Source organism: Epinephelus lanceolatus, chromosome 7 (assembly GCF_041903045.1).
Source record: "Epinephelus lanceolatus isolate andai-2023 chromosome 7, ASM4190304v1, whole genome shotgun sequence".
In the NCBI taxonomy this organism is placed as follows: Eukaryota; Metazoa; Chordata; class Actinopteri; order Perciformes; family Serranidae; genus Epinephelus; species Epinephelus lanceolatus.
Window position 1 is genome coordinate 25438988 of NC_135740.1, and position 255905 is coordinate 25694892.

At 41.2% G+C, this 255905-nt stretch overlaps 16 protein-coding genes across 25 annotated transcripts; 10 read left to right on the top strand and 6 right to left on the bottom strand.

Annotated features, from left to right (window-relative positions):
- Nucleotides 1-18359: 18359 nt before the first annotated feature.
- clcf1 (cardiotrophin-like cytokine factor 1) lies at nucleotides 18360-36189 on the bottom strand. Its single transcript, XM_033632951.2, has 3 exons — nucleotides 35533-36189; nucleotides 24287-24441; nucleotides 18360-22893 (listed from the first exon to the last, which is right to left on the bottom strand). Exons 1-3 carry the CDS (start codon nucleotides 35549-35551, stop codon nucleotides 21577-21579), a joined length of 1491 nt encoding a protein of 496 aa, XP_033488842.2. The 5' UTR covers nucleotides 35552-36189; the 3' UTR covers nucleotides 18360-21576.
- A 1545-nt stretch (nucleotides 36190-37734) lies between these two features.
- Nucleotides 37735-58952, top strand: ssrp1a (structure specific recognition protein 1a). The gene is made up of 18 exons (XM_033633554.2): nucleotides 37735-37842; nucleotides 38646-38725; nucleotides 40935-41120; nucleotides 44377-44482; nucleotides 45220-45413; nucleotides 45849-45949; nucleotides 46204-46333; nucleotides 46435-46538; nucleotides 46835-46963; nucleotides 47047-47268; nucleotides 48386-48458; nucleotides 51399-51531; nucleotides 51617-51662; nucleotides 51791-51923; nucleotides 52109-52276; nucleotides 53932-54029; nucleotides 54130-54295; nucleotides 58426-58952. Exons 2-18 carry the CDS (start codon nucleotides 38672-38674, stop codon nucleotides 58489-58491), a joined length of 2109 nt encoding a protein of 702 aa, XP_033489445.1. The 5' UTR covers nucleotides 37735-37842; nucleotides 38646-38671; the 3' UTR covers nucleotides 58492-58952.
- An 8637-nt stretch (nucleotides 58953-67589) lies between these two features.
- Nucleotides 67590-84584, top strand: p2rx3a (purinergic receptor P2X, ligand-gated ion channel, 3a). The gene is made up of 12 exons (XM_033632996.2): nucleotides 67590-67914; nucleotides 70174-70309; nucleotides 70613-70684; nucleotides 71933-72002; nucleotides 74665-74761; nucleotides 74896-74973; nucleotides 76760-76901; nucleotides 79910-80046; nucleotides 80131-80224; nucleotides 81841-81906; nucleotides 82001-82078; nucleotides 82195-84584. The coding sequence occupies exons 1-12, from the start codon at nucleotides 67781-67783 to the stop codon at nucleotides 82336-82338; spliced, it is 1248 nt and encodes a 415-aa protein (XP_033488887.1). The 5' UTR covers nucleotides 67590-67780; the 3' UTR covers nucleotides 82339-84584.
- Nucleotides 84585-84713: 129 nt separating this feature from the next.
- On the bottom strand, nucleotides 84714-93969 carry LOC117260883 (uncharacterized). Of its 2 annotated transcripts, XM_033632995.2 has the most exons (8): nucleotides 93845-93969; nucleotides 91836-92158; nucleotides 90678-91535; nucleotides 90446-90591; nucleotides 87797-88196; nucleotides 87538-87652; nucleotides 87201-87415; nucleotides 84714-85594 (listed from the first exon to the last, which is right to left on the bottom strand). In XM_033632995.2, exons 3-8 carry the CDS (start codon nucleotides 91533-91535, stop codon nucleotides 85343-85345), a joined length of 1986 nt encoding a protein of 661 aa, XP_033488886.1. In that variant the 5' UTR covers nucleotides 91836-92158; nucleotides 93845-93969; the 3' UTR covers nucleotides 84714-85342. The 2 variants fall into 2 exon arrangements, with proteins under 2 accessions (XP_033488886.1, XP_033488885.1); XM_033632994.2 differs by having other exon boundaries at nucleotides 90678-92158.
- On the top strand, nucleotides 93399-99996 carry rad9a (RAD9 checkpoint clamp component A). Its single transcript, XM_033632998.2, has 12 exons — nucleotides 93399-93711; nucleotides 93852-93922; nucleotides 94057-94130; nucleotides 94251-94299; nucleotides 95673-95787; nucleotides 95968-96067; nucleotides 96463-96566; nucleotides 97190-97296; nucleotides 97543-97607; nucleotides 97701-97799; nucleotides 98721-98973; nucleotides 99510-99996. The coding sequence occupies exons 1-12, from the start codon at nucleotides 93678-93680 to the stop codon at nucleotides 99618-99620; spliced, it is 1182 nt and encodes a 393-aa protein (XP_033488889.1). The 5' UTR covers nucleotides 93399-93677; the 3' UTR covers nucleotides 99621-99996.
- tbc1d10c (TBC1 domain family, member 10C) lies at nucleotides 99508-110455 on the bottom strand. 3 transcript variants are annotated; one of them, XM_078169373.1, is made up of 11 exons: nucleotides 110360-110455; nucleotides 109877-110017; nucleotides 106990-107089; nucleotides 106519-106626; nucleotides 105370-105476; nucleotides 104997-105111; nucleotides 104616-104681; nucleotides 104146-104335; nucleotides 103698-103855; nucleotides 101873-103363; nucleotides 99508-101698 (listed from the first exon to the last, which is right to left on the bottom strand). In XM_078169373.1, exons 2-11 carry the CDS (start codon nucleotides 110011-110013, stop codon nucleotides 100166-100168), a joined length of 4005 nt encoding a protein of 1334 aa, XP_078025499.1. In that variant the 5' UTR covers nucleotides 110014-110017; nucleotides 110360-110455; the 3' UTR covers nucleotides 99508-100165. The 3 variants fall into 3 exon arrangements, with proteins under 3 accessions (XP_078025499.1, XP_033488882.2, XP_033488883.2); XM_033632991.2 differs by having other exon boundaries at nucleotides 99508-103363; XM_033632992.2 differs by having other exon boundaries at nucleotides 99508-103363; nucleotides 109877-110013; nucleotides 110360-110443.
- Nucleotides 110456-110773: 318 nt separating this feature from the next.
- ndufs8b (NADH:ubiquinone oxidoreductase core subunit S8b) lies at nucleotides 110774-115771 on the top strand. Its single transcript, XM_033633626.2, has 7 exons — nucleotides 110774-110991; nucleotides 112008-112056; nucleotides 112755-112814; nucleotides 112925-113014; nucleotides 113655-113827; nucleotides 114365-114493; nucleotides 115244-115771. Exons 1-7 carry the CDS (start codon nucleotides 110959-110961, stop codon nucleotides 115373-115375), a joined length of 666 nt encoding a protein of 221 aa, XP_033489517.1. The 5' UTR covers nucleotides 110774-110958; the 3' UTR covers nucleotides 115376-115771.
- Nucleotides 115772-116929: 1158 nt separating this feature from the next.
- On the top strand, nucleotides 116930-120617 carry ran (RAN, member RAS oncogene family). Of its 2 annotated transcripts, none has more exons than XM_033632530.2 (7): nucleotides 116930-117027; nucleotides 117993-118050; nucleotides 118208-118292; nucleotides 119370-119495; nucleotides 119624-119811; nucleotides 119939-120109; nucleotides 120226-120617. In XM_033632530.2, exons 2-7 carry the CDS (start codon nucleotides 118018-118020, stop codon nucleotides 120268-120270), a joined length of 648 nt encoding a protein of 215 aa, XP_033488421.1. In that variant the 5' UTR covers nucleotides 116930-117027; nucleotides 117993-118017; the 3' UTR covers nucleotides 120271-120617. The 2 variants fall into 2 exon arrangements, with proteins under 2 accessions (XP_033488421.1, XP_033488423.1); XM_033632532.2 differs by lacking the exon at nucleotides 116930-117027 and adding an exon at nucleotides 117475-117863.
- Nucleotides 120618-122557: 1940 nt separating this feature from the next.
- stx3b (syntaxin 3b) lies at nucleotides 122558-147897 on the top strand. 4 transcript variants are annotated; one of them, XM_078169375.1, is made up of 12 exons: nucleotides 122558-122954; nucleotides 134619-134693; nucleotides 134801-134900; nucleotides 135831-135905; nucleotides 136034-136104; nucleotides 136281-136389; nucleotides 136465-136538; nucleotides 138329-138463; nucleotides 140576-140686; nucleotides 140945-141055; nucleotides 147046-147138; nucleotides 147227-147897. In XM_078169375.1, the coding sequence occupies exons 1-11, from the start codon at nucleotides 122925-122927 to the stop codon at nucleotides 147121-147123; spliced, it is 969 nt and encodes a 322-aa protein (XP_078025501.1). In that variant the 5' UTR covers nucleotides 122558-122924; the 3' UTR covers nucleotides 147124-147138; nucleotides 147227-147897. The 4 variants fall into 4 exon arrangements, 3 of the variants coding, with proteins under 3 accessions (XP_078025501.1, XP_033489099.1, XP_033489096.1); XM_033633208.2 differs by lacking the exon at nucleotides 140576-140686; XM_033633205.2 differs by lacking the exons at nucleotides 140945-141055; nucleotides 147046-147138; nucleotides 147227-147897 and adding exons at nucleotides 143004-143120; nucleotides 143453-143592.
- A 1981-nt stretch (nucleotides 147898-149878) lies between these two features.
- Nucleotides 149879-165074, top strand: kdm2ab (lysine (K)-specific demethylase 2Ab). The gene is made up of 23 exons (XM_033633906.2): nucleotides 149879-150114; nucleotides 150554-150594; nucleotides 152097-152235; nucleotides 152828-152906; nucleotides 153061-153107; nucleotides 153299-153477; nucleotides 153740-153846; nucleotides 154020-154113; nucleotides 154392-154545; nucleotides 154655-154770; nucleotides 156647-156773; nucleotides 156885-157168; nucleotides 157303-157380; nucleotides 157567-157827; nucleotides 158007-158135; nucleotides 158252-158338; nucleotides 158432-158656; nucleotides 160794-160823; nucleotides 160940-161988; nucleotides 162432-162595; nucleotides 164122-164268; nucleotides 164400-164615; nucleotides 164747-165074. Exons 2-23 carry the CDS (start codon nucleotides 150559-150561, stop codon nucleotides 164926-164928), a joined length of 3930 nt encoding a protein of 1309 aa, XP_033489797.1. The 5' UTR covers nucleotides 149879-150114; nucleotides 150554-150558; the 3' UTR covers nucleotides 164929-165074.
- Nucleotides 165075-166566: 1492 nt separating this feature from the next.
- ankrd13d (ankyrin repeat domain 13 family, member D) lies at nucleotides 166567-177307 on the top strand. 2 transcript variants are annotated; one of them, XM_033633908.2, is made up of 17 exons: nucleotides 166567-167436; nucleotides 167552-167687; nucleotides 167792-167916; nucleotides 168195-168240; nucleotides 169531-169674; nucleotides 169838-170027; nucleotides 170231-170297; nucleotides 171077-171158; nucleotides 171496-171557; nucleotides 171668-171798; nucleotides 171907-172064; nucleotides 172388-172501; nucleotides 173185-173357; nucleotides 173597-173676; nucleotides 174149-174382; nucleotides 176755-176855; nucleotides 176964-177102. In XM_033633908.2, exons 1-16 carry the CDS (start codon nucleotides 167353-167355, stop codon nucleotides 176816-176818), a joined length of 1890 nt encoding a protein of 629 aa, XP_033489799.1. In that variant the 5' UTR covers nucleotides 166567-167352; the 3' UTR covers nucleotides 176819-176855; nucleotides 176964-177102. The 2 variants fall into 2 exon arrangements, with proteins under 2 accessions (XP_033489799.1, XP_033489798.1); XM_033633907.2 differs by having other exon boundaries at nucleotides 176755-177307.
- On the bottom strand, nucleotides 177005-186112 carry LOC117261496 (signal-transducing adaptor protein 1-like). The gene is made up of 10 exons (XM_033633909.2): nucleotides 185859-186112; nucleotides 185610-185681; nucleotides 183968-184084; nucleotides 183788-183844; nucleotides 182945-183147; nucleotides 182173-182304; nucleotides 180161-180230; nucleotides 179982-180084; nucleotides 179735-179908; nucleotides 177005-179647 (listed from the first exon to the last, which is right to left on the bottom strand). Exons 1-10 carry the CDS (start codon nucleotides 185958-185960, stop codon nucleotides 179490-179492), a joined length of 1188 nt encoding a protein of 395 aa, XP_033489800.1. The 5' UTR covers nucleotides 185961-186112; the 3' UTR covers nucleotides 177005-179489.
- A 1816-nt stretch (nucleotides 186113-187928) lies between these two features.
- LOC144463824 (uncharacterized) lies at nucleotides 187929-189745 on the bottom strand. Its single transcript, XM_078169374.1, has 4 exons — nucleotides 189508-189745; nucleotides 188910-188997; nucleotides 188463-188503; nucleotides 187929-188376 (listed from the first exon to the last, which is right to left on the bottom strand). The coding sequence occupies exons 1-4, from the start codon at nucleotides 189700-189702 to the stop codon at nucleotides 188056-188058; spliced, it is 645 nt and encodes a 214-aa protein (XP_078025500.1). The 5' UTR covers nucleotides 189703-189745; the 3' UTR covers nucleotides 187929-188055.
- Nucleotides 189746-191048: 1303 nt separating this feature from the next.
- On the bottom strand, nucleotides 191049-196321 carry LOC117260846 (paired box protein Pax-5-like). Its single transcript, XM_033632952.2, has 8 exons — nucleotides 196279-196321; nucleotides 196007-196172; nucleotides 195372-195569; nucleotides 195248-195288; nucleotides 195055-195162; nucleotides 193490-193633; nucleotides 191344-191453; nucleotides 191049-191216 (listed from the first exon to the last, which is right to left on the bottom strand). The coding sequence occupies exons 1-8, from the start codon at nucleotides 196319-196321 to the stop codon at nucleotides 191049-191051; spliced, it is 978 nt and encodes a 325-aa protein (XP_033488843.1).
- Nucleotides 196322-198429: 2108 nt separating this feature from the next.
- On the top strand, nucleotides 198430-211584 carry LOC117260691 (uncharacterized). 2 transcript variants are annotated; one of them, XM_033632731.2, is made up of 8 exons: nucleotides 198430-199301; nucleotides 201861-201913; nucleotides 202602-202712; nucleotides 205823-205996; nucleotides 206247-206282; nucleotides 206584-206688; nucleotides 208336-208453; nucleotides 210815-211584. In XM_033632731.2, exons 1-8 carry the CDS (start codon nucleotides 198899-198901, stop codon nucleotides 211306-211308), a joined length of 1494 nt encoding a protein of 497 aa, XP_033488622.1. In that variant the 5' UTR covers nucleotides 198430-198898; the 3' UTR covers nucleotides 211309-211584. The 2 variants fall into 2 exon arrangements, with proteins under 2 accessions (XP_033488622.1, XP_033488623.1); XM_033632732.2 differs by having other exon boundaries at nucleotides 205826-205996.
- A 1649-nt stretch (nucleotides 211585-213233) lies between these two features.
- LOC117261120 (E3 ubiquitin-protein ligase RNF38-like) lies at nucleotides 213234-230588 on the top strand. Its single transcript, XM_033633362.2, has 12 exons — nucleotides 213234-213666; nucleotides 219540-219592; nucleotides 219762-219943; nucleotides 222428-222857; nucleotides 224250-224390; nucleotides 224511-224699; nucleotides 225644-225805; nucleotides 225892-225995; nucleotides 226684-226765; nucleotides 226861-226982; nucleotides 227888-227987; nucleotides 229519-230588. Exons 1-12 carry the CDS (start codon nucleotides 213381-213383, stop codon nucleotides 229579-229581), a joined length of 1914 nt encoding a protein of 637 aa, XP_033489253.1. The 5' UTR covers nucleotides 213234-213380; the 3' UTR covers nucleotides 229582-230588.
- The last annotated feature ends 25317 nt before the right edge of the window (nucleotides 230589-255905 follow it).

The window sequence follows — 255905 nt, forward strand, 5'->3', positions numbered from 1 at the left end:
CCCATCCATAGCTTTTCTAGCCTGTCTAGATCTATGATTACTGTTATCTGACTCATTCCAAGTGCACATATTTATTTGATGGGATGTCTATAAGCCAATCACAGTGCTCCAAATCATCTTAAATTGACTGCAGTAGAGCCATGCCCCTTTTTTCAACAAGCGTGACTGACCATGAGGCAAGGAGGAAGGGCAAGGTAGGTTAAGTCTAATCATATTCTTCAAGTACATAATTTGTGTTTAAACTGTGTTTAAAGAAAACATGAAATGTTACATTACTTATACATGTCAAAAAATCATGTAAAAGATTTATAGCTTTTACTCAGGATTTTTTTTGAAAAATATCCATCCATTGGAATGGACAGGGGATCTGAATGTCAATGGGGAAATACTGTTCTGTATTGATTTACTAAAGAAACAGTCAGCTTATAATAGATTTTATTGGTTGTGTACACAGAATATTAATCTCAGGAGGTTTTTAACATACTGTTTTCTGGAAATATGTCAGAAATTAAGGACATTTTGAATCACAATGACAAATACAATGCAACATATATATGCAAAGTGTTTTAAAGCATCACTTTTTTCATTGATATGAGATAACTATTCATGAAAAATAAATAATCTCATGTTTTTTTGTGGGAAAAAAAGGTCTATTAAGACCAGTTATTGTCATTTTTCTACTATCAGGTGATTTCTGCATTAAGAATCTTCGGCTATTGGAATGAATGAAACAACCCCATATAGATATTTTTTTTGTATTTGGAACATAATTGGGTTCTGAACGGGTTAAATAAAGTGATGTAAATGGGGTAAAATATCATGGAAAAGTTTTGAAAATGAATTGGTAAAAATGTGCAGGAAGCCTGTAGTTAGCTTGGTAGTGAGATACAAACTTGGTCCTCCCAAATGCTGAATTCTGTAGAAGTACAGAATCAATGCCATGTGGAAAAGGTGGGAAAAAATCTTGTATCAGTGTTCGCTGGCTATACAGGGCTATGACGTACTCCAGTCAGTAGTGCAAAACTGAAGCTGACAGCGCGTCTCAGCAATGTTGGCCATAAACTGTCAGTCAGCTGCTGCAGAGAGAAACTTCGGCTCAAAGCTCAGAAGCTGTTTCCACACATGTGTCCAAAAATGGGTTTTTCTCTTTTGAAAAAAATGGAAAAATGTCCAAAATAGTTGCATAATGGATTATATTTCCTACACAAAAAGTGAAGAAACTTTTTGCTTCAAATCTTTTCTCATTATCCATCATTACAGATCAAGCAGGCCCTGTGAGCTCTCAGGGTAGTTTTTTGGAGCGAGGAGCCAGTCATGCTGGCAACAAAGATGTACAAAGATTTATTATAAGCAAATAAGACTTTGGTCAGAATTGAAAGAAGATGTGAAAATGGAGTCCAGGTTGAACGTGGCCTGAGCTTTACTTTGGAGAGGCATTTGGACCTTCGGGGCATTGGGTGTAGGCTGTGATTACCCTCCCTGCTGTTTCTGTGTATGCTCCCGCTCTATAGCTCAATGGGCAGAGCATGGCACCAGCCGTGCTGTGGTTAGGGGTTAGACTCCCATTGTGGCTCCTCAAATTGAAACTGTATGTTTGCACAGTATACTGAAAGACCAATAATAAAATGTATCCTCCAAATTGCTTATGGTGCATTTGTACCCTGTGAAGCGCGTAGGTGCCTAAAAGTAATTAGCACATTCATTGTTTGTCTGAGAACGACAGCCTCCAGCGAGAGCGCTTGAAAATCAAAGGGTTCCTGCTGTGCTGTTGGGACTGTGGGCCAATCAAATGTCTCCCTCTGGCTTGAATTATGACATGAAGCCTTTTAAGCCAGGGGCATGGAGTCACAGGAACCCTGAGTGTGCATAAAACCAACGCAGCACTGGTACAGGACAAGCATATTCGCATAAATATGAGATAATTACACGACAGCCTCACAACCGCCGGCGACAGCACATGATGGATGAGCCAGGGAAAGAAAACATGTAGAAGGCGAGCGGAGAAAGAGACAGGGCTACTGGTGTAACACAAACTGTGGACGGAGGGATGGGAGCGAAAGGCAAAACAATAGGTGGACTGAAGGAGGAGGAGAGAGTGGTGGAGGTCTTAGTGTCTCAGGCCTCAAGTATTACCCCTCTTCTATTTCTGCCTTTTAAGGAACTCCATAACTTCAAGTAGATAATGAGTGCCTTGAAGCAGGCTGAGTAAATCAGACAGAGAACAACGGAGGGAGAGAAAAGGTGTGTGAAGGGGGGTGAGGGTGGATTGAGTGAGGCAGTGGGAAACAGTGGAAGGAAGAGGAAGATTAGAAGTGATAACAAATGAAGCGAAAGAGGCAGAGAGAGGAGCTGAGCTGAGTGGAGATGCGTGATAAGATCTTGCATTAACTTAAAAGCATACTTTAATGAAACTCCACCGAGAGCTTTAGAGAGGGAGAAGCAAAGATGGGTCAGGTTAGGAAAATACATGTTCATGGTGGATGTTTCTGCGTTCTTGATTTTGAGTTTAACCCCAAAGCCCCTTCTCACCATTCTTTACACTCATCATGTTTCTCTATTTACAGTCTGAGCAGCCGCAGTCGGATTCCCGTCTTTCTTCGCCGTTCTTTTTAAAATGTGTAGCAGAGGGAAAACATTAAAAAAATCCCAAACTTTATTTTTTTTGTTGAAATGTTGTGACTGCGAAGGAGCCTTGAGAGGACACAGCAAAATTCAGGATTCAACAAGACTGCGACCTCATCACTGGGTTCAGATTAACAGTGATTGAGTCAACTTTGAACTTTGACCTCTATTGGAATCATATGTGTTATCATATGTGGTCTCAGTATGCCTCAAACAAAAGCTGTTTTTTCAGTCTTTATGCAACTTCTACCACTCCCATGTCAAGAAAAGCTGGTTTTATATACACAAAACATAAATATACCCTAAAAAGCTTTGAATATGTACAGCACAGGACATCATGCCTCGGTTTGGATGCTGAAAAACTCCCCAAATCAAACCCTTTTAATGGGAAAAAGGAAGAAACCTCAAGAAGAGCAACAGAAGTTGGATTCCTCTTCTAGTACAAATAAACATGCAGACATGTTGTATGTGCTACTGTCACTTTCTGTTTGTACAACCAAGTACAACACAATGAATGCCTTTAAAAAGAGATGGTCCAAAACTGTGCGCTGTTATCCCCATTTGTATGATTCACCGTATCGAGACTATAGACAGACTCTTGGAGAGACATCAGGGAGGAAGTGTGATGCAGCCAGGCAGAGGCTGTGACGTCAGGCCATATGAAACAGGCCTCAACTTTAAAATTTTTGTCTGCAAGTTTTCCTAAAAAGACCCATAGAAAGTGGTGCCTCTTAATCATCTATTATAACCACTTTCAAAAATTTACTTTTTGACTCACCAGCCAAGGGGACTGGTAGAATAAAAAAATCCACTGGCACTAGCATGGATTTTACTGCCCCAAATAATATATTGCCTTTTTGTGTCACGTACTGTATGTTCCATCTCACCATGTGCGTCACCAATTTCCCATCACCAAAATATTTGTAAGCATGGGTCAACGTTTCTCCCATCAAGTCTACTTTTATAGATCACACTTTTGCATGGGAATAGCGTGTGCCACTTTCAGGCCTAGTTTTGTGCGTATGTATTGTTTATAAATGAGACCCCAGAGCTGAATTTGAAGCAAAATTATCTGAGTAAATTGAACAACTCACTATCACACTCACAGGACAGGGGCGCAAATATAGATAGTGCAAGCACGGTGGCTGATGTCCTGCACAGTTAACAGTGCTGCAAAAGTAGGATAGCTCATGATGGTGAGTTTCTTGGCACTCTAAAAACACATCTTTAGTGTGTATGCGTGTGAGAGTGTGTGTGTGTACATCAAACTCCAACATTAACAGGAGAGGAGAAGCAACACGCCTGTTATACCCCTTTTCCACCAAAATTTGTGTGTGTTTGTTGGTTTTTTAAACATGGGATAACACGTTAAAAACATAGGTGATAGACTCCTCTCCCACTGTCGATAGACTAGAGCTATGCATACATGGCTCTGCAGCCGACAACCATGCTTTTCTGTGTGTGTGGTTTTTTTTTTTTTTTTGGTGTTTCACATTCAACGTCACGGACAGGCCGGGGAACAGGTTAGTAAACAGTAGAAAGCAGCATGGAGGTTAAATAGGTTAGATATCTCTTACTTACTCAGTCTCTCTTCGATCGATGTTTGAGCACTGCTTGGGCAGAGGCTGACGGTATTTTGTGGTGGCGCGTCACTGCATCTAGCTGGTTAAGGGGCTAAAATTAGCATGTTCACCCAGATGTTGTGTCACCATCAATGCTGATTGGAGCTGGAGCTGATAAATACCCTTGTCCACTGCAGCATCTTTGACCCGGGTGTGAATGCCAATTAAAACCTTTCCCATCACATTTAAAAGCCAAATGTAAGCTTGCGGGTGTTTTTTTGTGCAGTGGAAAAGGGGCTTAATTGACACTAATACACAGTAGAGACTCTCAGCATAGTTTTTAATTACATAACTTTTTTAGGACAAACATTTCCCTACCAGATTTACTTGCCAAATGGAAAATCTATCCACATTTGGTGCTTAATGGGTGTTAATTTCAGACCCTGTTTATGACTTATTTTATTCTTATTTTCTGTGTTTGGGACGTTTCAGGGCACAGCACACAGGTGAGGCTGAGATTTTATAAAAAGGTAGTGACCAGGTGCAAGACTATAAGGTGCACACACCCAAGAGGAAGCTGTGAGAATCGCGGACACAGTGGTGAGAAGAACAAAAAACAAAAAACATATATAGCAAATCTAAGACTGACCTTCACTTCACGTTTGCTGGTGACACTGGTTACAGACATTCGCTGACAAAGTCCTGCATCATACACCTTTAAAGCTCCTCAAATAAATATTTTATATTTCTATTGTATGAAGAACCCACAAACAATTATCATCCAGCTCTGCATTCCCCCAACTCTATGGAGCATTTTAGCGTCTCTCATATTTGTCATTATTGTGGTTTTTGTGGCCTGGAACTTTGGTGTTTTGACTCTAACTGCACTCATAGTGTCATTTTCAGCCACAGCAGACATCTTTTTAGCAAAAAAGCTACCTTCAAGCACCAAACAGCTGCCCCCAAGAGGCCAATAAATAAATAAATTCAAGTTTAAAGCTGCCTTGGAGTGCTCCACATAAGCTTCTACTTGTGGGATCTGAAACTGTTAACACTGTTACACATTGGTGTTAATCTAATGAGAAAATAGACACCGTAGTAAAATGCTTTTCTTGCCAGCTTGGCTAACTGCAGCTGCTGCAGACTCTAAAACAACTGTATCTGAGCATCTCTGTGGTATAGTTCAATTTCCTATTTTTCAGTCACCCTCCCTGTCAAAAATGACAACAGTCACTTTAATGGAAAACAAATAGCACCAGAGCTCCAAATAATAATCTCATGTGATGCCAAGGAAAAAAGAAGTCCCATTCTTTACCCTGCTTTCGAGCTCTGTCTCTGTTTTACTGTGTTTCTCTGTATTTTGCTTTCCCAATCATTCGGTTCTCTGTCCCTAAACCACAACAGTTGTGGGAAATCAGTCCCAGCTGTCAGCACTTTGATTTGATTGTAGAATGTGTCAATCAAGCCGGGACACATTGCGCAAAATCTAATTCTAGTCACTCGTTATTTCAGCTCCCACCGAGCTCTTTGCAGTGGGATTAACTTTGACTGTCACACAGAGCCAAGGAACCCAGGGTGAAACTGACCAGCGCATCTGATCTTTGTTCCATCTACCAAGCAAACCAAACATGAAAGCACAAACTTATTCAAAACAACTTGCTCTGGATCCCTTTGATTATTCTTGCTCCTAGCAGTAAATACTTGCATGGCAGGGTTGCATGGCAGCTGTGAGATTATTCTTTTTTTTTTAATATTCAGAACTGTCTGCAGTCAAACTGCCAGAGACTCAGCACTGTGGGAATCTCTCCACTGTATATCTGTAGTGGTGTGGTGGTTCTGCAGGTTTTAGAGTTCACATCTCTGTCAAACATCAAACTGGTGTCACAAATAGGATGTGAATCAAAAACCACTCAGACTCATTTATCCGTCTGGTCAGAAAGAAAAAAAAAACACTGAACCCAGATTCTCTTTCTCTAAACTTTTCTTTCTTGCTCATCCTTGTCGTCCATCCTTTCTGGCAGACACAAGCATGCCTTGCTGGAGTTTGTTTTGGTCCGGTCTTGTCTTAATGTGCTGAAATGGTGAAAGACCAAAAAGGAATTAAAGAACAGAAAACTCAGACAGCGTGACGGAATGAAGAAATAGCATCATATTACCGTGGGGTTCTTAAGAGGACCGTAAAAAGATATGCACTGTGTACTTTCCAGGCCTGGAATGAGAAAATATTTGGTTCTGCCTTTTCCTTTTGAAATGGTGCACTGTGGGAGAGGGAAAAAGAAATAGTCCAGTGTTTGTGAGAAATTTAGACAAGCAAAAGAGGAGGCTTGGAACAAGTGTGAGTGTGAGAAAATGTGTGTTGCGTCTGTGCAGGTGTGTATAAGACACTGAAGGGGTGTGAGAATAAAGTGGTCTGCTCATGAATGTCTGTTTCTCTATGTGTTCTTTTATAACTCAAGCTGCGGGGACAAAATATTGTTTCATACAGTCACATTGTGGATTTGGGGAGTAATCAAAATAAACTATTGCCCTTTACAAGTTTCTTTTTTTTTCTTTTGGTCTACAAATACCATGACAAGACCACAAACCAACAATGAATTAATCAGTTTCTCAAAATGTTATGCCTTTCCTTGCATGATGCCAGTTCCTGAAGATGCAAAACAGGCCATAAGAATATAGTTTGAATCTTTAAAAACACATTTCATGCTCTTCATTGTTCTCTGCAAATCACAATAGGATGTACTTTCTTACAGAAAAGAATAGTCATCTCGCTCATCGTTTATGAAACTCCACTGTTCGGAAGCTTCCTTCAAGCGTCCCTGTGGGGCCTTGATACCGTTGGTGGGTGTAGTTTGGAAGAAAGAAAATTTTTCCTACATGAAACTGCTCACAACAAGGTCTATCGATTATCTTGAGTAGCCGGGTCATGATTTCTGGAGAGAGACATTGCTGCTGACTTTTTACAAATGTATTCTTTGGTGCTTTGAGCTCCACAAGCCGAGTGCCATCTAGCTCCATCATACTGGAGAGAAGGCAGACATCTCTATGGCCAATATCTCCAACACTCAACAACTCACACCAAAACAGTCTAGATTCGTAAATAGCACTAGAGGTAAGAGGTAAAATATGTAGTTTTGATTTTGAGGGGATCTGTCCCTTTAAAGCTTTTCTTGTTTTTTTTTAATGATTTTTGCAACTCTTTTTTTCCAGGTATAATACTGTGCGTAGAGTTGTTTCTGCTTTGCTGATTCTGTTCTTGTGAAAGTTTCTTGTTCTCAGGTCTCTGTTGGAAAATCTTAATCTCAATGAGACAGCCTGATTAAATAAAGATTAAATTTAAAAAAAAAAAGGCTCAAATGATTCTTAAAAAGTGAGCATGTGTAGTTTTAGCCATTTTTACTCAAACAGGAGTTTAAGTATTAAAAGTAATAGTACATTTGCTGGAGACTATTTTCAGCCACGGACTAGCACACATTTGGTGCTCTAATGAATGCTCTGATGCAGGACAATGTTTGTGAGTTCAACTGAAAACAAACTGTGTGCAGATGTCCGCCAGGTGGCAGTAATCCGACTGCCATGCAACGCCCGAGCAGATCACGGCCCCTCCAGAAAATTCTTGTCTAGCTAACATGTTGCAGCGTGTTCCGGAGGCATATCATAAAAATACATGCCTCATCTATTTTTCATGTCGCACAGAGCTGATCAAGTTTTCCTGCTAACAGGCATTGTGTATAAAATATAGGTACAATGTATTTATGATGACTAAAACACAACCACAAATCTTTGATCTATGTTGCTAACAACTGGACTTTTAACTGTATTAACTTTGTCTGTAGGCTACAGCACAACAAAGTATGAAATGGAAACCAATGGACACAAACAAAACAGACAAGAAAATCATTTAACTATGTCCTGTTTACTTACTTAGGGTGGAAGCGTGCATAGCCTATCAAGGAAAAATGAACAAAACAACAAAATCTGAAAGTCTACAAAAAAGGTAGGCAAAAAGCTCTACTTCTAAAATGGTCTTGGTCTGGTGTGACGCTGTGTGGAGGAGGGAACAAAACTGGGTTGCAGCAGGATTGCGGAGAGCTGTGGCTAGTGGAAGTGTCCTTCCTGGCTCTCTTATGGTCAAGATGGTGGCGAAGAAAAACAAAAATGTGGGTTCATTCATCTCATTTCGTGCCTAACCTCAGTGGATCATAACATATCTGATATAGAATCAACCTGCAGAGGCTCTGGTTAAAATTACACCAATTTTTTTCTATGTATGTTAGTTTTTGAACATGACGAAAGCCAAAATGCGGCCTTGGTGAAGCTTGTTGTTTTTTTTAGTAGAGACTGTTTCTGGTGGCCCCTAGCGGCCGGTTAAGAGGAGCGAGGAGTCAGCAGTCAAGGACGGCATAAAACTTTAAAAAGTTAATTTTAAATTTTAAAATTTTTCAACAACTGCAAATCAGCGCAATCACAACAGATCCTTGAGCATACAGTCATAAATGTGCACATAAAATATGAGGCCAATTGGTTAAGTAGTTGCGAGATAAAGTGCAAACAGACAGGCACACACACACACACATGACCAAATGCATGATTCTCTCTAGGCAGAGAAGATAACTAGAGTGCCCATGTTCACCATAATGAAGGAGAATGTCACCAAGTGCAACAGGGTGGCTCATCGGTGTGTTTTAAAGGTGACAATAGAGGGTATATAAAACAAAGAAATAAGCTTTATCAGGATTTGGCTCCACAGAAAATGGTTATTAAAAGGTTGCGTTAATGATTGGTTTGGTTTTCATGAGATTTGTTGACAGTAAGCAAAATATAGGATATCACAAGACATATTTTATCAGGTTAAGGTGGGGCTGTGGCATGTAGCCTTAAGATTATAGGGTAGGTCTCCAGGGAATTAATGTAACGTGTCTTCCTAAGTGACAAAAACAAGTGTGCGACTGTGTGTGTGTGTGTGTGTGTGTGTGTGTAGGTGAGTGTGTATAAGAGAGAGAGTCTGTAGTTCTTCCATAATCTCCTGTCTTTGTGCGTCCCGCAGACAGTTTAAAAGCTTTCTATTTACCTTTCGCACCATTCTCCCATTTTCAGGTCACAGAGTGGGATGGAGGTGTGTGTGTGCGTGTGTGTGTGTGTCTCTCTGTGAGAAAGAGTGAGACAGAGCACTGTAAGTCCTCCTAGTGTGGGTGGACAGCTGGTCCAAAACAGGCGTTTTAGTCTCTAACAAACCGTGACACGTCAAACATGTAATGTAGACCGCGACACAGCAACATGTAAAACGCCTCATTGACTCCCACCCAAGGCCTCGGGGAAAAGAAAAGAGAAAAAAAACTCTTTTTGCTCACACACAACTGCAGCCATTAATCATAAATGAAATTTTACGAGGGATGGGGAGGAATATGATTGTCATAAAATGAGCAAAACAAATGCGCAGAGGGAAGTTCCTGGCTATAACTGCTGGAATCACCTCAGGATAGCTTGGCTCAGGGAACAAAGGTGCTGAGATAAACCCTGTGTTTGGTGGAGTGTGTTTACCTCACTCTCCTTCGCTTCCCCCTCTGTTTTGAATTTGTGCGTCTGTGCGTTTGCCAGGATGCATGTCAGTTATCAGACTTATTAGATGCCATCAAATGTCTGCTCTATCATCTGTCTGTCATCTGGCTCTGCACTCTCTCAGCTCTTCTCCTTCAAAGTAGCTCTTGCTTGTTTTCTCTTTTCATCACTTTACCCGCACATACACACAAAAACATACGTTAAATGCAAATGTTGGCAAGACGAGCCGAAAGAAAGGTACAGAGAGAGAAAGAAAAGCAGAAGTGCAGCAAACACACAATCCTTCTCCTAAGCTAAAACACCTGATTCTCAAGATTACACAGAGTCTGAACTGTTCTACTAAGAACAACATGAAGAGTCGTCACAGTTTGTCTTGTAATATGTGGGGATTTGAGAGTTGAGCCCGCTGACCAAGCCTCAGAACAAACTGAGCCGCCACAATTTCATCAAACGTTGAGTTTTTATTGGACTTGAAGCGGGACAAATCTGAACATGATACTCAAGTTTGAGGTGATTAAAGATTGAAATCCGCACTCCATGTAATTGTCCCTGACAGTAATCTGCACAATTGTCTTTTACAGCATCTCTCATCATCCATCAGGTGAACGAGCCAGAGGTATTTTTCTTAGGAACTCACAGAGCAAATCATTTTAACACTTACGTGGATATTGGGCAAAGTTTCAACAGGTGTCGGTGAGTTAGATAGCTCCAGTGGGATGTTGCTCTGAGTCTGCCAGGTGTGTAAGTCATGTTGGAAAATTGTTTGCTGTCACATTACCCATGAGAAGTTGATAAGTTGACATAGTAAATCAAGGCCTTAATTTATTATCTTTGAGGCCAAAATTTACCTCATGCACATGTGTGATGTCATGACTTTTCATGGTCAGGTGAGACTTCAGTAATGCCTCATTTCCACTGCATGGATCGACTCGACTCATTTTAGGTGCCAGGTGCGTTTCTCTATTTTATTTTCCACCCTGGATAATACCCCACAGTGCCGTCATGTGAAAATGCTGTAACATCATCTTCAACATTTGCTGAATGCTTTTATTGGCAACCAAACATCTGCACTCCGTTATGGGCTACCATTTTTTAAAATCTTGGTGTCTGAGTGAATAAAACAATTGCAGTCCCTATGACAGTGACTCTGCTGTTTAAAAATGGCAGGTTTGTGCAGGATGTGCGGTGACCAGCAAATGCCAATTCTAGTGACGTTTCTCTCTGACCAATCGGTGATCTGCTAGTGATGGAGAAGAATGAATGAGCAAATCTTTTTTGAGCAACTCTTTTTAGTGTTCAGTATGTACTGGGTCAGCCTGTGGAACGTCCGAGTGCTTGTGATAACGATAACGTGTCATAACTTGAATGAATGAGAGAAGACCGATTAAATCAGACTCCAGACTCCTCTGCCAACTAAGACCATTAAATTCATCTGCTCCTCCCACCCGGTCGAAGCTTGGTCAGTGGCCCTAGTGTCATATACCACCATGTCGAGACACTCTATAACTGTAGTATGAGATGCATTTTTTTGACACTCTGAACTACTGCTGTAGTATAATGAGCAAGAAAATCCTAACAGCACAGGTGGGAGAGGTGGTGGATCGGTCAAACAAACTCTGGACTTTCACCCGGTAGACTGATATTCATGTCTGGTGTGAAACCAAAAGTCCATCAAGTTATTTTAATACAACATAGTGTGCTGGTATGTGTAGCATACTATGCTAGTGACATATGTTACATGACGTTACATGATGTTTGTAGCAAAGTAGGTATTTTAAGTCAAACCATGGGTTTTTTTTTCTAAATCCAATCATGTGCTGTTGATGCCTAAACCTAAGGAAATGTGCTTAAAACAGAGTACTTGTTTTTAATCTACGTTGTAAGTTCATTTTGAAAAGAGACTGTATGCATTTAACAAGCAGAAACTGGACATTACCTCTGAAAACAGTTTTATTTTGAAAAGTCAGAATGCATACAATGTGTAAATAGACAAACTGTCCCATGGTGTCCAAAACTAATGCTGGAGGGATACCTAGGTCCTCAAAGTTTGACAGCAAGGGCCACTGACCAAGCATCAGTATTTGACAAGTTGGGAGTGAGAATGTGTTAATCGTTCTTTGGACTTTGGTGGGTTCATGGACTTTAAGGCGTAATGTAGAAACAACATGGACGCTACAAAGACGATGTGTTGTATTTTGTTTCTCAGAGTGTTTTGAAGACATGTTGATAATGAAGATCAAGGAAAACTGATCAGGTGAGCCATGAAATATGATCAGGAACTCCTTCTTCAGATTATTCCGACACCACATGAATGCAGCACAAGGCTGTGGAGGTAACTGAGACCTCTGCTACTTGACCATCAATGAACAACAGATAGTTAGACACTGACATTTCTGTAACATTATACTGAGCTTACATAGCCTACCTATATACAAGTGGGATGCTGAATCAGTGCAATAAAATTAATATTTTATCTTTATTGATGTAAACGTAGACATGATGACTGGTGATGCACTGAGAGAAGTTTAGTGGGACGGGTAGTTCTAGCTTTTGGACATGCGCATAGCTTATTATAACAGAGTGTCAGAGGGGAAACCACATATTTTGCAAGAACTATCAAACCTAGACAGGTTCAAAAGGTTCGATACATTTATGTTTCAACTTGAAGGAACCAATACAATGAAAATAATTGGTACACCCCTCACTATGGTCTGTATTGTTTTGACTCCACCTTTTACTACCACCTCAACGTCCTTGGAACCTTAATCGAGGTGGCACCAGTTACTATCCACAATTTTTGCTGATGAAAAAGCCAAACAGAGAAAGTGTAGTTGAGTAGAGTTGTGCTGTACCATGCTGTGATGTGGCATAAGACACCCACACAACCGTGCACGAACATCCACCCATACAAGCCATTCAATGATCAGATGAATGAACCGTCAGCCCCATTTTCTCCCTAATTGCTTTTGAAAACATGTCGGGGAGCTGCGCAACACAGGGAATGACAGCTCCTGGTGTTTTCCTAAGGGACTAAGTCAACATGCACAGACAGTGACATGAAAGAGCTCACACACCTCTGCGGTTTTGCTCACTCACACGGACGACCAATTGATTAACTCATAAATCAACCTCATCCCAGGCCCCAGGCCCTGGTGCACCCCTCCACCTCCACCTCCACCTCCACCTCCACCCCCACCAACCCAAAAAAAAAAACGGCGATGAGAAGCAGCAGCCCAACCCTGCACCCTCCAGCTAAGTAAGTGGAGGCGGGATGTTTCAGCTCATGGCAGAAACCCAGCAGGAGGGTGAGGCCAGGTGGGGCAGGTACAGTGGGTGCTATGGATTTTTAAAAAAAATTTAAGGTGGGGTCATGGAAACGACAGGTATAGGATTAGTGTGTGTTATTTTAAAGACAGGGAGGGATGGAGAAAGAAAACACAGAGGGGCTTAAAGAGGGATACAAATGTGTTAAAAAGACAAAGGGGAAGATCTGAATCAAAAACTGTGTAGTGCTGCCAAAGAGGAGAGAAACATGGGGAGACAGATATGGAGAGAAAGAGGGAAAGAAAGCATAGAGGAATGCAGTAAATCCCTAAGCGACTGAGCAAACCTCTGGAGAAAGAAAAGAGGAATTTTTATGTGCTGCAGGTGAGCAGAACAGAGAGGGAGGGAGAGGGAAGAGGAGACGAGGAGATAGACAGATGGAAAAAAGAGGGAGAGAACGCGGGGGTGGCCGAGGGAATTTGAGGAAAACGTCAAAGGGTTTGATTGTAGCCGAGAAAAAGGGGACACACGGGGTGAAAATGAAGCAAAAGTGACACAAAATGACACAAAATGGCCACTCATACAGTGAGAGCGGATGGCATACGGATGGATGAAGGAAGGCAGAGAGACATATGGAAAAAAGATTTGGAGACAGAGTGTGACCAAAAAAAAAAAAGGATAAATAGGAGAGAGAGAGACAGACAGGGAGGAAGAGGAGGACGGCTCGACAAGAGCATCTGTGTATCTTAAAGGCACACACAGTTTTTTGGGAGATTGGTCATTTTACTGCATTCAAACAAGACAACGCTCATTTCTAACCCTTGTGATATATTTCAATTTGTAACTTTTTATCTACAGACCATATGTTCTGAGCACTGAGCCACATCAACAAAGTGTTAACAGGTGCATCCAAGCACTCATATAACCAAAACAGTTAGAGAATGGCAACTTATTTTATATTTTCTGTTCATGATATCTTCAATGTACCTAAACATAAAAACAAGCAAGTCTCCCTTATAGATAAATCTGAATAGGTTAACATTCTGGCCCTCAGTCTTAATTAGACATAGCCTACTCAGGACTACAGACTACTACAGACATTTTATTTTTGAAAACACAAGTTCTGGGTCACTAAAACAGAGATTTTTGAAAATATTTTCTCAGGTGCAGATTTTTCAAAGCTCCTCTTGGCCTGGCGTGCACATGTAGTTGTTTTTGGATTCTAGTGTGGACATACATATCTTGCAAAACAAATGTTATGCGGACAGTTTTTTTTTTTTTTAGACATAGGGCAAATATATACATTTTCAGGAGAATCCATATGTGTAGAGAGGCCCTTAGATACAACTACGGAGAAAATGACATTCAGCTGCATGAATCAGAGCTGTAATGTAATTCAAATGTTCTGTTACAACTAAGGAAAAAACATGTTAAAGGCCCCCTCACTTGCACAATGTCTTTCAAATCAACATGCATCAACCAGGAATAGACTCAAAGTGACCACAAAGAAACACTAAAGTAAGTCAAATGCTGTGTTCATGCTACGAGCAACACAGCAACAGTGCAACCAGCTACATTATTGCCGATTTGAGGTTCAACGTTCTTGAACATAATTATTTCATCACCATTATCGGAACCCATCAGCTGTATTCGGCGTCTGACTTCCGACAGACGGCGATACAGCCTCTAGGGGCAGACCCCCAATTTCTTGGCATTCTGGTTTGATTTGGGCGGAGGAGGCGAATTTCCGTTTCCGACTTCCGTTTATATATAAGTAAATATGCTGAACCATTGTGATGGATTCAGAGTTTGCAGTGATGCCAATTATGTTCTGCCTCGTTAGTTCACCGCACAGACCGTTTAACCTGGCAACAACTGCAGCCGGCTCAAACGTGATTGGTCAATATCACGCAGACTACAAACAGCCTACAACCGGAAACCAGGGCTCTTCCGCTCTTCTTCTGAAGGCAAGATCTCCAGGGCTTGCCTACAGACTCTACATTCACTGAATGTAGAGTCTGTATATAGAGACTATTTCATCACAGGCTTGTGTTTGACTGTTTCTTGCCACAAAGGTCCTCAACTGAACGTCATCTAAAGTTTGTATTTGGTCATAAAAATGCTAGGCTTTTCATTGTCAGTGTCTGAGCCCCATTTTACTTCACATTTCACTGTCCCATTACATCCCTGTGTGCACCACAATGCACATAAAGCTAGCATAGCATCAGCTAACTCAGCTAAATAACACAGTACCACAGCTGGAAACAAAAACATATGATTAGTTGATGCTTCAGCGCGTCATTGGAGAGCTGAAAATATTGAGGCCAGCTCAACTTTTATTTGTTGTGTCATGCCCTTTCACAGTGACAAGTGTCGCATGTCAGTTTATAGCTTCCTGTCACCTACTTCCTTTGAAAATGACCTGTAGCCTGTTGCTCTGTTGCCGTAGCTCATGGCATAAAGTAAAAAGAGACACACAACAACCACAAAAGGGGGGACTAAACAACATAGAGACACAAAACAAACAAAAAAAAGACACAAAATTACGAAGAGATGCAAAACAAGAAACAAACAAAATAGCGATAAAACCACCACAATGTCTTTGTGTCTCGCTCCTGTGCAGGATAGGTGGTGTGATCTTTTGCATGTCTGTGCTCAGAGGCCCAGGACTACAGAGTCTAGTAATATTTTATAGCAGTTATAGTAGTTGCTCATCTTTTGACTATTCAAGCTTTGCAAGTGCTTCAACTTCCAGGAACAGTGTCTACGCAGTGAGTGATCCAGACTTTTATTGTTACTATACAACTTTTAGACAGAATAAATAGTCCTTAAGGTGTAACAATCTTACCCATTAAAGTCTGTTCACAGGTCTTGGGGAGTAAAACTGTGTAGGTAAGAGCAGTTGTACAAAGCCATTTGTGGCCCCAGATGGAGCTGTGTGAGTCTCATAAACTGCCTCAAGTGAGTCTCCAACTGAACTGTTGAATGGGAAGGAATGGGTAGAATAAAAAGACGATATCTTTGATTGTCCTGCACTGATTTTGATTTATTTTTAAATGCCCATCATAAGTCAGACAATGTTTTAGGAGTGCAGTGCTGAATCAGTGGAGTACTCCAACAAGTTCAAATGTTTATTAAGTTTGAGGTGCTGCCAGTAGCCTACTATGATTCACTATATGTGATAATGACTTTCATGGGGGAACATGGAGGAATTTTGCCAAACATTTGAGTTTTTCTTTGTGTTTTCTAAAGGCCCTGACACACCAAGCCAACGGTCGGCTGTCTGTCAATGTTGGACTATCGATGAGCATCTGTCACCCTAGTTTTTGTGGTGTGTCCAGCACTGTTGGCGCGAGTCTGCTTTTTTAGGCCAATTCAGCATGTTCAATTGGTGTCCATAACAGCAGAGCCTGTCGATGAGTGAAATCTCTCTGAACTGGTAGTTCAGCTCAGTGCGCTAGAAGAGAAACGGCGGTGAGGAAAGCAAACAAATGACTCTGGCTAACTAGCATCTTGAGCCTGTCTTGTTAATCCTCCGGTTTCCCCTTTTGAATGACGAATACAGAGTACAGCCGCCTGCTGCTATGGAGGGTTATTTTCTCTCATGTAGGCACAGAACATACGTGCTAGTTGACCATCGGCTGTTGTCTTTGCAATGTGTTCTGGTGCAATTTTTTTGGCGGAAACACAGACAGTGTGAGGTGATGCAACAGTCGGCCTTTGTCACCGCTAGCTCTTTGATGTCGTTTTGGTGTGTCTGGGCCTTAGAAGGGGGCGAATTGTGAAGTGTGAAGTGTGAAGTGAAGGGGCCAGAAAAAAGACCAGATGAGGTTCTCGCCAAGAGAAGATAAAAGTTCTTTAACAAGATGGCCCGCACATCGACTCCTCTGTAGGTCTTGAGTCTTTAATCACGGCCTGCCAGTCACACAGACACATAGGCCTTCTGTCTGCAGCTGCCTGATAGACCGAACAAGCCAATAATGTCGATGCCTTGTCACTCACAGTATCACTTATTATCGAAGGACCGAGCCAGCTGAGTCATACAAACAGGGCTCGGCGATCCTGTTACGTATTAGTTACAGCAATTTGTCTCTCCTCCGCTGACAGAGAGAGACAGACGGAAAGAGAAGGGGAGAGACGACGCTGAGTGATGGCTGTTAGATAGCTATGCATGACAAGCCTCATTCCAACAAAGTTCTGACACACAGAGATAATGATTCACACACGTGCTGCGCTTGCAAGCCCACACTCGGGCAAACAATACACACACACAGATAAATGCACGAACACGTACACACACACACACTCAGACCAGACAAAGCGGCCTTTGTTGACTACTGGCGGCCCCTCACTCATTGCTTACTGAATGTAAAAAACACACAGTGTCTTGTGTGCTTGTGTGTGTGTGTGTGCGTGTGTATATATACATATGTGTCACGTCTCTGTCAGCGTTAACCCTTTCACCCACTTAGTAAGAGTGTGTGATGATGTGTCAGCGCTGACCTCCTGTATAAGTCACTTCCTGCTCAGCTAATGCTGCTTTTAAAGGTTCATGTGTGCACTTGTTTGTCATCACATGGTCCACCTTTGTGTGTCAGGGTGGGCGTGTGCGGTTGCGCGCAGGTGTGTACCTCGAAGGTGATGGAAAGGAGATTCTCATTGATCCTTTAATATCTGGCCTGGGGCGAGGAGAGGGAGCCAGAGAGCTGCGGAGCACGTGGGAAAAAAGCGTAGTTGAGAGCAATAAAGCCAAACAGGAAAGAACGAGAAAAGATAACAGGTGAGGGGAGCGATAAAAGGGTGGGTGTGGAAAAGAAGGAGCAAAAACGATAAGAGGTAGAGGCAGTGACAGAGACAGGGAGAGCGGCGGCATTGAAACACAGACACAACAAGAGAGCCGTGCGGTTGGTGGGATTATGAGGGGGTGTGTTTGTACCTGTGCCTGTTTCATGTAAATCCCTCACTGTCACAGGTCAGAGGGATGTTTTTTGGGGGAAGAGGAGCTTCGTGAGATAGTGTGATGAGAAAGGAAAGCAAAGTGGGAGGAGGGATGATGCAGTGGGAGGTGGGAAGACAGAGATGAAAGGAAAAATGAGAGATCGTAAATTTTTACCAGGACAGACAAATAAAAACTCTCTCGTACCCCGCCTCTCTCTCGCTCTAGTTTTTTGTCATGAATGTGAGCCGGCCTTTGTTTTCCAGAAAACGGCCCGACCCAAAGCTCCTCTCCCCTTGTGCCAATCACCCGAAACCATCCCTATAAAACTAAAACCATCGCAAACAAAAATCCCATAAGCATTTCTTTTTTTTTTGTCTCCCCTCCCGATGGGCTCCCAAATGACCAATAACACCACGCTCTGTACAAAAGCTAGTGTTTATTCTCTCTTGAGTTACGATATAGTATATTCACACTGGAGAAAAATAAATAAACATCTTGTTCAATAAATATTATACAGATATGATCCATAACCTTTAGCCATGTCATCTAAGGCACATTGTAAAGACATAACATCAGATTTACTCTGGAAAAGAAATGGGGCCTTCTGTAAGTTGCCAAAGAAAAAGTATCTGATTTCATCTTTGAAAAGGCACAAAAAAATTCACATTAATGTATCTTACGTTTTGTGTTCAGGAGTGTGAAGTCACTTAAAGGAATAGTTTGGCATTTTTGCATTATTTCTGAGAGTTAGATGAGAAGATCCGTCTGTTCAGTGTGATTGTTAAATATAATCCATATGCAAACAAAAATGAAGCTCACATCCATCTGTCCACTTGAAGTGTAAAATTTACACACATTAAAAGTTATATGGTTTTATGTGCCGGACTACTGCTGCCATCAAATGGGGCTGTATTGTTCACAAGAAGAGTCCATATGAACACCTCATCTTGTGGTATTCATGACCTTGGAAGTGGAAATTTTCTGATAGCTCTAAGTTTATGAGTTGTGACGTGTTTGCTGGCGTTCTCAGAATTGGTGGAGGACATGGACGTTCGTTTTTTGTTGGCTGATAAATTAATATATTGTAGTTTTAGTCATATAGAGTTGTTCTTAATGATTTTATAATATGCCTGAGGAAAGTGTTGATATACCCACAGGCCTCATCTTTGTCCTCTGTCATTTTGCCTTTGCATTTCCTGCATTATGCGACCTGCTCCCTAGCTTGCTAAACTGTTAGCCTCAGTGGCTTTTAGATGCCGACAGTAGCCTATACATGTGTCCATGTTTCCTAGCTCTCCTTGTGCTCTTACAACTTAACCTTGATCGCCAAGCACATGTACATGCATCCCATGTGGTAACCACGAGCTCACAAGTTCCATTTGAAGGTAGCATATTTTTTAGCTAAGGACAGTGAGTTCCTGGAGTCTCCCCTGGTTGCCTAGCAACCTCACTGTGACAACCATTTTCCACAATAGCAACTTGACATTTTTGCACCTCGGTTTTTGTCTGGATTAAACAAACAAGATATTTCTGGTTAATTAGTAAGTGCTGCTGTTTGGATTTTGTCGCCTTTGGACAGAGTCAGGCTGTTCCCTGTTTCCAGTCTTTACGGTAAGTTGAGCTAATGGTCTGCTGGCTCTATCTTCATACAGTACATGATGACAGGACATGATGCGTCAAGTAAGGTGGGGTGGGGCACGGATTTTTACCTGCTACACAGACACTGGTATTTCTCAAAGTCAAGGATGCTTCCTTGGTAGGGTGGGTCCTTCCACGTTGGGACCAACAGCGACTAGGCAAGACTCCCTCTTAGCATTCCGTGAACAGACGTTGGAACAGACTAGCAAGTGCCCAGGTGTGCATCATTACAAAAGCCTCGCCTTCAATTCTGGCAAATCATGTATTATTACTATTATTATAGAATTATAAGTACATCATGCCCACTGAGGAAACACACATTCATCCTTGAAAATTCGCTAAAGGAAGGACTAAGTCCTCGATAGAATTTGAAGGATCCTTTGCCAGAGTTTGATGACACAGCCTCCTTGAAATTCAGCGGTTTAAGGATCCTTCCTTGACTATGAGAAGCACCACTAGTCTCTGCAGCATGTGGTTACTACCAGCTTCACTGTGTGTGTATTGGGTTTTTAGAAGTGTGGACTATATTAACTGGTGCTGAATTATTTAAACCGATCATTTTAACTACAGGAGACATTTATTTTGATGTGAAATGTGGAAGCACATGCTTCACATTGCCTCTGGTAAAATGAGGTATTCATTTCAATAATTGACCAGCGTGGACAGATAGAGAAGAGACACGCAATGCCCACATGAGCAAGCGCAGCTTCCGTGGACAGTGGAGCAGCCTCAGTTGATTATAATGGACCCACTCTGCTGCGGGCATGCTGCGGCAGACATGTCACACCATGTCGGTGTCCCATGTATTGTGGCTGCAAGTGCACAAATGTGAGAGAGGTATTGGCGGTCTCATCTTACTCTCAGCAAGAAAGCAAATAAGTGTATTTCACAAGATGTCAAACTATTTCTTTACACAAAGAAGACAAAACTGTTTCTTTAGGATAATTGATGCTATTCTAAAACATTTTAAAATATTTGTTGCTACGGAGTGAAGTCATTAAAAACATGGTATAAATGAGTGAGCACTGAATGAAAAGCAGCAAAGAAGTGAAAGATTTGTTAAGGCACCAAGGTGTGAGTGCGTGTGTGTGTGCGTGTGTGTGTGTGTGTGTGTGTATGACTTAAGCTACCCTCTGGGACTCAAGACCAGTTTATTGGGGACAGCTTGTCCAGTCGGGAATAAAAGCTGTGTCCCTAATTTTGGGTCACTGGTTTTGGTTAGGGTAAGTCTTCAGGAAATGAATGCAAGTCGATGTAATGTCTTCTGATTGATGGAAACACAACGGTGTGTGTGTGTATGTGTGTCTAGACAGTATGTGTAGCGCTGTTGTAGAGTTACTGTAACTGACCAGTTGACTTCTGATTACTAAGCAGTACCCCTCTGCCCGTTATTTCCAACGCTCATCCCCTGACTCACCCCTCCTCCCGTCTTCCTTTCCCTTTCTTGCCTCTTCCTCTCCTCCTCTTCATCCCTCTGGCCATTTCCTCCTCTCCTTTTGTCTTTTGCCCATTCAGAAAATTTCTTCATTTAGAGAAAATGAATGTTTGCTGATTCACACATCTGGGGGTCACTGAATCAGTTTGCACTCAATGGCTGCACTGTTTGTCTCTCCGCCTGTCACTCGGTCTAACCCCGTGTGCGGTGTGTGTGTGTATGTGTGTCTAACCACCTACAGTGGTATTTCTGTTGATCTATGAGCCGTGAAGTCCGGTAACTCAGCCCAGTCTCAGTGTCTCGCTCAATGAGCTGCTATGTGCATCAGGCGGGTGACAGTGCTGGTAATGTGTTGGCTTTGTGTGTGTTATATTCCATTAGCGCTTCTGGTGACCTGCCAAATAGTGCTTCATTCACTTATTCCAGTACGGTATGAATGAATGTGTTAAGCATGAATGTGTTAATGTGCTTCTGTCTGTTTAAACCTCTCAGTTTGTTTCCACTCAGATTTTGTGCAAATAATAGATTTCTGATAAACTGCACTCGAGTGTCTCGACGTCTCAGCCTCTGAGTCTCTTCTTGAGGCGGTTAAAGTCCTTCGCCGACCGCCACAGCCAACTCTGCAGCTCTCTCAATATCCAGAACCCCTCCACTTTCCTGGCAAAGTCGTTCATCGTCGGCCGCACCGACAACAGCGAAGAGGAGGTGGAGGAGGTGGAAGAAAGGAGCGGAGTCAGAGGAGGTGAAAGGAGGGAGGTGCCCCTTTGTAAAGACAGAGGGACAGGCTGGGAGAGGAGGGTGTGCTCCTCACCTGCTCCGAACTGGTAGAGCAGAGAGAGGGTGGACAGAGGAGGTTGGAGGGTGGGGGAGAGGAGGGAGCGAGGAGGCCGACGTTGATGATAGAAAGTGGAGGAAGAGGAGGAAGCTTCCATGTTTGTTTGCCTCTCCTCCGCCACTATTACCCCTCTTCTCTCTACAATGAATCCATCTTCTTTTCTGAGTGTGTCGATGTGATGTGAGTTCAGGTTGTAGCTGTACTGATTGCTGATGGTTTGGATGGTTGGTTGTTGGAGGGAGCCGTCTGTGCCGGGGTACGACACTTCTACCCTGGGTTCAAACTGCCTCTCCTTCTCTCCATCCTCACTAATACTCAACAACCGTCTCCTCTCCCATCTCTCCTCCCCTCCCTGTTCCTCCTGTGCCTCCTCTTCCCATTCTCCTGCTCTCTCTTCTTCTCCAGCAGCCCACTTCCAGCTCTCTGGCTCTTCCCTCCTCCCTCTCCTCCCTCTTTCTCCTCTTCCCTTCTCCCTAGATCCCCCACTCCTTCCTCCAGCTGCGGCCGCGTCCGCCCTCCTCCCCTCTTTCCCTCTCCGCCCTCCGACACTGTCCTCCCTCTCTCCTCTGACCACCCTTGTCCCGCTTCTTCTTTGGTTGTTGCGCTGACTGGACTGTGTCCTCGTCCCGGCTCTGGACCTGTAAAGGCTCTGGCTCATGAGTGGAGCAGGCCGGTCACCTCCTGCCCCCCTCAGAGGGTACTGCAGCTCTCCGCCGTTAGTTCCCATGTTTGCAGATGAAGGTGGAAGTGCGTAACCGAGGGTGGTCATCAGTGCCGATATGGAGCCCAGCAGGCCATCCAGGCCTGTGCAAAAGTGCAGTAGTGAGGTTTTGAGGGAGGGGCAGAGGGTGGAGCGGGCCAACTCCCTGACGGCTGCCAGCAGGACAGAGTAGGCCTTCTGGTTCTGGGCGAGCCGAGCTTGGTTTTCCAGGCCGTGCCACAGCTCCAGGCGGGTGGCAGCGCTGGGCAGGGACAGAGCGGTACTGTTGGGTCGAGGAGGGGAGAAGTCTTTCTCATTGAATGGGGGGCCAAGGTAGGTCAGCTGGAGGAGATATTCAAAAATCAGAGGGATGAGAAGGTTAATTGGATGATTCTGGTTTGTCACATATCATAATTCATAGTTTGGGCAATCATTCATCATAACACTTTAGGGCTCATACACATGACATGTCTTTTACCACCTGGAATACATGAGGTCAGGCATTGGGTGGCTACTCTTGTGCCACCTTTTAAGGGTTGCAGGTTGCACCTGAAGTTCCTAAGCAACCATAACCTACTTAGCCCTACCAAAAATCCTGAGTTCAAAGCTGATCTTCCAGTCATTGTTAAGTGTGTATTAAAATATTGTCTGTAGGACAGATCGCAAAGCTCTAGGTGGCCCTGCACTGAAGCAATCAACCTCTGCTCCATATTTACCATAGACTGATATTTACGAAGACAGGAAAAATATCTGCAGGCTGAGATTGGTAGTTCTTGGTCACATGGCAGTGAGCATTGCTGCCTTCCAAAAGTTGAACCATCATGCCCTGAAAAAAGGGCAGAGCTCACCTAGTAGTGATGGATGCACTCTGATGGATGTTAAGGACAATCAATTTGCAATTTGGCTTTGTTTTCTCCTCAGAATTAGTTTGGCAATATTAACTCTCTTTTAACTCTGTTTTTGGTCTAAATCTACAAAAACTTCTAAAACGTAATATCTGGAAATATATGGATCTTCAGCTGCTAAATGTTCCACTGTGTTCATCAGCTAGTTGCTAACTGTGTCTGTTGCCTATTTGGTGTGGAGCAGGTCGTGTACAGTGGATACTTTTTAGAGATTTCTTTTGCGAGTGCTTGTCATTCAACCATCATTAGTGGCAGAAATCAAGCTTAGTTACTTGCAGTCAGTTAGCCACACATTACCCTGTGACCCACACAGGCATATTCAACAAATGTTAATGTCTTTATAATTTTGTATTTGTCAGATAGCGTCAATGATTTATGTTGCGCTTTACATGTAATTAATGTGGACTGAACAAGCTTTCATATATTGCATTTATCAAATCCCCAGACCCCCCAGCAGATTGGGTCCCTGCTTAATGTTGACTCCATTACTACAACCATGCTTTCACAAACTATGGCAAATTCTGAGAAGCAAGTGGGAGTGATATGGAGAATTAGTGCTACCCGCTCCAACTCCAATTCCCAAAATTCACATTACAGAAGTGGATGGAAAAGTGCATAAATTCGCATTTTGTTTTGCAGGTTTTCTGAAAATTTTTCATTCTTCATTGCATTTGGATGAAAATCTGGCTATTGTTTTCACGCTGCCATTGATACACTGTTATACAAATACTGATTTTAACAGCTTTAATGTGAACCTTTGTGGCAGTGTTTCTAATTGTGATTAAATCAAAAAGACATACTGAAATAGAATATCACCAAAACTGACTCACATATATGACTTTGATTTCCTTGAGCTGATACTCCAGGTATTTGGTCAGCTCATATGTGCTTTCTATTGAACTCCTCTCACTGGCCAGGTTGTGTGAAGAATCAAGGGCTGTCGCCATGGCAGCAGCCAATAGCAGGAGGAGCTGGTGTTGAAGTGCTGCGGAGAAATAGAAAAATAATTAAAACTTAAACAGACAGTGTGAAATGTTTCTTCAAGGACACTCACCTCATGAGTGTCCAAGTGATAATTAAAACACAGCGCAGAGGTATTTGTAGTCATAACAGTTAGGTGAAATTTATCTCAGGCAGTATTTTCTCAGACATTTCTTGATTATTTAACTTGGTTTTTAATGAATTTGATGATTTGAGAGCTCAACAGGCAAAAATCACCTCCAGCTACAGTTTCCAGACGTTGTTGCACCATCAGAATGTTTATAGGATTTTTTTTTTTCTTTTACAATATTCTGGTTTATTTCTTTGTCTCTATGGCGATGGCCTCGTGTGTTTATATATTGCCAGGTCAAAGTCATCTGACACTGCCAATAAAGCTTTTTCCGTTTCCCATCTAATTTTAGAGGTTTCTGGCTGTCGGAGGTTTACTCTGGCTTCAAATAAAACCTCGCTTAATAGCTTCAGACAGTCAGACAAATGGCTCCTATGTTCAATGCACCAGCCTGTCAAGCAAACAGCCGCTTCAACACACACACACACACACACACCATACGCACACATCAGCTCATTCCTGACCGATATCCCAAAAACAAAGACATGTGGCTTTCTTTACAATCACAAACATTAATGTGTTTGTATCAGTTTTATGTTTGCTGTGGACTTCTTGTTTAGGTTTCAGAGTGTTTGTGTAGGTGTTTTATGTTACTGTGTGAGTGTTTGTGAGAATGTTTGTAGCCGTAATTTAATATGTGGATGAAATGCACATAGCTGTGAGTGTATACAATGATTTTGTGTGTGTGTGTGTGTGTGTGTGTGTGTGTGTGAGAGGGGGGGGGGTTGTAACACTGGGAACCTTTTAGTGCCCCTGTCTCTGGTTTCAAACAGAGAAAATTGGAGCTGAAAGGTGGTTTTCAACATTTAGGAACTTCATGTACGTCCACTTCTCTTGCTGTCTCTTCCACTTTCACACTCTCCCCTTTTTCTCTCTAACTCTCTCTCTCTCTGGAGGCGTCTTCGGCCCTTCGCTCGAGCGCGACACATTTTTCTTTTGTTGTCTCTGCTCTCCTGACATCCTTTTCCATCCTCTCTGCGCTCTCTCTTTCATCCTCCTGACACCCAGACGGTAGGCAGTGATTCATGCTTGTAATTATGGGCAAAACATGCTGCTTTTTAACAGGTGTGAAATATGTATTGCACAATGTCTGTCAGCGTTCTCGCTGTCTTTCTCTGACTCACCTCGGGCCTCCCGTTGCTTTACCAGTCCCTTTCTCCTCTCAAACTTGTCATGCCTCACTCAAACTTTCCTTTCTTTGCCATCATACCTTTCCCCTCCCCACTTTGCCTCCGCCCTCTTATCTCTTTTCTGCCTCGGGTCAAAATAACAGCTACCAATTAACCCCGATTAGCTCTCCTACTCTCCCTCTAATGCCTCCTTTCTCTTTCATCTATCCATCACGACAGGCCCCACAGGATGAAGAAGTGAATGGCTTCAACGCTTAGACGCGTTTTCGGTGGTTCTAAGAAAACAAGTTCTGACCGAAAACAGTCAACACTTTTTCCCTCTGACTCAACCGCTTACATGTGATGTGTCGGTATGCGTTCCCTAACAAGGGCTAGGTAGAAACTTTATGGTGTTAAAAACTCCATACAAGTCATTACACAAAAATGTGTCATATGCTGTGCTATTCAAAATGAGAATGTGTTGTAAGTGCGGTGAGCGTTATAAAATGTGTCACAAAAGGAAATATGCAGTTGGGAAATTTGTTGTATTGTTTAGTTTTTTGTCTTCTGTGCCTTTACGCAAACATGTGGAGTAACTGAAAGACACCAAATCATCAGAGTACATTGAGGAAAACTTCACCCACTAAAGAATCCTTTGTATATCAATTACTCACCCTATGTTACGTCAAATTTGTGAAGAAAATTTTGTTTTTCTCGCATGCAGTTGCGCAACACAGAGCATTCTTGAATTTCAGTAAACTGGTTTTGTATTAACCCAAGTCTCATTTATCCAGTCCTTTGCTCAGTACTTCCTAAACGCATGCATTTTAACTAAACCTTACTACTTAAAACACCTCTGCATGAACAGTCATGCACTGATGATAGTGCACCTGAGCAACTCAGTGGAATGCATGAGCAGAGTTTAAATTCACGCACTGCCCAGGCACATTCAGGGCTGGCTCTGTATCTAATGGGTAGATGAATTTTTAATGAAAATAATCATTAGATGCAGAGCCAGCCCTGAATGTGCCTGGGCAGTGCGTGAATTTAAACTCTGCTCATGCATTCCACTGAGTTGCCCAGGTGCACTATCATCAGTTTATTTATGATTTGGTTTATAAATTGTCAAAAAATTGTGAAAACACTCTTCATTTACTCTCATATATGTAAAAGAAAAGCAGCCAGTTTAAGAAACTAGAAACTAAACTTACATTTAGAAAGCTAGAACCAGCAAATATTTGACACTTGCTTGAAAAATGTCAATTAACAAATCGACTAAGTGTTGCAGCTCTACTCAGGGTGCTACTTGCATACCAAAGTAATTTGAATAGTAAGGTTTTAGTAGAAAATGCATGTGTTTGGGAAATACTGAGCACACGACTGGATAAATACGACTTGGATAATGCTGCACAAGTTGTGTGGGAATTTGATGTACTTTGCTGTTGTTAAATTCGGCCGTCTTTTGCTTCGATTCATCAAGAATTTTCTCAGTTTTTGGATTTGTCTTTCAACCTGGAGGTCTGCCAGAAAAACAAAGTTTTCATCATGAATTTCACGCACCACTGGTGAGTAATTGATAACAAATGATCATTTTGTGGGTGAAGCATTCCTTTAATCCCTTTTATTATGTAACAAATTGCAATGATGACAACGAGTAACTGTGATGACATAATGTTTTTAAACTAGCCTAACAAGCTCGAGCTCGCTGTAAAAACGTTGCACTCGTCGAATGATGAGTTTTATTGACAGATTGAATGACAGACGGGGAAACTGGCAGTTTGAAATTAAAACAGGGTTAGAAATGCTTGTCAAACAAACAGCTTCCTTCGCGGCTGGTAACTCTCCCACTACCTGTTGACCCTGAGTTGTCGGCTATATCAAAGCCACCTCCCAGACTATTTTCTTAAACACTGTGGTTGGGCCCGGGCAACTCCCACATGCTCCCACACACACCTTGAAATCAGTCAACTAGGACAACCCCCAGTCAGCCAAACCTCCTCCGATCTCCTCAACCGCAAAAGCCTCATCACCTGTCAAAAGCAATAAGCATCTTTCAGCGACGCCTGAACATTTGGAGCTCATCAAGCCGCGGGCTCCTCCCTCCGCACATCCACCATTAGCATCAAAACACCCCGAAATCAACACGACATCGCTGAGTAAACAGCCCTGGAGGAAGAGGACACACAGCATGCAAAAAGGGTCCCATTCAAAAGGAATAAACAGGTACTAAACGAAAAAAGGAGCCTGGGACGCAGAAAGAAAATTTTCCCTGGCAAAAATCAACCCAAACTGTTCCAAACCGTTTCCTTTTGTCTGCAGCCACATGCTCGGAGATGATTGCCAGACGTGAAAGCCTCTTGTTGTTTTGATTGAGCGCTGACATGTCTAAAAGCATCCTCCGCTGTGGATTAAAACAACCGCTCTTTTGTACGAGTAAACTGAGATAACTCAAACCCAGAGCCCTGCTGTTGTTATATAATATTACATTGAGCAACTACACTATAGTCGGCATATAGCCCGACATCAAGGGGAGCCCTGCAGGCTTGGGGCTGTGTACCTGGCAGTAGAAGCACACTCCGCAGGGCAGGGTTGAAACCAGAACATTCTCCGTGGGAGGATTGCATTACAGCAACACAGGGGTTCCCTACAACGGCCGACCACGACCTGCCTCTGTGCACTTATGTGTGTGTATCACCACATATTTTGGCACACACACCTATTAGGGTTACACACATGCACACACAGGGGAGCTCCATTACTCACAACAGATCTTTTTTTTTTTTATCTACGGTTTGTTCGCCGATGTAAAGTCAAATCTGGCACTGCGGAGTCTGGCTGCCATCTGCAATACAGAGCTGAACATGAGGTTCAGGCGCCAGAGCTTCAGAGCTCCTAATAGGTCAAAAATAAACATCGGCACAGGTTAAGGGTTCAGAGTTGAATTTTGGGGCACAAGGGTGTGTTCAGGGGCAAAAAGAGGCTTGTAGCACACTTGACATTTACACTCCAGACTGTGTTTTGGTAAACCAGTGACCCTGTGGGTGCTGTACCGCTTCCATCCAAGAGGACTAGTATTTCATTTTTCCCAACATGCACCACACTTGAGGTTTTAAACAAGCACTTGAACAGAATTTGGTATTGTGGGAAAACCATGTGCGAGTTAATCTCTCCAGTCTGGTCCAGGAAAAACTAGCTCCGGTGCCAAAAGAGGTTGCCCTTCATTGATCTAACCACTTGAAAGAGGTCTTAAACAGAAAGGAAACAGTAACAGTATGTAGACGATGTTAGAATCCGGTCCAAATTAGATGTTTATTTACTATGTTTATTCCACAGCAATACTGATTAGGATGACAGCAGCGTATTGTCATGCCATAGTTTTCGTGAGCATACATTGTAAAACTGACAAGATTTAATGTTAATCAAACCACACAGGCTGATTTTGGAACAAAAATGCTGAAACATCATCCGTGGTGTGTTTTCCAGAACCAGACAACATGCCGCAGGCGACATCTCCCACTCCTCACACTCCAGTGTTTTCTGCTACATCAGAGGACGATACCAGACAGCATGAGGCACAGATGTGACTGATGTATCCAGCCATGTTTCATGCTATATGCACATTATGTCATGTTGTGAGTTACTTTAAAGACAGATTTAAATTCAATCTGAAAGTCTGGAGACACATCTCTAGAAGATTGACTTGAACTGGATCCAACACGCTCATAACTCTGATTTAATCTGACTCAAGTGTATTGTTTCTAATGTGTGTGTGTTTTTTTAATCCAGACTTGATGAAAGAAATCTGGTTACGATCTGATGATTTGATTCGGGCTGCAGTTTATTTCCAAACTGCTACATATACACTGTAGAAAGAAGTTACTAAAATCAAATGACACACACACACGTTAGCTCATTTAGGCCCAATAAATGATAGGGGTGTTAACACTTAAAAGCCAGAGTACTGGGGAGTTTTACTGTCTTCCCTATTCCGCCGACACTGCGGTGTGAATGCATCATAAACTCAGGGTTCGTGTACTGGCTTTTTCCCAACGGTCCTCTTCAGTGACTGATCCTGTTCGAAGATCTGCGCTGACATGTGATGACACCTAAAAAATGTCCATTTGATGAAGAAGATTGTTTCATATGCAAGGGTGTAGGTTTTGTTTGTGTGAAACAGGGGGTTTGAGGGTCCTCCAAAAGAAAATACCGAGCATCAAACACTTAATTTCCTGCATCCTGGTACATTTTTATGCACAGATTTGTGCCATTTCTGCATCCATTGTTGGCAAAATTTAAAGTCCTCTGCTACTTCATGTTTTTAGTGGGCTGACAAATAGGCATGTTGTAAATATTGAAGGAGACGTGTCCCCTGTCCTGCCTGAAATTTACACCGATATGCTTGAAAGCTGCAGAAAAAGCAAGCAAGTGAACTTTGAATTTAGAATATTTTATGACAGATATGTGTTCCCAAGATCAAGAATGTTTCTCCACACACACCAGATAACTTCATTATTCAATATCACTAAAATCCACACGTTATAACTTTGATCAGTTGTTACATAAAGTTGCTTTTTGTTATCTGTAACCACTTTTTTACTCTCACACAAGGGTCACATTTCTTTCTCAGAACACGCAGCCGTCCTCTGACTCGCCTTGCATATTTGTTGTCATGTAGCTAACGTGTCAGAGATGGAGCTGGAGGCTCATTGTGGCTTTGTTGACAGAAAAGACCCATCTGAGCCAAACTCGGAGGAGCTGTTTGTCTCTTGCATAGTTTTTTAATTATCCTGCAGCACTGTACCTGGTGGCAATCCTGCCTTCTGTCATAACACTTAATCCTGAACATAAACACACCTGCGCCAGATGCCAGGGGGCAAAAATCATGCACACATGAACAAGCTGATGTGAGGGATACAGAGACAGTGGAAGTGGACAGAGACACGCGTTGGGTGCGGGGGGGGGGGGGGGTGGGGGGGGTGACAGTCTGGGGTCAGGGTCGGTGTTGTGTGTCTGTGTACAGTTAAAGGCCAGATTTATGTGCAGTCTGTACTCAATCAAATGTGCATTCCTTTACTAACTCAGCACACACTAATGTGCACACACACACGTGCACACACAAGCATCCAGATTTTGCACTGGAGATTCATGTGCGCACAAACGTTATCCTGAACAAATACGTATAAACAAACACACACAGACATGCACAAACACACACACACTTTTCCCATCTCTTGTCCCGTGAGATTCCTTCCTCTGGAGTTTGTTCATACTGAATTTCATATTGATCCTCTTGGCATTGGACACACGCTCGGGTTGCCAAACAACATCAATGACCCAAAAACAAAGGCGAGAAAAAAAAAAAACACTTAAAAAAAAAAAAAATCCAATAAAATTTTTGTTTATGCTCAGAAACTCTGTGAAACTATTTCTCGCAAGTCGTAAACTCAGCGTCCTGTTTAGATCCCCTTCTTACCCCAATGTCTGTCTCCCTCTTCACCTTATAAGCCAATCCATCCATGCCTTTTTTTTTTTTTTTTTTTTAATCTGTGGATTCCACTCGCTCCAAGCTTTATCGCCATGTTTGGTTTCAATTTCGTTGTCGCTTCATCTGTCCCCCTCTCTCCTTAAATCTTCCTGAAACATCAAACCTCCATTTTAAAGTCTCCTTCCTTTCTCTCCCTAATTACCGTTCCCCTCTCTTCCTTTCACTAATTGGCTCCACTCGCTTCCTCCATCGACATCTTTCACTGCCTCCTTCCCCTTTTTCAGACCTTCGGTTTTTAATTTACCTCTTAAACCCCCCCTCCTCACCCCGGCTACTCCCCATCTCCACCTCATGGTTTTCTCTTAAATAATACCCCAAAAGAGAATCAGACAAGAGCACGCTGCTGGATTTTAAAGTCTCTGCTGTGTCACTGCTTTAAGAGAAAGTAGCAGCAGTGGGAAAGTAGCAGAGCTCTGACAGTTGTGCGGTCGTACTGAGTACATAGCTGAAACAAATAGTCAGTCGACAGAAAACAAATCAACACCTTTTCTGATAATAGATTCATCATGTAGGACATTTTCAAGCAAAAACTGAAAATATTCTCTGGCTCCAGCTTCTCACATGTGACGATGTGTTGCTGCTTCTTTGTCTGATTTCATAGTAAACAGAATATATTTGAGTTTTGAAATTCTGGTTGTGCTTTGAGTAAAGTAGTAGGAGTAACCTGCAGAGTAGTCCCTAATAAAAATATTTGTACGTTGCAACCATATTGTGACGTCTTGTTTTTATGTCTCGTAGCTGTCCTTGTTAATCATTAAAGGTTTTATTTTAACATTCATTGCCTGTTTCAGTGGTCTTTTTTTAGGAGCATCACTGATGGTCTTTCTTTTAATTAATTATTTGATTGTATCAATATATTGTCTTTAATTCAGTGGCTCGCCAGGCTCCTGAGCTACACCGATGTCTTCTTCGAATCTGTGTTTGCTGTTTGACTTGTGCATCTTTTGTTGTTTGTTACTGTGAATTAATAAAGTTATCAATCTATCTGAGTATTGCATGCAACTTTGTACTTCAGCATCATTTCAGATTTCAGAGGAAACTATTTCACTTTTTGCTCCAGCTGATACATGTTGGTGTGTTAGACTGCCTATATGCTTGGATAAATTTATAGGCTAATAATGTTTCACCTGAAGACCTTTTTACCATGGTTTTCTGCATCACCTAATATCAGGCAAGATTTCCCTTTTTGTGCCTTTACGTGACAATTAGTTATTTTGCAGTTTAAGATTTTAAAAATGAGAATTCAAATATTTAATGCATTGCATTGTCATTGCAGTGGCATGAGGAAGTTATGATGGGTCCTAGTGCACACTGTTGTGCATGTACTGTCTTGACACATACTACACTGTGGTTGCATGACTTCAACATTGCCACCATACAGTAACATGGCTGTAGAGCAGCGGGTCAAGGAAGTTATGACGGGCCCTTGTGCATGCTATCGTGCATGTATGGTCTTGACACAAATATAGACTTGACATTTGACAACATCAACATACATATTACCCAGCAATCATCACTGCATATCTGACAAAAATACCAAAGAAAGTGAGAAATGAATCGTTCGACTGAATAGTTTTACAGTATATTTATAGACTTTGCAGCCTATATAGAAAAATCATTAAAAAAAATGTAACTAGCCACGGACTATTTAAAAAAAAAGAAAAAGAAAAAAGAAAACCATGTTGCAGATGGGTTTGTCTTTTTGAGTACTGACATATATATTTCCAAGGTGGCAGTCTGAATCACTTGCAAGGGGCCCGCTCTCTCTACGGGCCCCCCACCCCAGGGGCCCCAGTGCAATTGCACTACCTGCACTGCCTATATTTCTGCCCCTACGGCCATGTAAAAACTTAACATTAGCTCCACTCTGACCTGCAACATCATGAAGGTGCTGATAACATATTAATCCATCAGTGATACTGATCCAATAATATAATTCTTCATTCTTCCTGCATTATGTTTACTGCTTATCTTGCAGGTGATACGAAATCATTTTTTGTCTGTACAGTTTAAAATGAGGGGCTTTTACCGTAAGAGAATTTTCACATTGTGGTATTCAGTGTCTGAATCTGGAGGGTGAGGAAAGATATTTCAGGGTCTTGAAGGATCGGGACAGAGGGGAGCAGGAGGAGGAAGAGAGGATTTGAAAGGAAGGAGGGAGAGGAAAAGGAGTTGGTGGAGGGGGGGGAGAGAGAGGGAGAGTTTTCTGAAGCGAGGGGCCATGTTAATTTGGGAAAAATGTAAACAGCATGTGTAACTGTTCAAAGCGTGACCGACTCATTTTATATCATTCCCCTCTACTCTCTCCTCTCTCTTTCCCTCTGGGTGCTGCTAACTTCTGTCAATCGGGAATCTGCACTGCATTAACCCCTCTACCGCCAGTTCCTCTCTCCTTCTCCCTCCCTCCCTCCTTCCCTCTCTATTTACTTTTATCTGTCTCTACCTCTCTTTACTCCCTCTCACCCCCAACACACACACAACCTCCCCCCAGCTCCACAAATCCTCCTGACATCCATATATATATACCGTGAAGAATTGAGGATGGCGCTGAGCGAATCAAAAGATGTGAAAGGTTCACTTTTTCCTCTCTTTCCCCTGCTCTCTCTCTCTCTCTCTCTCTCTCTCTCTCTGTCTTTGTTTCCTCCTATCGGCGGGTGTGTTTAAGCTCACTGGTCCAACACACACTAATGCCTTTATCTGAAACGCACCGACACTAATTCAACTCTCCCAGCAATAACAGGCCTTGTCTCTCTCTCCTTCTCTGTGTGTGTATGTGTGTGTGTGTGTGTGTGTTAGAGAGAGGGATTGAGAGGTATGTGTATTAAATGGGAGAAAAAACATGAACATGTACATCGATGTGTGTGAACATGTGTTATGTGTGTGTCTACCTGGGGAGGTAAGAGTATTGTGTGTGTGTGTGTGTGTGTGCGCATGTTACAGAGTGAGAGAGGTATGTGTATTTAAATGGGAGAAAAAACATGAACATGTGTATCTATGGGTGAGAACATGTGTTGCGTGTGTGTCTACCTGGGGAGGTAAGAGTATTGTGTACGTCTTTGTGTGTGTGTGTGCGTGTGTGTGTGTGTGTGTGTGTGTGTTCCCGACCAGCTGAGCTCTCTGTGTATTTATTTGCTCTGAGTATCAGAGGGAGCAGCAGTTTGTTCTGCGCTCCACTCTCCTCATCTAGGTGGTCACATCATGTGAACCCAGCTGGCCAGCCATCAGCAAATTTGGCCTCACGGTGTGACCACCTATGGGATGAAGAAGAGGAGGGAGGGAGGGAGCATATGGCAGGAGGAGTGGAGGTAAAAAGAGAGAAAGGAACTTGGTGATCTTTTGCTCAACACATCATTTCATCATCCCTCTCTACTGTCTTTCTTTCGCCTCCTTTTCCTTCCTTTCATAGACACGGAGCAGCAGCCGCACCAGTCATCCCAGGGGGACGTGTGTGTGTGTATGTGTGTGTGTATATCCTTTCACACCCTGACTAACGTGAATCATGTACTTTCTCATATCGGTGACAGCTAACTAGACAGGGGCTTTAGCTGCCTCTGACCCCATCAACCCCTGTCATTTTTCACTGTGAATAAGAGCCACCCCCCTCCCTCTCGCTTTTTATACACACACACACACACACACACACACACACTTTCTCTCAGTGTTTTTACTCTGTCTTTGTGGTCTGTGTATCTCACATTCTTCTCACACAGCCTTCACATGTCTTGGAGAACTTGTAGAAAATCCCCAAATGAATAAAAGTTCATCTCTGTCCTGAACGGGTCCATTCAATGTGTAATTTTTTTTCCTGTTATTATTTCTTTGAGGTTTGCTGATGAGCCATAAATCATACATCTTCTCTTATCAAGAAATCATCTACAACCACATTTCAACTAATTTAGGATGTAGCCTATGAAAAGCATTAATGCACAAAAACACTTTTTGCATTTTCTTCCAGGGTGACAAAGACAATTTAAATGGAATATAAGAGCATGTTTGTAATTTGAATTTTTAGGGTTTAGCTGCAAAATGTATGTGCAATTAAAGATAAGAATATAAGATAAGATATATAGAAAGTGAAAAAAACACGACTTAATATTTTACACACAACATTTTTTCCACAATTTGGGATATTAACTGGATTTGGAGGAAAATAAATCTCAATATCAACGACAGGAAAATTAGATAATAGGTAATAATCCTAAATATAAAGCAGGGCAAATGATGAAAATTAAAAAGTAGGACCCCATACGTGTTCTTCTGTTTGCTGTTTTTATTTAACTTTCATACAAAATATTAAATTGATGCACTTACCTCCGCAAAACCTCCTCATTTTCCCCAATGTTTTATTCCGTTCAGTTCACAAGTTCATCCACCGGTGAATTTAGGAGCTTAAATACACCGATAATGATGTCTTCTCTCCTCTTGTAGATGAGTTCGCTCCCTAAAAACTTTCTATCAGTTATATCTACCCTCCTGCCTCAGACAACTCAGGAGAAGATGAAGGAAAAAATGCGCGTGGTGTCGATTTAATCCAATAAGTGGATGTATTGATTATAGGAAAGGATGGAGTTTGAATATTGACGCTGCGCTGACTTGGTGTGTGTGGTCTGTGTGACGGACGGAATGACTGCGGAGCCTTTTTGTAGCCTACCTCCTCCTCCTCCTCCTCTTTTTTTTTTTTTTTTTTACCCCTTTCTCCTTTTCCTCCCCTCCTTCCCATCCCCTGTCTCTCCTTCTATCGTTATCCTCCTCCTCGGTGCTGGTGATTCACCGGGGTTGACGCATCACAGCTCAACTTGACAGAGCCGCTGAACCACGGGACTTGTCACAACTCATTTCTGTCTCTCTCGGCTCGTCATCCTCCTGAACGCGATCTGACTGCAGCCGTTTGATCTTTAATCTGCTTCGCTTTAATAAGGTGCGAGTCCGGCTGGATCAGATCTGTGCGGGCTCACAGGACCCGGCAACCCTGTGACCCTCAAATCATCCAGGACGCAGGGAATTACATGTCCTCTCTTTACTTCATGTAGCCTATCTGGTGTTTGCCTTCCTCCATTTTTATATTAATCATTTTAAATCTCCGTTAATATTTTATGATTCATGGTCCTTTCCCTAGATTAAAAAATATTTAAAAATTAACCGCGCTTTTTCTCGCCTTGATGCACAATAAGGCCCAATTTAATCTCAAAATAATTTACACACACGCGAATTAAAACTTCAAATAATAAACTATATACAACAAAAACTCCTTAAAAATACTACAGTTCAAAAAATGATTGCATTGAGCAGCCTGTGATTTGAATAGCTGTCGACATGAATATTAAAAGAACACCAGGGCCTATAAATTTAGAGGCCTCCCACAAACTGCGATACAGTTGCGCCACACGTTACATCATTGGATCATACACATATATAGGCCTACACTGAGTCCCTATTAGGAAATATTCCGTCTGTTTTTTTGTCTGTTTCTAAGAAAGGCAGAGGATGAAGACAAGTGATTACCTGCTCCACTGCGTCTCTTTCTTCTCCCTTCATTCCTCGAGTTTTACTTTTTTATTGACGCTTGGATTACGGTGATCTTCTTCTCTCACCTCCAGCTGTCACTCAGCATACCAACAACAGCCCACGCCGTGGCGCGCGCATGTTTGTGCCTGTGCACGTGGGGAGAGATTCATATGAAGAGGTATTACTACTGATTGTCAAATTGTCCTGGATCCAACTTAAAATTAATTTCTTTAAATCATGTCAACTGCTTTTGTTTTATTTAATTGTTTGGGATTATGTACAATTTCATCTGACATGATAAGGGACTTAAAATGGATCCCAATTTAATATACTGAGGGCCCATTTGTTTATTTCAATTTTCTGCCTTTATTGTACGTCACATTTTACATTTTTTAAATCAAATTACCATCAAGCATATTTAAGGCCTAGTAGAAAAACTACACGCTGCACAGAGTGGGAGAAACAGGGGAGTTTACACAGGCTAAACTGTTCATTTGTGCCCAAAGGCCCTGAGCAGCTTATGCAGCCATGAGTTTTATTTGATCCAAGGCCTTCCCACAGGCACATGAAATCTGTTGTGTATCATAGAGTTTCAAAATCTAAATAACTTTTTAGACTGATACTTAGGAGGCTAAATGATGTAATATCAACCACTCAATGTTATTACTAAAGTCTTTGAGTTGGCTACCCTTGTATTGTTTTAGGCCACTCTTTGTCCAGTACTTTTTTTTATTTTATTTTAACTTTTCTGACATTAGAATAGAATAGAATAGAATAGAATAGAATAGAATAGAAATATACTTGGCCCTATTTCATTAGATGAGTAGTGTGCCACCCAGCGGTGATGAGTGCTCACTGCAGCCTGCTCTGCCCCGCGCGGACTCTGTCACAACTCTCTGTTTTCAAACAGAACTTAAAAATTAGTAGCTCGATGGTTAAACTACTGCACAAACGGCTGCGTATACTTACAGTTTTAAGCTTATTTTAATGGTAAAAAGAAAAACTCTTCGCCAAACCGGAAGTAAATACAAACACCCGCTGATTCTTTCCTGTGACGTAGCGCTAGCTTCCGATGCTACACGCGGGAAACAGGCGAAGCGGCTCATCACATTGACAGTAAGACATGAAGTTTTCAAATTGTGTTTTATGGCGTGTTTAGAAGCCAATTTTGAGATACTATTGAGTTACATAGGAGTATAAATCGCCTACGTGCTTTATTTGGAGCTATTTTCGGTGTAAAAAGTATTACTGAGTATCACTAGATTTCATTACACCGGCCTAGCTCTGCTGGAGCGCCCGATTTCATGTATGGTGTGTCTTTACTGGGGCGGTGCCGTAGCGCGTGTCGTCTGTTAAAGTGAGGGCTATTTGAACGCAGTGCAACGACGGTTTATAAAAGAAGCGCACCCTAAGCAGTTCAAGTTAGCATAGCTATTGTTAGTGGCGCAGCACGGATATTACTTATCGTTTTTATCAAAAAACAGTTCGACCAAATAGTTGAACTGTTACCGACTGCAACTAACCGATTTATGTAAGATGTAAATAGTTATTTAAATGTTCGAAAAACTCTAGCCAACTGCTAGCTAACAGCCAACTGTTAGCTGTACTGTTGTAAACTGCTAACGCTAGCTAACAACTCTAATGTGACTCGGTGATTTAAACAGAGAGCACAGTAACGTTAGCTAGCATCAGTCTGAGATAAGAATATCATACAGTAACCTTGCGTGTAACTGGGTTGTAGTAATATTGTAGTATTTATACCATTACAGGACGGCAGGGTTTTCCTCTCTCTTTTCAGTGACTCAGTGTGTTTTCATCCACATCAAGGAGAATAGGGACTTTATGCCTCCATCTGAAAATACATTGTGCCAGCCCTGTGGATGTTTGGTACTATCTTATGCATTTTCTTCTGTCTGCAGAGCATCAGTCGTCGCCTGTAGCTGAGATGGGAGACACACTGGAGTTCAACGAGATTTATCAGGAGGTGAAAGGCTCCTGGGTCAGTATCCTCATCAACCACCCCTGCTCTATAAACTGATGTGTAGAGAGGAAGCATGCTGAAAGGCAGCCCAGAATACAGTCAATACACAGGCTGATGTATGTACTTGATAAAGTTAAGATACAGGCCCTGCAGTATTTTGTATATAGGGTTGCAGCGATATGCTGGTTTCAGTATGTACCATAACATAAATGTTGGTGGTTATTACACCATGTTCATTGGCTTATCTACGATATTGGGGAAGAAAATCTGAATGGAGAGTGTCCCCTTTATTGTAGATATTTTTAAGGGGGAGACTTTTGACACATACTTCTATTGACAAAATGGTTTTGGGTTTCTGTTATGCCAAAAACACATCTGTTCAACCAAAAAATAACCCATCCATTTCATTCCATTAGGGTCATTCTGACCTTTTTATTAAATAAAATCTGTAATACTGTGTCATTGAGACGGTAATTGTACCCTGAAAATCTCCTACCTTTGCAACCCTAGTATATATAATAACATATATAATATATATTGTACAATATTTATTCATTTGTAATGCTAAAGTGTGTGTCCTGAAAGAGCTGTGAAATTGGTAACTTTAATTAAAGTAACTTTTTGTCTTATTTGCTGAAATGTAACTATATCAGTACAGTATTGCATGAGACACATGATCTATAAGAAAACATCCTGTTTCTCTGCCTCTTCGTCGTGCTTTTAATGGTATTTGAAAGAATCCACAGCACATGGACGAAATCAGCCGTTCAAAGCCAAGGAGTCTGTTACACAGCTGCCAGTCATGTCAATCACTCTGTAAACTGTGATCAAACTGTCAAACTAAGCAGCGCTGATCAAATACGAGTCAAGATTCTGTTACTGCATTGCCTGTTTCTCACCGAAAATGTTTTCAGAAACATAGTTTAGTGTACTGTTTAGCTGTAACAAAACACAGCGTACTGGCCGGAGCAAACGTTCTAATTTTACAGCTAAACAGCACATTAAAACATGTTTCTGAAAACATTCGAGGTCAGGAAAGGCAAACGGTAAGAGAATGTTGATTCATATTTGATCAGTGGTGTCTTTGAGGGTTAAACCGCAGTTCACAAGCAGTGGTTGATATGATCGACAGCTGCGTTTAAGACTCCTTGGCTTTCCTTCAGCTGCGGTAGATTCTTGCAAATACCTTTAGAAGTCCTACAATGAGGCAGAGGAGCACAATTTTCACACATTATCTATCTCGTGTACTACTGTCAGGATAAAGTGACAGTTTCAGTAAATATGTAAAATAATATATATATATTTTTTTTATAAAAGTTACTGACTACAACTTGAAAGACAGTCTGCCAACTGTATAAGGGGCATGGGTCTGAAAAAGTAATCTGCTTTGTATTTACTGACACTTGTACAAAATAATTAATACAGACTCAGTTATAAATATATCAGTGCATCTCAGTTTTAAAATTGAGCAATAAGGCACAAGAGGCTGTGGTTTACAGTGATTTCAAACGGCTACAGGACGTTGTAAGGTATGATGCACTGTAAACTGAAGTGGCTTATTGCTTTTATGAAATGGTTACTACATAAACCTGGCAATGATCCATAAAACGAACACACAGCAAGAAAAGAAAATGCAATTTATTGCTAACAAATCACTCCTGAGCTGAGCAACTGAGCTATACTGTCACAAAAATGATACTGCTCGCAATTGACAACATATCTAGAAAGAAGTGAGCATAACAGGCCACAAATAAAAACATGCAAGCTAGTTAAAGTTACACTACAGCTTTGGATGGAGATATAAGGCTGGTGGATTGGGTGGCAGCAATGACAGGTATTTCTCCAACGATGTGCAACAGGGCACAGTCGGTTCCCTAGCTGCTCAAACATAAATCCTTCTAGGCTTTGGGCTTCAGTTGGTGGTTGCCCTCTTTACCTCTGCGTCCCATATGACAATATGTGACTAATTGGCACAGTAATACTAAAATTTTAATGTGGCCACAGCTGTGTTTTTATAGAGTATTTTACAATGGCTTCAAACGCAACTCGGCCAATCATAATTAAAGACTGGAACCAAGCGTTCTATAATTGATTTGATCATTTTTGTCAGTTGACTAATCAGTCTTTTCAGCTCATAAACAAACTTTCTGGGGGACTTTAAATCCCAGCATTTTAACACAAGTCCTGTTTCTGTTTGTGTCTCTATCTCTTGCCTTTGTTGCTGCAGAACGACGGGCGGCTGCGTTTCAGCAAGCAAAATGTGGTTTACAAGAGCAGCAAGACGGGGAAGGTGGACAGCATCCCGGCTGGTGAGCTCAACCTGGCCCAGTGGAGACGAGTGTGTTTAGGTCACGGCATCAAGCTGGGCACCAGCACAGGACACGTCTACAAATATGACGGCTTCAGGGACACGGTGAGTGTGTTTTTATAAAGCAATGCTTTTACAGTTAGGTAAGTTTAGAAGGCAGATCAGGCTCTCATGCTTCTGCATGATGTGGTCATTATTTTTGCTTTTGGGATACCTAAACAGACTCTAAATCCTTCTCCCGGTTGGATTTTTCTGTTTCTGGGAAATATTTGTTACTCTACTCAGAAGAGAACAAGGCAACAGTGGAATATTACAGTCTGTTTTTTTCAACACTGTGTTTATAACAAGAGGGTAACACAAGCAAGGGGACCGCCGATAAACAACTTCCATCCCGTGTCTGACATTTCCATGGAAAAACGCTACCATCTTGCGAAAAGGCCACCACTTGAGCGTGTGCGCGCGCGTGTGTGTGTTGCTATCAAAAGTATGTGAATAATTCGTCTCCTTTCTCCAAAGCTCCTAATGGGATTAATGAGGGAAACCAGCGCTAGCATGTGTGTTCCATAAACAGTGTAATCATCGGCTCATGTGAGTCAGTGTTTATATCAATCCACTGAAACAATTTGGCTCAGAAGACTGACACGAAAAAAAAATTGTGGTCGTGTTTGTTTTTTATCACCCAATTTTTTTCATTCCCCCGCTGCTCCGAGTGCATGGGGAATGTCAGCACTCAAGTGAAAAACTGGAACAGAGGAGCGGGTATAACCTGGAGTCTGTGGCTGCGAGCGGCGGCGTCTCCTGGGGTTAATCAGCATACTTTTTTGGAGATGGATCCTCTCGTCCCGGAGCGCAGGGTGTGATGTCATTGTTTATTATCCCACAGCCAGTGTCAGTAATCGGGAGTCGGCTGGAGGTTTAGCCGCTGGCGAGCTGTACAGGAGCTGCGATGCATCTGTCCTTGTGAAGTGTCCTTGAGCAACAACTCTCTGCCAAAGAGGCTGTTATGTAGCTGACCTGTAATTGTCTACTTGAGGATCAGGGAGTGTAGAGGAATGTCCATTTCCTGTTTGTGTTGCTTATACGTGTAGATTGTTATTGGCCCAAGATAGCATCCTTAACATCAAGAGTGTGGCGCTGAATGTATGCAACTGATATTGGATATAGAGCAGAAACAGACGATTACTTGAGTATTCAATTCTCTGAAAATAATCAACATCTATTTTACATAATAAATTATCTATTCACGTCACTTACCATGAAAAAAATGCTCAATAATGACTATTTTGGCCTCTCAAACATGAGTATCTGCTGTTGACAAATCAAGACATCACCTTGAGCTTTTGAAAACAACAAATTAAAAGTTTTTGTGCAGGGCTGGGAATCAAACCGCAATATTTTTGGGTTACAGGACAAATTGTGTCAACTACCAAAAATTAGATTAAAATGCCTGGTCAGATTCATAGTCTGTATGTTATTTAGGCAAAGCTCTTAAACAGCTGCTTGTCTGTACACAACATTTAACATTTTAGGTGTCTTGCTCATTTTGTTAATATTTTTGAATATTTTTGAATAAAAGAGTTTTGTAGTAAAGCTTTTTTAATATTCCTCACAGTAAGGTATACAAGGTCCCCACAGTCATGGGAAACGAGGAAAAGTCATTGACTTTCTCAGTCTCTTTTTCCAGGCCTGGGGAAGTCACATAATTAGTAAAATCCTTAAAGGCTTTGGAGAAGTCATGTAATTTGAGTGTAGTGTAGTTTATCTGCAGATACATGTATAGAAAGTACAGGGAAAAAATAAATTAAAATTCAAAACATTGTGCAGGAGATGTTAGAAACCAAAAATGGGTTATGAAGATATCTCTCCAATCAAATAACAGTCATACAAAAGAAGAAAAAGATAGACGGACACAAAAGATGCAAAAGATTTGTTGTGACCAATAAAATTAAGTAATTACAGCAAGATAGAATTATGTCTGAATTTGAGTTTGAATCGGATATGTTCGACAAACAGAAAAATAAAGTTGTGACAGTGTGATTTAACATGTAGGGTCATGAATCCCAAAGTTTGCCAACCTATGCCGTGCCCCACTACTTAAATTGTCCTGCAGTTTTGAAATATCTGCAGTAGTTCAGATAGTTCACATCTTTATTTGGTTAGTGAGTTTTGGTCATGATTCTCAGATTTTGATCCATTAGATCCAATAAAAAAAGTCTTGAAGAGCCTGATCATGAAATTATTTTATGCCGTCCATGTGTGCAAGGAGGCAAGAAGAAGCTGACTGGTTCAGTGGGCCTTAAAAGGCGGGAGCAGGAACGTTTTATCAAGTTTTTGTGATGCGTCTGTAGTGTTTCAACAAATGAATTGTTGAAGGTTGTAAAGAGACCGTGGTTGAAAAATGTTGTAATAAAAGACAGACGGTTATGTTGGGTAAGACTGTGTGCATTTGGGTCTGTGGTGGGTAGTGGGGGGTCTGTGTTTATTATGATTAAATGAGCTGAGCAACAACAAATCTGCCAAAACTGTAATGAGGAGTAGAGAAACACTCAACAGCAGGCCTGATGAGGACACTGGGAATGAACACACACACACACACACACACACACACACATTCACACATGGACACAAACAGGCCACCTCTGCACAAACTCTTGATTTTTTTTTTTTGCATTTACACATCTGCTCACACATGCTCTCCTATCTAAACAATGCCTTAATCCAGGCTAACAAATGCGCTGATGAACACACACACACACACACACACACACACACACACACACACACGCAGGCTCTCTGGGCTCTAATTGGCTGTAATAACCTTATGGACAGGCAGATATCCAGGTGCGTAAACTCTGTTTCCCACAGTCTCTACCCTGCACACACTCGCACACCACAATCACTTCCACATGTGTGTGTACTACGAGGACAGCGTGTGTATGCATGTGTGATTGAGCATGTGTTTGTCGCTGTGTGTGACTGTGTGTGTGTCCTTTCCAGTTGTAAGCGGGCCTGCAGGATAAATAAACAGGCTGATTGTCAGCGGCGGTGTGGAGGGGAGGAAGACAGAGAGGGCAGATGGATTACATTCACCTCCAGTGTTCCCAAGAGGCCTCAGCGGTGGGCGTGGTTATAATTGCGTCGTGATTAATTAGCCCTCCGTCCCATCAGCCTTTTTAGAGGGTGTTTTTCTAAGCTTTGACCTATGCGATGCCAGTGTGTTAGTGCCTCACTTACATGAAGCCGCTTTCTTCTTCATTTATTTGCTCTGATTTTCATCACTTCCTCTCCTGTCAACTTGGTTTTATGCTTTACCCTTTGTCTCCTCACCTCTCTGATCCCCCTCTCATCCTTTGACCATCAGGACTTGGAGAAGATCTCAGAGTTTTTCAAGGCAAACTACAAGGTGGAGCTCGAGGAGAAGGACATGTGTGTGAAGGGGTGGAACTGGGGAACAGCCAAATTCTCAGGTACAAATACACACAACCAGAATGTCCTCACCAGTAGGCTACTGCAGATTAGTTCAGACTAGTCCCCCAACTAATAATTTTTTTCATTGACGATTAATCTGGCAGTAATTTTCTCAATTAATCAATTGCTGTTTGGTCTATAAAATGTTGATCAGTGTTTCCCAAAGCCAGAAGATGACGTCCACAAATGTACACAAGCCAAAGACATTTAGTGTACAGCCATAGAGGAGTAAAGAAACCAAAAAATATTCATATTTAAGAGGCTGGATACTGAATTCTCAAGCCAATTAATTGATTAAAATTAGTTGACGACGAATTTGATAGTTGACAAATAATCAATGAATCACTGCAGCTCTAGTTTTGGCACAGGGACTCTGTATTCATGTGTAGTCAATCACTTTCATTATTAATTATTCTGCAGATTTCTCAGTTAATGTTGTTTATTTAATGTAATTAAAAACCACAAAAATGCAACCAGCAGTTCAACTCTGTGTCTAAAAATAAACAGTTATAATTAACAGGAACGGTGTAAAGATGAGTTTATTCTTTTGACATGTATTTGTAATAATCCAAATTATCTGTAAAGAACAGACCAAACCTGAGAATATAGAGAACTTTTAAAATCTTTACACCGTGCTGACCTGGTGCTTATTTCACCCTTACCAACTAAAATGTTCTGCAATAATAACACCTAATGAAACAGATTTAAGAAATTAGCTGTTTTCCTTCCACTGCAGGGCCACTGTTATCATTTGATGTAAATGACAGTACAGCATTCGAGATCCCACTGTCCAACGTGTCCCAGTGCGCCACGGGGAAGAACGAAGTCACTCTGGAGTTTCACCAGAATGACGACACTGAAGTCTCCCTCATGGAGGTCCGATTCTACGTCCCGCCCAGCCAGTCTGATGAACGACAAGACCCTGTAGAGGTGAGGATTTTAGTACATTTTAATCACAGCACGGCACACACCCACACGGACCAAACAGTGATGATTATGTCAACGAAGGTAACTGCACAGAGATGCAGTTTGGAAAGTGGAAAATTCTGCTACAACGTCCTTCATATTTCTTGTGTATAAAACCATTCTGACACCCAAAAATATGCTTCTGCTCCCCTCATTTTATTTATAACATAGTAATTAATACGTGTATTCACACAAAACTGAAAAGCAAAAAGTAGATAGTTTCTCTGTTAGTAACGGCAAATTAAGACACACACAAACAGATAAGCACCAGCCACTGTGGTTTGCCATGGCAGAGATATGCACACTAAACTACAGCTTAACTAAGGCATACAGCCTTTTGAGGCTTTTTTTTTAAAATATGTGTTGATAATAATGTTAATACTGTGTGTTTTCTTACAGGCTTTTGCCCAGAATGTGTTGTCTAAGGCTGATGTGATCCAGGCCACAGGAGACGCTGTGTGTATCTTCAAAGAGCTGCAGTGTCTTACACCCAGAGGAAGGTAGAAAATCAAAACAGTCACTCACAGATTCCCTCATTTATGTTATTTTACCAGTTGTAAACAGTGGCCGATTACCCAGAGCACCATGCAGTTTTATTCATTAATGCAGTGTTGGCATGAGAAGCCACACTGGTATTTAGATGTCCAAACATGACTGGATTAGTCCTCAACTCTGTCACCTGCAGTACCTTGGTTACACCATAGTTAAGACTTTAGTTCGACTGCGCTCTCATTCCTCTTTTTTCCTCACTCAGATACGACATCCGTATCTACCCGACTTTCCTTCACCTTCACGGTAAGACCTTTGATTACAAGATCCCCTACACGACTGTCCTGCGTCTATTCCTGCTGCCTCACAAGGATCAGAGGCAGATGTTCTTTGTGGTAAGTGGACTTTTGTACCTTTACTGTAAGCTTTTTTCTCCCTTACTGTTTCTCTCGGTCCTTCTCACACTTGTTCTCCCTGTTTTATGTTGTCATCATAGATCAGCCTGGATCCTCCCATCAAGCAGGGTCAGACGCGTTATCACTTTCTCATCCTGCTGTTTTCCAAGGAGGAGGACATCAACCTCACCCTAAACATGAACGAGTAAGTGTGTGACAGTGGAGGACACCATGAATTTATGGGCTGCATGTGTGTTAGGGAGTTTGTGTAAAAGACCTGTTACATTGATAATGCAAGACCCCTCTTCCATAATAATGCAAGCTCACTTTTTGATGTTGTAAAACAAGTGTCCACTAGAGGGAATTAAAGGACTGGAGGAGTCACCTTCATGTGTTTACAGTAGCACCAGCTGTTCTTTGCATTGTTCTTATAAATTCAGAAAGCTGTCTCAAGTGTTTAATTTCATCATAAGAGACCTGTCTTTCCTCTGTGTCTAACAGGGAGGACGTTGAGCGCCGTTTTGAGGGCAAACTCAGTAAAAACATGTCAGGGTCTCTGTACGAGATGGTCAGCAGGGTGATGAAGGCCCTGGTCAACCGCAAGATCACCGTGCCTGGAAACTTCCAGGGGTAAGCACCTTATAGACCCTTTCAGAACACATTTTCTAACATACTTGAGAAGATCCTGTTAAACGTACCTCGTTCTTCTGCAGTCATTCTGGAGCTCAGTGCATCACCTGCTCCTACAAAGCGTCCTCAGGCCTCCTCTATCCCCTGGAGAGGGGCTTCATCTACGTCCACAAACCCCCCGTGCACCTGCGCTTCGAGGAGATCTCTTGCGTCAACTTCGCCAGAGGTACCACCACAACGCGATCCTTTGACTTTGAGATTGAGACCAAGCAGGGAAATCAGTACACCTTCAGCAGCATTGAGAGGTGAGGATGCTACACACAGAAACAGGTCATGAATCTGTAATAAACATTGTGTTTGGTTAGCACCTATTCACACTTTTAAAGTTTAGAGTGTGTAGGGGCTTAGAACATTACACATGTTGTTGCAGCAATTTTTTGATACCATTTGTTACTCGGTTTTAGTGCTAATTTAAAGCACTTTAAACCACTTGAGAATAGATAAAAATTGTGTTAATATCCCTCCAAAAAACCACATTAAACTCCAAAAACTCAGGGAACATCATAGAAAAATCCATGCTGTGATTTTGAAGATTGTGATTTGGAGATTTGTGTAAGAATTGCAATTTTCTGTGATTGGATGGTGAGCACTTCTGTTGTGGAAACTGCTCAGAAACCCCCTTATTGTCACGAGACCTATGAAAGCCTTACATCCTCTGAGTGCTCCAGGTCCTTAGTTTGTGGTTGTTATGGGGGAAAACATCATCACACATGAATACAGTTGGGCTCATTGAATCCACAAGAGTCTCAGCTTTCCAGTCATACCCAATTTGTGCAATTCCAAGACTGTTTAGAAACCCCTCTATGCAAAAATGATAAAATACAATAGGTGAAAGTAACACATTAGTACTGCATGAGAATAATGGCATGCTTTAAAGTGGGCATGTCTGTAAAGGGGACACTTGTGGGTACCCATAGAAGCCATTTTCATTCAGATGTCTTGAAGTGAGAGATCAGGGGACCCCTGTGAAAGTAGCCATGACAGTTTTTCCCTCGCTAGAATTTAGCCTATGCCTTGAGTGTTATTTAACCCTCTTCCTGACAAGCTAGCATGACAAAGTTGTTACCAATGGATCTTCTAGTTTCATAAGATACCAGAATCGTCAGCTCGCTGCAGCCTCTGAGAAACAGTAATGTTGGCAGAGGATGCCAGCCCTTGCACAAACATTTAAAAAGAAAGCAAACATTAGAACGGAAATTTAGTGTATTGATGTATTTGAAAAATACTTAAAGTTGCATCCATTGTTACTGAGATAAATGTGGCAACTCATCATGATGTAGATGTCAGATCATATCGTCCAGCCCTGAACCTATCGACTGAATTTCATCCAAAATAACCCCAGTCTTTCTCTTTACCTTTCAGAGAAGAGTACGGAAAACTGTTCGACTTCGTTAATGCCAAGAAACTCAACATCAAGAACAGAGGATTCAAAGAGGTAACTCATTTGTTATTGTAAGCAAATAATGTACACAAGTTTTGTCAGACTTTCATCCCAGATATTGATGCTTGTTGCCCTTCTCCTGTGTGTCTGTCCTTGTACCCCTGTAGAAGAAGGTGGGTATGGTCACGGGCGTCACGTGTGAACTATGCACTTGATTTTTATCGGTGTGGAGTGATTTCTGCTTGCATGGCGTGCCGCTGCGTGCGTGTGTGTGTGTTACTGAGGATTGTTTCCTATAATCTTGATTTTGGCGAGATGTTACCAATACGATTGCTGTTGGACCTGATGAATCCTGAGTGATTTACGACTAATCATGGGACATGGGGGTGAAGGAGTCTGTGATTCTCATAACTAAGTGAGCGTGTGAGTGTGTGTGTATGTGTGCGTGCGTTTGCATTGTGCTGACTAATGTGTGGCCCGGGGGCTTTTGGTGTGCTTTAACACTCGACACGGCTGTCGGCATGACCGCTGCCTGACATCGGCAGTGCTGATTGGATTAATGCCGTCACAAACAAGTTCCCGGTCTGTCTGACAACACAGTCGAAGCAGCAACGTGGTTCCTCTGGTAACGAGGCCATCTGTTGCCATGGTGACAGGGTCAGCCGAGTAGGTCAATAAAAATGAATGGGCCTGCTCTCCATTTCCTGCTGGTGTTTTAATATGAGCCTCCTGGCTTGTGGTCAGTCTGTTCTCTGGCAGACACAGATATTGATGCATGGAGATGGGAAGGATCGCGTGGGAGGAGAAGGAAACTGTTTGGTTTTGGTCTAAGATAACATTACAATACAGTGGCACTATGCTTTTCCATCTGCTAACAGACAAGGCTGTGGTGTAAAATCCTTCCTTTCATTTTTGAGTGACATCTTTTGTGAAAGAAACTTGGCTCAAATAAAAAGGAACAAGTAGCCTTGTGAAGAAATTTAGAGGCTACAATATTCTGACAGCCAAATCTGATAATCATACACCTACTCATGAACATCAGATGTCATTCATAAGGTAGCAATTTGTAATTTACTAGAAGGTGAAGCAGTTGAGAGAGTTTGCTGAGTCGGACTTGGGACATTCCAACAAGCGAGCATCACGACAAACAGTAAGAGAGATGTAGGTTAAGAATTTGAAAATGGCTTAAACATAAGGCCCAATGTTTGTAAAGCTTTAAATCCATGAAATCCAACCCAGCATGGTGTGTTATTTTATTTTATTTTAATAATTGGTAAATCATTTAGTCAGTCAAAGGAAGTAGGTTACAGCATTGCAGAATGCCCCCTGAAAGTCTGCGATTCAAATCATCAGTCGGAAACTCCTCAGTGGGGAATCTACGTCCACTGGCCATTTTCAGTGGAGATTATTCAAGTCAAGCAGTCATTTTTTTTTCCAGTGTGCCTCTGGAGATTTTTTAGTCCCCAGATCTAGCTACAGAGTGAGCGCTCCTTACTTTCATGCCGCTCTCTGGGTCAACAGCTGCAGACCTAGACCCAGAGTGTGTCTTAGTAGGACGGAGGCAGCTGCCCAGGGGGAAGAGAGGCTTTACCTGGTCACATTCAAAATAATGTTATCTTCTGCCTTCTGCTTATTCATTCATTTTCCATAACCGTTAATTCTGGTACAGTGTTGCAGGGGGGCTGGAGCCTATCCCAGCTGACATTGGGTTAGAGGCAGGGTAAACCCAGGACAGGCCGCCAGACTATTACAGGCCTGACATGTAGAGACAGACAACCATTCACACTCACATTCACACCTACCAACGTAAATTGAGGTCTTTGGACTGTGGGAGGAAGCTAGAGAATCAATTGAAATCTGGAGAAAACCCACGCTGATACAGGGAGAACATGCAAACTCCACACAGACGGGCTCCAGCGGGACGACTGGTTCAACACAGAACCATCTTGCTATGAGACGACAGTGCTTACCACCTTTTGCCTTTTGCTTAGAGGTGGTGAATTTACAGCTCACAGCAACTTGATGTGCCACAGTCTAGTATCGTTAGCATAGTTAGCACTAGGGCTGCCACGATTAGTTGACTAATCGATGACTAATCGATTATTAAAATAATCGGTGACTATTTTAGTAGTTGACTAATTGGTTTGAGTCATTTTTCATGGAAAAGCACTATAAAAGTACCCCAAAATACTCTTACTGCAGCTTCTTGCGTTCAGATATTGGCATCTTTACACACTCTCCCGTGACAGTGAACTAAAACCCTTTGGCGTGAGTATGAAACAAGACATTAGATGACATAATTTTGGGGTTTGGGCGAGACAGACCGACATTTTTCAACATTTTAACACATTTTTCGATGAAATGATTAGTCGACTAATCGAAGAAATAATCGACAGATTAGTCGACAATGAAAATCGTTAGTGGCAGTCCTAGTTAGCAGGCATGAATTCGTAGGGCAAACTTGGCTTATTTACTATAGCTTGTCACCCTGAACGTCCTGCTGAACCCTGTTCAAACTCTGAAAATATAAATGGAAAAAACGGAATCAATAGTTGAATATTTATTATGAAAAGACAAATCAGATTTGACTGACATCATTTGGAGTCAGGTGCAGCCCCACAGTATCAATAACTGATTAATCGTTCAAGTCCTATGTTAAGTAAAAACCTCAGATCTCTTCTCAAGTTAGCGTTTGCTTATTTCTGTGACTCTAAATTCAATTTTTATGGTTTTGGGCTGGTGGTTGGACAAAACAAGCAATTTGAAAATGTACCTTGGCCTCTGTGATATTGTGATCAGCATATTTCAGTATCTTCTTACATTTTATAGACAAAATGATTGATAATCGATTGTTAAAGTAATGGCTTACTGCCCTGAAATTATTTAACTTTTTAAGATGAGCTTTGTCTGACTGCTGCTAAGTCATGGAAGACTCTCCTCTGGCTGTGCTGTATTCTGTGTGTAGTTTCTGACTGTGACCGTGTTTACTTTCAGGGCATGAAGGGTAATATCGATGAGTACAGCGACTCAGACGATGACCAGCATGATGCCTACCTGGAGAGGATGAAGGCCGAGGGCAAGATCAGAGAGGAGGGCAACGACAGCGACGAATCAGATGCAGAAAGCGGTGAGTAAAAGTCTCCCTTTGACAAGAGTAAGCAATGCATGTTGAGTTCAGGAGGTTTGATTTTCTGTCTTGTTTCACTCTTTAGATGAGTCGTTTAACCCCGGAGAAGAGGATGATGACATTGCAGAAGAGTAAGTGACTTTATTTTTTTTTTTAATGAACATTTGTTTTTAGCCTGTTTACCCTTTGTTTCCATATCACCCTGGCTTCCTTTTCTGAGCTGACCTTCCTGTTCTGTTTCTCCACCTCTGACAATCAGGTACGACAGCAACGCCTCAGCAAGCGACAGCAGCGAAGATGGTGGCGATAGTGAGGAGGAGAGCTCTAAGAAGAAGAAGGTCAAGAAAGCAAAAGTGGTGAAAGAGAAAAAAGAAAGAAAACCACGTAAAGAGGTGAGAGCCGTCAGGACGGGGAGGAAACATGACAGAAATACTAGGTCATAAGGGCTAAAAAAAAAAACCCCACAAGATTCAAGCAGCATTTTTTCCTTTTTTTGTCTCTAGTATTGCAAACAGATGTACAGTGTGTACAAACCTCTTTAACTTACCTTTCAATTTACTCCCTTTACCCTGAACAGAAGAAGCAGAAAGATACCGGCGGCCCCAAGAGGCCGATGAGTGCCTACATGCTGTGGCTCAACTCCAGCCGTGAGCGCATCAAGTCGGAGAACCCAGGCATCTCCATCACAGAGATTTCAAAGAAGGCCGGAGAGATGTGGAGACAACTGGGCAAAGACGAGAAGGAGGTGAGGCAGGAGGAGGAGGAGGAGGAGGAGGAGGAGGAGGAGAGGATTTAGTTTAGCTTTACTCGTCTGCTCTCACAGCACTAGATATGTAATGGTAGGAGTATTAGTTTGCATGAGTGAATGACCAATGTGTTACAGAGTATGACTGTTGACATAGAATGACAGAAAAGCAAAGATTGATTTTGGTCTACTTGGATTTTGTAATTTTTTTTTTTCTCAGTTTTTACAACTTTTTCCTCTGCCTTCCCTGTGACTCACTGTGTCATCAAGATTGTGTCTAACTAAGCCTTTTAAATGGTTTCTTAATGTAATTTAAAAAGGAAAAAGAACCCAATTTAATCTTTTTCATATTTGTCAGAAGGGAGCTTACGCATATCTCAGGTCAAGTGGAACATGCAGTATGTTTTGGGTTACAAATGTATGTACAAGTGCTAATCGATCTCAATGCATTTAGTTTTTTAAAGCAATGAAAGAATGATGAAATTAGACTGTTCTAAAGTACAGTATCTCAAAGAGCTACAGCCAGAGGCAGTGTGTTGTTTTTCCCTGGGTTGGTTCCCTGTTATTTCCTTCCTCTGAAATAATGGTGAAGAACACCGGGTCCAAATGCCAGGACTTGAGTTTTTATTAAAGCCCAGTTCAGACCAAAGAGTTGTGACAAGAAGAAACCATCCTAGAACATTGCAGAGAAAGTTGCAGCAGGGCGAACTGGCCCGTCGCAGCTTGACTAAGGCCAGCTGATGATGTCACCTGCAGCTCAACTGGTCAAATCGCTGGCTTCACCTGTTTCTACAGCCAGTCAGCTTGTAGTGAAGTCCACTGGTGAACTCAGAATGACATCACCATTTCATCACTACTACAAATACAACTGTAGCCAGTATGTCACTGTCACTATCCTCATTAATATTCTAAGAAGCTACAAATTATATTCAGCCACAAAATAAGCCTGAAAAGCTGGAAGTCAGAGAGGAAGTACAGAGAGTTGTTGCATAGAGATGATACACCGTCGCATCTAGTTGCATTGGTGAGAACTGGCAGGTTGCAGAACATTGCTGAACAGCACACTGCAAGTAGTTGCCTGTTTGAACTCGTGGGATCGTGAATCGTTGGCCTGAACTGGGCTTTACACGTCTTAGGTCTAGCTCGGCTAAAAACTCAAAAACATCCAATCAATCATTACGTTTTTGTGTTGTTCACTACGGAGCCTGTGTGTAACTGCTACTGACTGATAACGTTATCTTCACATCGTCTGTTCAATCGACTTTACCAGTTCAGATAATAGACACTCATCTGTCCTGCTGTTACTACATAAATGTGAACCAACCACAGACACTGGCCTCGTTGAAGGACTCATGCTGTGCACCTGCTGCAGAATAAATACATGTGGGAAATACTGTAATGGTTACTTGGTGTTATTTTTAGCATTAAAAAAGCATTATTTTGACCTGGCTGGGGTTTGTGTTGGCCTGCAACCCACCAGGCCTCTACATTTCATGAGGAGACACTTAGATTCGATAGTTTCATCACATCAGTGCCATACTGAACTTGTGCTAAGCAGAGCAAGGTTTCAATAAATCCAGTTTTTTATTCATTCAACCAATTATGTTTTATTTATTGCTCTCCTTTACATTTATCTGGTTCTCTGTTTCCTGTAGGAGTGGGAAACAAAGGCAGGAGAGGCAAAGAGGCAGTACGACAAAGCAAAGAAAGAGTACAAAGAGAGCGGTGGAGGAGCAACTTCCACTTCGAAGAAGTAAGGCTTGTTACACACAAACTCACACTTGTTCGTTCTTTCTTTGATACAGTAAGTTTTAAATATATTTAACTTTTTCTCCCCATCATCCACCCCTAAGGGAGAGTAAAAAAGGAGGTAAGAAGGAGGACAAGAAGAGGAAGTCTGCCGGGGGTGACAAGGACAAGGAGCGGGGAGGCAACGACAGCTTTAAGAGTCGAGAGTTCATCGAGACCAGCGAGAGTTCATCAGACTCTGACCACAAGAGCAAGTCCAAGAGGAAGAAGGTAAAGCCAGAGATGATAAACGTTATTACAGCAGCATCCTGTATCTGAATCATCCTCTGAATGTGTCTCTGTAATCACCACAACACTCAGACATCACTCGCTGTAGACAGCCAGTCTCCACACATGTGATACACAATTTTGTGTATTTAAAAAACATAGATGAATAGCTGCTCTGTGAGAATTGGGCAGTTTTATTTTGAATCATGTTTGATGTTGGAGTGAATCTGAACATCCAAATCAACTAATGTTAGGAGGAGAGAGGATTTTTGTGATTGCGAAGAACAGCTGCAGAGGAGAGGGAAAGGACCAGAGAGGACTTGTGACCAAATTTCACAGAAAATAAAGAGATGCAGAGAAGCTGCAGGTAAGAACTAGAGAGGGAAAGAGTGACAGGGAGCTAAGCATCTTTGCTATTATGTGCCAAATAATTCCCTGTTGTTGTTAGTTGAGCACCCTGTGAAATACATCTCTTATGTGTAATGCAGCTTTCTCTAGGCTGATACTGATATTGCTATTTGGGAGCTGAAGAACTACAATATATATGGGCAATTCCATGCAAATGTCAACCTCACCATGAAAAAATAAAGTAGCCATATTTATAACAAAACCCATTTAAAATGTATCATCAAGGTCTATATTTTGAAGTACAAAATACATTTGATCACACTATTCATGCAAATACATGTTTTTCCTCACTACAATGAGGAGACACAATAATGTAAAAATGTATTTTTCAGTGAACAAAATTGTATGACTTTCTGAATGGCCAGAATGGCAAAAAAAAATCACCTACAGATGTCTTCTAACCTCACTTTTTTATCAGGAAGGGCTGTTGTATCAATATGTAAATCAGTTATGTACTTTGTGTCTTTCCATTGGCCGGTGGAACGTGCTGTTATGATGCCCGTTTATGGGACAACTCATGTAACGTCCATAACGTTTTTTAGGAAAAGTTGTCATAAAACATGCATTTGGAAAGCAATGTCAGCCAAACTTTCTAAGCAAAGCTAACTTTTAGAAAGATGACGTATTAGCACCAATTATCATCCTGGTCTTATTTTTTGTATTATTTCCGAGTGCTACGGACGTTACCGTGACGGACGTCACATATTGTAGAGTCGATCATATGAACCCCAGTCCATGTGTAAATGTTGATTACACTGTATCACATTAATGGTTACACCCCACTGTTAAACCTACTGCTTTTGTGGCTTGCTGTGTAGTGTTTACTATCATCCTGAATGAGCTATTTGCAGGGATGGGCTGCCGACATGTGAAAAATGTTACTGTATCACATGAATACGCTGGTAGCCTCTCACAATAATACTGCTCTTCTTGTTCGCTGTTTACTAGGGTCGAGCCCGCGAGTATCTGGTGCGGATAAAGCACTTTGGACGAGTATGAGTATTATGTAATACGAGTCATTATCTGTGCTCGTGATGAATGAAAATCCTGTAGCTGACTGTGTCCACATTCTGTGATAAGCCAGTCACACACAGCGCACCTCCCCTACACACACACTGTCACTGCAGCTGTGCCCCGCTCCGCTGACACACACACACACACACACAGTGACAACCTCTCTGTCAATCACTCACGTTTGACAGATCACGTCTCATCTCTCTTCAATACCGGTTAGGTTTTCTTCAGCTCGCTCTTACATCGGTTTGTAATTACTTACAGTCAGTAGAGATTTTTTTTTTTTTTGGTTCGTCTTCATTAAAGTAAATGAAGATCTGAAAAAAAACAGCTCAGAACTATTTGATCAGTAGAAAAACATTTCTTCCTCTCTCTCTCTCTCTCTCTCTCTCTCTCTCTCTCTCTCTCTCTCTATACACACACACACCATAATCAGCACTAGCATTATGTTTAACTTCGTGTATAAAAGACAAAGAACATTAGGTAGTAAAAAAAAAATCGCACTGTCTGATCATAAAAATCATTTAAAAATCATATAAAAAACTGCATTTTCCTTAATTGCCTACTGCATGTGCTGTATTCATTGATACACTTAAGAATATTCATGTTCTGTGTTTCTAAGAAAAGACCAATGGGTGTACTGCCTGTCATCTCCACTCACGCATTATTAAAATTCACTTGACAGCTGAGGTGATTTATGACCAGTCAGTCGCATCCAAAAAGGTAACGCCTACTATGTAGTCTACCGGTATGTAATCGATCAGTAGTAGAGTAAATGATTTCTCAGACTACAACATAGATCCAGACTGGTTTGACCCTTTAAATGGGCCACTGAAGTCAAACACATGTGGGTAAAGCCCTATTTTTGATTGTTTTGTTTTTTTTGTCTATTTCAGACGTGTAACATCCATAACGCAAAAATGTAACATCCATAACGGCACTTTTTTGTGATTCTTTCCTTAACAGGGAAAAAAAAAGTTTTCCTAAATGTGCTTTTTGGGTACCTCAAAGCCTTCCCTGCAAAATGATATTAAACATGTTAGTCTTTGAAAGAACAATTCACAGAGTTTTCATCATGTGTTCAGTGAGTCCGAAAAGCTTGTCCATTGCCATAACATCCATAACGCTGGGTATTTTGTCACTTCTCTCAAAATCCAAAGGGTCAAAACATTTCATATTGCAGGCTTATCTTTATCCCAATAAGTGTAACTAAAATATGTATATTCAATTTTCTAATTCAAATCAATGCCTTGTCAATGTTAAGCTTAGTTTCCAATTTTCTCCCTGAATGTAACATCCATAACACTGGAATTGCCCATATGCAATTCAATGATGTATCAGAGAATAGACATTTTTAATATTGCATTAAGAGAACAGCATCTTTACAAGGATTCATTAAGTTTGATGGGAAATTCTGTTGATATATTAATAACGTATCAGTGCTCTCTGTTGGGAAAACAGTGTAAAGGAGAGTTTCTAATTTGTCTCAAACATATGTTTTTGCATTTTCCGTTACTTGCCGGCTGAGATATACACAGATACCAGTATATCTTTGACAAACTGATATCTTCACTTTAGCCAAGGAAAATGTCAAAGAAGGAATGGTCATGACGTCAGTGACAGTGTTCGAGAAGACAGATTCTGGTGTTAGTTATAGGAGTGTCAACAGGGTGGGCACCTGCAAATCACGCTATAACCTTATCTTAAAAATCCTTCCACCAGATTACAGACCACACATTACGTGATACTTACTTTTTATCTAAATATGCACAGTCGGGGCGTCGGTAGTGTAGTGGATAGTGCCGGCGCCCCATGTACAATGGCGATGCCTCGCCGCAGCGGTCGCAGGTTTGACTCCATTTCACTCTATCCTGAACATTAAAGGCAAAAAGCCCAAAAAAATAATCTTAAATATGCACAGTCATTTTCCCTGGTATTGGTCTCCAAACAGATCATGTCTCTGTTCAGCAGAGGCTGAGATGCAGCTGCTGGACAGAGACATGATCTGTTTGGAGACCAGTTAAAAGATTAAAGATTAAAAATGTCCATAATCATCACACAATGTGTCTTTTAATCTGGTTGAAGAATTTTTCAGTCAAAGTTAAAACAACAAGTGACACCCTGTGGCTTAGTTGGTAGAGCAGGCGTCCCATGTACAAAGGCAATGTCCTTGCCGCAGCAGGCTCAATTCCAGCCTGCGACCACGCTGCATGCTATCCCCTCTTTCCCCCCATCATGCTTAGACTGTGCTGTCTAATAAAGGAAAAAACACAAAAAAAATCTTTAAAAGGAAAAAAATTAAAACAACAAAAATATGAGTGTAGTGTGATTTGTCGTGCCTGCTCCATTGACTAATAGAACTGACACCAAACTGTGGCTCCTTGAACGCTGTCACTGACGTCATGACCGTTCTTTCTTTTACATTGTCTTTGCCTCTAGCCCGATCTGTCAAACTTTTTCAACTCCTGGCTCAGCCTTGTGAAATGTACTTCTTCCTGTTCAGCTAGATGTTTTCTAACAATACAAGCAGGAGGAATCCTCAAGTAAAAGTTAGTTATAGAAGTAAATGAACTGGTAGTTTTAATTTTATGATATTTAAACCTTCGGAGTTGTACGTCACAGAAATGTGATGGTTATCATGTAGCAGAGGAAATAAAAATCATCTTGTCTTTATTACACATCTCACATGTACTTTTTTTTATTTTAACCAGGAATCAGAGGAGGAGGAGGAAGAGGCCGTGTCCACACCTGCCAGCTCAGAGGAAGATTCAGACTAAACACACACTGTTTTACCCATCTGACACACACATCATGGACCAAGCATTTATACTCTCCATGTTGATCTCATACGAACGGACTGACAGACAAATCAACAGATATGAGTTGCATTTGCTTTTCCTGCTACATGTTTTGCTTGAAGAGTACACACTGATGTTGTTGAGATTTGATCAGGTTTTCCCGCCGACAGACAAGTGAAACAGTGACATGCTGGTGTATCACTTTTCCCAGAACTCCTGAAGGGTTTTTTTCATCATCTCACCCACAGGGATAGTTGTAGTTTTATAGCACTGAGGAATTATTAGTTGATTTGATGTGGATGTGACAGAGAGGAGCAGATGCAGAATTGTTTTGTTCTTTTTGTGTAGAGCATTTAACAACATCAGTTAAGTGTTTTTTTTTTGTGTTTTACCATGTCTTGTTTTCAGGCTTGAATAAATAAATGAACCATTTTTAATAAATCTGCATATTGCTGTTTTTTTTTAACACACAACTTTTGTATCATGCTGCTGGGTGACAGAGACCAGCAGCTTAAATTTACATTGTATTTCTTATTTTAGCAGGAGATTAACTGCGGCTTGCTTGAAAAAAAAAAGTTACAAAATGATCTTTTAAAAAAAAATCTGAAGTTGTCAGATATGACGGCTGATAACAAAACAGGTAATCCAAGTAATCTGTGAGGTTTTCGGGTGAAACTGACGGCAACTGTGGGCTTACAACAGCCTCATCAAAACTAATAAATAAAACCGGTGAAATCGATTAACTAAAACAAAGAAGATAAATTTAAAATAACTTGAACTCAGGTTTTACTCAAGTCACATCGCTGCCATCACTCTCCGACTTCATAGGGCTCAAGAGTCAACTCCTGGAATATCAAATTTATCATAACCAATAAAAAATATGCACCTATTCAAACTCTTTACACTAAAATACAGTTTGAAATGTAATCCTGTTAGTTCCATCAATTTGTGCATTACAGAGGACTGTAGTAATGACTATAAGACAATAAGACTGGGCAGTCTCAGGTGGTGTCTTCATTCAGGATTCTTGTGGCCTGAGGGTAGAAGCTCTTCCCAAGCCTCTGAGCACTGGCCTGGTGCGACTGGTACCTTCTTTCCGACCTCAACAGAGAGAAAAGGCCGTTATCTGGTGGTAATAGTCTTTAATGATTCTCCTGGCCTTACTCTTGCAGGGTCCAGTGTAAACATCTTTTGGGCAGGGTAGAGCAGTGCTTACTGTATGTATAACCAAACAAACCACTCTGCGCAATAAAGCAGATGCAGTCAAATAGCAGTGAAAGAAAAAGACATGGCTATATCAGTTAACCTTTTGAAACCTGGATCAACATCACTTTTTTGTGCTGCATTCAGACTCTTTTACCCAGAATTTAAACCTTTGAAACGTGAACAAATTAGTTTTAATGTCTTTCGAAAACATGAGGGGAAAAGTAATGAGCAACTTGGCAAGAAATGTTCTGCAAATTGCGATAAATTATAGTATAGAAAAATCATTTCGAAAATGAAAAAAGCTAGGGAAAATCGCTAGAAAACTATTCATGGTTAACATAATTAAATATTTAAAATTATGTCACAGAATTGTTATAATTTTTTAAGCACTTTTTTCTAGCCTTTACCCTGTTTCTTTTTGTTTTTTACTTTATTTTTTAAATTGCTGATTTTTTAGGTAATTTTCTTGTTCATTTTACCGATCTCTTGCTAATTTTGGTGTCATTTCTTCCTAAGTTGCTTATGGCCTTTTCCATGTTTTGAAATAAATAAATAAAGCCTATTTACTCAGGTTTTAAAGGGTTAAATACAGGAAATTAAAAGTAGTGACAGTTACATTCAATTAGATTAGCAATTAAACCATTGAATCATCTCAGTGGATTTAATAAGATCAACTTAAAGTTCTGTTTAAGTATGCTACAACAACTTTTTCATGGTGGTCTGGTCTAAGGGCTACTTTCATCATTTCAGTGCATGTGTGTTATGGAAACATTTGCGTGAAGAAATAAGAGCCAATTTTGGCCATCTAATAAAAAAGAATATGCCAGAATGATCACATAGCACAGACGGCCCCAAACAATAAACTCTGAACTTCAACTATTCAGTCATCATGAAGAAGAAGACCTTAAATTGTTCAGGAAAAAGTGGAAACTTTTTCGGTTTCTTTGTCATTTGTTAATGTCAAGGTCAAGAACGGACTTTGAACCTCACCTCAGGCCCTTGGGTTGGCCATATTTCTAATCATACCATGTTAAAACACTTCTTGTGAATAAAATGAGCACGCAGGACAAAAATATTCTCTATATACTCTCTATCTATACTATATATTCTCTATATTCTTCTGAACGCACTGCACAAGCACTCATTTATACATTTTACTGTTATTTTTCACAACATGAAAACATCCACCCTTCATCTATAGGAATGATGCTGCGGTTCAGAGAGATCTCAGCTCTTACTGCACTCTTACTCAGGAAATTCCCTGGAGATGTCTTTTCTCTGTGGTGTTGTTCATCAGTCCCATTTAACCAGGTAGGGCGGTTTGGGAGTGTGTGTTATCATGGGAAGTTAGATGGCGACCAAGTGAACGTTGGAAAGACAGTGGTTTCAAACGGGAGGCCGAGGTCTAAGTACACAGCGGTTTGTAAAAGGGCGGCTAAATTAGGGTCGAAGTTGGTGGTTTTTAAGAGGCAAGCACTCCCGGATGTGTGGTTCACTTTAACTTGGACAGTGTTAGATTTAATGATAAGATACTCTTCCTGCACATCCTGCTGCACTAACACTGACTGGATGTCCTCAGAATGACCCCTCGTGTTTGTTGTCAGTTACATGTTGGGGCATTTTCTACATTAATTCCTCATACACTGATTTTTGCTTAAAGATCTCCATGTATTCTCAGTTTGAACCACTTCAGGCAGCCCCCTGGGGAGTGCGTTGGGCTTTTAAGCCAATTTTTGTAGTGTTCTAACACTGGAATTGAAACTTCCAAGCCCATCATGTGATGCCATCGGGTCCCAAAAGACTTCTTCCTATAAACTTAACATTATGAAAGACATCACCCCTGTCCTTCAGAACCTCCACTGGCTCCCTGTCCCACAACGCATCCAATTCAAAGTCCTTCTCCTCACTCATAACCATAGGCGTTTCTAGCCCATTTTTGGGGGTGCTGAAGCACCCCTAAATTGAATCCCAGCACCCCTAAAATTTGAGAGATTTTTATTTATTTTATATTTTTTACTGTATGTACCTTTTTAACAAGCTAGAACAGTGTCAAAACCATACAGTACTTGGCTGAAACGTAATATTTTAACAGCAAAAATACAGTGCACCCCCCCCCCCCCCCCCCCCCCCCTCCCCTTCCCTCAAAAATGGTTTGATCCACCCCATCCCTCCCACCTTTCCCCGACTCGGGCTCTGAGCGCTCTATCTGCACGGAGCAATGCGCTGCCTTCCAGAGTGGGTGATATGCAGTAGTGGTGTAAGTACCTGGCTGAAACCAGGATATGTGGCACATTTCTTAACTTCTCCCACTCAATACCAACACATTATTATCATTACCAGTCCTCATTTTTGCTGCATTTAATCGTAGGCCACTGTTTATGTTGTTAGGTAGGAGTTAGCTGACGTTTTTTCTAGCTACGAAACGTTACAGGTGGTCAGTACCACTGTCCTCTGTTTGAATTGGAATGAGAGAAGCTAGCTGTTGTGTCATGTGCATGTGTTAATATTAAAGCCAAGGTGCTACTGACTAGCTAACTGAATGGATGCCCATTAACATTATAACTCCTATTGTGTGTAGGCTATTTATTATTATTATTTTGTAGATTTCAAGCACTTTTCTTTTTTGAAGTGTATTTTTATTTATGTATTTGTATTATATAATACAGACAAGAAGGAAAAAGGCAGAGACAAACATTGAAAAAGTCAGTTACTGTTAATGTGTTAAAATGTTACATGTTGTGCATTGCATTTCAAATGAAAGTCCAAAAATAAGTCCAAGGTCCATTTTTGGTATTTTTGGTACTCACAATAGGGGGCTGGTTTACTCCAGAAACATACATACTGTTTATGTGTATGTTGAGGAGCTACTGTATCAAAATGAGTTATCCTCCCCCAGAAATTAGGGTTACAATATGTTTCGTTTATGATTCTAATCCATTCCTCTTTTGCTGTGGCTCAGCATTTAAATAACCTTTATCAGATTTGATGGTTTAGTCACAGACTTTCCCAGAAAGTGTTGTGCTTTTCTTTCACAAATGTGGGAATGAAATTGAGTTAAAATGTACAAAACAGTGAAATTTATCTTGCCTGGCCGGGCAGCTCTCTGGGTGCTCAGCACCCCTAAACCTCTGATCCTAGAATCGCCCCTGCTCATAACTAGGTCCCCTCCTACCTCACTGACCCGCTCCACCGCCACATTCCTTCCCGCAATCTCCGCTCCTCTGTTGCCAACCTCCACGCTCCACCACTCAGGACCAAGCATTGGACAGCTTTTAATGTGTGAATGATGTTGTGTTTATTTTACTGTAGTCTATTTTATGATAGATTTTAACTAATCTAAAGCGTCTCTGAGTACCATGAAATGCACTCTGTAAATACAATTTATTATTAATACTATTAATAAGAGACGTCTATAAATAATTAGATACATTTTCCATTTAGTTTGATAACATTTGGAAAGTCTAAGTCATTGTGGCCCAGTGATGTGGAAGCAGTGCCAATCATTTGGGTAATTTCATATGCAGCAGGTGAACTTTTGTTTTTTTTGACTCCCATTTTAACACAAAAAATATACACATAAAGTCAGGGAGTAGATGTAATGATGCTACAACACAATGAGATACAACAAAGAACAATAAAGGTAAAAATAATACTGAAAATCAAGAGAGAAAAGGCATTTTTTTAAATGAGCAGGCAGCAAAAACAAGAAGAAACAATCAGGTAAATAAAAAAAGGAGCACAGTTGAACTATTTTGCATCAGTTCGGCAGTTCTGGCTCTGGAGGGTTCTCACAGGCCGTATCCTCTTATTGTCTTTGGTATTTTTTGTTATATACAGATATGCAATGATGATTCTGGGTAATATGAATGTTGATGTGATCCAATGTCAAGTCTCTGATCATGTGACGAGACGATAGCGTGCACTGGGGCCCATCATAACTCCCTCACGCCACTGCATTTCTCCAGCTGTATATTCTGACTCGACTAAATACGGCTAAATATCCAAGTCAGCCAAAACAAATGTATCCTGGTCCGTTACATCCTCTGCACTCATATTTTGGGATGCAATTTTTTTACTGTTCTGTTTTTAGGGGCTTCTATAGTGCGCCCCCTGGCTACCCAATCCAAGCTGAAGTAGCCTGTAGGTCTTCTGCCTCCAGATACGTCGCTGTCACGTCACATGTCGGTGCTGGATGCAAGAAGAGCAACAGATTTTGCAGTTGCAAAATCAGTTTTCTTCGTCAGTATAGCATGCACTGAGGAATTTATTACTTCAGTTGATTACAATTACCTTCAACACTGATGAGATATCCATATAAAAGGTGGCAAACCTTCCCTTGAATTTACCGTCAGCATGCTAACACTTGCTAATTAGCCTGAGTCTGATGTCAGTGTCATGATTTTGCAGGTATTTGATTTAAGAGAAAGAAGTATTGGACAAATGAAAATGTTGACCTGATTACGGTGCTCATTGAAAAGTCAGTGGATAACCAAAGTGAGTGAGACTGATCCTCTGGGGAACATGAATATTTGTACAAAGTTTCATGGTTGTTGAGATATTTTGGAGCAAACTAGTGGAGTCATTGCCATCCCAGAGCCAGAAATAAGTCATGTCACAGTTTATGTGTGAGGTTACGTTCATGTGATGTCGGGATGTGTGTGTGCCGGCATGTTGTAAATGTAGCGGTCAATGATAGATCGAATGAGAATGTGTTTACATACATCCCTTCCTGCTGAGGGATGATCACTTTTACAGTGGTTTCCCCTTTCATGAAGACATCCATCCAACAATCCTCCACTCCCGCCTCATGTGTGCCCGCATCTACAAATGGTGTCTCGTATTTGTAGATGTATATGTTTCACAGTGTCATTCTCTGTTACAGGAATGCTCACAGTCTTGTTGATGAACGTCGCAGTTGCATGAGCCTGAAAGCTTGTGCATGTGTGTTTATCCTATCCTATATTAGGTTACCATTAATTGACCACAAACATAATGGACCCACTTAAGAAATGACAAAGTCTCTCGGCACATACATCTACACACAGACACGTGCACACACACACAGACACGTGCACACACACACTGTCATTGTATCATTACATTATCTCCCTGACGTGAAAGCCAGTAATGCTGTTGGTGCTCGTGAGTGTATTGAGAAGTGGTCGTATCATGTGTCGCAATTATTGCACAGTTGTCAATAACACCAAAGTCTGTGATTTATAACAGTGCGTCAGGCCTCCTATAGGACTCTGTAAGTATAGAATCAGATTTCTGTTTTCTATACTGTTGATGTTCAGAGAGGAACAAAATGACATGTAATGCAGACATATGGAACATTTGGATCGGTCTGAGTGGTTACATTGAAAGTTGTGACATTTTTAGATTTTTTCACAGCTGCTTTTAAGAATGAGTCTCAGATGACCTTCGTCCTGATTGGTTAACAACCTGTCCTGTTTGTAGTTTTTAAAACAGTAAAATAGATATTTAAATGTATTTGTCATGAGCCAGAATAAACATGTATGAATCATATATGGATAAATATGGAAACACAACCAGTCGGCAATGCACAGAGACATTTTCTCATCCTGGATGACACAGAAGTATTTAGGGCGACACCTGTGACATATCTATTCTTTTTTTTAATGCAGCAAAGTTTTTGATAAGAGTGCCTCGAACTGTGACATATATGCACTAAGTGGGACATTTTACAGTTTAAATTAACTTGTCAGCGCTTCCTGGTGATCAGACTGTAATTAAGACACCACATCTACATTTTCAATAGTATTTAATCATCATGGTTCCCATGGGTCTTTGATATTCTTGAAAGTTTGTAAATTTGAGGGGGGGAAATCGAGGATTTTAAGGTTTTTGAAGGTAGACAAGGTTATTTAAGGTGTTTGATTACATTTGTATACATGTTTGTACACACTTTGTGCATTAGAACAGAAACTGAAATTCTATTGATTATTTTATTTAACGTTAATAGGCTCTGTTTAGTTGTCTGTGAACCTCTGTAAAGCCTGCTGGTTGTTGTAACAGTAATTAACCCTGATTAATGTCTCAAACTATGCTGTGTTTGGTCCTTGAATTTGTGGGAATTTGGCCTTAAAAGTTTTGTTAAAGTCCTTGAATTTGATGTTTTAGAATGTGTGGAAACTCTGAGTCATATTTGATATTATGATTTTATGTCACTCATCAGTTGTCTTTTACAGAGTTACCAATATAACGATAATGCACAACTATTGGGGCGGCACGGTGGTGTAGTGGTTAGCACTGTCGCCTCATAGCACCATGTCAGCGTGGGTTTTCTACAGGAACTGGTTTCCTCCCACAGTCCAAAGACATGCAGGTTAATTGGTGACTCTAATTTGTCTGTAGGTGTGAGCGTGAATGTTTGTCTGTCTCTATGTGTCAGCCCTGTGATAGTCTGGTGACCTGTCCAGGATGTACCCCGCCTCTCACCCAATGTCAGTTGGGATAGGCTCCAGCCCGCCTGCGACCCCAAGAGGATAAGCGGTTACAGAAATGAATGAATGAACTAATATTGGCTGATCTACAGGGTATTGGCTCGGCTGATTCTTTTGTCAGGCTATAATCTGATCTGTTTATATGTGCAGGCCTTCTGATGTGTCACAGCTTAACTGTAGAATAGATATATGGTATATCTAGAGCAGACTTAAAGAGTAGCCATTTTGGGTATTTTGAAACTGATGAAAATAAAATGGCCATTAAGGCAAAACTGTTCAAAAATACAATTTCACTTATTTGTTAAAAAATAGCGCAGATTTTTTAAAGACTTTAACAGATGGATTAAAAAAAAGACAACATCATGAACCATTAAACAGCTTGAAATATGAAATTTCATGTGTAGCAGATATGTTAAAACTTCCCATTTCGTTATGTTTAAATTTTCAGTTTTATGTTGTGACAGTGCTGTGGTTAACATGGTTAGCAAACCAGTCAGTAACATCCTGTTTTGGCTTAAAATATCCGGTTTGGTTGCTACAAACATGACTGGACATGCTGCTGGTCCTTATCAGTGGTCTGTAGCTTGGCAGCCGTTTTACCTCGGTGTCATGCTATCCATCATCCCCTCCTTCTACTGATGAGAAACTCAGATTATACACATGTGATCTGAATTGTGTCACTTGATATGATACAAATGAAACGTACAAATGTGACTTGACTGAAAATTTCAAGTGGTTCTTCTTCTTTGTATTATTATTATTATTATTATTATTATTTTTATTATTGTTATCATTATTATTATTATTATTATTATTATTATTATAGTAGTAGTTGTAGTATTAGGGAGTCTGCATAAACCTTTTGATTGACTCTGCCCATTTATAGTAGCACCTGTTAAAGAGCCTCGTTGTGAAATAAACTAATTAATTAGCTAATGCATTACACAAACCATTATTATTAATTTTAGAGCTTGTTGTTATTAAACAGCTTTAGATGTTGAGTGAAATGTGCAGGTCTGAGGGTTCAATTCCCTCTGAGTCACTTCCTAACACTGAAACATGAATGAAGTGATGGTAGTGTACTTCAGATGAAGGCATCCAAGAAACATTAAAACCCTCTGAAAGGATGTCAGAAATGTGTCTGGAGTACATGAAAATGGATATATGGAATATTGATTAGTGTCCCTGAATACTGTGTGTGTGTGGTGAGTTGGTGTGAGAGAAGAGGCATGGGAGATGGGGATTTGTGGTGAAGGAAGAAGAAGGAGGGAGGGACAAAAGAACATTTTCACATTTTCCTCTCGCTGATTTGAGTAAACGAAGGGGAGGTCCAGTTAGAGTCATAAACCAATGAAACAAAGAGGAGAGACAATGAGGTTTAACCATCAAATATGCAATGTAGCAGATGAGCACAGGCCACACCAAGTGAGTGAGAGACAGGAGGATTAAGACCTAACAGTGAGTTGCAGTTTTACCCCCTCTCTTCTCTGAAGGCACCTGTTGAGGCTGAGCAGGAACTGCACTTTTCTCTCAGACTCAGGAGGACCCGACTCAGGAGGACCCGACCCCGTCGTCCGTCGCTCTGACAAGCAGCCATGGGTTCCATGGTGTGGGGCTGTGTCACTGACTTCTTCACCTACGAGACCACCAAGTCTGTGGTGGTCAAGAGCTGGTCTGTGGGCATCATCAACCGGATCGTACAGCTGCTCATTATCTCATATTTTGTCGGGTCAGTGATGTTTTCTTGCATCTCGTAATTGTCATTTGTTATCTGTCCATCCCAGGCTAGAATTTTTGTGGCATTAAAAGCTTTAAGATTCCTCCCGTTAAAGGATCAGTTCTGTCAGATTACAAATACACATGCTTTTTTAAATCAAGCCGTGCAGATAGTTTTGGTTTTATTTGGCCAGGTTAGAGATGTTCTCCTCAAGAATTTTTTCACCTTCAGTGGAAATAGTTATGCAATAAACTACTAGACACCACCTGAATTTGGTCTTAAAATATGTCCCTTTGTTGCTTTAATTTTCAACTAAAGAAAAAGTGAAGTGAAGGTGAAACTGAGAAACACCACCTCAACTTCCCCTTTATTAAACTTTCAAACTCCAGAACAGCAGTGAAAGAAGTACTCAGATCCTTCACCTCAGGAAGAGTAGCAGTAAAATAGAAATGATAATAAAATAATTATAAAAATACTCCATGACAATTGAAAATTGTACTTACAGTAACTAATGGAAAGGAAGCATTATCAGCAAAATGTGATTAAAGTATCGAAAGTAGAAGTACTCATTGTGCAGCAGAACGACCCCTGTTAGTGTTACATTATCATATATCTAATTATTTGAGTATAATTGCTGATGCATTAACATGTAAGAAACATTTTATTGTTTTGTTTACTGGCATAGAGTGAGATCATTTTAACTGATTTATACATTTGGGTAGTTTCAGAGTAACTTTTGCCTGTAGTAGAGTAAAAAGTATATGTACAGTATATAAAAAATGTAGTGGTGTAGAAGTATGAAGTACAGATACCTCAGAATTGTATAGTAAAGTACATACATGAGTAAATGTACTTAGTATTTTAAGTGCTCAGTTTATCTATAGTAGAAATAGACAGGAAACACAGCTGATATCGAACTGGGAAAGTTTTAATGAAATGATATTAAACCAAGGACCAATCGGCAACAGGCATTCCCCAAATTTTATTTCAAAGTGATAAAAATCCGCAGGTAGGATCAGACTTTTTTGTGCTTACTTACATTGCAAGTAAATTTACTACTGAACTTACTTTTAGCCCCAGTTGCACCTTTCATGTATAGTAATCACATTAAACTTGCATCTTAAAATATGAAATACAAAAAAGTGATGTGTTTAACAAGACTGCTGCTCTGAAAGTACTTCAAGATTCCGTAAAGATTTTTTTGTTAACAATCTGGATGAAATAAGTGATCAGTTCGCTGCAGGATGAAAATAAGTATACAGTATATTGTCAATGCTTTGATTCTGCTATCAATACTTTTTTACTTATTTTACTTTACTTTACTTTACTGGCATCCTGAATATATTTTCCACCGAGATGGTTAAAAGAAATGTTTGATACATTCAGAGCTGCAGTAAGTGTTGTTAAACAACCCCGCTTGGGTTTACAAAGAGTGCTAGGTATTTATTTATTTATTTTAATTCTTTTTGGAAACTGGGATATTAGCTCTGTCACTTGAATGTAATACATGAGAAGCACAAAATGGGGCTACTTTATTGCTGAACGAAAAAAAAAGGTAAAGATATTATTTTATTCGATTTTTCCCTTATTTTTTATCTAGCTTGTCTACACATATTATCATCTGTCCTGCTGCCTACTGATGAGCATAAAGTATTAAACTAATACTGAACTAAAATAACAAAACATTAAATGTTATTTTAGATTGAAGGTTAAAACCTTTTTTTATTAAAATAAAATTTGAAGGAGCTGTATATGACATTCAGCGCATATCTATGATTCAGAGTCTGATTCGGTTGTCTGCACATGGTTCCTAACAGTGTGTGAAACCACTAATAACGGCAACAGTGCTGACACAGCTAACAATGTTAACCGAGGGGGAGAATCAAAGGGCGACGGTACAGGATGTTGTTTCCAGTCATGACTGCCGTATTAGCGCAGTGCAGTGCAGAGCAGCAGCGAATGCATGCAGTTTACAGTGGGATACAGTGGGGTGCAAATACAGGGACTCAAATGCACACGCTGGCAGACCATCTACACGAACAACAGAGAAGCTTGAGATCAGAGCGCTATTACTCCATTATGTCTTTACATAGCAAACAGTTTTGCCGCTATACTAATGTTCTGAATGTCATATGGAGCTGCTTCAAGGCTGAATTTGATATATTCAAAATAAAAAAAGATGGATAATTGTCTCCACAAACAAGACTCTTAATGTTCTCCACTTCTTTAACTGAACTCATAACCTGCTGTTAACTCTTTTGTGTCTTGTAGCTGGGTCTTCATCCACGAGAAGGCTTATCAGTCGATCGACACCGGCATTGAGTCCTCTGTGATGACCAAAGTAAAAGGCTTTGGTTACCATCACAACCAAGTGATGGATGTGGCCGACTATGTCTTCCCCCAACAGGTGTGTGACCCTGATAACCTCTGACCTTTGACTGCTTTCAAATATCTATCTTGTACTTTGTCTGAAGTTCCCATCAGACAGACTACACACAGAACCTTTTTAAGGTGCAATGAAAGGTTTGGTGGTGGTTTGGGTGCATGTGAAGCATGTGAGAGTTGATAATGCCATTGTTGGTGGAGATCAGTTTCATGATGAACAAGCTGTGTCTCAGTTTATGAGCTGATCCATTTATCTATGTGCAGCACATTTTGTGAGACAATACACAAACATACAGTATACCACAAATGTTCTGCTGTGTTTCAGGGCGCAGGTGTCTTCTGCATCATGACCAAAGTCATCATCACACAAAATCAGTTTCAAGGAAAATGTCCAGAGGTGAGGACACATTCAAATCCATTTCACTGCTTTGTAACACTTCCCTTTATCTACATTAATGACCAAATGTGGCTTTTGTAGTCAGGACGCTCCATGAAGATGTAAGGCCTGGCAACTCAGGACCATATTTATAATTTTCTTTTTTTGCGAGGCTTTTCCTGATTTTTATTTTTCCAGTTCATGTCTTAACTTTTATGCTTATTTTATTCTTCTATGTGTATTGCATTTTATTGGTGTACCTGATTTTAGTTGTCTAACGTCAAAGAACTCCAATGCAACCATTTATTTGAACATATAAAGACTGACATAACAGCAAACTGCATCTAACAGTCACCTGGCCGACGTTTACAATTGACAAGGGCAGGTGCCCTTTCTCTGTTTTGTGCCTCCTCGTCTCCTCATCTCCTCTTTCCTTGCTCCTCAATCTCAGCACGCTTTCTTGAAGGATGTCTCACTTAACCAATCCTAAGTCCTGCTTCCCTCAGTTAGGTTGCAACCAACCTGTCTGTCATTTTCCAAATTTCATTAATGTTACCACAGAAAAAAGGAGGAAGCAAACATACGTTGGTTATCTGATAAAGTGGCTTTTTAATGAGTCACTACATTGTTGCATGTCAATGAGACCTGATTTACACGTACAGAAGGCAACAACTTTTCAGTTCATTCATTGACTCCACACATTTCTCTGGATTTTCTTTCTTTCATTACTTACATTCAATACTGCTTGTATCGAGAGACCATCAAGCAGAGAGGGTAGCTTAATCGCATTGATTATCGTTTCACTATCTTCTTCCCTGATGCCATGACCAACGTCAAAAATGGTGTGCTTCCCAGGCACGCAACACACCTGGCTGCATTTTCCTGCCGATCTAAATGAGGCCCTGTTTCTATGCGACTGAGACACGTTAGCTATCTAGTTAGCTAATGCTTTGCCAACATTAGCTTAAGATGTGACTAAATATATAACATCCCAGTCCCCCACAAGCCTAGCACGAAGGACATCGAAGTGTAACAGAAAAGGGAAAAGTTGACCGAGCGTCTGCCGAGTTCAAACTTGCTCAACTGTTACTGGAGCACAGAGTAAAAAGGGGCGGGACTTTGGATAGGCTAGTTCCTAAAATGCACACTGCACACTTAATCCACATTTACTGAACCAGTAAAAAGGGAGAGTTTAAATAAGGGTTAAGTGTATGTATGAGGTCACACTTTAAGTTTCTGTGTGTGTGTGTGTGTGTGTGTGTGTTTCAGAATGGACACAGGTTTAGTTGTACCACAGATGAAGACTGCCACAGTCATTTTGGCAGCATCCACTCCAACGGTGAGTCAAACTCCTTACAATGAATGTATGAATGACTTAATTTTAAGCAAAATAAAAACTATAGAAAGACTATAGAATGAAACTTACACATAATTTTTAAAGATGTTAAGATGTTACCCAAACATGTAGATGCAAACTGTTTTCAGGTACACTTAATATCATCCTCCTCCAAACACAAAAAGACTGCAGAGTGTTTGATTAGTTAAACATGCAGAATACCCTCAGAACTCTTCAAGAGTTTGATCATGCCAATAAAACTTTAAAGTTAATAATTGTAGGGATTTGCTAGCGTGGGATTTTGTTCATAAAAGAATGAGGCGATCCCGGTGAACATTTTTGTAATTCTCAAATCCTATACATAGTGGCTGAAAAAATAACAAAACCAATGAGTTTTGTTCTGTTTTAAACCAAAGATAATCCAGTGGAGCAGGATTTATACTTATGTGTCAAATCGACACCATAGCTACGGTGTAGCCTGACGTGCACCTTCCCAGTAATGTAATTACACGTCGGCGACGTAGTCCTGTCTATTTTTGTAAGCTGAAACCATTTTCCTCAGTGGAAATGAAGCCTTTATTTACTTTGATTTCACAGATAAGTAAAGTCATATGGATCGTTGTTGATTCTAATGACCAGTAGGAGTTTGTTGGGTCGGTCAGTGGTGGTGAAGGTGGGTGGGAATATGAGCTAAAAACCACATTCACACACTCTGCAAGTGGTGCACAAAGGACTGATATTTTTATGGCTGCCACTGTTATTGACCCACCAAAGAAAAAAAGAAGACTGTGTCTAGACTTGGGGGGTATCTATCTTTTCATACCTTAATACCCTCCTGACATTTTATATGGTATATGATGGTATTATTGTGTGGCGCAACCCACCCCCCACTGCTACGTTCCACAGGCCCTATAAGCTTATTCAGTCTAATAAATAAATGATACAAACTCATAAAATGTCAAGAACAGTTTTATTAGTTACAACTATACACCTTCTGAATTCAAGATTCTAGTCTAGCCTGATTGCCTTGTTAACTCATTGTAAAACACTCTTTATTTAGACATGACAGAAACAAAATATAACTCACCAGATCATCTTGGTTAGTCTTGTTAGTCATGTAGATAGTTGGGCCACTGTTCCAACAATCACCAACTCACAATTAATCCGTATTTCACAGAGTTAAGCGAGATTTATACGTGTGCAGCAGAGCCTATGCCGTTGTGAGCATTTATACTTGTGCAGTGGTGTGTCTGTGTCACCACCTCCAAAACACTAGTCGGTGGCGGGGTTTCTGTGAAGTGCTGTAAAGTGTAGTTGATTCAAAAGGCACCCAAAACACACATTAAACATGGCTTAATAGAGACAATTTTAAATACAAGTACACAAATCGGCTTCACTATAACTCGCAGCATTTACAGACAAATTATTGTCTTTTGCCGGAGACATTTCCCCCACAAATACAACATGCTAATATTTTTAGCACAAGCCTATGGCATTTTACATTGTATAAATTTCCCCTACACACATGAAGCCAGGATAAATCACACACAAGACTTAAAATACTATTTTCAATTTTCAATCAATCAACCAATTTTATTTATAAAACCCAATATCACAAATTACAATTTGCCTCAGGGGGCTTTAGAGCATACGACATCCCTCTGTCCTTTGGACAAGGACAGAGAGATAAGGAAAAACTCCCCCCAAAAAAACCCCTTTAACAGGGGGAAAAAACGGTAGAAACCTCAGGAAGAGCAACTGAGGAGGGATCCCTCTTCCAGGACGACAGACGTGCAATAGATGTCGTACAGAACAGATCAACATGATAAATTAACAGTAATCTGTATGACACAATGAGACAGAAAGAGAGACAGAGAGAGAGAGATGCAGGACAGACGGTATTGACAGTAGCTTACAACAATAATCATATGTGTATAATAACAGTAGAAGTATGACTAATGATCACAGCAGCATCAGGAGGCATCTGGCAGGACCACGGCAGCAGCACAACCACACACGTCACACTATCCAGGCACCGCTGCGATAGAAGTTAACCTGCGAGACAGTGGAGCACAAAGGCTCTGGAGAAGAAGCTGAGTTAGTGACATGCAGTACAGTAGGGACTTTATTGTCTCCACAATTTATTGTTTCTTATCTGTGAAATTAAAGTAAATAAAAGCTTCGTTTCCACTGAGGGAAATGGTTTCAGCTTACAAAAATATACAGGAAGTCTGCATCGCCGCAACATGTAGTTACCTTTCTGGGGAGGTGCACATTAGGTTACACCGTACGTTATGGCGTAAGTTCTACGTCGACGCAGAGCCTACGCTGTAGCTGCGGTGTCGATTCAACGCAGAAGTATTAATTCCGCCTTAGATGTGAAAATGTACTGTTTTCCCTTACGGTCTCTCTGCCGTTGTTGGCTGGCTGTTTACAATCCTGTAACATTATCCCCACCACCTGCCGCCGTTTCTCAGCTGCCTGTTCCTGTGCTGTGCACTACGTCCAATACAGCATCAGTACAGCCTCTCAGTATGAGTTTAATAGAAAGATGAGCGTCTATATTTTTAAAATTCAAACCGCCGGGATTTCTAAATACACTGTTATACCTAATTGTGTCTCCCCGTAACAGACATCTTTCCTCTCCTTCTGGTTTGCACAACAGGGATAATAACAGGTGTTTGCATTAAATCCTTCAATGAGACTGTGGGTAAGTGCGAGATTAACGGATGGTGTCCAGCTGAGAACGACCAAGTTAAGATGTAAGATTCACACACACACACACACACACACACACACACACACACACACACACACACATACACACACAGACATGTATGCTTGAAAGCTTCAACTGTTGTCCTCACCTCTCCCTTTCTGTCCACACCCTGTACAGCAAACCAATGCTAGATGTGAACAACTTCACCATCTTTATCAAAAACAGTATTCGGTTTCCCCTCTTCGATGTCACTAGGTATGTCACACACACACACACATACACATGCACACACTCTCAAATCTTAGCAGCTGAAAACAAATGTGTGGAAAATACAGTACAGGCCAAACGTTTGGACACACCTTCTCATTCAATGCGTTTTCTTTATTTTCATGACTATTTACATTGTAGATTCTCACTGAAGGCATCAAAACTATGAATGAACACATGTGGAGTTATGTACTTAACAAAAAAAGGTGAAATAACTGAAAACATGTTTTATATTCTAGTTTCTTCAAAATAGCCACCCTTTGCTCTGATTACTGCTTTGCACACTCTTGGCATTCTCTCCATGAGCTTCAAGAGGTAGTCACCTGAAATGGTTTCCACTTCACAGGTGTGCCTTATCAGGGTTAATTAGTGGAATTTCTTGCTTTATCAATGGGGTTGGGACCATCAGTTGTGTTGTGCAGAAGTCAATAATACACAGCCGACAGCCCTATTGGACAACTGTTAAAATTCATATTATGGCAAGAACCAATCAGCTAACTAAAGAAAAACGAGTGGCCATCATTACTTTAAGAAATGAAGGTCAGTCAGTCCGGAAAATTACAAAAACTTTAAATGTGTCCCCAAGTGGAGTCGCAAAAACCATCAAGCGCTACAACGAAACTGGCACACATGAGGACCGACCCAGGAAAGGAAGACCAAGAGTCACCTCTGCTTCTGAGGATAAGTTCATCCGAGTCACCAGCCTCAGAAATCGCAAGTTAACAGCAGCTCAGATCAGAGACCAGATGAATGCCACACAGAGTTCTAGCAGCAGACCCATCTCTAGAACAACTGTTAAGAGGAGACTGCGCGAATCAGACCTTCATGGTCAAATAGCTGCTAAGGAGAGGCAACAAGCAGAAGAGATTTGTTTGGGCCAAGAAACACAAGGAATAGACATTAGACCAGTGGAAATCTGTGCTTTGGTCTGATGAGTCCAAATTTGAGATCTTTGGTTCCAACCGCCGTGTCTTTGTGAGACGCAGAAAAGGTGAACGGATGGATTCCACATGCCTGGTTCCCACTGTGAAGCATGGAGGAGGAGGTGTGATGGTGTGGGGGTGTTTTGCTGGTGACACTGTTGGGGATTTATTCAAAATTGAAGGCACACTGAACCAGCATGGCTACCACAGCGTCCTGCAGCGACATGCCATCCCATCCGGTTTGCGTTTAGTTGGACGATCATTTATTTTTCAACAGGACAATGACCCCAAACACACCTCCAGGCTGTGTAAGGGCTATTTGACCAAGAAGGAGAGTGATGGAGTGCTGCGGCAGATGACCTGGCCTCCACAGTCACCGGACCTGAACCCAATCGAGATGGTTTGGGGTGAGCTGGACCGCAGAGTGAAGGCAAAGGGGCCAACAAGTGCTAAACACCTCTGGGAACTCCTTCAAGACTGTTGGAAAACCATTTCAGGTGACTACCTCTTGAAGCTCATGGAGAGAATGCCAAGAGTGTGCAAAGCAGTAATCAGAGCAAAGGGTGGCTATTTTGAAGAAACTAGAATATAAAACATGTTTTCAGTTATTTCACCTTTTTTTGTTAAGTACATAACTCCACATGTGTTCATTCATAGTTTTGATGCCTTCAGTGAGAATCTACAATGTAAATAGTCATGAAAATAAAGAAAACGCATTGAATGAGAAGGTGTGTCCAAACTTTTGGCCTGTACTGTATATAATTATCACACATAACCTGGTACATGCCCCTTTGAGAACTACACAAAAGTTTTTTTTTCCTAATCATAAACATGAAATTGTTTTCTCTCAGAGGGAACTTTCCCTCCACAATGACTGCCGCACAGATCAAGAACTGTACCTACCATCCGGAGATCAGCCCCTCCTGCCCCATCTTTCGTGTGGGGGACATTCTGAACTACACCGGGCAGAATGTGGCCGGCCTGGCAGACAAGGTGGTTATTGCATCCTCTGTCTCCTCATTCCTCCTTTTTCCTCTCAAAATTTCCATAACTCTTCATCCTCTCGGCTAAAATGCTGCAACTGCACAGAACACACACGAGACTGTTTCACTGACATGCGTGGAAATATGAGGATAAACCCAATGAAAATCAAGTTTTTATCCTTGTAAAGATGTTCTATGTTAACATAAGATATTTGGTGTTGCTTTTATTGACATGAGCAAAATAAGCCGTCAACGCAATGGCTGAGCATTTCCAGCCTTGAACAGCAGTGTGCCAATGACAGTCTTAAAATATAGACAGGGTTTCATATGTCACATACGTAAGGAAACAATCCCGTCAACTTGCACCTTCACTTCATCTAGTCAGAACTGGTGATCTGGAGCCAAGTTTATCTAGGATTAGCAACACATTATTCCCTATTTTGACAATGCAGTCAAGCTTAAGGCTCTTGTCTTACTATATAATGACGAAAACTCTGTGTGTGTGTGTGTGTGTGTGTGTGTGTGTGTGTGTCTGTTCCACGTTTTTCTCCTCACTGACTTGGTCAATCCATGTGAAATTTGGCGGTAGAGGGTCATGGGAGGATGCGAATGAAGCAATATAACACCAACTGGCCAAAGGGGGGCGCTATAGCAACTGATTGAAATTGCAAACTTTGAATGGGCATATCTCATGCCCCGTATGTCGTAGAGACATGAAACTTTGCACAGAGATGTCTCTCCTCATGAGGAACAAATTTGCCTCAAGAACCCATAACTTCTGGTTATACAGATTTTCCGCCATTTTGAATTTTTTGAAAAACACTTAAAATCGATCTCTTCCTAGGAAGTTTGACCGATCTGCATGAAACTCTGTGAACATAATCTAGGGACCAATATCTAAAGTTCCCTCTTGGCAAAAGTTGGAAAACTTACTAAAACTGAGCTTCTATAAGGCAATGAATATTGTGGAGGGCGTGGCTCATCACATAAAGGTGTATAACATCTCAAGGGTTTCACCGATCACCACGCAACTTTGTAGGCATATGACCACACATAATCTGAGGGGACCCCTCCATTATTGACCCGATCAAACAAAATGGGGGCGCTAGAGAGCTAATTTCTTATCTAGGCCTAACCGCCATATCGATTTTTACTAAACTTGGTAGATATGTAGAACAGGATGTCTCAAGGTGACTGGAGAAATTTAACTCTAATTGGCAACTGGGTGGCGCTATAACAACAGAAAAATGCTTAAAAATGGCTAAAATGCGACCGATTGCTGTGGCTCCCCCTGTGGCCGAATGTTTTGGGGTTTTTTTTCTAATTGTTGGTATGACTAAGTCATGGTATGGTATGCTGTACTCAGTGGGTATGGACTAGTTATGTATTACTCTTACAAGCAGAGGTTTGTCTGCTTGATGAGCAGAGTCAAAGATGACCATGTATGTTTGAGCTGCAGGCAGACTCATTTGCATATTCATAGATCTGTGCTTAGAGTTACATCCCTCCATGCCTTAAAATGGCTTGGATGTAACTCTAAGCACAAAAATCTTATCCACAACTGAAACAATAGCATGCCAAAGCCATGCCCATCTAGGTCTTGTCCAAAACTAGGAACTTTGGTTTGTCTGTGTCGTGGGAGTGTTGGATTCGGCGGAACTGTGTGTTTATGTTGTTTTTAAGAATTTGGGGTCTTATGATTTATGATGGATCTCACCTCTCACCCTTTCATAACCCTATGTTCTGTTTGTGTATCAAGATCAATTCAATTCAATTCAGCTTTATTTAAAGTGTAAAATCACAATAAACATGGTCTCGAAACACTTTACAGTTCACATAGACAATAATACATGAGAAAAATACAAATTACAAATAAAAAATACAATTTACAAATAAGCACAATTATTTACAAAAAAACAATTAAAATAAAAACAATTATATAGGTTTGGGGATCTCTGGTTAATGATGGCGCTAGCCTGATTCCTGTCAGAGCCCTATTTACTATGAGATGTAATTGTAATTTTATATCGTTATAAGGTGCTCTGTGATTTTAAATGCCTTTTCTGTTTTCACTGTGTTCCACCCTTGTTTAATATTGTGGTACTGTATGACTAGACAAACATGGCTTCCATTTGTATGCCTCTCAGTTTGCCATCCAGTATTGAAAAATACTACAACTCCCAGAAGGTGGAGCTCCAGCCACCAGGGTTGCACACAGGTGTGTTGCATACAGCCAGTGATTAGACTGAGATTGGTTACTTTTACCAGCCTGTCCATTGCTGCCGTATGTATCCTCTGATGAAGGTAGAAGCAGTATAGTGAGACACTGCATAGATGTAAGTGTGCGGAAATATTTTTCTACCAATCTGTACAAACATATTAAAAGTCCTGTTCACAAGGTTAGAACCAGCACTAATTTGGCTAATTTGTACAAAAGACTTCCTCTTTTGTGACGCCTCACAAAGGAGATAATGTTTTCTGTTTTCTGTCTGCACGTCATCACTGAAAACATTTCTGAACATCGTCACTTTGGAAGGGGTTATACAAAATGTGTATAATCATAACATCATAATAAAAGACCACATTTTAAAAGTTACCCGTGTACATGTGGACTAGGCCTAAAATGCTTCACAAAAGAGGAACAGTTTGGAGCTAAGCTAACAAGCTAACATGTTTGCTGACTGTCTGTTAGTAAGCTTGTTAACTTTATTTTTCCTCTTCAGTAACTTTTTATCGAGCAAAATGGTGTCTAATGGTGCACAAAATGACAGGGCTGGCTGTTTAGAGGTTAGCTCAGCAGCGACATAAGTTTACTTGAGTAGTCATTACATCACTGAGCTTCTAGAGCCAAATATTTTGCAAAGACGCCCAGAAAACCTTTCACTTTACCACCTTCAGATATCAGCCGAACCCTGATTATAACACGTTGAGCAAATAAAAGCTAAATTCTGAACTCTAGAGGTTTCCTTCTTATTTACCACATACTTAAGTGTCTCCTTTTTCTTCCTTCTCTTTCAGGGTGGAGAAATAGGAATTAACATTCAGTGGAAGTGTAACCTGGACCTGCACATTGAAAATTGTGTACCCAAGTACTCATTCACACGACTGGATGCACCGTTTGCCAAGAATGCCGTGTCCAAAGGCTACAACTTCAGGTAGTGAGGCTGATATTTCCTCTCAATGTTTTTTTTTTTGATTTCAGTCTTCACTCACCTCTCTTTCCTTCTCTTTTAATGCAGATTTGCCAAATATTTCAAGACAGAGAACGGGACTGAGTTTCGGACACTTCACAAAGCATATGCAATCCGCTTTGACGTCATGGTCACTGGCAATGTGAGTTGTGTGAAACTGTGGTAACTTCGGAATATGTGTGTGCATGTTTGTGTAAATATTTAAAAAATATTTTTGAACCTAATGTTTTGGAGATTGCATTTAACATTTATTGTAATGATGTTTTCCATTGAAAATGCAATAAGTAAGTCCTTTGATGTTTTATAATGCTATAAATTGTTTCAGACATAAAGGATTACTCACCGCGATTGTCAGTTTGGCAGCAACATGGTTGCCACTAAAATCTTGGATAGTGTTGATGGTGTTGCTGAGAGAATTAGCCACATCCCTGAAGGAATACATGTGTTTACTTTCTCGCAGATAGTTAGATGAAAGCGTCAATACCATTCTTGTGTCTGTATGCGAAATATGAAGCCGCAGCCAGTAGCAGGTTAGCTTAGCTTAACACAAAGACTGGAGACAGGTTGAATCAGTGAGCTTGTGTTTTTGGTATTTGGCTTTTGTTAGAAATAAAAAATCAAAATGTAATGCTAAGCTAAACGGTTGCTGACAGGTATAGGGCTGTAGTAAAACAAATAAACTCTAGGCCGACTGAAATTCTAATTCCTCTTCTACCAGTTGATTTGCTGGTGGGGAAACAAAGCTGACGTTATCTCCTGGTTAACTAAGTCGGCACTGAGTGTGCTCTACCTGGTTGCTGTGTGTGTCCACCAAAGCATTTTTTCCCCAGACATTAACACTTGCATAGGGCAATAAACCTAAACTCTATGTTCAGGCAAGTGAAATGTCACATGCAGTTGTCCGATCGGGCAACTGAAGAATGTATGTGATCTCTGACTTTCATGTAACGTTATCGGAATATTAACTGCACACTGAGGTGGAGCTTCTCCAGCTGAGCTGCGTGTGTGTGCCTGTCTCACCACTAAGTGTTGAACAGGATTGATGAGAAAAATCACACATACCGAACACACAAAATAGAAGTTAACGCTGGAGTCAACAATGTCGCATTCACCATAGTGTTACTAGCATTAAATATCTCTGGAACACTGGAACGCTTTTTACCCAGGTGCGATTGAATCCCTTTCAGAGGCTGTGAAACAAGCCTTGTACCTTGGTGTCTTTTTGGAGACTTTGCAATAAATCCATAACATCTTCTGTGATTATTTATCCTTCTTCCAATAGAAAAATAAGAGTTGAAAAATGTTCAACCTTGGGTATAACACTGCGCTTGGCACTGTCACTTTTTACCCAGCCTTCCCCTCACAGTGGAGCAGAGGCTGGACAAATCCCACAAAGACCAACTGGCACACAAGTACAAGGGCTGAACAGCAGCTTGCACTTTCAGCTGTGAAAAAAACGCTTTGGTGAACACACAGTCTTGTGATATTAACACCAGGGATTGTCCGTCCAATGAATATTTGGTCCGATGAGCATTTCGACCAACCGACCAGGTGTCAGTCCTTCTGGCAATAGCTTCATTTTTAACATAAGTGTGAAAGTGGTAACTTCATCAGCTGTAAGAATTTATGCGCTATAACAAACAAGTTGTGCAGAATACTGTTTTAAAAAGTTGAATATAATTATTACTTAATTTACTTAATGTAAATTTTGGGACTGTTTATACATCATGTTACTCAGACTGACTCCACCTTTTCCAGGCAGGAAAGTTTGACACAATCCCAACACTGATCAACTTGGTAGCTGCCTTCACCTCTGTTGGACTGGTAAGAATTTCTAATCAGACTAAAGATGATAAAAAAATATTTTTCTTATTGCTGTCAGCTTTGATTTCACCTTTTTTTAAATCTGTGTCTGCAGGGTACGGTCCTCTGTGACGTTATCTTACTGAACTTCTTGAAAGGGGCCGATCAGTACAAAGCCAAGAAGTTTGAAGAGGTAATGCAGTTTTTTTTATACAGCAGCTGCATGCATTTTGTCTGGCAATACATAAAGAGTCTACATTAGCTTTTAGAGCTTCGTCACAGACTGTCTTCTCTATTTTGTCCATGCAGGTGTCGGAGGCTCAGATTGAAGCCTCTCTTGCTCAGAGCCCAGGCAGCCAGCTGTCACTCAAACCTGGCATCAAGAGCTCTTACGACTCTGGAGCCATTTCCCTCGAAGCGTGTGACCAACCTGACCTGTCAACAACAATTTGAACAAACGGTCACCCTCCATTATCTCTCTCTTTCTCTTACTGCCTTAATTGAAGTGAAGACAATGTCTGCACACTGTCCTGTTGCTTGCAATACACTCAAACTGATGAAGGACTGAGAATCAAAATGCTGTTTGCTTTATATAGTTTATTGCAACTAAAAGGACAACGTGCAGGAATCGTCTTTTCTTCACCTATGGACAATTTCCTCCTACGCACCTGTATACAAGTTTTTTAAGGTGTGCATGAGCCTTCTCATTTTAGTCTTAATGCCCTATTACAAGAGATTCACTACGCATTTATTGTCAGGAGCTTGCAGTTTGACTATGGCAAGTTTTTGGAAATGGAAAGTCACTGCCATCTTCACATTTTGCAACAGAAGGTTGGAGTCAGAAGAAAAGAATTATTGTCTTCAGCTCATAATAGTAACTGGATCCCTCTAGCCAACTCTTCACCATTTAGATTAGTTAAAACTAAAGCCTTTAAACTCATAGGGAAACATACAGTAGTAAAGAATGTTGTTTTATTTTGCGCAGTTTTAATTTACAAGGCATTTTACAGCTACAATAAACTGCAGCCTCCTGTTTTTCAGCCAAAAATATTAAAGCTGAATGATTTTCCTTCTCATTTCCTGTTAGCTTTGCTCGAACAAGCCCAGATTTTAAAAAACATGTTCAAAAAACAGTGCTGAAAATAAACTATTTGCACAATTTGGAGAATTTCTCTTTCTTGTCATGTCCACACACTCACCAACTGGCCTTTCTCTTTGTCCTGTGCAAATAAAAGCACTAAAGAGTCTCCTAATGGTGTAAAGACATGGTCAATGGTTACGTGTGTGTGCGTTACGAGAGGGGGCTGCAGTGGGATAAATGCGTGTGTGGTTTGAGGTTTACAAATGGACCATTATTAGTCCACTTCTGGGCGATGACGCACAGTGGATGTTACTGTACAGACTAATGGACTGGTGTAATTCATCCTTTTCCAGTCTGAAATGACATTACAATTCTCTTTTTTCTCTCTGCTTATTTCTCATGTTTACTCCCACAGTTTCATGTCAGACATTCACATAATTATCTCAATGTTTTGCTCTCTCTGTCACACTCATGGTGCACATTTTAGTGCCTCCCCCTCCTCTCCCTTGTTTCACTATAAACTGTGACCGGGGCACTAATAGATCAGCTAAAGAGCCTCTTAATGGCTCTGACAGCGATTTACGAGAGAAGATAGCTGTGAAGGGAGGCCGCAGAGGAATTGACAGCAGTTAGCCACCAAGTTTGATGTACTAATTTAATCATATAAATCTGTATAATGCATGTAATGGAAATGACAGAATATGATACACAGAGCCGTGAAGTACTCTATCTCTCTGAATGATGCCTCTGGTCACTCTGAGGCAGGTCTGTAGCTTGTCTGCAGACAGCATGAACAAACAGTTTTCTGTCTGCTGTAACAGCGCTTGAAGGCCAAGCAAGGCTGAGTATGTGTGCACGCGCACACAGTTCTGCTATTGTAGAACATAACAGAATCTATAAATGTAACCAGGATAATGAGGTGGGAGGACTTGAGTCACATGACTTTACTTGATGGCATGTTCGCCTGCTGCAGCAGGTGCTTCGTCCCCACTGAGACCTGTTTCTGTCCTCACAGTGTGCTGGTGTCTCACACACACACACACATTCTCATTGACTTATTAATGCTGCTGCTTATTTATATTATTGTGGCATATTGATTATGAATACAGTCCATCTGATGCTCATCTTGTTTCTGTTTTTTGCCGTTTCATCACTACTACAAATGCAGCTGTAGCCAGTATCTCATTATCACTGTCCTCATTCATATTTTAAAAAGCTACAAATTATATTCAGCCACAAAATAAGTCTGAAAAGCTGGAAATCAGAGTACAGAGAGTTGTTGCATAGACAATCAATCATGACATCAAACACACTGTTTACAGCATCAAATAACTAACTGAAACCAAATTTGTGAGAAAAAGGAACAACTGAACACACAGCAGTGTGATAAGAACTACCAAAAATGACATAAACCCTCTTCGGGAAAACTCTATCTGAGGGGTACCTTTGTGTTTTAGTTTGAGAACAGTCGTATGCAAGGACTGCAGCTCAAAAATCAGTGATCTGACCACCACAACACCCAACCTAATTTGTCACCAAAGACCCATAACGAAAGGTTTGTGAATGTGTCTTTTTAGCTAACATCTGGGCCTTAGAGCCCATTTAGATTATTTAATCATCAGAATTTTTATGACTTGACTTGTGACATGCTTGACTTGCTCAACCTGCTTAGCACTAAGACAGGGAACACAGGACATACCCTGGCATGACTCTGTCCAAATGTAACATCAACCGCTCACTACTTAAATTATTATATCTCAGTTGTTTAATGCATACAAAAATCAAAGTGTTAAAACAACACAGTGAAGTTTTACAGAGGTTTATGTATCAGACTAGCAGCCAGCAAAGACTCTAGATTAAACATACACTTTCATACAGACATCAAAAAGGCTTTAAAATAAGGTTTTAACATTTCAACAGCTGAACAGAGAGCAGCAGACGATCGGAAACCACTGACCGTCTGAAACCACTGCTTCAGCTCCGACTCTCTTTCCTCCTCTGGGGTTAATTTCCCAGGATGGCCGGACAGGGAGCCATTACCCAGAGACTGAGACTGAAGCAGCAGGAGGAGGAGGAGAAGGGCAACACAACATCTCTGATAAAAGCCGCATAAAGCTGGTGAAAGAATATTTACTCCAGCAATCAAACTGTCTCATTACGGAGCTGATGCAACACTGGCAGTGTATAATCCAGTCTAGACAGAGAAAGTCTGTGTGTAGTTGCAAAGTCTTGAAATACTCTCAACAGCTGATCAATTACCATTTTGAACAGTGGTGTTGTGGAGAGGGGCGAGGATCAATAAGACACAGGTGTGCTTTAAGTAACCAGAAAGAACTTGTTTTAAGAGAGATGCCCGTTCCTGCAGTTTTACTGTCTCTATCTGAGCTTCCTCCCCGTGTTCTTCCTCTTCAGAGCCCGTATCCACGCAGGGAGAGCGGCTCGGCGTGCTGGTGCTGCCACCTCCTCCATCGCTACCTGCCCCTCCTCCTCACTGTCCTGCTCTATCACAGAGTCCTCATCTGCTCCTGAATCCTCCTCCGAGTCTGTACCATCCATCTCCAGCACAGGAGGCTCTATGGTCACCACCTCCTCTGAAAAACGAACCCGCCTATTCTCCTCGACTCGCCTCTGATCCAGAGTGGGATGAAGGGAACACAAGAGAAGGGAGGATGAACAGAAAGTGGCAAAAAGGAGTAGTTAATAAAATGTCATATTTACTTTAATCATTGATCACAATAATCTCTTAATATTTTGGGAAAACTATTATTTCTGAACAATTTACTAACAGTGTTAGTGTTGAGTGTAGTTTGGTACTAATTGTAAAAAAAAATGTCGCTGTTCTTTTTCAATCAATCAGTTACATTTTGCTCCAAGTTTAACTTTGAGAGTCTTTCCAATTTTAGTGAGCTGGACATAACAAAAACCAAATTTGTCTACAGGTAAATGTAAATTCAACATATTTGAAGCTTCTAAAGAATAATAGTGAATTACATGGGTTAAAATTAAGAATTTCTTCTATGTACATTTCTATTTTTTCCCTTATAATTAGGTTCAGATTACATCATTCTTTTCCAGACACTTCATTCAGTCATTGAAAATGACTACAAAATTATTCAGGAAATACTAAACTGCAAAATAAGGTGTTGCCAGTGCTTAAACAAAAAACAATTTAGTCTAAAATACATGTTATTGTACAGACAAAGATATCAAAAATGTCTACAAATTAATCTTGTTTTTTCCTTGTAGCACAAGTATGAAAAATACATTTTGTTAAAGTAATCTAAATTGCAAATGAAACTTTAAGATCTACAGTTTATGACCTCTTCAACCTTGTCTTTTTATTAAAATAAAAAAGTTCTAAGAGGCAGTGAGATAGTGTATACAGGTCACAGTGTTAATACAAATACCTCTAGACCCTAAGCTTTTTATATTGTTTTTATTTCTACCTATTTATAACATTAGATGGAGAAAACTTTTTTTAATGTGTCTGTTATTCGTCAAAGGAGTTGTTGCTTTATCGTTGAAAAAGATTGATAAACTGACTATGGGGTAATAGATTTCTTAATTATCTGTCTCTACCCTAAGGAAGAAAAGAAAACATTCAATCAGAGGTAATCAATCACTCCTTCACAAAATCTGGGGTCCCCTCATAGGTTATCTAAAGATGTCAGACAACGACAGACAGCCCATACATATAGAGCTAGAACAGTGACAGTAATTTTTGCGGTTGAAAATAAAATTTAGCATTGAAAAAGGAAACATTGGTGCGAAAAAAAAAATGACAATCTTATTTTTTTCATTCTTTTTTCAGCGTCAGACTGCAAAAGAATATCAAAATTAAATAACATAAATTTTAATATCCATGTTATTTATTTCAGCAGACCCTTTTCAGTGCCAATAGTTTCTTTTTCAATGCAAAATTTTGTTTTTGATGCCAAAACTGTCACAGTTGTAGCCACATACATACAAAGAAAACAATGGGTATACCATAAATAAACCTCTGTCCAAACGTGTGCATCAGCATAAGATGTACCTAAACTGCAGTGTGTCTCCCTAAAAGGATTCTTAAATTATATATTTTTATTTATTTTATGTGCATATTTTATGTGTGTATATGTATGTCTTTGTTGAATTCCATAAAGACATTGCTGGAATAAAAAAAAAAAAAGGAATCAGCGTGTAATATGTGATGTTACGCGTTTTATACCACAAGGAGGCAGTGTGTGACACATACCCTTTTTGTTGCTGTTTCCATTGAGCACTGTGAATCATGGGAAATGGAGTGTTTGAGGACGCCTCGGGGTGCAGGAGCAAAAGGAGCGGATGGAGAGAGAGGAGGAGGAGGAGAAGAGTGTAGGGTGTGTAGAGGCATGAGGTCATCATGTTGTGACTCTCCCGTCTCGTCCATCACGTGGCTGCTTGTTAGGCTCAGTGAAGATGTGAACGCCTCTGTGAGACGAGAGCAGAATTTTTAACTCATAAAGATCATAATGTCATTGACAATTGACCACATCTAACATCTGTCAACTTCTAGGTGCCTGAAACAAGAGACTGTGCAAAGTTGCTCTGACCTCTGTCTGCCCCTTTTCCATCATGTCCACCATCTATGTTGTCAGCTGACTGATGCTGTCTCTTCCTGCTGAGGCTGACTCTCTTCTTCAGTGCTGAGTTCAGAATATCTTCAGGCTGCAAATCAGAACAGTTCACAGGGTGACCAACTGTTAGTGATGGTAAATTTCATTAGAGTTTAGGAAAAGTGTAGAGGAACTTCTTTTAAATTGAATGATTTCTGTTAAAATAGTAGATGATGTATTATTATTGATGTCTAACCTGTACAGATGAAGGAGGTCTACGATTACATCCATGCTCCATGGGTTCTGTGCGAACTGCCTGAACATCCTGAGCCGCAGCTTGTTTTCCCTCTGACACGTCCATGCTGACAGGTTGGAAAGCATCAGGTGATATTTGTGCCATGCTGAAACCTGAATTTGGTGATGTCCCCTCAGTTCCTCTGAAGCTCCACTGGTTGGTCACACCGCCGTGTTGGTTCAGAATTGAAGATGACTGACCACTATCATAAGGATTTGTTGGAATGTTGAGTTCTGATGGTCTCTGATTGGCTGCGGCGCCTGATAGGTTGGGGTTTAGGAACTTGCCCCACTCTTGACCCGTGACTATCTCGTCCAGCAAGCTAAAGGAGCCCAGGCCAAACTCAAAGTCACCCATCGACCTGGAACAAGAGAAGAGAATCAAGTCAGGTAGATTTTAGGATATTTGATTTTAGTCAATATACGACCTAATGCTGCTGTATAGTGTTGTCACGATGCAGGAATTTCTGACTTTGATACAATACCTTCAAAAATATAATTATTTGATATCATTTTTGATACCATGGGGACACATTTACAGTGTGGGCATACAAGTTTAAATTTTTATTAAAATATTAATATGACCCTGTAAAAGGCCATCACGAAGAGATGGTTTAAGGCAGAACCACCAACACAATATGAATGACTAAACGACAAGATGAGAGACTCAGTGACTGACGATGTTACAGGGATGAATAGCTTTTGAGAATCAGGGCAATCCTGACCTTTTTATATACTTATTTCTGTTTGTTTGTATTCTGTTTTGTATTTCCTTTTTTCCTCTACCTTTTTATAACACTTTGTAAAAACAATAAAAATAAATATTAATATGACAAGGCTATAACATGACAACAACACCTTTTTCTTAACAATAAGAGAGGGGGAGAAAGCACAGCTTTGTAGTTGTTACTTGTTTTAACAAGTATGTGCTGTGAAGCCAAAGTCTGATACAGCTAATTCTTCTGTGCCATAAAGCTCCATTGTTGTTAAAACCCCCGATTAAAAACACACAATTTAGCATCACTGTCGCACTGGGTGACGTGTTCTTACGTTAAGATGAACATGGGCACTGTGGTTTGTTTTGACTCAGTCCCACATACACTGCCCTGCTGCTGTAAATACTCACTAGGGCACCACATGTGTATTGATCCACTGCTGAAAACAGTCCCCAAAAAATACACTATATACTCATCTTTGAGTCGGGTTTGCAAAAAACCCGTGTCCAGCTGTTTGAGGACATTACTGAGACTTTTTTAAAAACAAAACTACCGTATACATTTGTGACAAAGATTTATGTCTTCAGTTTAGGGATGTATAAAGAGACCTGGATACAGTGTTGGAAGTGGGGCCCCGTTCATTCCTTTCAAAGTTGCTCAGTAGGAATAAAAACATGGATCTTCAGCATTGTGGAGTCCACAGAGCAAGCACGCTACAGACTTATATCAACCAAGCCGGCTAACTTCTGGTTTAGCCCTTTGCTAACTTGAATAGGGATACAGTTATTCAATCATGTGGCTCCTCTAGACCTTTGAAATATTATTAGACCAAATTGATCAAATTCTGATAGTGACACGAGTCATTTCATAGGGGTTGTGACACTCAAAAAAATGCATCTTCTGATTTACAGACATCGCTTTCACAATGTAAGCCATTGGGATAATTTCTTTTTGGGCCAACTCCCATGGTTTGGTCGCTATATCAAATTGGCTTCAAAGCTTGGCGCTGTTCATTTGGGCTTGCTTCCTGGCTGGCCACCAACGTCTTTCGATGTTGATATTTGGCTGAATTTAGGTTGTCAGGACATTGTCTAATGCCACAGTCACTTGATGTAGAATCCTGACCACAGATGATGTTGACATTTTGTTGTTTTTTTGTAAAGGAACAGAAATCCAACGTCTTCCTAATTCCAACATCATCTTGACGTAGAATACAGACATTTACTTGTAAGGTATGGAGAACTAAATCCAACGTCTGCCAAACATCACAATGTAAACACCAACACAACATAAAATTCTAATGTTGTTAGACATTTAAAATATCGTCATTGCATTCCAATGTTTATCTGACGTCATTTTGACATCTGATGCCAGCAGGGCAGTTGGGTTTGGTGTTGAGAGCTACAGACAGGGTAGGAAAGACAAAAGGTATTAAAAGACCAACTAAGGCAGAGAAATACAGAATAACTCCAGGCTTAACCTTCATTATATAAGAGTGATAGAAGGTCTCTGTCTATGTAAGCATGTATCTGTTTGACGATGTGTCGTCCTAAGGCATCTATGTTATGCTGTGCAGTAAAAATCTCATGAGACTTAGCGCACAATGAGAGTGTGACTGTAGATGACTGATGACAGATGCCGTCAGTGACAGGGGTGTGTTTGGCACATCAGACCACAAATATTAGGCCAAACTAATATCACAGCTATGGTTGGAAACGTCTCAGAAATACCTTGCATATCTTAAGCATGTCGTTGTAGGGCTGAGAGACAAATCGACACAACCAAACTGTGAGAACTTTTATAAGAGCCTGTGTCATGTTGACTTCAGTACTGGTGGTTTGATTGTTTGTTTGTTTGTTTTTTCTAAATCTTAGGACAATTTGTTGGTAGATTACCTCATAAATCCCTCGTTAGTGCTGTCGTCTGTGTGAGGGGTGTTACTGGGACCACTGATGTCTTGTGATGGGAGGATCCTTTCTTCTTCCTTATTTGATGTGTTGATGAAAGTTTCCATTGTTGATTGCTGGTTTTGAGGTGAAATCTGTGAAGTAAACAAGTTGCAGTTTCACCTCAACATGTTTATTTTTAAAGTTTTACAATAGAAAATAATCAAAATGCACCACTCACTTCAGTTCCTTCACTCCTCTGGTCCACTCGCCCTTCTTCTTTCCCCTTCTTGCCAAAACTCCCTGGCCTGTCCCTCCATCTCTCCTTGATCATCTGGGTCCATCTCCTCGTTTTATTCTCAGATGGTCGCTGTTTCCTTCTGGCGCTTCCATTTGCTGGGACAATCTGCATGTCTTTACTTTGTGCCAAAGCTCCAAATCCTCCATTTCCCATGTGCGACACTTCATTCTCTTGACTTCCCGTGTCTGTGGGCTTCAGAGCCCACGTATAGACTTTGGGTGTAAAACCCTGGAACTGGTCCTGTTTCTGTCCCACGTTCGTGACGGCATCTTTGTCACTGGGGATGTTCCTTGTCATTGAAGAGCTTCTGCCAAAACTCCCCCTCTCCCCATTAGTCCTGTCAAAGGAAGTGATATCAGCATCCTTAAGTGATTTCGCAGGAAACAGCTGCCCTGTTCCTGTTGGGGTGATCCCAGGCTGCGTGACCTGTCCCAACACCCTGTCCTCACCCGTGCCACCATCAGTGTTGTCTTTTTGGGAGGGAAAGGAAACGACAACCCCGTCCACTTCAGAGCCACGACCTGGTTGCTGTATTTCCCCACCTTTTAGGCCGAACTTACTGTCCGAAGCAGAGAACCCAAACTCTTTAGAGGGGATACCATTAGCTCCAAACTCAAAGCCATTCACAGGAGAGCTGGAGGCTCCTTTCTCTCCACCTTGCCTCCATGTGGAAGCAGCTGTGCTGGGTACAGGTGTGTGCAGGTATGGCTGGCCCTCTCTTCCTGGCTGGAGCTTCAGTCTCTGCAGCATGGACTGCAGCAAGGCCTGAGTGTCTTTTGGATCACGTGACTGAGACATCTAGGAACAGAAGTGCTGTGTATCAAGTCCAGTGGTCACAGAAAAGCATGTCAACAATGACTGCATGTAAACACAACAATATAGTCCATCAATCAGGGATGGATTCCACACTGTCTTGTGTCATTTGTTGCTTTCAAAACAAAACTGGAGACCATGACAGAAGACAATAGCTGTGTGTAAATCACGTCACCCTCTAAGCCTCCTGTGATGGTTGTGTCCCTCTGTTTTCATATTCCAGTCTTTTCCATTACTGTCTTAACTGTTTCTTAAGGAAAATATAAAGACAGATCCATCTCTTACAGTTTGACTTCCTCAGTTAGGATAGGAGTTCTTCTTTCTCTCTGTGCAGGCTGCTTCTTGTCATGGACGTTTCGCTGTCATACTCCTCCATAATCCACAAAAGTTTTAGCAGCACTCTCTCTTTCTGTGTAGTTTTGGCACAGAGCTGAGCCAGACACTCAACTCTTCCTGACTGTCGTCCTCTTGTGTCTATTCAAAGTCTCTGTCTTTCGTGGTTTCAGCACACAAATGTTGTTTTAGTCACACCTCTTCAGCAACGGCCATTTACATCAGCGGTGATGGGAGGAGAGCAGTGCACGGCAGCGTTCCTCAGATAGTACAAACTGAAGCAGACCAACGAGAAAGACCAGTGAGGTGAGATAATTGTGCATTGACAGTGACGCTCCCTCCCTCTTTCTCTCTGTCTCTGCCCATCTTTCCGTTTGCCCTTCCTTCCTTTCCCTTTCTGCCCCTGGCTCCCTTGCTCACACATGTGCACACACCCTCTTTCTTCCCACCGTGACCCCTGAGTTATAATTACAGGGCATTTTTAGTCAGCAGCTGCTATTCGTGTGTCTTCAGAATGAAAGAAATAAAAAAATGGCAGCATGAACTTTGGAATAACCCCTTTTACAGGAACTCGATGAACTCTGTGCCTTTTTTTGTGAAGTAAAAATGAAAAAACAGGTCTTTACTGTTGTTGTGGGAATAAAAAGCAAATAATAAAAAGTAGAAAAGAATAGTAAAAAAGGGATTTAATCAGTAAAGCTCCAATGAACTACCATACTGACAAATAACAGATTAAAAAATAAGATAAAATAAAATGAAATAAAATAAGATAAGATAAAATAAAATAAAATAAATAGAATAAAATAAAACAAAATAATAATGCAGCTATAAACACACGAAAATAAAAGATAAAAATAAATCCCAAAAGATATATACAAAATAAAATATTAAATCTTTGAGCTTGGGTTTGTTTTCTGGTCCAAGGCGGATAATTTGTCGAATTTATAGCTGTATATAAAGCAGTTGTGGAAGAGGTACTCAGATTCTTTACTTAAGTGAAAGTAACAATGCCATAATGCAAAACAAAAAAGAAAAATCTACATTACAAGTAATAACACAAGTTAAATTATTGTGAAATTATTATCATCAAAAACTTAAAAAAGTGTGCATGCAGAATGGCCCCTTCCAGATTGGTATATTATTATTATTAGAATATTATATTACTGGATTATCATTACTGATGAATTCATGTGAAAGCAACAGGCTGTATTGATGTTGCTGGTTGAGGTGGAGCTAGTTCAATGTGTAAAAATGCATCAAATTATTTTTTAACATAATCAAGTGTATTTAATTATTTTCCTATACTTACATAAAGCATTTCAATATAATCATTTAGTTATAATTATTAATAATAATAGTCATAACAAGTATTGCATAATAAATATTTCATACACTGTCTTGTGTGTACAACGAGGCCGACTGTAAATATTTCACCACGTTTGTGACAAACATGCAGCTGCAAGAATATCTATCAGAAGCCCAATGCGCATGCGTTTGGTCAAAACACGCCCCTTTCAGTTTCGGCCTCTCTGATTAGTCAACTGTGAGGAAGCGGGTAATGGCGGTGTAAACAACGCAAATATGTCTCAAAGTCGAGTCGCTGTAGAAAATAAACCGTAGACATACAGCTACTGTTGAACGGAATATGTTTTCGGCACTAGAGGGATTTCTGCTCTCCGTACAAACTGTTGAAACCCCACTGGTTCACGTCTCGGTGTTGTTTACCCGCTAGCTTTAGCTAACTTTTAGCCGAGTTCGCTAACTTAACGGAAAGGTCGTATGTAGTTTGTAGAGATGGACTGCGTCGTGACGGGAGGAAACGTGAAAGGTAGCAAACATTTCCTGCTGTTTCACGCCTAATTGTTTAACCAAAACATTAGTATACGACAGTAACAAGCACCTAATAGTAATGATGTTGTGTATGTATGTGTGTGTGTGTGTGTGTGTGTGTGTGTGTGTACCGTCCAGTGCTGGCCAAAGCCATCCACTCTCTGTCTAGGATCGGTGATGAGCTGTATGTGGAGCCTCAGCAGGATGGGGTGAGCTGCTCTCATACCGTCAAAAAAAACCAACACTTCCTCCTGCCATACATATAGCTTTGTTGCTTCCTGTTGGTGCACACTTTGCGTCAATGAATGGTACTGATTTGGGTGTTTTTTTTTCTCTCTTGTAGCTGGCCCTGCGGTCTGTAAACTCTTCTCGGTCGGCATATGCTTGCTTCCTGTTCGCACCACTCTTCTTCAGCAGGTGCAGACTGAATGCGTGTGTTAAATATACTGAGTGTGTGAGAGAGTCAGTGAACATCACATTTTTGGTGTGTCATTTGGAGGAGCTTTATGCCAGCTTCCCATCCCATTTCTTGTGCAGGTACACCATTCCCAGTGGGCACGCCTTCCGCTGCAAGATGGCAATAAAGGTGTGGTGAGAGAAAGAGATTAACTATGGTTCATCTAATTCTTTATACAGTCAAATACCTTTACATGGACTGTAATCATCTATATCAGTGGTTCCCAATTTTCTTTTGTGTACGATACACACCCAAAGCCCTGTCAAGTACTCCTTCATCAACCACCTGTCCTTTTGATATTAATATTTTTTCCTACAAGACATAGTGATCCAAGAGCTGTCCATGTTTAGTGTTGGTCTAGGTTTGGTCAAGTCTGTATTCCTTACCACTTTGTGAGGCAGAAGTTGGATGTTTCAATCATTTATCTATTTCTTACTGCTATCTATTTCGACTTCTTTGCTCGTGTACTCACTAGTTTTCTCTTGATCACACTATATAATGTTAAGGTGTGAGGCATGTCCTGTTTGGCTGGTAGTTATTGTCAGATTAAATGTTCTGAAAATCAATATCACACCAATTTGTAATCCTATTTGTGTGTTTTTCTTCTGAAATACACACACACATACACACACGCACACACACACACACACACACGTATTTTACATCACAATTTAATTAGTCATCTCTAATTTATGCCCTTGCAACTGCAGTACCGGCACCGCCCATGGTTGGGAATCACTGATGCCATTTACATGAGTCCGAGCCAAGCTGGCTTAAGGAATTAATCTGAGTGTCCTTTCAGTGCTCAACTTCAAACGCTGTCTTTCCTGTCTTGTTGATACTGTGGCGTGGCCTAATGTAAATTTTGCAAAACATCTGTACTTCCTCGTTTTAACAGTTGCACGTGGCAGTTATTCAGAGCATGTGCCACCAAGAAATTGCAGTATCACAGAAAGCAAAAGCAAAGTTATAGAGTGCCGCAGGGATGACTTTTTTTTTTTTTTTTTTTTTTTGTTGTTGTAGGCCGACTCAGAAGTTGGCATCATCCTGGTGCCCTCAGCAAAAACCCAGTGGGATTTTTTCACTAGATTTTGTGTGGTTGCAGAAAATAAGCTCTGTGGCAAACAAACATTTGTGATACTGACACGTTTTTTTTTGTTCAGCAAGATAACGTTCACAAATGAACACCACTTTTGTAATTTTTGAAGTGGCCATGCGATTACCAAACTGCTGACTTTGTGACAAGGGAATCGGGAGTGCTAAAATGCCTACTTACTCTGGGTTTTTAGACTTATTCCCTCACCCCTCCATAGTTTTAGAGAGTAATTTAAGGTGCATACATGTCTAAGATGTTCTATTATGTGACTGAAATGTTACTGTCATGGCAGCTTCAGTGTAGAGTATCAGCTTAATTGTGTTAATACCAGAATATTTCAGTGCATGTTGTCATGTTGTCCCTTGTGTTTTTTTCCCCTCGTTATGTTCCTCTATGTGTGAGTCAGAGTGTGCAGGCCGTGTTCAGGTCTATAGCGACTCTGGAGAAGACTGTGGAAAAGTGTCACATCGAGCTGGATGAGCAGAAGAACCGACTCACCTTCACCCTGCACTGCAAACACGGTATCGGTGCTTCACTTCCTGCTCAAATTGTTCACAATCCTTGGCAAAGATGATTTCAAAAGGATTACATCTTATTTATAGTGGCACATATTTTAGCAAGTGTAGCACATTGTGCATTCATTGCATTGTATTCTTAGTACGTGTGAATTCAAAGTACTGGTGTTGGTATTTTCTCTGCAGGCCTCACGAAGACACATAACCTGTCTTTCCAGGATAGTGAAAGCTTACAGGCAGTGTTTGATAAAGACAGCTATGCCAATGTATTCAGGTGCAATCCCAGGTCTGTGAAATCATTCTACATTTTTTGTTACAAGACTAAAAGAGATCTGACAGTCTTTCTTTCTCTTTCTGCCTTAAATCCTCTGCCCCCCTCTGTGATGTTAATATGTGGTTTTCATATTGCTTTGTGGTCAGTGTTGGAAAAATATGTGATGTTTAAAGCTGATACAGATACTTTTAGACTAAAGTTGGTCATTTGAGTTAATAATTATCATTTACAAATTAAGGGAAATTGTGTATCTGTTGTCAAAGAGGAACTTGCGTTGAGGCAAATGTCAACTCACCACATTAGTAATCATTACAGTGGTCCAACCCCACAAGTAGTGTGTTTTTTTGCTTTACTTTTTTCTGTCGTTCCTCACTCACAGCTCACTTTTTGTCTTCCCTTGCTTTCAGGCTGCTGGTGGACACAGTCGTGCACTTTCCTCCATCTCTGGAAGAAATAACCATGTCAGTGAGTGATGAACGGATGTGGGTCAGGAACCATGTGGAGGAAGAAGGTGGTGGCTCTATTTTTTTTTGTTTTTTTTTTGTTTTGTTTTTTTTTTAACACCCAGAAGTTACAAACTTACTAAACAAAATTAGACAAACTTGTGAACTGTATATTCAAGTTAATTAAGGAGATTAACATTTTAGTGGAAATCAAGCTTGTTTTTGTACCAAAGTTTCAAATAGCGTTTTCAGTGAAAACATTAATAAACCAGAGTTAGTATACCTTTCTGTCATAGAAGACAAGACAAAACAAAATAGAAAAATCAGCATAGCAGGAGTGTTTTTATTAATATTTACTAATTCCAAAGCTCTAACAAGCCAAGGAGCTTTGTATTGCAAATAAATAAGTGGCTGTTATGTTGTGAATATTAAACATGCAGAAAATGGGTTTAAACCCAGTGGTGCCACTGTGTGGTAGAAATGCAGAACAACAGAATTGCACTGTGTAGTCTTGGCTGTTTTCAGCCAATAGAGGAGGTCTTTGGGACTCTGCAAGTTCACAGCTATAGAATATAAGGAAATAAATGTGTTTATTAAAAAAAGTTATTTTTTACAGTACTAAAAACTTGTCTCTGCTTTTGTCCCGTATTCACTTTTTTTCTGTTTCTCTTGCCAACTGTTTCCCTCTCAGACCAGTCAAAGGCCATGCTGACAGAGCTGTGTCTGGCTTCAGACGAGTTTGACCATTTTGCCGTCCAAGCTCACAACAGCGTCACCTTTTGTCTGAAGGAGTTACGGGTGAGACAGAGGACAAAGGGAGGGAGCGACAGAATAGAAGGATTAGGCTGTGGGGAGAAGATTGGGAAATTTACCAGAGAAGGAGAGGACAAGACAGTTTCACATTACATTAATTTAGCTGATGCTTTTATCCAGAGTGACTTACAATAGATGCATTTAACCATGTGGATACAACTCAAACAAAATATGCTCTGATTGACCTTTGTTTATTTACTTGTTGTCACCATAATGTCATCTCTCCTCCAGGGTTTGTTGGTGTTTGCAGAGTCTACAGGTCTCCCTATTTCTATGTACTTTGATGAACCAGGCAGGTAAGCATACTCACATCACATACAGATGATAATTGATGCCTTGTGTAACTATAATGTACTGATGTTTACATTGTGTGTGTTTGTGTGTTTCAGCCCTGTCGTGCTTTCAGTGACAGACAGTGTCCTGGAGGGGAACTTTGTGCTGGCCACGCTGTCTGATGACCCCAACCACCGTAAAAACAACAGTAGACGGTAACTCACAAACAAATGTGAATGCATAAAATGATGTGGGGAAGAAATAGGCCGTACTTGTCAGCCAGTATTAGACAAGACCGGTGGCAGAACACCGTGAAAGTAAAACCTCTGCTATTCAGACACAACACTACCTGATGGACAAGAACATAATTGAGGACAGCTGTTTCTAGACACCTTATTTTTTGTGTCGTCTCCGTGGAGAAGTCAGCTGACCACAGGCTGCAGGTGTTCTCCACTTCTGTCCAGTTGTAGCAAATTTGGTTTGTGGCTCAGTCTAGTTTAAGTTTGGCAGTAAAGTCTCACTGAATTGACACAAACAGCAGTGTAGTCCCCAAAAATGTATAATAGGACAAAATCTTACAGTGTAAAGGTGTCATAAATGTAGCATGTGTGATGCATAGGACGTGAGTGAGGTTGAAATTTCAACACTTCCTCTATCGTCACTTGTGCAGCACAGGTTACGTAACAGACATCTCGGTTTTTGATTGCTGTTCACAGTCAGGATTTCTTTAACCTGGCATTTGTAAATCCTCCTTTAAACTATCTGTGACCTCCGTCAAAAATGTGTACAGCACACATTTCTCCAACTTGCCCGCCAGCCCCGTCCGGGTAAACGGGACGTCACTTGTTGAAGATATATCACACTTTTGAAAAAGTGTCTGTCTGTGTCTTCATCACAATCAAAATCCGGTTTATTGCAAAAAAGTTTTCACATACAAATAAACGATAAATGCTCAAAATTTCGTGCCTTATATCAGAACTGAAGATACTGTTCAGATGAACAGTGAAATTTGTTCTGTACATTCTATTCAGACGTAACTACCTGCGCTGTCACTGTCACTGAAGCTAAATATGGAGCCACAGAGACATTTCTCCCTCTCCCTCTCATTCATGTCATATTTCTCTTTCTGTTCTCAGAGCACACTCATCCCCTCCGCCCCCTCCTGATGACTTTATGAATGACGACATAGACTCCTACCTCATTGCCATGGATACCAGTATTGCGCCAGGCCCCTCAGCCGCAGGTCCGCCCACACCCCCGTCAGCTGCTTCCACATGTTTAAAACAGACTGCCGCTGCAGCCAATCACAGGACAAGGCTACACAGTGAGGAGGAGGAGGAGGAAGAGGAAGATGAAAGAGATGATTTAAGTGGACCGCCTAATAAGAAGGTATGGTTTAGTTGTCACATTCATAAATTAATTGATTAAAAGGGTCAAAATGGAAAAAAGCTGGTGGATCAATGTTTAATGGAAGGAGATGAGATACTGTAGCTGTCCATTTGTGCATGTGCTTTTATGGTAACTAATCAATCAATCAAACTATGAAAACAATTAATTACAAATGGTGTCATCTAGTCCAGGTCCTTAAACGCACCATAACACTGACAGCTAGATGAGAATGCCTTGAGTTTCCATGCAAAACAATTACCGAAGCCTGCTGCAGCCTCCAAGACGTTTCCTTCCTGACTGTTGTCATGTCATGTCCGTTGACGTAGGATTTTACAAAGTATACAGCTAATCTCAGACAAGGTGTACAAGATCCAGTTAGAGACATCTATGACTGGAGCAAATGATTGCAATATTCATCCAGGTAACATCAGGATTGGGCTTTAAGTAACAATCGACCGGCTTGCAGAAATCGGTTGTGTTTCCATTTAAAATAAAACATATCTTCATAATACTCCTCTCTATTTTTCCTCTCACAGTTCTGCAACTTGTTCTTTGGATCAGTGCTTCCCCCGTCCTCTCAGATGACCACTCAACCAGTGACAACTCAGGAAGTGTTGGCAAGTGACAGTGACGATGACGCACAGTGAAGCAGAGTGGCAGTGTGCTGATGGATGAGAGCAGGGAGATGGACTGGACCTTAAAGTGTGTATTACAACACTTTTAAACACATGCCACCTGCAGGACTAGAAAAGAAATGGACACCTTGAATGATCTTACCAGCCTGTACCAGTGTTGTACATAGGTTATTTTTTTACGTGGTCAAAAATATGCAAAGACGGTGTACAGCATGGCCACTGCTAATGTTTCATTTTATTGAGCTATAATGGTGGACTTCAAAATATGGGATTATGTGAAACTGGACATGAAGCACTTCCTGTTTACTTTGGTTCAAAGTCTGTTTGGTTTGTGATCGAGGTGCAACAAAAAAGCTCCTCTAAATAAAGGAAATACATTTCACAAACACAAGTATGTAAACATTATTTAATATTTATGTACAAATCAAAAGGTTCAAGTATGACAGAGATTTAGATGAGGGCTTTAGATGAAGACCAATGAGACAGGATGTAGAGGACTTCGTAAAACACCTCCTCATTTTTCCAGATCCAGTCCGATAGATTTATTTATTTATTTGTCAGAAGTAAGATTCAGTAAAGGAAGCAGAATATCTAAGCGTCTGTGATGCAGTCTTTGCAGGTTTAGGCTCATCACTGCTCCCTTTCTCTTTTTGCACCTGGAAACTCTTCCCCCTCGTCTGCGGTTTCCTCCTCTCTCGGTCCCTCTCCTTCTCCAGCTCCTTCTCTTTCTTCTTCCTCGACTTTTCCTCCTCTTTCTCCTTTCTCTCTCGCTCCCTCCGCCTCCTCCTCCTTTCCCTGGAGCTTAGTTTCTCCTCTACCGCCTCCTCCTCAACTGGTTTCCCCATCCCCGTCCCGTCACTGAAATCCTGGATCAAGATTTTGGGGACTTGCATTTTGGATACCTTCTTGGGCTGCTCTCCTCTCAGTCTGCGGAAGAGACCAAAACGTTTACGGGGGTCAGGCGGCGGCTGCTCCTGCTGCACTGCCGTCGTCTCGGTCACTGCTGCAGACGGTGACGGGGTGACATCTGAAGGAGTTTGGGTTGGATTTACAGCTCCAGGATTGGACTGTGATTCACCGTGTTCAACCTCTGGATGATTTGGGATAGATTGTGATTTCCTCTCTGGCATGATGAAGAGATCTTCAGAGAGCCGGCGTGCTAACCTGGCCCCACGGGAGCTGGACGGCTTGCGGATGCAGACATCCCCAGAGGACCGACTGCTGCATAAAGCGGAGGCTTGTGTCAAACTGCTGTCATTCGGCTCTTCCTGGTCTTTCACAAGGTGAGAGTCGTTTTCTTGGACTTGTGGGATGCTGTCAGTGTTGGGAGAGTCTGTTGGTGCAGTGGGAATAAAGACGTCGTCCTCTTCTACAGTGTTTTCTTGAACAGTTTCTGTGCTTTCTTCCTCCTCCACAGCACCCACAGTGACCTGGCTCGTTGGTTGTTCAGGTGCAGGTTCCTCAGAGATACTCATTTCCACTGAACTGGTCTCTCCATCAGGCTCAGTGGTGAGAGTCACAGCTTCAGCCTGTGTTGAAGTCACATCCTTCAGTGGAGGTGTTATCGAGTCAGTCGTCTCTGTTTCTGTTGTTTCCTCTGTTTGCTTATCAACCTGGGCCTCTGAGGGTGCAGTCAAACTTCCTTCTTCTTCCTCCTGTGTAGGTTCACATGCAGCTGCATCACACTCTTTCTCCAATGCTTCACTTGACTCTGTCACTATGTCACTTGCAGCTGGTGTTTCTGCTTCAGTCTCTGTATCACCTATTAAGTCAGTATCTTCTTGTTGTTCGATGCATTCAGGTGAACTCCGTATTAATGTTTCTGCGTCTGTGTGTGAATCTGTGTGATGTTCTGAATCTATTAGTTCTATTTCAGCCTCCAGTTCATCCTGTGTGGCTGCATTGTTCTTGACTGTTTCTTGTGTCTGTGCCAGTGCATCACCTTCTGTCTCTGATTGGGTGTGGGGCTCTTCTGTCATGTCTATTTCTGCTAATGACTCATGACTCTGGTATTTTCCTTCAAACGCATCTCCCTGTGAGCTTTGGTCTGTCTCTGTGATCACGTCTTGCTGTTGTGTCTCTGTCTCTGCCTCTACTGGAGGATCTGTGACAGTTGGACCTTCAATTTTACCGTCTGTCTCTGTGATCACGTCTTGCTGTTGTGTCTCTGTCTCTGTCTCTACTGGAGAATCTGTGACAGTTGGACCTTCGATTTTACCGTCTGTCTCTGTGATCACATCTTGCTGTTGTGTCTCTGTCTCTACTGGAGGATCTGTGACAGTTGGACCTTCGATTTTACCGTCTGTCTCTGTGATCACGTCTTGCTGTTGTGTCTCTGACTCTGCCTCTACTGGAGGATCTGTGACAGTTGGACCTTCGATTTTACCGTCTGTCTCTGTGATCATGTCTTGCTGTTGTGTCTCTGTCTCTGTCTCTACTGGAGGATCTGTGACAGTTGGACCTTCGATTTTACCGTCTGTCTCTGTGATCATGTCTTGCTGTTGTGTCTCTGTCTCTGTCTCTACTGGAGGATCTGTGACAGTTGGACCTTCGATTTTACTGTCTGTCTCTGTGATCACATCTTGCTGTTGTGTCTCTGTCTCTACTGGAGGATCTGTGACAGTTGGACCTTCGATTTTACCGTCTGTCTCTGTGATCACGTCTTGCTGTTGTGTCTCTGTCTCTACTGGAGGATCTTTTACAGTTGCAGCTTCTGTTTTACCGTCTGTCTCTGAGCCCGGGCTTGTCTCAGCTGTGACTGCGTCCACTTGCATCTGTTGCACATTTTCAGTTTCTATGCTCTCCTCTGGTTTCACGTCCTGTTCCTCACTTGAGGCAACACTCTCTTGCATCTCCACCTCTGTGCTTTTATCTGCATCTTCCTGTATCTCAGTCTGATTCTCCTCCACAGCAGCTGTGTGTCCACTTTGTTCTTCTGTCTCTTTATTTGTGTCTTTCACCTCAGTTTCCAGGTGCTTGCTCTCCGGACTCTGCTGTTCCAAGACTTGTGACGGGCTGCTGGAGTCCAGCTCCTCTCCCTGTTTGTGTTCAGGCTGAAGAATATTTTCAGAAGTCTGATCTTCAGCTGGACTGTTGGTTTGTTCTGTCTCCACGTTTGTTTTTTCCGTCTCTTCTGAAAGCATTTTAGTTTCCACTGTCTCTTTGAGTGGGCTTTCTTCCTTTTCAGTTGTTCTTGTTTCCATTTGTACAATCTCGTCTTTTATGACTGTTTCTACATGCTCTGTTGGCACATTTTGGATCTCCATCTTTTTAGGTTTTTCTAAGAGTTCTTTCTGTTCAGTTTCTCCTGTTAGTTTTGTCTCACTCTGTTTTTTATGTTCCTCGAAAACTATGTCCTCCTCCTCCTGAACGCCCTGCACCTTCTTAAAATTCAACTCTGTCCAGCTCCTGAAGTCCTCTTTTGCTCCCATCGAAAGATGCCTCACAACTTTGCCGCCGCCCTCCCATTCACGTGTGCTCGCCTTTCCTCCTTTCTTCCACCTCTTTTGAAGGAGGGAGGGAGACAGCGATAGAGTGGAGGCCGAGCGGGTAAGAGGCACAGACAGGTTCCCTTTCTCTCTCGCTTCCCTGTCCCGAGCCTCCTCACTCTGTCGTGCCCTCGCCCACGCCATCCGGTATCCCTGGCAGCGACCTCTGGGGTCAAAGGTGGATGAGGGTCTGTCTTTTCTCCACTTTTCTAACTCCTTCTCCGTGTGCTTCTCCAGATCTCTGGCTGACAGCTGCACCGAGCACACCTGAGAGAGGAAGAAAAACTTTAATCTCTCTTTTGTTTAAGTGTTACTTTCAAAATTTTTAAATAAATGTTCCCTCATTTGGCGTTTTAATCTCTAACATGTCAGCACAAAATTCTCAACAGATGTTCAGCTGGGTTGATATCAGGTTACTGCAAAGGCCATTACATGCCATTCACGCCATTTTCTGAATCAAACCAGTCAGTGATCCAGTGTGCATTGTCATTCCTGAGGAGACCACTTCCATCAGGATAGAAATGTTTTGGAATTATGGGATAAAGGTGTTTACAGAGAATAGCAATTGGATGCCTGAAAATTGCACTCCACTCATTCTTACCTCTGCTATGAAGGTGTCGTCTTCCTCATGGACCTCCTCCCTGACGCCCCTCAGCCTCTCCAGAGTCTCCATCTGGCCCTGACACTGCTTCCTCTGCTCGGCCCGGCCCAGCACCCGACGCACCAGGACCACCGCCACCTGGAGCAGCACCCGCACTCCTGCACAGAGGAGAGGAGAGGTGAGAGTGGGTAAATGATTTCTGAACTAATCATTACTCTGCAGTTAAATCTGTAAATGACTGTTAAGTTTCTCATGCATTTTATCTCAATATAAATCATATTACAACAAATAAATCAGTATAGATGTACTTATATTTTTGACCACATGCGTGTAATTCTAATCAGGTGCAATATATACTACACAACATAATACGATACAGAGATTTTTTGCCTCCCTTTCAGGATATAATTTAGTTTTTATGACACAGCAGTCTATCTGGAGGATGTACCATAGCAGAAAAAGAGATCCCAGACTCGGAGCAGCGTGTTGAAAGGCAGGTGACGTGTGAAGAGACACATCAGCCAGTCTGTGGCGAACATGAGGGGTTCCACTCCGTGGTGCTGCAAGTGTTTGTGTGCAGCTGGACATGTCCTTTTTAAGACCCAGGTCAGCATGGCTGCATCAAACAGGACGCCCTCCTAAAGAGGCACACACATACAACAGAGGTCCAGGTCATCATTTGCGTCATGGGTTTGTAATTTCATAATTAGATGTGTACTACATAAAATTATGCACAATAATCTGGCACTAATTATAGGGGAAAACAGGCTTTTCCTTAAAAGAACAGGTCTTAATTTGTTGTTAATCTGCTTTCAAATTCAGTTTACTGGCCCACATGTAAATTATTCATGTATAATATAAACAAGTGCAGTGTGAGGTACAGTATGTGTGCGTGTGTGTATGTGTGCAGGTCCTCACCAGCAGAGGGCTGTAGTATCCAGGCAGGTACTGCTCACTAATCTGCACCAGACACCAGAAGGCCTCCTGTCAGGGGGTTACATGAGGGGAAATGGCACATAACAAGACTATAAGTCAACATCAGATGCCACAATAGCTCCTTTATGCTTTGGACAATTGTAAGTATGCAGAAGTTTGTCAGTTATCCCTATTATTGTGTGATTACGAGACAAAATGCAAAAGAAAAAAATTAACCAGATAGATGAGACAAGAATTGATCCAGATTTAATGTCTGATATGGGATATTGTTCTCCACTGAATTCTAGATTAATGAAATGTTTCTGAGATGCATTTGCAGCCTTTTTATCGGACAGAAGGGTACACAGTGTTATTGATGGCTACCTCAGCAGGCATGTTCATCAGCAGCACTGCAGCAACAGGCCCCTGTGCCTGGCAGTAACCCTCCTCTGGTTGGTACTGAGTGTACGCTTTCAACACCCGGAACAAACCACGCTGCCTACACACAAACACACCACAGGAATCAGTCACACAAACCACATGTTCAGTTCACATGATTGTATTTAAATAAATGTCACCTTTGAATAGAGAGGTGAATTTATAAAGTAAAGATGTAGATGACATCACTACCTTGCCTTATTGTTGTAATAACTTTTTTTTTTTGGTAAAATACAGACACAAACTCGGCAGGACTTATAGAGATGGGGTGGTAACCCATATGACAACAGAAACAAAGAGAAGTAGAAGTGTTTCTCACCCGTGTCCGTCCTTAGAGAGGAACATCTCATGGAAAGGAAACTGTCGGTCCAGGTCTCTCTCAATGACATCCACCCAGCTCTGCAGAGCGGGCTGCGAGTCCAGAGACTAACACAGAGATGAGATAGTTTAAGTCAACAATTTACAAACTATTGGTCTTTAAGATCAGTCAAAAAACATGGACCTTCATTGTTTACTGTAAGCTGTAAAATAGTTCACATATTGCACTGGGACGAGCCTAATTTAAATTTTGTGCAGCAAATAACTGATTTATTGATTAGTTTGTGGAAAGAAAATTTGTTTGAAAAGTTCCTGCACCCCAATATAATGTGTTTAAACATCCTAAAGCCCAATGATTTTCCATTTATAGTGATGTAAATCAGATTATAGCGACTTAAACAAGTATTCAGTTTGTTTATAGAGCCCAAAGTGTTAAAGGCACAGTCCACCCCAAAATCAAAAATACATATTTTCCCTCTTACCTGTAGTGCTATTTATCAATCTAGATCTTTTTTGGTGTGAGTTGCTGAGTGTTGGAGATATCAGCATAGAGATGTCTGCCTTCTCTCAAATATAATGGAACTAGATGGCATTCGGCTTGTGGTGCTCAAAGCGCCAAAGAAATACATTTGAAGAACTCAACAACAATGTCTCTCTCCAGAAATCATGACTCAGTTACTCAAGATAATACACAGACCTTGTTGTGAGCAGTTTCATGTAGGATATATTTTCTTTCAATAGAGCCACACCCATCAACCGAATCACTGCACAGAAGGAAGCGTGCATTTACTCATGGACACCCGTCTGCATGGCGATACAGATACTGGGTGTAGTCTGGTAGAAAGAAAGCAGTTCCTACATGAAACCGCTCACAACAATGTCTAGGTCTAGAGAAGGCAGACATCTCTACAGCTGATATCACCAACACTCAACTCACACCAAAACAAGCTAGACTGATGAACAGCACTACAGATGAGAGGGAAAATATGTAGCTTTGATTTTGGGGGTGAACTGTCTCTTTAAGCTGCAAAATTTTCTGCCAAGCAACTTATCAATCAAACATTGTGATTCAGATGCTGTAACGATTAGTTGTTGCTGCTGATATCATAGCACACATTTAGCACACAGTGAGAGCGTTTGGTTTTCGTACCTGGTAGAGGTTTTCATTCTGTTTCATCCTGTCAGTAGCTCCACACAGCAGAGGCCAGCACTTGGCTCTGAGTGAGGCCGGGATGCCTTTCTGACACTGCACTTTGACCTGACGGGACGTTGGTAGCAGACACAGGATCAGCTTGGTGTTGTCGGCAAAAATGACTGTTAGTGTGAATAATAACAGGCTTTTTTCACAGCGGACATTTTGACTCATAGCAGGAAAATTGCAGGCGTTACTTATCATATTAACACCGACTCTGTTCCAGTCAAGTGTCCCAATACGCCATGACAGTGAGCAAGCATGCACAATACCAGGACCCTGAAATTGAAGCAGCTAAAAGGAACTCAGCCAACATTGATTTTATTAATTACTGTGCTTTTTCCTGCTGTGACTGCTTGTCTGTCATGAAAAAGGCCTCTCAGTCTTCATTCAGTTTGAAAGATTTTAGGTGTCTAAGACAGGACACACCTTACTGGTCTTCTTCAACAACATGCGATCCCATTGGCTAATGATGTTTATCCACTTGGTCTCCCTCTGCCTGACCAGCTCAGGCGGTGGGCCCACACTCCTGCGACAAAACAGCAGGTAAATATTTTAAACATGAAATATTCAGCACCAGAATCATAACCTTTTTTGTGTCTCATCTAATGTAGCATATTAAAGCTCTCCAGACACAAGTCATTAAACTGGAGACCTTTAACTCAGTGTGCAGAGCTGCTGCGTGCACTTTTTGTGTGTTGTCATCATAGAAAGACAGCACACCGAAAAACAAGACAGGAAACAGGAAAACCACACGGTAGCACTGTGATGTCTCCATGGCAACAGGTCAGGATGTTATCAATGGGGAAAGTGTGAAGACGGCAGGTAGCAGTTTGTTCAACTGGTCTTATCCTGAATTTACACTGCTTCAGTTTGGTCCGCCGCCAAGATTTGTTGTTTCATTGCTGAATAAATGATATGTAAATATGTTGCTAACTGACTCTGAAGGGGTTTTGTTGGTAGCTGAAAGTAAAAATGCTCAGTTTTTTAGTTTGGATTCTCTTGTAATGTTACAATAGGTTTTGTCTCTTTCTGTCTTGCACTGTTTCCCATCATGTACATTTGGGTTGAGGTCCGACAGCTGCTTGCACTTCACACAGGTCTGACACTGCTTTGCGGTAAAGGTCTCTGTCCTGCTTCAACATTAAGCCTGTTCAATACAATACCCAATCTGAAGAGGCTGCAGAGTTCCTAAAATAAATCTGCTCGTCTGGCACTCGGCTGCTCATACAGAACAAGTGTCAACTGTATGCATATCCAGCTAGGCCGATGGTTGAAAAGAAAATGTCTCTATGTCTCCTAATGTTAGTGCAGAGCATCATTCGTAGCATCAACCCATCCGGACTGGCTTAGCAGATACACATGACCTCTGGACATGGTTAGAGAAGACGTGCAACCGTGCAAAAATCTAACTCTAAACTCGAACGCCTTGACTTTTCAAAACTACACAAATAATCTAGACATTAAATCCTATTTCCAGATCCTAAACAGCAACTCCAATCGTACACTTCCTGCTCTACTTCCAAGTCACAACACGACAGCAACACATCACCTATTCCTGTACCACGTTACAAAAACAATTACAGTCAGAGATCATTTTGTCACACTTACACTAAGATCTGTAACAAGATCCCACACTACATTAGAGCAATAACCTCTATTACACATTTCAAACATGCATATAAACACTATCTGGTGGAAGGACATACCTGCAACCAGCGGTTTATATCTCATGTCCCATTTTGCTCACTCCACTTCAGTCCTCTACTCTGCAGTGTCTACATCGCTGCCTGTGTTTTGTTGTGTTGCCTCTGTTTATTTTGTATTGTAATGTGTTTTTGTTGCATAACAGGAACCTGCTGAAACCAGTCTTTAACGAGTCAGGCCAATTTTAACTGTAACACACAAGGCTACTTTTAATTCCTTTCCTGTATAAATAAATAAATGAAATGAAAATGACAAGATATAATAGCTACTGTCAAAGACAAAATTACCTCTAAAAAGAATTACAAAGAAATATCTTGCCACATCCAAAGATAAGTGCAGCGCTACTTATATGTATATATGTTCTTTGCTGTGTCTTATGTTATATCCTCATATTCTTTCATAAGTTTATCTGCTTAGTCTGCTTGCCTTAGTGTCACTTTATGTATGTCAGGCATACTGACTGTTATTATATCTTAAATTGTCTGTACTATTATTGTAAGGCTGTAATGTACTTCAATGTGCAGGACCCCAGGAAGACTAGAGGCAAATTCATGTGTTTCTAATGGGAATCCTTGAATAAGCAATAAACAGCAACTTAAAGCTCGGGCCGGGTGATGTGGAGATATTCAAATATCACATTATTTTTGACCACATACCTCAATGTTGATATTGCGAAGATACTGTAGGGTTGACAGTTGCTGGTTTCACAAGCTGTTTACACAGTGAGATTTTTGATAAACTATGATAACAGCTAGAACAGTCTGCTAAGTTCATAGAAGCAAATCACTTGAGTTAAGCTGCATTTAAAACCAGGAAAAGACGACGCTGATGATATTATGATATCCAAAATCTCAGAAGAGTCTCACAAAACCAATATATTTCCCAGCCTTCCTTAAAGCCATCACTGATGGACATGGATGCCTCTGCAGAACTGAGTAGTACTTTTGTAGATGAACCTCTAGACATAACCACTCATGAGTATTTCTGCCAACATGTTTAACTGCACGTTTATGTGCACTGGTTTATTGACCTGTCATGGAGCTCACTGTAAACTCCAAACTTTACCTTCTGTGCGAACAAAGCTTTCTTTCACTCTTTAGCAGAAACATTTCGCCCATGTTTGGCTTGTGCTGTGCATTTATTCTCAAATATATAATGTTTTGGAAGCTGCAGCTTTCTTATTACGACCTGTTTATTGTCTTTTGACTGCATTGTACTAATTGGAGCAGCGTGTTGTTGCCCAGTTGGCTCTGTGTCATGGATGTCGACGTTGTTTTGTCTCATAAAAATACTGGATTAACATTCCAGTCGTCAGATAATGTGGTCTCAGTAGAAATATGTGGTCTTACTTTGGGAGAAAATGACTTCAGGGCACATTGTACAGCCTCTTAGAAACTTTCAATTAGCCTGTGATCTACTGAGATAGTTTACCAGCATTCAGGGGAACAATTCATTTTGAACTGTCTCTTCTGACAATGACAAAACAACTGTAAAATATTCTAACCCTTAATATAAAGGACTATTTGAAAAGAGAATTAAAACAGATAACAGTGCAGAGCTCGATGACAGTACAGTAACAGTACACAAGCACAAATGTAGAGCTGCTCACCCAGCTGTGGATCCATTTGTCACAATGAAGCCAAACCGGTCTGTCTCAGGTTCAAGACCAACCTCTGACCCCACATCAGATCCAGAGCTGTCCTCTTCACTGAGGTTCTTCTGAGCCGGACCCGTTTGACTTGACATCTTACTGACAGAGAAGAGGAGGCTCTTGTTATTCTGCATATTACCGTGTCGTCTATCATCATGATTATGTAAGGCTGATGCCTCCTACATGTAGATATATCAAACATGGTCATTACCTTAACAACATCCAAAAACACTGCTCTGACTGGAGTATGTTTAGGTAGTATGCTGAGTACATGCTTTACTACACCCCTTAAAATCAAGCTTATGACATCTGCTGGCCCAGTTTTGTTAAAATTAGTATAAAGTAGTTTACACCAGCTTCCTTCCATCCAACCATAAACACAACTGCAGCAAGAGGACAGTCGTTAAATATCCTGATAAATATTAATTTAAGCAAAATTACCTTTCACATTTCCGTCATGTTTGATCACTCGGCTGTTGAAGTGGTGAAGTGTGAGACTCCAGTGATGAGGAAGACAAACTTCCTCTCTCTCTCTCTCTCTCTCTCTCTCTCTCTCTCTCTCTCTCTCACACACACTCACACACACACACACACACACACACACACACACACCTTTCAATTAAATTCAATAGACTTTATTGGCCTGACATTTAACATGTGTTGTCAAAGCACAATTAAAGGACAGTAAATCAACAGCTGATCTGACACTACATGATGCCCCATAAATCAACTTCCTGTTGACTTTTACAGCAGTAAAATGGACTATTTGCGGACTATATTCTGTATTTTTAGCTGACATGGGAGTGGCACTCAGTTACACAAACATGATTCATCAAACATGACATCAGCAGAGTGATGATAAATTTATAATACACTCAGATCATTTATGTCCTTTAAAGTGCTTCCTCTTGTATGAACAATATGTATGCTGCTTTTACTTGCTGTAGGAAATACCGTCTCGAAGGCATGAATGGGAAGTTAACGAGGAGCACCTGAATGCAACATTAATACAATTGCGCAGTTCACGGACCGCTGTCTGCATGCCTGTTGCTCATCACAAACTTGTGACAGAGGTAAGTCTCGTAAAATAATATTATAAAGGCGAATAGGTTTATGTTGACGATTGGTTTGGGCTTCCGGAATAGAAATGACATTGAATTTATTGAGCTGTTACTCGTAGTCTGCAAAATTAGCCTAATTTAACCAGATAATATGACAGTTAAGTTGGTGAGCGACGTTGTTATAGTATATTTTAATGTCCGGGTCCACAATGTGGTGCTACTGAACATTTAACGTCTGAATAATTAACGTTAAAACCAAATAAAGGTTTTTAAGAAAACTGCGTTGTCATGTAATCACGGCTTAATTTGCTAACATAATATAATATGTAACGGCGCGTTCAAGTCATATCGTATAGACCATAAACACGGTTTGCTAAGTTCAATGTGTAGCGGAAATGATGCCTACAAATCATGCTACAATCTAGTTATGAAAAATCGACAAAAAACGCATTGTCAGCAGAAACATTACATTTCTATATAAGCATTTTTACAGTTAAACCAGCTAAATAAACTGGGCAATGCATGCTGCCATTTGTTTATAATTAATTTCACCTAAAATCATGATAAAACAAATATCTAGTTACGTTTATATGACGTGTCTGCGGGGTAACAATTTAAGTAATCATGGATGCTTTCAAACCGTGTAAAACTACAAACTGGACATGTTCCCATTCTTCCTATTCTGCCGGCATGCCGTGAATGTGGCACGCCGCTGATGTAACGGCAGGGATTTGGGGCGCAAGATTAGAGGCTGTGTTGTGCACTAGTTTGCGTGTGCCTGACGTAGTATGCACTTGTTTTTTCTTTTGCTAAGTACGTTTAGTGTAATACTACTGATAATAATGAACTAGAGGATTCACGTGCCCAGTTAGCCATAGTCTCCCTTCCTTCCACACCCCTCCCTTGGTTTCAGTGAGGAGTTTTAGTCTATGTTGCATTAATGGAGGTTTCCTGTATCCACAATATACATTAATCCTGTTGCTAGTTTAAACTGTTTCACTGTGCTTTACACTGTTTTCTCTGCTCAGATGTCTACCACACTGAGTCTGCGTCTCCTCCACTGCTACTCAAAGCCAGGTACTACTGAAGCAGGTGTCTTAAAACAAAGGTTAAGGGAATAACATTGATCATCTTGTTACAATGCACGTTTCTGCTGGGAAACTTTTGCCCTACCACAAAACTGCTCAGAAATGGCCTGAAGAATGTGACAAAGAGTTCAAGACTTCATCTTGACTTCCAAATTCCCCAGATGTCAGTCTGAATGAGCAGTGTCAGAAGCCCCACGGTGGATCGTACTCAGCTCTGTCCTGTTGAGCCATGGACACAGGACCACAGGAGGTGTCCTGCAGTGTCTGGCACTAGTGCATTGGCAGCAGATCCTTTGAGTCCTCTGGGCTGTGAGGTAGGGTACCGGCATATCCCATGGATGCTAAATCAGATCGGGATCTGGGGAATTTGAAGGCCAAGTTGACACCTCAAGCTTTTTGTCACATTCCTCGGGCCATTCTTGAGAGGTTTATGCAGTGTATCATCCTACTGTCAAGGAGTGCTGTTTCCATAGGGTGGCATGCTTGGTCTGAAACAGTGTTTAGGTGGTGCGTGTCGAGTGACATCCACATGAGTGCCAGGCCCCAGGGTTTCCCAGAAAATCATTATGTTGTAACAAGATGATCAATGTTGTTCACTTAACCTGTCATTGATTTTGATGTTTTGGCTGATCAGGTATACGCCCAACATGATATGCATCATCTGATTACGTTTGTATGTCTCTCCAGGCACATTTGGTCCAGGGGTTATTCGTCCATTCAGTCTCAGTGTGCAGAGAGAAGGCTACAGTAAGTACTGCTACAATCCAAGCTGTTCATATATGTCATTCTTAGTGAGTGACCTCATGTGTTTGAAATGATCTAACCATTCACTCTGATCTCTTTTTATTCTCCTGCAGAGTATGTTAATGCTCAGGAGCCGGTGACAGACCTGAGGTCCATCACCGACCGGGCGGCCACAACCCTCCTTTGGACCGAACTTTTTAGAGGTCGCACATACTGTGATTGCTATGCAGATAGCGTATGTCGTGCTGAGGCCTAAAAGCCTAAAGTTATTCTATATTTTTGTTACCGTGGACCAACAATTGATTTATCCTACCAAGATGTATTGTCTGTGTAGTCAAAGCCTGATGGAGCTACTAGATCTCAAAAAAACTATTAAAAACATATAGATGAGTCAAACCATTGGATGACTTGATCCTTCACTACAGTGAACACAGCCACTGTAGCCTGAGTCAATCCTACATACACCACCTTTCTTTTGCTATAAATACTCACTAGTACACCAAATATGCAATAATATAAGGGTGAAAATAGTCTTTTTGGTTTATTATTTGATTTGACTTTGGCATAAAATCAACTACAACTACAAAATGTTTTTTTTATAAGTACATAACAACCATACCATTTCCTCCAGTTTGTGTGACATTTGCTGAAAACTGTACTGCCCAGCTGTTTTAGGAAATAATTGTCCCTTTTTATAAATAAAACCATATATTAAACATGACCTATGAGCTCGGGGCCTTATGCCACAGATAGGATGGGGAAGTCACAGAATTATAAAATTTCTTGACCATAAAAAATAGCAATAATTAAGTGAGTTATTACTCTTTGAACACCTTCCTGCAGGTTTGGCGATGACCATGAGTTACCTGTTCCGTGAGCCTGCCACCATCAACTACCCCTTTGAGAAGGGCCCTCTGTCACCCCGCTTCCGTGGAGAGCACGCGCTCCGCCGCTACCCTAATGGAGAGGAGCGCTGCATTGCTTGTAAGCTGTGTGAGGCCATCTGCCCTGCTCAGGTGAACACAAACACACAGTCATTTCCTCTTATAAAGATAAAGCAGTATTACTGTAGTGTACTTTTAGGCCAGTCAGTCATTATCAGCAGCTCTTTGATGCTTCTCTCTACATTTTTGTCCTCACTCACTTTTAGTGGACACATATTCCAAGCTGTCCTCACTATAGGATGACCTTCTTTACTATAAAGTGTCCTGCAGTGTCCTTAGGCAGCAGCAAACACAACTAATGTGGGATGCTTGGAGACGTAGTATTAAGGGAACAATCATCTAAAACATCTGGGTATTTTCTGAGTGACAACTGCTCAGAAGTTATGAAAGTCTTCTTAAGTGTGTGGTCAAATTCATGATGCTAATATTTGAACACACTTTTCACATCATACCTACAGTACATCCTCTGTTCTGTTAATGCTATAATTTGATTTCAACAGACTAGTACGTTTCTCCACCTGTGCTCAGTTAATTTCACAATACCTGCTGTGTCTGTCTCGTCTGACTTTGTTATTTGTCTCTTCCCTTTTCTCTCTGTGTGGAACCCAGGCCATTACCATTGAAGCTGAGACTCGAGCTGACGGCAGCAGGAGAACTACACGCTATGACATTGATATGACCAAATGTATCTACTGTGGCTTCTGCCAGGAAGCCTGTCCTGTTGATGCCATTGTTGAGGTAAGAATGAGCTTATCCTGTTCACTGAATGTTAGATTCTATGGAGCTGAACCAAGTTGGCTGTTAGCACTGACTGAATGTATTTCTGTTACTCAAAATACGTATTTAAAGAAGTATTTCACAGCTGGAATGATGATCTTTTCATAAAACTAGGCTGTCTATGCAGGAGAAAGACACAAATGCTTTTGAAATCGGGGCTACATGACCAAGGAAAAATACTGGAGACAGCATGGTGCCTACTTCCTGTTCATAACTTCTCATATTACAGCCAAACAGTGCACTAAAATATGTTTCTGGAGACATTCTAGGCAAGAAATAGGCAATGCAGTAACAGAATCTTGGTTTGATCAGGGCTGCCTAGTTTCAGCATTTGATCTGAGTTTGAGAGAGACAAAGGGAGACTGCTTTTTCTCTCAATCTGCTTCTATACTCATGTCTGTCTGGCAAATATCAGATCATAATCAGTTTCACATTTACATGCCCAGTATTTATTTGCTATGCATGCCAGCATCTACAGTAAGTATGTGACACTAGGCTTCAGTATGCTTCAAACGAAGTACTTGTCAAATCGGGACATTAAACAGCATCTGACCTACAAAGGGAAAAAATGTATTTAATAATTAATGGGGAATTATGAACTCAACCCACCATTAAACAATAAATGTAAAACATTGAAACTACATATCATCTGTGTGTGGATTTAAACCTATAGATGGTTAATGTGAATTTTTTCCTCTGTGTCGCCCTCAGGGTCCAAACTTTGAGTTCTCCACAGAGACCCACGAGGAGCTCCTGTACAACAAAGAGAAGCTGCTCAACAATGGAGACCGATGGGAGGCTGAGATAGCGGCCAACATAAAGGCAGACTACTTGTACAGATAAATCTGTACACTGCCAGCGGAGATGTGTCATACATCATAAAAATGATATATCTTATTATCCTCCTATGCATTAAAGAGATTATATGTAGCTTTAAAGATATTCCAGTGAGTTACAAATGAGCAGTGAAGCCTTGCAGCCTCAGGACTGAGAAAAATACAAACACGCACAAATCAAATGTCTTGTGGTGTAAAGACTGATGATACTGTACTTTATGAGGTTGAGTTATTAGTGTGTAACTCATGTAGTTTATGCACAGTCTGTGATGTACTTTTTCTTCTGCTGCACTTTATAAAAGCACATTCTATCTGACGTAATAGTGTGGACATTTCTGAAAGAGTATGTTTATGTAATTTTGCTCTGGCAACTTAAGATACTGAAATAAATCATGTTTTAAAACTATAACTGTTTGTTTGCCTGTTACATTAAAGCTGATGCTTAAACAATTACTTGATTAATTGATTAGACGGTTTAGTTTAGAGGTCAGCCTTGAGATAGGGTGAGGAGCTCAGACATCCGGAGAGAGCTCGGAGTAGAGCTGCTGATCCTTCGCATCGAAAGGGGTCAGTTGAGGTTGCTCAGGCATCTGATGCCTTCTGGACGCCTCCTGTTAGAGGTGTTCCAGGCACGTCTCACTGGTAGGAGGCCCCTGTGCAGACCCAGAATACACTGGAGGGATTACATATTTCTTCTTGCCAGGGAACGCCTTGGGGTCCCCCAGGAGGAGCTGGAAAGCAATGTTGGAGAGAGGGACGTCTGGGGTGCTGCCCCTGCGACCTGGCTCCAGATAAGCAGATGAAACTGGATGGAAGGATGGATGGTTAGCCTCCCCTTACATCCAACTGGTGGGAGGCCCCAGGGCAGACCCAGAACATGCTGGAGGGATTGTACATCTCGTCTGAGCGGGGAACGCCTCAGGATCCCCCAGGAGGAGCTGGAAAGTGTTGCTGAGGAGAGAGGCGTTTGGAGTACCTTGCTCAGCCTGCTGGCTCCGCAACCCAGCTTTGGATAAGTGGTTGAAAATGGATGGATGGATTTAGTTCAGTCATTTATCAAGCCAAAATGCCAGACAGTCTGGATCCAGCTGTAAAAATGTGGGAATTTGCAGCTTTAAATATCAAAGTAAATAACTGATGTTACATGCTGGCACATAAAAGAAGGTCTTTTTGGGATGTTGGGCTCTGGGAACTTGGGATGAGCATTTTACATTGTTTTCTGATAGCTGTGCCAAACAATTAGGCTATTGATTTATCGAGAAAAAAGAAAGCAGCAGATTGATCAGTGACTAAAATGATCATTACAGTCCTTAAAATGACTCGTTTTTTTAAAATTAAATTACCATGGTAAGGACTGGCAGTTTCATTTGCTTTAAATTTGTCACAGAGGTATATATATAAAACATATAGTCTATGCTACAAAACGATACGTTATTAGCATTAATGCTGGGCGAAAAGATTTCAGCATATATTCGTCTTTATACGGCCAACAGACATGCTGAATCATGATCTGTGCATACCATGGTGCATGCTCTCAAACCAAATGCGTTTTTACCGCTGCGCTGGTCACATGATATGGGCGGAAACTGACTCATAGTCCACGCTGAATCTCCCGCGAACGCAGCCATTTACCTCTTTTCTCTCTAAGCAGTGACACCGGTGAGTCTCTATATTCTTCTCTCATAACGGGCCAGCCTGTATTTCAAGTTTGTGTTTATCGGGAAAGTCAGTTAAAAGAAGGGCAAAGTTAAAGGTAGGATTTGGGATCACGCGGCTTTGCGAGTGCAACCATGTGAGGCCAGGGGAACTACATTACGCCATTGATTTTCTTGTGCTAACGCTTGCCGTTAGCTCGGTGAAAAGAATGGCTTCCATGCTGTGCTAGCTAACAGGTTAGCATGCACAGCTTTCCCCTCATTTCACTGCTTTGTTCTTGAGACCCGCTAATATAACTCTAATTGGGTGTATTTGCTAATATCGAGTGAACAAATACTGAATGTGTAAAGTCAGCTTGATGCGATGTTTCTGTTTAAGTTGGGACGTTAACCGCAACATGGAACACATTAGCTGCTCTCACAGTCCGATTGTTCCAGTCGAACAAGAAAAAGTGCGGTCTCGCGACGTATGGCGCACTCAAACTAACGTTACTAGCTTGTTAGCTAGCTAGCAACCGCCTGCGTTGAAATACGGATCCATACGCTAGCTTGTCGTGGTTTCATTCAAAAAAATCCGCGTGCCGCCTTCCATGTATTTATTTCACAGACGTTGAGATTTCAACGTTTTCAGACGTTTACATAACGGTTAAGTTAGCTACACGTTATTGTGTTGAACGTTAGCTTGTAACGTTAGAGAAAGCGCTAGAATCGGGCAACGTTATCGCAGGGTAACAGGCGGTGCAGTAAAACTGTAGACTAAACCAAACTGCGTCAAAATAAGTAACTGTAAGAAACCGTGACTGTAGCCACACAACGTTAGTTAATTTAACGTCAAATTGGGTAAGTGCTAACAAGTGCTAACAACGGCTAACAACGCTGTGTTAGCGTATCCGATGACTGTGTTAAGTTAGCAGGCAGTAGGATGACGGGGAATGTGCTAACCATCCCGCCTTGTTTTGTTTAACTTAGAAAAATCGCAACCACGGCGGACTCAATGGCACAGTGTATTCCGGTGGTGACCTTCAAGGTAAGCGTTTTCTCTTTAATGTCATTTAGCTGCTCTTTGTCATCTGTCTTGCAAGCACAGAAAATGGTATTTGTGAAATTAAGGCTAGCTGTGCTAACGGTTAGTGTGTCGAACCAGTACCAACCAGTCTAAACTAACTGCTGTCTCTTGCTTACAGTTGGTGTTGGTAGGAGATGGAGGCACCGGAAAAACAACTTTTGTGAAGAGGCACATTACAGGAGAGTTTGAGAAGAAATATGTTGGTGAGTAGCTGTTAGCTCCATGTTGTCAGGTGAATGACACATCAGTATATTAGAGATAATGAGCTAAAAACGTTGTACTGGCTTGAAATCCCAACTCTGGTGCTTCACCAGCAGCAGCAAACCATGAGGCTAACTTACACATCCATTAGCAGGGCCAGATTAAACGTGAGCTGTGAGCCCCTTTAGACCCCCCATGTAGTCTGAAATATCTGTACTGATGTAATGTTACATATCAGATCATAAGTAATAACTTTTTGTACAGAAATAACAAACTAGGTTTTAGGGCATGTAGAAACAGTGTCACCTTTACAGTTTGTCCACCAGAGAGCACTGACAAGTCAGCTTTTCAGTTTTTTCAAGCATGTGTCCTGATTCACAACAATAAGGAAGAAAATATAGTTTGGAGAAATCTGCATCTTGTTTGTTTACAAAGTTGTTGTGGTGACAAATCCTTATCATTTTTTGAAACTCCAAAATACCTATATTATTTGGGTTATCGCCACTTCAAAGTTTTGTCTTCTAGTGATTCTCAACCAGGATTCCTTGAGGGAGTTTCAGGGGGAAAAATGTGGTATAGTACTCTCATAAGTATTCATATACGCCATGTAATTCACAATGGAAGTTATCCCCAATGTGAGTAAGAGTCACAAGTGTTGACTATTAACACAGGTTTTTTGTCCACCGCAGTTACCACCTCAACTGTAGTTGACAACTGTAGAATTCAGGGCGTAAACATTGAATCACCAAAATTTTTATAGAGCAACATCCCACAAGCGCAATTTTTATCAAATAGGGGTCTGTGACCTAATGTTTATCAGTCAAGGGGTTCTTGACACTGACAGGGTTTGAGAACCACTGATGTAGCTCCTATTTTGGAGGTGAATATCAAATCTGGGAAGTCAGTGTAGAGGATCATGTACTTTCTTCAGACTGTAATTTTAATGGTGCATGTGCTAATAATATGGTAATCTTATCACCCCCCCCCCCCCCCACATACACACACATACAAAGAATAGTGTTGATCATATTTTCCACCTTTCTTGCTCTTATACATCTCGTCTTTGCTTGTGATTCTAGCCACCCTGGGAGTAGAGGTGCACCCGCTGATGTTCCACACCAACAGAGGACCTATCAGGTACAATGTGTGGGACACAGCTGGTCAGGAGAAGTTTGGAGGCCTGAGAGACGGCTACTATATTCAAGGTGCTCTTCACAAACCTTATCATGGTGTTCTGTTATTAAAGCTGGACCAGTCAGCTCAGTCATTGTAGATTTGAATTAAACTGTCCCATGTTGAATTGTGTGTTAAAACTTCCTTTCTGCCTCCACAGCTCAGTGTGCTATCATCATGTTTGATGTTACCTCTCGAGTCACCTATAAGAACGTGCCCAACTGGCATCGTGACCTGGTCCGTGTCTGTGAGAACATTCCCATCGTCCTCTGCGGCAACAAGGTGGACATCAAAGACAGGAAAGTCAAAGCCAAGAGCATTGTGTTTCACCGCAAGAAGAACCTGCAGGTAATAACTGTGCTCACAAGATGATCGTGTGTCACAGCAGTCTCATTTGTGAATAATAAAAAGCATTGGTTTGAGTTGTTTGGTCTGAACTATCTTTTCTAACTGCCATAAACTGCTCTGTCCTCAGTACTACGACATTTCTGCCAAGAGTAACTACAACTTTGAGAAACCTTTCCTGTGGCTAGCAAGGAAGTTGATCGGTGATCCCAACCTGGAATTTGTGGCAATGCCTGCTCTCGCTCCCCCAGAGGTCCAGATGGACCCCACCCTTGCTGCGAAGTACGAGGAAGAGCTTCAAGTAAGTATGACCATACAGGTGCAATGTTTGGTTTTTGGTGACTGTGTAGTTGTACCTGAGCTAAAAGTCTACATTGGGAGACTGGAAATGCATCCATCTTGTCTCCTTCCATCCAGGTTGCATCACAAACAGCACTCCCAGATGAAGAAGATGACCTCTAACCTGTTACCTGGATTTTCCCCTCTCTCTCTCTCACCCCCAATTGTGGACAGGAAGTTGTTGGAGTTTTGCCCCCCCCCCCCTGTAAAATCCCTTTTCAGATTTTTTATTTTCGAATTTTTTTGTTTGTTTTAAAACTAAAGAAAAAAAAAACTTGGTGGAAAAAGTTGTGGTTCTAATTTCACTGTATGAGACACACCCGCCCTAGTGTTGTTGTTGGCATGGCAACATGCTACTCTTCATCATCGAGCACCCTCCACTGCACTTGCCCAGCTCACATAATGCTGTTGTACGGTGTACTGGAAACACTAAGGGGAGTTAACTTTGAATAAAAACATTCTCAATATAACATGTCTGTTTTTTTTATTATACTGGTAATAAATGTAAAGATGACTGTTGTATTCAATTGTCTCGTTAAGCTATGACAGTGAGCTAGCAAGCACAATACCAGAACCCTGAAACTGAAGCAGTTAAATTAAGGAGTATTATATTTACATCTGTGATTTCCCTGCTGTATCCATATGTAAAAGTTTGCCATGCAGTGGGCATTGATTTGCAACATTGCCTAAAGTGGGGTACAGTTCAATTGTAATAAAGTTGAGGGTAATATACCTGTGCAAACAGTGGAGAAAGTTACTGATGGTATATATCACATCACCAAACCCTTACACAAATTGTAGTCAACTCTTATTTTGGGCCAAATCTGATGTTTTAAAGCCATGGCAAATTACACCCTGCAAGGACAATGTGGTTCTTAAATTTTGTTGAACTCACCCTTAAACATAAGATTATTGTATTATGCATCACTGGGATTCAGATCAGATAAAAGCACGTGTCCCGGGGCCCCAAAATGTCCGATGTTTAAAGTGTGTCGGTGAGTTTTGTTAAGTACAATATCAACAAAGCAAGTCATGCATTGACGGATGGATGGAGATTGGGGAGGACCGGATGTGCACGTACACAATCACAGAAGCCTGCTGAGCACATCCATGGCCACCAGGTGTCAGCCGTGTTCTTTGGAGCACAGTGGAGGATTTCAACAGGATTACGTAATAGCTTTACTCCGCAAGTTCATTGTGACGTGTGCCTTCCACCCGGCCGTTACTACAGATCGGGGCTAGGATCTACAATGCGCCTACGTCATACATCCTCGAGGCTGCACAAAGTGTTGCACACATTTAACTGACATTGTTTCAGCTATTAGACATAGTGTGGACAGTTTAACATCAGCAGCCTGTTCCCATTCAGGTACAAGCTGCAATAAAATGTTTCATTGTGGACTCAACTGAGAGCAAGGACCCCTCATTACAGCATACAGACATTTAAAAGGATACTTGTCACATGCACAATTTAATTTGCTCAAGTTTTTTGCAAAGCACTGCCTATCCTGGCCTGCTACTATGACCCTGTGCGCTGCATTCAAATTACATTACCAAACCGGAAGTTCGACTTTATTTCATGACCATAATGCTTTCTTTAGATTTTTAACACAGATTGGGGTCTTGAGGTCGAATATGAAACTGCAGTAGTTTGTCGTTGCTACATTTACAAGCCTGCATACAACAAGAGAAGACAATGTGCCTATGTATTTGTGCTGTTGTGCACAAAAATTGTGTGAGATTATTTTGTCCATGGTCAAGGGTGACCTTTCAGTCACAAGTCTTAAACCACATCCATATCATGGATGTAAAATCTTTAGAGTACAACAATTCCAATTCCATAACAACTGCACAACTCATCTGTTGAGGTTGAAGAGAGTTTGATGTGATCCACAGCTGCAGAGCAGTTAGAGTGAGATTGTCTACTTGGTGCATGAGTTTGGTGTTCACTGGTGTGGTACCTTTATTAGTTATAAGGGACAAAAAAATAAAAAAGACTTTGAATATTTTAGATTAATTTGGTTTGATTTAAGCTTTAATGAATGGACTTCAATGTATTTAACACACCCAGATGAGTTGTAGAAAGTTTGCACTCTGCTTTTGTATGATTGCTGTTGTTTGTTGTAAATAAAAACAGTTAAACTAGACGTTCAGGGAAAGCAGTGTATTAATGTGCACCAAAAGATTATTCTAAAGATCTGATTTTCAAATCAGCATGTCAATGTGCCAGATTAAGTGGCATTTTCATGTTTTTCCTGTGCAGGCTGAGTTAAAGGTCTTTTAAGTAGTGAAGTAGGTAGCAACCTTTATCATTCCCACAACACCTGAATGCATCACTAGTGCAGGTGGCTCAGGGCGTGGCTTCATCTCAGAGGACACGGACTCGTCTGCGCATGCGCCGAGCCAGAAAAGTGCGTTTTAGAATGATTACTGGTGGCCAGCGGAGAGACAGATTATACGGCTCTACACAACTGTTGTTTTAATCCCCTGGGCGAGGAGATTTAGCAAAGAAAAAACACAGGTTTTAAACCCAGCAGCCATATTGTATGGAAAAACGACGGAAAGACTCCTCTTATCAGAAAAAGTCGTGTTCTCCCACACCTCTGTCAGGACTTTTGGGGAGTTTAATTGTTTTTCTTACTGGCGGTGGGTTTGTGTCGGACAGCTAGCTTGCCAGCTGGCTGAGGAATTCAGACATTTGGACTAGTTTTGAGCCATTTTACACAATATTGTGGTTGTGTCTTTGGGTTAAAGGTGTTGAATTAACCGTCTGAAAGATGAAGGACCGATTGGAGCAACTTAAAGCGGTGAGTAATGTCCAGGAAATGTCAAGTTTCCTTACAGTGTCTTTTTTCTTTCAGTGTTTTCACTTTAATGCCCCCCTGTAAAACGTTTCTCATATTAAGAATTTGGAGGTGAAGATTAATATTATTTTACTACTTTTATTTTAACTAAAACACCTGACACATAACATGCTTATCATTTGAACCACTACAGCACCATGTGATGACATAACTCATCTGGTGGGTGTAGTAACACTGCAGGTGGAAAGTGATTTAAATCGTTCAGTCACACAGATATCTTTTTTTTTAATACATGCTGCCATGTTGTGTGATAATGTCAGAGATGTTTTGTAATTAGTGTAATTGTTATTAGTTGATATGTATCACCAGATGTTCTTTTAAAAGTAGTATATTTAAATTGGTGGTCCTGATTCCTACAATGGGATGTTGACCTGTGTATATTAAAAACTAATACACTTCCTCAGCCTTTGCATTGGGCAGTCTCAGCTGAAATTGGCAACAGATGAATCACTCATTTTCAGTGTTTTAACAGTTGCCATTAAAGCTAAAAACACTGAATGACTATTAGAGTTGTTGATCAGTGGAAAATTAATCAAAGATTTTCAAGTAATTTTTCATGCAAAAATGTCAAAACGGCTGCTTTAATGTGTTTTATACCAATGCTAATTGTAAATCTTTGGGTTTTGGGCTGGTTGACAAACAAAAACAAGCAATTTTCAGATGTCACCTTGGACATCCTGGGAGATTTTTATGAGTATCTTGAAGTATTTTATAAAATTTCATCAATTAAGTGATTGATCTACAATAAAATCATTGCACCTGCAGTCCAAGTACTGCTAAAAAACATGTTAAGCCATCAAAAATATATTATTTATGGTGCGTAGAGAGTTGTCAAATGCATACAAGAGCTACAGTTGGGATGGACTGAACCAAAATGATCAATACCCTTTTATATTTAGCCATCACAACCACATTACAAATCTTATCCAGAAGCAGACATCCAATCTTAACAAACTTTTCTCCATTCAAGCCCAAGCTAATGACAGTGAACACACTTTCTTGCTGCCCATGGGGGTGAGGCCTCGATCCAGTTGTAACCCAAGTCGGGATGTGTTGCCATAGCTACGTGAAACTGCTGGCCAAATATTTGCTATGTTTCACATTGCAAGTGTGTCCCCCCCAGGCGTCCTGTAATCTCACACAGCTGGCTTCTTTTCAGGGAAAGGAAGTTCAGATAGCAAGTGAAGTGGGCGAGTCATTTGTTGGGAAGTTGACAGTGTCGACAGTATGTTAACACCTGTAAAACAAAGTGCAGGTTACCTCCACGATCTCACTAGTGTTTTTCCAATCTGTACTCCTCTTTCTTTATCTTCTTAATCTACATTCACCCACTGCCTTTATTTTCCTCTTCGAGTTTCCCATCTAATGTTTAACCTGCAGCAGTAATCTAGGCTGTATATTGGTGTGTGTGTGTGTGTGTGTGTGTGTGTGTGTGTGTGTGTGTGTGCGTGTGTGTGGGCATATGTTCATGTTAATGTGGCATCATGCCTTCACCGGTGTAATCACATCACCTGACAGACTGTAGACTTTGGAAAAGAGGAGCAACAAGAAACGCTGAATTGTAGTTTCACCTGGAGCAGTGGTCACATGTGATGGCTCACACTGCATGCTGTTAAAATACTTTGGATACAGTTGCTCAGTACGTTTAAAAAAATGCCAGTAAAGGTAATAAAGTAGCCATGTTTGCTAACTGGACGGAAGTCTTCTGTAATTCAAGCTCGCGGTTTCACTTCCTTCGTAGTATTTTCAAATGTTCTTTCAGTCAGAGTCATATCCTCCTCAGTTCTGTGTACGGTGTTTCCCCACACTGTACAACAGGCCTGTTGGGATACTGTTTCTTCACCACTTCCCCACCTGGCTCAGATATCAGCACAGTGAATGGAGAAAGCTGTAACTGAACTGACATGACTTCTTCTGTGGCACGTGGAGTTTTAAATCCCATGTCAGAGTTTAGCGTTGCATTAACACAAGTCCTGATGGAGTATTTTGGCTTCTGTCACCATGCTGCTGTAAATCTGACCCTAGGTCCCTGTCCTGCTGCTGTTGTGGCTCGTGGCTCATTTTCTAAATCATCCCGTGGGAAAATCCAGAGCACAGGGCTACAACTAACTGTTGTTTTTATTATTGATAAATCTGCAGAGTATTTTCAAGATTCATAGGTTGGTCTATAAAATGTGAAAAATAATGGAAAATATAAAATAACATCATAATTTCCCAAAGCCTTGCTTGTTTTGTCTAACCAACTCTCCAAAAATACATATTTACTGAAATTATACAACCAAGCAAATCCTCAGAGATGTTTGGCAGAGAGCAAGGTTGTGGGGAAAAATTAATTCTTAGATGCATTGTGATTCACTTTTAAAAGATTGTCTTGATGCAGACAAGTCAGCAATAGCAATTTTAAAACCCAATTCTGCACATTATGATTGCCTGAAACAATTTTGTTGGACCCTGCTGTAGCCTATGTTTCTCACGGCTCAACCATAGACTTTATGAAGTAATGGACATAACCACTGTGATGTCAACCATTGGTTTGTGGACTCCCTCTCTGAAGCCTCGACTGAAGGATTTTGTGCGATGCCATTTTGGATTTTTGAAGCCAGAAGTGACCATATTTTGGCAAGAGGGTGATAACCCAAATACTAGCTGCTACTTTGTTTAGGAAGGTTCATTTACAGCTATGATTAACTGTGATAATGCTATCGCTAATGCTAATTTTCGCCCGTGAATAACAGGCTAAAAACCATTAAAACAAAATGTGCTTTTTGGAAAAACTGAACATCTGACTCTGTAGACTGCTTTAGTTAAAACAAACACTGAACAAGACTTTTTTCGGCCAAAATGTACCATTAATTTCATTAACTGAAAACACACTGTAATAATGACAGCAACAGCTACACCTACACTTTGTGAATCCGGGGTTACGTCATGGTTATAGAGAGTTATAGAGACCTAAACCGTTTTTTTTGTACCAGGCTGTAAACATATTTATTTCTGCCGTAAAGTTGGGCATTGTAAGACAAAGGTCTTTGGGGATTGAGTGGCTTCTGGAGCCAGCCTCAAGTGGCTGTTTAAAGAACTACAGTTTTTGGCACTAAGCGTTTGCTTCATTTTTGCAGTGGAGCTGAGCCAACTGAATGATAAATCATAACAGATGTACACATGTGCCTCATGTTTACGCTCTAAGCTAAGCTACTTCTTAAGTCTTGGTGAGGATTACTGATCGTGAGCAACCGCAGACTAATATAATGTGATCTGAACTTCCTGGTTCTTGGAATGCTGGGAAATTTGTTAGTAGGGCTGCCCCCGACTGAGTATTTTCCTAGTCGACCAATAGTCATCATTTAGGGCCATTAGTCGACTAGTCGCCCACATGTTAATGATATTAATTTAATTATTAAACTATATATTTTGGGCGGGGCAACACAGTGGTTTGAGTTGAAGGTGTGAGAAAGAATAGTATTGGTAACATTGTTAACACTGTGCTACATTACAGAGAAATACAAAACCGTACTAATGAGCCTTCATTAATATAGGCCTATACTTTATCTACAAGTGCACGTCACACACTGAGCGAGCCGCCTGTTAATGACGCTGTCGGCAAAGCAGTAATGATTGTGCTAAGTGGCTAATGGGCATGTAGCTACTGACATGTTTCAGATGATACATCATGTTTGTAGTTGACGAATGATAGACAAATGTTTGCCTGCAGAGTTTACATATCACCTTGGGTTCGTCCTTCACCTTCTCAAAAATGAACCCACACTTTGGATTTCCTGTCTGACATGTTATTAACTAGCCTGTGGAATAACCGCAGGTACCAGCCCTGTAAATTAACATGACTCCTAATGACTGCTGAGCGTGGCCACTTCCTGTGTCTGTCCTTTTAAATTAAATTCCCACATGGTCCAGTCATATAGGTTTTGATTTATTTTGACAAGGTGCAGCTCCTTACAGCATTTCACTTTTTTTTCTGTGACTAAGCGACCAATGAAACATGCCTAATGACCTCTCTGGTCGACTAACGTTTGGTTGAGGGGCAGCCCTATATGTTAGCACACGTAATCCTCCACTTGGCACATCTCTTCTATTTGCAACTATTGTGTTAATAAAAGATATTGTAAAGAACTTCATCAGTTTATTTTATTTATGAATCAGTACAAATATGATTTGTTATAAAAGTAGTGAGTAGTCACACAGTGAGAAAAAATAAATCATGTAAAAATCAGAAATTTAGATGCATCAAGATGCATTGATAACCACTTTATAATTGCATCTTTGCCGTTTGAAACGAACTGACACTCTGAAAAGATTGTTTTTTGTTTGTTTTAAAAAAATAAATGACCAGCTCATTATTTTCTAACGATAAAAAAATAATTGACTAAATGTTACAGCTCTCTATTCTGCGAAGGTTTAGCCTTTACACCCTTGACTCTTTCAACTGTCCTCTTTCTCAACCCCCAAGCAAAGTGTGTTGTCCAAGAGTGTTTCGTCATTTATGATCCTCAGAGGCAAAGTCTGACGGTTAATCACCTCCCAGTTTCTTTAAGACGACGGAGTGCTTTATTGATATAGCCTTGGGTTTACCCTAACTTTCCAAACAGACCAGAACAACACAGTCTTCAATTTAGGCTCCTGTGGATCTGTGTGCTCAGAGAGCCAGTCGGTTTGTTATGTTGGCGCGGCAGTGGATCACTACGTCTGCTACAGTGTAAAACCTCTGTCTAGTCATTGCCTTATTGAGGCGAGTTATGCAACAACATGACATATGGTGCTTTGTATGCAGAATAAATGTAATTAAGTGATTTGAATAAAAGGAACAAGCCAGCATCCAGGCTAACGTATCAGTCATTCATGCACCGATGTGCAGTGTGTGCTCTATTTTTCTTATTCTTTTATTTCATGATTACACAATCTTCATGTAACTAAGCATGAGATTATAGCATTTTGTGGAGTTTCATAAAAAAAAAAAGAGAAAATCTAATTTGCTGCCTCATCGTTCACTCTGTCAGTCAGCATTTTGGCACATTTGCACAGAGTGGCATTAAATCTACTTTGTTCATGGTTTATTTATTTATTTCTCTAAAAATAATGAGTAGAGGATGGGCGGTATTTTCTGTTAGTACCAGACAATATTGGAAAAAAATGCTGTTATTGTGAATCTATTTCTACAGAGCAAACATGCCTTTTACACACTAAATATCTCACAATGCTTCTTAAAAACTAGCACTAATCATGAAGGGTTGCACCGTGCATTAAACACCTCCCCACCCCCATGTTGTAGCAGTTATTTGATAAAAGGTTTGATGTTTTATGAATGACGTTTTGATCTAAAATGATAAAGCAAGTCTCATGTCTTCAAACAGTAATATGCGTTTCCAGGTTGAGTCACATGATGAGCAAGTGAGTTTAACGAACAGTGTTGTGAAAGTTTTCTTCCTGACTTAGCTAAAGTAACTCCGCCTGACTGTTCCTGTCAGTATCAAACTGCTGTTTCATAAAAGCGAGTGCCTGTGTATGTAGCCTTAGTCTGTTGGGGTTGTTAAAACATTTGTTGCACACGTCCGTCCCTTTACACTCATTTTTGCTGAATGAGAGACACTGGAAGGAAGTGAGCGCTTGTTCTTATCTCGCTGCTGCAGAAACACTGTGTGAGGGAGCATAATGTTTTAGGCCACAGGGCTGCAGCTGTATGCTCGATGAATAAGTCAAAGAAAGGTCTAAAAACAAGCAGTGTGGGAGTGTCCAGGGAACTCTGTGTTCACAACTGTTGTTAGTTACAGCAGCCTGAACCAAATAGGCTAGGCTGCATTTGCAATTCAAATTTTAGATGAGGGGTAGAAGGTTAAGGACTGTGTAAACCTCGGCACTGGACGTGCTGTTGCATTACATGTAAGATCCCAGAAGGGCTGCACCTGCTGAATATTTTAATTATTGATTAACCTGCTATATTACTGTCTTTGTCATTACAAAGTGACTAATAAAATAGTAATGCTCATGATCTCCTCAGCCCGAGATGATGTATTAATGTATTAAAATGGCAACGGATGCACAATTTGGGATTTTTTTTGCCAGTAAGCTGATATTTTCCAACTCATTTTGGCTGATTGCAGATGCCAGTACTGATACATTTACATATTTTTTCCACATTATTGCAGAGAGCACCAAGTCACTCCTTAAGTGAAATTAACATATTATACTTAATACTATTATAGTGTATCTAATGTAAGATACAGACGTAAAAAAATACAACCCACTTCAGCTTAGATCACATGTAAAACATGCCATACTTGTATTTATGCTACACTTTCAAACAATAATGTTAAAGTCCAAAATATATGACTGAAGTTGGCATATGAGTCACCACAGTCCCTCCAGCTTTTTGATTGTATATTACAGTTATATTTAGCTTGTTGTGCTGGTGTTGTAAAATAACGTGATTGTACTGTATGTTCCATGCATAGTTGTGTGAACATTCTGATTCATTTCTTTCCAAGTGTCCTCAGATAATATGCATATTAAGTTTTTCCTCCCATTTTATTTTGCCTTTGCCTCTTGTTGCTCATGACTGTCTTCTCCAACAGTGTAAAACGCTGAAATTTGATGTGACACTTTGGCATTACTATAATTCTTTAGGACTTGCACAAGAGGATGAAGGTCGTTGCTGGTTTTCCTTCCTATTTTACAATTCTGAATGTAACTTCTCATTTGTAGATATTGGAAGAAGTGAGAGTGTAGTAAATGGTGAAGTTGCCTTAGAGATCCAGACAACATTACTCCATTTTTTTTATTAAGACATTGTCCAAATATGGTCAATCCCTTTCGTGCCCATATATGAAAAGCTGTTTCATGTTTATTCGGGAACCTGAAACCATTTGCAAAAAGGTGGTCTAAGTGGTCAAGTTACACTCATATGGGAAAAGAACAATGATAGAAGCTATTGGAATGTATTTCTCTATATTAGGTCTGATCGTCATATAGAGGAGCACTTTTTTCTTTTACTCTTTTAGTATTTGCACCTTGAAATACAGCAGGCAGAAGTTTGAATATGAAAAGGGATCAAAGATATTTTTCTATGATTTCAAAATTACAGTAACATACTTTATACATTCAGGGCGTGTTCACACCAGGATAGCCTTGGTTCGATTAGGCAGGGAATGGCGAAAAATTTCACACCTTCATTTGGTTTGGTTCACTTTCACACTGCACTTTTTAAAGCGGACCAAACTGCCTGGACAACGTCACGCAGTCACAACAGCTGCTCGTTTGTGGGGTTGTATTGCCCGAAACGACCACTGACCAGGAAGAATAAAAGCACGAGGAAGAAGAAAACCCAGCTCATCGATTGGCCAGTACCGAAAACGGAAATCCATCCCCTAAAACCGGCTTGGTCACCACAAAAACAATGAAGCAACACCAAATTTATGCAGTCTTGGAGTTTCTGTTTTTACTTTTCTTTTTTTTACCTCTGCTTCTCCTGGTACACGTGCTGTTGGCTTTGTTTGTTTGTTTGTTTTTTAAACCCAAATGCACTGTGCTCTACATCACTTCCTCTCTTTGGTTCACTTCCTCTCTTTGGTTCGCTGGATAGTCCGTTTGTATTTCCCACTGTAAGTGAACCGCACCAGGATTCAATTGCAAGTGATCCGAGACCCCCAGGGTTCGCTCGTTTGGTCCGCACCAGAGTTTGAGCACTTCAAACAAAACTGAACTATCCATGGAAGCAGACCGACTACACAATCAACTAATTATTGCAGCTGTAGCTCCAAGTTCCTTTTCAAGTTATTGCATGTTGCATTGTGAAAACAATGGCAATAGTCACAAAGACAGTTGGACTGCTTTTCGTTTCCCTCAGAGCCTAGCAACTACCAACAACACAGGACACACTGGACTTTGTTTTCCAGTTACTTTGGTTGTTCCACTGTCTGCCGTTTACGCTACTGGGGATAGTAACTGTAAACAACTTAAATTGGTACTCTTTGGTAACTGTGGATAGCCACCAAAAGCTACGGGGTAAAACAAAGGCATGGTCCTCTTCCTGTTTTCTTTGCGAAGTGGTTGACGCACTTCTTTTGTGCCGTAAATTGAGCCTTCATTTTTCTAGGAGATCGTACCCATTGGCAGACAGATCTGCATAATGAAAGCGAGGCTTAAAGGGAACCAACAGAAACACTGATGGTGTCATTATTCTCTCACCACATTTACTTTATAATGAAAAGTTAAAGCAAAAAATGTGTCTATTTCCATTTTAATTAGAAACCAAGGAACAGACTAAGTACATTTGGAAGTTAAAGAGTAATTATTTGTACAGAAATGAAGTTTAATATTGATATCTGTTCAGATTACTAGATTAAAGGTCTAAGGAGGTCGACAGGTGTGTTGGCTAACATGTTCCATGCCTTGACTTTGGTCCACGCTGACTTTCTCCAGGAAAGTCAAGTGTCCAGACTTCAGACTCTGTCACCCGTTACAACATAGACACACAAACTGCCAGGCTGCATGTCAAGAGCCCAGTCGGCCGGTAACGCTCTGTAGACGCATTTGTTTGTAAAATGCAGAAGTTATTAACAGGGAGGGAACAACGTGAGCTTATTGTCCCTTTCCACTCATTGTTTCACTCTTATTTCCTCCGCCTAACTCCGTCACAGCGTAGCCCTGTGATGTGTGTTTGCACTGTTCCTTAACTGTGGTTTCTTTAAGTCAGTTGAAACAGGTTGAGTTCCTGGAGCCCGGCCCTCGTCCTCCACTGTGTCAATATTCACTGGCAGTGCTGAGCTCTTTGTGGCCAACCTGCAGCACTGCCCTGTGTTTACTGACTTTAGCTTGTGATATATTTATGACTTCAGCGGACTGAAATTTTCTGATAGAGGTTATTTGGTGTAGGCTGATTAGGGTCAGACAGATATTTCTGGCTGATGCATCATGCTGAGCTGCTAACCAGGAAGCAATTTCATCAGTGTTTGTTCACGGTCTAAATGCTATTCTCCACTCTGACAAGAAATACATGACCAGGGAATCACTCAGTATTTTTAGAAATTAGTCAGATTCAATCACAAATATTGGCGTTATTGGCCTATAAATACTCAGACTTTCTTATAAGTGGATCATAGCAGTCTTGATCATTTTAAACAATATTATTTGTAGCTACATTTTCAAGACTTGGGGCTGGGTATCAAATCTCAGTACTGCATCAATTTGTCCCATAGTGTCAAAAACTATCAAGTTTGGCATTGAAGTTTGGTCAGACTCTTAGTTTTACTTGTTTTTTGTCTTTCTCTTGTTCTTTGATTATTTGATTTTCTTGTTTAAATGATAATTTTGTCTATTTCTCACTCTATTTTAATGGGCAAAGTTCTTGCTCAGTGTTGAGATTATTAAACTAATAGTTAATCTTGTAAAAGACAGTTTGTTGCTCACTTGTTGAGAGCGATATGAGAAGATTGACACTGATCTCGTGCCTGTACTGTGAACACGAAGCTACAGCTGGTTAGCTTATCTTAACACTGGAAACGGTGATACATTCAGCCTGGCTCTGTGGATGGGTAATAAGATTCACCAGCACTTCCAAAGCTCACTGATTAACACTTGACATCTTGTTTGTTTAGTCTAAATATAAACCAACGAGTAAAAACATCAGTAAAAAAAAACAGGCTGTAGTTTTATTCATAGTTATGTCCCCAAAAAATGTGGATTCAGGACAACCCAAGTTAATATGCGACAGCAGATGTTACTAACGTGAGGTCTGCTGTGGTGAAACTAGAATTATCTAAAGATGACTATTAAAAGTTCATTTTAGATACTTTGTGCATTCTTACCATGTTGTTTCATAAAGGCTGTATAAATGTGGAAAATACAGTGAGAAATACCACTTCATTACCAAAGTTGGAATTCAAATTTAAAAAAGCAATGTAGGCTACAGGTAACAAAAGTGAAATGAAACAATTGTCAAATTGACAATCAAAATATTCCCTTTTTTTGCAGCCGTGCGTACTTTGATTAACACGCCCAAACATGTCATTTATTACATAAAATATAGAACGACTGGAGTTGATTGTGCCATTTTGCGTCTTTGCATAAAAATAATGTTCTTTTATTTCTAAGTTTTCACTGGTGTCAGACTTATTCGACTGTGTGAACACTGCTTCCCTCTTTCATTCCTCCAGATACCCTCTTGAAAAGGTTTGGGTTGCCATATTTGCACACATCCAAAAACCTGTTGATACCAAAATCTTGATTAAGAGTCAATCTTGGTATGTTTCTCCTCCTGAACAGAAATGTTGGCTTTTCTTTTGGGCCTGCATCTCTACCCCACAGCTTTACAAACTGTTGGCTAGTTGGTTTGTGTATGACGTATCCATGACAACACAGAGCTGCAAGACACCATGTGTCGCAAACTGTGGTAAAAACCCTACACAAGATGCATATTCTGAATGAGCTGTAGACATATCCAAAGAATGCTATTAACATCCATATAATATTGGCATATCCCACATGTCTCACTGAAAATTCTACATTTGGAAAAAGGGCTATTTCGGAAAATCCAAATGGATATGGTGTTTACATGACCCGTGTCAAATTCAGATTATCGTCATAGTCGGAATAATGGTGGAATATTAGTGTGCATGTCAGTGTAGCCTGAGAGTCACTGGTTGCTAAAGCTCACTCTCCTGTCCATTCATATTGAAAATCATGAACATGAAATCCAATTAGTATGAATGTAGGAAAATAATTGTTAAATTAATGCAAGATAGGCATGTCGTTTGTTTTTGTGAACGGCCCAATTGTGCGTCAGTTGAAATGTTGCTAACGTAAGGTTCTCCTTTCCTCTTGTAAAGGATGGTCCAGTGTATCCTGTGCTAAAGGAGATAAAAAAGGAAGCACTAAAGCACCTTTCCTTGGCATTTCAATAATTCGACCAGCTCTTATCATGAATAGTTCAGGGTTATTTCACTCATCTCTACTGAAATTCAGGTTTTGCATTGACTCCAGTATCAAAACTGTGATTAATATCTAGCCTTACAATGGAAATAGGGCGTTCACAAAGCATCAAAGACAGAAACCGTCAGGCTCACATGCTGTCTGATGTTTACTGGCAGGGCTGTGAATGAGTTTTAAACACAGTTGGTTTAGAGTCACGTTTTGGCTTCAGGCTGATTTGTTTGACAGGATGTTTGTGTAATTGTTACCAATGTAGGGTTCTGCGTATTTATCTGGGCTAACCACTGAAGATAAAACTGCAACACGGCCGTTATCAGTTTTTCGGTAAATGTAAGTTTGTTTGTAGAGCACCCACCTTTCAACACCCAGGCGATTTAAGTGCTTTACATAAAACCTACAAGGCATTAAAAGAAGATATACAGGAAACACAGGGTGATTAAAAAGCATTTAAACGAGATGTAAAAGAAACACAAGGTGATTTTAAAAAGACGTGTCAATAGGATTTAAGAAGTTCACCCTGTTAAACACTTGAGTATTTGAATGAACGTCCAATGACATGCCTTCTACTTTGAGCCTCAGAAAAACATGTAACACCCTTCACACGTTCTCCCTGGTTAGCTGTAAACTCCTTGCACCACTCTGATACAGCCTTTACTTTTATTCTGTTAGACGTGTGATCAAGATGACGATGAGGTGGAGATCGCTGTGGATAACGCAGCCTTCATGGACGAGTTCTTCTGTCAGGTCAGTGGTTCGATCAGTGTGTGTGGGCCATATGTACGTCTTCACTTATTATTGTGAGGGCGTCATTTGCGTATGTTTGAGATTCATGGTGTGTTTGTTTGTTTCAGATCGAGGACATCAGGAACAGTATTGATAAAATCGATGAGAACGTGGCTGAAGTCAAAAAGCTTTTCTCAGTCATTCTGTCTGCTCCCACATCAGATCAGAGTAAGATACAAGCTTTACTTCCTGTACCTGCCATTTTGTCTCTTGTCTGTAGATTCATTCACCCCCATTACCATTTAGGCTGTTGGCACCATTAGCGGCTAGCCGCTGGCTCAGCCTCCTCTATGTTGAGAGCCGTGTGCAGACAGTCCTGGCTCAGGCTCTGACTACTCATAGATGTGCTCTGAATGTCGTGTAGAGCTCTGTTAAAGCTGTAGTTCATAACATGTCACTCACTGTCCATGTGCGGCCAAACTAGGCAGCGTTGGTCAAATATGAATCAAGATTCTGTAACTGCATTGCCTATTTCTCACCTCAGATGTTTTCAGAAACATATTTTAGCACAGTATTTTACTGTAAAATGAGAAACTTGGGTCTGGTTGGTGGGCGGTACTCAGTCGACTGCTTCCAACATGGCGACCGAGTCACAGACTTTCTCATTTCACAGCTAAACAGTGCACTAAAATATGATCAGCGCTATCTAGTTTGACAGTTTGAGCGAAGTTCACAAGCAGTGATTGACAGCTGCATTAGAGACTCCTCGGATCTGATTGTTTGTTTTTGGTGCTCCGAGGTCGATTCTAGCGAATGCCATTAGAAGCAGTAGGAAGATGAGAAGGGCCGTGTTTTTTACACCGACTATCTGTCTCTTTCAGCAAATATGACAAAGTTATTTTAATTAAAGTTACCAACTGTAGCTTTACAGCAACATTTTAAAAATATGTCAATTAATGCAGCCTCACTGGTTTGAATATTTCAGAGAATTAAGGGATAGCATTTTTAAAGATGGCAGATGTGTCACGGGCATCATGTAAATGTTGAAACCTGATTTGACGAAATTATCAGTTTATTAGAACTTACATCAGGTGCGGTTGTCTCACTCCATTGCTAATGTTTTCAGCCGTTTATTGCTACATGTCTCTTCCTTCCCAGAAACACAGGATGACCTGGAGGCAATTACCAATGACATCAAGAAGATGGCAAACAATGCAAGAAACAAACTTAAGAGTGAGTCTGACTAACGCTGCCACACACAGTGTGGATGTTTGATGGATTCGAAATGTTGCCAAGGAATCAAACAGTGTGCTGTGATGTTGACTTAAAGCTGATATCATAAATCAATAATTTCCTCCCAGCCATCGAGAGGAATCTGGAGTCAGAGGAGCAGGAGAGGGTGTCGGCTGACATGCGGATACGTAAATCACAGGTAAATGACACCCCTCTGAAGTTTGTTCTGCTTTTTTCTCATATTCAAATTCAACAGGCTCATTGGCAGTGACCATATTCACATACAGGACTGCCAGAGCACTGAATAAACGCTAAAAATTAATATATACATTCAGAACATTCTGTGCTAATGATTTTTTTCTTGTCGTCTCCCAGCATGCAGTGCTGTCCAGGAAGTTTGTGGAGGTAATGACGAAGTATAACGAAGCCCAGGTGGACTTCAGGGAGAGGAGTAAAGGACGCATCCAGAGACAACTAGAGATCAGTGAGTTACGGCCATAAAGTCTTGTGATGGTCCCACAATCTTCTTTGTCATTAACTGTTTTCTTTTCCTTTCCAGCTGGAAAAGCAACAACAGATGACGAATTGGAGGAGATGTTGGAGAGTGGCAACGCTGCTGTGTTTACTGCAGGGGTAAGTGTGTGTGTGTGCACATGCATGTCTACCATTTTTAACAGTGCCCTAACACCCACTGTGCCTTGGCACCGATAGTGATGTGGCTGAAGTGAGAAAAAAGTTGTCAGTTGCTCAGTAAAACTCCAAACTCCTTGTGTCAACTGGTTAAAGATTAGCTGTGCTTGTGATCTGTCCTGTTGGACTCAAAGTCAGTTTGCTCTTTTGTGCCTTCTTGAGTGCTCCAAACCTCCTCTCACACACTTACTCACATCCAGTGGGCAAAGACTACATTTTTTAAACAGTTTGAAACAGCACAGTCCAGCTGGTGACAAGCCTCTCTTTAAGTACAGTTTGGGAAGAATTTCTTGCACAAGGATACACGGCTCAATTTGACAGACCTGAGTAAACCTTACCATAAACTTAGAATAGAAGGGGTAACTCATTTTGTGTGTGTTGTGCACACACTAGTGAAGAGTCATAATGTGCCTGGTGGAACTGGGTGATTGCTTGGCCTCTGGTATTTCTCGTGAATTGCTCATTCAAATAAGGTCACACTCGACACTGTGCTTCCTCTGGTCCTGAGTAATACATCTGCCATGACATAGTTGAGTCAACTAGCAGTGCTAGAGTATACTTGTCATTTTGGTGCAAAAGCTCACAGCAACATTTTATGGCCTCAGTTAAGTCAGAGCCCGATTATTTCCAGGAGCGTTGATTCCAAAAGTTGCATCACTGATGCTTGAAATGTTTGAGTTTGCTACAGTGTAACGTCTCCAGTCTCTCCTTATCCATCTATTCTTGAATGTAGCGAGTGATGGAGAATGAGCTGTACCCAGCATGTTGTTCAGCAGTGTAACACTTAAAAGGGGTCCCCTCTCAAAAACACTACACAATGTGTACGTAAGGCACTACTAATAAATATGTCCTGTAGTTTTAAGAACTTGCAGTCGAAACTGTACTTCCTAGGGTCCTCAGAAATACACCTGTTAGTGTTAAGTCGATTGGTTGAACAGTTGTCAGACAGACAGGGAGTCAAAACTGCACAGCACACAATGACAGTAGCACAGTGATACAACATTAAGTAGTTATGACTTCATGTACATTGTCCTAGAGAATTGAATTTACACATTTATACATTTAATTTGTTTTTGTTTTCTGAGGTGCGATCCCACAGGAACATGGGCGTAGCCCTATTGTATACGACAAACGGGAGTTCCATGTGTTATTCAAGGACACTTTGACATGTTGACAAGAGGAGACAGGAATCGAACTGCCACCCCCGCAATCATTGAACCACAGCTGACCCATATATCAAAATTTTTTCTAGGCCATTTTCAGTTTCTCCTGTCTTTGTGAGCTGCCTTTTTAAATAAGATGCAAAGTAAACCAGATCATGGCCAGTCTCTATTAAAAATTGTGGCACGCAGTTTCTAGAAAAGGCTTTAAAAAAAGAAGCCAGAATTTGAAAATACGGCCCTCTTCCTGCAGCTCTCCTCTTTCTGTCCCAAGCTTAAGTGCTGTATCGTAGGCATCTTGACTTGCCTGAGTTTCACTTCTCATCCAAGAAGCTTCTTCAGGTCTAATGGACTGGTGCAGAGTCGCAGGCTTTAAACCCTGTGTGGCTGTGAGCCCTTACAGAGTCGTTGGGGTGAGCTCTGAGTTTCAGAGTCATAAAGTCCCACATGATTTAAAGCCTGTGACCCCACACCAGTCCGTTAGAACTGAAGACGCCTCTTGGATGAGAGGTGTTTTCATTTATTTGTCTGAACTGGTCCTGAGTGGTAACAATAAACCTCTCCTCTCGACAGATTGTGGACGCTGGGATCTCTAAACAAGCCCTGAGCGAGATTGAATCCAGACACAAAGACATTGTCCGTCTGGAAAGTAGCATCAAGGAGCTGCACGACATGTTTGTAGACATCGCCATGCTGGTGGAGAGCCAGGTACACTCCTCCACATCCACCTGCCTATCACTTCATCCACCCATCAACTACTTCACTCATTCTAAGCATTTTCCTGTGACTGTGTTCAACTGTATTCAACTCCTTTTCTCCTCTTTACCTCCCTTCTTGTCTCCGCTGTGGTCTGACTATCAATCTGCATCTGTTTCCTCTTTTCCAGCTCCATGCCTTTCTTACACCTCTCTGTACTCTGTTCTGCCTCCTCCATCTCATCTCATCACCAACATAGATGGAACCAACATGAAAACATTTAGTAAGATGTACCATTCAAGCATCATTTTAGACATCAGAGCAGAATTCACACAAGAATGAATACAGACACATATTGTTGATCATTCAGGCACTGTATGTCTGTGAGTACATAAGTCTAACCACATATTTCTTGCTACTTAAATCATGCTCTCTGAGGGAAAGGCTTGTTTGAGGTAAGGGCCACACTCCTGCTGTTTGTCATGTGATTTTCCCATGAAACTCTTTCTTTTCCAAACTGTTTACAGCTTTTAGTTTGAAGATGTTTGTTTAAATAGAAACTCAGCATTAACGTAAATAAAAATGCTTCTCCGTGACATTTAAAAAAACACCTCCTCACCAAGTCAGTATTGAAGCTGCCACTACAAGGGCGAGTCCATCTGTGTTTTTTTTCTGGGTTTTTCAAATGTGAAAGCCCACTCAGGATGTAGGTTAGAGCAGATATCACTGATAATACGAATGATAACTAAAAGGTTTAACCCAGATGTTTTATTTAGGGCTGTATGAGATATTTATCCGTAGACAGTGTAATATTACTGCCCCTTCACCTTGCTGTCAGACAGCCCTTTCTGATGGGGAACTGAAGCCTTTACATCGCTCTCTTCAAAGCCACCAGACTCACAAACAGTCTGCAGCTGTGCATTGCTTAGCTTCTATGCTGGTTAAGGGGTTAGAGTAATATAGCTAATTTGGAAGATCGTTAACACAATTTTCAAAGAAGGCTTGGCTCAGTCATAAAGAGGCCAGAGGGTTCAAATGTAACAACATAATCTTGGAGCATGAGATGGATCGGTGGTTTTCCGCAGCGTCTGCAGTGATGAGGGGGCTGCGCCAGACTGCCATGGTGAAGAGAGAGCTGAGCCAGAAGGTGAAGCTTTCGAATCACTGGTCCATCTCCGTTCCAACCCTCACCTATGGTCATGAGCTCTGGGTAGTGACCGAAAGAATGAAATCGCAGATACAAGCAGCCGAAATGAGTTTCCTCAGAAGGGTGGCTGGGCTTTGCCTTAGAGATAGGGTAAGGAGCTCGGACATCCGGAGAGAGCTTGGAGTAGAGCCACTGCTCCTTCATGTTGAAAGGGGACAGTTGAGGTAGTTCGAGCATCTGATCAGGATGCCTCCTGGGCACTTTCTTTTAGAGGTGTTGCAGGCACGTTCCACTGGTAGAAGGCCCCAGGGCAGACCCAGAACACGCTGGAGGGATTATATATCTTATCTTGCCTGGGTACGCCTCAGGTCTTGTAGGAGGAACTGGAAATTGTTGCTGGGGAGAGGGACGTCTGGAGTACTTTGCTCAACCTGCTGCTCCCATGACACATCCTAGTAGATATAGATAGATCATATACAGTATAGACTTTATTGACAGTCAAATCCACACCGTCAACAGAGCTCATAAGAACGAAATTTCATTCCATTGACTCTCCTCAGATAAGGGATTGAAAATGGAATGGAACATCATCTTGAGGAAACCTACGTCAGGTCACATGTGACAACATTTTTAGAAGGGCTTTTGAGGATAGTATTTGGACACTAAATCATGCGCACCTTGACCAAAATTTGACTGTTTAGATTTAAATGCATGAGGAACTCTACTGGGAAGCTATAGAATGATGTAAATAAATCAAAAAAGCAAAACATAATAGACTCTCTCTTGAAGTAACAGCAGAGGTTTTGACAATAAAAGTTCCAGAAATCTGAATATAAGAAGAACAAAATATTGTTCAGTGTATTTCTAGTATACTTGAAACCAGATGTATTACTGCACTGCTTAAACCAATGTACTGTACTGTTCTTCTGCTTGTGAAGTGTTGCTCTGTATCTTATTGACTGTTGTGTGTTTTTCAGGGTGACATAGTAGACAACATAGAGCGGAATGTATCCAAGTCAGTGGACCACATAATAGTGGCTAAGGAACAGACCAAAAAAGCTGTAAGGCACCAGACCAAAGCACGTAAGGTAATGTAATTTAGCCAACCCCAGTCTGCTGGTGACCTCTTTCTGTTTTTTTCTACCTATTATCTATACACATGTTTACACATTTAAACCACACAGTGTGCGTACAGATGATACTCCCTCACCCTGCAGACACACAGCCAATCACACACAACTGTTGCATTCTGTGTGCTTCGCTTTTTGTTTCTTTCTCTTTCTCTGTTGTTTCATGCACCTTCTTCTGTTGCTTTCCGTCACATCTGACGCCGTGCGCCATGTTAGGGTGGAATGATTGACAGGATTGAGAGCAACATGGACCAGTCTGTGGGCTTTGTGGAGCGGGCTGTAGCGGACACTAAGAAAGCTGCAAAATTTCAGCAAGAGGCTCGCCGTGTGAGTGACCACAGTCAGGAGGAGCGGTCCGGTTTCCCAAAAGCAACAGAAATAATTTCATTTTTCCAATTACAATAGAACAAAAATCATCCTGAGACCAATTTTATTCAAACTAAATACAATCTTGAGGATTTTTTTGTTTGCTTTAAAAAGCAGCAGAAAGAGCAGTGAAATAGGAAAAATTAAATGGACCAACTTGGATGCCACAGTTTCACAAGCCTGGCGTTAGAAAAAGATTCAGCACTGTAATCTGTCATTCTCGTGACCTTGAGTCAATGTGAACGTGCACCTGGGACGGCAAAGATGCCTTCCTGACAGGGCTGAGCAGCAGTCGGTGGTTAATAACGGTTCAGGCAGAGAATAACACAGCAGGAGAAATTACAGCCCATTCAGGAATTTTTGCACAGCAGGCACTGCGTACACACAGAGCTCCTGCACAAACTGCAGGGCTTCCCTGGCTCAACTGTGAAGGCAGCACAATGTCACATAATCGGTAAGGCCCAGTATTGGCCATCTCTACTGTTAACCTTATGATCATCGCAACAAAAGATAAAATTATTATTAATATGGTAATTTCTGTTGAAGAGCTGTTAAATCCTCCCCACTGTGCAGTGTAGTAGAATCTGATAAGCCCTCAAACTCATGTATCTGTTACTCAAACTGGCCATCCTGGATTGCATTTCATATCTTTGGTATCTAAAACAACAGGCCTCCACTAATGTAGCTCCTTGCATTTTATTTTTTTAAGACAGGGATGTTTTCAACCTAAACAGCTAGTTAGTTTAAATCTAGCAAAAATCTTCTGTCACAGTACATGTAATTTGATATTACTGTAACGGTATATATCACAATACAGTAACTGTTGCGTAAATTCAATTAAGAAATGGTTTACAATAACCATTTCCGTTATAACAAATACAGCAGCCTCACATGAGACAACACTTGACTTGAAAAGAAAATAGTCAAAACAGTAAAACTAAATTTCTTTTAAAATGGAAGCATAAAGGTTCATGAGTCAAGTATTACAGATTTCTGTATTTAAAACTTCACTCTTCCTCCTCCATGTCTGCCCAAATCATGTTACCTTGGGAGGCAGCTGGATTCACAAGATCACGAGAGAATCACAGAAGAATTGAGTCCTGATTTGCTACAAATTCTGCCCAGAATAGCTCCCACAGTAGAAATGGTTTCACCATGTAACTACCGGTGGACACATTTCTACCCTCACACAGTAAATACAGTCATATCGCTCATCTCTATTATGAAATAGATGAAAAGAATTCCACTTTAACACAAAGATGCTTTTGGGAAACCTGCCTTACAATATGAAGACCATCCCCACCATCAAGACCCTGATCTCCACCTTGACCCACACCTGTGATGACTTGTGATGACCCCCTGACCCTCCTACCTGCTCCGTTCCTGAGCCTCCACCTCCCCGTGGCCTGCGGATCCCTGTGCTTTGAAAAACCCAGTGACCTGCCCGGCACCACGACCACTTGCTTACACACACACATAACACACACTGACAGCTTCCACACTCTTTTCTCTGTCTCCGCTCTCTCTCTCTGCTTTGACCTTAACTTTGTCTTTATTTACAGCTTTCCATGGCTGCTGTGTGATTCTTTGGTGTTGACTGTGTTTGAAGATGGCTTTAGGCTTTTAATAATAATAATTTGATTAACATTAAATCAACACACCATGACAAAACTGGTTTATCAGACTTTTGCAAGACTAGTGCACTGAGTTTGTTACAAAGCCACACGGAGAATTCATGATATTTGATATGTCCGTTGTTGCCATATATTATACATATTACCTCATACTGCTAGGACATACACTATATAACATTCAGTAGTGGATGTTCACAAATTAAGCATATAGTTGTCGTTGTGTTCCACTGAAAATGGTACTAATGGTCCTGTATGTACTTGCTTGTCCCCAACAGAAAGTGGTGATAATAATCGTGGTTGTGCTGATCTTGGTGGGCTTACTAGCTCTCATAATCGGGTTGTCAGTGGGATTGAAGCACTCATGAGCTATTTGAATAAGAGGAGAGCTAAGGGTGAGTAACTCGGGAGCAAATAAGCTCTGTAGAGCCACAGTGGGTGTGGGAATGAAGCATGCTTTAGAAAAGGGTTTGCACACTCTTTTGCTCTGCGTGTGTTTTCTTTCTATCCCGAGGGCTTACTTGAGGTGTGTTTGTGTGTATTTGAAGTTCTTGGGTGTGTGTTTTTTTCTCTCATTCTTGCGGTGCTCGCCTCTGGTGACTGCTGAGCAAACAAAGCAGTGCCAGAAGTGAGTTACAGTTTCAGCTGGTGTTTGGTCTGTGGGATCTTTTCATTGCTCATGCCCCCCGTCATAAACGCCATATTCTCCCTTTGTGTCTCTCTGCAGAGGATGATCATTATTGGTGCGGTCTGTGCTGTGGTTGTCATCCTCCTTATTGTCATCCTCTCCTGGACACTAAAACAGGACTGCTGTTTTGCTATCATCATCAGTTTATCTATCATCCACTCCACCCCATCCTCCATCAGCCAAAGAAAAACTCATACTGATCACTCCATGTGGATGTAATATTTTTAAACCTGCAGACGCAAGTGCTAGTGTTACATTTGACCTCTGGAAAAAAAAAAGAAGACCTGCAAGACTTGTGATACTTGTAAAAACTTTTAGCCCAATCAGAACTGTCCTTCTGGTCTGTGAGGGTCTGTCTGACTCCTTCAGTGTGAGGATGCTCTGCTGCAAATGAGGAAATGACGCTAAAGCTGACATGAGCTACAATAAATCTTGTATCTCTGCAGAAGGGGGAGAAGGGAATTGAAAAACAACCGATCATAATTTCACTCCAGTGCCGCCACTGTACATTTCATTGTCCAACATTTAATGCCAAAGAATCAGCCTGGAGGTCATCTGAAATTGATTTTAAAGTCCAGTGAGTTGGACTCTTGTGAAGCGCTGTAGAAGCACCCTTACTGTTATTTCTTGCCCTTATGAGCCTTGACACATTCTGTGATTGAAAAGCTAGCTGCTGTACGTTCACTGTATTTTGGATTTTGTTAGTTTTTGGGAGGAGTTCCAGCACTTTCACATTTAAAAATATGTCTTTATGTCCGTGATTATTAAGCTTAGATGATCCTGTAAATAATAGAATTATTATATTGTGTAGCCCTGAAATAATGTGGCTCTATCTTTAACTGGAAGAGGATGGTGTGCTCACTTATGAGTCTTCAGTTCGGAGAGCCAGGGGGTTCCTGATTTTAAATATGAAGGATGGTGATGATGGAAACACATTTCAATGACAGGTGGAGCAAAAAAAAGACAGACTAGGTGGATAAACATGCACCCATTGCTTTAAAACTTAACACTGCAACATCTTGGAGAAATGCCTGGGTACTTGTTTTATATCTTTGCAAATCTGTGTCACCATCTTGCATCGTGACCATCTGTTATAATGCTTTAAAAACATGTTTTAATGCCAAAGGACATAAGGAGAGACTGGTAGTGACACTAGTTTCAATTTCAGTGCCTGAATAGTCTAATAAGTAAGTAATAGTAATATATTTATTATACTTTTTGATGCTGTTGTTAATGAAGTCACACACACAGGATAAAGTGTAAAAGGACACTCTAACTAAACCTACACAAAGGTCTCCCTGATCGGTGGCTATTTATGACTAGTGTTATGTGCATTTCCTGACATATTTTAGGTCTCATTACATTCTTACTGTAAACGCACACCTCAGTTTCCAGTTTATTAGGTACAGCTATGTAAAACAAACAGCCCTGCAATAAATCCCCTGTTGGTGAAGGTTTCAACAGCTTTATAGATTAGTTGGTTAAACTGTATGGACAAAATGGAGGCAGTAGTTTGTGCTGCTTTTGAATTGTATTACATTATATTCTGTCTAATATTTAGTCAGCCCTCATCGAAACAACACACGTCTAGTTTAAACAAAAACAACTCTCTAGTTTAGTCCATATTTTCAGAAAGCACATTGATGAAAATCAGAATTTGTATTGGCGTTAAGGGTAGCGCCAGTATTTTTCAACATGGACCCTGTTTTTCTATGTTTTGTGTCTAAGGGATTAATAGGAACAACAGTTTTTAAAATTGGTCCAGTATTGACAGAGGACTGCTGCTGGCAGCCGCAAAACAGGCAATATGATGCCGTCAATATATGTCCGCTAAAAGTGCTTGTTTATGCCACTGACAGGTTCAGATTGTTACTATACGTGTCTGACAACTGTTAGGATTCCTATAGAGACAGACCTTTTTGTTACAACCCTGAAATCGCTATGCCAAACCCACCAAACTCCATTTAGAAACCAGCAAAGTTAGCATGTATAAAGCCAGCATGTTTTCCCTGTTAAACATTTTTCATTCAGAGTTGACAGAAACAAAATAAAACTGTCTGGGCTCATCTTTCCGGTGTTTCAACAATCACATACTCTGTTGGCTGAAATAAACCCTTAATGCGCTCAGTTAGATGTGAAAGAATGCTGACGTTATACATGCTAAAATCATTGTTTATTTAAATGGAGTCTGGTGGGTTTGGTGATAGCGTTTCTTGGGTTGTTTCTGGTTCAACAAAAAGGATCCTGCTCTGGAACAAAAAGGTCTATCTCTGGAGGGATCCTTTCCATAATGTTGTAAGACACAGAATAACAATCTGAGCCTTTCAGTGGCAAAAACAAGCACCTTTAGTGGACGTACGTTGACGGTGCAAATTGCCCCAGTTCTTACATTGCAGCCTGTTTGGCCACTGCTGGCTGCAGTCTTCTTTCTCAATACTGGACCAATTTCAAAAACTGTTGTTCCCATTAGTTATTTAGACAAACACATGGTAGAAGCGGGTGCAGATTGAAAAATATTGAAGTTACCCTTTAATCTATCTCTGCTTGTAGTCTGAGATGTTGTATAAACCAGATGCAGGGCTGTTTTATTGGACTAGTTAGTTAGCTAGGTGTACCTAATAAATTGGCTTTGATTCTGGTTGGTCACCATCATTTCATTAGACCCTTTCATCTTGGTTGAGGGAATGTGTCAGACTGAGAGTTTAGTTAACTACAGAGCACATGTTGTCACCCAGAGGCTTTAATATGGCAGTTGAAGCGGGTGACTCCAGCTGTGCACACAAGGACTCTCTCAGGGGCACTACTGTCAGTCATTAAAGGGACAGGTATTGACCACATGCAGGGTTTTGTAGTGTAAGATGTCCCGTGCCTTATGAGCTCCACCATCACTGAGGGAAGTCTTTGTTTCTGTGAGACCACAGCCTGAATGGTTCCTTTTAACTCTGGTTGCACGGGGAGCACTTGAAAGTGAGAGGCCTCCCCAGCTTGCTCTTTTGACCATGCAGTATGCTCTTTGGGCTCCTGCCCTCGACTGTTGAATCCTAATGCTTCCATTCAAGCCTTTTTTCCTTCACACACCACTTTAGCCACCAGCACAGGATGCAAGGCGAGAAGAAGGAGAAAACTGATGCTGTTGTACACTGTTTTAAATTAACAGATTTTAATGACAATTAAAGATTTTATGTTTTTTAATGACTGGTTGACTTGTGTTTTCTTACAATCTCATGCCTGTCCCTTTGGGAGCGACAAAATAAATATGTGACAGTGGTTTTTTTCCCCCCTTTTTGATGACTAAATGTTAAGGAAGAGCTGTGTGGATGCTTTTTATGGGATGTAGTAGCTGTTGTCAGCAGTTTCTTGATACAGCATGTTAACCACTGTGTTTCAAAGTGCATGTTTTAAAGTCAGGTGCACAACAAGTGTCAAAGAGAAGGTATGTTTTTCACCTTTCCTCTCTCTTTACACACACACACACACACACACACACACACACCCTATTCTCTGTGAACCTTTGTTCCCCTTTTACTCAGTCATTTCCTCAAACCAATGTGCCCTTCAATGTAAATTGTGTGGCATTAAATTTTAGTGGATGCTGCTGCCTGACTTCTGTATTTGTTTTATTAAACCTGCAGAAGAAGATGATGATTACATTGTGCTGTGCCATCATTGGGATCGTTGGGTTCTCCTATCTCTACAGCTTCTTCTCGTAAAAAGGCTTAACACAGGTAAAGCACCTGCATCAGCCTGAAACACTCTGAGCTATGTTCTATCAGATTAAATGTTTCAGTAATGTTTTTTTTTGTCTTTGTGTAGTGTTTCCAAGGAAGATAGGGTCAAGAAAAGAGAGTTTCCTGAGGTGCTTCCCTGTTTTTTACCCTGATTATCATTTGAATCTGTTTTAAAATGTAATAAAAGGTTAAAATAAAAGAAAGAAATTGACCCACACCAGCCCTGCACACTTACCCTTTTATTAATAATTTAATTATTTACTCGCTGTATGAAGTGTTTAAAAGTGTTATAAATGTGTAGATTTTTCTCAGTCTGCCTGTTCATAATTCAACATGTGACTTATAAGCATTTTGGACCATCCTGGTCGACTGTAGTCTGCCGCCTCCTGGTGGTGCATAGAGGGGACAGTCATGTTTATTATTATAAGGAATCTATTTCTAAGGATTTATCTAAGCTTAGTAAATATGCATGATGGTGTTTTTTCTGTCTTTGGGTCCAGACGTTCATTCATGCACAACACATATTATGCTCTGGTTAAAAATATCCAGTCAAGTAGTATTTTCTGACTTATTTGTTGTCATAATTTGAATAAATTTGTATGTGATTTTGTTGTGTGTGACCTGTCTGTATGCGTCTGTGCTGATGAAATGCTTGTACCGATGATGGTCTTTTCTGTAACAGCGGCTGCCACTCGCTCACTGGCTGTGTGTCAACCCAGTAAAGCCTGTTATGTAATAAAAGATTTCTGTGCGTTGTACCCAGTGTCTGTGTGTGCTTGGCTTCATGTGTTGGAGGGTTTGTACATGGCTCAGCTGATCACCTCTGGGTGCATGGAGGCAGACACATGTTTTACTCTCAGAGCAGCCTTTACTGTGTGTGCTGTGCAGATATGGCGATGCACGACATTACATCCGTGTATGAACGGCTTCCCTGACCTCATTTCATCCCCCATCTCGCTGTTCGTCCTAACCAGAGGCAGGCCCGGCCCATCAACACCCCGTGGGGCGGGGTTTGACACAAGGGCGCGCTTGTTTTCCTGCTTCGTGTGTGGAGGATAAACGGGGATAAGATTAGATTAAACTCAGTACAATATATTGATCCTTTGGAGGACGGAAATTTAACATTATAGTAACACACAGGGACAGACAAGGTGAGTAGGATGCAGGTAGGTAGAATAAATAGATACAGACTGAATAAATAAATTAAGTTATATACAATGAATTAACCGAAACCAGTGTACATATGCATGCAACACCAGTGGTGCACATTTCTGGTATTCCACCATAAAATGAAATGCTGCATACATTATAATGTTAGTATGCATTCATGCACAAAAAGCATACTGTGAAAATAACACGAAACAATATCTGCATTATAATGTTTAAAATGATATATACATACAAATATAGCAGATGTGTAGTGTAATATCCATCCTTTAGTGTTTATACTTTATGCTACTTTATTTCAGCAGTAAAATGTTGCTTCATTATGACTGTCCAGTTAGTACAGAGGTGTTTGCAACAAAATGTACTTAATTTTCTCATCATGCATGAGTTCAGGACACCAACACCACTCTTGAATTTTTAACACGACGCACATATTGTAGCCTACATACATATATATGTATATATTTTACTATTGCGGAAAAACTGACATATTTAGGTTATTATAAATATTTTTTATTATTTTTTAATATTTATATTAAAATTAATGATACTATTTTAATATAATTTTAGTTACAAATATTTTACATACTAGTGGCATAATGCACTTTTAAAAAAATCTTTTGCATACTTCTTATTTCATAGTTCTTAGGGACTGTTCTGTACTTATCAGGGGAGGGGGGTGGCTGGGGTGTAACTACTTTTTTTTTTTTTTACTTTTAATTTTGAGCCTCCCTAAGTGACTGACGGACCATAAATTAGTAAATACATTTTTTAAAACTTACCCTTTGATGTTTGAAAGTTAAAAGTTAAAATTTAAAGACAAAATTCTTGAGTTGAAAAAAAGTATTTCTCTCCCTCTTTTTTCTTTTTTTTTTAAAAAAAATCTGCTGTAAAATAAAAATAAAATACAACCTTTTAAAATATATATGCCCCTTCCCCAAGCCAAAAATAAAAACATTAGACCCTCCCTAGAGCTTAAAAATCATTTGACATGCTTCCCCCTCTTTTTGAATCTCCTCCTACCTCTTAAGTAACGAACAGTCCCTTATTTCTACTTAGATATAATTTTCTTTGCTTTACATCAGTGTGACTGCAATGTTTTACAATTTACCTCCAGCTATCAATGACGTATTTCTAATTCTGAGGGCTTTGCAGGGGGTATTAATATAATGAAGATAGTGATTATTTCTTTGGGTACTGGTGGGGTAAGATGGGGGAAGAACAAAGTTATTTTACTGAACTGGTGGATTAAATCTCAAGAATGCAGCATGTCAGATGAAATGTCACAATTCACTACAGCATAGTCATTAAATGCATGTGTTAAGAGTGGATTTAGTGCCATATATACATATTTGAAGAGAGGAATTAAGGGAGCATCTTATCCCATCTCATCTCAGTGCAGAGGGAAATTAAACCCACCTCTCCACCGTCACACCAGGGAGCACAAACCGAGTACACATGTCTATTAACATATGATAATCGGGTTTAAAGAGCACATGTTGTGTCCAATGAGAGCGTCTCTATGCTAATGTCTCGGAGCAGTGAGGTAAATAGGGGGGTGGGTCATGAGCTTTTTTTTTTTTTTTTTTTTGGTTTGTGTGTTATGTGTGTGTGTGTTATCTGACCAGCTGAAAATGGCGGCTCGAAGCGTCGAATCCGTCTAACTTTATCGCACAATAATAAACATAACAATATACACCGCTGTTATCACATAACATGGGGAGAAACTTTACTGGGAGGCCTCAGACGCTCTAGCTGGGAAACATTACTTTGACCACCACGGCTAAAAGGAGTTAAGACGCAGAGGTAACGATAAAGAAGCTTACAACTGCCGTATAGACGCTAATGTCAGCTAGCTAGCTAGCTAGTTAGCCAGCGTCAACGTTAGCCGACGACTTAAGAAAGGGATTGGCAACTGAGCTAGTTTACGTTAACCGATAGCGACAGTTAAATAGCGTCAGTAAATGGACACACGAGTGCAGGGTATTCCTGTTAAAATGTTGCTGCTGTAGTCGGCACTTGTCTTGTACAGTGACGCAAGTTCAACGTAAATGTTTTGTGTTGTGTTGCTAACCGTTGCTAGCTGGCTAAAGCAACACTGTTGGCTAACGTTAGCAGCTAGCTAGGCTGTACTCAGAGAGAGGTGTGTGTTTCTGTTTCACTGAATGTAAAAGCACTGAAACATTGGTCGACTGTTTAATCAGTGTGGTATAACGCTACTGACGATACTTTATTTCTCTTCTAGAGATCATGGAGGATCCTCATACACGGTACAGCAAACGCCTGGTGAGTAACTTAACCAAACTGCTAGCTTCCTGGAACACTTGTTTTATGTTTACAGTGCAACTGCTAAGCGTTTTTCACCCAAGTTGCGTGTGTGGTGTTAGTCTTTAAAACTCACAAAGCAGTCTACTAGACGTTAAACATTGCATTTGATTAAAATAGTCCACTTTCTTTTGGCACATTGTGTTTAAAGGCAGTGATCCTCTCTGTGTTGTGTGCCACCCTAACCTCGGCAATGAACCTGTCTTAAGACCCAGGGTTCAAGAGAAGGTCAAGTCCACTGTCTAACCTGACAACATTTGTGCTGTGACCTTGCTTCACCTTCTTACAACCACATCCCCCTGTTGTAAAGTAATTACCCCAGTGCTTACAAACGTTCCACTGTGTACTCAGAGAAAGACTGGTACTAGTGTTTGGGGACATAAGCAGTTTCATCTCTTTATATAATAATGCCTATCCTGCCATTAACGATTTCGCTTTGGGAAACATGTCTTTGGTTGTTTGTTGAACACACCAAAGCTTAATAAAAGCACCCATAAATTGTTGCTTAATTGCAATCCATAAAGTCCCTTTGTCATTTTTATTACAACAATGGTGTGGGTTGCTTTCCTCTACTGTATTAAATAGTTTTCTGTTGCAAATTAGTAGCTACTGTGCAGTGCTTGGTTGTTATAATAAGGAGTATCTGAGTTTAAATAATACCACACTTGTGGGAAAGGGATGGGGGTGGGGAGATCTGAGAGCGGGGGTGTTGTGCTTTATCCATCTGTCTAGCCAAGCAGTGTTGCATAGGGTGAAAGGCAGGAGGGGAGTAAAAGAGGGGGGTAGTGTGTGGAAGATTAACCCCTGCTATTGTGATGCTGCATTGTTTGGATCCTACATGAACTGATTTGGTCTCTGGCTGACTGATCTGCTTGGATTGATTTATTGTGATTATGTTCTTGTCTTGGGTGAAGGGAGGCGTTAGTTTTGTCCCTAATGGCAATTTTAGATCCTTTTTGTTTTTTTTTTTAACCACTGAGAGATAAGGGACAGCTCCCTTGGGTGTAACCTCATATCTTGGAAATTAGACTCCAGTAAGAACATTTTAAAAATACATAAAGCAGTGTTGCAGGGATCTTGGATTTTTTTGCATCCGTGTTAGATACAGCTCTGCTTGCCTTTGGTGGTGTGACAGAACCAGTCACCAAGAGTTTTGTGACAAATGACTGATGTGATACTAGTCGTTGCTTTCAAGGTTTTCCTTCCAAGCATATCCCCTAAGTCCTTTTTATTATGTGACGTTGTACATATGTACTCTTGTTATCAGCTTTGCTGGGTCTGATAGGCTGCTATAACACAGCTTTGTCATGGCACTGATATATCTTCAGTGCAGTAAAATATCCCATATTTCTTACTGCCAGTTGTTCAAGCCCACTCCTCCTGTCCTTTTTTTGGTTGCTCATCACAAGTCTTCTTCTCTATGTGTGACATAGAGGTTAACAGAACCCTTTTGCTGTCCTCAGCGTACAGGTACGCGGCGCCGCTACCAGGACGATGGAATCTCAGATGATGAAATCGAAGGGAAACGAATGTTCGACCTGGATGAGAAGTTGCAGTGCACCAGGTTTAACAGTGACTTGATCAAACACATGGAGGGTAAAGGTAAGAGGTTTGCACCAACCCAAGAGATTGTTGGAATAAAATTTCAATGTAACAGCTCTTGAATATATCTGATGCCATGTAAAGGCAATTAAAGGCTCAGTCAGCAATTCTAATCCAATACACCTTTTGTCAAGTTCAGCGAATATCTCCTCATGGTCCGCTAGCTTTCTGTTCTGTGGTTGCGCTCTGAAATTAAATCCGGTGTACATATACAGCCCTGGCTCTTTAAGTGGGAAACAAACAAAGTGGTTCGGACTGAGCTGCACAACACTATGTCGGCTACTCTCCCTTTTCTGCGTCCTTGCCCACAAGGAACAGATGTACACTTGACATAGAACTATTACAGGAGCTTCTGAAGTAGCACTCACGAGAGTGGTGTATTTGGGTGTTGAGTTTAAGTATCACCAATGATTCTCCAGAATCGCTGACTCTACCTGTAATGTTAGCCGCTTGTTCTGTGCTGTGTTTCTTGATACTGCAGATTTTGGAACACTGTATTGATCAGACAGAAGTGTGTCTGCCAGTTAATGTTGGTTTGTTTAAGTCTTGTCATTGTAACTTTGAGTAATCTTAGTGTTTGTCGTCTTTCTAGATTTCACATTTGAATACATCCAGAGGGAAGGGCTCAGGGACCCCATTATCTTTGATACAACTGAAGGCCTTGGCATACAGTAAGTAGCATACTTTTACTGGTAAATCACAGATTACTCTTTTTCTAATCGCACACAGTCTTTTTTTTTACTTTGTTATATGGAGACATATACTGACTTAGTTTAAAATAATTTCAAAACAAATGTTAATAAACCTGTTACCTCTCTCTTGCAGAATGCCAGACCCTGATTTTAGTGTGAGTGATGTCAAGTTGTTTGTAGGTAAGTTCCTCTTTTGTGCCCTTTCAAAGTAAATGGTTTTGCTTGGCTAAATGGCTAGCCTTAGAGGAAGATATTACCATGCTCCAGATATATCTTTGAATATGCCGGCTGATAAGTAACGACATTTAAATGCTTAATCAAAACTGATTACAGTGGTTTCAGACGTTGAACTCCTTGTGATTCTCTTACAGGTAGTCGACGCATTGTAGACGTGATGGATGTGAACACCCAGAAGGGAATCGAGATGTCGATGGCTCAGTGGCGACGCTACTATGAGACGCCGCCATCAGAAAGAGAAAAACTCTACAATGTCATCAGCCTGGAGTTCAGCCACACCAGGCTGGAGAATCTTGTCAAACGACCGGCGTCGGTGAGAATGCACACAGTCTAACACTTCAGGGCTTTACAACAGCTTATATGTACACACTGGTAATGTCATTTTAAAGCTCTTACTGGCACATACTCGACAGGCTACTTATCCTAATTATTCGTGTGCTGCTTTGATGGCTACAGAGCTTTGGCTTGGTTGTGGGGTCAAAATACTTTGTCTAGATACAGAAAGTGTCTTAATAGAAACAGTCTTGTCAATTTGAATGCATGTTTTATACCTTTTTCTTCTCCTTATTTATCAGGTGGACCTTATTGACTGGGTTGACAACATGTGGCCTCGCCATCTCAAGGAGAGGCAGAGAGACTCCACTAATGCCATCATAGACATGCATTATCCCAAAGTACAGAAGTGAGTAAACCATACGCCTCAGAAACATAGAACATTTCCTATGACGCTAATCACATGTCATACATCAGTGATACATTTAATACACTTCAATTCAGAGTCTCTTAATGGCTGTTTTTTCCCCATTTTAACCTGTTATCCTGTTGTGTTCTCCATCCTTCCTCTGCTCCTTCCAGGTACTGTCTCATGAGTGTGCAGGGCTGCTTCACAGATTTCCACATTGACTTTGGAGGCACTTCCGTCTGGTACCACATCCTGCGAGGAGGAAAGGTCAGTCTGGAGGTCACAACACACAAGAATGGTAGATTTAAAGGTTTGACTACCTTCAGTGACCCAGTGGAAACTTCTTAGTCGTAATGAGAGACAGCTAATTTTCTCGCTCTTCCTGTCAGAGTAAAAGTAAATATGATTGTGAACTATCACTTCATCTTGCATTTCAACTTTCCTGTTAACATCCTGTAAATGCACATCAGTGATATGGTCACATTTTTATGTATTTGTTGACCTCAGTTGAGATGCCTAACTTTTTTTTCCTGTGACCTCTGCAGGTGTTCTGGCTGATTCCACCCACACCACAGAACCTGGAGATGTATGAGAACTGGGTTTTATCAGGAAAACAGGGCGACATCTTCTTGGGGGACAAGTGTCACGACTGTCAGAGGATAGAGCTCAAGCAAGGCAACACCTTCATAATCCCATCAGGTATACGTTGATGTATTACGGCAGCGACGCATACTCACCTATTAAATAAAACACACCACTCACTTGACAACTACATTCCTTAAACATTCCCCATCATGTATGTTGTTAGGGTGGATCCATGCCGTGTACACCCCAGAGGACACGTTGGTGTTTGGGGGGAACTTCCTCCACAGCTTTAACATCCCCATGCAGCTCAATATCTACAGCATTGAGGATCGCACGCGGGTGAGCAGCCCCTCACATTCACTGTAAACCCTTTTACTGCTGTTGATATAGAACTGTCCTCTGGACACACATTGATGATTGCTTAAGATTTTGTGATTATGCAAGGCATGATTCAGAGTCTTATCCTGTGGAATTACTCATCATAGAAAAACACGCGACAGAATCATTTCTCAACAGCATGAATTTAATTTTAAGAATTTGTAAGTGCCATAAAGTAAGCCATGCACAGATTTTTATTTATTATGATTTCTCTCCAATACTAATTCCGACACATAAACTAAGGCTACTGAGATACTGAGTAGCATCGTGATATCAATACCAGTGCTCACTTATCCTCAACTTCAAAATCTGAATACCTCACTGATGAAGTTAACATGGAGATAGTGTTTACATGGACATGAATATCAGGTTATTGTATTGATGTGTTTGATCATGTAAACAAACAGCATGTCTCATTTTCAGAAACCAGCATGAAACCATACCACATTTATGCGAAACCAACATGTAATACGCGAAGTACTCCAACTATTACTGCACATATACACCTTATCCCGGTTATTAAACACTGCTACGTACCTGTGCGGACACAGCTTTTGCCAAGTGATGTAACAAATACAAAAAATGGCAGCAGTGAAAGCATCTCACCTCTGGAGTGATGAAGGAACAGAGTTTTTTTGTCTTTTGGTAGTATCTTCATTCTCTGCTCCCCTTTCCTTTGCGGTGGTAGTGACAGTGACAGACTAGCACTGATCAAAGTGGAGGGCAATGTTATATGAGTAGAGCAGCTGCTTTCAGGAGTAACGGTAGCTTAGTGGGTAGTGTGTGTGTGTGGTTAGAGTGAGCTAGAGAGAGAGACGATGGCGCAGTGAGAAAGCTATTGGTGATCGGAGTTGAGAAAAAATAAGCAGTTGAGTTGTTGAGTGGTGGTAAATGTACAGTGTCATGTTTAATATTTCTCTTAGGTCTCATCTGAATTGTTTCTATAAATATCACAAGCACCTGCTCAAATGGACTGTAATAATCAGTAATGGGGTTACTAGTATTTTTTTATACTGGGAATATGAACAACCTGGTTTCTTTGTGCTCATGTAAACACTATATCCTGAATATCATCAAAACCGGGGCAAGCCTCATACAGGTTATTCATGTCCATGTAAATGCACTCTGTGTCTGAATTAATTTAATGAAAATACTGAATCTTTGAATAACACTTTCAAAGAAGCTGTATTTAATGTGCGTTGGTTATGTCATGGTCTGACCCAATCTACCAAGAGTCTGTATTATTGCTGACACTAATGAGGCGTATGTGATTGGTGCATTTACACATAAGGCTGCACAATTATGTAGTCATAATGTGAAGTTGAACTAATGATATTACCATATATTCCTCCCACTTCTTTGGTGTAACAACATGACTCTTGAATCACACTTATACAGTAACACAAAATCAAGTAATTTCCAGGAAATACAACAGTCTCGTAGGAGACTTTTTTTTTTCTTCTGAATTTTGTTAGAGCACGGGTTTGGTTATGCTCGGCTTGAACATGCTTTTCAGACACTGTCACTGCCTAGCCATATACAGTATGATCAGCTGGTTGAGGGGAAGCACGCAGGTGTTCAGACTGCATCCGGGCGCTAGCCACTGCAGGCACACCGCACTTCCCCCACCTCTTCCTAAGCAGAAGTGCAAACCACAACAAAGCTGTGACAAATGCTTCAGAGCAGCTGAAGAGCAGTTTGTTAAAGAAGCAGAAAATGTGCAGTCCTGTATATCATTACGTTGTCTCGCGGTGGTATTTGACTAAACAGGGTCTTGAAGATGCAAAAAATTAATAAGCAGGATTTTTCCTAATCTGTTTCTGTCCTCCTCCTCTAGGTGCCAGCAAAGTTTCGCTACCCGTTCTACTATGAGATGTGCTGGTACGTCCTGGAGAGATACCTCTACTGTCAGACCAACATCTCCCACCTCACCCCTGAGTTCCAAAAATACTCCCTAGGCATAGGTGAGGATGGATACACAAGGCACACAAGACAACACTGCTGTCCGTAAAAAGACCTGTAATCTAATCCATCACTGTCATGAGATTCAACTGTCATGTCCACTCTCTTTTCAGGACTGACTCCAGCTGACCTTGAAACCCATGACCACACCAAGAATGGCACCTCCAATGGAGTTGACAGTGACACTGAAAACAAGGAGATCAAGTTCAAGGAAGAAGAAGTCAAAGAAGAAGAAGAAGAGGAGGCCGCTCAAGTTACTAAACCTCGACAGGTCCTGACTCCCTTTGAGTTAGAGGGACTGTGGAACCTCTTGGGGAAACTAGAGGAGCTGCCGGCCCAGAAAAAGTGTGTCCCTGCAGGCATCATGAACCCCACAGCACTGCTCGAAGACATGAGGGTGGGTGTCATTCCCTCTCACACTGAACTCACACTGGCTACTGATGCTTCATGATGCTATTTCAAGGGTAAAAGTTCAGGTATATTTGAGATACATATGTGTTAATACTCCTTTTCTCTTCTCCGCTTGTTCAGACTCTTCTGAAGGAACATGCCAATGATGACTCTAAGCTGTCCTACACTGGAGAGCCTATTGTCAAGTGGCCCAAAAGGGTGAGTAGAGAAATATTTTCAGCTAGCTGAGAGCACAGAGAATTGTTTGTGAGCAGATAGCGTGTTAAGAATTAGTGTTTTAGTATGATTTATTATAAATGATTAAGCCCTTCATTTAGGCTCATCATGCCCCAGCTCGTACACAATTCTGATTGTTTAATTTTTTTGCTTTTCCTGGCGATGCAGCCATCATGGTACCAGCCGCCCATTCCCCCTCCCCCTGTTATTTACCGTCCTCGCCTGGGCCCCACCCTGCACAAGCCTCTGGGCCAGAGGTCCGCCAAACGCTCCTCCATCTCTGCCCTGAGGCGCAGACGGGTGAGGTGCAAGCGCTGCGCCGGCTGCTGCAGGAAGGAGTGCGGCACCTGCCAGTACTGCCATGACATGAGGAAGTTTGGTGGGCCTGGACGCATGAAGAAGGGCTGCATCATGAGGCAGTGTCTATCGGTGAGTCGTCATTCTTACCATCGTCTTTGTGTGTGTGGCATCAAATGATGCTGTACATGTATGCATGGTGTATACCAGGAGAAAATGTTCGGTCGAAACTCAGAACTGGGTTAAATTATTGAATCTGCAATATTTAAGGCCACACCCCTGGTGTAAATAATGATTGTTTCTTCCTGCAGCCTGCCTTGCCGAACACAGCGCGATGTGCCATATGTGGAGAAGGAGAATCTGAGGAGTCAAATCTGAGCTCTTGCTCACTTATGGAGTGCTCTGTCTGCTCGCAGATTGCCCATCGTCAGTGCATTAAGGTAATCTGCCTCAGACGTAGCGGAAGCTAGAAACTGAATACATTACCCAATAATTGCTGTCACTGTTTGTGAATTTGTAGCCGCTATTTCAAACCTTTAACTGTTTGCTCTTTCAGGAACCTGGTGAGGGGAAGATCAATAAGGATTTGCCCAGCTGCTGGGAGTGTCCCAAATGTTACCAAGGCAAAGACTCGGCATCAGAGGTACGATATGGCAGATGTTCTCACTCAAATTAACAATGACACTTTATCTTCTTCAACCCCCTCATCCATCTCTTCCTGTCCTTCCCACACTAGTCTTCCAGCGATGAGGATAGTGATGAGTCGGAGGGCTCAGGCTCCTTGCCACCGTCCAAACTCGCCTACCGGGAAGGCATCGGTGTAGGTGAAGGAGGGAGCCGAGGGAAACGTAGGAGATCCCCGTCCCGACCCACAGCACCACCACCTTCTCAGAAACTGCTACTGCAGCATCAGCAGAGCCGCAAAAGAGCAAATGCACTGGAGCTCAGACTCAAGAAGAGGGTAAAGTGGATTAAATGCATTTGTTGAATTTGCTCACAGTTTAGTGAAAGCATATCATGACAGATTTAGTTCTGCAACATGGGCGAAATGTGTCGATTGAAAACATTTTGATAGTTCAGCATAGATTGCATTTACAAATATATATTTAGATGTCTGATTAACAATAATCTAGCTCAAAAGTTTTCCTTTCAGTTTTAGAAGCCTTAAAGGTTTAGGTGCACTAAAAATTCAGCTTTTCCAGGAGTATGAAATATATATAGAGAGCCCATTGATTTTGATCTGTTTTAATCACTGAAGATGTTACATACAGTACAGGCCAAAAGTTTGGACACACCTTCTCATTCAATGCGTTTTCTTTATTTTCATGACTATTTACATTGTAGATTCTCACTGAAGGCATCAAAACTATGAATGAACACATGTGGAGTTATGTACTTAACAAAAAAAGGTGAAATAACTGAAAACATGTTTTATATTCTAGTTTCTTCAAAATAGCCACCCTTTGCTCTGATTACTGCTTTGCACACTCTTGGCATTCTCTCCATGAGCTTCAAGAGGTAGTCACCTGAAATGGTTTCCACTTCACAGGTGTGCCTTATCAGGGTTAATTAGTGGAATTTCTTGCTTTATCAATGGGGTTGGGACCATCAGTTGTATTGTGCAGAAGTCAGGTTAATACACAGCCGACAGCCCTATTGGACAACTGTTAAAATTCATATTATGGCAAGAACCAATCAGCTAACTAAAGAAAAACGAGTGGCCATCATTACTTTAAGAAATGAAGGTCAGTCAGTCCGGAAAATTGCAAAAACTTTAAATGTGTCCCCAAGTGGAGTCGCAAAAACCATCAAGCGCTACAACCAAACTGGCACACATGAGGACCGACCCAGGAAAGGAAGACCAAGAGTCACCTCTGCTTCTGAGGATAAGTTCATCCGAGTCACCAGCCTCAGAAATCGCAAGTTAACAGCAGCTCAGATCAGAGACCAGATGAATGCCACAGAGAGTTCTAGCAGCAGACCCATCTCTAGAACAACTGTTAAGAGGAGACTGCGCGAATCAGGTCTTCATGGTCAAATAGCTGCTAGGAAACTACTGCTAAGGAGAGGCAACAAGCAGAAGAGATTTGTTTGGGCCAAGAAACACAAGGAATGGACATTAGACCAGTGGAAATCTGTGCTTTGGTCTGATGAGTCCAAATTTGAGATCTTTGGTTCCAACCGCCGTGTCTTTGTGAGACGCAGAAAAGGTGAACGGATGGATTCCACATGCCTGGTTCCCACTGTGAAGCATGGAGGAGGAGGTGTGATGTTGTGGGAGTGTTTTGCTGGTGACATTGTTGGGGATTTATTCAAAATTGAAGGCACACTGAACCAGCATGGCTACCACAGCATCCTGCAGCGACATGCCATCCCATCTGGTTTGCGTTTAGTTGGACGATCATTTATTTTTCAACAGGACAATGACCCCAAACACACCTCCAGGCTGTGTAAGGGCTATTTGACCAAGAAGGAGAGTGATGGAGTGCTGCGGCAGATGACCTGGCCTCCACAGTCACCGGACCTGAACCCAATCGAGATGGTTTGGGGTGAGCTGGACCGCAGAGTGAAGGCAAAGGGGCCAACAAGTGCTAAACACCTCTGGGAACTCCTTCAAGACTGTTGGAAAACCATTTCAGGTGACTACCTCTTGAAGCTCATGGAGAGAATGCCAAGAGTGTGCAAAGCAGTAATCAGAGCAAAGGGTGGCTATTTTGAAGAAACTAGAATATAAAACATGTTTTCAGTTATTTCACCTTTTTTTGTTAAGTACATAACTCCACATGTGTTCATTCATAGTTTTGATGCCTTCAGTGAGAATCTACAATGTAAATAGTCATGAAAATAAAGAAAACGCATTGAATGAGAAGGTGTGTCCAAACTTTTGGCCTGTACTGTATCTAAAAAGAGCTTAAAAAATTGAGTGTTGCCTTGATGAAATTTGCAGTCTCCCTGAAACAGATTAGGCAGATGCTGAAGATACAGTTATTGGCACCTCCTCTGACACAGATAGTGGACCAAAAAAAACAACTGTTTTTTTCTCTCTATTAAACATTATTATCTCCTTCCATCTCCAACCCTTGTTCTGTTTATTGCAGATAAAACTAGAGCGCAGCAAAATCATAACGGTAAGCAGTGCACTTATTTCTGTAATGCTCCCCATTGCATTTGAATACTACAGATTCATCCAAGTAGTATCTTGTTCTCATTTGCCGTCTTTTCTTTGTGCTTTCCTGCCAAACAGAAACAGTCATCTCTAGAGCGTTCACCCAGGCTGCTGGGCTCCAGGGTGCTGTCCCGGCTGCGCTCCTCAACCAGCAGACTATCTCAGGGCAGAGGCCGGGGCTCCACTTGGGCAAGTGGCTCCCCTTACCACAGCTCTTTAGGAGGGGCCGGGTCCTTTCAGCAACAGTCTTCCCTCGGTCTAGTACTTGAGCCCAAAGGAGAGCCACGCAGAGGGAGGGGGAGAGGAGTGCGGCTGCGGGGGGGAGGAGCAGGAAGAGGAATCAGAGGTGGTAGAAGCCCTGAAGGTTTGGAGGAGGAGGAGGAGGAGGAGAGCGAGGACAGCAGCAGCAGCAGCACCAACACCAGCAGCAGTGATGATGACGAGGAAGAGGAGAGGGGGCAGAACAGTGGGAGGGGATTGGATAAAGAGAACCGGCCACAGTCGAGGCGAGAAGGACGGGCAGCCAAAGAAAGAGAAGAGGAAGGGAGCGAGATGACCAACCAAAACGGTGCGGAGGAGGATGACGAGGAGGAAATAGAGCAGGACAGTGAAACGGGGGGCAAAGATGGTTCATATCTTAAAGTGACACTTCAGCGGCCAACCAGGGCCAAGCGGGACCCATCAGCCATTGTCCCTAAATTAGAAGCCATTGCCTCTCAAACTGCCACTTCCACAATACACAACCAGAGCCGAACCCTCGCCAGACCCCCCATTAGAAACCGTGGCCCCCGTCCCGATCAACACTCCAATAGGCACACACCACCACACACTCGCAGCGGACACACAGACACTCGTACTTCCCACACAGAGAGGGTGGAGGACTCAAAAAAAATGAGGCTGAGCAGGCCGGCCAAACTGAGCAATGGTGCCTCCTCTTCTTCGACGTCTGAGCTTCCCCATCTCCGCATCCCTCTGTCCGCCCTGCAGGAGGGAGGGAGCGAAGCAGACAGGGAGAACGGTGGGAGTGGGCCAGGCTGTGAGAGGGAGGTGTGGGTATCTGTCTTCCGTTACTTGAGTCGAGCAGATCTCTGTGTCTGCATGGCTGTCTGCAAGAACTGGTACAAATGGTAAGACTTCTTAATGGATATGCATTTATTAGGGATGGGTTTTAATAGCGGCTTCCATTTTGTATCTGGGTCCTGTTAGACAAAATATCAGTATCTCTTAAGCTGCAATGCTAACATAACTTGTCTCCTCACGTAAGTAGGCTGTGTTAAAAAAGTGTTGCGTTTCTACCTCTTTCTACATCTTTAAGTTGTAGTTATGTTTGTCTTTAGTTTCTTGCAGCTGTGAAAAGAGAAAGGGATTTATGTGTTTTGGATTTGATACATAGATTTCAATTTCAGGAAATGCAATCAACCCCCATCCCTAATTTTTTTATATCTTTTGTATTGCAAACTCATTAGTGAGGTTGTGTTTATCCATGCCAGGTAGTTTGTAGTGTCATATCACTCTGCAAATAGATACCCATGAATGGATGCGTTTTTAATCAGTGTGTGCTTGCTCGCAGGTGTTTAGACAAGCGGCTTTGGGCACGGATTGACCTGAGCATCAAACGCACTGTTACTCCTCAGGCACTAACAGGCATCATAAAGAGACAGCCGGTCACGCTCGATCTCTCCTGGACCAACATCTCTAAAAAACAGCTCAACTGGCTTGTTGGCCGCCTGCCTGGTACGTAAACACACACACACACACACACACACACACACACACACAGAGTCTTCCACACAATGTTATATGTATTAGATTCCAAGTTGGTCAGTGTTACATATTTAAATAAATATGACACCATGAAATAAAAGAATGACAGAAATGAGTGCACTTTAAAGGAACAGTTCACCACTGAAATCAAAAACATATTTTTCATCTTACCTATAGCGCTATTTATCAGTCTAGATTGTTTGGTGTGAGTTGCTGAGTGTAGTAGATATCGGCTGTCGAGATGGCTGCCTTCTTTTGAGTATGATTGAACTAGATAATACTTGGTTGTGGTGCTCAAAGTGCAGAAGGAAGTTTGCCTTCATCTTGTTACAGCTCAGCCAAGTAGGACGCCATTTGTGTTTGCAACTCATGCTGTTACAAGCACAAGTCTCTCATTCATGATTAGCTGCTCACTTCCTTGTGTGTGGTGATATGGTTGGTGGGTGTTGTTCAGTAGACAGAAAATAGTTCCTACATGAAACTGCTCCCAACAAGGTCTGTGGATTATCTTGAGCAACTGGGTCATGTGTCTGAAGAAAAAAAAAAACATTGCTGTTGAGTTTTTCAAATGTATTTTTTTGGTGAGCACCACAAGCCAAGTGCCATCTAGTTCCATTATACTTGAGAGAAGGCAGACATCTCTATGGCTGATATCTCCAACACACTGCAACTCACACAAAAATAATCTAGGCTGTGAGCAGCTTGGTTGCTTTGTTCATATCATTATATCATACTGTTATGTTACACAGGGTTTTTTAAATCCCAGGGTTTGCAAATGAATTCTTAATTGGTCACGTTTGCACTAATAAGTCGTTCAATCTTCATCCATCCATTTTCATCCGCTTATCCGTGGCTGGGTCATAGGGTCAGCAGGCCAAGCAAAGCACCCCAAACATCCATCTTTCCAGCTCCTCCTTGGGGACCCCAAGGTGTTCCCAGGCCAGATAAGATATGTAATCCCTCCAGTGTGTTCTGGGTCTGCCCCCGGGACCTCCTACCAGTTGGACGTGCCTGGAATACCTCTAATGGAAAGCGCCCAGGAGGCATCCTGATCAGATGTCCAAATTACCTCAACTGACCCCTTTCGACGCAAAGGAGCAGCGGCTCTACTCCGAGCTCCCTCCGGATGTCTGAGCTCCTCACCCTATCTCTAAAGCTGAGCCCAGCCACCCTTCTGGGGAAACTAATTTCAGCCGCTTGTGTCCGCGATCTTGTTCTTTCGGTCACTACACAGAGCTCATGACCATAGGTGTGGGTTGGGATGTAGATGGACCAGTAAATTGAAAGCTTCGCCTTCCCTCTTGACCACAATGGTCCAGTGCAGTGCCCACATCACAGCAGAAGCCGCACCAAACCGCCGATCCATCTCACACTCCATACTACCCTCACTCATAAACAAGACCCAGAGATACTTGAACTCCCTTGCTTGAGGCAGTAACCCTTTCCCTACCCAGATACATTAAACAGTCTATTTAAATCTTTTCTTGATTTTGCAGGGCTTAAGGATCTAATGGTGGCAGGTTGTTCCTGGTCATCTATTTCAGCTCTCTGCTCCTCTGGTTGCCCTCTCCTCCGTTCTCTGGACCTGCGATATGCAGACGGGGTCAAAGACTCTCAGATCAGGGATCTAGTCACCCCTCCAGGTGTGGAAAGCATAGCCTCATAAACTCTAGCCTCTTTCTCTACTTTATACCCCATGCCTTTCCTTTCATTTTACTTCAGTCTGTATCAAACTTTTTTAACTTTTTCTTCCCACATAATTCCTCTGTTCCAGGTTGTGACAATCGCAGTCAGTTGCGGACCATGCAGTGTTTGCGACTAGCAGGCCTGGACATCACCGACTCCACTCTGCGCCTGGTGATCCGCCACATGCCCCATTTAACAAAACTGGACCTCTCCCACTGCAATAGCCTCACCGACCAGTCCATCAACCTGCTGACTGCAGTGGGCTCGTCCACACGAAACACACTCGCAGAACTAAACCTGGGAGGTGAGAGAATGATGGGGATAGCTAATATACTAGACAGAGCTATTTTTCAAGGAGATTGAACATGCACACACAGGTTGCATTTGTTTTATTTCACTAACAATCATGTGTTTGTGCACTTGTGTCTTTCCCAGGTTGCAGTAAACTGACAGACACGTGTCTCAAATATCTCCGCCGCCTCTCTTGCATCTCGCTGCTCGACCTGCGAGGCTGTAAAGGTGTCTCCCGCAAGGCCTGCGAGGCCTTCATCTCCGAGCTGTCAGTCAACACACTCTACTGCCTATCAGATGAAAAACTGATCCAGAGGATATCCTAAGCGCCTGCCTCGTCTGACTGCAGAGGCATTTTAAAGGCGCAAAGGCAACAGAGTGGATCCTGATGTGAATCTGTGTGACACAAAGGACTAAGACAAGCAGGGAAGTTCACATGCACCTGTATGTACCTGTTAAAGGAGGGGTGGGGTCTAACCTTGGAGTGCTTACTCACTGAACTGGTGTTGGTGTAAGGGGTTGTCACAGCTGGAACAATGTTTTGTTTCAACTTTCTATACATTTTTTCTGTGTACCCTGAAGGGAGATTCAGCTTTCATTATTTTTCAGTTTTTTGGGGAAGCATTGTGGTGTGGGAAAAGCAAAACTGCTTTCTGTTTTTTTAGTCAGGAGTGGGAGGACATGGGCGATTAATTATCTGTATCAGACTGCACATCCTTTGGATAATTAAGTGCTCAACTCTTCTGTGGACAGACGCCAATCACGACTCCCAGTCACAAACTCCTGCCTTGAGAAAGACACGAGTTTCATCTTTGGGGTATGACTGCATTACGTTTGGCTGATCTCTATAAAGTCTTATTTAACATATGATTTCATTCATTTGATATCAGCTATGTTTGGGTGCTCTAAATAGATGGTTATTTTTTGTAAGATTCAGAGAGCAAATTTTTTAGAAGTGTGAAGACATCTGCTTTATGCACAGCAACTATGCGTTAAGATTTTTTTTTTTTTTAAAAGACGACTAAAGGTGACAGGTCTTTGACATTATGACTTATAAAGTGAGTGACTGGAATGGCCTGCGTTTACCAGTTGTATGTTTAGCTTAATAAGGCATTTGGATGCAACAGCAGTCCAGTGGTATACACGAGAAGTATACACGGACATTGAGTGGATGTGGTTGTATGAAAGGGTAAAAAAAGACAGTGTGAGAAGGCAATCGACATGGCAGCAACACCTCACCCCGATAAAGGGCAGGTTGCATTAAGCATTCGGGGTAAGCCAAGGGTTAGGTGTCAGATAAATGGTGCATTTTCAAACAACCGTTAGACTTCAGGTGCTATTATTTCCAAACTCCTTTTGCTTTGTTTTTGTACAGAGACAACATTTAGAGCAAAAATGTTAATATTCTAGATGAAACTTGCTGCCCACCCCCTCTTTGATACACTTTTATTTCATGGATGAAAAAAATGTGAGTATCCACTTTTCTCTCAACTTCATGACCTTGTCCGATTCAATGTAGATTTTGTTTTTTGGGGGGTGCTCGGGTTGCCCATTTCTTTGTTCCCCTTAAAAAGTGTAGTGGTTCTGTATCAAAGGTCTCCTCCCAGACTCCTCTCCCGGCCATATCCCTTCAAAATGAATATAAGTATATAAATATATACTTTTGTGTAAATGTGTTTTCCTCCTTTTTTCGATTATCAGAACGGGAGTCCGGTAGCATTGTAATTATTTTCAGAAGCCTTTTTCACTTTATGTTATTTGTGTTATTTTTCAAGAAAAAATAAAAAGCTGACAAACAAGCGGTCGCATTCTCACTGGAAATGAGATGTGCATCCTGTTAACAATGTATTATCAGCTTCACGGCTCCACCCAGCTCCTCTCCATAACCTGGAAATAAAGCGACGCCTGAATAAATAAATAAATAAATAAACAAGGCAGCTGCGTCTGTAAATAGACTTCACAGTAGCGACGCTGCACGAGCGCAGCAGAGTCTGACAGATGTTGTCCGCTGTTTAATGATCGTTAGCCAGGCGGGGCTGAGTGCTATCGGCAGCAGCTGTCACCTCCATGATATCGGATGCCCTCGACTGGACTGACCTGGATGTGAAACTGGAATAAAGGCCGTATCTCGCTTTATTTTGACACACCGTAACAACCCTGCGATATAAACAGGGGGTGGCTGCAGTAACAGCGGGGTAGCTAGCTAACTTTATCAGCCGGCGATTTCAACCGTGTTTTTTTCCACTTCATATCATTTTCCTTCGTGGGAAAAAATGAACGGACTTTGGAGGTGTATTTCTGCCCGGCTAAATTAGTCGTCTTGCTTTCTGAATAATGGAAAACAGGTGCCAAGAGGAGCAGGAAACAATGTTGTTATTAGCCAGTTAGCTAACGTTAGCTAAGCTAGCTGTTAGTTAACGTTAACTACATCAAATTAGTGGGCTGAGTTAGCCGAGCCTAACTCAGCCCACTAATTTAAATAGGCACGTTATTCTACTTTATTTGCTGCCTACTGTTATCTTATTTGATAGATTTGCTTAGCGACAGTTTTTTCCAGTGAGACACTTTTCAGCGTTTGCCCGTTTTCTGCTGTTAACTAAGCTAGCTAGCAAGCTAACCAGTTGTGCCGATCAGCGCTGAGCTGAACTCGTTGCTAGTCTGCCGTTGGTGTCACTGCAATCTGTTGGCTGCACAAGTCAAATTGCAAATATAGCTTTACTACTGTTTTAACTGTCAAGCAGACGACAACCATGGCTCAAGAAGCGTTTCCGTTGCATTTTCTGGTGTGGAACAATCAGTATCTGGAGCTGGATCGAGAGCTGCAGAAGAAGGAGGTGAGTGAGGAGGGTTTATTTCGCAGCTGCTGGCGGGTGATGTGTTTTACAGATGCGTTTGTCAGGTCGCACTGCATTGCGCTGATGCTGCCTGTGTGTGTTTTGGTTCCTGCAGCAGGATGTGGAGCGCCTGGATCCGAGAGGGCGCACCCCGCTGGAGCTGGCTGTGTGTCTGGGCCACCTGGAGTCCACCCGGGTGCTGCTCAGACACACCGCAGACCCGACACACAACAACGCGCAGGGCTGGACCAGTGAGTGCTCTCTGCTTGTGGCTCCCACTCCCACTGTCATGTCCCGAGGCTGCTGAGGGAGTCAAGGCGCACCTGATGGCATTAAATGTGGATGTGTGTTTCAGTCTTGCAGGAGGCCGTGAGCACCGGGGACCCTGAGCTGGTTCAGCTGGTGCTTCAGTACAGAGACTTCAAACGTGCCACTGAGAGATTGGCGGGCATCCCAGAGCTGCTCAGCAAGCTAAGACAGGTAAAACTGCACTGTCTAACATTTGAGCAAAAAATGTACGCCTCCAGGTATTAAACTACCTGTTGCACAGAGCAGCACACCAACCACACCTTAAAGCTTTGTTAAATATTTATAGAAAGTATTGTTTTTAGTTTAGGCTCCTGTGTCAGTGCATCTTTTTCATTCTCTGGATGGTTCACAAGTCTCAAGCTTGACTGAATCAGGATGCACAAACACAAAGCTGACATGGAGCTTTTGCTTTTGTGTGAGTACAAAAAGTTTCCCTGCTGTTTTGCCAGGCAAGGGACTTCTATGTGGAGATGAAGTGGGAGTTCACCAGTTGGGGTGAGTGTGTTTCATTAATGTGTTTTCACAGAGGTCAGCTTCAGCACCACAGTAGTTGGACAGCTCCACTCAGCAGCAGCTGTCAGTCAGTCACTTTCAGTTTCCTAAACACAAGACAGGGCAGGTATACCTACATCAAATTACTGCTTTTTCTTTCTAAAGTTTTGCTTGTTATGTATTTAACAAGACTAATCAGTAATGTACTGTGTTTTTGTGTGTTGGGATTACTTTGCCTTCTTAATCTGCAGCAGATGCTCAAGTAAACAGTTAATTATATTTTGCATCTTAAAAGTTAAGTACCATTATCATTCAGTATTTACAAGACAGATCATAATTTATGTAATGTCAGTGCATCTTACTTTGTATTTTTGACAAAAACAAGTAAATTAGAGAAAAAAAGCATTTTTTAATGAAGCAGTCTAGACATAGTTGACATATAAATAAATTATGTTAAAGATAATTTTAGTGCATCTTTAAGAAAATAGTTTTCTCGCTCTTATCTGTTTTGAATCATTACACTTTGTGTGTCTTAGATTTTAGTCGGAACGCAAAGAGAAATTTAAACGCCATTACGTTTACGAAATTGTAATGATCATTTGTATATATTAACAGTGAATTAATCTATGATGAAAACACTGAGTAGTTGCAGCCATGGCTGGGTATTGGTACTTGATACCTTTTAAGGCACTGACCGAAATGACCCAGTACCAAGAAGTATCAAAACTTCTTTAGACAAACAATGCCTGCATGCAAGCCATCCTGTACCCATTTCTATATTTGTGTGGCTTTCTCAAAGCTGATCACCAAAAACATTTTCAATTTAGTGCAACGTGTTACTGGCCCACTACTGCAGCAGCTACAGCCCATACAGTCTGTGTTGTGGTGAAGTTGAGCACAGTGTATTTGGCAAGAATTGAAAGTTTAGCATGCTGTGATACAGAGCTGCATCGATTAATGAACTACTTGTCAACTATTAAATTAAATCGGCATCTGATTTTGAGTAATTTTTTTTTAAAGAAAAAAAAAGTCAAAATGCTTTGATTCCAGCTTCTTTAATGTGAATATATTCTGGTTTCTTTACTCCTATATGACAGTGTACTGAATATCTTTGGATCGTGATAGCTGTAGCACTTTGTAACAAGCTATATTTAGAAAAAATGACAGAAAACATCTCTACCTGCAAATCTGCTTTTCTTTTCACCGTCCTTTGACTGTCCTCTGTTTGGTTACATCATTCTGTTTGCCTTTTGTTTCTAAGCTTCTTCTCCTCTTCTTTGATTGTCCTCTCAGTGCCCTTGGTGTCGAAGGTGTGTCCTAGTGATGTCTACCGGGTGTGGAAGAGCGGCTCGTGCCTCCGTGTGGACACCACCCTCCTGGGCTTCGAACACATGACCTGGCTGAAAGGACGGCGCAGCTATATCTTCAAGGGCGGAGGTGTGTGTGCTTAGAACAGTATCACATACACACAAGTAAATGAACAGCTGACATTGATGGATTGATGATTTTGTCGTAAACACTTGACTTGGATTCACCCTTAAAGATGTAGGAACAATTCTCCAAGAGAATTAAATGTGTCTTCATTGTGTGCTCCTCTTAGATGACGGTGCTGTGGTGATGGAGGTGGACCATGAGAAGCAGGTGGTGTACACAGAGCCACTTGTGTTGTCTCCCCGCGATGCGCCCTCCCTCCTGGCAGCCATGCAGCCGTCGCAGGAGAACACAGCCCAGAGACTCACATCGCCCATCGTCTCCACACACCTCAACACACGCAACATTGCCTTCGAACGGTATTAAGCGCACCATGTGCACACATCTACAAACTAGAATCATTTCATCATGATCACGCTTGTTTGTTTGTGTTGTACAGATATCTGCCTCACTGTTCCTCATTATGTGTCCACGTACATACATCATGTCCCCACATTTAACAGTACACAGACACTGATAACCTCTGTGCCAGGAGCTCTTACTCTTTGTCCTTGCCTTTTAGGAACAAGTCAGGAATCTGGGGCTGGCGTTCTGAGAAGAGTGAGGTGGTCAGTGGGTATGAAGCCAAGGTAAGTGACCACTGAGCCAACATAGTCTGAACAATGGCTGAAACACATTATTCAGGTCATCTAGAAGATAATTCGGTATGATGTTGTGATCAACAACTATTCAGCATTGCCTGAAAGATCAATTAGGGGTAAAACAAACATATATATTTTATCCATTCCAAAAATTTTCTAAAAAAAACTGTTTTAAAATGTTTTGGCACATGCAGCAAATGGTCGTGAGCTGGAGTCGAACCCACGACGGCTGCAGCGAGGCATTGCCTCTGTATATGGGGAGCCGGCACTATCCACTACGCTACCGACGCCCCATGATGTATGATTCAGGAGGATTCCTTGGTCTGGGATTGATTAGGGAAAATCTAATTTCCCTCCCCAATGGAAATTGGTTAGAGTGGGTGTAATGTCAGACTCGAAATGAAAATGAAGTGCAAGAAGTTGACAGTTCTGTATGATATCAGGCAACAAAGTCACAGTGACCTTACAAAACAGGTTTTTGGCCATTTTATGTAAACTGCGACTTTACTGGTTGGTGGAGGCAAACAGCTGCAAGGTGCTAATTATAGTTTACTTAGGTTGTTGAAATTGAAAATTATTTTTACGAGAGATGTAGACAAGACAATAGTGTGGAAAAACACAGTCACAATATGCTGTTTGCTCTGATAAAGATAGACCAGAAGAGACTCTTCTACCTGACACTACAATAACCCAAACAAATGTTTCAACAAAAGGCTTACAAAGTGTAATCAAGAGTGTTTTTTTCTTTTGTTTGACATTGTGTCCAGGTTTACAGTGCCACCAATGTGGAGCTGGTGACTCGTTCAAGGACAGAGCATCTATCAGACCAGGATAAGTCAAGAAGCAAAGGTGATTATACGCCCAAGCACACACACAGCTACACCCACACATTAAATCCTTGTTGTGCACTTGTGATGGGGACACAGTATTGTGTCAAAATTACTGTTATTTAACCAAAAACATAAGACCAGAGAGGTCAGACTGAGCCTCTGAAAATTTAAAGATAATGTGAAAAATGAGATAATAACGAAACACAGTCGATCACTGTTTAGTTCTTAGTGACTCGTAGTACAAAGATGTGTTCCCCTCAGTGTATTACAATGCTATTTTTGCTCCAAGTGTATACCTTGTAGAGTGAATTTGCAGAGCACACTGATGATGATCTCCTTACATTATTCCCACTCAGGCTCAAAGACTCCTCTGCAGTCCTTCCTGGGGATTGCTGAACAACACACAGCTCACAATGGGGTGAGTCTCCACTGTACCTGTGCATCACAGCCCCACCACCCACACCTCCTGCAGCTTTCTTTGATGAGCACCGTCACTTATAACTCTCTCTGTCTCTGTGTTCCTGTCAGAGTAATGTGTCCCAGTGTGCCAGTCCTCACAACCCCACAGCCATCACAGCCGATGAGTACTTCAACCCAGAGTTCAACCTGAACGGCCGGGACATCGGGCGTCCCGTCGAGCTTACCAGTAAAGTCCAGAGGTGTGATGCAGACATGGGAACATGCAGCACAAATGTTCAGTGCAGAAAGCAGCTTCCTTTGATGACCGGTTTGCTCAAACTCTCTGTCTGTCTCTGTGTCCTCTCCAGGTTTAAAGCCACACTGTGGTTGAGTGAGAGTCACCCTCTGTCCCTGGCCGAGCAGGTGACACCCATCATCGACCTCATGGCCATCTCAAATGCCCACTTTGCCAAGCTACGTGACTTCATCACCCTGCGCCTGCCGCCAGGCTTTCCTGTCAAGATAGGTGGGTATGAGAGGTCACACGGTGTGAGTCATGGATATCTTGAGTTTATTGAACCTGATAACAAGCCCACACGTTGATTATCTGCCACTGTAGCTCTGTGCAGCTGTAGCTTGGTCTAATGACACATTAGAACTAAAATAATGAGGACTAAAAGCTGTATTCTGGAGTAATTTCTCTGCATGGTTCATGCTTTTTGTGTGTGTGCCACCACACGCCTCTGCTTTCATGATTCTTACTGTGTGTTTTCATTCCCACTGCCCACTGGTGTTACAGGAATAATCAGCCCATTTAAATCTTTCAAACACTCCCCTTCTGTCCTGCAGAGATCCCCCTGTTTCATGTGTTGAATGCCAGAGTGACGTTCAGTAACCTGTGTGGCTGCGACGAGCCGGTTAGCTCTGTGACGGTTCACACACCAGAGGGCTCCGAAGAAGCTGGTAAATACACACAAACTCAATTAAAGAACATTAAGTACCTGACACTATATTTCAGTGACAAAGAATTCAAATATGAGCTGATTCTGAAACCGAAACTTTTGGAGTTGAACAAGAGTGAGTAGAGGATCTGTCATCTGAACATGGTAATCGCCTCTGTTTTTAAATCAGTTTGTTTGTTTGTCAGTTGGATTATGGAAAAGAGATTTTCATGAAACCTAGTTGAAGGGTGTAACATTGGCCAAGGAAGAACATACTGATTCATCAGTTAGGAACTGACGTTACACTCCAGGGAATGTAACGTCAGTTCCTAACTGATTCATCAGTTAGGAACTGACGTTACATTCCCTGGAGTTTCAAAACAAAGTGACAAAACAGCCATTTGTAGAAATACGATGACTCCCTATCACAATCCACATTCACGTGTTACAGTAATCCTCTGTGAGGTAACACTGCCACAACTGTAGCAATGCCTTTTTTGTCAAACTAAGGTGCGGCCATGGCATTCTTACTCACATTGAAATGTGAACTGTCTGCAATAAACTCCACCAGAAATATTAATTTAAATTTGACTTGATGCTGATTTGAGACTTGAGGACAACAGAGCACAGACTCCAGTGTAACTTTTTGACATAATGTACCTTTTACTTGCAGGTACAGTAATGTTGTAACCCATCTTCATCCAGGTCAGGCTCCCCCTCCCTTCCACTGTGAAGTGGACCCCTCAGTGTTTGAGCCACCCGCAGACTACACCACCCTCGGTCCAGGCCGCAGCGAGCCAATGAGGGATGAGGATGACAACCTGCTACAGTTTGCCATCCAGCAGAGCCTGCTGGACGCCGGCACAGAGAGTGACCAGGTCAGAATCAGAGAGCTCCTAATTAAACACGCTCTCTCCGAACACTTTTGGCATAGTACAAATTACAACTGGTATGTAAAACACACGGACATGTACCTAAACACAAGATCTGTTTGCCGTTTCCACTGCAGACAGTCTTTAGAGCTTTAGTCTTAGAGCTGTGTGTCAGATGTGGGAACTGATTGTTTTTACTTTTTACATCTAAAGCTAGTTGTTCAACAACTATGTGTGTTTTTTAGGTGACCATCTGGGAGGCCCTGACCAACAGCCGCCCGGTGCCCCAGTCTCCGCTGTACGAGGAAGACACTCAGCTGGAGAGGTGAGCTGACCTCCAACCTTTACTTGTTTCCTTTACAGGCAGGTTCACACAGCTCAGACTGGAGGGAAGACTCCACCTCTGTGTTTATAGGTTAGCTTACTAGCTTACTTTATCAGCTCAATATCATTCGCCACAGCTGGATTGTGTTTTGAAACTAACCTAGAAAAAGTAGGGGTCTTTCAGAGTTTATTCTTAATAGGAACATTTATAGTTACAGTTATTGTAGAAACATCATGAGGATTAACTTGTGTCTTTTCATAATTCTTTCTTATTCAGTGAAAACTCTGGCTCGTGAAGTAATTTAATTAAACGTCTCCAAATAGAGCTCAGTGATTAGCGTTTTCTTTCCACCTTCTCCTGGGAGCAGCAGCTCCCAGTCATCCTGTAATGAACTTCCCTGTTCAGATCCCCTTCTTTTGTTTAATAAAACTTCAGTTTAAGTCTTAATATCCTCGTTTCTTTCCTCTCTCAGGGCAATCCAGGAGTCCCTGTCCATCTCACTGGCCAGCAGAGAGGGAGATGACACAGCTGACCCCAGCCAGCCCGCCTCTCTCTCCCCATCAGACCCCGCGGGCAACTCCCCGCTCTCCTACAGTCAAGTGACCGATCCGCGGTTGTCAGGACACTTTGGTGTGGCGTCAAGCTTTGATGAGCAGCTGCGTATTGCCATGGAGCTGTCGTGCCGGGAGCAGGAGGAGATTGACAGGTGAGGAAGGAGAGAAAAAAAATGTTAATGCAACCACTGATCATCAACAGAAGCTTGTTTGAGAGTTCCAGAGGTGGTTTGACTGTTTCAGACATCCAGAGGTTTTCTGACGATTTGATTTTGTTTGTTGCGCTCCTGCAGTGAGAACTCACAAGGCAAGGCTAAAGATGTGCGCCCTTTTGTCCGTTATCTTACACCTGCTTATCCTGTGCAGTCCCAGCATGCCGTGGGCGAGAGGCAGGGACACCCTTGACAGCTTGTCTATCTATCCCAGGGCTAAATATGTTGACAGATGTTCATGTGGAAGGAAACCCACACACCAGCACTACTGCAGCACCGTGCAGCCCGTTACTAGAGATGGAAAATTAAAATAAAGACGTGTTTTGTTTTGGATGTAATAGAATGTGGTTTTGAGTGGACCGCTTTTTGTGGGCTTTAGAAAATGCCTGGCTTCTTCCCAGCTGTTGCCCATGGTCTCCCTTTAGTCCACCTCTTTGTATTTTTACTTTTCATGAGTGAACACACAGGGAGTGCTGCAGTCTGTTCTTCTATCACAAACTCTGTTTTTGGCACAGTAGGGAGACAAACAACGTCTGCGACACAGTGGGGTGTCAGAATATCTTGTCTTCTGTTCCGTGTTGTTAGTTGTGCGCCTTAATACAGAGATGGTACAGTAATAACAGACAGGGTGTAGACGAGGTTGTGTAGTGTCTGATGCTTGACGATCATGCAGTGGAGCACAGCTTTGGCTGACTCATTATTGGCTGCTTGGGGAAAGCAGTCAGATTGACTTGTGAGGTTTTGGAAAAGTTGAAACCTACAATTAAAAAAACAAGTTTGCCCCAGTGAGCTTTGATCTGTGACCAGAGTTGAAGGATCAAAAGTGAGATTATGGTATCAAGAGGGAGTTCTCCCACAAATCTACCCCCTTAAATACCTGTAGGAGCCTGATATTTTCTCCTGTCTGTTTTTGTGTTTCTCTTTACCAAAGCTTACCATATGTACTGAAACAAAGGCTCCTTCTGAAAACTTCATTCATACTACCACATAACTATCGAACCTACATGCTTAATTCTGACATCAAAACACCCCTATTAAAGTAATATAAGCCATTCTACAGTTGCTGCTGTGTTTTTCTACTTCAAATGTTGTGTAGTTAGGAGAGGATTTTTTTATTTATTTATTTATTTTTTTTACTAAAACAAGCCTCGTTCACACTACTGGAATAACCTCAGGCACTGCTTGTGATTTTCACAGGACTCATGTTACATTCAGGAACATTTTAATTTTATACTTTTTCACACATGCCATGGCAGAGGTGCAATAGATGGGGCAAGGGACAGTCCAGTAGATGGCGATAATGCAACACTCTGGATGCTAAAACTTCAAGAAGGTGGGGCAAGGCAAGGCTGTTCAAAGAAGGCTGGGATACACTCTTTGACCCTTGTGCTAGATGTTGGAGGGTTACAACAGACAGTGCTAGAAATAAGGGGATGCTTTCTGCTCAGCTTTGGGTGCGCTCGGCTTGACAGAACAATTTGGGTACGCTCAAATGGATGGCAGCAGATATACAATAGATCGTTTTTATGTATTTTTTTAAGGTCGTTTATTAAGGACCTTTATAGTAATTGCAGGATTGTAATTGTCACGCATATTGTTACGTCTCATATAAATACATTCGGTCTCAAGACCATCTGCAGATTCCTATGATAGTGTGCCACCTATTGAGGCTTTTGACATGTGCAGACTGGATTTCACTGTGCATATGTTGTACCCTGGTGATATGATGCCATGACTCCTCTTCATTTTAACCTCTTTGGGGCAAGGCTGGATGTACATGTACGCAGCAGAAGACATTGCTTAATATTTTCAGGAACATGGCAGATGAGGAGCTGTTTTTGTCCAGTGCCAGTGCTTTTGTGTTGTATTTACTATTCAACAAGTTCATGAGACAAGTAATACTAACCATAAACAAGTCACGGATTTGAATACGTCATCAGTGAAGTCTTGACGGTTTGTTCGCTCCACGCATCTTTCGTCAGACAGATGTAACCCTTTGTGTGCTTGTCCCTGCATTGTTACTGCTCTCATTCACAAACAGCCACACCAGCATTTTCTCTGAAAGGTCACAAGGTGTTGAGGTGGGAAATTGGCAGTACAGATTTCCCCGAATATCGACCCCTACTCCTGTTCGAGTGCATGTGTGAGAGAGAGGCTTAAAAATATCAGATGATCTTACAAAAGATCAGCGAAGTTACGATGGTTAATCACAGTTTTTTCTTCTGTGACAAAGTGAGGCATACCTGCAAAGTAATAAAGTCACAGCTGTCATTGTTCTGATTGGTGAGCTTTATTTCTTATTTTTGTCACAGGAAGCAGAAGGAGGAAGAGGATGAGCTGGAAAGGATCCTGCAGCTGTCACTCACCGAGAAGTAATGTCACAACAACAACAACAACAACAACAACAACGGAGGCGCGTCTTCATTGGGGAACAATCTCCTTAATTTATTCTGTTTTTATTTTTTAAAATCCTGAGATGTTAAGTTATTACAAATATTTTATTTGTGTTTCTCACATGAAGGCTGCTACAGCAGAGTGTAAAGGACCAGAATATAAGAGGTGTGGAGGGATAAATAAGAAGAGGTGGAAACAGGTACTCTGCAACACACTACAGTGAAGGAGGAGACAAAAGGGAGAGAGTCTTTGTTTTTTCTTTTTTTTATTGACTATTTTTCACAGTCTTGCTGTCTTTATGGAGTGATGAATGATCCTTAAACTTTAAACCTATAACATGTTCCATGATAATGATGAAAAATAAGAAAATACAATCTTTAATGGAATAACTTAAGAAAATATGATTATAATATTTGAAACATTTATGTTGGCTTACTCCTATGTGTGGAAAAATAAAGAATAATGACCATCCTCGATCCTTTTATTCAGTGCTTTTGAACAAAGGAACAAACATAAGATTCACGTGTGTGTGTGTGTGTGTAGTTTTGTATTTTACAGTTTCATCATTGTTTCATAGCGAAAAAAAAGGGCAATCATTCTGATCTGTGCAATAATTGGCTCATGTTAATTTTTACAATTTATAAAAGCATGATAACCTTCCAAACAGTGACACAAAAAACATCCATATCACATGTAATTCATTGATTGGTTTGAGTTGTTAATAATAAATATAAAAATAATCTTTAGCCCTTGTTGAAATTATCTAATCTTTTCAAAACTGGGTGATAAAGTTGTCTGTATCAAAGAGCTCTTTATGTTGTTATCTCTCGTCATATAGACACAAAGGATCTCAACCTTACTACATGAATAAACAGTTACAATGATTTGTAAATCTTTTATCAAGAAGCTAATAATACACCTTTCATACTCTGTTAATGTTCTACTATATGAAGGGAAAATCCCGGATATTCAAATGTAGGACCGCCCCTGTAAAGTCAAAGATTTTAATCATGAGGCAGAGACCTCTTTGTTTTCTGAGATTCCTTCCAGTACAGCAAGAAGCCTTCTTTTTTTTGTCAGCCTGTACTTCTGAGGACATTTTGGTGTCTTCTGCTTTTAAGTGGTGAATTCCCAGTGCACAGCAACTTGTTTTGTTTGATATCTAGTGTTGGCAAAAAATGTTGTTGCACATTTCCGATCTGTTGTTAGCATAGTTAACACGCATTAGCTCGGAGGGCTAACTTGGCTTGTTCACTGTATTACGTGAACATCACTGTCACCCCGGATGTCCCTCTGAGCCCTGTGTAAACTCCTTGGGGCTTTTATTGCCCTTATTTTACTGGACAGTTTTAGTGTAAAATAGGGAAGGAGAGGGGGACTGACATGCAGCAAAGGGACGTGGGTTTGAATCAAACCCGCCGCTGCTGCATCAAGGACACAGCCTTTGCGCATGGGGCGCCTGCTCTACCAGGTGAGCTCGAGGGCACTCCCAAACTCTAAAACTCTATATGGAAAAAAGGAATGAATGGTCACATGGTAATCCCAAATTTTCCTCTAGTGCCACCATGACTTTACAATTTCATTCTTTTTGTCGCAATGTCTCAACAACTGTCGGATAGATTGCCAAGACATTCACGTCCCCCCATAGATTTTATGAAAAACATGGAGGATGTATTAGTCTTTAGTTTGTGGACTTCTGTTTTAAAATCTCTAGGCGAGGTGGGTGTAGCTGCACTCTCGTACATGGCAGTCGTTTCCTAACCCTGACCTTAGCTACTGTGTGTCCGTAGCTAGACGTCTTTGCTTCTGTTTGGCATTTTGACCAACCCCATTTTAATTTTTTGGATCCAGAAGTGACCATATTTGGATGACAGGGTGTATCCGAGCAATAACCCCAAGGCGCCTATATCGTCAACCTCACTGCTCACAGTGAAAGGGTAAAAGTTCTAAGACGAATTCATAGACAAACCTGGAAAATACATTATGTATGTACACTGCCATAGATACACATTGCTGCGCATCTATCCTGATAAATAAGTTGCTTTGATACTTTCAATCACAAAGTAGCCATGCCCTAAAACATACTCTGCTTTATGGTCTATTTTTTTTTGGTAAATTTGACCATAATTTACAAAATGAAGACTTAAATCTAAAGATTGAGACCATAAACTCGTTAGGTAAATGCTTACTGAGGTAATAAATCAAGTGAGAAAGATGGTATTTCTTGTAGACTTCCATACAATTGGACTTCTTTTTACAATCAGTGAGGTCGCCCCCTGCTGGCCATTAGAAAGAATGCAGGTTTTTCTCTTTTCAGATCAGGAGGCTACGTCCACTTTTTTTTCATAGTCTATGTGATCCCCATCGGATGGGTTTTTCATCTCGCACCCTCATCAGGTCAGTTTGGCAAATATTAGCAAAACTAAAGGCCATGCCATCAGCCTCTGCAGTACATTGTGTTAAGTGCTAATTAGCAATGTTAGCATGCTAGCACACTAAACTAAGAGACCAACAGAAGACTGGTCCACATGGCCAAGTGTATTTCTGACAGATTTTCACAATGCTAAAGAATTTTGTCGAACCTTCAGGGGCAGTATGCAGTCTCTCACCTGAAGATGAACATCAAATTACAATACTCGTGACAGTTTACCCCTCAGAATGCTTCAGCCTTTATGTTCTTCTGTGCTGTGCTCAGTTGAGATTTTTCAGGGGTGTGATTCTCATAGGTGGTGTCCTGCTCCTGGTCATTCGCAGCATATATGATATCCCTCCGCATCTTTAAGACTTCCTGAAGCTCTCCATCCAACTGAACTATATCAGACAAAAACATACAAATGTTATTTTCTTGAACTTTACTCGCTTATATGTACATAAAAACAAATATTGAGTCATTCTCACCGAGCTTTTGTTCGTGCTCATCAGGAATCACATATTCACCCCCCACTGGTTCGGCTGAAGGCGGAGGGAGCTCGGCTTTGGTTTGTGAACGCAGCATAGGTGCCACTTGTGCCTTGGGTACTGTTTTAGGTGTAGGTGAGGTGATGCTAATGCACTTAGGAGCAGGTGACACCTCTGTTGGACACATAAACATTGTCAGGACCTGTGTACTTGTCACTGAGACTGTTTGTAACAGTAGTGTTCTCACCGATGCGAGTGTCGTAGGGCTGAGACGCCATGTAGGGATGGAGACGATACTCTGTCTTCTCAAGGAAGTACTTAAGCACATTATTTAAGGAGGAGACGGTCACCTACAGAGAGGAGGACACATGAAGACAAGCAAAGAGAAAGAAGAAGAAGAGAAATTTGTGGAGCTGTGGGACTTACTGGTCTGTCCAGTTCGATGACAAACCCTGAGTTTGTGGAGGTCACTCTGTAGTTCTTCATGACAGGTCCACTGAAACAACAAAGAGCAGGATTATTTGCTGATCTGGCCTTTGATAAACAACAACTCATACATTCTTTTCTATATTTTAAATGAATTGTAAACAAATTGGAATGAGCAAAAAACAACCACCACCTATCCACGTGTTCACCCCTTTATCAGCCTCATGGTTACTGGTTGTCATGATAACACACTTACATTACTAACAGCACACCACCATGCAGATTATCCACATGCTAATGAGGGATTTTGTCAATAACACACTGTTGATTCTAGTACTTTTACTTTTTTTAAGTTTGTATATGAACATAACAGGTGAGGACTGGGACGTTACAGCATAGCTAGTGATGGGTAGGGCAAAAAAGATGTCTCGATGATTATAACAGTACCATTTTCTCAGTATTTATACCGCAATGAAGGAAGGGTTCCTCCAGAGCCACCATTTTGATTTATTTATTTTTTTTAACTTTTGGCCAGAAAAAACCTGTATGTGTCACTTTTACTAAGACCCATGAGAACATTTCCGACGCACATAAAGCTAAAAAAACAAATCAGATTTCAGGCCAAGAATCTCTGAGACCAAATAGCCCACTCCTTTCCAAAAATCAGTTCAATTCAACTCAACTCAATTTAAATAAGTTAAGTTCAGTTCAGTTCAATTCAATTCAATTCTATTCTATTCAACTCAACTCAATTGAACTCAGCTCAACTCAACTCAACTCAACTCAACTCAACTCGATTAAGTTCAGTTCAATTCAGTTAAATTCAGCTCATTTTAAATCAATTCAATTCAATTTAAATCAATTCAACCCAACTCAACTCAATTAAGTTCAATTCAATTCAATTCAATTCAGTTCAATTGAACTCAACTCAACTCAATTAAGTTCAGTTCAATTCAATTCAATTCAGCTAATTTTAAATAATTTAAATTCAATTTAAATCAGCTCGGCTCGACTCAACTTGGCTCGGTTCAATTCAAAACAACAGCCATTTAAGAAACGTACTGTACACACAACTACAATAAAAATACTATCAACAACAACACAGTAGACTGAAAACAACACGTGAAAGTAAAAATGTCTCATTTGCAGAGTACACTGAGTAAAAAAAATGCAACTTGTGGAATGTGCAAAGTGCAGCAATAAGAGGTATAGTTTATGGCAATCGCCATAACCACAATCTATAATCCACCTCGTAAAGAGTTAATATAATGGGCAAGACCAAAAAATATGTGCATGGTCTGTAGAAGCTGATCCACACTCCATCTGGCAGGAGTGCTGAGACCCAGTTAGTCTGGATTTGTGGTGGTAAAGACTTTTTCCAACACAAGTCTCGAAGTGCTGGTGGAAGTAGACTGGGTTTCCCATACTTGAGGGCAGTGGTGTAGTGGAGGGTATACCCACCTCTTCCTCTAGCCATTCACAGCTAAAAAGCCATGGGCATATATAGGGTATACCCACTTCCTGTTTAGTAACCTACCAATTGTAGTACCACCCACCTCATCACCACACCAATACATAAAGCCGTGTTTCCTCTGATATTACTCAATATAGGTTGATTTTTATTCATTAGTTTGAAGCCCTTGTATATTTTACCTATGATGCCTTTTTTATTCACAGAGGAAAAACTTTTGTCTTTTACTTTTACACAACAAAGTTCAAATTAACTCTTTTGCAAATTGGAAATAATAGTTAATTATTTCCTGGTGGATTCTTCTCTTCCTGTACATGTATCTGTCAGATGACTCACACATCCATAACACTAGTGATACAGCACTTACATAAGGAAATCTATAAAAACCAAAGACTCAGATTCATGTGACGAATGAATGGCAGCAAAGCTTCCTATGAGGCAAGGAAAGGAAACCTGATATTCACTTTGCAAGGATTAACAAGATTAACCTAAATATAAATCGCTGTATTATTCTGTAGTCGGTGGTGCATTTCAGACACACCTGGGCGTCAGTTGTCGGAGGGTTAGGGCGTAGTTGTTGGCCAGGGTGGACGGGCGGAGGATGATACCTCCATACTCGGGGTTTGCCTCTAACATGTGCTCAGCTTCCTGCCGAGTCACATTGAAGAAACACCTGTAGGAATCAAAGACATAAACATAAACACTTCCTCATTGCCAGTGAAGGGAATAAAGGTGTAGGCGTTATGTTTCAGAGGGCAAGGGACGAGAACATGTTCATTGATTTAGGATGATAATTTGATTTTTTCATGACACAATCAGTTTTTAAAGCATTTTATTGATCATGTACGCAGGTTATTTGTCTCTGGGGGGTTTTAACAGACTTATTCTGGAGATACTTCAGAAATTGAGGATATTTCAAGTCATGATGACGAATTCAATACAAAATATACATATGTAATTTGTTTCAAAGCATCACTTTATTCATTGATATGAGTTAACCATTCATTTTCACACCATTCACTAATGTTAACTAACTAATGTTTTTTTTTGTTGAAAAAGGTCTGTTAAGACCATTATTTTTTTATTTTTACTGTTTGGAGATTTCTGTGTTAAGATTATTTGTCTATTGGAATGGATAGAAAAAATAATAAAAAGTACAGTATCCTAATCAAAAAAATGTTTTTCTAATGACTTGTGAGTGTGAGGAGTGTAGAAATCCACCCTAACAATATTTTTTGTGTTTGCAACATAATTGGGTTAAACATTTATAGACTGTTATTGTGTTTGCTTGTGGAGACAGAATCTGTACTCACGCAGGGAGCTCAGGGGCGCTGGAGTCAGGCTTGTCTTTGGGCGGTGAAGGGGAGGGTGCAGGGAAGGCTGTGCGGAGGAAGGCTGGACGGGGTGGGAGAGCAGGACGTGGCGAGGGGGGACGTCTTTTCTTCTCCTGATCCAGAACATCCTGCAGGAGCAACATCTGGCCAGGCAGCAGCTGCAGGGTACTGGGAATCTCTTTCTGCAAGGAAAACAAAAAGCTTGTCATTGTTTTATTGCTAACATCATCAATTTTACACAGTTTGTAACAGGTTAGAAATACACATCCTGGTATGTGGTTGTAAAATCCTCTCTGACTTCCCCTTAGAAATCAAATGTATCGACTTTTACAGGAAATCTGTGACATTTGTTTACCAGGTAATCATAAACTAACACTTGCTGACACCATCTATCATTGTCACGTACATAAGAGATTAAATGGATCTTCAGTTTGCAGATATCTCTGCTTCCTTGTTTGTCAATGCCATGATCATTTTCTCTCTGAGTCCGAAGGGGAGTTTGTCCCTAGAAGCATCACCAGTCAAGTTATTGCCTAATTATTAACCAGGAAATACTTGTTTCCTTTTGTTTGTTGTGCTTGGCTTTGTGTGTCAAATAGGTAAACTATTACTCACAGAAAATCTCAAGAAAATGTGTTATTTATCCAGAGTTATGTATAGTTAAATACCTGTCCTTGGAGCAGGTTTGAACTCAGACATTAAGGGATTGTTTTTTGCTTTTCTTATGAGCACTTGGCAGTATTCTGTACCAAAAGCAGCAACACACACTGACGTTTATCCATCAGAGTGTGTCTTTAAGTTTGCATGTGTGTGTTTGCTTACTTTGACCACAGTCAGGATGTAACCCCTCCACTCCTCTCCTGTGTCAGAGTTGTCCATCTGTGCAGTCACATCAACAGCAGACATTTTGGTTACGTTACAGTGTCCACATAATATTTCTTTGTAGATTTAAAGTTTTTATGACTTTCAGATTTATATCTAATTTAAATTTGAACATCACACCTTTAGCTGCACCTGCGCTGTCGGCAGGGTGAGAGTGAAGATAGTTGGTGTCTTCCTCTGATACGGAGAGTCTAACTCCATGGACTTCAGGTGCACCAGGTCCAGCTTCTCTGTGTACTGACAAGGTCAACAAGAATCATCGGAAACATGCCTGATCAATAAAACATGTATTAATTTAATTGATCTAAAATAGGAGTGACTTCTAACATGATTATGAGAAAAATGAATCTGTGTCTCTGTTTGTCAGTGCACCCTGCCCTCTGTGCAGTGGTGGAGTGAGAGGGTGGCACCTGGGGTTCCAGCCCCATATGCTTTCTCAAAGTCCCAAAACTTTTAGGTTTTGAAAATACCTCAAACTTTTTATCATTTTACCTCAGTCTGTCTGACTGGACCGGCAAATCAGAGCAAAGGTTTTGTTACTTTGCTAAAGTCCTTGACACATCAATTTGATGGTTGTCCAGTGGTTAATATCTCTCTCAGTGAGTGTCTTTCTCCGAGATGGCAGAGCCTGTCGGTGAATTGAATCACTCTGATTGACAGTTCAGCTCAGTGCTCGAGAAGAGAAATGGAAGTGAGGAAAGTAAACAAATGGCTGAAGTGAGGAGGGAGTGAGATCAAAACAAACAAGATTAATTTTTAGCCATTGGGCTCTTTACAAGAAACTTTTCATAACTGTTTGTGCTATTGTTCACTAGCGCACTGTAAATATCAGTTGTTCTTTCAGTATCACGTTGTGTTCTTAATGTGCTAACTGGCTAACTAGCATCTAGCATTGGTTTTCTGGTCACCCATTTTGAATGACTAATCAGAGTTCAGCTGCCTGCTGGTATGGAAACTTATTTCCTCTCGCGTAGGCACAGAACACGTGCTAGTTGGCCACTGGCTGTAATCTTTGCAGTGTGTTCTAGTGCAACTTTTTAGCCAAGACACAACGTAAAGCGACGCAACAGTCCACCTTCATCACCACTAATTGTTTGATGTTGGTTTAGTGTGTCTGGGCCTTAATGATGCTGTTTAGGCCAAATTCCTACCTCACGTAGGAAAGATATATAACTTAAAAATGGTATCATCAGGCAGTTTTTTTAGGTGGTAGGAGTCAAAATGATTCATCCGCAGTGTTTGTTGTTTTATGTCTTCAGAATAATGAAGACAGTTGGAGAACAATTAGAAACCAAATAGTATGACGGCTTTACAGGATGAATATTTCCCCTCATTCATTCATTCATTCATTCATTCATTCATTCAAATCTTTAGTCAAGACTGGGGTAATTAATTGAGGGAGACCCTCATTTTCAGTGATGCCGAGCATGGACAAAGACATTAAAAACAATCGATAAGCAAACAAAGAACCATCATGCTTATCAGTTTAAACAGATATGAAATCATACAAAACAACAATAGTGATAAATGATCGCTAAAAGTAGAAATACAGCGTGATAAACGTGTTAAAACGTGTGGCTCCACCTCTGCGTCACCTTCTTCGGCAGTGTTGTTGTTGTTTAACATTGTACATCTATCTCTGGGAAACAAATGTTAAATTCAATGTTACAGTAAATATTATTAATTTGTTATTTTGTAAATCACAGTGTTGCTGTCACTTTCAAAACCTCAGATAGGAGAACAAATGAAAGTGTTTGCTTACTGTGTCCTGTGTGTCATCTTTGTACAGAAAGAGCGTGGCTCCACGGAGCTCTCCGTAGTACTTCTTAAAATCCTGAAAATCAAAAGGTGTCAGGTTGAATGTCTATTTTTGACACAACATTCACAGACTTTAATGTAGTCATGAAACCTCATCTAGGAAAGTCACTCGTCATCATTTATTTCCCATTTAGTGCTCTCTTATTTTCTTATACATATCTGTCTGCATGATTCTCCCCATCTTCATCCTCACCTTCTCTTTGCTGAGTTTCTTCAGCAAGTGTCCAGAGTAGTAGAGAGGCAGATCTGTGATGGTCGCCCTCCTCTTGTAGACAACTCTGACTGGCATAGACATCGTCCAGCAAAATATGTGTGCTTCGTCTGGCCTGGTTTGGTTCAACTTTAACTTTTCGTAGTTGGGTCCTGAGAAAGTATTGTTCCTTTGTTTCCTCGTGAAGCTCTGACGGATTCACAACAAGCTGATTATTGGTCTATAAACCAGCACTGATAAGCTCCTCTCCGGCTTTTCCCTCAGTCCTAGTGCTGTTTGACTTGAGAATGAGGAAATGCTGCAGTGATTTATAAAGAAGGAAGTAGTTAGGGAAAAATATCCCAAATAAGAAACTCTTTTGTACTTTGAACCTGGGTGTAACAAATATAACAAAGAAAGGCAGCTCTGCACCACAGTCTCAGGAGCAAGGAAACGTGCAAGCATGTGTTTGCACGGATCCAAGTTAAAACTGTGCAAGTCTGATTAATTATCTCCATTTATTGTAACATGTGTGAGTAGATAGGGAGCTCAGTATCAGCGTGGTGACGATACATTCAGGAGGATTTCCCTTGTGAGAGCTTGACAATATTCACACACACACACACGTAGACATAACCCACACTGGTCCAGCTGAGGGTTTAGAGTTCAGTAGATGCAATTCATTATGATATCAAATAAAGTTTCTCTATAAGTAAAACAATCATTTCAGTGAGTGTCAGTATACTGCGAGAGGACAGACAAAGAGTCAGGCTCATTGATACCTTTATTAATAAACTCCAGCTTGTTGCATTGCACCAGAAAATATATTAATATTATCCTTTACTTCAGTGGTCTCCAACATTTTTCTCTTAAGTAACCCCTTTTCCACACTGAGTAAACTGACGACCCCAGACTAAGTGACATATGTGATGAATGTTTCATATCATAATCAATGCAACAATAACGGTACAGATTAACTGATAAACAGCACAATTAACCCAATAAGTGAACTACTGCACTAATGGCAGGAAGTTTGTGTAAAAAAGCAATTTGGATGAATCTTGAGCAGATTATTTCCTGTGAATTTCACATCAGAGATGAGTTTTCTTGATATTTTTAGGACCTTTTAATATGATTCTCTGTATGTATTGTGTATTACTTTCATTTTTAACAATCGTACATACTTAATAGAACTGTTTTCATCTCCCTGACACTTTGCCGTTGTTCTATTAGCTCTTGGTTGTAACTGTATACATTTCTAATGCAGGACGAGGCAGTTGAACAGAGAAGGAAGGCTCTGTGAATATAGCCTGTATTCAGGTCTTCACTTTCTATCTATCTATCTACATGTATATAAAATCTAGCTCCTCTTTCAGCCCTTGGTATGTTTCAAGCTTCTCGTGTCCCTTCTTCCTGATGCTGCTGTTGCTCAGGATTGCTACATCCATCACCACTGCCTTCTTCTGTCATTTGTCGATCAACACGATGTCCACTTGATTAGCCGTCACCAGTTTGAAGTCCCACAGGATCTTAGCTCAGTCACCCTCCATCGTGACCTTGGTACTTCCAGCCTATACTCAGTGCAGATGTTCCTGTACACTATGCCAGCCACTCAGTTATGATGTCCCATGTATGCTGTTCCTGCCTGCATCTTACACCCTGCTATTAGGTGGTGTAGCCCCAGCGAGAGGGGCTACATGCAGAGGATGTGGAAAATATATATATATTGCGTTTTCCTACACCCCATAAAATCCAGAAGGCCTCATGACCCCCTGTGAAACCTTGCCGACCCCTTGTGGGGGGTTGTGACCACCAGGTTGGGAACTAGTGATTTATACTATCATAAAGAAACGTATCATGATGTTAAATTTACAACATGCATCAACAAAGCCACATCTATAATGCATTAAATAAGAAATTGTGCCGTAAGAAGGTTCAGTTTGTATCCGTTGTATTTCAGTTGTGATTGTCACATGTAGATAAATACAAATATTGCTTCTTTGGTCAAAAGTGACTGTTATGTTAAATTCTAAATCTTAGTGTTACACTAGCCGCCATTATACCAGAGCAAATCAGACTGTAGCTGCAAATCCCCTGAGAGTGTTCAACTGAGCAATGGTTTTGTTGATTTTAAATTCAACATTCATTTGTAAGAGAGAGAATGTGTTAATTCTTCTCTAAAATATTATTTAGTGTTGCTTTAAAGCCTGGTCAAAATCAAAATCAAAATCAAATAAACATTGTGCAGTGAGACAACACTGAGGAGCATGCTGTAAACGTATGCAGGACAGTTGGTTGCAAAAAACACAGCATCGCACGTGTAATGCAGCAGCAGCAGGGCACAGGACTGGAGGAACGACACACAGCGACACAGTGGGGACACAGAGATGGAGATGAACCACAGCAGGCCTTTGATCAACCAGAGGAACACCTGGAGGAGACGCAGGAGCGACCAAACAGTCCAGGACAGCAGACATCCCAACAACCACAGAGCTTTGGATGGAAGAAAGACATCAGCATCCTAAAGGACAGAGACAGGGAGTGTTTCTGTCTTGTCTCGGGACGTTGGGAATGCTCTGCAGAGTGTTTGGATTAAAGTGGGCTTACATAGTCTTGTGCATCACTGTCTCCCTTTCCAACTGATCCCACTTTAGAGAAAGAAAGGAAAAGTACAAAAATTCATACTGTAACACCGACAGAGAGAAAACGCTGGTATCACAGAGAGCATATTCTTTGATTATTAAAGGGACAGTTCAAGGTAAAATCAAAAATAGATATATTCCCTCTTACCTGTGGTGTCAGTCTAGATTGTTCTGGTGTGAGCTACAGAGTGTTGGAAATATCTCTACGGCCGTTATCTCCAACACTCTGCAGCTCACACCAAAACAACTGAAAATGTTGAATAGCACTTTTGATTTGGGGGTAAACTGTCCCTTTAATCCCCATATATGATAAAAGGTCCTTGCAGACTGCTTTTTCATGTATATTGAGCTCTTTTATAATGAGGTATACATCAAAGAAATTCAGCATTCAACATCCAGTGATGTCACTCACTGAGGAAACTGACTGCCAGGAGGACAAAGAGCACACAGGCCAACAGCAGCAACTTCCCTCCATGCCCACTCCCTCTCTGTGGCTCAGCCTGTAGTGCATTTATGACAAGAGAGATATTGTTTTTGACTGTATACTTATTATCCATAACTCAATAAAGATTTATAAATAAATTAATAATAAAATGTCTAATGTAATAAAACTGATAGCTGTGTATGAGAGCTTTATTATGACCAAAAAAAGAAGAAAAGAAAATCAAGATAAATTAGATAAAGTACATTTTGCCTAACTATAGCTATAGAGCCTGTGTGTGCAGGAATGTAGCCTAATAAATAATAATTAATTGAACTGGGTTGACTGTACTCATCAATATCATTATAAGGCAATGAAAGTTTAAAAAAAATCCCTTTAAATTAGCCTTTCAAATATTTGTTTTTAGTGTCACACTTTGGTGTCTATTTATCATTAATATTATCAATACTAATAATAAAGGCTAGTACTGATAATAACATCACTGCCTATAGTTTATTGCTACAACACCATCAGCAGTAGCTAAATTAATAATGGGAGCAGCAGTAGAAAGTCTTTTACTTTGTCCTACCTGTGAGGAGAACTCGCCCTCTGCTGCCTGCTCACACGCCCTGCAGATGCTGATAATGGGAACCAGACAGAACGAGTCTTTGATCTCATCACAGCTGCTAAATAATGAATTCAGTGGACGAACATCATCATCATCATCACCATCATCAGAGCCCCTCAGGTGGCTGAGACAACAGGCTGAACAGCGGTGGCACATTGTTCCTGTTGTGGACCGTCCAACAGTGACTGAGCAGGTTTATCCTCAGTGTGCCAGCAGGGCGTGAAAGTGAAACTAACTGGAGGCCGAACAGAGACACAACTGTGCCTGTGTTTACTCACCTTAGAACAGGGACAGAACATTTAACATCTACAAATCAGTGTTAAATATGAACACATACCTCTTCTGTTGTGGTGTTTGTCATAATGTATTTTAGGGAAAACTGTGATGGTATTCCAACATTATGTCATCTGTGTCCAAAGTTTTTAATGGTTAACTGCATGTTTTAACTATTTTACAAAATAGGTCTCAGTGAAAACTGTTAATGGCAAATGCTTAACTTTTATTTGTTGTGAGTAGGAACAGATTTACAGGTCTCCTCCTCCTATCACAATGTTCTGCAGAGAGCACCTGTGTGGAGAAATGATGAGCACGAGAACCATTTGCTCAGTAATTAAAATGATGCACACAAGTCTGTCTGCATTCCTCACCCTACATGCTGATGCCTTCAGTGTCATTACCCTCATTGTCACCTTTAAAGGAATAGTTTGTGTGGTTTCACATTAAATATCTTGTGTAGCCATGTAAAATAAAATGAAAATAATTCACTAGAAACGTTTTGCTTTTGACTGCCTATGCATATACACAGAGTAATGTACTCTTTTGTTGTTGCTCCCATTTTTTCACAAGTTCAAGTCAACTATCTAAGACTGTTTTAATGCACTCAATAGATACATTTCTCTCAAATGTTGGTTGCAAATTTGTTAAAGTTCATGTTAGTAAGCAGCATCACCATCCAGACAGGTGTAGCATATCAAGGTTTTTATTTATTTACGTGTTTATTTGACAAGGACAAATGCATAAGACATTGCTTCATATGTAAAATACAATGTAGATGCAATGCACAGACTTCTAGCCATTGCTGTTTTGCAACCTCTGTCCCTGGTTAGGCTTTTAGAATTAAAACAGTAGGTGTAAGATTACCGAGCATGGCGTAATTCAACATATACAGTCAAATACAGACAAAGACTAAATCAAAGAAAACACCACAATAAGAATAGAGACAAAACAATTACAATGACTATGTTATTTAAGTATAAGGTCTTTGTGTGTATTTGTCTCTTTGTGTACATGTCCATGCATTGTGCATGCATTAATATGTGTCAATCAGTGCTCACAGGCTTGGTTCAGTTTCAGCCATTGCTTTACATGTGTTTTTACAGGTGCTGATTAAACAGCATCATTACTACACAGGTGTGCCTTGGGCTGGTCACATTAAAAGGCCAATTTATAAGGATTTCACATGCCTTGCGCTACAGTCATGCAGTTTTTGGTAGCCTAAAGAATCAGTCAGTATCTAGTGTGACCACCGTCTGCCTCATGTAGTGCGACACATCTCCGTATAGGGTAGATCGGGTTGTTGATTGCGGCCTGTGAGCGTTGGCCCACTCTTCAATGGCTTTGTCATACACGCTGATCCAGATCATGTCAAACATGCTCAGTGGGTGACATGTCTGGTGAGGGCATGTAAGACTGAGATGTTTTCAGCTTTTAGGAACTGTGTACAGATAGTTGCAACATGGGGCTGCCATCAGTAAAATGCACCTGTGTTTGGTGTCCGTAGCTTACACCAGCCCATACCATAACCCCACCGCCACCATGGGGCACTCTGTTGACATCGTTGACATTAGCAAATGGCTCGCCCACACAGAATCTGCCATCTGCCTGGTACAGCGTAGACCAGGATCCATCTGTGAAGAGAACACTTCTCCAAAGTCCCAGAATCCACTGAAGGTGAGAAAACTGCTGTCAGGTCAAGACTGGTGAGGAAGGGTGACGAGCAAGCAGAGAAACCTCCCTGAGATGGTTTCTAACAGTTTGTGCAGAAATTCTCTGGCTGTAAAAACAAATTGTTGCATCAGATGATCTTTCAGATGAAGACGCTGAATGTGGAGGGCCTGAGCTCGCATGGTTACATGTTGTCTGAGGTTGTTAGTACGGTTGGATGTACTGCCAAATTTACAGAAACCACGCTGGAGATGCCTTAGGGTGGTGAAATGAACATTCAGGGCATGGGAAACAGCTCTGGTGGACATTCCCTCAGTCAGCATATGCCAATGGCACACTCCTTCAAAACGTGCAGCATCTGTGGCATCTTAGAGCAGCCTTTTATTGTGACCATCCCAAGGTACACCTGTGTAGTACTCATGCTGTTCAATCAGTATATTGACATGCCATTCCTGACAGATGGATGGATTATCTTGGAAAAAGAAGAAGAACTCACTAACATGGAATTTGCAACCGAATTTTGAGAGAAAATCTTTTGTGTGCATAAAAGAGTCTTAGATCTTTCAATCAAACCTTTGCAAAATGGGACCAAAAACAAAAGCACTGTATAAAGATGTATATTCACTGTAAGTGGGCCTATCAACAGGCCTGGCTCATGTTACGTCACAGAACACAGTCTGAGGTCTGTGGTCAGGTCCCTGTTGGTTTTTGTTGTCTAGACCAAAAATAAGAGCTCCCCTCTGTATTGCCTGGTTAGCACCTGTGTCACTGTTCTCCTAGCAACCGAGGCTTGTCTCATAATGTCCACTGGAGAAATGACTGCACAAAACGAATGCCTAAAAACAGCTCATTACTGTGGGACTGCTGCAGGGTGAGCGGCCAGCTCAGGTTTGTTGTTGTAGATGTGAGTCAGAGTATCTGGTCTCGTCTTAATAAGTTGCAGCTTGGAAGTGACAGCTCTGTGCAAAACATGTTGGTACTGTTGCGTTGTAACGTAACTGAGTACATTTACTCAAGTACTATACTTAAGCACATTTTAAGTTACTTGACTATTTCCTTTTTTTTTTTTGCTACTTTACACTGCTGCTCCACTACATCTCAGAGGGAAATATTCTGTTTACTCCACCTGCTACCAGTCATTTTTCAGATTCAAACTATGAAAACAAGACAAAAACAAACTAATATATTATTTTGTATTATTGCGATGAGAGTTGCAACTTTACAGAGCCCCAAAGTATATTCTTGTGTCAGAAAAAAAATTACAATAGATGATCGGTTGTTGAATCATGTTTTGCTCATACCTTTAAATAATAAACACATGCACACAACTGTTTTAACATCTTTAACAAAACATTCCCATGCAAACTATTATATGTAGATACACACAGTTAAAACATTTGGCACCATGCATCTGTTCTCTACATGGCTCCCACAGACTGATGCCCACTGCTGGCTACAGATTTCTTTCTCAGCGGTGTTCTCTGACCCCCGCCTGTCCCTCCGGCATCTCCCATATCCTCGTCTAATCCCTCATGCTGGAGGGGAGGCTAGGGAGCTGCACACTAAGGAGAGAAAACAGTCACTGTTTTCCATCATGGGGCCCCTAATGATGCTCCTCCTCAACCACTGACGGAGGAGAAAATGGCCACAGGGGTGACAAGGATGGGGGATAATATGTTGGACTGATGAAGCTCTACTAAGTGTCTGAAACAACAACATGCGTCTGCTCTTTGACTCCGAATTATGTAAATAAAACATGACAGGTGAGATGTGACATTTCAGTTTTATTTCAACATGTTTGTAATTGTGATTTATGTTCATATCATGTTGTAATAATTACAGTTAATCCAGATGTGAAGGCTTCCAGTTTTGGGCATTAAAGGTCTTTCTGCAGCCTTGTTCAGCTGTTATGACACTGAGGTCCTAAACAAGATGAGAGAAACATATTAAAGCTGAACTCATATCAAACATAAGTAATCATATTTTGATGCAGACTGACCTAAGAGCTCTGGATTATGATTTGCTGGCAGGCCGCTGTAGAAGGTCAGACTGGAGATAGAGGTCAGGCAGGGGTCGGACCATCCCCAGGCATCATTACAGGAGCATGGCTGGTCGGGGTAGACGCTGCAGGAGACGTCCCCTCCTGGAAAACAAAACAACCTCTGTCCAGGTTCCCTTTTCATTTCTCTTCCCACCTCCATGCAATCGTCACTTGTTCTAATTAGTAGAATGACAAAACACACGCATGTGCATGTTCCCAGCTGTAAGTACGCATATTTATCCATGTGATCTCTTGTTGTAATGGTCGCAGTGATGGAGGAGTGGAGGTGTAAGCGGGCCTGTAATGAGAGGCTGAGGTGAGGGGGAGGCAGGGAGGAGCAGAGAGCCTGCTGGCTGAGAGGACAAAGCCTGGGGCGGTGAGGTGGATCTCCTGCTGCGGAGGTGGTTTGAACCAGGGTAATATTAACACAGGACCACTGGTTTTACTCATCAGTCTGCTGCGTGGTGTGGTACCACTGTGATCTCTGCGTCTGCTCTGCAAATACATCCATCTACACAATATGTTTTAATCTAGTGTGGAGTCTTATGTTTTGTTTTAAGTTTCCAGTGGTGAATGGTTATTTCTTTTTTTGTAATTTAAAACAGTTTGTTTCGGAGATGCTTTTGCATCAAAGTCATTTTCTTGATATGAGTCAGGTGATTTTCTTCTGCACTAGAAAATTCACAAAAACAATTTCTATCTTTAATACAATTCCTTGAAAAATATCCATATTCAATTTAGTTTTTTATGCTCTGGGGAAAAAAATGACATTAAGGACATACAAATAATTTTTATTCATTTATGATAAATATAAATATTTTACATTTTTAATTATGGTTTTATTGCTTTTTACTTCTTGTTGCCTCTTAATGTAAGTTTCTCTTTGTATATTTCCTGTGTCTTTTATTTCATATTGTTTTACTCAGCTACATTGTAAATGAGGTCTCTACCTCAGTGTATTTCTGAGATAAAATAAAGGTTGAATGCATGAATGAATGAATGAATAACAAGGCTAAAACCTGACTGTAGTATAATAGAAAGCAAGAAAGTGCAGCTGGTACCAGTGTGCAGATGCTGCAGAGCTGTTCCAAATATTCAAAATCAATAGGTACTGACATTTCTGACAACACTGAAACATGCCAAGTAAATTTTGTAAATTTCATTCACACAAGAAGTGACAGAATAATTTATATCATGGCCAAAGATGTCAGTACAAAGATCAACTTTGATTTGTGAGTGTGATGTTGAAGGACAAAAACTGTATGAGCTGCAAACAGCTGGAAAATATATGTTGAATCTCTGAGAAATATATTTTGATTTCTTTGTTGGGGTTTCAAATTTGAAAGAGGCAGCAGCAGTAACATCGCTGTCATGACAGTGTGACCGTAAAACAGAAGCAGCTAAATGGAATTCAGCCATCACTACTTTTAGTACTCACATTTGTGCTTTGCCTACTGAGGCATGTCAAAATCCTCTGTGAAAAAGAGCCAATCAAACACACACAAACACACGGACTGTATTACCTTCCTTATGTTTGTGGCTGCATTTCCTGATTCCCAGAATCCCACTGATGGAATAGGTGGACTCAGAGGAGTAGGCTGTTCCCATGGTAACAGATGATGCAGATGAAACTGCAGGGGTCAGAGGTCAACATCAGGAAAACATTAGACACACACAGATATGTCAAAAGAGAGTCAAAGGGACAGAAAAACTCACCAACTTCACAAGACTCAGACTGGACTTTGTTTCTGATGATCCTATGAAGACAGAAGGAACTCACTCAACATGCATTTTAATGATCTGTGTTGTCAGGCACACACACACATGAGGTCATCTATACCTGTTGATGGAGCTGATGCTGGGCACACTGTTGTGATCGCACACCCGCTCCAGCAGCAGCCTGTCTCGGATCTCCCAGGCGAACATGGTGGGGTTGATGTGTTTCAGATGTAGGATTGTTTGCACGACTCTGGGAGTGGCCACTTTGGGCTTAGAGCCTCCGATCACCCCGGGTCTGATGCTTCCTGTCTCATTATACCTGCATTCACAACACTGATATCTGTCAGCAGGGTTGACACTTTACCTGGGGAGTAGATGCTGATGTGACTCATGCATATAAACTGGATTAAAGTGAGATAAACATAGCACTAATGGGCTGTAAGAACAGTCAAAACACATGGTCTGGAGATAATTTCTGAAATAAATTAATTTATGAATAATACATCCTGGGATGACCACAAATTGGAGTTAACATACACATGGATAGTCAAATATTAGGCTACAGGGAAATAAATATAGGACATTTAGAGATCATAGTGGGCAGTTTTTAAATATTAACATACATGCCCAAACATTTTAAGATTTGGATGGTGTGAACACTTATGAAGGTTATTGTTATTACATGCAGCAGCAGTGTCACCCAGAATCTGCTTCATCACTCTGTCTATAAACTAATACAAAGTCCTTTTCCTTTACCTGGCCAGTATCTTGCTGACACAGCCGTGACTGACGCGCAGGCGGCGGGAGATCTCACAGGGACGCACGCCCCGTTGCGCGAGCTCCACGATGCGCTGCCTCACCAAGTGCGGTAACGGGCGGCCGTTAATGAAGACACCGCCGAGCTGGTTCACCCCGCCGTGCCCTGAGCACCGGAGCGGATCAAAGAAACAAGTAATAAAAGAGGAAACTTACTCTACGCTCAGGTGACACCTCACAGCTTTAATTTAATAAGAAGCATCTGTACTTACTGTGCGTAACGGTGAGCGGCACCTGTCCAAAGCGCACCTCCATCACAGACTGACTCTAAAAAACTAGTCCTAAACTTCTAGATGTTGGTATAAACAACGTATAGTTGGTTTCGAGGAAGAAACATTATCATTCAAACGGAAAACTGATAAAAGAAGTTTGTCCTGTGTGCGTTTGTTTGCAGAGCAGACTGACAACAGTGTGGCTTCAGCACCTGAGCGGTGGACAGAGGCACGAGCCCTTGATTGGACGCACACGCACGGGTGCACGCGCCTTATTATGTAGTTGCTTTAGTCAGTTCTTGTGATCAGAGCTGTAAGCAGGATTTTAGAAACATATAAGTCATACGCACTCAATAAACCGCAAGTCCAAGATTAGATTATAGACTATGGGCTACATTTTATTTCCCAGTGTGTTAAAAGTTGATTGCGCATTCTTACGAAAACCCGGTGCTGTTTCAAAGTCTTCTCAGATTTAGTCTACCAGTAATCAAAATCTGGCGGAGAATTATTTTTTTTATACATTTATTAATGTTGTGTGCATCTATAGTAATGTAATAATAGTATAATATAATAATATAGTATCTATAGTATTGTAATATTTAAGTATTTTTAGTCTAAAATGCTGGACACAGCACATAAAACACCCAACATGCATGTTTAAGTTTTAAATTGGCGAATGTAACCATCCATGTTCCCATAAAAACACCTAAATTACCGATATAATACATAATTTATCTATAATCTTTTCACTTTTGTAATTGTTCTTATCTGTCTATATTTGTATACATTTTATATTGATATATATCTGTGTGTCATTCTTTTATTTTGTACAGCACTTTGGTAAACTGCGGTTGTTTGTAAACGTTCTAAACAAACTTGATCTGATTTTGATTTGATCATTTGTATAGCTCCCAAAACTGTAAAACAAGGACTGTGTGAAATATAATCCCACCTGTCACCATACAATGTAGCCTCTAATGTTTGAATTAATGTCAGTATTTTAAGTTAACAATAAAAAAGGGCAGAGCGCTGCCCTTAGTGTGCATAAAAGGACAGTTCTCATACTGAATCAAACTGACTTGCAGGTGTGGGAGCACAAAGAACTGGCCACATTTGTTAAAGGGCCACAAATAGCCTGTATACTGTATTTTTTCTGGTAACCTAATTATTAACCTACTTGTATATTTTGGCATTATGACACTGGCTTTTAAACTAGGCCAATGGTGGAATGTGACTGGGCCTACAATTAAAGTAGTAATCATATTAGACATAACATTACATAGCTGTTATTAGCAGTGGGCAGTGTAGGCCTACAATTTTGAGGTAGACTTTAACTGCGTGACTAAGTTATTTCCATGTATTTCTTTCTTATCTCATAATCAATATTCATTGAAATACAGAGGACCATCTCTTTACAACAAGTGACTCCAATCTCTACAATCATCATCTACATTGTTGTTATTAAAAAATACATCTGACAAGGACCCTACTTTGCAAAGATTCTTAACACTCCATTGATTTAAAAAAAAATAATTCCTAAATTGAACATCTCTAACAATTTTATATTACTTCATAGTCTGGAACTCTTGTTTAATTATGCAGTCTTCGCTTTTATCTTTTTCTTTTTATCTATGATTGTTGTCATTTCATAGGGAAAGTATTTCAACAAGCCATTTTTGGCTTCTAAACTCCTAAGCAATGTTTTAATTTTTAATCTATTTTCCCTGTATGTTCTATACATGTGTGTGCAACTAAACTAAACTAAACTAAACTAAACTAAACTATTTATATTCCCGTTACGATGCATGTTAGAGTTAAACACTGTACTTTTGTAATCCACTCTCTGAAAGATAGTTGCAAATAAATTTGCAGACTGACTGAAGTCTATGTTATGGGAACAACCCTATGTTTCCTGTTGACAGCCGACACAACAACATAAAATTAACAGAATGTTTCTGTTTAATAAAGAATAATTTAATAATACTTCATGACTACGAATAACAGATTGTGATAATATGCACATGACAAAACCCACTTCAGGGTTTTCAGGAATTAATTTGTGGTCAAACTATAGGGTCAAACTCCATGTTTGTAAACTCTGGGACGGTTTTGGTTGTCCAACATTTTAACTTCCGGAAACGCCGGGTAAGTGCTTCACAGACTGTAAACACGAATCAGTAGAGGAGACAACAACTTCTGTTGTACCCAGGGAAATCAGTATCGTTCACTGTGTGAAGTCGCAACTGGTATATAGTGAACTTAAAACGGTGAGCGCCCGTAAAGTGCCATTATAGACTTTATTCTACTTGGTTGTGTTTGCTTATTTAGCCATTTTAACTGCCCCGGCTACCACAGAGCTAACGGTAGTTGACGTTAGCATAGCGCCGGTTAGCCTGATGTTAACCCACGTGTCTGTATATTCTAAATGTTTATTTACCCACCTTATAATAACATATTTTAGAAGAAAAGAACACAATAGCCAGGTAGTTTTATTTCTGCTTGGTGCTGACTCGCCACTAAGAAAAAGTTGTGGTAAAATGTGCCGTTAGTCATCGCTGTTACTGCAGTGCGGTGAGCCGTCGTTAGGTGGTGCTGTTTAGCTGCTGTTTGAGGTTGTACTATGGACTACACCAAGGAAAATAAGGATGAGGATGCTAGGGAAGGCATCAAAGACGACCTTTATTTTGTTGAGGACTACCATAGTTCAGAAGGAGAAGGAGAGATTGAGTTCAGTCACCAGAAACATCACAGCAGCCGTAAACGAGCTGCACGGCTCAGCAGGGAAAGCTCCCCTCCTCTTGTCCTGGCGTTCAACATCACCTCTGGACGGACTCTGCAGCTCAGCAGCCAGAGTACTACCTCTAGTGTGGACTCACAGGATGAGCAGGAGGAAGAGGAGGAGGACAGTGAGCAGCCCATCGAGGATTGGATGATTGTGGAAGGAGAGGATCAGGTGGGAGACACAAGCATCCAGCTCAACTTGAGCTACTGGAACAGCTCTGAGGAAGACTCTGGAGATGAAGGTTAGACTGTACTTGCTCTCTATCATCCTGTTTCTAAAATTTTCCTACTACTTGTATGTCTCATTTTGTAATATGCGTGGGTGCTTTGTCTACTGCAAAACAAGCAGTGGTGGAGGAAGTATTCAGATCCTTCACTTGTGCAAAAGCACTAATACCACACTGTGAACATACTGTGCATTAAAAATGTACTCAAGTAAAGGTATGTTAAGTACAATCAGGAAAATGTATTGAAGTATTAAAAGTAAAGATAAAAGTATTCAATGCAGAGAAATTGAAATCAACTTGAAAAATCAAAACCGTTCAAATACTTAAAAAGAAAAGCAGCACGTCTGCATGTTACAGAAGCTGGAACCAAGAAACTGCATTAAAAGTAACTTAAACAAAATGGTCGCCAATTGATTTTCTAATCAATCGACTAACCGTTGCAGCTGCACTTGTACATATTCATACGGTTTATGTGCAAAAATCTTAACTTGTAAAGTAACTAGTAACTGAAGTTATTAGATTTTATTACAGTAGAGTAAAAAGAACAATATTTCCTTTTGAAGTGTGGTGGAGTAGAAATAGTAAGTGACATGAGATTAAAATACTCAAGTAAAAGTACCTCAAATTTAAAACTCCAGCTCCTCGTGCTAAATGATACTTTTGCCATATAATAATAAGAAAAATAAGGCTACGGCTGTGTGGCTCCACCTCTGACCCTGGTGTGCACAATGTGTGTGCTTGTATGAGAGTATCACTGTTGACCCATGGGACAAATTTGAGCTTCATTTGAATATTATTTACATGTGAATGTGATGCAAATCGCATGTGCTGTAATTAAACAAGGTGCTGCACAAACTAATTTGCTTGTCAGTATGTGATTGGACAAGCACTCACCTTATTTTGCACAAAGATAGGTGCAAGTAAGTGAATGACTTTGATTTACAGCTTGGTAATCAGTGGCATGGTGCTATACCAAGGGGAAAGCAGTAAAATAAATAAGTAAGGGCCAGAAATTGAAGGTATATCACTGTATTGACCTGGTTATGGATGAATCTTTTCTTCAGTTAAAGTTGTTTACCTTTAACTAAAGACAGGTTTTAATCATTTTGATTTGTGTTTTTAGTTGAAATGGTGAGAACACAGCTTTGAATTGTGCCTTCGTTTTCTGACGTTATTGCTGAAGTAAAACAAACATTATTTCCACTTAATCTCATAGCAACAAGGTGATGTACTTACAAACAGCACAGGCTGTGCTGCTGTTACTATTTACAGACATGTTAAAGGTCCAGTGTGTAGGATTTAGGGAGATATATTGGCAGAAAAGGAATATAATGCAATAAGTATGTTTTTTCTTTACTCTATTATCACCTGAAAATATGAATCATTGCATTTTCCTTACTTTAAAATGAGCCCTGTTTATATCTACATGGGGAGCAGATCCCTGTTTATGGAGATCATCATGTTCATAGCATGTTTATACAGTAGCCTAGAAGGGACAATCCAAACACTGGCTCAATATTCCATTTGCATTTTCGCAACAGCCACTGTAGTTAGAAGCCCATCTTCAACAAGCAGCATCGCAAAAAAGGTTAAACTGCTTTATTCAGTGTATTTACCGGTTTAAATAATTGGGTCTGGTGTTTTTTGGAAAGGATGAGACCTCTGCGGATAATTCGGCTCCTCGCTAAAACCTCCTCAACAATGAACACTGAAGGAATTATAACCTGGTGAAGTTTCAGCTGTGTGCTCTCTGCAGTACTCGCTGCTATATGCCACTAAATCCCCCTAAATCTTGTTCACTGAACCTTTAAGTTGAGTTAAAGTTTTTATTAAAATATCTGCAGATCTATGAGGATTGTCTTCTTTCTCATTCTCGAAAGGGGAAATCTCCTTTCCAGCATAATAAATACTCCATGAGCAGTAATATGTCACAGACAGCGCAGCAGAGTTACCAGCTCAGACAGTTATTCTCTGTGTCGATCCTCTTAACACGGGATATGGACAAGACAAAAAGATGAGTTCAAGTAGAAATACATTCCTGTAGTTACATTTAATGCAAAATGGTACATAGAGCGCTACAGAGATTTCTATCAAGCTATGGGAGAGCAGTTTATCTTTAAACCCATTCAGAGACAGTTTGCTCAGCGTGCACTCAGTTTTTCAGAGATGCTCGGCTCTGCATTAATGAAGATACTCATACTCACACCAGGGAGCTGCCCTATGCAATCACTCCATCTTGTCTTGCCAGATAGCAGCTCCACTGGAGCAGAGAGGTTTTAAGATTTCCCCTACACCTCACCTCAGAGATAGATATAATGTGAAGGTCAAGTGAATTTCTTCAGTTTTCTAAGTCCTGAGAGTTAAAGCTCTTATAAGACCTTGGAAAGTCTACATTCAGCAGGCTTGAGAGAAACTCCTGATCCATTCTCGATTTGTAAAAGCTTTTCTTTGGAATTGTGTGTTGCATTTCAAGAGATGTGCAGCCTGAGAACCACACAATTCTAGCTTTAATCATGAAATACAATTATGTTTATAAAACTTAAATGTTCTCCTGGATTATTCTCGCCGTCACAGATCAGACTGTGGAATCAGTGAAGGATACCTGGGCTGTATCAGAGAAAGACAAGGTAACTTGTGATATCAATAAATGTTCATGAATACTACAGTAGAGTTCATTTTCAAGGAAAATGGCATCTAGTGTTATTAATCATGTTCTGTACTCTAACTCTACTCTAATTCTGCTGTTGTTTAATTCTACTGATGTGTATATTGTAGTTAAATTTTCACACTTAAAGCCTCAGCAAAGTGATGATAAATATTTTAATTTAATATTTTAATTTATTTTTATTTTTAAAGTACTAGTGTTGAACACTTTAGCATAATGCACATTTTATTTTTATTTTAATGCACATTTTATTTCTACTTCATGATTTATTGCTTTATATTTACGCACTTCTATTTCATACTCTTATTCTTACTTTCTATAATTCTCTTGTCTTTACATCGGAGGAACTGTAAGGAATCAAAAATTCCCCTTGGGGATCAATACAGTATTTCTGATTTGTTAAGGGGCACCTTGTCATAATTCAAAAGCAATTGCAAGAATTTAAAACACGTCAAAGACTTATTAAATAGTAAACATCTGATCTCTGTGTCCTGAATTTTCATCCGTAGCAAAAGAAAGTTAAGAAAAGAAATTTTCAGAATTTCCTCTGGCTTTCTTCTAATATTGCAGCACGTATTAAGTATTATGATCTTACAAGACTGCCCTTTTAAATAATAAGTCTCATGTCTTTGCCCTTTCACTTCATTAAGTACGGTGCTGACCAGTCTCTGCCCAGCCGTTACTTTGTGACAGGTCGCTCTTTGACCTGTAACATCTGCAACAGGACGGGACACCTCGCCAAAAGCTGCTACTACTACAAGGTAAAGGAAAATACTTATCTACCCCTTTTCTTTTACATACACATAATACACTTTCACATTGTCATTTAATAGGTGTAAAGAATACATCACGGCCTTGTAGAAGAAATAACCACTGATTCAGGTTGAAATACAGTACAGGCCAAAAGTTTGGACACACCTTCTCATTCAATGCGTTTTCTTTATTTTCATGACTATTTACATTGTAGATTCTCACTGAAGGCATCAAAACTATGAATGAACACATGTGGAGTTATGTACTTAACAAAAAAAGGTGAAATAACTGAAAACATGTTTTATATTCTAGTTTCTTCAAAATAGCCACCCTTTGCTCTGATTACTGCTTTGCACACTCTTGGCATTCTCTCCATGAGCTTCAAGAGGTAGTCACCTGAAATGGTTTTCCAACAGTCTTGAAGGAGTTCCCAGAGGTGTTTAGCACTTGTTGGCCCCTTTGCCTTCACTCTGCGGTCCAGCTCACCCCAAACCATCTCGATTGGGTTCAGGTCCGGTGACTGTGGAGGCCAGGTCATCTGCCGCAGCACTCCATCACTCTCCTTCTTGGTCAAATAGCCCTTACACAGCCTGGAGGTGTGTTTGGGGTCATTGTCCTGTTGAAAAATAAATGATCGTCCAACTAAACGCAAACCGGATGGGATGGCATGTCGCTGCAGGATGCTGTGGTAGCCATGCTGGTTCAGTGTGCCTTCAATTTTGAATAAATCCCCAACAGTGTCACCAGCAAAACACCCCCACACCATCACACCTCCTCCTCCTCCATGCTTCACAGTGGGAACCAGGCATGTGGAATCCATCCGTTCACCTTTTCTGCGTCTCACAAAGACACGGCGGTTGGAACCAAAGATCTCAAATTTGGACTCCTCAGACCAAAGCACAGATTTCCACTGGTCTAATGTCCATTCCTTGTGTTTCTTGGCCCAAACAAATCTCTTCTGCTTGTTGCCTCTCCTTAGCAGTGGTTTCCTAGCAGCTATTTGACCATGAAGGCCTGATTCGCGCAGTCTCCTCTTAACAGTTGTTCTAGAGATGGGTCTGCTGCTAGAACTCTGTGTGGCATTCATCTGGTCTCTGATCTGAGCTGCTGTTAACTTGCCATTTCTGAGGCTGGTGACTCGGATGAACTTATCCTCAGAAGCAGAGGTGACTCTTGGTCTTCCTTTCCTGGGTCGGTCCTCATGTGTGCCAGTTTGGTTGTAGCGCTTGATGGTTTTTGCGACTCCACTTGGGGACACATTTAAAGTTTTTGCAATTTTCCGGAATGACTGACCTTCATTTCTTAAAGTAATGATGGCCACTCGTTTTTCTTTAGTTAGCTGATTGGTTCTTGCCATAATATGAATTTTAACAGTTGTCCAATAGGGCTGTCGGCTGTGTATTAACCTGACTTCTGCACAACACAACTGATGGTCCCAGCCCCATTGATAAAGCAAGAAATTCCACTAATTAACCCTGATAAGGCACACCTGTGAAGTGGAAACCATTTCTTGAAGCTCATGGAGAGAATGCCAAGAGTGTGCAAAGCAGTAATCAGAGCAAAGGGTGGCTATTTTGAAGAAACTAGAATATAAAACATGTTTTCAGTTATTTCACATTTTTTTTATTAAGTACATAACTCCACATGTGTTCATTCATAGTTTTGATGCCTTCAGTGAGAATCTACAATGTAAATAGTCATGAAAATAAAGAAAACGCATTGAATGAGAAGGTGTGTCCAAACTTTTGGCCTGTACTGTACCTACACTGCTGCTGAGATTTCTAGCTGACTAAATCATTGTTACGGAGCGTCCTGGAGCTCCATTGATCTCTCGTTGGAGTCCAGCTGATATCCCCCTCTTCTTCCCCGTGTCTCCTGCTGCTCTGTACTTTGAACTATCCAATTATGGCATGATACTAAACTGCTTTTGGTCTGTGTTGTTGTGACAACTGTCCTTCATTTTGTGTAGCTGCTTAAAGGTTCTTTATACCACATTAGGAATCACTAGATGTCGCACTAGGGTACCGGCATCTCAGACCAGAACAAATGGACGTGTCACCTAAACCTGATCCCCTTCTTCGCATTTCTCTGCGAACTTAGAGTCAAGTTGGAGCCCTTAGCTGCCTGTAGGCCTCTCCATCTTGTAAACGCCAGATCAGTGTTGACTCTGGTCTTGACTTGCTCTTTGTCTCAGGCCTTTGTAGTTGAAGAACATGTTTGCTTCGTTGGAGGAAAATCCGGAAGGTCGCCTTCAGCTAAACGCTTTAACTACACTCTGCCATCTTGCTTTTACAATGTTGTGTGGGAGGTCATTCTCTTAGTCCAGGGGTCTTCAATGTGTTTCAGGCCAAGGACCCCTTAGCTGGAAGAGAGTAGAGCATAGACCCCCTACTTCATACATTGTATAAAATTGGACTGGAGATAATTCTCTGAACATTTTCGGTGTTTTCACATTTGCACTTATTTGTTTTAGCCTCATTCCTGCATGGGTGGACACTATGTCAGAGGCTCTTGCTAGAAAAATTACAAAGTAATCAATTAAAACTTTTAATTATCACAAGATAATTTGCCGCAAACCCCCCCCCCCCCCCCCCCGCAGGGTCACGGACCCCCTGATAAAGACCCAGGTCTTAGTCTCTCTATATAAACACTGTGAGGGCCAACCTCCTCAAAGGGAGGGACTCACATGCACTGACATGCACATGCGGCCGGCTCGGCTACCAAAACAAGAAAAAAAAAAGCTCTGATTACAACACACACACACACACAAAGGGAGCGTAACTTTACTCTCTGCCCAGGACACCATTACTCCACTATATCTTTACGTAGCAAATAGTTGTTTGCTGATGTATTAATGTTCAAAATCTCACATGTAGAACCTTTAAACATTGATATGGCTGTGCTGTGTCAAGAAATTGTAGCATCAAGTTGAAGAACAGATGACATAAACATTTTATATTGCGATGTGTAATACCTTTTCTCTGTGTGTCCCTTACAGATTGCCATAAATGACACCAGAGACATAAGCGTTGATGTAATTCCATGGTAACCTGTGACTGAAACGATCAGAACACCCATCCAAACACTTTTAAAAACATGTTTCTTGTCTTCGTCTCAGCAGAAATTTCCCACCTGTGTCCTATGTGGCATCCAGGGCCACATCCAGAGGGACTGTCCCAGCCGCCCCTGCCCCCGCTGCGGACTGCCTTCCCATGGCCTCAGGCCCTGTGAAAGGCCCCCGGTATGGAAGCAGCACTGCCATCGCTGTGGGATGTTGGGGCACCTCTCTGATGTGAGTTTGTCCGTTAGCCCCCAGGTCTGGCCCCTGTGAGTGTTTGTGTTGGGGAGTGTGTTTCTGTGTTGAAGGAAACTTTGAATGGATTTGTCAGTTGCGTGTTGACATATTCTGTCGCCTGAGGCGTGTGTGTGGGCTTCTTTTATGAAGTGCTGTTTGACCTCGGCGGTTCCTCATTTGCACACTGCTCTTTTCTATATTCCTGCTCAAAGAATAATCTTCTCCTTTGTTTCCTGGGTTTCCTCAGGCCTGCCCTGATACGTGGAGACAGTACCACTTAACAGTGAGTTGATGTTTTGACTTCTCGTATCTCACCGTCTTTACTAAGCACGATGTGTAACGCTTTTGAATATTAAAAGTTCTTTCTGGTTGATTGTATAAACACCACCGAATGAGAGAAAGTAAAGAACAGAGATCATCTAAACAAGGAGGAGGTGGCAGGGAACCATCTTAATCATGTTTTTAAAAAGGATGTTGAAACTTCAAGTTTGAATGTGAGGATGTGTGTTGATAAAACTGGATGGAAACCAACCAATGTAATTTTTCCACTTTCAAAAATGTTCTTTGTCTGATCATTTTTCCAGATCCGGTTAGAGCTTCCAGTCAGGCCATGGACAGTCCACACCCTTAAACATAAGAAATGCCCTGCTCATTGTTACAACTGCTCTAAGAGGGGACATTATGGCTATGTAAGTGGCCAGTAAAAAAAAACCTGGTACTTTTACCATCTCTCCTTTCCCTCTTGACTTGAACTTTACTTATTTGACTTATTTTGCTACCCCTCGCTTTCTCTTTCTCTTTCTTTGCACAGTATTTTCCCGTGATTTATCTGGATAATTGCAGCTCAAAATGCCTGATTTCATGGCAGCTTTTTAAAACAATTGCAATGCATGTTGCGATGTTTTTATTTATTTATTATTTGTTCAATAAAATTGTGGGAGCAAGTGAAAATTGCCAAAATAGTTATGACTCTTTTAGTCAAATTAATTAAAAAAATTTGAATTAAATTAAAATGAAAAATTGAAGGCATCTTCTTCTAGCGAGAATAAAACTGCACTGTTCTGAGTTTGTGATTTATACTAGATGAGGGGTCAACAACCCCTGTTTTGACTTCTCGTATCTTTCTAAAGAGCCATTTTTGGCATGATTTTTTTTTTTCTTTTGTCTGGAGCTGCAACACATAATTGTGCTTTATAATAAAGGTAACACAGCCTATTAGGTCTAAATTAGCCTGTCAATATTACTAATAGTTCTACATGAGCATTTATTAATGTGTTTTAGCACAAGGTGGCTACTCTACAGCGGGCTATGTATGATTATTTTGTACTTAAACAGTGCGGCATTGTCAGTGAAAGCAAAGAAATCTGTTCATTCACTGTTAAGTTCTCCGTTTTCCTCTGAGACCTTTTCTTTTTGGATTTCGACTTAAAATAGCTAGCCTTGTGAGGAAGACTCCACCACTAACTAGCCACTGCTATTTAGGTTCACCAGAATTTAGGAGAAACTTCTTGTGTTTATTTGAATTCAAGTGGAAAACACAAGAACCACTTCAGGCCTACAGCAATGAAAAATTAAAATTAAAATGTAAAGAAATGACTGTTACTCATTTCCATATATTTTTTGTAACAGCCTCATAGAGCCACTGGAGAAGAGCTAAACAGCTGCATGTGGCTCCAGAGCTGCAGGTTGCCCACACCTGTACTAGACTAACATTACCACTAGCCAACCATATTTAATCTAACTCACCTTGATTATTTTAGCATGTGCAGTAGATATGGATGTAACAGCCTCTCTTGTCTTGTCTTGTCTGTTGTCAGTGTGTTTGTCATTCTTCAGGTGTGTTTCATGGTAGAAAAGTGTTTTCAATTGATGACTTTAGTTTGTGTTCCATCGCCATGCCAAACAGTTAAACCCAGCAGTAATTCTTGTTGGTTAATGTGAGACTTTTGTGTTGTGTGTCTACATCTTCACAACCAGAAACAAGGAAGTGAGTTTTGTGATGTTATGTGAGGGACTACTATGATTGCTGAAACTCATGGGCGACTACAATGGTTGGTCAAATTTGCGGCAAAGTTGCGGCTATTTGAGAGAATCACAAGATCATGCAGAATTCATGGGGACTGGTTGAATATGCATTAATTTGCAACATTGCACCATCTTGGAGGTGCTGTTTACACAGTCTAAGGTCTCTCTCTGCCTTCCTCTTCTTCTCTGTATAACTCTGGACAACACATTCTCCCTCTCTGTCTATATCTTATTTTGCATTGGACTTCACTGTACATGCTCTTCTTGCTCACTCACCTTTAATTTTATTTACTCCACTCTATCGGTGTCAGGAGTGCACTAAGAAGAGGATGATCAGTGGGACTTTTCCTTTACTGCCCTATGTCTGCCACTATGACCAAGTTGAGGACATCCTCAAACATTGCACCGGGAAGCAGAGAAGAGCCAAAGGTAGGTATTAAACATACAATGATGTAAACAGTTTTGTAAAATAGTGTTTTATCTGTGAACTTTTCTCTTTGTATGAATGTACAGTACAGGCCAAAAGTTTGGACACACCTTCTCATTCAATACGTTTTCTTTATTTTCATGACTATTTACATTGTAGATTCTCACTGAAGGCATCAAAACTATGAATGAACACATGTGGAGTTATGTACTTAACAAAAAAAGGTGAAATAACTGAAAACATGTTTTATATTCTAGTTTCTTCAAAATAGCCACCCTTTGCTCTGATTACTGCTTTGCACACTCTTGGCATTCTCTCCATAAGCTTCAAGAGGTAGTCACCTGAAATGGTTTCCACTTCACAGGTGTGCCTTATCAGGGTTAATTAGTGGAATTTCTTGCTTTATCAATGGGGTTGGGACCATCAGTTGTGTTGTGCAGAAGTCAGGTTAATACACAGCCGACAGCCCTATTGGACAACTGTTAAAATTCATATTATGGCAAGAACCAATCAGCTAACTAAAGAAAAACGAGTGGCCATCATTACTTTAAGAAATGAAGGTCAGTCATTCCGGAAAATTGCAAAAACTTTAAATGTGTCCCCAAGTGGAGTCGCAAAAACCATCAAGCGCTACAACCAAACTGGCACACATGAGGACCGACCCAGGAAAGGAAGACCAAGAGTCACCTCTGCTTCTGAGGATAAGTTCATCCGAGTCACCAGCCTCAGAAATGGCAAGTTAACAGCAGCTCAGATCAGAGACCAGATGAATGCCACACAGAGTTCTAGCAGCAGACCCATCTCTAGAACAACTGTTAAGAGGAGACTGCGCGAATCAGGCCTTCATGGTCAAATAGCTGCTAGGAAACCACTGCTAAGGAGAGGCAACAAGCAGAAGAGATTTGTTTGGGCCAAGAAACACAAGGAATGGACATTAGACCAGTGGAAATCTGTGCTTTGGTCTGAGGAGTCCAAATTTGAGATCTTTGGTTCCAACCGCCGTGTCTTTGTGAGACGCAGAAAAGGTGAACGGATGGATTCCACATGCCTGGTTCCCACTGTGAAGCATGGAGGAGGAGGTGTGATGGTGTGGGGGTGTTTTGCTGGTGACATTGTTGGGGATTTATTCAAAATTGAAGGCACACTGAACCAGCATGGCTACCACAGCATCCTGCAGCGACATGCCATCCCATCCGGTTTGCGTTTAGTTGGACGATCATTTATTTTTCAACAGGACAATGACCCCAAACACACCTCCAGGCTGTGTAAGGGCTATTTGACCAAGAAGGAGAGTGATGGAGTGCTGCGGCAGATGACCTGGCCTCCACAGTCACTGGACCTGAACCTAATCGAGATGGTTTGGGGTGAGCTGGACCACAGAGTGAAGGCAAAGGGGCCAACAAGTGCTAAACACCTCTGGGAACTCCTTCAAGACTGTTGGAAAACCATTTCAGGTGACTACCTCTTGAAGCTCATGGAGAGAATGCCAAGAGTGTGCAAAGCAGTAATCAGAGCAAAGGGTGGCTATTTTGAAGAAACTAGAATATAAAACATGTTTTCAGTTATTTCACCTTTTTTTGTTAAGTACATAACTCCACATGTGTTCATTCATAGTTTTGATGCCTTCAGTGAGAATCTACAATGTAAATAGTCATGAAAATAAAGAAAACGCATTGAATGAGAAGGTGTGTCCAAACTTTTGGCCTGTACTGTATATCATTGATTAATAGGGTGGAGAAAGTAACAGATAACACAATTCAATAAGACATCACAAATTGCAACCTCAAAATAATAACACAGTTTAATTAACACCTCTTTAAAATAGTTTAATTCTTTGTGAAGGTAGGATTGTTTTGCAGGGCTGTTGGATTAGACTGCATTAGTTTTAGCTAGGTGTACCTAATAAAGTGGCAACTGAGTGTAACTCCAATACTCATTCTCCTTTCTGCTGTGCTTTATCTGGCTGTTAAGCTACCATTATGTACACCAGCTGCTCACTAACTTTTTCTGTCTGCCGTTTGGTGCTGGGTAGGTAGCGTATTTGGTTTTATCAGAGTTGTCTCACTGCAAACAGCTGCCTGCTGCGGCTAAAAACAGTTTTAATTCGAGTGGTGAGAGTGAATTAAAACAGTAAAGGTGCTGGCCAACACAATGAACTGAAAGGCTCTGTAGAGCTGCAGAGAACTGCAGAGAGGGTTGATAATTCGCTCTCAGTGAGCAACCCCTTTCACATTATATTTGACCTATTGTTTTATAAAAATATTAATTAGTGCAGCTGTAATCAGCTGTCTCTTTTAACATATTGTTCAACTACACAGGCTCCCACTAATGGTTATTTTTCTCTGTCAATGCTGTATTTTCAGAGCTTTTAAGTGCTGGTTCGCTCCCTCTCTCAGACCAGCAACACTTGTCTGAACTAACAGGCGAGAGCGGTGAGGAGAATCAGCCGGTCCAGGGGAGGAGCAGCACAAAGCAGGAGACATGTAGCAGCACCGGCAGGAGGAAGACGTGGCCAGAGAGGCGCAGAGAGAGACGGGAGGTGAAGAAGCTCAGGAGAGAGGCTCAAGCCAGACGAGAAGGGGGACTGCTGGGGAGATCCCAGAACAACTTTGATGATGAAATTTGCCATGAAGACCCCTTCCAGTCTGCACTACACAGTCACAAGCAGTCCGCACCCCCTCCTCAGAAGAAGATAAGGGATGAGGCAGGTGGTCGGAGCAGGAAGAGCAGAGAAGCTGAGAGGTGGAAAAAGAGAGGAGGGATGAAACGTGGGGATTTATATCCCCATGGTGACACTGACGTTGCCAGTCAAAACCTTCTTTCCCCAAAACAAAGAGTGCGCCACCGACGAAGATAAAGTGTCATTGTTTGTATTTATTCTCAAGGACTAACAGCTGTAACTGGACAACAAAGATTGTTCAGTATTTGTCTTTCATTGATTCCTTTATTTATTGTCAATAAAAAAAACTGTAGAAAAACATACATACAGTTGAAGGTGCTCATCTGTAGCGTAGCTGGTGTGAATGTACTTTTGTACTTTAACCTTGTTCTGTAAGTACATCTACTGTTATAGTGGCTGGGGCGAGCCAAATTTTTTGACATTGAGTGTTATTAAAAGTGATTTTACACACTGCTTGCTTTTTTGACTCAATATTTGATTATCCCTCTAAATATGATGTTAGTTTTACAGCACCATATCATTTCTGTCATTAAAATACATTAAAATAAGGTTATAGGCACAGAACTGTGATTTGCCTTTGTAAACTAATATTTATATTGCAAAGACAGCGACAATAAACACGAATCTACAGATACCGTCTTGTAAAATTCATGCTCAAATATAGGGGATTGTTCCGTGACGTCTTATACGTGAAAGCATATAAGCATGGGGATTTAGATTTATAGGAGAAGGCTTTATGTATCGTTGTATTCAGAGCGGGTGTACCAGAAAAGCTGTATGAAGCCAGTAGCTTTCAAAGCGTTTTCTTATAGTATTTCTGGTATGAAGCTGCTGAATTATTAATGAACTGAGCAGCTGCCCGGGGTTTTCCAGACTGAAGCAATCGACTCCGATAACAAGATGCTACTTAAAATCGACCTTCATCGCCGCTAATTAAATAAATCTTGCTTTTAGCAGTGTTGCACAAATGTAAATGTTTCCTCGCTTGTGAATTTGCGTTATTTACTTTAAAGCACGTCGCGGATTAGGTATATGACGAGCGACATGTTTCTCTGTGATTGATTGGGGATGTCTTGGCAGAGATGTGAAACTCCCATTGATTGATCTCCACTACACTCCCCGCTGACCAGAGAAAACACTCGATAGCGAATGCGAGAGGGGATTTAAATTGGACAAATACTGTCCTCGCTACTTGACGGATAAGGTGGCAATTTTTTTTCTCATGCGGTTTATGGTAATCCGTTATTAGCACTGTTTCGCGACTAGCTAAACATCGACGCGGTGCGACGTTAGCTAGCTTGTAATGTCGGCACTGTTGGACTTGTTTTCCCCTCTAGACCCCGCTTCCTGTTAGCCTTGGGCTAGCTGAAAAATCGAAATTATGCTAATGAACGAGCGGGTATAGTTAGCCAACGCAAAGGGGTGTAACTTTACTGCTCACAGCAGGCTACCCGTTGTAATTTAGTTGCAATTTATCCACAAATCTATGCTAATAACTTTGTTTCACAGCCAGCTATCAGGGCAGCTGGTTTCCTTTAGTTTGCTAACGCTCGACAGCTAGCCATCTTGCTTGTGTTGAGGGATTTAAGTATTTAACTCGACAAGCTTTTGGAGGCAGAGAGCGAAGGATATTAACTTCAGCTGCATGTTAATATATGCATCAGCATTTAGCTCACTCCTGTAGGACCTAGTTGCGTGCGACTAATGCCTTAAAAATACTTTATTTTACTGTGGACAGCCCGACAGTGCTCCACTGTGAAAAGACAATAGAGAACCCGAGACTTGCTCAGCTGTTGTTCTGGTAACGACCAAAACCACAGACAACTAACTTAGAGACAATTGTATTTTGGATACTGCTTTGTTATACCACACGCTCATATAGGTACAATATATTTTTAGATACTTGTGCACGTTCATACGTAGTGAAATAACTAAGGTGTCTCTGTGAAGTTGACCCGCTCAGATAAACAGGGGGACAGTGGATGGAGACTGTGCAGATGGTGCTTGTGTGACATATGAGGACTGTGCTTCCCTGAACCCGCTGCTTTCAGGTATCCAATCTCATTATATTAAACAACAGCTTTAAATGCCTCAGAAAACACTCGCAGTAGCCGGTCGTCGTCAGAGGTAACTAGGTGGATAGAGAGACGCGGAGAAGCGGTCTGAAGAGGGAGGCTCCTGCCCGTTTCTGAACGTCCATCTCTCCAGCCTACCTTCATCACGTCCATCCACCACCGCCCTCCCCAGCCATGGACCCCCCGAGGACTCGGTCGCGGTCTCGGTCTGGTTTCTATCATTTCGGCATGAGCGGTAACGTCGGGAGCAATGGCAGTGGTAACGCGGTCGGCAACGGGAGCATGATGAACGCCAGCGGAGGAGGGGTGAGCTACCCGCAGCAGAGCAACCCCGGCTGGGCGCCGCACCACGGTGGTCGCAGCTACCCGGAGAGTCAGCAGCAGCACACCCAGGGGAGCTACCTGTCCGCGGGGGCGCAGCGCCACTCATCGCACGGAGCTCACAGACACCCCGGGGCCGGTAAGCAAGGCTTCAGTAAACAGGGCCTGCAGCCCGGCTAGATGCATCATTACACACACTCGCACAGGATACACCCCCTGAGGGATGCAGGCAGACCACTAGCAGCTTAACAGGCTTTGAGACATTTAACTAAAAGGCTTGGAGCTTTCACTGCAAGCTGTTGCTTAAAGGCCAGCTACATGTCATGCAAGGTGTTGTAGTGGGAGCTCTGCTTCAGAGGTTTGAATAGCATTTACTCAAGTAAATAGGGCAAACCTTGTCTCTCAACTTTGTCTTGCATGTAGCACTTAAACTAGTTATGCATATTGAAGCTGATGGGGTTGTATCCACATGGTTGAATGCTCTTATTGTAAGTAGCTTTGGATAGAAGTGTCAGCTAAAAAAATGCAATGCAATGCATGTCATTGCCTGGTTCACAGTGCACATTTCACTGGCCCTCAGTAGGAATTTAGCACTGCAGAATTTTCCTTTGGTTAGTCCAGGCCTGCAGGTCATATTATGTTACTGCTGTGCATGTAGTCAAGACGTGGGGAAAGAAATGCTGTAGGTAATCATTAAGCAGTGAATTAATAAACTTAACTAAAATGTATAAAACAAACCTGGTTAATCAGTGGGAATCTTGTGGCTTCAAATTCTGATAACAGTGGATAGAGAGCAGTGTGTTTTCACTTATAATCAGATCAGAGACTGATGCATTTGCACACATCTTGCATACTCTTCTTAAGTCTTCTAGACCTACAATATGTTTGAGAGGAGTCTGATTAAACAAGCATTTTGCAGCCTTGAATTTTTTTTAAATGAAATCTCATAATAGTGATTTTATCTTTTTGTTTTAGATTGCTCACTGCTGTGATGCAGGCTGATAATACAGCCTTTCTTGTAGTTTGCCATCAGCCCTTTCATCCATAAGCCTCAGTGCTATTTAACTTACATTTAAGCCTGTAGAAAGCTCCGCATTTTCCCAAAATAGTCAAGCAGATCTCTTATCTAGTGGCTCATGGTAGAGTAAAGGTGTAGTTTCAAAGCACTGTCCAAACACAAAGAAACAGAGAAATGAACAATAGAGTTGTGTTTGCACATTCACGTGTGAAGTTAAATTTATTTGCATTGTCCAGTAATTAATGTCCACAGTAGAAACAGTTCCTTACTGAGCCCGTACTGGCTGAGAAGACAATGAAAGCTCCAAAACCTCTATGAAAAAAAGCAAGAACCGAATGAAACTGCCAGAGAGGATATTCAAAGTGAGACTGCACCCCGGCCTCCTTTTTTTTCCTCAACATTGACACCAGTCTATTTGGTGTTCAGCAGGTTTCCATTGCTGACCACAGGAAAAGTGACTGTAGAAAACTTCTGTAATACCAGATTGGATTCCCTCAAAGGCAAAAAAAGTGCTGTGAATGAATGAAAGCAGGCTTTTTAATGGGTCTCTGTCGTAATAGCAACGCTGTTGCCAAACACCCAAAATAACCCACACAGAGGGGATACACACAAAAACACATGCTTTCCAAATTGAGAGACTACAGAGGGGTTTGTGTGAATGACTTAAACAGTGTATCTCCCAGCTGTGTGATCTGCCTCCTTCTTCCCAACAGCTGCACATGCCTCTTCTGAAATGGTCTGTGTGCACGCTCAAAAATAAGAGTGTGTATGTTCAAGTGCAATACAGATTTCCTGTTTGTCTGTGCTTGTTTGTTTTTGCTCATGTCACTGTATTACACCTCTTGGCATCGCTTTATGCAGAATGTGTCAGGGTAGGATTTGGGGGTGTTAAAATGTGTCCCTCTGTCTTACCTCTGCTTTCCTTTCTCCTCCTTTTTTCTCTCCCCCAGTGTCAAGCATGTTATTATCACCCACTGTAGCTTTAATAGGTAGTGTTGCATCCCACAACCTGCCAACATCGCAGCCTAATAGCAACCAGTTTTAGCACATCCTCATTAATACTGTTATCACCTGAGATCTTTGCAGATTATTTGCATAAAATAGATTTCGAGCTGCGATTAATCGACTAGTTTATCAACAGAATATTAATTGGCAACTATTTGATCATCAAATAATCATTTTAGTATTTTCTAAAGCAAAAAAGCCACATATTTCCTGGTTTCATGCTTCTTAAAAGTGAAAATTTGATGCCTTTCTTTGCCATGCATGATAATAAACGGAATAGCTTTGGATTTTTGGACTAGTTGACCATTTGAACACGTCACCTTTGACTCTGGGAAGTTATACAGGGCTTTTTTTTTTTTTACTGTTTTATGGCATTTAATTGACAAAACGATAAGTTGAGAAAATAATTGGCAGATTATTTGATAAAGAAAATAGTTGTTAGTTGCTGCCCTCTACCTTGGCTCGTCTCCTCCAAATAGTAGTTCAAGTCTTTATTAAAGAACATGAGCAAATTGCTACTTGATGACAGTTAAGTTCACTATCCTGCCTGCCCGACTTGATAGCCTGTCGTAAAATAAATGGTGTCAGTCTTCCCCAGCAGCCACGCTCGGAGGAAACAAGGTCGTGTCTGCTTGCCAACAGAACCCGTCCAGTCTGGCTCGTCATCCCCTCTCCTCTGCCCCCCGGGGTGAATCAGCATTAACAGACCTAGTTCTCCTCAAAACACATGGGCGGCTGAGGCCCAGGACCCTATGAGGTCTGAAGAAAAAAGGCATGGTAGATAAAGATGTAAGCCAGCGTGTTGGCCCCACAGTCAGCTAGTCAGTCAACCGACTGTCCCTCTGTTCTCCGCAGCCACTAGCAGGGCGTCTTTGAGCTGTCACTATCGGCAGACTTCACATGGCTCTGGAGTGGCGTCGCAAAGACAAGAAAGAGGTGGGGTGGGTTTGCTTTCAGATCTGTTGTTTCTGGGGAGACAGAAGGGGCTGTTTGCATGAGGGAGGCATACAGGGAGAGATGAGGGGAGGAGAGTTTTTTCCCCCCTCTTTTTGGTGATTAAAGGTTTTTGGGGGAACTGCTTAGAGGAAACTCTTGTCAGCTGAGTTCAAGGACATCCTTCTTAAGCTGCTGAAATGTCTGTGTGCACATGCTGCATCCAGATTGCACATGTGGACTGTCAGATAAACAGCTGGAAGAGCATTGTGTTCTTTCGAGATTATGTTTATGGTATTACCGCTTTATTCAGCGACGCGATTTTTTTCCTTTTTTAGTATTTCTTTTTTTTTTTGCACATAATAATCTCATTCATATCATTAGGGAGTCTTTTTCGTGATGGTCTGTTGATCTTTGGAGAGAGATTTTTATCGCTTGTACACCACAAGGACATAAACAAAAAAAAAAATAGGAAGAAACACAGCACGGAGCTGTTTTTGCAGAGCTAATAATGGTTCGCTGCCTTGGTCAGGGACAGGCAGATGCACACCAAAACACAGACTTTGAATCAGGCTTTCTGATAACAGGGTCGATTCTACCGTGCCACTCCAGTTGGGGTAGGGCTGCAACAGTTGTTTTCATTGTTTAATCTTTTGATGTATTCTTTAATTATTATTTGTTTAATAAAATGTCAGAAAACTGTGAAAGATATCTGTAACATTTTCCTAAAACCCAAACTGATGTTGTCAAATGGCTTGTTTTGTCCGAATGACACTCCAAAACCAAATGGTATCAAATTAACAAAGTTAGAAAACAGGAAAAAAACAGCAAATCCCACTTGATAAACAAAAACTTTGCCTCATAAATTCCTTAATTAGTTTTCTTTCAATTGATAATCAATTTATAATTTCACCATTTGATAGTAGCCCTTTTTACACAGAGATCGCACTATAGGGCCGCTACGAAGCAAAGAGGTGTGACCGGTGTTTCGTGTAACACAACGGCATCAGCCTCCAGTGTGACCTATGACCGTAGATCCCAGGTGGTGGGCCGGGGTCCAGAAGTAGGTCACAGGTCCATTCTGAAATGGGCTGCAAATGACTTGCAAACATGTCAAGTTTGTAAGAAAACGCACTTTATTTTTAAGTACAGTGAATTTCTGGCACCAAGCTTTTATTTTGAAGTGCCGTTTCCTGCTGTAGAGTGAGTGACTAACGGACAGTAACTGTGTGGACCTTAATGGCCAAAGAGAAAGCTGGACTAGTTGGGAACCACTGACCTATAACGTACGTTTAGGCAGAGCTTTCTAAACAATAACAATGGCTTAACATGGCAATAACAATCATTTACAGTCCCTGTTACATGGCGGCTGATCTCGCCCTCTGCTCAGAGGGTAAGGAGCTCCCAAAACTCGTTGGCTCCCCAGTTTGCAGACATTTTAGGCTGCTCTTTTTCATCTTTGAGTTAGCTGCTAACTGCTTCTAGCTGCTTTTTAAATCTCCGGTCTGTAGGTTGCACACATAACACATCGTCAAAACGTCACACCAGCCCCATCCATGATCCTGTCCTGCCAGCTGTCCTTTTTACACAGACGTCGATTCAGGGCTGTAACTACCTTTGCTGCTGGCTTAAAGGTGTGACAACTCTTTTCCCCATTCCATGATCATACCTTTTACATAGAATGGTGAGGCGAAATAACAGCGTGACATTACCACCTTAAACATGTAGTGTAAAATGGGCTAATGATTACGTTTACATGCACAAACTGTTCAGTTTTTTGTCCTTATTCCTAAAAAGCTCCTACTGGTAAATATTCCACTAATACTCACGTTTACATGCAGTCGTGCATGCTCTGATTAATCTGCCCCACCATGTCGTTTATCACCTCAAAATTTTGAAGAGCTGAATGGCTGAAATGGGTGGAGCTGCTCGTGCTATGTTCTTTGCTCTATGCTTCTTTGCACCAATAAAGGATTTTAAAAAAAGTTTTTACAGATGGCAATCTTGTTCGACCATGTCAGCTCAGCCTCCCTTTTTAACTCCTTCAACCACCTTCTTGATGAGGTTGACATTATGATATTTGCGCATATCCAAAAACCTGTTGATATCCAGTTCTTTCATAATGTTTAAAAGTAGGTGTGTTTCTCATTCCGACCAGAAATGTGGGTTTTTTTGGGAGGGGGGTGTGCATCTCTCCCCCTGCCCTCTAAATTGTTGGTTTGTGTACAACGCATCCATGGCAACGCATGAAGCCGGCTATAAACAGGCAGGGGGCCATCCGTTGCAAACTGCAGTAAAAACCCCAATTGAGATGCATAATCCGAATGTATACATGTCCAGTTAATGCTCCTAAAACCTGAATAACATCAGCATATCCTGCATGTCTTTATCGGAAAATGCTACATTTGGAAAAAGGAGGAACAGGTTATTCACATCACTTCATATCAAATTCAAAATACTTACATATTCAGGAGGATAATGGTGGAATATTAGTGTGCACGTAAACATAGTCAGTGTTACTTGTGCAAAGCCAGTGAGAGGCTCTGGTGTGTTGCACACGTTTGATAAGTGGATGTCTGTGTCTGTTTCTGTAAGTCTGCTCTGTCTTTTCATGGTAGATCAGAGGGAATGATTTGTCTGTGAGAACCAGAGACGATGAGTCCAGTGTGACATCTTCCAGAGATGGCTTCCTCTCACGTCTGCTGGTTTAAAGCAGGAAATTCAAAAGCCTGTTTTGAAGACAGACCCTCGCTGAGGACAGAGGACTGTAACTATGTTTGTGAAGCAAGATGTTGGATGCACTTTTTTGTTATCACTGTTGGATTTTGTAGTGTTAAGTCTGTAGAAGTGTTCAAGCAAACCAGGCAGGCTTCATGACGATCCAGCGGGGTCTTAGAATGGAAAATCAAATCAAAGGCAACCAGCTGCCTTTGTGTTGCTTGTGTTGTTGTACTTCTGTTGGCTTATCAAGCGTATGTCCATGTGTCTTGTGATGTTGATGTTTTTCTCAGCCCTATCTTATCTGATTCTGTTTTTCCCCCCTCTGTGGCCTGCAGGAGGAGTGCTACATTTTCATCCAGATAATGTGTGCAGCGAGGATCGGGATAAAGTAAGTATGAAACATGAGCACCGCCTGTTGCCTCTGCTTTGAATAGGATTTGTATGTCAATGTTTCCTTATTCATTTTCCCCTTTTGTCTGCTCTCTTTTTTTCTGTTACTGTTTTTCTCCTGACCAACCACCCCTGTGGTTCCCCCTCCTCCCTGTGCCTCTGTGCAGATGGAAGACAGCCCAAGCCCGAAAAGGCAGCGTCTTTCCCAGCAGACCATGTTGGATCTAAATTCTGCCCCTCCCTCGACTCCTTCCTCTCCCATTCGCCCCTGGGAGCTGCCTCCCAGTCGCAGACCACACCCCCACTACATGCCAGAGAGATGCCACACGCCTGTTCGCAACCGACGCAGGTAAGTGTGTATGTGTGACACAAATACATATTAACATTATTTCCATTAGTGTTCAGATCTCAAAAATAATAACACAATCCTAAAGGTACATGTTGAAACAGCTTTTTCTGTCTGACCGAACTTAAAAAATGTTCAGTTACAAGTCATATGAAACAAACTAAAACAAGGATTTCAGAAACTACAACCAAAAAACTTTTTTTTTTTTTTTATATGGTAGATTACCATAAGAATTAATCAGATCTATCAGATTATTGATCATGTTTTTTTTATTGACTGCCAATGATGCATGAGTGAAACACAATTATTACGCAACTGTTTAAATAATTGCTTTATTAAGTCATTTTTAGGACTGCATCCAACTCAGAATTATGTCAGTTGAATCAGATTTGGCAGTTCAATACAAATATTTAACTGTTCGTTCCTTGTTTTTTGAACGGGGTTCAGCAGAAGGTTCAGTGCAACAGTGACCTTCACGTAATGTAGAAAACAAGCTAACTACACTAATGACTGATCAGAAAAGTACAAATCATTTTTTGCCGACACTAGATATCAAACAAAAGCCAGAGACTGTGTGGTACTGGTTGCTGTGAGCTATAAATTCACTAGAGCTTAGATTCTCTGCCCGAGCCCGAGCCCGGCCCGAGGGCCCAAGCCGGGTCGGGCCGGGAGCCCCCCTCCCTCTGACGGGCCCAGGCCGGGCCTGGTCAGATATGACGTTTTTTTTTTTTTTTTAAAGCTATGATTTGATAATGTTATAGGCTATGTATTGTAGCGACCCTGCAGTAAATGTTCTGTTATAATGTCAATGTTCTGTGAGTTAATGGCATGTTTGGGATTGAATGAGATGCGGGGTGCGAGTGTGACGGGGATGAGGAGGGCTGTGTGAGTGCGCGTGCTGGTGTGTGTATGAGCGAGCTGGAGGAGAGAGCAGGAGTGCACAGATGGAGTTACAGCTAAGTTGTTGTTTGTTGGTTGTTTTGGCGTGGTTACGGCCAAGAGTAACCTGTACTGTTCAGTAATAAACGGTGGTTTAATTGCCGAATGACTGCATCATCCTTTCCACACGTCCTGGCGGACGCTACAGTATTATAAAAAATAAAATTAAACCACACTTTGTATGACACATAAAGTTACAACAAACTTAGTTACAATGTTGCAACATTGTGTGCGCACAGCCCTTCACCACCTGGATCCTAAAATAAACACCTGTTTTATTACATAATCATGCTTCCATGTTGCACCATTCATTAAGATCCTCTATTTCTGTCATTCAAATAACAAGAACTGTGGTTTAATACTCTTAATTATAACAGCCAACTTATTGAAAAATGTCAGGTTTAAATCGGGCTCGGGCCCATAATTACAGTTAATTGGACGGGCCGGGCCGGTCCCGGACATGATGTGCACGGGCTCGGGCCGGGTGGGGCTGGATTTTTTTGGGCCCAATCTAAGCTCTAAAATTCACCACTTCTAAGTTGAAGGCAGACGATAACTGTGCAATATTTTTCAGTACTTTATCATGCACATAACTATACCTATTTTTTACGTTTATTCTGTTCTTGTTGTATTCTATTGACATATATATTGTAGTTACATTTCACACTTACAGCCTCAGCACAGTGATGAAATATATTTTATTTTTATTATTTTTAAGTACTTAAGTACTAGTGTTAAAGACTAGCATAATGCACATTTTATTTTTATTTTATTTTATTTTGTTTTGTTTTATTTCATTTATTTTTATTTTTATTTTTTTATTTATTTTATTGCTTTATATTTACATACTTCTATTTCATACTTTTATTCTTACTACTTATAATTCTCTATTCTTTACATCGGAGCAACTATGACCAATCACAATTTCCCCTCGGGGACCAAAAATTATTTCTAATCCTGATTCTTATGTTGGAGCCTGACGAGGCAAAGGCTACAGGTTTGAAAATGAAAGTAATGTGTTGATGCTGAGTCAGAAAGAGCCCACTCCACATCTCTGCTTGAGGCTAACGGCTTGAGGCTACATTAGCCGCTACTGGCATAAGACATCAGAATCTCCAACCGAAACACTCGTGGTGAAATTGCATTGTGGGTAATGTAGGCAGCTGGTTTTGACAAGGAAGAAGACTGTCTTTGGTTTTGCTGCATTGATACTGATTTTGTTTGATATTGTTTTAGACTGTCCATCATGAGTCCGACAATGTTATTGGCGTGCAAGGCTTAATTGGTAGAGTACACTAATAAGTTGCTTGCAGTAGTTGACGGCACAAGTACTCAGCACCATCCACTCGCCAAATGCTGGTAAAATTTGCATGTGGCAAGTAGATGTGCTCCAATGAGCAAAAACAATGGTAATTTATTAAGTGACTGATAATATTTGAACATGCACAGGTCATTTGGCAGGTGGTAAAAACTGTATTTATGATGATGTAAATGACGACATAGCTCCTTTAGCATCTTCTAAGTTTTCCCCTCTTTCTTTCACCTCAGCCCTCCAATGAGACGACAGCGTGGCCGGAGAGACCGCCTGACCCGCCACCACCACCATGCCCACAACAACCACCACCACTACAACAGCAACAACAACAACCACCACCACCACCATCACCACCCCAACGCCCACCACCACCACCACCACCACCTGCACTCCCACCACGGCCCGTCGCCAGGCCACCAGGACGAAAACTACCGTCACCCAGCTCCGCCTCAGGGCTACTCACCCTACAGCCAGCAACCTCCCAGAGGGCTGGGGCCTGGGCTCGAAGAGCGCCCAGGTCACCATCCCCCAAATCCCTCCCCGAGGCCCCTGCACCAGTCACCGAACCTGTCTCCCAGGCTGCTGCACCCTGCGGGCCATCCACAGCACCCACACCCTCACCCATCCCAGCAGAGCAGTGTGGTGCTGGACCTCCATGAGCAGGTAACTTGATGAGATGATGTGGCCTGAAGGACTGAAATTATCCCAGTAGACCTCTGACATGAGAAAACGTGACGTACAGTTTATGACTGACAGCGTGTTTCTCAACAATGGTTTTGTCCTCGTGTCCTTCACATTTTGAATGAGAACAAGACAGACATAAAAAAACAACACTTTCAGACAGGATATTATCTTATTTCGCAGTTGAAGATATCGACTTCAGAGCATATGACTAATGTGATTTTAATTTATTACTGTAATCTGTGTGATCTTAAAAAGCAATAACTGCATTTCCTCTAATTTATCAAGGAAATTAATCATCACCATGTAGGTGAAAGAGTCAGCTGGTCAATGTGGAACTGTCGATTAACAAATCTGGTGACGTGCCTGTTTGCCATGGCGGATGATTCAGTGAAATAAGTTTTTTTTAATTGGCCGGGGTGGAGAAGAGTTTATTGGCAAATGGAAACTTTGCCCTCGAGAAATAGTGGTGTTTCATTGATCTTTTCAGAGAGCCAAATACAAGCAGGAATTATTTTTATTATAAAATCTCTTATCCAACATTTAACAGATTGTTTATGGCTGTCACCAGTTGGTGGTGTCATAATTGTATGTATATTTAGAGGTATACTATGCAGGATCGTCCGTAACTATTTGTAAACGCTTGCCAGCAAAAGTGAAAGTAAAAGCCAGCCACAGTTTTACCACACTATATTTGCATTTTTCCGGCACTACGTCTCTTGGATGCCTGCTGCTTACAGTCTGCTACCTGGTGATCGCCTTTTCATAAAGCCCTGACCTCACCTGAATGCTGTGGAGGTTAGGCCAATAAACATCTCAAACACAGAAAAGACACACTGAGAGTGGGCCATAAGTGATGATTGAGAGGGATTACTTCTGTATGAGTCTATATCATTGATTTTTACAAAAATCCTGCAGAGTATATCTTAAATTTTTCTCTAGAAATTCACTACTAATTGGATCTGATGGGAGCAGTTTCTACCTGGAGATAAACTGTGAGGTCACCGGACTAATTTGCAGGTGAAAGAGTGAGTTTAGTACCAGTTACTTGGGCTCTGTTCTTCAAAACACAGCTGTAACTGTCAAACACCCTTTTAAATTACATTAAATCAAATTACAAATCCAAAGAGGTCCGTTAATCATGGAAATTTGAAATTTATCATCTCAGCATACGCCTGGGAAACCCTGCTTGGCTTGTGCTCAACATCGGAGATAATGCTGTGGTGTCAGCAGCACAGATGCTTTAGGTTGTGAGGTTTCGCCTTATTTGCTCCTCAGACAATGAGGACTCGGTCTTGCAACTCCAGCTGCTCAGCTTTAAATAACACACTGTGTTCTTAGAGCTGACCTCTACCCTTTGATCTTCATATTTAGGGTTCAGCTCCAGTATCGTATCCTGTGTCTCCTCCGGGAGCGCCACCTGGCCTGCCGCCTCGCTCCGCCCCTCAGCAGATCCCAGCGTGCTCAGTAGTATTCAGTGGACAGCACTATCCCGTCTGCAGCGTCCCTCCTCCCGTGAGTGTGTTTGATCCCACACAGTACATGAGTTTTGTTTATGTGATGTTTTGAAGATACTTTCTGCAGCACCCCTCGCTAAATTAAATATTGCGGTTTTCCTTTTTGTCTCTCTGCCAGGTCCTGCAGACTTGTTCTGTGCAGCACTTACCCATGCCCTACCCGTTCCCGTCCCTGCTGTCCAGTGACCCGGCCTTCCTGCTTCCACCTCCTCACCTCCCCCATCCCCCGACACACCTTTCTCACCACCCACCTCACCTGCCTCAGCCTGGACAGTTTGGACCTTATCCGACGCAGCAGGCCCGCTCGGTGAGCAGAAATTATATGTGATGCTTGTTTCAACATTTGATTTGGTATCAGATGCAGCTTTTGTGAACATAACAAAATATGAAGTTAAAGTCTGAAATGTCTAGGTGATAAACAGAGGGAACTCATCTTCTGTTTATTCGATGATGATGTCTAACTTTCTGTGCATCTCTTAAAAATGTTTTTCCCCCTTTTTGATATTTACAAAAACAACCTCAAAAAACAAGTTTTCACTTGAGGAGCCAGTGTGACAGTCAGCATCTTTCAGGGAAGCTTTAAATGTTTTCCCTGCTGTATAAAAAATGCAGCAGTAAAGGTGCTTTACAATGTTAAAGCAAAATGGATGATGCATATTTTATGCATTTGAGTCGAAGCAACTTGTGCAGTTAGTGTTTGCAAGCGCTAGGAACAGCGTAGTGTTCAGTAAAAAAATAAAAAATAGGACGTGCAGAAAAGGTGTTTTTCAGATGTGTGCCTGCACAGCAAGCATCACATTTACAGTTACGTGAGTGAACAACAGCAACAATGAAAGCTACATAAATGGTGGTATTGCAGTTAAAGAAGAAATGTGTTGGTCTTAAATGACAACAGTGATCAAATTATCAGTGTGTCAGAGTTAACAAAGGTTAAAGCAGATCCTTATGAAATAGAGATTTATTTTTAACGACATATTTTAATAGAAAAAAATATAAATGAAGTACACAACTTCAGCAACAACAGTTTATACTAACGACGGTTAAATATATTTGTACTGTTTAATATTTTATATAACATGTCCTAAGCACCGACTCATTTTCAGGATTTGAAAGGGTTTGATTTACCTCACCTTTTTTCGTCAAGTATATTTGTTATGAAGTGTTAAAATGTTTTTTTTAATTGCTCGTGTTGCTGCGATCACATGAAATAATCTCAGGCTGTAACCGTGTGTATCTTCTCCACCCTCCCAGCCCTTACAGAGGATAGAAAACGACGTGGAGCTGCTCGGAGAACACCTGTCCTTGGGTGCTGGGCTCCACTATCCTCCCGCCACCCACCCTGCCCTCACACCACACTCCACACAGCTTCACTTCCTCTCCCATGACCCCCTGCCACAGGAGTTCTTCGGAGTGGTGAGCAATGAGAATAATTAACAACAGTTTAATGAAGAATCCCTGTGAATGATTTATTAATGTATGTTTTGTTAATCTCCTCTTAGTCCTATCCAAACTTTATTCCTCGGCGTCTCCCGGGGCGACGGTACCGCTCACAACAGCCACTGCCACCTTCGCCTTACCACCCCAGCCTCCTGCCTTACTTCCTGTAAGTAGATCAGTACAGTAACTTAGAGATAAGACAGTTAAAAAGAAATAGGTTATGTTGCATTTAGTATTATTTTTGGCCACATACACAGTAGATGACCTGATCATTTTTTTAGATATACAACCAGGTGCAGGGTGTATTCCTATGTAGGGTGATTAATGTTACTCAAGCTAGAACAGAAAACAAAGTCCACAAGTCGTAATGTAAACTTGTAATTGTAGAGGAAATTTGACCATGCCGTTACCTGCCTTTTTGATTAGTTATACACAGAGAAGGCCATTATTCCATTCACATAATTTAATAATAATAATGAAACTTTTACATGGACACAGATATTAAAACTCTCCTCAAAGATAGAAAAAAATTGGGAGGTTTTACTAATTTACACAGTATTTAAATCTGGAAAACAAAGATTAATGAGTGATTCAACTACATATTGTTGCATGAAAGTGATAACTTCAAGAGGAGATTTGTTAAGTAAAGGGTAAAAGGGTAAACATGTTGTGCACCTTCAAGATAGAAATCATTAAAAAAAATTCTTTAATTTCAAATAATTTTTAAGATATTGAATATACAGATTTAACTACTAGATCAATAGTTTGAATTAGATTGATTTTTTTGGGGCCCTGGACATGTTCCTTCTTTGATTATTTGAATTTTAAAATTTCTTTGCCCCACCCTCCTCTAGTTCAATGCTGCCAGTCCAGCCCACCGGTCCTGCGATCAGTCTGGAGCTGGATGTCGACGATGGAGAAGTGGAAAATTACGAGGTCTGTCTTTATTTGCTTTTTCGTTTTGTCTGAAAGTTTGCTGGATACAGACACTGATTCTCGTGTCATTGCTGTTGTGTGTCTCTCCCTCACAGGCCCTCCTGAACCTCGCCGAGCGTCTGGGAGAGGCCAAACTCCGAGGACTGACCAAGGGAGACATCGAACAGCTTCCATCCTATCGGTTCAATCCAAATAACCATCAGTCTGAGCAAACACTGTGAGTGCTGTCCTTTCGCAAACAGCAGGTTATTACTTGTTGAGAGGGTGAATTATTCATGATGTTTTGTGTTGCCTCCTCAGGATCAGCAAAACTATGGATTTTTGTGGATTTACTATTTTACAGACAGAGGCTAAATGTTGGATAGTTAGAGTTTATGCAGTTGTTTAGCACATTTGTGGTTTTGCAAGCTACAGAAAGTTCAAATCTACTTCAAAGCATATAGGGGGGGGGGGCATCTAAATGTCATCTCTGTTGGGATTGGGCTTTGTGAGAAAATGTGCTAATGCTGCATTCACGTGCTCCTCCAATGGTTCCATTTTCCGAGATGGGTGTCGTTCTTCCTACTTCGGTGTGTTCATGAGCTTGTAAGTCACAATATAGAAACAACATCGATGCAGCAAAGGTGTGTTGTATTTTATTGTCCAGAGCACCAAACAACACGTTGATGACAGTTTTGCACCAGTACAGTTCCCATTCTTACAACTTATTACCATATCATCAATTACATGTGACCAAAAATGGGTATGCGGTATGTAAATTAATAAAGTTCCTCACAATCAACCAAACATTTACTTCCGTCTGCCATGTTTCTGCGTATATATGGGGAACCAATTTTTCAGATTATTCTAGCACCACATGAATGCAACACATATTTCTAAAGATAAACATCCAAAAGCAATTTAAGATTATCTTGCAGTTGGTCTGTGAATATTAGTAAGAGGACAAATATCCACTGTGACAAGAAGAAGGTGACAGTGGAAATTACAGTCTTGCAGTCTTAACCCATTAACCAGTTAACCTAAATCTGCCCGATACCCTGCGTGTCACATAAGAAGTGTGTCAAACAACAGCTCTCGTGCATTGCCACAGTTAAACATGCTAATACCTGTTTTGTGTTGCAGGTGTGTGGTGTGTATGAGTGATTTTGAGTCCCGCCAGCTGCTGCGAGTCCTGCCCTGCAGCCACGAGTTCCACGGGAAGTGTGTTGACAAGTGGCTGAGGGTAAGTACCCACCCCGTGGAGCCCGCTCACTCACACTGTGTCCATGACACACACACACATACATAACCTCTGAGTTCATCTGAGGCTAATCACACATTGTTTGGTAGTAGATTCAAGTCTCTGAGCAAAAGTGTCACGTAATAGCTCGCTGATAACTGACGTAACTCAGTCGGTAACTTATAGAGAGAAAACAAGACAAACACACTCTCAGCCCAAGTGCACATTAATCTTTATTATAGAAGTGCAGTGAGAATCTCACTCTTCCAGAGATCTGTTAGTAGGGCTGTCGCTTTAAAGGCAATATTAAAATCCCACAACATTGTTCATGTTTTTTTTTTGTGTGTGTGGGAGCGCCACATATTATATATAACACTCTGCTACAAATGCAAGCAGCGTGATGAGTGTGTAGTCTGCGCCAATCGTTGCACATTTGCCAGTATACTTTGGTCGCAGAGAGTTGAATAATATTCAACTTCGGCTGCAGCTGCTCCTCGCTGTCACATTTTACACAGCCGTCCAATCACAGTGGAGGAGGGTTGGGATAGATACCACAAAGACCAACTGTCACATCGCTCAACAACAGTGGAGGAAAAATTATTACTGAACCCATACAGACAGGCCGGTCCGTCCTCACTCTGTGTTTCAGCCTTCCCTACGTCCAGAGCATGTGCTATACCTTGTGCCGACCACGGAAAATATAAATATTATTATTATTATATTATAATAATATGTTTTCCTTCGTGCCGACTTTTTTACTTCCGCGAATATTCTGTATCATCGCAACAAGACGCAACCAAAGCTTCTCGGCGTAAAAAAATGCTGCGCTCGATATTGCACCTCATTGCTCTTCTGTGTTTGGCTTTTAACAGTGAACAGGCATTTAATTTATTTTAAAAGTGTCATCTTTGTTATTTAAAAAGCACAATAAACCTAATAATAGCCTGACAATAAAGATTAATTATTCAGCAATAAAATCAGGAGAAATAATTTACAAAAGCAACAAAAAATGGGGGTGGCACCCTAATCACACTGAGCCACCCTTAATCACCGCAGGGGAAATTCCTCCACTGCGACAGCCCTATCTGTTAGACAACAGAAACAAACATCAGACTTGTGTCTACATGTTCCTAAATTCAGCACAGAGGAGTCAGTTAAGTCTGTAAACCACACTCAAGCCCAGGACAGGCACATCTGAAGAAGCTGCACACATACCTCAACACTTGATTTCCCACTGAAAACGCTATAAAAAGCTTCTCAAAGACCAGCGTCTCGTGTTAATCATCATAACACTGTCTTGTGATTTTGAGTCAGGGCAGCATCGCCCGAGGCCTCGGTGTGAATTGGGTTATAGGGATTACAAATCAATACAAAACAAATAAAGAAAATGGGGTAGTGTAGTGATGATTTTAGTAAGTGCCCAAATGTGCAGTTTTCGGATCGAGCTGTCTGTGTGATCAATAACGGGACTCAAGATATGAGCTGCCTATAAAAACCTAACTGGATCATGTTTGTTTCGTCTCTCTGTCCTCAGGCCAACAGGACGTGTCCCATTTGTCGGGCCGACGCCTCAGAGGTCCAGAGAGACTCAGAGTGACCACATGAGGGAGCCAGACGCTCCTAATTGTCTGTCAAACACGTTCAGCACTACCTGCTTCTGATATATTGATACACGTGTACGTGCTTACACACACACACACACACACACACACACTCACACACACGCACACATGCACACACACACCACCTCTAGTGTTTTTGTGCAGCACTTTCTGCTTGTTTGTCCTTTTCAGTCTTTATCCCCTCTCCCTTACATTCGATCTGATTTTCACCAGATTAACTCAAGTTATTTTACTGTCCGTTATCTTTTAGTAAATTACACTCTGCCTGACCACTGTTCTGCTGTGGTGTGTGTGTGTGTGTGTGCACGTACATGCACCAAGCGTTGTTTGGTCAGCCCCATAATGCCGGGCTGTGGTACATGACTGTGTTTTCAGTACGTGTGTGTGTGCGTGAGAGAGATTTTTTTTAGGTGTCCTGGAGCATGCCTGAGTTTCTGTTGTGTACCAGACAAGAGTAACGACATGGGAGAGTTTTTGCTCTCACGAGTGACTGACTTTACTTCCTGTTTGTACGTTTATGCACTGTCTGTCTGTATGCATACTCTGTGTGTGTGTATGTTATAGACTTTAATCCTTTTTCTCTAGTTTGACACTAAGGGTCCATGCTGCCACTATATTTCTCGGTTGCCTATTTGATCCATTTGTTTCAGTAGATCATTATTATTATTATTATTATTATTATTATTATTATTATTATTATCATTATTATTGATACTCAACCATTATAAGTGATTGTTTTCCTGCCTGGCAGTTACCTCATCATTCCGGTTCTGATCATCTTTCATTACGAGCGCTTCACGGCACTACTTTGAAATTAAGCACATTATATATTTTTCTTTTTCCTTTCTTTTCTTAGTAAGAATAAGTTTGTCTGTGACTTTGCAGTGGCACATGTGTTACATATATACATATATCTATATATACTGTATAAATCTATGAATATCTGTATACCAAATAAAAGGCTTGATATGAAATTTTTAAACTTAGTGTTTTGTATATATTTATTATTTTTATTTTAAAAGGCAAATTAAGAGGGAGTGAAATGAGACAGGTTTGGTTGTGCTGGATTTATCTGTGTTAAATATTAAAAATGACACCGAGTGCTGCCTCAGGTGGCTCCATCTTTTCAGATTTTGGTCTGGAGGTGCAGTGACTTTAAATTGCCACTAGGTGGTGTTACTGCTCTTCTAGAGGACCATCACTCCACATCTGCCCCAGATGTGGTCCTTGTAGTTTAGTTTAGTTGATTTGTAAGAGGACTGTGAGCAATGACATTAGTCATTTACAAGAAATGAAAACATGGACTTATCAGACTGTTAGAGCTGCTCTGTTATTTGCTGTTACCCACATCATGTCCACATTACTGATGATTATTTATCAGAAATTTCCTTGTGTAAACATTTAGTAAAAGTACTTATAATCGATAATTAATTAATATCGATAATGAGGTATTCGCTAAAAAATATCATGATATTTAATTTTCTCCATAGTGCCCAGCCCTGTGCTGAATCCTTGATGTGTATCATTGTCACCGTGGGTATTAAGTGAGCTTTTTCTTTGGATCGACAGAGGCAGAGAATTTTTATGAATCAAAATTGCAAGACAGAAAGCACCCCCAACATCACTCTGTTGAGGTTTCTATCTACACCTGTGGTGGTGCATTGTCACATTAAGTCTTTTATTACACAGCTTTGTTGAAAACTTGATTCCGATTGTCTGACCTCTCTGAATAGCAGACCGCTGCTATGAATAACAGGCCGTTGCTACAGATGCAGTGCTGATTATAGATACTTAGCAGAAGCAATGAAATAATTTTTAGATGAATAAAATCATTCAAATTATTATTTTGTGTCAAATTATTGATTTGTTTAGTAAGTAGCTGCGTAATGAGCGGGATCAGTTTCAGCAAACACGTCATTATGGTGAAATAAACCCCAACAGAGTGATGCAAGACCCTGACACTGAACACCCCTCCTATAAGTTACATAATTACAGGAGTCGTAATAATGAGCCATAAGTCTAAAGCAGTCCTAAACAATATAGTGGGATTATTCCTGACTCAAAATATAACAAAAATGAGCAGGTAAACTAGGATAAACCAACAGTGATGATGGATGACGTACCTGAAAGCCACACGTAAGTACCATGACTTTGGTAGAAGTTAAAGTCACCTATCAGAATATTACTGAAGGAAAAGTCTTAAAGTAACTTATATTTGCTGTTCTTAAGTATCAAAAGTAATTTTATGATATTATTTTGAACGTAAAGTACAAGTAAATGCTGTTAATAAAAAGCAAGCAGTCAGAAATGTGAGAATTATGAAGTTTATTTATTTGCAAATGTAAAAATGGAGCCGACATTATGCTTGAAGAAAAACTTTTCACAACATGAAAGGTTTTAAAGAATATAATTCAGTTTTCCTTCCCTCCCATTCCTTTATTCGTCTGTCTGTCTGTCCCTTCCCCATTTCCTCCCTCCTATCTTCCTTCCACCCTTATTCTGTAGTGAGCAACAAGGATGCTTAGAGGAAATGTTTTGGAATAAAAGTGCAGGGGAAAGATGCCCCCCTTAAGAGCAAAGTCAACTGTAAAAGTTAAAAAATATTTGGATAGGATTTTAGCATCTATAGGATGATGATGATGCATAAACCAATGCAGCTGTACAGACAGTGAAAAACAAAGTGCGTAGAGTGCAAAAACTGAAAACATTTCAGTTCATGTTGGACTTTCCTCAGTGCTGCATGAGGCATGCACACTGGTTCACCATGTAGGTCACTCTATACAGGTGCAACTGATAAGTCATCAGCAGCTTAATATAGGCACACATGAAGTCAGTTACCAACAGGCCACATCATGACAACTACTGCAAAGCACAGTCTGAAACAAACGCTGGTATACATGCAGACATACAATGATGGAGTGAACACTGAAGAGTGGGGTCAGCTGGTACAGAGAGACAATAAAGTGAGTCACGGAAAATGGTCATGACGTGGCCTGTTGGTAACTGACTTCATGGGTGGTTAATCTAGCTTAATTAGCTGACCAGACGCACCTGTATATTAAAGATACAAAATCACATATGACTACATTCAAGATAATTTAACTAAAAAATATTTTGAGGCAGGATTTCACTGGGGTTTTTCACTCCCTCTCTAAGGGGGGGCGTCTTACCCAAAGAGCTAACTTTACATTTTTACTTTAAAGGAGAAAAATCTTTTTTTTTTCCTTTCAAAATAAATGTAATGTCTTTCCCCACAAATCCCTCTTCACCGTATACACTGCTCAGAACAATTAAGGGAACACTTAATGGTCACAGTCTAACACCAAGTCAGTTAAACTTCAGGGATATCTGTCTGTCCATTTAGGAAGCACAAGTGATTGTGAATCAGTTTCACTTGCTTTGGTGCAAACGAAAGAGACAGCAGGTGCAATGGAGAGGCATAAGCAGTTCCTCCAAAAAGAGAATGCATAAGTGTTCCCTTAATTACTTTTTTAGCAGTGTATATATTGAAGCTTTTTACGTACAACTTAGTATAAACACATAGATCTTTTAGAACCAAGCGTCTGATGGAATAAGACCACAGTGAACCAGTTAATGTACAGACTATTATTAGTTAGATGCTCCTCAACTTCAAACCTTACAACAGGCCAAGCTGTCCACTACAGCAAGCCCTTTTAGCTTTTATTCCATATCCTGGTTATCAGATGCCAGCTTACTCCACTAGTTCAGGCTTTGTCAGCGCTAGTTAGACATTTAGACACTCTAGTTCAGCATTTTGTCTCACTGGATGAACAAAAACTCTTAGTAGTCAGTCTTTTTCAGCAGCAGTGTTCTAGTCTCACTAGTTGATTAGTGAGCTCCAAAAGGTCTGACATGTTAACTAGTCAACATGAATGGCAAGCCCTTTTCGCTTTTATTCCACATGATTCCCACACATTTTCACGGACAAAATTTTCAAACTTTGCCATGACTTTTCAGGGACCTAAATAAGATTTTCATTTCGGAAAAGCATGCACTTCACTGTGTCAGCTGCACTTGCTGATTTGGTTACGGTACTTTTCTACCCACACACACAAACACATGCAAGAGAGTCTCACTTCCCACAACAAATGCTGCCACACTACATCACATATACACGTAATGTTTAAAAGCACTTGGCTGGTATACGTCACTGAAAATGAGGACCATGCCAGTTTTCTATTTGTATCAAGCATAAAATAAGTTGTTTGAGTTAATTTGCCTTACTCGATATTGCATGTCCTTCAATGCAACTACTGCATCGTGGTGTCAATGCGGAAACGATATATCGTGCCGAAGGTGACGCATATTAGAGCTTCATTATGCCAACAGCTAATTTCCAGAAAGTAAATTTGCTGTTATGTTACATTATGTGTAAGGTTATCCCCAGATAACACTGTAACATTCAATTTAATTACAAACAAAAAAAATCCAAGTTTTCTAAAACTTCCAATGATTTTTACTAATGCCATAACATTTCCAGGCCTTGAAAATGAGATTGGGAAATTCCATGACTCTTCCAGGTTTTCCATGACCGTGGAAACCTTGATTCTTTGTGCCATAAAGGCTTTAACTAGCGAGCTAGTGGACATTTTTGACCTCACTAGTTAACTAGGAAAGTCAAAAGACACTTCAGCTACTTATCTAGGGCACATTTTTGGCTTCAGTTGTTAACAAGTTGCACTGATTGTCTGATTTAGTATACCGGTTAAATGCTACAAGGGCTTGCCGTAGCCCACCTCCCCTCGCAGCACACGCCGCCTATTCCCCTGCTGTCGAAGTAAATGTGTGTTTCCCTGACTGCACACAGCTGTTTCCCCAGCAGCACACGCCTGTTGTTCTGCGCCTTCTGTTACTGTACGTACCGATACAGTATCTACAGCTGAATTCCAAAAGGCAGACGTCACCTCTAGGCTTTGCCGCACAAATGGCCACGTTCTTGCGAGCAACTTGCGTGAAGCTGCTCGAGGCGCGGAGAACACAAATGTCAATGTTTTTCACTGGAGACCGTTTATGCAGCCTTTTTAAGGAGAATATGATAAAGATGGTGCAAACACCTGGGGGGCGGTTTGCGTATTCTTTGCACTGAGCCTGTCTTACTGAGTTGCAGTGACTTCTGAAAGACCTCATGGAGACATCTGTGCAAAGATAACGGTGGTGCTGCTCTTGTGGTAAGAGCTTGTGTCAAGTCTGGACTAAGACTATTAAAGAAGCTCAAACATACTGAACTTTATCCCTTCAGTTTCTCTGTGCATTTCCTATGCTGAGATGATGCAGGATCACACCATCTTAAACTTACAGAGAGTCAGATATCTGCTTGTCTTTTAGAGACAGAGAGGACGTGTATTTATTTTGAGTTCATGTTTAATTACATGAGAAAGTCTTGGTTGAGTCCTGATGACTCACTGTCCTTCCGTCCTCACCTATGTCTAACTGTTTGCTTCCGCTCCTTTTTTGTTTGTCCTTCTACTAATCCTCTGCTTCACCCCCCTTTTCTGTTACACCTCTCTTCGTCCCCCTTTACTCCTCTTCTTTCTCCTGTCGTCTGTTTACCCTCTCTCTGTTCTCTACTATCTCATCACTCGGTTCGTCCTCTCCTCCCTGTCCTTTCACTTATGCATCTTCTCTCCCACCTTCTCTCCCTCTTCGCCTCTGCTGTGATCACCACCCACTCCTTTAACCCGCTTCCGCTCCAGAGCAGTCAAGCGGAAGTGATGGGGGATTTCTGCCTAAAACTGTCGGCCCAGTTACTTAACTCAGGGAACAAACAATATTTGTCTTGTCCTGCTTTTTTCCTCACCACTTGCCCATCTTTCATTTCATAACTTGGTTGTACAAGGCCACAAGTTGCTCTGTTTTTGACGGCAGGTGAGGCACCTCTTGATGTCGTAAGAATTTTCAGGTGATCACATTAAACTGGAAAATGCCGAAGCTGCAGTGGATTTTTATGTCCAGTGTAAAATGTACATGATAGGAACCCTTAAATTTACACAAACTTACCCCACATCATCCTTTCTTACAGTATCATTGTGGCAGCTCAAGAGGAGTTTCACTGGTAAATATTCCAGCTTAAATATTCTTCTTTTTGGCCAGTTAGTTGCACTCCAGTTGTTTCTGTGACTGGCTGTCCCGTCCTCAGGCTGTGCCCCGACTGGTGACGTGTCCCAGGCAGCTTTGTCCGACAAAGTGGCAGTGAGGAACTTTAATTCAAGTCTGTCAGTTGCAGGTCAAAGAGAGGGCACAAAGAAGACTGAAGTTGCAAATCAAACTTAACCAGAAGCAGCAAACAGCTACAGGATCACAGTGTACAGTGTTTAAAGGAATACTTCACCCTCAAATAACCATTTGTGTGTCAGTTACTTACCCTGTGTTACCTTGAATTTGCCCCAACGGTGAACGAAGAATCCAAAAATTGAGAAAATTCTTGATGAATTTAAGTCATAGGGGAATATGTTTACAAACTCTCACACAACTCATGCAGTATAATCCAAGTCTTATTTATCCAGTCATATGCTCACTACTTCCCAAACACATGTATTTTCATTAAACATTGCAACTGACCCTTTGCTAACCTAACCTAACCTATGTTAATCATAACATAGCATCAGACCAGGGTCTGAGAACAACACAGCTGTGCTCCATTGACTCTAATGCAGTCGTTTCAATTTACTTCATTTTCAGGGTGGTTTTGTGGATTTGGAGCTAAATGTTGTGCCTGGGGCACGTCGTGTGTTAATGATAATCGTTACCTGGAAAGGTTGGAAAAAGATATAAGTTTCTTTCCTGTTCCAAAACCAAAATCAAACCCTAAAAAGTGTAGGGTTAGCTAGCTAGTTACTGAAGATATAGCCTACTGAATGTATACACATGCTGCTTTTGCTTTTTAATGATTATAACAGTGAAACAAAACACGGTTCATCTGCACACACTGTGATGCCACACAGCTGGTTCGATATCAGCAAAGTGTCCCTTTATATTCATTGTCTTGTGTGGTGATCAGCAGTGATGTGGTGGTTCACTTTTACACTGTGATCTGTAGCCTATAGTTCGGCTTTAGCTTCTAACTATCTTTGTCTTTTGAACCTGTTGTTGCTGCTGAGTCAGTTTGACATCCTGGATATATCCTTCAAACACAGACTGTAGACCCCTCTGTCTGCTTCTCTCTGGAATCACTGCTTCATCTTTCCAAAAATATGATAATATTTCTTCAGGGAGTGCAGTTAGTTACAGTGTGGGCTCCATGCTGACTGCGACAGCTTGTTGGACCATCACAAAGAGGCGGGGCTCAGCAAAAGGACAATTGAAGACACTTCCGCATTAACAGCGCATGTGCACCACTCTTCCGTGCCTGAAACCGCTTATGTGGCCGTGTTTGAGATGCATTTGGAATGCACATGTTTGGGAAGTGTTGGGCATATCAGTGGATATAAAAGACTTGGATTATACTGCAAGAGTTGTGTGAGAGTTTGTAAATGGATGTTTTGATATAGTCTGGTTGTTTTACTTCAGTTCATCATGTGTTCCCCCCATTTTTGTTGATTTGTTGTTAAACAGAAGCATGCAAGAAAAACAGTTTGTCAATAATCCATAAACTGTCATTTGGGAGGTGATGTATTCCTTTAACTGATCTTCTCCCAAATGTCTTTGTCTTTTGGGACAAAATTAATCTGTTTGATGAAAATAAAAAATCAGTTCTACACTTGTGTAACAAAATGAAAATCCATAGTCAGGCAACACGTCCTTCTTTTTCCTTATTACATTTAAAAAATATCTAATTTCTTCCTTCCTTCATTTTCAGTCTACTGTATCTCTGTTGCTGTAACGAAGAGAAGAGAGGCTTTTACACCTCTGCTGTCTCCACCACTCTCTTCCAGCCAGCCCACACTTTTAATGTGCAAATGCAAGTGTGTGTGTGTGTGTTGTGCAGACTGTCCCAAGCTGACAGGGTACATGGAATCTCCATCCTGCTTGTATATAAAAAGAAAGCGAGGGCACCAAGCTCTGCCTGTTTCACTTATATTCACACTCACACACACACACTTGCTCACATACACACATTTGCACGCACTGTATCTTTCTTCCTCCCCTGTACTCTCCTCCTTCTCTATCATATCTTTCACTCTCCGCAGACATGCACTCAGCAGTGTGAGGGTTAACTGTGGACGCGTCAGTGAGGCAGGTTGTTCCCTGCACATCTCCCTGAGTGAAGAGTGTGTGTAATATTTCATAGGGATTTCCCCCTCTCTGCCTGCTGGGTGGCTGCTGGCCATGTCATCATGTTCTGAGCTGTCAGCGGCCATCACTGTCACTCGTGGGACATGAGGTGTGTGCGTGTGTGTGTGTGTGAGAGAGAGATAGTCTGAATGAGGAAGAAAAGGGGACGGGACAGGAAGAGAGTCAGACAGGACAGGGATGAGTGCATGTGTGTGCGTGTGTGTGTTGATAGATAAAGTGGAAATGGTGCAATACAGGGGGCTCGGTGGGAGCGTCAGCGTCAGGACGAAGGCTTTCCACTTGACACATTTAGTTGGTGAGGAGAGGCGAGCTAAGAGGCAGAATGCATCACGTGTGTGTGTGATATATACACACTGTGTCATATACTGTACACACTGTACAAACACACTGTGTACATGGACAGCAGGACCCTCAGGTTGTCTTCTCAGTCTGCTGGATAATTCCCTCTCCAGGCAGCTGGTGTGAGCCATGCGGCACAGAGCAAAGTTTATGAAGTTACTTGTCAAAATAGAAATGCTGTTATAATTATCAGTTGGCTGTTATGTTTTAAAAATATATCAGCATAAAAGATTCGGCCCAAAACAGAATATAATTGCAGATAAATATGTCACATAATAATCATTTGTGATATAACTGAATGAAAACCACTGTATTGAGCAATTACAACGTATGTTTGGGGACGACTGTGGTCAGAAGGTATAGTAGGTCGATTTCCAGTTCTTTCAGTCCATCCGTCAAAGTATCCTTTGACAAAATACTGAACCCCAAATTGCTCCAGTGTGACTGCGTGTGAATGTTTAACTGAGTAGCAGGTATGGTAGCCTCAGCCACCGGTGTGTGAATAGGTGAATGTGACATGTGTAAAAGCTGCAAATGCAAGTCCATTTTACCATTTGCCAAGTCCTTCCTAAAACTGAGCTTATGTATTTATATTTTATTCTGAAAAATATTATGAAAGGCAACAGTTTTCAAATTGCTATTTTCACACATATCTTTCTACATACCATGATGACTTAAAGGGTAACATCTCTAACTTTCAACCTTGACCTTATTTTCCCATGTTTTTGTGTCTAAGTGAAGAATAGGAACAACAATTTTTAAAATGTAACCACTTGGGGACATGTTTGCGTCGTAAATTTACATCCACTAAAAGTGTTTGATTTTGCCACTGACAGGCTCAGATTGTTTTTCTAAGTGTCTGGCAACATTATGGAGAGGATCCCTACAGAGATAGACCTTCGCGTTAAGGCCCAGACACACCGAACCTACGTCGGAGAACTAGCGGCGATGAGAGCCCCCTGCTGCATCGCCTCTCATCCAGGTGTCTCACCCAAAAAGTTGCACATGAACACACCAAACCATCAGCCAAGAAGCATGTGTGTTCTGCGCCTGCGTGAAAGGACATAGCCCTCCATACCAGCAGACGGCGGTCGTTCACATTAAAAAAGGGAAACCGGAAGATCGTCTTGATGCTAGTTAGCCAGTTAGCATATTAGCAATACAAGAACAGAGCATTGTTATCGTGCACCAGTGAACAAACCATTATGAAACGTTTCTGCCAAAGCGCTCAGTGGCTGAAGAAAAATAATCTCACCTTATGTAACAAGTTTGTTTAGACCTCATTCCCTCTTGACTTTAGCTCTTTATTTACATTTCTCACTTGCATTTCTGTTCTTATGCGCTAAGCTGAAGTGACAATCAGAGTGATTTTATTCGCCAACGGGCTCTGCTGTGCTGACGCTGATTCAGTGTGATGAATCGTCGTAAAAAAGGCCAAGTAGCGCCGATGAGGGTCAACGGAGCGGGACACACTACACCTTCAGGGCGTCAAACACTCACCAATGGTCCAACTGTGACCGACGGCCAGCTGTTGGCACAGTGTGTCAGGGCCCTTAAAGAGTAAGATCCTTTAAAAAAAAAAAACCCTGAAAGAGCCCCAAAATCACTATCACCAAATCCACCAGACTCCCAGATGCCAGATGAATAAACGATTTTGGGGCCATTTCTGGTTAAACCATAAAGGATCTTTCTCGCTAACAAAAAGATCTTTCTGTGTTGGGATCTTTTTCATAATGTTGTCATAATCTGTCATAATCTGAGCCTCTCAGTGGCAAAACAAACACTTTTCATGGGCCTAAACTGACTGTGCACAAATGCCCCGAGTGGTTGCGTTATAGGCCGTTATGAAGCTGCCATCTGAAGCACTCTCACTCAGTACTGGACCAGTTTAAAAGATTGTCATCTTCATTGTTACTTAGACACAAAAACATGGGAAAGATGGCCGCAGTCTAATTTTGTTTGAAGATTGTGCCTCTTGCAAAAAAAAAGGGTTTTTTTGCATCTGTTGCCAAAATGCTTGATCATGGTGGGCATTAGTGAGCATTGTGGGATGTCTAGAAACCAAAGAGTATAATTTAGCCCCCATGTATATGAAAAATGTCCTGAAGTAAATTTTGTTATGATTTGATGTTACATGAATAAAAGAGATAGATATTTTGATGGAAGTATAAGATCACATGCACACCCACTTGCATGTGCACACAACACACAAACGGACATGCAGACACATAAAGTAAATCTTTAGTGCTGTGATGAGTGTGACTGATGGTCGAATAGTTGAATTATATTTTGATTTGTGTGACACATCCCTATTTGCCATCTCTATATCTTGTTGTCCCCTTCTCTGTCCCTTTGGTTATCATTTTAAAGCCTCCAGGGTTGTGGTGTTACATCAGTTTTCTCCACTGATGTGATTTTATTTAAGAGTCTAAAAAGCACATCTGATGCCAGCTGGCCTGATGATTTGTCTGCAGGGTCATTTTTTTATTCTGGGGTTTAATGTCGGCCCATGCCAGTATGGCACATCAGGCCATAGAAATGCAATTTACAGCTGTATTAAAGTGATGGTTCCAAGGCAACTTTTTGAAAGAGTGAAAATGGTTTCTGTCTCCAAGAAGGGTTGGTTAGCAGGTCAGAGAAGCAAATGGGCCAATATGAGTCACATAAGTCACCATGTGACAATAAAGTACATTGTCTTAACAGAGATCTGTGAGATCTGGTTGTTTTGGTGTGACTATTATTTTGTACTGTCTGGTGCGGTAAACACAAAATTCACACACATGATTACAGGGTGAGATACAGGTCATGACAAGTAACAGGAAAAAGAGCGAAAGACCCAACTTATTCAATATCACTGTCAACAACTGTACTGACGAATAATGGCTGCCAATGACTTTGGTTCTGAAACACAACAAGGAAATAAGAACTCTTCTTTTTTGCCGATGATTTGGATTTTCTATTAACCTCCAGTGCACTTAAAATTTAACATTTCAACGGAAGATTATGTATGAAGATTTTGCATTCTGACGGCCTTGGATGCATTTTTGGACTGCCTGCCTGTGCCATGGACATTTACACTGAGTGAGCTGGCCAGTTGTTTTTTATCTTTATGTTCATATTGTAGTCTTTTCTGTCTACTTCTCTCTGATATTTTATTCCAGAATTTCGCTATTATTTCCTTGGAATATCTCACAATTATACTTTTGAACGCACCAATGTCATGCCAGGTACAAAAGCTTGATAGGCTTCAAAACCGTAACTAAGGGGAGCAGGGCTTAGCGAAGGGTCAATTGGGTACATTGCTTTCTAATAGTTTAAAAGTTTTTAATTTGAATCAAATTTTTGCACTTATTTCTTTTAACAAGCCTGTTAAATAAGTCTGTGAATGCTCTCTAGTTTGTGTCCGTGTACTTGTGCATGTGGCTGTTGGCTGTGTTGTCACTGTTCCTGGCGTAGGACTGGATGTAATCAGTGACAGATGTTTTGTGCAAAAGCTCAAGATGTCAGGAACGCCGAAGATTATTATTGATTGTCGAGAATGACAGGAAATATGGGGTTAAAGATGATAACATGTAACAAAGTTCCTAGCTGGATTGAAACCAGGGACGTTGCAGTATGTATCTTATCCCCCCAAGGCTACCAGGACACCCTGCACTAAATGATTATAATAATACAATAGACAGTAAAGAAATATGTCATATTGGTTCTGAGCAGATCAGAGCAGACTTCACAGAGTACAAACTGTGTGTTTATTTGTAACATTGAGTAGAATACATATACAATGTAAACATCCACTTTACCCAGAGGGGCAGGGTCATGTCACACATAAAGACCACAGGCAGAACATACTGTATGTTGACTTCCTATACATCACAGGATTAGAGAAGCCAAGCCAAGAAAAATGGGCTTTTGCTGCTTTTCTGTATTCTATGTGAAAGTACATGTCTTGAAGTTGGATTGTTGGTTGGTATGCTGAAGACTTTAACTTTGGCTTTGGTAATTGCAATTGTGAAAAATGAGATTTTTCAGTATTTTCTAACTGATTAGTCCTTCCAGGATGTAACAATTAGTTCAGCCAATTCCCTCTGAATTCTGCACAGTCTTGCAATTTTGCATGAAATCTTTGCATTTCCCACCCAGGATATGAAGTTCTAGCATATACACACTCATCTGAAAAAGAATAAGAGTAAAAAATAATTTCTGCTTTTTGCCTTTAGTCTATTTATGTGCACAAACTCACCTGTGTGTATGTGTGTGTGTGTGTGTGTGTTTGTGGACATGTCATTTCAGGACGAGGTGTTGGCTGCCGGCCGCGCAGCAGCCTGAATCAGGTGTGCTGAGGTCAGCCACAGACTGAGTCATGGTGACATAACACTTTACAGAGTGCAAACCTCTCAGTCAGACACACACACTGAATCACACACACACACACACACACACTTGCTTGTCTGTTCACTGACTTGTGTTTGATTTGTTGGCAAAAAGAGCACTAATTTGCTCTCAGTTGGGGTTTCCTTTGAGGGTTGGAGCTCCATCTCTGTTTGATGCTGCTGTAGTTTGTCACTGGTTCTTCTGAGTGTAAATAAACTGGTAGTTTAGCTATAATCTTACATATGAGGTCGTTAAAATAAATTCATATTTGAGCTGTGTTTTAGGAACTTATTATTGCCAAGGAGGTTATGTTTTCTGTGTAGTTTGTCTGTTTGTCAGCAGCATTACAGAAAAACACTGGCCCCATTTCCCCCTCTCTGTTTTTTAATGATGTACAGCACTGATTGAAAGCGCTTTACAAATAAATGTATTATTATTATTATTATTATTTATTATTATTCTGTTTCCCTTTGTACTTTGTTTTATAGTTTTCTGTTTGTGTTCCTTGTTTCATGTCATTCATTGATGTTTAATCTGCTTCCTGTTTTATTTTGTAGATTCTCTCCTCATGTGTCATGTCTGATTTTACTTCCTGTCTTTGTGTGTTTTCCCGCCTGTTTTCTGTCACACCTATCTCGTTAGTCCTTCCCTGTTCCCAGAGTCTTCCCTTCACACCTGTTCTGTATTAGTCTTGTTTGCTCCACCCTAGTGTTCCCCTCCACACCCTTATTGTTAGCCAATCCCAATTTCCCTCCTTTTGTTCATGTCCTCCTACTCCAGCTGTGTCTCGTTCTTTTGATTCGTTTTCTGTGTGTATATACCCTTTGTTCTTTGTCCTGTGTTGGACTTTCACTTACCTGCCTGTTCTCGATGTTTTGAATCAGCTATATTAAAGCTTGCTTTTTGTTATACCTCAAATTGGCCTCCTGCTCTGGGTCCTTCCTGAACTGATTCCTGACATCATGTTAATTAATCTCCGGGACCCTCACATTTTTTTTTTTTTTTTTTTTACCACTTGCTCTCGCCCACAGCAAAGATAAAACCAGTCATTAGCGCAAGATTTGTTAGGTCTCGCAGAACCTGCTGGTCTTCTAGTCTGTGCTCTTCGAGTGCCCCTCTAGTTTGCTAAATTTGTCTATACATTTCTTATTACCCTAAAGTTTATCTGTGCATCTCTAATAGTGTTTTGTTGATGTAGAGATACTCCCTGGACTATTTGGTGAATGTAGCCAGCTAACCGCTACGATTCTAGCTTGTTGGGTACATGCTAGCACTAATCAGTCACAATAGCTCTCCAAGCTTCTCTCTGTTTTCTCTATACTGGGCCATACTTTAAACACTTCCTTGGGATTTTGTTCTCGGGAATGAACGCCATTTAATCATCAAAGAGTTTTATCACAGAGGTGGAACAAAAGCTCTCCAAGTTAAAGGGAAATTTCGGTTTATTTCAACCCGTCTCCTATCGTCCTAAATTTGTTTCAAGTGACTAGTGACATAGAAATAATAGTTAGCATGTTAGCCGTTAGCCTAGGCCGCACTTTGGAAAGCAGAGCTAAAGGGGTAAACAAACATGGCAGCACACCGGTAAGGTAAGACAACACGTTTACATGTCGCTTTCTATATGTTCTCTGACATTTATCCTAACGATATGAGGCGGTCTTTGTGGAAAAAAGCTTGTTTAGTGGACTAACTTTGCACCTGAAGGGATGCCCGTTCACTTACGTTTTAACAGGTCTGACGCTACAATGCGCCCCAGCTGTATCTAGGTTAATGGCTAACATGCTAACTATTATTTCTATGTCACTAGTCACTTGAAACAAATTTAGGACGATAGGAGACAGGTTGAAATAAACCGAAATTTCCCTTTAATGAGCTAATAAGCTAACTGCAAGCCAACTGTCACTTAGGAAGCTCATTCGCTCGTTGCTATTGGGGGAGTAAGTCTGTATTTATCAACTCCTGTCTCATTGAACAGTTTGTGCTCATACAGATGAGGCTAAATGAAAGTGGATGGGGACACAGAGCTAATAAGCTACACTAGCTTCCTCCATTTAGTACTGAAAGGTCAGTACTGTCAATGCTTGCTATTGGTGAACTGTGTGAATTTGCAGGTCATAGTTCACCAAAGTTGAACTTGCTTCAACAAATCTGAGCAGACTGACTTTGCTCCTGCTAAATAATCCACTGTTTCCATTGGAATTAGTTGATTTCACTATAAAAGTGCCAAAATGCTGATATGCTTTTATCTGATCCCAAAAACCAAATTGTATTATGCTGTGGGTATTTTATTCAAAGCTCACTGTCACAGCAGTACAAAAGGGGCCACATTCGGTTGATACTGCACAATAAATATGAGATCATACAAAGCCTCTTTATGGATCTCAGCAGTCCTGGTATCATAAAACCCCCCAAAGCGAAGCACCATAAGTCAGCCCTGCTGCTTTTGGACCGCAGCAGCAACCTTTTCATGCTCCAGCTCTGACCTATTCCATGGGGCTTATGTGTTCAACAACACACTGTATGTTCTGCCCCAGATAATTACTTGTTCTTTACACTGTGATGCAAGCTAGGTTCAACCTATAGGAACTGTACTGATCTGTTTACATATGGCTCAGATAACAGGAGGTTGGAGGTACCAGTCCTGTGCTTCCAGACTTGTGTTATATTCCCCTTCTGTTCAATCAATTTGGAAAGACTGACTAATGATGCAAAGTACAATGTGTAGCCTTAATTCAAACTGTAGACACAATGAGTTGAATTGAGTTATATTGTGGGCTGCAGCCAATTCTATTACTTTATTTTGCAATATAACCAAACACCAGAAAGCAAGTTTGAACTAGACCAAACAATCTCACCTCTATGTTTAGTATCTGTCTGAGCTCTCAAGACTATTACATGATTTTTAGTGGCAGATGGCGTTTGCCCATTTATCATAGAATGACACTAGCTAGGTTTCCATTGAAAAAGTGTAGAAAAAATTATGTAGCCTAAACATAGCATTTAGGATAATTTCATGTATTAATTTGAGGAACGTCATCGTCTCGTCATCACTCCACACAGATCCAGTGTTGTCTGCCGGCATTTTTCATCCAATATGTTCTCATACCAAGTCGTCACATATCGCCACTTTGTCAGTGGCCTCCCACATCTACATATTAGGTGCTCCTACGTCTGCTGTTGACGTTCCGGGATGCTGCAACCAACGCCAGGACGTCAACAAAAGCACATGGTTAAGTTTAGGCAACAAAAAAATCATCATGGTTTGGCTGTACATTCAAACAGGTTGAAGGTACAGCCAAAGGTACAGGTTTAGAAAAAAATCATCATGGTTTGGCTGTACATTCAAACAGGAAGCAAACACCTGCCTCCCGGGTGAAAGTCCAGGGTTTTGCAACATATCATACCGCTGCAAAAGGTTGCTTTTGCTGTCAAGTGTCTGACACAAATTACTGACAAAGTGGCAGTATTCAACAACTTCAGAATGAGAATGGCCTGGTTTCATCCCTTCAGTGGACAGTTAAATCAGGTGCTTCATGTATGTCATGACTTATTGTCTTTTAAGTCTACTTCAATTGCACTTTGTCATGTTCTGCTTTTATCAGTTATTCTGCTTTTCTACCTTAGCCAAGCATGAATACCTGTTTGCGAAACACTACTACTATTTTTTAGCCATTACAGATGAAAAGAAACAGCTACTGTATGTACCTTGAGGTGAGGCTGTTTTGTCAACTGCTGTTTCTTTGGTCAAAATTTAACTGTGATGCTCTACATTTTAAATTTTGAGAAGATGTTACGACAGCAATCAATTCTGCACATGAATGCTGGTAAACTATCTGGTTCCTGTTCTTAGACTTTGGAGGTCGGTGCTGTCATACATGTTACATACTCATCAGAAGGATCTCTTTCCTGTTGACCAGCTGTTGCTCGTTTACAATCCAAGCATTGAAAATGGAAGTTGAAATTGTTGCTTCAAACCATTTGAATCCTGTCATCCTCTATCTAATTCAGTTAGCAACGAGTGAGTAACCAGTCCACCAAATGGAGACAGAGCCATCTATAATATACTTTGCTTTTTAAACTTTGAGAGTCGGGAGAGAAGCGACAGTATGGAACACTTTATTATTCATGACTGTTCATGTTCATGTGAGTGCACCTGGAAATATGAAATGTAAAGCCACACCTGCTTCTCAACCCATCTACGAGTGTATAGATAGATTCAAACACACACACATACACACACCACCAAAATGTGTGTATGCAAACACACAGCTTTCAAGGTTTTGTAAGTAATCGATTTCTTTTAAGATAATCTGATGAAACACACAGCTGTCCAGTCATGGGTGTCTGCTCTACCATGTAAGGATTCATTTGTAAAATGAAATTCAGGGAGACTTAGCTTATCATTTTGTGTTATAGTTCTTGGACCAATAACTGAACATTGAACATCCGGCACTGATTTGCAAGAGGGCTTTAGGTGTTTTCAAACCAAACCATTCTGGGGACTCCCTGGGAGGAACTGCCTCCTGAGCTTCCCTGAGAACTACATATCTTCAGGGGCTTTATTCTGTTTGCGTTCACCTGCTAATTGGAATGCTGAAGTAATGTAAGTCAACTGGCAATTGGTATTAGCTACGTCACTTTCACTTTGACGTGTCAAAATTGCATTGTATTTCCTCTGTTGGCCATCGCTAATATTCTCAGTAAAGCCTGTACTTCACTGTCGGTCCATTTGTCTGTGTTTTCTTCCATTTTCTTTGTTAAGAGCTGTTGTTTGTTTACATATTGTCTGTTGTTTACATGGCTAGCAGGTTTTTAAAAATGGCAGTTGCTTGTGCGGCACTGGCTCATGTGTTTGACCATAAATAACTGCACACTCAAAGTTCCTCTTATGCTGGGAGTGTACCAGACCCCCAAAAATGCCACTCAGCCTTACATCCAGTTTTTTCAAGTGACCACTCGTGGTATTGCAGTGACCAAATCCACTGCAGCCCAAACAGCATTTCCCCATAGACCACCATTGTAAAAGATCTATCTGTAAAACTGCTGACAGGACACCTCGAGCTGCAAACAAGGTCACTTATGAGTTTTTTTATCATGAATTTTTGATCCATGGAGGTTTGATATTGTAAAAACCAAGTAAAGCCATAAAAAACTATTAAAAAATGTGAGACTGATTTGATAAATATTAATTGCCTTCACAGTGTGGATAGCTCAGGAGGTCCTTGACGAATCCTCTGACATGACAGAGAAAATGGCGCAGTGTGTAACGATTTTCGGTGGGCTGAGCGTGTTCACAGCAGGCGGGGCTTTCCATCTTGAACAAAACATGATTCTTTTTTTCATTCATTTCAACAGGATCTAGACATGTAGACTTTACATCCCTCAAGGTTAACGCCTTAAAGTTTAATCAAATTGTCTTGATTTCTTTCAAAAGCATGGGAAAAAGGCAATGAACAATGAAACAAGAAATTATCCCAAAAATGTGCGAGAAATTAGTAAAAAGAGAAAATCAATAACAAGAAAATTTGTAAAAATAAATAAAAACACACAAACAATTACCTGAAAAAGTGCTTAAAAATTATAATAATTTTGTACCATAACTTTAAATATGTGATAATAATAATTATAAATGTAATTTTTCCCTTGCTTTTTTTCTTTTTTCCTTTAGTAAAAAAAAAAAAAAAAAAATCTAAATCCATTAATTTTTTTTGCAGTTTTTGGGACATTTCTTACCAAGTTGCTCAATGTTTTTGAAAGAAATTGCACCAACTTGCTCAGGTTTCAAAGGTTTAAATACTTCGCAAGGCATCTGAAAACAGCACAAGAAAAATGATGTCACTCCAGGTTTCAAAGGAACTCTACATTATTCAAATGTCTGAAAGAGAAACATAAATGAATTATGCAGTATACAGTAAATGCATATTTGTAAACTCACCAACCCACCATTTCCTGTTGTTTCAGTGTACAATTGTTCTTAGTTCTTGCAGTGCGGATGAAACAAAAAGGGGGTTCTCAGAACCATGAAAAAGTTACACTGGTTCAAAATCTTCAATTATAGTGATCAATTAAAAACATGAAAACTCAATTTGTTACTAAAACATGTACAGTTGTTTATGTTAGATTTGCCTGTTAGGTGTTAAATTTTAAGTTTAGATAAATTATGCTTTTCCCCACTTGTCTTATTTTTTGGTTTGTGATTGTTGAATATTTTAAGTGCACTTGTAAAAGTTCATTCTGTAAATTACAGTAAAGTACAGTAATTTCTCAGAGCGTGAATGAATGGAGTAATTTGTGATAGGAACTTTCACCAAAACACAGTCATCATGTGATTCACTTTACTGTCAGCCTGTAGGTGATTTCCCCTAATATTAATGAACAAATGGGAAAAAGTTTGCTCTCCAGACATATCTATAATTAAGCACCAACTTTAAATGTATGTTTTTAAAAGATGATTGCAGTTTTGCTTTTGTCAATGAAATCCCCTAAAGTCTGTTATCTCCATTCATTTCAGCGCTCACCACCCACTGCTTTCCCATCAGTTCTTCTCCTCTTCAGCCTCCTCGCTCGTCTCTGAATGGGGGAATGTGACTGTGTCACAGGGACATGCTGGATTATATAACGCTGTCATATTTCCTCAACAGTACATGTGTGTGGGGTCCAAGCCTGTCAGATTGCTGTTGCCTCTGGATTATGTGCCGCACTGAATCTTCTTGGCCCGCAGTAAAGATGACATGAGAGGCTTTATGTGGAGGAGGGCTGCCACAGGGACGGCACAGCCATGCGTGTACACACCACCCTGCACGCCCTATAAGGCCGCTTTAAAATTTGATCAACCTTCATACTTGCATTTGTATGGTTGAGATCATTTGCTCTGAGGTGGAATTTTCCACATCATCAAAAGTGATGCAGCGTCTAATGGTTTCCAAAACCAACACTTCCATCCAGTAGCACTCAGATATTAACAGTGTGCATGCTGTGTGTAAAAACCCTGAAAATTAGAACATACTTATTGGATTTGCTCACTTTCTAGACTTCCAAAAGTTTTTAGGGGCAAACCTGGGGTTGTTAGAGAAAACCCACCTTTATTTCCAGTGCTACAGAAAACCAAATCAGCCAGGATGTAGCAGAGCAGCAGGGACACTCAGACACAGCATGGAGGCTGCGGGCTCCGTCAGAACATTTAATTGAGGCGAGTTTTGATAAGATTCCTACCATTTTCCCAACATTTTTCTCCCACCCACTGGAAGCTCAGCAGGGGTTTATATGCCTGTTTGGTTTAGAAAAGATGAGAGGAGAGCGACAGGGTATAAAGAGGACTGTAGAAGAAAGAGTGAAAGTAGGAAGGGGAGCACTGGGAGGAGATAAGAGGAGGTGAAAAAGGGAGCAGGCACATGAATGGAACAAAAGTAGAGTAGGAGAACAAATAAAGGGGACAAAGACTGAGGGCATGTGACGGTGAAGCAACAGGAATATTAGAAAGAGATAAAGATAGATGATGAGATGCGTTCATCACCACACATCTAGGAGGTCCCGTCCCACCGGAGCAGGACAATGACCAGCTGTGACAGGCTACCAGTCTGGAATTTAGAAAGCCCCATCTCATACTGTCAGTCCAAGACACAGACGTCCCCTTGTGATATGAATTTATGATAACATTAATGCATCGGGGGGGAATTGGCCACTTCACCAAAGGGAACACTGTCTCTGTCTACGCTGCCTCAAGGCAAACAAACACAGTGTTACATGAGAGTAAACTAAACAAACTTAATCCACTGAAATGATATACAACATGATGATGCAGCTGTTGGGAAATAGATGCAGATGTTTGCTGTGACCCGGAGGAGTGTGTGGAGGTGGAGGTGCAGGGTGTTGAGTGTGTGTTTGTGTGTGTGAGCGTGTTTGTGTGTGAGCTATGTACAATATGTGGTTAATAACATAATGCTGACAGAGTGTTTTGGCTGCGGTGGATATCAGATTATCATTGCTGCAGGAAGTGGATTGATGAACGATTATGCAAATGTGAAACACATCAGCACTTTGACTACCAGCCTGGACCAAAGGTGTGCATTTTAAAAAATCCTCTGAGGTGATGATTCTTGAGTTTTTATGTATCAGAAATTTTAAAAGTTTGGATTAAAGGTTAAAGGATTGTGTTTTTTATGTGGATATTTTACCTGTCAAGAGGCAATTGATTTCAGATTATGCTAGTATCTGAATAAGATCCATTTATAGAGAAAGTTGAATCTAAAGATAGAGAGTATGCAGCACAGATTGTACTTGACTCGGCTCAAAGGCCCTGCACACACACACAGTTGTTTTCACTTACTGTGATTAAAGCTTATTGGACCTCTGGTCAGGTTGCTGGAGGGACATGAGGTCTCTAAGGACTCATTTATGCTCAATGTTGGATACAGAGATAGAGATGGAGACGGACGGAGCCTTCTGTCTGTACTCTGCATGAATTTCATCAATATATGTGCACATTTTCTGAAAGCTTGCAGACAAAACAGAACAGTACCAGTGGAGATTGTGGAAGCAGCATGGCCGAGTTCAAGTGAGATTCGACCCTTTTCAGATGAAGAAGAAATTTAAATAATGGCAGAGTGGAATTAATCGGTAACAGTGAAAATAATCCTTATTGGGATGTATATAATAGCTGCACAGATTTTGACTCTTTTCTCTAGCGCCATCTATTGGCAGTATCTACACCATCATAAAGGACGCATGGCAGTATGAGGGCAGTGACGTTTACAATGTCTGAAACAGATGTACCCATTTTCAGACAAAAAGAGAGTATAAGTGTATAAGTATAAGTATATGTGACTGGTGTTCATAGATCTGTAAATATACGAATGATGCCTCTAGTGTCCAACACAAGGAAGTGCATTTCTTTATGGATGGATAGCAATCTGATAGAAACTAACTACCTGTAGCCGTGGGTGAGGGGCTAATCTTGTCCGTTTTTCACCATCCAGTAGTTTGGAATATTCGCCTGGAACATTACCGGGACAGAAACAGGACCTGCCAGGTAGGTGGCATGTTTTGTTAAATATTTGATTTTAAAAAACGGATGAACGGCTGAGCGAATCTGATTCAGAATATGTTAAAACTAGATAAACAAGTTCTTTTTAATCATACAAACTCATTTGATAATTAACAGGCAACTGAATTGAGGGAAATAGCCTGTTAGCCAGTTAGCAGCCTGTTAGCTAAGGTCTCCGAAATCCTTTAATGGAGGGGAGGAGTTTGAAGGCACATCGGACATCAGAGGAATTCATGGACTTGATAAGATTCCTGCCATTTTCCCAATATTTTTACCAGCTGCCTTGTCTCCATGCACATATGTTAGTGGAAACAAAGTGTTAACTCTGATGCTGCATTCATGTCACATTGGATAGAAGAGATTGGAAAGATTCCTTTTAGTTCAAGACTGTTGCTGAGTTGATTGTCTGAGGGTTTAAAATACTTCTGTACTGCTTCTGTAGCACTATATCCATTTAATTCAGGCTCAGGTAACTTGAACAATGGCCTTTGGCTGAAGTGAGGCATGTATAGCAGCTTTTCACATACTTTTAGAAGTGTATTCCATCAATTTAACAATATGCACCTTTAAAGGGCCAGTGTGTAATATTTGGCATGGTTTATTGTCAAATCTGAATCTGAATCTGAATATTCTACCCATTAATATGTTTATATAAGTGTATAATCGCTATAAAATAAAATTTGTTTGGTTTTCGTAGCCTTATAATTATGCTTATATATATATATATATATATATATATATATATATATATTGCAAGGGCCTTGCTTTAGAGAGGTCGCCATCTTGCGCTGCCATGTATGTACAGCAGCCCGAGCGGACAATCCAGCCAGCCAGAGAACGCGTTTCGCGTGTATAAATAAACCAACGAAGACAGCGGAAGGAAGGAAGAAGGAGGAGGAAACAGCAGAGAGTGTTAGTAGTTCGTCGATAGAGAGTAGTGAAAAGTTGTTTTAGTTATAAAGTTTGGGAATGGACCACACTTACCACGCAACAGGAGAGAATGAACCTGAACCATCATCTGCGAGGAAAAGAAGACGCAACTTCACTCCTTGTGATGCACTCTCTGCGGCACTTTCCCTCCTGATGATATATCTCCCCAACGATGGTAGCAGTAGCACCAAATCCCATTCTGTGCAGCAAAATGGGAGCGGAGGATTCAACCTCTCTCCTCGCCCGCTCAGCATCCAACACATGGAGTTCCTCATCTGTATGCTCCGGCTCAAACAGGTATGGCTCTGGGTCTGTGTCCGCTACAAGAAACTCTTCAAAATCGTGTTCAAAGTCGTCCATTGCAGCTACTATAGTCCGGAGATATCGCTAGGCTAAATAAACAACTGAGCTCTGTTTACAGGCTACGCTGTCAGTCAGTGTGTGGGCTGGAGATTGGTGGAGCAGAGAGGGGAGGGGGTACCTGCTAGGTAGTGTAAGCGAGTATGTGTGTATGAAGTGTGTGTGTTACACTAGAAGAGTCAGAGTTTGGGACGGAGTCTTTTACCCCCTGGAGTGTTACTGGAGTTTTTGGAGTGCTTAAATAAACGGGCCTTTTTCCCGAATGCTCCTCTGGTCTCCTGCTCATGAGGGATTCATTACAATATCGTAACATGGCTTAGATTTCTAAATAAACATTCACCTCGTCGCTAGATAGAGATTTGGGTGTATTATGCTATTAGCGGCTAAAGTAGCCTCAAGCTGCTGGCCTTAAGCAGAGATGAGAAACGAGCTGGTCAGCTCACTTGTTTCAAACTCCACATCCTCAGATTACTTTTCATATTCAAAACTATAGTCTCTAGCAGCAACTGATGGTGACTCAAGTGACATTACTTGAGGCAATTTATCAGACACAACACAACAACTTTTTTCATACGCAGTAGTACACCCCAAGATCTGTAAACAGACTTTGATGAGTAGAATTGGTTGAGTTTCCCTTAAAGCACCAGGAGGTTCCAGAAATATCAGAGTTTCCTATTCACAACTATAGCTTTGTTGTTTGAGTAAAGATATTTTTACCAGTTTGGAAATTACATTTTTATGTTAATGGATTATTGAGTGAAAGTAACTTTGAGAAAAATGAAAGAAAACCAATGGTTACTTGGAGGGTAAAATAAAATTAAACTGTTTACTAATGAGTTGAAACATCCAAAACCAGCAGTTTTGGCTTTATGAACTTAACAAGTTTGCAATCGCACAAGTGTTGAAGTTGAGATTAAAGCGTGTCTGTTAGCGTGTTTATGTGTGGGTGTCATGACAGTAATACTACTAATCTTCCTGTTATTAGATATGGTATTTAAAATCATGGGAACAAAGTGTTCATGGATTTTATCCTTTGAGTGTGTGAGTGTGTTTGTGTGTTTGCTGGCTGGCTCTTCAGAGCCCCAGCAGACCCCACATCGAGCTCTAAGTAGCTCTGATTAAATTTGGCCTCCCTCTGCTCCTCTCCACTGCTTTTAGGATGCAGAGATAATGTTCATTAGGAGAGACGGGCGGGGACTTTGGGAGGCGGATGCTCGCATGTTGCTAAAGTGTGGCTGTAATGGGGACTGATGGGAGGGTAATACAATTTGGTTGCGTTTGGAGCTGTATCCAGGGGTTAATTTTATGAAGTGTGTGTGTGCATGAATGTATGAAGCGTAAAATGCCTCTGTTGTATGAGGGGAGGAGCGAGGCCAAAGTTCAGGTGGGAGTCAGACACTGTGTTCCTGCGTCTTGTCTCGGTTGCACATGTTCGAGGAGTCACATATTACACAGCATTTGTTCAGATGTTATTTTGCTTCTTTTTCCAACTCTCAGGAACAGTGTTAAAGCTTAAAGGAATAGTTTGACATTTTGGGCAATACCCTTTTTCCCTGTCTTGCTGAGAGTTAGATGAGACATTGATCTCTTTCTAATATTTGAACAAAAATGGAGCCAGCAGCCAGATTAGCAAACTTTAGCATAAATACTGAAGAGTCTGGGAAACAGCCAGTCTGGTGCTGTAACAAAATCCACCCACCAGCACCTCTTAGTCTGTACAAATACCAAAGAGAAGCAGTGACTTTGTTGACTTGAGTTCAAGAGACAAAGCCCTCTGGTCGTAATTACGACGGAAGCAAAGACGTAAGTAAGGTGCCAGTATTATGCAGCAATAAAGTTCCTGAAGGACCAGTGGATGGATGGTTACCAGAAGCTGCTGTTCATGCTTAAAGGGACAGCTCACCCCAAAATCAAAAATGCATATTTTCCTCTTACCTGTAGTGCTTTTTATCAATCTACATTATTTTAATTTTCAGTTACTAAGTGTTGGACATATTGGCCGTAGAAATGTCTGCCTTCTCTCGAATATAATGGACCTAGATGACACTCAGCTTGTGGTGCTCAAAGAAAACAAAGGGAAGGTTGAAAAGATCAACAACAACGTCTCTTTCCAGAAATCAGGCCCAGTTACTCAAGATAATCCACAGATCCCCAGTTAGGAGGCAGGTTGGGGTGGTGGATGGGTCACAAAACACAGGCTTTCCCCAGGAGACTTAAAGTGGACTATGAGATATTTTAAGTTACATACTCACCATGTTTCTTCTCCTAACCTAAACCCAAAGTTGCCCTACCATGTTTTTTTAACGCAACGTTTACGTCTTTATTTACAGTGTGTGTTTTGTGTGTGTACTGTGCAAAGGGTGAAAATGAGCTGTATCGCTCATGAAAATCAGGAACTCCAGACGGCATGTCAGAAGACTCCACTCGCAAATATCCGGATGGGACTGGGCTCAAAATGCAAAGCGCTGTCAATCACAAAGGGGTTCCGCTTTTAGACAATTCCTCCATGCATACACCGAGCGTCCTCTCCCGCCTTCTGCTCCATTCATTCAAGCTGAGCCTCCCTGGATGTGACGATTTTGTTGCATTTATCCAATGAGCGTCTCACTTTGCTGCATGAAAGAACTGGCTCAGCGCTGTCTCATAGGAACGCTTAGAGGTTCCGCGTCCACCGTGGTGACATGAGAATGTATGACAGGGAGGTCGCGTTTGAAAACTGGTGATAAACAGCTGACGTTTGAACATCATAGTCATGTTAAACGCATCCTAGCGCATGTTTAGTGCCATGTAAATTCTGATTTTAATGTAAATTCAATAGTGCATATTTGACCATTTCTTCTATGAAATTTCAATCGCCCCTGGTAGGATATCATACAAACTGTGTGTGCACTTTTATAGGATATGATAAAAACTGTTGTATGAGGATACATTGCACGAGCACGAGCCTTTCGTCTGTGAGTAGATATGCTTTCTTCTGTATAGCGATATGGTTGGTGTGAATGG

Bases quoted from the DNA above. Each gene is read 5' to 3' on its own strand.
- stx3b (XM_078169375.1), top strand. From the start codon at position 122,925: ATGAAGGACCGATTGGAGCAACTTAAAGCG. The intron at 136,390-136,464 runs GTGAGTTACGGC...TTTCCTTTCCAG, and splicing joins CCAGAGACAACTAGAGATCA to CTGGAAAAGCAACAACAGAT. The intron at 141,056-147,045 runs GTGAGTGACCAC...TTAAACCTGCAG, and splicing joins TTCAGCAAGAGGCTCGCCGT to AAGAAGATGATGATTACATT.
- LOC117261120 (XM_033633362.2), top strand. From the start codon at position 213,381: ATGGACCCCCCGAGGACTCGGTCGCGGTCTCGGTCTGGTTTCTATCAT. The intron at 224,700-225,643 runs GTGAGCAGAAAT...CCACCCTCCCAG, and splicing joins CGACGCAGCAGGCCCGCTCG to CCCTTACAGAGGATAGAAAA. The intron at 226,766-226,860 runs GTCTGTCTTTAT...TCTCCCTCACAG, and splicing joins GAGAAGTGGAAAATTACGAG to GCCCTCCTGAACCTCGCCGA.
- LOC117260691 (XM_033632731.2), top strand. From the start codon at position 198,899: ATGGACTACACCAAGGAAAATAAGGATGAGGATGCTAGGGAAGGCATC. The intron at 201,914-202,601 runs GTAACTTGTGAT...CACTTCATTAAG, and splicing joins CTGTATCAGAGAAAGACAAG to TACGGTGCTGACCAGTCTCT. The intron at 205,997-206,246 runs GTGAGTTTGTCC...GGGTTTCCTCAG, and splicing joins TGTTGGGGCACCTCTCTGAT to GCCTGCCCTGATACGTGGAG.
- ndufs8b (XM_033633626.2), top strand. From the start codon at position 110,959: ATGCCTGTTGCTCATCACAAACTTGTGACAGAG. The intron at 110,992-112,007 runs GTAAGTCTCGTA...TTCTCTGCTCAG, and splicing joins ATCACAAACTTGTGACAGAG to ATGTCTACCACACTGAGTCT. The intron at 112,815-112,924 runs GTAAGTACTGCT...ATTCTCCTGCAG, and splicing joins TGTGCAGAGAGAAGGCTACA to AGTATGTTAATGCTCAGGAG.
- tbc1d10c (XM_033632991.2), bottom strand. From the start codon at position 110,013: ATGTCAAGTCAAACGGGTCCGGCTCAGAAGAACCTCAGTGAAGAGGAC. The intron at 105,477-106,518 runs GTACGAAAACCA...TCTCTGTGTTAG, and splicing joins AGAATGAAAACCTCTACCAG to TCTCTGGACTCGCAGCCCGC. The intron at 103,856-104,145 runs GTACATCCTCCA...TCCTCTGTGCAG, and splicing joins GGATCTCTTTTTCTGCTATG to GAGTGCGGGTGCTGCTCCAG.
- clcf1 (XM_033632951.2), bottom strand. The intron at 22,894-24,286 runs GTGAGTCAGTTT...TATCTCCTCCAG, and splicing joins AGGAAATCAAAGTCATATAT to CTGACCTACCTTGGCCCCCC.
- LOC117261496 (XM_033633909.2), bottom strand. From the start codon at position 185,960: ATGTCTATGCCAGTCAGAGTTGTCTACAAGAGGAGGGCGACCATCACA. The intron at 183,845-183,967 runs GTGTGATGTTCA...GTGACTGCACAG, and splicing joins CAGCGCAGGTGCAGCTAAAG to ATGGACAACTCTGACACAGG. The intron at 180,231-182,172 runs GTGTGTCTGAAA...TTGTTGTTTCAG, and splicing joins CTCCGACAACTGACGCCCAG to TGGACCTGTCATGAAGAACT.
- p2rx3a (XM_033632996.2), top strand. From the start codon at position 67,781: ATGGGTTCCATGGTGTGGGGCTGTGTCACTGACTTCTTCACCTACGAG. The intron at 67,915-70,173 runs GTCAGTGATGTT...TGTGTCTTGTAG, and splicing joins ATTATCTCATATTTTGTCGG to CTGGGTCTTCATCCACGAGA. The intron at 82,079-82,194 runs GTAATGCAGTTT...TTGTCCATGCAG, and splicing joins AAGCCAAGAAGTTTGAAGAG to GTGTCGGAGGCTCAGATTGA.
- LOC117260846 (XM_033632952.2), bottom strand. From the start codon at position 196,321: ATGGAGGTGCGCTTTGGACAGGTGCCGCTCACCGTTACGCACA. The intron at 195,289-195,371 runs GTATAGATGACC...CTGTCTTCATAG, and splicing joins AGCATCAGCTCCATCAACAG to GATCATCAGAAACAAAGTCC. The intron at 195,163-195,247 runs GTGAGTTTTTCT...TGACCCCTGCAG, and splicing joins GTCTGAGTCTTGTGAAGTTG to TTTCATCTGCATCATCTGTT.
- kdm2ab (XM_033633906.2), top strand. From the start codon at position 150,559: ATGGAGGATCCTCATACACGGTACAGCAAACGCCTG. The intron at 152,236-152,827 runs GTAAGAGGTTTG...TCGTCTTTCTAG, and splicing joins CAAACACATGGAGGGTAAAG to ATTTCACATTTGAATACATC. The intron at 160,824-160,939 runs GTAAGCAGTGCA...CCTGCCAAACAG, and splicing joins AGCGCAGCAAAATCATAACG to AAACAGTCATCTCTAGAGCG.
- ran (XM_033632530.2), top strand. From the start codon at position 118,018: ATGGCACAGTGTATTCCGGTGGTGACCTTCAAG. The intron at 118,051-118,207 runs GTAAGCGTTTTC...TCTTGCTTACAG, and splicing joins TTCCGGTGGTGACCTTCAAG to TTGGTGTTGGTAGGAGATGG. The intron at 118,293-119,369 runs GTGAGTAGCTGT...TTGTGATTCTAG, and splicing joins GTTTGAGAAGAAATATGTTG to CCACCCTGGGAGTAGAGGTG.
- LOC144463824 (XM_078169374.1), bottom strand. From the start codon at position 189,702: ATGTGCCACCGCTGTTCAGCCTGTTGTCTCAGCCACCTGAGGGGCTCT. The intron at 188,998-189,507 runs GTAGGACAAAGT...AATGCACTACAG, and splicing joins AGGGCGAGTTCTCCTCACAG to GCTGAGCCACAGAGAGGGAG. The intron at 188,377-188,462 runs GTAAGCCCACTT...TCTGTCCTTTAG, and splicing joins ACAGTGATGCACAAGACTAT to GATGCTGATGTCTTTCTTCC.
- ankrd13d (XM_033633907.2), top strand. From the start codon at position 167,353: ATGGCTCAAGAAGCGTTTCCGTTGCATTTTCTGGTGTGGAACAATCAG. The intron at 167,917-168,194 runs GTAAAACTGCAC...CTGTTTTGCCAG, and splicing joins TGCTCAGCAAGCTAAGACAG to GCAAGGGACTTCTATGTGGA. The intron at 170,028-170,230 runs GTATTAAGCGCA...CTTGCCTTTTAG, and splicing joins CGCAACATTGCCTTCGAACG to GAACAAGTCAGGAATCTGGG.
- LOC117260883 (XM_033632995.2), bottom strand. From the start codon at position 91,535: ATGTCTCAGTCACGTGATCCAAAAGACACTCAGGCCTTGCTGCAGTCC. The intron at 90,592-90,677 runs GTGAGTGGTGCA...TTTACTTCACAG, and splicing joins AGAGGAGTGAAGGAACTGAA to ATTTCACCTCAAAACCAGCA. The intron at 88,197-90,445 runs GTAATCTACCAA...CTCTTGTTCCAG, and splicing joins ACTAACGAGGGATTTATGAG to GTCGATGGGTGACTTTGAGT.
- rad9a (XM_033632998.2), top strand. From the start codon at position 93,678: ATGGACTGCGTCGTGACGGGAGGAAACGTGAAAG. The intron at 93,923-94,056 runs GTGAGCTGCTCT...TCTCTCTTGTAG, and splicing joins TGGAGCCTCAGCAGGATGGG to CTGGCCCTGCGGTCTGTAAA. The intron at 97,608-97,700 runs GTAAGCATACTC...TGTGTGTTTCAG, and splicing joins TACTTTGATGAACCAGGCAG to CCCTGTCGTGCTTTCAGTGA.
- ssrp1a (XM_033633554.2), top strand. From the start codon at position 38,672: ATGGGAGACACACTGGAGTTCAACGAGATTTATCAGGAGGTGAAAGGC. The intron at 38,726-40,934 runs GTCAGTATCCTC...TTGTTGCTGCAG, and splicing joins AGGAGGTGAAAGGCTCCTGG to AACGACGGGCGGCTGCGTTT. The intron at 46,964-47,046 runs GTAAGCACCTTA...GTTCTTCTGCAG, and splicing joins GTGCCTGGAAACTTCCAGGG to TCATTCTGGAGCTCAGTGCA.